This window comes from Epargyreus clarus, unplaced genomic scaffold, assembly GCF_041222505.1.
Source record: "Epargyreus clarus isolate Ecla_fem2 unplaced genomic scaffold, WU_Ecla_fem_2.2 ptg000035l, whole genome shotgun sequence".
NCBI classification, from domain to species: Eukaryota; Metazoa; Arthropoda; class Insecta; order Lepidoptera; family Hesperiidae; genus Epargyreus; species Epargyreus clarus.
The window spans coordinates 301,197-515,337 of NW_027332240.1; the positions used below are offsets into that span (position 1 = coordinate 301,197).

A 214,141-nucleotide genomic window follows, 5' to 3' on the forward strand; every position below is an offset into this window, starting at 1 on the left:
CACCCCTATATTATTAATAGGGGTAGTATGTGGTTACAAAAGAGAAAGTAAGTATTACAAGTGGCAAATACCGTGGAAGTGACGTCGATACGAGTCTTCGGTTCCACTGAGCCCCCTTATCCGGGATAGGGCTGCCACACACCATGAGTGTGATCGCTACTTTATTAGTAGGGAAGAGCCGAAATTTTATGATTTTTTATACATGGTGTTTAAATGATTGTGAAAGAAAAAACTATTGTCATTGATATTTTAGTTGTCGATACTTCAATGAAGATATATCGTTGTCAATCTATTACGGCCCCACCGCTGGGCACGGGTCTCTTTTTAGTAAGGGAGAGGTTGTAGGATACCTCACAATATTTTTTTCACCGTTAATGTAAGTAACAATTAATTTGTAATACAGGCATAACTTTGAAAAATCGAAGATGCTTCCTTGGAACCTCAGGCAGGAGACCGAGTTATAACCACTAGGCTATCACTACTTAAAACTAAACTTTAGGGACTCATATTATACCTATGTGTATATGAGAATTCCTCACGCACAGTAGTTAATCACCACCCCATCCTCCACAGTGTGGCGCTACCATCGCTATCAATACCGTAGATCCGTAACTTTTTTTTTTATAATATAGGAGTAGCAGACGAGCATGCAGTCCACCTGATGGTAAGTGACTACTGCCGCCCATGGACACCTGTAATCAAACCCAGATAGGATTAGATATACTTACTTGAGGTCGGCCACAGATGCGCTGCTACCCTTGAGGACTAAGCTGGAACGCCTCGGAAAAGTATGTCTCTCTTACCACACCCTTCAAAACGGAACACAGCAGGGCCTAACACTGCTGTTATTAGGCAGAAATAGGTGTAGCGATGGTGCCGCCGGAGTCGAACCACAAAGGGTTCTACCACCTTTAAACTCATCAAGCGATGGCGCCACATGATTCTGAATCACGCTATTGAAGTTTTCTCAATATCTTGCATATGCAAGATTTTGAGAAAACTAAAGTACGGAGCGTGTATTATACACGCTCCGTACTGAAACTGTTAGCGCATGGCGTAACTCCGACCATCGATCTAGCCCGGCGAGACATCTCATCCAATAGTTAGTATAATGGCTTACAAATGTTTAATTTAATGTGTCAACCCTACCATTTCCCGCAGTCCTCTAAAGCCTCTCGAATCCTAACTGCGCTCCAGATTGATTTCCGAGATACAGCCTCTCCAAATCTTCGTGTATACCACTGAAACGTTATAACACGTTCATTATCCATTTTTATTGAGGAATGTTTACACACATTATTAATATAATTAGTTAATTAATTAAATTATCTACATATTCGTTTTAATTTTTTACAGTCAGAGTGTTGCTACCCCTGTAGACTAAGTAGGAACGTATCATGAGATGTTATAATGCGGCATGAGTAGACAATGGTCTATTACCGATCGAGATCGATTTACAGTTCAGTTATTTCAGGAGTAGGTCGGAATTGGATGTGTGACCATTATTGGCTTAGTCTCATGCTTTAGAGGGCAAATTAAGTTCCAGATCCTGGTTATCATATTATTCCAGGACTGTCTCAGTTTTTTATAATATACAAGAAGCAAATGAGCATGCATCCACCCGATTGTAAGTGTCCCATATAAGATAAGGTTTCTACCTGAGGTTGACAACATGCGTTGGTATTTCTGAAGACTACGTTAGAACGTCCCGGATAAGCATACTTCGCTTAACGCTGCTGTTCTTAGTTAGAAATAGCTATGGCGATGGTGTTCTACCACCACCACCACCACCACCACCACCACTTAGTAGGAGACACGTGCCCAACATTGGGCTATGAAACGTACAAATTTTATCTTCAAAATCAGAAATTTACGACATTTACAGCATCAAAATAGGTTTTAACGTCCAGAAATTTGAAGACTGCTGAACAAGTTTGAAGACTTGAAGACGGTGATCCTATAACCGTAAATTAATTTATTTTTGAAAGAAACTCATTTAACAAACATCCAATTAATATCTAGAGCCCCAAATTAATTATTGGAGGATCTCTGAAAGTTTTGCCTAAAAATGTAGATTTAGCTTTAATTTATTTTCTAAGAATCTATTTTATGTAAATTAATGAACACTTGATTTAAGTGAAGGAAAACATCTTCAAGAAACTTATCACTGGGATTTTTTCATCACGTATTTTGTAGACAGTGGTCGCCACTGCCCATGAACTTTAGAAGAGAGGCTCTATCGAAAGCTGTACCCTCACCATGAGTTTTCAAAACATCCCACAATTCTACGTTACGTTTACTCAATCCATTATTCTGTTCCGTTTGCTTCAGTAGACTGAGTAAATATAACAATAAGTATGTTTACTCAGTCTACTCTTTTTTGCGAATTCACATGTTCGCAAAAAAGAGACAAAACATAAAGCGCCATTTTGTCAATTTAGATATTTAATGTTACGTTACTGACACTATAGTTCTGATACGATCCTCTAGGGGCGCTGATTGGAATTTGTATGGGCAAATACGTAAACAAATACCAAAACAGTCATACTTGTCAAAACGTAAAGCTCATGGTAAGGGTACTGTTTACCACATGTGTTGCATACCTCTTACATCCACATCCATGGATACGCAAGAAATTCTTTATGGTATATAGGAGTATGGTATATAACAGGATATACTACGAGTGACAGTGGTACCTTCCGGTTTGAATTATACTGATTTTATAAGTTAAGATTAAAACTACTTCGCAACAATCCGCTACAAATATGTATGATGGTATATATTTTAAACCATGCAGTATGTACCACCCTCCCTCCCTCAAAAGATGCGTGCAGATACATAACCTTTCTTTTTTTTTTTTGTTGACGAGGGGGAAACCTTCAAAAGGTACCCGACGCCGTGGGAGCAACGACGGGTTATGTGGGACTTTTACCGCACTAAAACCCCCCCGGTGACCATCCTCAGCGCTGCGTAGAGAACTCCGGGATCTCCAAAGGAACGCAACCGGAGTCCTCTTGGCGCATGGCCCCGTCTGGCTCCGTCCAGATGCTTATGAAGCTCGCCACTCCGTGTGGAGCGTACGACGGTATGAGGTCACACATACCATCGTTCTTCCCGGGGTCGCTAGCCAGGCGGTTAGAGCTCCCACTCTTGCCGTCCGCAACCCCGAAAGCCCCCTTTTAGTCGCCTCTTACGACAGGCAGAGGATACCGTAGCCCTATTCTGATCCCGGAACTACAGGGACAGCAGATACATTACCTACTGCATGGTTTAAAATATATACCATCATACATATTTGTACCGGATTGTTACGAAGTAGTTTTAATCTTAACTTAATAGCATGGATTTCCGCAAAGTAACGCCTGATACAATTAACTATCTGATATTATAAGTTCGTAAGCTTAGGAGAAGCCCAGTAATCCATGATATTTAATGTAATAACCATAGTTATATTATCCTACTGACTTTAATATATCTATGGTACGAAATAACTGATAATGACAAAGAAAACTATATCTAAATTAATTTTTAATTTAACGAAAACAGATTTTATTAAGAGATACTGAATATTTTTTGCCAAATTTTGCCAGCGTAGGACTATTTCAATATTTTTCATCTCCAATATTTTTTGCCACGATCCTCGGTTTACGGATCAACGGTTCAGCCAATTATGACGGGTCTTTTATAAAATGGAAAGGATTTTCGTTAACCGTTTTAAAGTATGGCTGCAACCCATTTTCTGTCCCATTGCTGGTATTCTCTTGGTACCTATGGAGGCATGTAACCTACTTTACCATACTGCTTCAATACGTATTGTTGAAGGTGGTAGAACCCTTTGTGGTTCGACTCCGGCGGCACCACCGCCACACCTATTTCTGTCTAATAACAGCAGTGTTAGGCGCCGCTGTGTTCAGGTTTGAAGGGTGTGGTAAGGGAGACAGACTTTTTCGAGGCGTTCCAGCTTAGTCCTCAGGGGTAGCGGCGCATCTGTAGCCGACCTCAGGTAGGAATATCTAATCATATCTGGGGTTGATTACAGATGTCCATGGGCGGCAGTAGCCACTTACCATCAGGTGGACTGCATGCTCGTCTGCTACTCCTATATTATAAAAAAAAATCTAGTTCCATCTAAATCCAGTTCAGGTTCAGGTTCAGTTATGCATGGATGTTGTTACACACTCTACAGCACAAACTGTTTTAATATATGCTGTGTCGTTGGATTCGTCTAAATTGTGGGAGTAACATAGGGTACATTTAAGTTACTTTTTACTAAGCTGGACCGCCTCGGATAAGTCTCCCTAACCACACCCTTCAAACACAACACCCATTAAACACTGGTTTCATGAGGTAGAAATGGGTGTCGAGATTTTTGCTTTTTATAAGAATTGCTACTTTATGAGGACCAATTAATTTACAAGCATATTTTGTTTAAGCTTTGTTTCTTGTAATCACTATATCAGGTTCTTTAAAATCTTCCCGACAAGTTTATATAATTGAGCTTATGATCTTGAATATTACATGACATAAAAGAGTTAACATTCTAATATTTGTGCTCGGAGCACTTATGAACAATGAAAAACCATACATATTATTTAATTTAAGCTTTAATCGAATGATTTTAAATCCATAAAGGTTCCGACAAGTTTAATTACTATCCAATAATATGTCGGGATGAACTCCGAAGCACGAAACCATTTTGAAATATAGAAGGGCGTAAACACAACGTTACTTTTCAAAGGTCACAAATTGATACTATTCATCACCAAAATCCGACTAAACCACAATAGGTGAAATAAATGATAAATGGAGTCTTCCACACAATATATAATTAATAATATCCCTCGAGCCCTTTGTTCGATCATTGTTTAATATAAATTGATTGGAACAAAGGTTCCATAGCCTGTTATGCTCTAAACTAGTGATGCCGCTCGATATGCAACTATCGATAGACTTCCGATAGTCTATCGATAGTGAGAATATCGATTGGACTAACGATAGTATCGATAAAACTGATAGTATCGATATCGATAGTATAACATATATCAATAAAAAAATAAAAAAAATATTTATTGCGGTCTACAAAATGGGTTGTTTAACAAACAATGATTGGAGTTATCCTTTGAGCGTTTTATTGCTTGTGCCAAATACTATTGATGTGTGTGTGTCAATACTATTAATGATCTGTAATAGTATCGATACTATCGATACTATTTAACTTTGTTAGTCACTGTGCTATCGATAGTTGTTTGTTTTCCGATAGTATTGATAGCACATCGACTATCAAAGTTAATACTATCGATAATATCGGTGCTATTGTTGATTATCAATATACATATATTTATTTATACTATTATATTTATACTATACGATTATATTTATACTATCGATACTTTTTTTTTATAATATAGGAGTAGCAGACGTGCATGCAGTTCACTTGACGGTAAGTGGCTACTGCCGCCCATGGACATCTGTTATCAACCCCAGATAGGATTAGATATTCCTTCCTGAGGTCGGCCACAGATGCGCCGCTACTCCTGAGGAATAAGCTGGAACGCCTCGGCAAAGTATGTCTCCCTTATCACACACTTAAAACTAGAACACAGCAGCGTTTAACACTGCTGTTATGAGGCAGAAATAGTTGTGGAAGGTGGTGCCGGAGTCGAACCTCAGAGGGTTCTACCACCTTCAAAATGTGTAAATGTATGTATATATGGATAGTGTAGGTTGTATCTATACTATCGATAGTCCAATCGATATCCTGATTTTCGAGGTTAACTATCGATAATGTATCTATCGATTGTTCAGCATCGCTACTGTAAACTGCCAACAATGAGCCCGATCGTGTGTAAAGTTCGTGTTAACCGTGTTTACTTGATATTTAGCTACACGTGACTAAATTAGGTTATTACATACAATATTAGTCGGCTAGTTTATGTAGCGAGTTTCCGCTAGGTGGCGCGGATAGTTTGGTTTTCAATTCTGTTTTGGTTGGTTAAATTTGTACGCAGAAATTGTTGATGTCGATTTTTGGATTCAAAACATAGGAAGATTATCGATAAGGGGCGTTGATTTCGATAACAAATTGATAAATAATATTGATTATTATTAGGGAATCATTAGGCTTATTTATTGAGGTCCCTGTAGTTCCGGGACCAAAATAGGGCTACGGTATCTCCTGCCTGTCGTAAGAGGCGACTAAAAGGGGCTTCCGGGGTTGCGGGTCGTAAGAGTGGGAACTCGAACCGCCCGGACAGCGACCCCGGGAAGGACGGCGGTATGTGTGGTCGCATACCGTTGTGCACACCAGACGGTGTGGCGAGCGTCACGCTCACCTGGGAGGAGCCCGATGGGGCAACGCGCTAAGAGGACTCCGGTTGCGTTCCTCTGGAGATCCCGGAGTCCTCTACGCAGCGCAGAGCACGGCCACCGGGGGGGTTTTAGTGCGGTAAAAATCCCACATAACCCCGTTCCGCTCCCACGGCAAAAAAAAAGGCTAATTTATTGAAGATTTTCTTTAAAGATTTGAAATATTTCAGATAAAAAATAGGTATGATACGATACTACTGATATGACGATGAATAATAATTTAAAACTGATTTGTTTTTGGAGCATCGAATAGTAAAGTTGATGTTTGGGTATATGAGTTAATAAATAAACATACTTAGGTATTATCTTTCTAAATTATCTCCCTATTGTGAAATAGGGTATGTTACGAGAACCAAAATACGAAAGACCGAACCGAAATCCACGCGGACGAGTTTACGGACCCGTCTAACATAATATAATTAATCAAATAACGCCTTGACCTTTATAAAGTAAACAAATAGTCAGTTTACATCAAAATACCAATATTAATAATAACGATAAAGCTCAAAATTGTATATAAACAAAACATTTAACTAAAACCCGCATTGGTGTAAGCGCCTGTGCAAATATCACGAGCAATGTTATCTTACCACTCCATTGCTATTATTTGTCGTACTGTTCTCATGAGTGTAAATAGAGGCGTATTTAATACGTAAATATTACAACATATTAAAACATCTCGTAAAATGTGATTCTTCATTTTTATGGAGATACGTTTATCCCCTAAATATAAATTTGAATAAAATACTGCAAAGTGCCTGCTTTGAATAATACTCACGCACCTCCGATTTTTTAGTTGTTGCGTATTATGATTTCTTTTTTGTGTGTTTATGGGTGATGCTAAACATCGTGAGTAAATTATTACTTTAGAACAGTTCTCAAAGGTGTGTGAAGTCTACCAATACACACTTGGCCAGCGCGATGGACTATGGCCTAATCCTTCTCATTCTAAGAGGAGACCCGTTCCCAGCTATGGGACAGTAATGGGTTGATGAAGATTACATAAAATACTTACTCTTACAAGCTTCCTCGTGTGTTTATCAACCCTTATTTTAATTTATCTTGTGTTCTTCAGCCCTTGAGTTCTTTAGGCTTCGTTTATGTACTTTGCTCTGTACGAGTTACAAACTTTATTTTAGTTCTAACCGACTTCAAAGAAATGGTCGATTTCTGGTGTATTTTATGAAAAGTTTGCTCGATTTATTTTTACATAAAATGTTGAAATAGTACTAAGATTGGTTTTCCAATAAAACTGTTTTCTGCTTCGTAATAAAACTGATATTTTTTTCTTTATACAGTCTTCAAAGATAGCAATACAATTGTAAAGGTCTTCTTTGGCAATAAGTAAGGAAGAAAGATGAAGGTAGTTCCGGGGTTGCGGATGGCAAGAGTGGGAGCTTGATCCGCCCAGCCAGCGGCCCCGGGAACGACGGCGGTATGTGCGGTCGCATACCGTCGTACGCACCAGACGGTGTGGCGAGCGCCAAGCTCACCTGGGCTGGGCAGAAAGATGAAGGTAGTTCCGGTAGGTTGTTCCGGGGTTGCGGATGGCAAGAGTGGGAGCTTGATCCGCCCAGCCAGCGGCCCCGGGAACGACGGCGGTATGTGCGGTCGCATACCGTCGTACGCACCAGACGGTGTGGCGAGCGCCAAGCTCACCTGGGCTGGGCAGAAAGATGAAGGTAGTTCCGGTAGGTTGTTCCGGGGTTGCGGATGGCAAGAGTGGGAGCTTGATCCGCCCAGCCAGCTGCCCCGGGAACGACGGCGGTATGTGCGGTCGCATACCGTCGTACGCACCAGACGGTGTGGCGAGCGCCAAGCTCACCTGGGCTGGGCAGAAAGATGAAGGTAGTTCCGGTAGGTTGTTCCGGGGTTGCGGATGGCAAGAGTGGGAGCTTGATCCGCCCAGCCAGCGGCCCCGGGAACGACGGCGGTATGTGCGGTCGCATACCGTCGTACGCACCAGACGGTGTGGCGAGCGCCAAGCTCACCTGGGCTGGGCAGAAAGATGAAGGTAGTTCCGGTAGGTTGTTCCGGGGTTGCGGATGGCAAGAGTGGGAGCTTGATCCGCCCAGCCAGCTGCCCCGGGAACGACGGCGGTATGTGCGGTCGCATACCGTCGTACGCACCAGACGGTGTGGCGAGCGCCAAGCTCACCTGGGCTGGGCAGAAAGATGAAGGTAGTTCCGGTAGGTTGTTCCGGGGTTGCGGATGGCAAGAGTGGGAGCTTGATCCGCCCAGCCAGCGGCCCCGGGAACGACGGCGGTATGTGCGGTCGCATACCGTCCTACGCACCAGACGGTGTGGCGAGCGCCAAGCTCACCTGGGCTGGGCAGAAAGATGAAGGAAGGACTCGATGCTATGTGTGATTGATAACAAATGTTAATGAGAGGTAATGGTAGACCATCAGGCGAGTTGTATGCTTTTTGGTCGCTTTAGTGTCAAAACGTAAGTTTACTGGTACAAACATCAGAAAGAGAATATTAATAATATTTAAAAATACTTTCCAGTCCTTATTATCCTTACTAATATTATAAATCCAAAAGTAACTCTGTCTATCCGTCTGTCTGTTTGTCTCTTTTTCACGCCTAAACCACTAGACCTATTTTAATGAAATTTTGTACAAAAATAGTCTAAAACCCGAGAAAGGACATAGGATAGTTTTTATCCCGGAAATCTCACGGGAACTAGGGATGGCGATCTAAGATCGATTAATCGAAGAATCGATCTTTTGGACCAAAAAGCCACTGTCATTCCAATGAAGGTACGAATTTTCAGTTTTATGTATGTTAGTATGTAATATTATTTTCTTTTAAACGCGGGCGAAGCCGCGGGCAAAAACTAGTACTTTATAAGGGTCGTGTACCTTTTTCAAATTAGAACACCGAAAATTTCTTCTTAATCTTCTAGCTTTAGCTGTTTTGTTTGTCAGTTTGTGATGAAGTGATTATGGAGAAAACAATATGCTTAATACTCAAATTTTCACAGGTAAATATATGTTTTATGTTATATTTCCTCTAAATATTCAGGGCTGGTTTTATTAATATTTCCGCAAGACTTCCGTTGAATAAAGGAAAATAAAATAACATCTAAGGACTATAATTTTACTTTGTAAACGCACAAAGGGCTGAACGAAAGGAAGTAATTAAATGAAGAACAAAAGAAAACAGAACAATATGTGTGAGGAACAAACAATATCAATCGTTTGTGTAGTTCACAGGAACATATTCCAATCTTACGGGTAGTTGATTGCAACTAAACAACAGTTCCCTCAGGAAATAGGGAATGGTTTGGATGTTTTTCTTTTCATTTAATTTAACGAGTTTCTTTCTTTATATACTTTTCACGTCTTTTTTTGTTAACGAGGGGAAAACCTTCAAAGGTGCCGTGGGAGCGATGCAGGGTTATGAGGGATTCTGCGGCACTAAAACCCCCGGTTGCCGTCCTCGGCGCTGCGTAGAGGGCTCAGGGATCTCCAAAGGGACGCAACCGGAGTATACTTTCCATCTATAACTATATTAGGTAGGCATGTGTGTTACGGGTGCCGTAAGCTGTGCTGAAGAAGTGTACACATTTTTTTTTATAATATAGGAGTAGAAAACGAGCATGAAGTCTACCTGATGGTATGTGACTACTGCCGCCCATGCACATCTGTAATCAACCCCAGATAGGACTGGATATTCCTACCTGAGATCGGCCACAGATGCGCCGCTACTCCTGAGGACTAAGCTGGAACGCCTTGAAAAAACATGTCTCTCTTAAGTACCATACCCTTCAAAACGGAACGCAGCAGCTCCTAACACTGCTGTTATTAGGTGGAAGTAACAAACGAGCTAGAAGTGCATGATAGTAGTCGCTGTCGCCCAAGAATGACTAAAACCAACTATAAATGAAATAGGGGCTCTTCCTGAAACTTGGTGGTGAGGAGCGTTATTACGTCTGAGGACTAAGACAGTAGCTTGTCTGTTTCTTTAATTACTTAAAATACCCATATATAGTCTGATTAATAATTAGGTGTCCAAAATATAAACAAAGATATGACATTGTGACCCCGACCTGATGCAACACCCGGGAGCACCCACTTTGGCAAAGGGAGATCTCCCGCCGGGCTTGGTGATCATGCCCGTTAAGCAGCCGTGCTCCGACAGTCTCAGTTCGGAGCTTGTATATATGCAAGACGTTTAGAAAACTGTGATAGCGTGATTCAGCAGCGCCATCTCTTGACGAGTAGCGGGAAGTTGCTATACAGGTATTGTAAACCTTAACAAATTCACAAAAAACAAAAACTTTAACAACTACACAAAATTTAACAAACAAGCTATGAAATCGAGAAATATTTGAAAATGTTATTTTGAGATTGTTATTTTATTATCATTGTATTACTTTAATATCGTCAAAAATAAGAAACTACCATTTGAAACGTATTTTCTTGATAGGTCAACACCTTTGTTTACATTTTGGACACCTTATGAATCTGACTATAGATTAAGTTAAAATGATAGATGATTGATAGATGATATAAAAATTATTGCCTCATGCAATAACTACGTATGAGACCATTACTGTATTACACTAGAAATAGGCGTGGCACCTCGATCGATTCCACCTTAAAAGTATAAATAAAGTTTGTAATGAGGACACACATACATTAAGATTGTCTACAGATAACTTCAGGTCAGGTTATGCTAGTATAAAAACTGCCAAGTAAAACAAACACAATAATCACTTAGTTAGCATTTTGACCCACTTAAAGCTATGAATATGTAGTGGGTTTGAACTTACTGTTATTTTTCATTTAGTTCGTGAACTGAAAACATATTTTTTGTGTATTAGCATTTATTAAGTTTTGATAATGAAGTAATGAGGACACACATACATTAAGATTGTCTACAGATAACTTCAGGTCAGGTTATGCTAGTATAAAAACTGCCAAGTAAAACAAACACAATAATCACTTAGTTAGCATTTTGACCCACTTAAAGCTATGAATATGTAGTGGGTTTGAACTTACTGTTATTTTTCATTTAGTTCGTGAACTGAAAACATATTTTTTGTGTATTAGCATTTATTAAGTTTTTGTTAGGAAATATGACTATTTTCGTGTATTACATTCATTTTAGGTTATACTGGTGGATCCTTTTAAAAAATATTGCTTAGTGAAAAATATATCTAATAACAATTTTAATTTTGTTAATATTGTCCTGAAGACGAAGTGATTAATTGGTGTAAATTTTGACAAAGGTTCATCCTTAGTCACATTGTTAAGAGTTCGATATAGTTTTAATATTTCATATGACTTGAAGCATAAGAGTAGGAACGTGGAGTAGGAACTATATAGACCTAAAACTTAGCAGTACTAGCAGCTTAAACACTTAAGATTAACTAACTCAACACTAAGACTATCTAACTTTCTACAAAGTCTCGTTAAATCAGTTCCGTTGTTTCAGAAATTAACCAACTCTTATCTTAACTATATATTAACTTGAATTTCCGCAAAGTTAGTAGTTGTATTATTAAATACTACTTATTTTCACTTTTCTTTTTCTTTTTTAATAAATTGAAGTAGCAATTTAACGTAAATAACCCTTTATTTAATTGATTTTAATAAAATATTTTATTTTTTAAATCTCGAAATGTATATCGTAGCTCCTTATTATATTTTATTTTTTATTTTTATTTAATATATTTAGACGTTCCCCGGAACACCCTGTGTAGTATATTTTTAGTAAAAGCCAATTTCTTAACCAGAAATCCACTCAACTTATGTTACTCTACAATATATTGATGGGCTGAGAACATAATATAAATATAAACAGTAATAAAACCGGAATATTATTTGGTATTAAAAGGGTAATTTAACAAACCAATTTTAGGGTAAACGTAATTAAAAGTTATCACAAAAGGGCTTTGTTACCGGTTCACTAGAACAATAGGTTCGATCTTTGACCTGAAGACCGGGAGCTGTTGACTAATGGCTGTAAGTTTTGACAAGGGTTCATCCTCAAGATGTTGAGTTCGATCGTGTTTTGATGAAATATGTGATTTGAACTATGTATTAAGAATTTTGTTTATAGTATGTAGCGAAAATGAGCACGTTTAACTAAAAAAAAACCATTTGCATGAATTATTTTTGTATTTCAATACCAGCGTAAAATGTAGTCAAAGTTATTTCACCTGTTTGGTTCTGTAAAAATTATATGGAGGCGCGTGATTTCTTTAATATATAATACAGATTTTTTAGTACAAAACACAAGGTGTTTGATCTTTGACCTGTAGGACGGGAGCTGCTGACTAATGGGTGTAAGTTTTGACAAGGTTTCATTCTCAAGATGTTGAGTTTGATCTTGTTTTGATCAGGCATGTGATTTGAACTATTAGGAATTATATTCACGTTAGGTACAGAAAATGGCCGTCATAGGTACTAAGTTAAATCTTGCGTGATTAAAATTATGTTTTAATTCGAGGGTGATATGGAGTCAAAAACAGTCTTTAAAAGTAAAAACTAAAAGTCTTTATGTTTTTGGTAAAAAATCGTAAAGATAAATATCGAGAGGAAAACATTTAAAAAACACGTGTTGTTTAAGTAACACATTATATTTTTAGTACAAAACAACAGGTGTTTGAGTTTTGATCTGTAGGCCGATAGCTGCTGACTAATGACTGTAAGTTTGACAAGGGTTCATCCTCAAGATGTTGACTTCGATTGTGTTGATCAGACACGTGACTTGTACTACTGGAAATTTCACTTATTCCTATTGGATATGTGGAGGAAATGAGTAGATTTGTTCAAGTATTAAATGTTTTTGGAATCACATTTAATATACTTACTTTAATACTTACTTCAATCTGGAATTAAAAAAAGGTTAAGAATGCTCCATACCACTCTATGTACCTTTTATTATTTTAATCAAACAGTATATGGAAAATAATTTTTAAAACACATTTTATTGTATTCTTTGGTAGAGAAAATTACAAATTAAAGGTTTGCAAAAAAAAAGACTTTTTCAGTATAAAAGAAAAGGCCATTGTCCTAAATACCGGGAGTCGGTGACTAATCGGTATAAATTTTGACAAAGGTTCATCCTTAGTCATATTGTTAAGAGTTCAATATTGTTCTTGATATTTCATATGAATATCATAAGAGCAGGAACGTGGAGTAGGAACTATATAGACCTAAAACTTAGCAGTACTAGCAGCTTAAATAGTTAAGACAGGATACACTTACGAGTAGTTTCAAACTTTCCGTAAAGTCTCGTTAGATCAGTTCCGTTGTTTCGAAAATTAGCCGACTCTTATCTTAACTATATAACTTGGATTTCCGCAAATAGATATAACGTTAAATCTATTAAAATACTTATTCTAATTAGCTACATTTTTCTCTTTTTTTAAATATATTGAAGTAGAAAAAGAATATTAAAGATGTTAGAACCCTTTATTGATCGACTCCGGCGATACCGCCGCAACACCTATTTCTCTCTTATAACAGCAATGTTAAGTGCTGCTGTGTTCTGGTTTGATGGGCGTGGTAGTTTTTCCGAGACGTTCCAACATGGTCCCCAGGGGTAGCGACACATTTGTGTGTGATCTCAAGTAGGACCCTAATCTTATTTGGGGTTGATAACAGATGTCCATGGGCGGTAGTAGCCAACTAGCCACTTACTATCAGGTAGCAGCATGCTCTTCTGCTACTCATAAATTATAAAAAAAAAACGCCACAGTTGTACCACAAAGGCATCCCCAAAAACCTCGCTGGAGCCCTTGTAACCTCCCACTGCTGGGCACAGGTCTCCCACTAGCAAAGCCTACATATAACCCTCTTAAAAATAAACCACGCAACGCAGATAATTAGTTTAGCGTCACTTACTACTAAGTGCACTTCCCTGCAGAATGAATTGTATTAAAGTGTTACCCGTTTTATTCCGTGAAAGCTTTAAGTGCGCGGGAATTGTGCTGATTCTTTCATTAGCTATTAGATAGCGCTATCTTCGCAGCTGCATCGCTACTTTTGCCCGATTGGAAAGGTAATGTTCTTTCAATGTATGAGCTCTTCTTTAATATATAATGAACTAGTTGGCAAACTTTGTACCGCCTCAAAATCTATTTATCAAATATATTTCATATAAAATATAGCCTATGTTACTTGTGGATAATGTAGCTTTCGAATGGTGAAAGAATTTCTAAAATTGGTCCAGTAGTTTTTGAGCTTATTTATTACAATCAAACACACAAACAAAGTTTTCCTCTTTATAATATTAGTATAGATGTATGTACATATCATTCGTTGGCACAGTCAAGCACAAATGGTTGGTTGAATTTTAGTAAAAGAAGTGTTGATAGATTCATTTCATTTTTTTTATAATATAGAAGTGCAGACCAGCATGCAGTCCACCTGATGGTAAGTGGCTACTGCCGCCCATGGACGTCTGTAATCAACCCCAGGTAGGATTAAATATTCCTAGCTGAGGTCGACCACAGCCGCTAGCCCTGAGGACTAAACTGGAAAAGTATGTCTTTTATACTATTGTAGAAGTGACACGTGGTTGTTACCAGATTACGGGGGAGGAGGAGTCTCATTGTTTATGATTTTAAAATATAATGTTGGAATAGGGTAAATTGTGCGATTGACGTAGGCTATATTGTAAGCAATCGGATACTTTCTTTTCTATACTTCTATACTAATATTATAAAGAGGAAAGTTTGGAGTGTATGTTTGTTTGTATTAATCAGGCTCCGAAACTACTGAACCGATTTGAAAAATTCTTTTACCATTAAAATCCTTGACTATCCGCGATGAACATAGGCTATAGAATATTTCCAAAAGTGTTAGGGATCCGTATGAAAACTTCGATATTGTAATAAATGTCGCGACTTTATTATATACTAGACCGAGAGATTTATTATATACTAGACCCTAGTATATAATAAATCTCAAATAATGTACTATTTTCATGCAAACTCCAAAAGCTTAATGTTTTGTTATGAACCTTTACGAAATAATTTGTTTTAAATATACCTAAGTTCATTTTGCTTTTCTTACCTACGTCTTTAATATCAATAAAAATGTTCTTACTCAGGAAGGTAATGAAATTAGTTCTCACTCCGCTGGAATTATACTTAATTGCCTCCAAGTGTGAAACGGAGTGCACTTTTCATCTAAATGCCTTATATTCAATTTAAGATCCTGAGCTTTGTCGGAGCTTTCGAAAATTCAAGACATGCTTTTAAAGGAATATTTTATGAAAGAACAGATTCAATAGAAGTAGGTACCTCATTAAAATTTCTTTTGTGTGAGAGATTTTTTTATAATATTGAAGTTTCTACTCGTAGTTAACGGGCACGTAGTTTACTCGATGGTAATTGGCTACCATCGCCTAAGGAAATCTCTAATCAACCCCAGATAGGATTAGGTATGCCTTTTTTTTTGTTTACGAAAGGGAAACCTTTAAAAGGTACCCGACGACGTAGGGGCGACGCCGGGTTATGTGGGATTTTTACCACACTAAAACTCCCCCGTTGGCCGTCCTCAGCGCTTGTTGGAGAACTCCGGGATCTCCGAGGGAATACAACCGGAGTCCTCCAAGCGCGATGCCCCGATCGGGCTCTGCCCTGGGGGAGCACATTTGGCTCCTCCCACACCACCTGGTATTTACGACGGTATGCGACCACACATACTGTCGTCCTTCCCGGGGAAGCGCCCTTTTAGTCGCCTCTTACGAAAGGCAGGGGATAAGGGGATATTATTAGGCAGAATTATATATGGCGATGGTGCTGCCGGACTCGAATGACGAGGATTCTACCACCTTCACAAATAACTCACTAACTGTTTGGTCCTGGCATACAGACAAACATAAGAAAATTAAAAGGCTTTTTACTTGCCATTTGACTACAGAACCCCAAAAATATCTTGAAAAAATGCTTAAGCGACATATTTTGTAGACTTTCATAAAATCTGAAGGTACATAATGCTGGCTTTACAATGGAGCGTTGAATACAGGAGTTACGATGTCCCATTGTCCGCCAGGAGTCCTGCGAGTCACTGTCGATCAATATTGTGCTATTTCTAGCTATATACTAAGAGGGAGAAGGACCAGATTTTTGACACCGTGGGTACGCAATTGCTATTTTAATTTGAAAACTTTGAAGGTGGTAGAATCCATTGTGGTTCGATTTTGGAGCCACCACCGCCACACCTATTTCTGCCTCATAACATCAGTGTTAAGCGCTGCTGTGTTCTGGTTTGAAGGGTGTGGTAAGGGAGACATACTTCGACGAGGCGTTCCAGTTTAGTACTCAGGGGAAGCGGCGCATCTGTGGCCAACCTCAGATAGGAATATCTCATCCTATCTGGGGTCGATTGCAGATTTCCATGGGCAGCAGTAGCCACTTACCTACAACTGGACTGCTTGCATTTGCTTTAGAAAATAAATGAAATACTCCAATAAATGTACCAATAAATTTAAAGTGCTGTTTGACATTCAACTTCCAAGTACTTCAGAAAGCACTTAAAGTATATGCATGTAGCTACATATACATATATGCTGTCTAACAAAAATAGAACAAACTCAAGTGCAACCTTATCAGAACTATCTATTCCCTTAAGTTATAACACGATTTGGGTCAGAAGTGGTATCGGCGACGCGAGCGTAATGACTCAGTAATCTCATTGCGGGTACTTCGCTTTAACGATATACATCGATAGTTTCTATAGCTCTTCTTATTTTGTTATAGAAACAAACGCGCAATGGTTATTATACATCGAAAAGTGGAGCAAAGTTGCAAGTTATTTGGATGTATGAGTAGTTCCATTTAAAACGATGTACATTGCTGGTTTCAACCGCATCAATACCCAAATCTTCTTTGTTACCACGCAATGTACGCTGTATAGAATTTGGTACCACGTGTAGACAGCACCCTTCGGTCAGTAGGTAATCAGTTTAGGGGGAACCTTTCAGCGTCTATTGCGAGCAATATCTGTGTTGCAATTTAATCTTCGGTTAGTTTAATCATATTACCATTGTCCTTTTCCCTTAAAGCGGTTTCGTGTTTAGAAAGGGTTTCAGAAAGGTTTTTGAAGTAGCCCTTAGTTTATATTTCAGCGATGGTTTTATTTAGGTAGATGTATTGAAATAACTAGTAATTTAATGTCAGGGGCAGTAATAGGAGTTATACTTGAATTCAATCAGATATGTCACTCAATGGGACTAAATTGCAGACTCAAACCGCTTTGAAAAGAATGTACATTTTACATAATACAGTGAAACACGTAATAGACATTAGACACACCGTTTGTGTAGATCGTAACAGATTTTCAAAGTTAAGTAACTTCGAGCGCGGTCTGGACTTGGATGGGTGACCGTTGGTAGTAAAGTGAAGTATGGGATACGCACATAGGCGTCATATTTATAAAACCTCTCCTTTACGTCAGGGTCACAAAATACATCATTATTACGGTCCGCTGCTGGGCACGGGTGTCCGAATGAGAAGGATAATTTTTAATGTTATTTTTTGTTTGTTACAGGCGGATGGGCGTCACCAGGACCCCAAAATCCAATCGTCTCGACCCTCCCCTGAACTCGCCGCAGGTAACCCCTAATGATATTTTAAAAATGTCTTGGAAGTAGTAACATAGCTTGCATTTTGCTTAATTATGTTGCTACAGCCATGACAATGTACCAGCAAGTCCAAATTGAAAGATAGAAATATGGTTTAACTGGGAAAGTAGTTAGTCACGTCTATTTCTAGTGTAAAACAGATCTTTTCTTTTCTGTGGAAGGGTGTGGATACTATTTTACTTTATAATCATCAGCACCATCAACCCATTACTGTCCCACTGCTGGGCACGAGTTTCCTCTCAGAAAGAGAAGGATTAGGCCATTGTCCACCGCGCTGGTCAAGTGCGTATTGGTAGACTTCTCACACCTTTGAGATTTGTTTGAGATTTGATCTGAATCTCTCATGTATGCAGGTTTCCTCATGATGTTTTCCTTCACGGTTTAAGTAAGTGATAATAAATTTCTAGTACGCACATAATTTTGAAAAATCAGAGGTCTGGTCTGGGATTTGAACCACAGACCCCTCGATCGAGAGGCCGAGTTTCTATACCACTGCTTTTAAAGATGTGTGCAGCCTACCAATCTGCAATTTCTCATATTGGTAAAGTACCTAAACTCCTACCCTCCATTCGCAAGGAGACCCATGCCCAGCAGTGGGACAATAAAGGGTTGATGAGAGATATATTCATATTATATTTAAAAGAGCTTTAATTTAAATCCAGTACCGTACCTTCTAAAAGTTCAACATACAGAAGCTCCGCTTTTTGCTTTTACAGCTTTTTTGCTTGTCTGCGAATGTTCAAAGCTTTGCTTGTTTCGTGCGAATGTGAAACTGAAACTTCAGTTTTTCATGCTGAAAACAGAACGTTTTGATAAGCAAAACGTTTTGAATATCATTCGAGTTTGTTTACAAAAGCATTTTTCAAGTTAAAAAAAAGAGAAGCAGTTATGGGGCGTTTGGGAAAGATGAGAGTGTTTCCAAAAACGACCATTATGTCCGACACCATGAAGTTAGGAAAGCTCGTAAGCTTGGCCGCAAAGGCTACCAACGGTAATTTGAAATTATTATATTTTTAGGCATGAATGTAATTAGGCTGAAGCGGAACCATTGAATGATTTATTTATTACGATCACAAACTAAGAGCACGTTAATGTACAGTGCAATAGATAATATACTCGTAGGTAGAGTCATTAAAATGTTTAGCGTCGCCGTTCTGATTATGTAATATCGTAATATTATGAAATGATACGATACATCTATCATTTTGTAATATTTTTTGTTTACACGCCAAGAATGAAACTTATATGCGTTTCCTATTTTCATTTTTAGACGATGTGGAATTACGTTCACGTCATCATTATAAAAATATTCATGCTGAACATTATAGAGCTTATTAAGAACCTCACATCACAGAAAACTAAAAAATCCCAAAAAATTTGACCTTATATCACAGTATTCTCAAATACCCAAGACGAATTAGGACTCTACATTATCTTCCTCCGTGACCCAGGAATACAAAGGGATCACCTGTCATCCCAGTCAATATCACAAATGTCGTAAGGTCAAAGCAAAGGGCATAAAGTGACGTGACCTGGTTCTGAAGGTCTGGCGGGGTGCCAAGGAACCGCGGATCACCGTACAATGGGTAGTGTTAGTATGAATGTACCGTTTATTTATAGTAATGGTAAATGTCGGTTTGATTAGGTATTTAGCTTTTAGACTTTTCATTTAGGTGTGTTACTTTTTGACACTGAAATTACTGATCAAATAAATAAACGCTTTCTACACTCACAGCCCCACACTAGGAGTCCCTGTGTCGTGGGTGCCATGGACACACACATAGACAAATATACACCCAGAAACAGAAATCCAAATTCATCATTTAAATATCTGTCTGGCCGGGGATCGAACCCGGGACCCTTCGCGTGTCAGACCAGTATGGTGACCGCATCTGAATGACACTTAAGACATGAATAGTGTGTGTGCACGTATTACCACATACAATTAACTTTTCTGTGGTAAAGCGGTCGGAGCAACCAGTAAATGCTAGTTTAATTATATTTTCTATATAGTTTTGAATAATTGCAGAAAATAGTTTATTCTTGAATCCTAGGTTAATGATTTTCAGGAGATTCAAATTGTTAATTTTTGAAAAATCTGATGTGTATCGGAGCCTGGAATTCGAATCTCGGACCCCTCGACTGAGATGTCGAAATTTCGTTATCGGACTATCACTGATGTTTTTGATTCGAATGATGACAAGAAATCGTTTAATGAATCCTAAGCTATAAGCTAAGGTTAAATCGGTTCTTTCAGCAGTATATTTTTCACCTTCTAGAAATTAATAGCAGTGATAGCCTAGTGGTTAAGAAATTCGGCCTCACGATCAAGGGGTCCGAGGTTCAAATCCTATGGTACGCACGTCTGATTTTTCAAAGTTATGTGCGTATTACAAATTAATTATCACTTACTAAACGGTGAAGGAAAACATCGTGAGGAAACCTGCATACCTGAGAGATTTATAAAAATAAAAAATAAATCTCAAAGGTATGTGAAGTCTACCAATACGCACTTGACCAGCGCGGTGGACTATGGCCTAATCCTTCTCATTATGAGAAGAGACCCGTGCCCAGCAGTGGGACAGTAATGGATTGTTGATGATGATTTTTTACCTTTAACTTGAATCCTTTGCTGTTACCAGATCAGACTCTCAGCTGTTGGTTTGTCCCAGGCGCAGACGGCAGCATGACGGTGGCGCGCGGCGAGGAATCCCCCGAGCGGCTGGGCGGCGCGCTCCGGCGGTTGCACTACCGCGCGACGAGGCGAGCGCACTCCGCCGCCGCGAGGCACCATGGGACCACACCCAAGGTCGGTGGCTAGCTTTAAATCTGATAATTTGATGATGAGATGGTGTTGATGATAATAGATTGCATTTGAAGAAATCACATGAAATGTTATTAAAAAGACTAATCATATTTTAGTTACAAAGTTTTCTTATATTATTATAGAATCGGAATACGATCTCAATTGAGAAGAGTCAGCAACTCAACCAGAATGGATGTTATATAATTGATTGAATTTTGTTTAAGTGCGGTTCCAAAAATAATTTCGGAAATTTGGCTATATGATACACATGTACTTTACGCGACTTTACGCAACTTGTGAAGAGATTGCGCTACACGTTTCTGAATCACGCTTACGAAGTTTTCTCAACGTCGTGCATTGCAAACTCGCAACTGAGACCGCTGGGCCACAGTCCCCGGATATGATTACCAATTTTTTCTTTTTTCCGTAATAGTTATGGCAAAATTGTTTTCTAGTTTAGTTTGATTTGTACATATAGCAGGCAACTGTTTCTTAAACTTAAGAGATAAACCAAAATAAAAATGTTCATTAGCTTTAACTCGCTTTCGTTCTTAAAACGTTTTTACAGAAAGCCATTTTAGTCTAGGAAATGTACCTCTATTTCCCGGCTACAAACAATAGGTCTGCGAATTTAGGTCTTCACTGTGGTCGATGGTGTTCTTTAAGCGCTTATAGAGATTAACGTTCATTGGACCTTCATTTGCTAATGGAAAAGGAACAAGACATACACCGTATACAGAGCAGCAGTTTAATAAATGAGTATGTCAGGTAAACCATGCATTGCAGTGGTACAATGGTACAATCATTGAGTACAATGGTACCATTATTGAGTACAATAATTGTACCATTGTACCACTGCAATGGTACAATGGTACAATCATTGAGTACAATGGTACCATTATTGAGTACAATAATTGTACCATTGTACCACTGTACTCAATAATTGCACCATTGTGCCACTGTAATAGATAGATACCGCAATTAATTTACAATTTTTATCTAGTTCACTAGTAAGTGATAGTTCACTAGATTGTAAATGAATGGCGACATCTATTTATGTCTCGTTCGTTTTCTTTAAGTGTAAGAGAGAAATATGGAAGTAAAAGAGGAGCATGCAGTCCGTCTGATGGTAAGCTACTGCCGCCCATGTACATCTGTAATCAACCCCAGATAAGATTAGATTCCTACCCGAGGTCGGCCACAGATGCGCCGCTACCACTGAGGACTGGTAACTGGTAAGTTGGAACGACTCGGAAAAGTATGTGTCCCTTACCACTTACCCTCCTTACCCCTTACCCTCTAAGCCAGAACACAGCAGCGTTTACCACTGCTGTTATTCGATTTCGGCTTAATAACAGTGAAACGATCCTTTAATATATTATATTGAACGAAGCGTCCTCCGACACTGCAATTATTTGTTCTAACTCAACAGAGTAAACACATTGTTCCTACCACACCCTAAAAAAGATGTAACCAACTCTCCATAAAGTATGGCATCAAATAAATGTTACGGCAACATATTCTTATTTATATATAAGCCGTTTACCGCTTATTACAGTGTCACATATCATAATGCCATCGCAAAAAGATAAATGAGGCACAGTCCGGCTCGAAGGACCATTAATTATTCGATCGCGGCGGTTGTCAGGATGTGTCATAAATAATGCCCGTAAATGGATCTTTTTATTGGTTATTTTGGACATTTTAATGGTTCAGAATGGATTGGACAATCCTAGTGGGCATTCCAACTTAGTCGTCCTACAAAACCTGGTTGTGGTTAGTTTATTAGGACTAATCTTATCAGGAGTCAATTAAAGATGTCCACATCCAGCAGTAGCTGCTATCAGGTAAACTGCACTCTCATATGCTACTTTTGTATTTACCGATGTCACTGCCAAAATTTAGAAGAAACCAACGACACCTCATATTTTAAAATTTTAATTTTTAAAATAAGTATTTTTTATAATATGGGAGTAGCAGACGAGCATGCAGTCCACCTTATGGTAATGACTACTGCCGCCCATGGACATCTGTAATCAACTCCAGGTAGGATTAGGTACCTACCTTAGGTAGGCTACAGAAGCGCCGTTACCCCTGAGGACTAAGCTGAAACGCCTCGGAAAAATCTGTCTCCCGTACCACGCCCTTCAAACCAAAACACAGCAGCGTTTTACACTGATGTTATGAGGTAGAAATAGGTGTGGCCGTGGTGCCGCCGGAGTCGAACCACAAAGGGTTCTACCTTTAAAGTTTAGGATACAGGGCGTGCCAAATATCGAAACATACGTTTATGTTAAACGTTACCCTCCGGAATCGGATACACATTTACCAAACGTCTCCTATTTTAATAAATATGCATTTGAAGAAAACTTTATTTAATCTCTCCAACTAAAGAAAACTTGTGAAAATATTCTTATATTCAATTTTGAAAATTGGTACGACCCGCTTGACAGATCGCTGGGGAATGATATATGAGTATTTTTCATTACTTACAGCGAGATTCAGTGGAACTATTTATAAACTTGGTTAGAAATATGCTCGGCGCGTATTGAGAATATAATAATAGTGAGAGAGTGCTACATAATAATTATAATTGTAATTGAATTACAGTTCAGACGAACATGCAGTTCTCCTGTACCCTTACCATGACTTTTCTAAACATCCCACAATTTTACGTTACGTTTAGTCAATCCATTATTCTGTTCCGTTTACTTCAGTAGACTGAGTAAACGTAACAATAAGTAAGTGCTCAAGTCTTTTTGTCTCCCTCACATGTTCACAAAAAAGAGAGACAAAACATAAAGAGCCATTTTGTCAATTTAGACATTTAATGTTATGTTACTGACTATAGTTCTGATATAATCCGCTAGGGGCGCTGATTGGAAATAGTATGGGCAAATACGTAAACAAATACCAAAACAATCATATTTGTCAAAACGTAAAAACTCATGGTAAGGGTACTGATGGTAAATGTCTACTGCCGTGCCTGCACATATGTAATCAACCCTAACCAAAGGAAAACATAATTCCTACTCGATGTTCCACAAAAGCCTTGCTACTGAGGACTATGTTGAAACGATTGGGAACGTTCAATTTAGAACACAGCAGCCCTTAATACTGTAGATATTAGGTAGAATTGAAATAAATTACTTCTCAGAGTAAGTTACACGTTAAGCCATAGACGCCGTTCATAAGCCCTTCTCAGACGTATAAATATCTTCACGATGATTTGGGAAGGAAATCATTGTTAATTTTATTGCTTTCTAATGCACGTAAATTTACCTGGGTATCGAACTTCGTACCCCCGATCCGTAGGCCGTGTTTCACCACTTAACTATACAATCTTAAACCTTTAACCACAAGAAACATAGTAATTGGGTATTTAGGTCAATGGATCTGAAGCCCTTGATGTTACGACCCTTTGTAAATGCTTCCCTTTATTGAAATCAGGCTTTATTTATGTGTGACGCGACCGTAGGTCAGTGGGGAGGCTTATCAAAAGGTAATGTCAAAGGAATAAATGCCCGCCATTAAGGGTTGAAGAATCCTATGTATTATTTGAGGGTTTGTAAAGAAGAGTAAAAATGTTTGCTTGTAAGTTCTTGATTGTAAGGTCACTTCCGCTTATGGATATTTGCGAGAACTTTACCAATAATACGGGTTCTACTTCTAAAAGCAGTGATAGCCCAATGGTATAGAAACTCGGCCTCGAACGAGGGGTCTGAAGTTCAAATCCTAGGCACATACCTCTGATTTTTCAAAGTTATGTGCGTATTAGAAATTAATTATCACTTGCTTTAAACGGTGAAGGAAAACATCACGAGGAATCCGGCATACCTGAGAGATTTATTTAATAATAATCTTAAAGGTATGTGAAGTCTACCAATACGCACTTGGCCAGCGCGGTAGACTATGGCCTAATCCTTCTCATTCTGAGAGGAGACCCGTGCCCAGCAGTGGGACAGCAATGGGCTGATGACGGGTTCTACTTGAAGTCTATCACAGATGTGTTGCCACTGCTTAGGACTAAGATTGCCTATTATATAAGCCAGTTATCATCCACACCTTTCGACTGAAAAAGCTACTCTACTAGTACTCGAATAACTGCTTAACGCTACAGTTAATATGTGTGATGGTATCTTCCCGGCCGAATCATACTGACTTTCCCACCTTCCAATAAAGTAATTTTAACAATAAGGTACAGTTGCTTCTGCTTTCAAATAATCGTATGTGGAAAATGCCTTTGTGATTTGTCTCTGGAGTCTCCATCGCCACACCTTATTGCCTTATAACAACAATGTTATGCGTTGCTGTATTCCGATTTGAAGGGTGTGGTAAGAAATATATTTATGAGAAACGTTCCAACTTAGTCCTTAAATATAGCCACGCATTTATGCCTGACCTCAGGAAGGTAATTATAGGTGGTAGAACCCTTTGTGGTTAGACTCCGGCGGCACTACCACCACACCTGTTTCTACCAAAGAATAAAAGTGTTAAGCGCTGCTGTGTTCTTGTTTGAAGAGTGTGATAAGGGAGATATACTTACCTGACGCTTTCCAGCTTAGTCCTCAGGAGTAGCGACGCTGTGGCCGACCTCAATTAGGAATATCTAATCCTATCTGGGGTTGATTACGGATGTCCATGGGCGGCAGTAGCCACTAAGTATCAGGTGGACTGCATGCTCGTCTGCAACTCCTATATTATAAAAAAAGGTAATCTTGTCAAGGGTTGATTGCCATCCATGGGCAGTAGTAGCCACTTATCAGGCATCTGCTTGTTAGTTTGCTGCTTCAGTATTAAAAAAACCTTTTATACAACAGAACGTTATGTGTTACGCCTTATGTGTTACATACCAATGTACATAGCCCAGATAAATCGCCTACACCTATTTTTGCTTGATTAAATTTGTTGCTAGACCTAACCGTTGGGATACCTAAGATTTATGTCCTAATATTTATCTTTGGTGGGAAATAGAAATATAAGGGCGTTCTTTACAGCCCTAATTTTGCGGTAAATGTTTGGGATTGCGCAGGTAGCGTTGATATGCTTGTTTGTGAGGATCATAAGTATTTGCTATTTTGATAAATGTTAGTGAAAATGTATGAAATTGAGACTATACGATGACTCTATGATAGAGGGATATGGAGGGGTTGGGTCCTGGGATCGAATTCCGGTAAATTAAATATGCATTTTATAGATTTTAATTTATGTTTGTATATTGTGTTTGCGTCTTTGTATCCATGGCTTCCAGGATTACCTTGTGTTCCAGGATTTTCAGCATTCACTGGTATGATTGTGTAAAAAAACGTTTTCGTAAAGTCATTTTATCGCTTGCATGTAGCAACATACAAAAGCGTTCATAAATTAAATTTGTCTGTTTGTTTCACCTACATAATGACTGACAGGGCAAAACCAATTTTCATGAAACTTTCATGGACAGATGAAGAATTTTCCCAGGTAACTTATGATACTTTTAATCTCGGAAATATAACAAATATCGGCATAATATCGAAATAATAAGTACTGGCTTTTTGGTTAAGACTTTACGTACATATCAAGTGGCAGGCAGAACTTGTTCTAAAATATATACAAAAAGTAATTCTGAATTTCCGTTGATCGTGTTCTATCTATTTATCTGGACCAAGGATGCTGTATTGATGAGCACAATCCATTCATATTCAAATTGTATTGAGATTCAATGAGTTTACGACGCCGAGGGGATTCCAAATTGCTTTGTTTAAATATTAAGTGTCTGTAGTGCAGAATAAGGTAGTTAGGAAACTGTTTATAAATTGTTAATATCATTATTAGGATAACATTCCTCGTATTATGCATGGTTAGTAAAGATTATTCACTCCTTACAAGAAAATGTAACCAGTTTTGAGAATCGAAATAGTTGCGTAAAAAAATTTCGCCACGTCTCCGTGGTAAAATATCCATAAAATATTAAAAATATTTATTTATTTATTATGTAACTTATATTATAGTTTTGAATTGCTAAAAGTGTATTTGCTCTGTTTTAAGGAGAGCTTAAAATAAAACTTTACCTTGTGTACTGGTGGTCCTGCGTCATTAATATGAAAGAAAACGACTTTTCCTTCCTCTCCCTCATTTTCAAGTTATTTTCCCGGTTTTGCATTGTCAGATAGAACCCTGAAAACCAGGCCAGTGTTTTGTTCTTTAGTTCAAGATAATAGGCAAGGGATCTCGAAATATTTCTTTTATGATCTATCTAGATAGATTTCAACCGTATCCAAACAGAAAACAGAACATATTGAACGTATATTATGACAGGCGTCTTTACTGGCGACGGTTGGGCGACGTTGCCAAACTATCGCCAAATGAGATTAATAAGTGATGTGGGATCTTAAGGCCCTGATGGGCTGACGGGGAATATTAGGTGCTTGGAACTGATGAGGTGGGACAAGTGAGACGTCTGTCATGTTTCTATACGTTTTCAATGGTCGCTGGCGTTGTAGCTATGACGTCCATCGAGATATGGGAATCAAAAAAATATATTTACATGTTATGTAATGAAAGAAAATATATTTATTTTTATATAGGCCTACGGAGGCACTTACAAATTGTCAGTTATATTTTTTAAACTATTACCGGATCGGAACGTGACCTTAACTAAGAAGATCCGGTAAGAAACTCGGTGGGTTTGTCTTTTAAATTTGCACGCCGACCCGGCAGAATGAGAGAAATTTGTAGCTATAAGACCTTTGTTAACCTTATTCTAAGCAAATAAAGAATTATGAATTATGTATAGGTATAGTTATTGCCAAATATTATTCAACAGATAAAAAAAACTAAACCATGTTTAATCAAGCGTTAGCGAACGTGAGGAAATACATAAAAATAAATGTTCGGAAAAATTCCAACGAAAAACCACTGGGAACGATATTTTGCAAAATGGTGGCAATAATGTTAAATGTCAAGTTTAATTTGAATCGTCATGACGCACATTTAAAATATATTCGGTAACAATTTTGTACAATTATGGATTATTTAAAATGGAAAATTAAGATAGGTATTTAAAAGTTACGTTTTTCAAGTAACGAATTAAGTTATATAATTGTACAAAATGATGATGGGGAAGAATACATAGTATTTTTGAAATATCTTCTGAGTATCTTAATAAATTAATTATACTACTACTTAAAAAATGAAACTGACATCCATTGACGTATTTTTTCTACGTTGACACCGCATGACATCTTGACTTTTGCAGTTTACTTCCCGTCTTACGAATTTTCGATCAGGCCACGTGTCGTAACGCGAGTTTAACATGTTTACCTATCACGAAAAGTGCACAACGCCGCTAAAGTTTTCACTTAAATAATTCATATCAATCACTGTTTAAAAACAAATATTATTCCAAATAAAATAACACTTAAACGCGTGGGCATATTTCACAGATTCATTAAAATGCGACATTATCCTATCAAATATTCCCGCCTCATCAGTTCCAAGTACCTAATATTCCCCGTCAGCCCATCAGGGCCTTAAGATCCCACATCACTTATTAATCTCATTTCAAGTCCAATTTTAGAAAAGCCTCTTGAAACTTGCGAAAGTTTCGTCCAATTCCAGGAAAATAATGTTTGGAAGCCATTCCCATCATGATTTCAATTACCTTTTCCTTTTATGATAATTGGGATGATGTGATGGGTCTTTGAAAGGCTATCAACGTCTAGGATTTTGATGATTAGCTTCGGGCTACTTTATTTTTTTATGAAAATACTGTTAGGATCGTCGGTAATAGATAGAAAATTTATTAATTGAAAATGGGCGCTTAGGGGGAGTTATTTTGCAATGATTGTAAAGAACTTACTCTGCCACTTTTGTTGTAAAATTGCGTTAGATTATTATTCTGTTGATTTATTTAGAAAAGGTTCTCGGTTTATAAAAGTTGGTTTTTAAATAATTTCCTGACGATTTCCTGACGATATTTCAACTTTAAGAATATACTGTTTTTAAAATGGTAGAGTAATTAATTCAAAGGGCTTTAAAAACCTGCAGGTGTAACAACGGTCAAAGGTGGTAGAAGAAATAAGGATCGACCTTTGATTCGATTTGTAGTGTAAAGCAATTTTTGTGTTTCGGTGGTAATGTGTATTTTGCCTGACTTATATGCGATCGTCTTGCTCTGCAGGGTGGATAATGTATCTGTTATCAACTTCAGGTAGAATCTATTTTATGTAGAGTTATATATGCCATGTCTTTGGGCGGCAGTGCAATTGCTACTTAAAAAAAAGAATATGCAAAAAAAACACATGAACATGTAATCAAAACAAAAGCGTCCCGGCGGCAGCATCCGGCGGTGATGACGTCGCTAATGAAGTGACGTCACATCCTGATCCGCCGTCGGTTCGTTTCCGCTTGAGTGATTGCTTTGATTAGCATTAGCTGGTGGATTTCCTTTTACCCATTTCCGTGTTTCTGTGTGAGGTACACAGATTTTTAGACAAACTCAACGCCTCATTGAACCCGATTCTGAGATATTAACCCGTAAATGATCGAAGTAGTACCTGTACTACTTGAATGCCTTTTGCCTGCAATAGCCACTGTGACTCAGCTTAGTATTGAACTTAAGTACTCAATTAAAAAACAAGAAGTACCAAAGAACCTGGATTCAATACCAAAATCGGTCTGATACGCCTGGATTCCTGACAGACGATACATTTTGATTTCTGGTCCAGGCCTGGGTGCTTGTGTGTGATGGAACCGACCATTATGGTCTACTCTTTATACTATTGTGGTACTAACCACTACGAAACTTAATCGAATCGCAATATCGCTTTTCGAATTGTTTTTCGTGAAACTAAATGCGATCCTGTCTCTATGTTTGGAATTTTGTTATAAGTGTTTTTGTTTTGCCTAAAGCACTGATATAAAGAGTAAGTAGCCACTACTTGTAATCATAATAAAAAATAAAGCTTTGTAAGAAACTTTTTTCCAGTGCGTCACGCACGCACCGAAAGTATCTTTAAAAATAAAGTCACCTTTATTTAAATAAATTTGTATCAACATTCCTGTATTTACCATCCGAGTTTCTACAGATCGGCACAGCCTTATTGCTCTCCATTGACTTGCAGAGCCGGAAGCCGTGGAAATTGCCCGCGCCGTTTACATAAAACAGATTCCAATTGGGAACTTTTACATAATCAATGACGTTTGCGGTTTCGGGAAATTTGGATACAGTTCCAAATTTAACGTTCTTTGCGTTAGTTATTTATTTATTGATCTTTATAATTCTGAGTGCGGATTTATTGAGGAAATTGAGGAAATGAGAATCACACATCACATAAGCGTATCGCTAAGCACATCATTCGTTTTAGTGAGGAGACAAGATTTTTTTTCTGTAAATTGATCTCTCTTCAAAGTTGAAATCAGTTTACGCTCTTTTTAAAGCTCGCTGCAATATGTATTACCATTTTTAATGAAAACAACGTAATAATCTAGTATACAGTCCACCAGTTGGTAAATGGAAATTGCCGCTCGTGGACATCTGTATTACTAATTAACCCTTAATAGGATTATACTCATTCTTGCATGCCTTAAAGGTAGTTAAAAGGAATTGTAACTATGAAATAGGACCACTGTGTACTGTTATTTATGTTGTAATTAAATTTTGATTGATTGAATGAAGTCGGCCACAGATGCCTCCGGAGGCTTCACTCTTTCGAGTTGGTTTTGTCAAGAAATATCAAATGGCTATTTTATTTCATATTGCAAGTCATCATCATCATCATCATCATCATCAACCCATTACTGTCCCACTGTTGGGCACGGGTCTCCTCTCATAATGAGAAGGATTAGGCCATAGTCCGCCACGCTCGCCAAGTGCGTATTGGTAGACTTCACATACCTTTGAGATTTTTTTTATAAATCTCTCAGGTATGCAGGTTTCCTCACGATGTTTTCCTTCACCGTGTAGTAAGTGATAATTAATTTCGAATACGCACATAACTTTGAAAATTAAAATCAGAGGTGCGTGCCTGGGATTTAAACCTCGGGACCCCTCGATCGAGAGGCCGAGTTTCTTAACCACTAGGCTATTACGATTGCAAATACTTGTTTTACTATAAGACCGACTCACGCTTGGTTTTTCAAGTATTGGAATTCTCTGTCCATACTCCACAACGTACAGTATGCATAAAAAACTAAAACTCAGTTTATTGGTTTCAAAGAATTTCCTTTCATGTCCAGTACATTTTATTACTCGTGGAATTATTTTATGAGCATCGTTCAAAGAAGTTGAAAATGTCCTTTTGTCTTGAAGATGGGAAGTATTACTAGAATATGTGAAATTTCTAGTTATTTAATCTAGAAATTTATCAAAAACAAATTCTCGAAATATCTTATCCTATATATATAATTCGGAATCAAAATCAAACCATTTCTTAATGTACGTATTTGTTATTTATCACGGATTTAAAATTGTTTTCGATTTTTTTGAATTCTCAGAACTGCAGGTACAATGTACCGTTTAAGTGTAACCGTTACCTCTAATCTATGTGGGTACTACTTTACTTCTAATATGCACATCACTTTGAAAACACACAGGTGTATTGAATGGTCTGGGGAATTGAACCTCAGAATAAGAGGAGTATTTTTTTTTTTATAATATAGGAGTAGCAGACGAGCATGCCGTCCACCTGATGGTAAGTGGCTACTGCCGCCCATGGACATCTGTAATCAACCCCAGATAGGATGAGATATTCCTATGTGAGGTCGGCCGCAGATGCGCCGCTACCCCTGAGGACTAAGCTGGAACTTGGAAAAGTCTGTCTCCCTTACCACGCCCTTCAAACCGTAACACAGCAGCGCCTTACACTGCAGTTATTAGGTAGAAATAGGTGTGGCGGTGGTGCCGCCGGAGTCGAACCACAAAGGGTTCTACCACCTTCAAACATATCACCTAAAGAAATATCAAAATATCAACAATACAAAAATATCAACTTTAATCAAATTGTGAGACATAAAACTTTGGGTATGTACTGAAACATATCATATAACATTTTTATACATTTCTTATTACTATCACAAATAATGATTGCAATAAATTCCCACCGCGGTATATCAGGAATTCCATTTAATTCCCGCTGCAGCGCCAATAGCTGGGAATTGTTGACATTCCCCGTGGCTTTCAGAAACTTACTCATTAGATGATTGAGTACATATAGGTACGGTTTTATTATTGAATTGAAATAGTTGATTATTGAGGTCATAGAAATAATATGTTTCTACCGGGGAGGCACCACTGTCACAATTATTTGTAGCATGAAGTAGTTCTACGTTTCGGTGGAAGATTGTGGATGATGACTCACGGCAATAAGCAATCTTCAATCGTAGAAACAAAATCTGATCTGAGATTGAAGTAGCGATTGAAGGATCTGCAGTCCACCTGATGGTAAATGATCACTGTCGCTTATGGACATCTGTAATCAACATCAGATAAGTATAGATTCCTACGTGAGATCAGCCACAAATACGTTGTTGTCCCTGTAGTTCCGGGACTAGAATAGTCAGGGTCAGCCCAATACATTTCCGACGTAAGCAAATATTGGAAAACCCTTTTGTTATTTTCCAACCTTTGAACATTTTTCTGTTTGGTTAACCCCCTTTTTATTTAAAACAAGAATTAATCTCGGTAACGGAAATACGCATGTTTAAAAGTTTTGAAAGTTATTTAAATATGGGGAGTTTGAAATTAATTTTAATATTTAATATAACTTTTGATTTTTTTTTTTTTTTTTTTTTTGGCGCCCAGATGTAGGTGGAAAAAGGGCTGACCCTCTACGGAGAGGGAGGAGCAAAAAATGCGTCCAAGCACTTACAGGCCGCGACAAGCCGGTGCCTGCGTCGTGTGGGGCTGACTGAAAGGTCCTCCTGAAGGGAGGACCATCCCACTAAAAACTCCTTTAAGGCATTCGTCCAAGGGGACCGTACAGCCGACATCGGATAGCGACCTCTCGTTTGCGGAGCGAGAGGCGCTAGCGGCGCTCCCTAGAGAGCTACCGCTGGATAGATGACACTGAAGGTGTCAACGTATCATGAATAAGATTAGAATCGTCGGGAAGACGATTCTCTATGGAGAGTTGTACGCCCCTGTGGGCGGCCAGAAGATTCTCCACATCGGTGGAGAGTTTGTTAGGAGCGTCGGTCAAGATATTTCTTGGCCGACGGCAATTGTAACGGGTAGGAAGAGGGGCAGCATAGTCCGCTGCACCCTTGATTAAGGGGTTGGAATGGTTTTCTGAGCGGTTGAAGAACGCTTCAGAGAATTGTCTGAGGACTTGTTGTATTGGAGCGAGCTCCAGGTCGCGGTGGAGGTCAGCGTTTCTGACATACCAGGGGGCATTAAGTGCCCGACGACAAAAGAGATTTTGTATGACCTGGAGTTTGTCTAGGATGGTGGGATTCGCGTGAGCGAAGACTGGAGAGGCGTATGTTAACACCGGTCGAATGCAAACCTTATACAGCGTTCGCTTATTCCTGGCTGACAACTTGCTGTGTCTGCCAATCATGGCGTTGAGGCGGCTCATGTAAGAGCGGGCGGTATGGGTGACTTTAGAGACGTGGGGTCTAAAGGTGAGGCCCGGGTCAAGGGTAACTCCTAGGTATTTTACCGTGGGCCTCCATGGAATGGGGGCCCCGAGTAATTTGACGGAGGGCAGGTTGTTTAAGCGCCTGCGTTTGTGGTCGAAGCGCATTGCGGAGCTTTTCTCCGCATTGACTTCGATGCGCCATTTCCTAAACCAATCTCCTAACTCGTTGACCGAGCGTTGGAGTTTGGCGAGGACAGATGACTCCTTTTGCCCTTGGATGTAAAGGGCGGTGTCATCGGCGAAGAGTGAGAGCTGCACCCCATTTTTGGGGATAGGAATATCGTTGGAGTACGATATGAATAATGTAGGAGCGAGCACTGAGCCTTGAGGGACTCCGGCTGTTACGGGGCGTGGGGGAGAGAGGATACCTTCGTGCCTGTAGCGGAAGGTTCTGTCCTGAAGGTAGGAAGCCACGATGCGGACTAGGCGATCAGGAAGACCAGAATGGTATAGCTTGTATACCAGTCCTCCATGCCAGACTTTGTCAAAAGCCTTGGCGACGTCGAAGAAGACTGCTAGTGTCTTGTTACGTCTTGGATAAAACCCGCTTGTGATGTACTCGACAATGCGGTGGACTTGTTGGGGGCACGAGTGCTGGAGGCGAAAGCCAAATTGGTGAGGAATGATGAGTGGGGGAGCATCTATTGGGAAGAGGTGCCCTCTTATGTGAACGAGGATCACCCGTTCGAAAACCTTGCCCATTGCATTGAGGAGGCTAATGGGGCGGTGGTTGGAGGGAATATGTTTCGGTTTCCCAGGCTTGGGAATACCGATAACTGTTGCTGTCTTCCAGGCTGTTGGAAAGAAGCTGAGATCGAGGCAGGCATTGAAGATAATGACCAGAAGGGTCAGTGCCTGCTCGGGGAAGTGTTTGAGCGCCAGGTTGGAGATACCATCCGGACCTGGGGCTTTACGAGGTTTCAAACCGCGGATGACGGTCCGGACCTCGTCTGTAGTGATTTTAATGGGAGCAGAGGTGACAGGGAGAGAGATCTTTTTAAGGACCTCCTCCTCCACCTTGTGAATGTGGATAGGGTCGCACGGTTGAGTGCTGGGGGAGCACTGCGCAGCGATGCTATCTGCGAAGCATTCGGCCTTCTCAGCGTCTTCGAAGGCTATGCTGCCGTCGGGACGCGTGAGAGGGGGAGTGCTTGAGAAGGCTTCGGTACGAAATCGTCTAGCGATTTTGTAGAATGCCTTATGAGAAGGTTGGATATCCTCCATGAGAGAGTTCCAGTTGGAGTCCCTCAATTCGGCTAGCCGGGATCTGACTTTCCTTTGGAGGGCGTTAGCGCGCCTCCTAAGGACAGGGGTAGGATACTTGGCGGCCCATCTGAGGGCTGCGTTTTTAGTTTGGATTAGCTTCCTGACCTCGCGAGGTAGTTTGCGGTTCGGGACCTCTACCACCTTCGCGTTGTCATGAAGCGAAGTCTGAACTAGCTGGGTGAGTGAGTTCACCGTACTGTCTATTTTCTCCGGGCTAACAAGGTAGTCTGGGGGAATAGTATACGGTGAATCGGGGGCCTCTATGGCCGAGGTGAGAGATTTCTCGTACCCTTCCCAATTAGTGAAGGTTTTCGAGGAGGTATGGGGAGTTGGATCATAGGGACCTAACTGTAGAGAGACTGGACGATGGTCTGAGCCCAGATCGTCCAGTGTTTCGATCGCTCTTGTATTGAGCGCGACGCCTTTAAGGAGGGCGAAATCCAGCACGTCGGGTTCTTGGTCTTCCCGATCGGGGTAGTGGGTTGGCGCTGTTGGAGAGAAGATATCAAAGTCCAGTGCGCGGGAAATGGTTAAGAGTTTCTTGCCGTTGGTGTTAGTCAGACGACTGTTCCAAACGGTATGTTTGCAATTGAAATCTCCAAATAGTACGACAGAGTCTCCGAGCGAGAGGAGGGCCTCCAAGTCGCTTTGGAGAGGGGCTTTGTTGGCGGGGAGGTAAATTGAGGCTATGATCAGGGACGGGTGTCCTGTCATGCCTAATTTGCATATGGTGGCTTCCATATTGGTGAGCTTGGGTGTTTCCAGAGGGGTGCAATGGAAGGATCTCTTGTAGTAGATGGCAGTGCCTCCGCCACGACGGTCGTCGGCTCTGTCATTACGTACAAGCGCGTAAGAGGGGAGACTTACGCCTTTAAGGGAGGGCTTGAGGAAAGTTTCCTGAACAAGCAGCAGGTCGATATCCCTGTTGCGGACGAACTCTTTGAGTTCGGGAATGCAAGGCTTAAGACCTCGTGCATTGAAGGAGATAAGCGAGACGCCTTTAGGTTTTTGACGACCGGGATGAAGGGGTTGAGTATGAGTATGGACGTTACTCATTGAATGGACTTGAACAACGCTAGGTGTTCAGAGTAGATTGCGATGCGCTCCGCCTGACTGGCGTTACGCATCTTTTGCGAGACGAGTATGATCTCGTCGAGGTTCACGCCCTTAACGCAGTCCTTAAGGAACATGATATGTTCCCTTACCGATGCGTCTTGGGTGGGACGGGGAGTGGGAGTGGCCTTAGGGGCCGGGGTTGGTGGGGCGGTCGCGGGTGCGACTTTCCTCCAACTCATGGGAGCGGTTGGGGTTTTGGAGGCCCCTAGCCGCGGGAAGTTGGTCGAATTGACCGGAGGTGGGCCTGCTTTCGAGGGCTGCTTTTTAGCAACCTTCTTTTGAGCGGGACGGGGGGCTTTAGGGCAGCCACGGTAGTTAGCCGGGTGCCCAGAAGTGGTGCATAGCACGCAGGCAGGAGGGGACTCGTCTTCACGAGTTCTCTTGCACTCACGTGTGGCGTGGGGTTCTAGGCACTTGACGCACCTTGGGGGGGCAGTGCAGTTCGCCGCTGCATGGCCGTAAAGCTGGCAGCGGTGGCACTGGGCAGGGTAGCCACGCTTGTTAGGTGGTTCCACCTTGATCTCAGAAAGGCCACAGATTGTGAGCTCCTTCTCCTTGAAAATGTCCTTGGAGGACGGGGTCTTGGCTAGAATGGCCAGGGCTAGAGGGTATTTGACCCCGTTGCGGTTGTACAACTTGTGTACACCTTCCACGGGGAACCCTTGGTTGACTAGATCCGTTAGGATTTCGTCTGTGGGAAGCTCGTAGGGGAGACCCCTAAGGACCGCTTTGATTTTGCGGTCCTCTTCTAAAGCGTACGTGTGGTACGGGAGTTGAAGGTGAGTTAGGAGCCTAATGAGGCTCCTGAAGTCCTCGGTGGTGGGGCATGAAACGCGAATAGAGTCGCGAAGGTTACGTGCCTTGGTGTAGTGGATCTGTTTTTCCACTAGGGTTTTAGAGAAGTCGGACCATTTCGACTTATCTCTGAAGAAAATGTGTGGGGGCGGTTTGCACTTGGCAAGTGCCGGTTCGCAGCGCGTGGCTGGCTTGGTGGGCTTAGCCGCGGGGGTTGAGCTCTGGGGCTCGGTGGAGGTTTTTGGCACGGGGGCCAGAGTGGAGGCTTTTGGCACGGGGGCCAGAGCGGGGGCCGCTGGGGCTGGGGTGGCTTCGAAAGAGGCCTCGGAAGAGGTTTCACTTGTCGCCTTAGCGACGCGTTTCACCGGTCGTTTCTTGGTCTTCCTCGACTTGACAGGGGTGAAACCCTGGTCGTCGTCGGAGGAGGGGGCGGTGATGAGGGTGTGCTCCGACGATTCGTCGGAGGAGGCGGGGCGTTTGAGCGAGATGGCATCGAAGTCCATCTCGTGTCTCGGGGTGGCATCAGGGGATGCGGGTGAATCAGTAACGGACAGGGGATCCGTTACGGATTTTAAGGGCTCGCAAAGGGAGCGGAGTTTGACTGAGTCAAATGGGCGATTGAGCTCCTTGCTCAAGAGGGAGGACAGAGCCTCGAAAAACCTATCTGTTACCATGTAGGCCATGGTAACCTGGGATGCCTCCCTGCCGAGGCAGGGAGCTAACGGGGAGGGGGAGGGAAATGCAATTACCCCTAAGGGAAAGTAACTGCTACCGTCACCCTTGGGATAGCCCAAGTGCAGTGGGATCGGGTCTGCCGGTTTCTCTCAGGCCGAGAGGTCTGAGAAGCGCACCGGGTCAACGCTAGCTGGTTTCGTTGGCACCGTTAGGTATCCACCAACTCAAACGCGTCGGGACGTGAGTTTTGTTTATTCCCAATAAATTGGCAATAAACAAAGCACGGACCGCTATCGATAATATCGAGTAGGCGAGAACCGGCCGAAAGGCCAGAGAAAATTCTGGGTTAGGAAACACTAGAGCGCGAGCAGGCGGGGCTGCTCGGTCTGGCGTTCAAACGCAGAGTGAACTTTTGATGTGGGTATCTTGTACTGTCAAAAATGGTGTTTTTTTGTTAAATGTTTCTACGTTCCGGGTATCGGTGTTTTCTTTTTTGGCGGAGATTTTATATCAATTACACGTCTAAAATAGATAAATTAATATCAATAAAATGATATTACACTTGCTACTACTAAATCAAATCCATTTTCTTGTATAATATACTAGTAGTGATCGCGGCTTCGCGCGCGTTAAAAAAATAACATGACATACTCGTAAATATACTGATTCTTTTTACTTTCATTGGAAAGATAGTGGCGCCATCTGTCGAAAATTGATCGTACCAACTCAGTAACCTTCGTTGGCTCATGCACAACAACCTTGCGAAAGATCATCACATGATCAAATGCATAGTTTACGATTCTATAAAGGACATACAGACAGACACTCATTTTTATATATATATAGATGTCATAACCCATATAGGAAATTTCTGTATAGGAAAATCTATTTTGAAGAAACATAAAAAAGTGATTGGGGTGTTTATTAGAGATTCAATTTCTTATTTCGTTTCTTAAAAAAGGCTGTATTGTTTTATTTTCTACGATAGACAGTAATTAGTATTTCCCCGGTTGGCTTTTACGGAAATCGCCGGAAATCGACACCGGAAATTACATTTTGTGCGGTTAAAGAATGTCCGAAGACATTTTATAGTAATAAAACTAATAAATTAGTTGTCTTTAAGCTTCGGCTTAAATATACTGTAATTAATGTATATGATTAGTCAAGTCGGGTGGTCAGCATTTGGTGGTGAACGTTACTGGCTTATATGCTTTCATGCTGCTTATAAAGGTGGTAGAACCCTTTGAGGTTGGAGCCCGCCGGCACCACCGCCACACCTATGTGGCCTAATAACAGCAGTGTTAAGCGCTGCTGTGTTCTAGTTTGTAGGGTGTGGTAAGGGAGACATACTTTTCCGAAGCGTTCCAGCTTAGTCCTCAGGGGTAGCGGCGCATCTGTGGCCGACCTCAGGTAAGAATGTGGTCTTGTCTGGGATTGATGTCCATGGGCGGCAGTACACATCAGATAGACTGCATGCTCGTCTACTACTCCTCATTATAAATAAAATCAGTCATTGAGATAATTTTCAAGAATAATTAGCGTGATAAAGACAAATGAATAGACTTTCATTAGCGTATGTCCTAGGCTTGATATATATAAATACCAACTGGGTTTTCCTTTAATATAAAGGTTATATTCTATTTTTGGTGCACAATGTTAATAGTGAGAGTAGCATTGATTTATTTTTGTGAAACATATTTCTTGTAGACTTCTGTAGGTGTACCGATGTAAATAACAAGATTATATAAAAAAACTACTTTTATTTTAAGATGCGGATGTATTATCACACGAAATCGACAGTGTCAATGAACCTTCACGATCACAGCACTTAAACAGTACCCTTGGTATGAGTTTTACGTTTTTTCAAATATGACTGTTGTTTGTGTTGTTGTGTTGTTGTTGTTGTTTTGTTTACGTATTTGCCCATACGTTTCAATCAGCGCCCCCAGCGGACTGTATCAGAACTGACTAAGACACTAACAATAATTGAGGGCTCTGCATGATTATAAAAGATGTGTGTTATGGAGCTTCTTTCGCCGCTTCTTCTCCATTGACATACAAAAAGTGCTTTGTTAAAACCTATTTTGAATTAAAAAAAAATTTGATTTGATTTTGATTGTTATATTACTTAAACTAAGTTCTGAGGTTGCATCTGTAACCAAACTTGGCTATTGCTGCTATCCCATTGTTTTGATACCAGACATTACTACTTACCATCAAATTGCCGTGATAGCCTAGTAGTTAAGAAACTCGGCCTCTTGATCGAGGCGTCCGTTGTTCAAATCCCAGGCATCCTAATTTTTCAACGTTATGTGCGTATTACAAATTTATTATCGTTTGCTAAACGACGAATAAAAACATCGTGAGTCTGCATACCTGAGAAAGTTTTCGAAGGTATGTGAAGTCTACCAATTCGCACTTGACCAGCGCGGTGGACTATAGCCAAATCCTTCTCACTCTGAGAGGAGAAATGTGGGCAGCAGGACATTGATGGGTTGATGATGATGATGATCAAATTCATGCATGTTTACTTTTTTAACTTCCTAAAAAAACAAAATACTTATAAACTAAATTATTTTATAAGTAACGCGGTGCTCAAAGCTTAGTTCACAAATGCAAGTTGCATTTAGAAGTGGCATTGACCACTGCGGCGGAAGGTTACCGACACATAGACAAGGTTGATAAGGACAGTTAGATAATATCTCTTCATAATAAATGGTCTTATTTTCTTTGATTACATTGTTATCTTTTCATACTCTCCTTACATAAGATGCAATTTACCTGATGTTAAGTAGCTACAGCCCATGGAAATCTGTAATGAACCCCAGATAAGAGTCCTACTTGAGATCGGCCTCAGATGTGTAGCTATATCTGAGAACTTCATTGTAATGCTTCGGATAATTATATCTTTTTTGCCACACCATTCAAACCAGAACACAGCAGCGCTTATATCTGAGGACTTCGTTGTAATGCTTCGGATAATTATGTGTTCCTTACTGCATCCTTCAAACCTAGCACTATACAGGGTGAATTTTTCAAAAAGGCCTTCAGGGCTAAATCCGAAACTATAAGCGAAAACTATTAGCGAAAAATGCTAAAAGGAGTTACAAGGTCGATTTTGATAAAAACTAAAACTGTATCATTACTTTCTTTTCCTTGGTTTGGCCCTGAAGGCCCGTTTGAAAAATTCACCCTGTATATAACTTATCACTATTATACGACAGAATTAGGTGCGGCGGTGATAACTTCGGCGTCGTACCACGCAGGTTTCTTCCACCTTAAACAACATTCTATTGATTGTAAATTTAAGATTAAAAATTCCGTTTTTATGCTGTTATTAAGCTTACGCTGTCTGTCCGTCTGTCACAGGGCTAATTTTTATATAGTGGGTATTACAATGGTCGTTATAACAACAAAAAAGAACGAAATCTTGTTAGTACGCAACCTTCTAAGTGCAACGACTCGTACTTCACCGATTATATTGTATCAATGCCGCAATTAACATGCCCAAAACTAGGCGTGGACATTATCTTTACAACATAAGATAGATGTCCAACAATGGCGATTACCAATCTCAATGTGTCCGGGACAAGGCCTCGGGTTCATTAGGGTAGAGACCGGCTGACCCAGTTGTGGCGATCGATGCGGGTGAACGACCCCAGGGCTGCCACGCGTTTGTTAAGAAATATATATTGCTTTAAATTTATAACAAAAATTGAGGTTTTGATATGCATTCCTTTTGAGTGATTAAATTCATTGTTTTGTAAAGAAGTGCTGGCACAAACGGCCGGCACTTCTTTTACAAAATATCTGCTAAATAATAGCAATGTGCGGCTGTGATCTGGTTTAAAAGTTGTGGTAAAACAGTACTAATGATAATATATCTACTACTATATTTTTAGGAGAAGCAGCACATCTTACTTCTAGAAGAAAATTCTGTCCCTATTTAAGGGCTGATCTAAGTCCATGGGCGGCAGTGACGACTCAATATTAAATATTCTCATTTACTACTAGTAAAAAAGCTTAACTTAGCAATTAAAATAACGTTAAAGGAAAACATTTACGCACATACATTGTAAATTATTTAAATAAAACATTTTATTCGCGACCTTGTAAATAAGGAAATGTGCTACTAATCCGCAATAAAATGTATAATAATGCACATAAATAAAGTATCCGCTTAAACAATTTCAAGAGCAATCGAACCTCAATTGAAGCCTTACTGCACGAACCTTTCAGTTCTAATTGTAAGGTTCTGTAGCACTGAAATTTTAACCTACAATCATTGACGTTAAGAAGCGGTTCTCAATCTTTTTTTACCGGGAATTCTTTAATGTTTCAATTCATTGTAATTTTATTGCGATGATATTTTTACAAATTGAGAGGGATTCATGCTATAGTCTACCACACTGACCACATGTGGGTTGGTAGAGTTTACACCTTTGAGAACAATTTATAGTGTTTGTAGTTATGTAAGTATATTTATGATGTTTTTCTTCGTAAAAAAGCGATTGACAAGTTATTTCTATTATGCACTTTTGAAGGTGGTTGAACCCTTTGTGGCTCGACTTCCGCGGCACCACCACAACACCTATTTCTGCCTAATAACAGCAGTGTTGAACGTTGCTGTGTTCTGGGACATACTTTTCCGAGTCAATCAAGCTCAGTTCTCAAGGGAAGCAGCCAATGTTTGGGCGACCTCAGGTAGGAATCAAATCTTATTTGGGATTGATTACAAATGTCTATGGACTGCACTAAACACTTATCATCAATTAAACTGCTCAGGCTTGCTACTTCAGCCTATTAATAAGCCGTGAGTCCACGCTTAGCTCTAACACGCCAGCGAAATCAAAACAGGTGCCAGGTGCTTGCTTGAAAACAGAGCTGAAATTCTAAACTTAAGTGTCGCAATACGACTTACACGAAAACCATAATTCCTTCCGGGTGCCTTCCGTGACAACACCCTTACACTTAAACCATTTAGAACCTTATAAACGCGAAATAGCAACCACTTTTCACTGTCACACTAAGTCACACCTCACGTTTAATTAAATTTAAACTGTACGCAAGTGTAATAAAGTTTATTCTTAATTGCGGTATGAATTGTAGAGACTGTGGTAGAGACTGAGTTTGAAGGTACTTTATGTGGTGAGAAATAGAGTTGGTAGTACCTTAGCATGATTTATAAGAATCCCTAAAGTATAAGGTAAAGTTTAATTTGGAGATTTATCAAGTGGATTCATGGCATGACGTCATTTGAATCATGACGGTTTTATGGGATGGGATACGGTTACGGGAGTTAGGGGATTATCCCACGTTATTAGTAACTACAATGATGGATTAGTTTGTTTCCGATAAGTCTGAGGTTCAATTCCGATTGGAAAATCAAATTCATGTGTTTAATTCTAAAGTCGTTTGTGGCCCACTGTTGGGCAAGGGTAGATATCCGAGAACTACACTAAGAAGAGTCTCACAATAGCTGATTAAGCCATATTTCACCAGACTGGCTTACTAAGAGCAGTTTGGTATATATTCACACCTTTCGGATTTTCTTAAGGATATTATTTGGGTTTCCTCACAATTTTTTCTTTTGCAGTTTAACCATTAATTTGTAAACTAAATATTGATTTTTAATAACTGTTTTGGGTAAGCCATGTTTTCAAAAATCGGTTAATTGGGGAGGCTTAGGGAAGAGGCTTACGAGGCATCTACAATAATCACTATTAAACTACATACCTGTCATTTCACACTTCTAAGATTGTTATGTAATTACATTAAATATAATTAACTATGTATGATATGTACAAAAAGTAGTATACATACAATATGTATACTACTTTTTGTTAGGGTTCCGTACTCAAAGGGTAAAAACGGAACCCTATTACTAAGACTCCGCTGTCTGACCGTCTGTCCGTCTGTCCGTCTGTCCATCTGTCTGTCTGTCACAGGGCTCTATCTCCTGAACCATAATAGATAGAAACTTGATTTTTACAGAGTATTTACAGAGAGTAGCCGCTATAACAACAAATACTAAAAATAAATGCTATTTTTCGACGTTTTTCGCTTTATCTATTCAACCGTAATAGGTAGACAGTTCAAATTTTTAAAATGTATATGTATATGTGTTATTTCTGCCAGGCACACGAAACGTTCCTAAGTAGTCATCATATCAGTCCGTGATCGTCATCGTCTTAACATAAGAATGCAGTACCCTTGCATGAGGTTTTACGTTTTTACAAAAAATACTGTTTTTGTATATGTTTACGTATTTCCCGTACATTTCCAATCAGTTCTGATACAGTCCTAGGGGCGCTAGGGGACAAAGTCAAGTTCAAATTCCAAAATTCACATTTATTTTAAAAGATAATTTGAATAACCCGGAAAATATATTTGAAAAATAATGAAAAATCTTATTCAATGAGTACAATATGTGTACGTCATAATAATAATTGGCCAAGTGCAAGTCGGACTCGCACGCAGAGGGTTCCGTACCACCAACATTTTCATATTTATATTTTTCTAATATTTGTTATTATAGTAGCCATTGAAGTAAATATATTGTGAAAATTTGAACTGTCTACCTATTACGGTTAAATAGATAAAGCGAAAAACGTTGAAAAATAGCATTTATTTTTAGTATTTGTTGTTATAGCGGCTACTCTGCGTAAATACTCTGGTAAAAATCAAGTTTATATCTATTATGGTTCAGGACATAGAGCCCTGTGACAGACAGACAGATGGACAGACGGACAGACGGACAGACGGTCAGACAGCGGAGTCTTAGTAATAGGGTTCCGTTTTTACCCTTTGAGTACGGAACCCTAACAAAAAGTAGTATACATACAATATCATACATGTAATTACATATTATAATAATGTATTAAAATTATTTCTGGTTGTAATGTTTTAAATTCTACTTTATTTTTACTTTTAATTTTTTTTTTAAACTTATTTTAAAAATTAACTTTTCCGAGTCATTCCAGCCTACTCCTCAAATGTAGCGGTGCATCTGTGTCTGACTTCAGGTAGGAATCTAATCCTATCTGGTGTTGATTACAGATGTCCTTGGGCGGCAGTAGCCACTTACTATCAGGTGGACTGCAGGCTCGTCTGTTACTCCTATATTACAAAAAAAATACAAACATCTTGTCGTGGGAAAATAAAAGTAATTATGTGTCACCTGATTAAAATATTCCGTTCTATCTATATTGTTCCGAAAATCGTAATGAAATGTTTTGAGAGTGGCCTTATTCAAAACAAGCTTTCAAAAATAGCAGTCCTTATCCAAGGTCCCGCATAACTTGGGTTCATTTCCGTCTTTTCAGGATATGAAATATGCCTAAATATCGATGTTGTGGCAGACAAGTAGGAAGCGAGTATGCAGTCTCTCATGATAACAGGTGGTAGAACCCTTTGTGGTTCGACTCCGGCGGCACCACCGCCACACCTATTTCTGCCTCATAACAGCAGTGTTAAGCACTGTTGTGTTCCGGTTTGAAGGGTGTGGTAAGGGAGACATACTTTTCCGAGGCGTATCACCTTCGTCCTCAAGGGTAGCAGCGCATCTGTGGCCGACCTCAGATGGGAATATCCAATCCTATCTAGGTTTGATTACAGATGTCTATGGGCGGCAGTAGCCACTTACCATCAGGTGGACTGCACGCTTGTCTGCTAATCTCATATTATAAAAAGAAAAAAAAGTAACAACTGGTTATTGCTATTTAATCAACCATAAATAAGTTTTCAATTCGTGAGGACTCTCGTGAGGACTAAGCTGGGATGTTTCGTGTCTTATTATAGTTTCGATGATACGATAACGACTTGTTACTATCATCTGAGCAACCATAAGTAGGTTTGAATTATTATCACAAGTTGGCTTCGGATGTATTTCTTCTCGTGAGGACTAAGTTGGGATGTTTCGTGTGTTATTATACTTTTCAAACCAGGATTCAGCGTTTGAGACTTGGTATAAGGCAGAATTAGATGTGGCGATGGTACATCCGAATTGAAAACACTAATGGTTTTAGTATTATATACATCATTCGTAAATAAGGAAAGAAAAAGAGACGAAGCCTAGTGGTTGAATGTAATCAATATTAATATAATTATAATGTATTTTTAAAATTTTGCATGCTTCCCTGAAGCTAAGTGTGAGAAAATTGTTAATATTCCTACCAACCCAGATTGTACCACATTTAACAGCAAATAAATGAATATGAATATGGATATGAATATGAAACTCGACCTCTCATCAAAGGGTCTGAAGTTCGAATCTTAAGCATATTTGATTTTTCAATTATGTGCATATTATAAATTAATTATCACTTACTTAAACAGTAAAGAAAAACGTGAGAAACGTTTTTTGAGTTCTTTAAGTTTCCATGGGAGTGAAAAAAACAACGATTACTATTAAACCTATTAGCGTCGTGGACTATAGCCTAAAGCTCACATTGAGAGGAGACTCGTGCCTAGTAGTGGAACAGTAATCTACGCGTGTAAGTACATAGTACATACTCTTTACTAACGTAAAACCACGTTAGGGCTGTTTAAACTCGAGGCGTTCCAACTTAGTCCTCATAAATATGCGCATAGCACCACAGCTTGTGTCGTAATCGATCTACAAAGTTAGCCGAACTTGGGCGCAGTCGGAACTAGGTTAAATATTAAGAAGTACGATTATAATAAATAGCAGCAGTGATAGCAATAATAAATAAAAGCAGTGATAGCCTAGTGGTTAGGAAACTCGGTCTCTCGATCGAGGGGTCCGAGGTTCAAATCCCAGGCACGCACCTCTAATTTTTCAAAGTTATGTGCGTATTAGAAATTAATTATCACTTGCTAAACGGTGAAGGAAAACATCGTGAGGAAACCTACGTACCTGAGAGATTAAAAAAAAAACTCAAATGTATGTGAAGTCTACCAATACGCACTTGGCCAGCGCGGTGGACTATGACCTAATCCTTCTCATTATGAGAGGAGACCCGTGCCCAGCAGTGGGACAGTAATGGGTTGTTGATGATGATGATGAGTACGATTATATTCGCTAGGATAATATTATGCGCGCCCCCGTTCGACTCCGGCGGCACCACCCCACACCTATTTCTGCCTAATAACTGCAATGTAAAGCGCTGCTGTGTTCTGGTTTGAAGGGTATGGTAAGGAAGACATACTTTTCAGAGGCATTACAGCATAGTCCTCTGGGGTATCGGCGCAACTGTGGCCGACCTCAGGTAGGAATATCTAATCCTATCTGGGGTCGATTACAGATGTCCATGGGCGGCAGTAGCCACTTACCATCAGGTGAACTGTATGTTCGTCTGCTTCTCCTATATTATTAAAATATAAATAAAAATTAGGTTATACCAACGAGAACGTCGACAACCCGTTAGTATTTCATTGCTGAGCTTGGGTCTCCTCTCAGACTGAGAGGAGGTTCAGAATCAAGTGCAAATTTGAGAACTTTTTTAAGATCTTTCAGGCGTAAAAGTTTTTTTGATATTTTTATTCACGGTTACAGAAAGTAATAATACATTTCTAATACCTACTTAAGCCTAGTGCTTGAAACTTGGCCTCCTAATCAGAGAGTCCGAGCTTCGAATCCAAGGCACGCAACCCTATTTTTTTAAAGTTATATGCGATTTAATAATAAATAAATATATTATTTATCACTTGCTATATAAGTAAGCGAAGGAAAACATCTAAAACCAACAATCTACATGGCTTAGAGTTCTATAAAAAAGTTTTTGGTGATGTGTGAAATCTAATTCGCACGTAGTCAGTGCGGCGGACTATGTCCTGAAATTCTCTCACACTGAAAAACCTGTGCTCAGCAGTGGGATAGTAATAGTTAAAATAGGTTAACAACTATGTCATACGGTAGTTTGCTATTTCTGTTACATAAAAGATAATAGCATTTTATTTCCCATTAAACTACTTAGTATTATTGACAAACACCTTATTATCTTAATTATGTTGAACAATAATCTTGTTTTTTCCGTAACTCCAACTTAAACAAGTAAAATTGCACTGTTTTATTTGTAATTGTGTAAATAATAAGTGTATTTATACACAAATATTAACATTGATTCGGCCTTGGACATAACACTGTTGTATACATCCTTATCGCCATAATTACGATTATTCAAAGATATCGTTCGTTTGTACAATTGTTGGTATTGGAACATCGAACCTTAGTTGTTGTACAAACGCACAGAATGACGCATTTCGCTCTGAGTATTCGATCTTTTATATACCATATAACCAGTTTCACCGTCAGTTGATAACATGGCTTCCAAAGCAAACGTCACATTTAATATCCTACTCATTTCGATCGCAATTATTTTCGGGAATGTGATACGACTGCGGTACATCCCTATCAGTAATGACGTGAAGCGATCCTTGGGGTTTCCGAAGGAATCCTTCCTGGATTTCACGGAGTTAACCCGACGTTTTGGGTACGTTTCAGAGGAGCATACAGTGGTTACTGATGATGGGTACATTCTGAAGCTGTTTAGGATTGTGAAGGGACGGAATTGTCAGGGCAGGCTCAAAGGACCACCGGTGATTCTGATGCACGGTCTTCTACAAGGCTCTGATACCTGGTTGGACGCAGGGCCCAACGCTGGGCTAGCGTATCTCATATCGGATGCTTGTTGGGACCTGTGGGTTGGGAACCAGCGAGGGAACTACTATGGAAGAAGTCATACCAGGTTAAATCCTGACGAAGATGCGGCATTTTGGAATTTTTCCGTCGATGAAATTGGGTTTTACGATATACCGGCTACAATCGATTATGTTCTGAAGCAAACAGGTGTGAAGAAAGTGAATTATATCGGATATTCTCAAGGAGCGGGGACTTTCTTCATCATGTGTTCAGAAAGACCTGGATATTGTGAGAAGGCGAATATACTGATTGGTTTAGCACCAGCTGCAAGACAAACATACACCAGGTCGAGATTGTACAGACTACTTGCTGAAACTGTTCGGACAATGGAACCGACTTTATCATTAGCTGGCATCCATGAGCTATTTCCAAAGGGAGCATTTAGTCAGGAGTTTCTTGGTGTCTTTTGTCAGCTGGGTAACCTGCCTGAAGGGATCTGTGGTACAGGCTTGGCATTGTTTGATTCCTTTCACCCAGGATCTATAACCAACGATACGTTACGAACGTTGTTCCAGCACTTCCCAGCAGGTACATCAGTCCGAAACATGGCGAGATATGGACAGAGCATGAAGACGGATAGGTTTCAGAAGTTTGACTACGGGAAAACGAAAAACCTTGAGTTGTACGGTAGTGCTGTACCTCCGAATTATAACTTAAGTGCTGTGAGTGTCCCAGTGGTGGCGCTGTATGGTCGAAACGACCATTTAGTTGATACTAAAGACGTTGAGTGGTTAGTGCAGAGACTACCTAATGTGTTGGAAGTTGTGGAGGTAAAGGACCCACTGTGGAACCATATAGATGTTACCTACAGTAAATATACGAGTGAAATGATATTACCGAAAGTAAATGAGTATTTGTTTAAGTATAGCCAAACTTGAGTATGTTCTAAAGTGCTTTTGAAATTGTAAATAGTGATCTAGATTTAAATTTTGAAGGTGATAATTTTTAGAAAGCTAACTGTTCCTTTTTTGTGATTTACTTTGTGATATATATAATAGTATTTTAGATGTAATTAAAATGTGTAGGTTAATTATGTGGTACGTAGACTATTTAATGAAATTTTACACTGATTGACAGGCAATGCACATTTTTAATTAGGGGTGTAAAATATAAAATTTTGGATAGCAATTCCTACCTACATTGTATATAATCGTACATAGAAAATATAAAAAAAAATCACCCCCTAAGAAGGTACAAAAAAAGTATAAGATCTCCTTACAATATAATTGTATGAAAGTTGTTTAGTAAACAGTTTAATTATAAAATTATTGTAATAATTGCTGCTGTGTTCTGTTTTGAAGGGTGTGGTAAGGGAGACATAGTTTTCCGAGGCGTTCCAGCTTCGTCCTCAGGGGTAGCGATGCATCTGTAACCGACCTCAGGTAGGAATAATAACTAATCCTATCTGGGGTTGATTACAGATGTCCATGGGCGGCAGTAGCCACTTACCATCAGGTGGACTATATGCTGATACGTAGGTACTATAACATATTGTTTTTAGTATTTATCACAATTTATACCATGTATCAAAATGGAATTAACAATGCAATAATAATACTTTAGACGGTTGCGAAAGGTAATGTTTATTCTAGAGTCTGTATATATATGTCATACTTTGGCACTCCCTGCAACCGCCCTGCAGCTTTGATTTTAACATATAAGGTGTCGTTGGATTCGTCTAAATTTTAGGAGGATTGTCTACTTTTTTAGTTAATTAAATCTAAGCAGCCAAGTTGTATATTTTGATAATGTTTATTAGTTTATATAATTTATATTTTCTCTTTTAACAATTACTTGTCAGTAATTTTTAGTGTTCCGTACCCAAAGGGTAAAAACGGAACCCTATTACTAAGACTTCGCTGTCTGTCCGTCTGACACAGGGCTCTATCTCTGGAACTGTAATAGATAGACACTAGTTTTTTTTCAGAGGATGCATAACGATGGCCCCTATAACAATAAATACTAAAAATTAAAAAAAAGTTGAATATAAAAAGAGGTCCCCATACAACAAACTGGTATTTTTTGTTATTTTTGGAATTAACTGTTGAACCGTTATAGGTAGACAATTCAATGTACTTCAATGGCTGCTACAATAACAAATAAAAATTACTAGAAATAAAAAATTAAAAAATTTGATGGTACGGAACCCGCCGGGTGCAGGTTCGGCATGCACTTGACCAATTATTATTTGGTTCGGTACCTATTGTAATGTTAACAATAAAAAATTGAAACTTTATTATTATTGTATTTCGACTAGTAGGCGAATACTATAACAGGCAATTATCTTGTAATGTCATAATGTAACGTGCGTGAAATTGTGCGTGTGAACGACCTTTTATATTGACCAATATGGTTCTAAAATGAAAATGTATATTAATTTCCTGATTGCAAACCCGAAATTATTATTATGAGCTACGCGTGATTGAATGGTTACTATACCGGTGTGACGAACAGAGTTTCGGATTCATTCCTCGGCCAAGCAAATATCTATATTCTATAATGTAAGATTTTTGTTCTGGGTCTGGGTGTTGTACATTGTATCGCAATATAAGGAATTATAGTATACGGCTTTAATGTAAAAAGTACCTTTTTATTTTTTTTACGAGGGGGAAACTTTCGAAAGGTACCCGGTGCCGTGGGAGCGACACAGGGCTATGTGGGATTTTTACCGCACTAAAACCTCTCCGGTGGCCGTCCTCGGCGCTGTGTAGAGGACTCCAGGATATCGGAGTGCCTCAACCGGAGTCCTCTTGGCGCGTTGACCCGTCATGCTCCGCCCAGGTGAGCTTTACGCTCACCACATCTGGCGTTCACGACGGTATGCGACCACACCGCCGTCCGTCCCGGGGTTGCTGGCCGGGCGGTTTGAGCTCCCACTTTTGCCGTCCGCAACCCCGGAAGCTCCCTTTTAGTCGTCTCTTACGACAGGCAGGGGATACCGTAGCCCTATTCTGGTCCCGGAACTACAGGGATAGTGGTGTAAAAAGTACCTAAATTATCCTTAAGTTCTCATTTCTAGTAATAATAGGCTGACTAAAATATTTTGTCTGCTGACGTCCTCAGTTACTTTTAGTTTAGTTTCTTAATTAGTTAAACGGGAAACGGTAACCAAAATCAAACCAAGGTTTAAAAATATTTTGTGCGTGGGTTCGGCGGTCAGATTATACAATCAAGGTCATATTCTACCTAAACATCGTCCTGACTATGACATCTAAAGGATTTTATATTTTTTTTAAAATGTAACTCTCTTAGCCTCTAACATTGTACAATTGTATTTTGAAGAATCACGTGGTCATCGTGTGTATGGTTCCCATGTTCGATTCTCTGACACAGATTGTAAGGGATATTTTATCTCGAATCACTCACTCATCCATTAGACGATATGTTTATAGATTATAAATTTTCAGATACAAAACGTATATATACAACAGTATTTTTGTTCTTTGGTCTCATATTAAAATTTATATATTTGTTTTTAAAAATTGACTTTTCGTCAAAATAGAAGCGAGTAAACCGACCTTCTTATATTTGCTTATTTTAGGGTACGGTAGACTTTACGGTATGAGGTTTTTTTTCTTTACGTTCTACTACGAGTAAACAAAAAACATTAGTTAAGTATCTTCATGGTTGGAATAATGTAAACAAATCCTTTACACACCGAATTTGGAAAATCAAAAAAATACGAACCTTAATTATTAAAAAAAAAAAAAAAAAAAATATAAATTATAACGAGTTGCTTACGCACTTAAAAAACCTGTTTCAAATACAAAAAAAACTTGGTAGCAAAAAAGCTAACCACAAAACAAGTTTAATAACACTAAATTAATGTAATATTTAAATTTCAAAGTACGCATGAATATATTAAATGTAATTGGCTAAATTATTAATTAAAGTTCTGAAACTCTTCGTGGTTCTCGCTGTGGTCTATTTCTAGTTAAACAGAGAAGTTATATTTCTATAGTGTAAAATTCGAGTACTCGTTTGGTACTATACATTTAATGCATTTGATGGTAACTGTGACTAACAACTACTGATAGTAACTGTAACGACTAGCAGTGATAGCCTAGTGGTTAAGAACTCGGCCTCTCGGTCGAGGGGTCCGAGGTTCAAATCCCAGGCACCTCTGATTTTTCGCAATAATGTGCGTATTAGTAATTAATTACCACTTGCGAAAACGGTGAAGAAAAACTTCGTGAAGAAACCTGCATATCTGAGAGATTTATAAAAAAAAATATCTGAAAGATATGTGAAGTCTTGGACCAATTCGCGCTTGTCCAGCGCGGTGGACTATGGCCTAGTCCTTCTCATTCTCAGAGGAAACCCGTGCCCAACAGTGGGACAATAATGGGTTGATGATGATGGTAACTGGTCAAAAGTGGCAGACTAAGCTCGTTGGAGGCCTTTTTAGATTACGAAGGAGAAACCTTCAAAAGGTACCCGGTGTCATGGGAGCGACGCAGAGTTATGTGGGATTCTTACCGCACTAAAACCCCCCGGTGGCCGTCCTCGGTGCTGCGTAGAGGACTCCGGGATCTCCAAAGGAACGCAACCGGAGACCTGACAGCGCACTGCCCCGTCAAGCTCCGGCCAAGTGAGATTGAATCACCACACCGTCCGGTGTACACGACGGTATGCGATCACTATTAAGTCGCCTCTTACGAAGGGGGATACCATAGTCCTATTCTGGGCCCGGATCGTTGGAGGCCTGGGGTGGAAATGTTGTATGAGGTCCGGGGCGAAAAGTTGAATTAGGCCCCAGTTTAAGTTGATCTAAGTTTACAAGCTTTTACAATGTCTGCAAGGAAACTTACAGACATTTGGAGACCCCTAGGATACGAGACCCGGGGCGCACCGCTTCTGCTCCCCCTTTCTCCCCTTAGTCCACACGTGTTGCTCTCTGCCGATCGTGAACATTTGCCATCGCCAACCCTTTACTGTATCACAAATGGGTATGCATTCCGCATACCCATTTGTTATTTCAATATAATAAATAATAATTGGCCAAGTGCAAGTCAAACCCGCACCCGGATGGTTCCGTACAACCATTTTTTTATTTTTAGTATTTATTAGTATAGCAGCCATTGAAGTACACACATTGTGAAAATTTGAACTATCTACCTATAACGGTTCAAAACTTTGTTGGAAAAATATCGAAAGTAGTTGTATGGGACCCCTTTTTGTATTCAACTTTTTTATTTTTAGTATTTGTTGTTATAGCGGCCACCGTTATGCATCCTCTGTAAAAAATTCAATTGTCTATCTATTAGGGTTCCTGAGATAGAGCCCTGTGACAGACGGACGGACAGCGAAATCTTAGTAATAGGGTTCCGTTTTTACTCTTTGGGTACGGAAACCTAAAAAAGTATCAAAATCTCTTCATACAAATCCATCGACGTTGATCGATAGCAGTTGTAATACACGAGTCTTCAATTTTATTATATACCTACAATGAGGATCGCCGTAAAATATGATTTTAATATGTTAATTAACCTTAATCGTTCTTGACTAACGCCATCTGGGTCACATAGCTGGGTAATTATGGTAATTATGAAAATGCAGTAACACATAAGGAAGACCCTTCATATCGCCTGTAGACTTGACATACATAATGTTATTAACATGGAATTTATGTAAATTTCATACATTTAATTATTATCATTAATGATTTTAATTATTATCATTTTTTTTATATTTTTGGTTGTACCCATCATTATGTGGGAAAAGGAGGACTATTTTTTCGGCAGACAAAAAACGTGTGCCCGTCTGTCACAAGGCTCTATCTCTGGAACCGTAATAGACAGACACTTGAAATTTTCACAGAATATGTACAAATGGTGGCCAGTGGCAAATATTAACAACAAATAATAAAAATAAAAAACATCGTTATAATAAATGGGGTCACCATTACTTTATCTATTAAACCGTATAGAAAATTTAAATTTTCAGAATGCATTTACTTGTATGGTTGCTATAATAACTGGGTACGGAACCCTCCGTATGCAATTTCGACACGCACTTAGCCAATTATTTTTTATCACCATGCACTTACCTCATTTTTAGGGTTCCGTACCCAAAGGGTAAAAACGGAACCCTATTACTAAGACTTCGCTGTCTGTCCGTCTGTCTGTCACAAGGCTATATCTCCGGAACCATAGTAGATAGACACATGAAATGTTTACAGATGATGCGTAAAGGTGGCCGCTATATCAACAAATACTATAAATAAAATAAAGTTGAATATTAAAAGGGGTCTCCATACAACAAACCGGTTTTTTTCGGCATTTTTCGATCTACCTGTTAAACCGTACTAGGAAGACGGTTGAAATTGTTACAATCCGTTTACCACTATAACTGGTATTATAATAAATACAAATAAGAACCATAAAACATATTTTAATATACTTATTTTAATTTTATTATACGTTGTTTACGTATCATTCATCATTACCCCAACGCCATCTATTTTTGTGTGACATATTTAGTTATGTCACACAAAAATAGAAGGCGTTGGGGCAAATACTTAGGTACTATAACTTAAGTAGAAAATAATGAACATTTGTTGGTAGGGAAGCCTCCATGTGCGAGTTCGACTCGTACTTGGCGAATTATTTTAATACCTAGGTAAACAAGTAGAATGATGTGTAAAGACATGAAATATGAAAAAAGATCAATAATTTGGGGTCCAAAAATTAATATAATAGTCTTCGTAATTAAAAGCTTCGAAGCGCACCACAAGTATTATCATAACATTATATAACAAACTAATAACAGTTATCTACGTACGTTCGATATGACATTGGCTGCTATGTCATACGGGTACAAAGTCAATGTCAATGATAAGGTCGCGTTCAACCGTAGAACACGATTCTTGTCATAATTATTACATTGAATATAACTATAATTTAACAGTTGTTTATTTACGGTAGTTGCTATATTATATACCTTTTTTTGTTAACGAGGGGGAAACCTTCAAAAGGTACCCGATGCCGTGGGAGCGACACAGGGTTATGTGGGACTCTTACCGCACTAAAACCCCCCCGGTGGCCTTCCTCGGCGCTGCGTAGAGGAAGGACTCAGGGATCTCAAACGGAACGCAACCGGAGTCCTCTTAGCGCGTTGACCCGTCGGGTTCCGCCCAGGTGAGCTTGACGCTCGCCACACCAGACGCGTACGACGGTATGCGACCTTCCTTGGGCCGTTGGCTGGACGGTTCGAGCTCCCACTCTTGCCACCCACAACCCCAGAAGGCCCCTTTTAGTTGCCTCTTACGACAATCATGGTATACCGTAGCCCTAGTCTTGTGTCGGAACTACAGGGATTTCTATATTATATACCTAACACTTATCCTGGGTTTCTCTATAAAATATGAAGAACAAATATTAATTGTTTTATGTTGTACATTAGAGGTGCGCATTATATATCACTGAAGTGAAAAGAGAGAGATATATCTTTTCAACTCAGTGATATATATCACTCTTTTAGCTCAGTAACTCACTTTAGCTCAGTAGCGCTGTAAAGATATAAGCGACATTTTATATCAGTATATCAGAGAATCAGATCAAAATGTTTTGACAACATTTTTGATTCCTATAATTAATACAAAACTGGCAAGAAATTATATATAAATTTCACAGCCAACACTATTTGTATATCCCTATTTTCATATTCTTAGCAAAGAAAAAAGATTTTAATTAGTGTTTAAGACGTAATGCATTTGACTCGAATCAGACTCTCTCAGTCAGTCGCTCATTTGACTCATAACTCACTCGCGAGCGAGTATAAAACTGTTGAGTTGAAGAAGATCTTATATCCGGAATCGTATGGACCTATGAACTCAACCATGTGACGCGGATATAAAGATATAATTCAAATTCGTCGGAGTTGATGAGTGATTAGCTCTTTGGTGAAGATATATATCTTTTATATCACTCACTCGCGAGCTACTCAAGTCTATTGTACATACTCGTGTAAATATTAGGGATGCTACCTTTTTTCGCTGACTTTATTTAAAAATTAGAAAGCAATATACATGAAGGGGTTTCGAGGGAAAGCCTCACAACATCTGTGTTACAAATGAAAATGTATTGTAGTTTTGGTATATTATTACTCGTATAATTAATATGTAATACAATAGCGTTATCTAGTCGCCACAGCACAATAGCGTTATCTAATCGTGAACTATGAGTCTTATTGGCATATAATTGTTATAGTCCCAATGTAGAACTTAGGTTTCTGTCAAACAGTTGAGGATTTACGCCGATGATTCCAGTGAGGATTCCAGTAAGAAATTTTTAATCGAATCGTTTAATCTTGACTTATTTATAAACTAGTACTAGTTAATGATAAAGTATTCTAAGTGATATATATAAACGAGTACTAAACAGCTTATCTTACAAATATGAACAAACAAACAAACAAGTTTCCCAGACCGTTGACCGCGCTAGCCCTGGCCTTATAAACAAGTTCTTGGTTGTTTAAGAAACTTGGATCTGAATAGCTTGCTACGTATTTAATTGGTGTTTTTAACTATTTGTTTAATTATCCTTTAAGTTTTACTTTTTGTATTACTAGATAGGTACCTTGTCTTCATCCCTATCCTATTCTTTCACGCCATCTCTAATCTTTCCTTTTTCCTAAAACTGTTATTACCTTTTTTTTTTTTTTTCACTTTTACCTTCCTTCTCCTTTTATTATATGTTCTATGCTATCATCAATTTACTCCTTAACTACACTACTTTACTGTTGTTTGCACCCTACCTATTTTTACCCGACTGCCAAGGAAGGGTTATGTTTTTCGCGCGTATCTTGTATGTTTGTCTTTCTTTATTTGATCTGATCTAACAAACGGCTGGATGAATTTGAACAGTTAAGGTGTCATTATATTTGTTTCAATGACCCGAGTGTCCTTAGATAGGTGTTAGTAAAAAAAAATCATAATGGCGGATTTTTGACGCGAAATAGTAACACATTTAAAAAAAAAGTTAACCGAACCTATCGAGTAGGGTATCAAATGAAAGGAAATTAAACGGAGATTATAAAAACATATTTGTATATATATAAAACAGTAAGGTGACTGACTGACTGACTAATTAAATGACTTTTTCATTTTTCAGAAATCAACGTACAGTCTAAACCAAGGACTTTACAGTTCTGAAATTTTGCACACAGGTTCTCTATATAGCTTGAATAAGTACTAAGAAAGGCCTTTTGGAAATTCTACCCTTAAGAGGGTAAAATAGGGGAAAACAGTTTTTTTGAAATCCTTTAATTTTGAAGCAACTACTATAAAATTTTGTATTTGGCTTTCTGGATAGGAACAAAGACGCACTTATTTACCCCCCTCCGAAAAATCAACCCCGTAGAGGGTAAAATAAGGGTTAAAAGTTCATTTGAACGATCGTCAATTTTGAAGCAAACACTATGACATTTTGTATCAGGTTTGTTGGATAAAAATAATGAAATGCTACCTCTAACGAGGTAAAATAATGACCGAAACTTTGATTTACTGAAGTTATATATTTTATAGACCGTAAATGGTGAATTTATTCGCAAAATAGTAACACGTTTTAAAAAAGTTAACCAAACCTATCGAGTAGGGTGTCAAAATAAAGGAAATTAAGAGGAGATTACACATACATTATATAATATATCTTATATATAAAATTCTCGTGTTAGTGACCGTACTCCTCCGAAACGGCTTCACCGATTTTCACCAAATTTAATATACATATTCAGTAGGTCTGAGAATCGGCCACTATCTATTTTTTTTACACCTAAGTGATAAGGGTTGTTCATCCTTAACATTTTTTTATTTATATGGCAACACAACGTTTGCCGGGTCAGCTAGTACATATATACTCGTATATACACATCGAGATGACTGTCTGACTAAATGAGAGAGTTGATGTGCCAGAGATCAACGCAAAGGGAAACCGCTGAACTTAAGCGTGCTGGAATTTTACACAAAGGTTCTTTATATAGCGTAAATGAACACTACGAGGATAAAATAAAATAGGATAATATTGTTTGAACATTTTTTGTTTTTGAAGCGGACACCTACTATGAAACTTTGTATTTGGCTTTCTGGATGAAAATAATGAAATGCCTATTTCACTGCTTTTGCAAATTCTACTTCAGCCTTTTTGATGCAGTCGGGTTTTTGATTTTTTAAATTAATTACTTGTTACTCATCCTTACTTTTACTCCTCACCTTAAGGTTGCCTGGAAGAGATCGCTGATTAGCGATAAGGCCGCCTATTGTATTGTTTATTATTTGTATGTTTTCTTTATTATTTCATATTATGGGTACAATAAAGTATATATTATTATTATTATTAAATAGTACAAGATATGACCTAAACTACAAAATATTTTTTAAGTATTAAATAAATTAATTATATTTTGTGAAGAATTCGGTTCCAGAAATAAAGTTTAAGGACAATTTATAATTCGTTTGGAGATAAGTTATAACTGGTTGTTATATAATTTATACTTTGCACTAAATACAAGTCAACTGACTTGATATTAACAACAAAATGAAAACCTAGGTAAAACTCCTTTCTGTAAAACAATTTCAAAAATCTTTATTATTTTCGTTTGTTTTTACTTTTCGTTTGTGTAACCATTATTTATGTTTTATATAATATATTATTTATATATGTCTATTTTTAATTAAAGAGGGTTTCAGTTACGATTCCTGGTCAGATGAACATGTAATTGATGATTTTTTCTTCCATATCTGCATGTAAATGTTGGTGTAATCGTCTTTGTATATATGTTTACGACACAGTACATTCTAGTGTGTATATGATAGTGGCTATAGGTGAAAAAGTAAAACCATTATTTCTTATTGTAGTCGTCCGTTTCACACACAAACACGGTATAATAACGCGAGCGGTGCAGTTGCATGTCGCGGGGTAATTACGTCGTCATGTTGAAACCCGTTGCGATCGGACAAGTTCATTGCTGTTTGTATTTTGTAACTAGTATTAACTGGTTTGTGTTAAAGTAAAAGGACTGAAGGATTCTGCCATTTGTTTTGTTGAAGGTGGCGGAATTCCTCATGGTTCTTGAATGTCAACAATGTTAAGCGTTGCTGTGTACCGGTTTGAAGGGCATGTAAAGGGAGACATAACTTCTATTTGGTGTTGATTACGGATGTCCATGGGCGGCAGTAGCCACTTAATATCAGGTGGACTGCATACTCGTCTGCTACTCCTATATTATATAAAAAAAACGTTTGAGGATCACATATAATCAACATAAGAAGACTAAATACTGTAGATCAACGTTGCTCGCGATATTACAGAGTGTTTCAGCCAAATATGTATATGATCAAATAATAAACAATGTTATCTGTTTCCCAAATTTCATTAAATAATTTATTTTTAATATAAACGTTAAACCACCCTCTATAGTAATTGTAAGTAATAATAACTTATTATTATTGATTGATTGCGCCTTATGTAAAAATAAAGGCAATATTCTATGTTTCATATATATATATTTTATTCATAAGGCGTTATATTCTGAAACAACAAAATAATCAATACTTCGATCCTATTATATAATTTAATATAACATCATATATAATATATAATTACGCAGAGATTCAACGCGTATCTTATATAAGTATATTAAGTACAAAAACTTACTTACTTGCTCTAAAATAATAATATATTATTTATTTTATTACATTATTTACGAAATACGTGGTACAATCTTTCGCGGTTCAATTTTTGTTGAACAATGTTATGAATATCATTACCATTTGATGTTCACATTTGGTAATTAAAATGCTGTATTTATTTTAACTTCTATGCCTATGTTCAATGCGTTATAAATTATTGATGTTTATTAATGACAGGGCATTTATGCTGTCTACATATCGGTAATATACTTACATTGACAATACTTTTTCAAAATGTTGAATAAATTTGACCGTTCCAAATGGGTTAAAATGTTCAAATATTCCATATATACATATAGATCAAGGTATGAAAAAACATAGTAAAAAGTTCGGAATAATAATTATTAGGTATTTCATTTCAAGTTTAATATGTCAGTTATTTTCCTTTGTTAATTGTATACAATGAGTTTACATGGAGACGATTAATTTAATTACTTCGAAATAAAACCGCAATCATTGAGAGACATGTAAAATTGTATGTATATCAACAAGATATTATTTGTAGTATATAGTGTTATATTGAACACTATATATCTTCTTAAATATTTCTGGTGTGACTACACGCGTTATTTCAACTGTATTATTATATGTTACTAGCTAACCCGACAAACGTTGTGTTGCCATATAAATAAAAAAATGTTAAGTGTGTACAAACCTTATCACTTAGGGGTATGAAAAATACATAGTAGCCGATTCTCAGACCTACTGATTATGCATACAAAATTGGTGAAAATTGGTAAAGCCGTTTCGGAGGAGTACGGTAACTAACATTGTGACACGAGAATTTTATTATATGTTAATTAATTACGGTGCGCTGTATTTATCTAAATATTTCTTTACAGTAGGAAATATTACGCTACCAGAATATTGACTATACACGATATCAAGATGGGTCCATAAGGGATCCACCACAGTGACGCTATCCAATAAATTTGGCAAACGCTCTTCAACACTTTTTATATCTTTAACTACTGTCAGTTTGTCATTTCTACCATATATGGTGACCACTGGAACAGTCACAGCACTGATGTTATATTCTGGAGGTTCTCTACTCCCATACTTTACAAGATTACCCTCGTCTCCATAGTCATACTTCTGAAACTTACCGCTCCTATCAATTTGGGCGTATCTAGCAAATGTGTGCAAAGATGATCCCGCAGGGAAATGGCCATATAATGTCTTTTGCGTCTCATAACTTATAGAACCGGGATGATAGTTGTCAAAGAACGCCCCACCAGTCCCACAAAGCACATCGGTTACAAACGTGTTTGTGTATTGGCAAAGGAATTCAAGAAGTTCTTGTAAAACACTACCTTTGTAAAAAAGCTCATGTATTCCGAAATATTCTAAAACAGGCCGAGTTATGGACACACCCTGTAAGATAAGTTTTAAAGCTGTAGATTCAGTATTAGTCACGATCGCAGCAGGAGCTAACGCTATCATTAAGTTCGTTTTATTACAGTATTCAGGTCTTTCAGAGCACATGATGAAAAAATTGCCTCCACCCTGGGAATAACCAATATAGTTCAGTTTATCAGAACCGGTGATGTCAAGAATATAGTCGTACATGGCTGGAAGATCGTAGTAGCTCATTTCTTCTGCGGAGAATTGCCAAAATTTCGAGTCTTTATCAGGATCCAAATGTGTATGTCTTCGTCCATAGTAATTGCCTCTCTGGTTTCCGACCCACAGATCGAAGCACGCATCAGGTATGAGATACGCCAGTCCAGATTTAGGGCCGGCATCAACAAAAATGTCAGCACTTTCAATAAAGCCATGTAATAAAAGAACTGGCGTCTTCTTAATGGTTTCCTTGCATTTTTTGGATCTAACATGGAATATCGATAAAATGTAGCCGTCTTCTGTGACAACATCATGTTCTTCTGTTTGGTAATCATATTTGCTTGTGAGTTCCGTGAAGTTTAAAAGTGCGTCTATGTGATAACCCAGTGATAGCTTCGTCTCTTTATCCCAAGTTATGTTTAATGTCCGTAAGTAAGCAATCACAACAACCATCCATGTTAGTAAACTCAAATTCAGTCGGATTTTTGCCTTTAATGCCATTATTTTCACCAGTTATTCCTTTATCGTTTAAATTGCTAAATTTAATTTTTATTTTATTATTTTGACTTTTTGTGAGGATACAATTATTTTTAATTATAAAACTAAAATTTCATTGATGTGATGGCTGCCTGCAAACAAAAGGAGAAATGTTAAAAACTATTTAGTAAGTTTATTGATTTGAAAAATTAACATAAAGATCACTCCTCTCACTTGAGGAGTGATCTGTGCCCAAGAGTGGGATAGTAACTGATTGATGACAATAAGAATAAAAAATGGAAATTTGGGTAAAAAATTACTATGTAAACTCAAATAGTCCTTCAAGTAGAGACAAGTCAATAAGTACCAGGTAGTGTCTATTTTTACACAATAAACCAGTGTTTGGAGAGCTGGCCAAAATCTCCGATGTCATATGTCTTTCTTTGAAACCATCCAAAATTGTAAAAACAATGGCACTTGACCGTTGAGAGGTATTCTAAATTATTGGTGATAGAACCACACACGGTTCCACTCCTGGAGCACCACCGCCACATATCAGTACCTTTTAGCGTAAGTGTTAAGCGCTCTGTGGAAGGTTTTGGTTTGAAAGGTGTAGTAAGGTAGACTTTTATGCGTGGCCTTCTAACTTAGTCCTCTGCATCTTTAGCCGACCTCATGAAGGCACCTATCCTATTATTCATTGATTATAGGTAATCTTAGCGATGGCTTACCATCAAGAACACATTATCGTTTAATACTTTATTGTATATAATATAATACATTATTTCAGCAAATGACTCACCTGCATATATGTACATAAATAGATAATGTAATAAATTTGCTGTCCAAGACCGGTTGGTTTACTATTTCTTAGTAGTTCATATAACTATTACTTGCCTCAATTTTATGTTTCTTGTAAGAATACTTAATAATTACTTGCAAAGGACTGGAATGGAAAAACACAGTCACTGAATAAGGAAATCGTTGCGACGCTTCTGTAGATAAAAATATATTTTATTATAATATAGGAGTAGCAGACGAGCATGCAGTCCACCTGATGGTAAGTGGCTACTGTCGCCCATGGACATCTGTAATCAACCCCAGATAGGATTAGAATTTCCTACCTGAGGTCGACCACTGATGCGCCGCTAGCCCTGAGGACTAAGCTGGAACGCCTCGGAAAAGTATATCTCCCTTACCACACTCTTCAAAACGGAACACAGTACCGCCTAACACTGCTGTTATTAGGCAGAAATAGGTGTGGCGGTGGTGCCGCCGGAGTCGAACCGCAAAGGATTCTACCACGCCTTCATATTATTATCCTTTGATACTTTATAACTCAAAAGCAATATTAATGTACAACAATGGATATATTATTATAAATGTTTGTAGATATTAGATAAATTATGCCAATTTATTAATTAAAAATATTTAAATGTAATTATTATTAACTTAAGGTACTCGTTAATAATATAAATTTAAGATCCTTGTAAAATATTATTTTCTAGCAAATAAATGATTTGATTTGATTTGATTTGAATCTTTGTCCATTAAAATGGAAAAGGTTTGAAGACAAATTATAATTAATATTAAATAATCATAATATTTCAAAACTATTTAAAAATTTAATTTTATTTATCAATTAATTCTAGATTTACTTACAATTACATATGTATACAGGCAGTCCTTTTGAAAAATATTGCTGAATATTACAGTATTCTATGGGAATCCACTTTTAATTTGTGTAATCCACGTAGAATTCGACAGCAAAAATGTATCTATAAAATAGTAAAAAAACATACATGATTAAAGTTTATAATTACTTGATTATTATATATCTTTTAATTTTCTTTGTATTTACATTTGATTTTTCTTCAATAAATTGCAATAATCGTGCTCTTCTCACGTCCTCACACAATAATTTGATGCACTGAGCACAATAATAGTTGTCTCGATAAAATTATTCAAATATCACTTGTCCACATCTACAGGGTGTGTTTTTCTTGACCGACTAGTATATAAGACAATAAATCCTTATTATTTTTTGGTTTAAGGAAACTGTCCTCAATGTAAGTGACTAAGTTAACACTTTTTGTATACAGGGTGAATTTTTCAAATAGGCCTTCAGCGCCAAATCCGAAACTATAAGGATTAGCGAAAAATGCTGGAAGGAGTTACGAGGCCGATTTTGATAAAAACTAAAACTGCATCATTAGTTTTTAAAATATCTTTTTCCCTAGGTGGAAATCGAACGAGCCCATTTTGAAAAAAAAACACCCTCTAATTTATTCCAATATCTGATTATGTCGCTTGTAAGGATCAAATTCTGGAAAGTAATGTTATGTGACAAATTAGAGGAAAAGAAAAATTTTGAAGAAAATACATATTTTTCACACATTGACATACTAATCCTTAAGGATTATACATAACATATGACTTATGTATAATCCTTAAGGACTATACATAATATCGAATAGGACCATAACATCGAATTCTTCGATGTTATGACTATGACATACGGCTTAGTATGAGAAAGTAATAGGTTGGCAACTAAATTCTGGTCGTGTTTAGGATTTAATTTTAATAAAAATAGATAACTGATTAATTACTACTTTCTACTATTACTAAATTCTTATTGTTTGATGTTTATAACTTCGTTTCAACGTTAAATGTGATTTTCTATATCTCTTTGTTAAGTAATCACTCGGTTTTGACTCGAAAAACTCAATCTCGCAAATTGTCAACTTTACATCTATGTTAAACGAAACTCCATGCATAGCAAGTTGTAATTCTATTATAATTTTCCTAAAGATAACCCTACTAAGTCGAACATGAAAATATAAATTCTTGGAGAACAAAACGTCCGCTTTCGAATGATTTGAAACATTTGGTCAAAAAAAATTGTTAATACCCGAAATGTTGAAATTAATGAATGGCGGGAACTTAACTGCCAAATTAACATGAAAAAATATGTATTTTCTTAAAATTGAGGCTTTTTCTTCGGTTTGTCATTTATCATTACTTCCCAGAATTTGATCCTTATAAGCAACATTATCAGATAGTGGACAGAGGGTGTATTTTTTTTTCAAAATGAACTCGTTCGATTCCCGGCTAGGGTAAAAATATTTAAAAAAGTAATGATGCAGATTTAGTTTATCAAAATCAGCCTCGTAACTCCTTTCAGCATTTTTCGCTAATCCTTATAGTTTCGGATTTCGCCTTGAAGGCCCGTTTGAAATATTCACCCTGTATACTGGAATTAAGATATATATTTATATATGCGTTAAGCTGACAAACAAGTTTATTTTAAAAACAGTTTTCTTTTTTCCTTTTTGCATATAAAAGCGAAAGGATACTCACGCACTCGCCAATGATAAATAAAACTCCGGTTTATTTTAAGAATGTAGACCACTAAATGTTTTTGTGATTTTCCATCCCTAAGGGATTAAATATGAATGGAAACTTTTTATCCTAACTTTATTCCTTTATCACTGATAAATAAGTATAGATATCTCACCGCCGACATGCGCAGTTAAGACACGAAATCGAAGAAAAAGTGCGAAAAAATATCGTTACATTGTAATTGCATCGTTACATTTTCTTGATAGGAGCGAGTAATCTTTACTAATCTATGCTGATAGTATTATCTATTGATTAATAGGAGTTGAAAGTTTGATAACAGTCCGTCGATTTTGAACATACGCGTCAGATAAGTATGCCTCCCCTCCTCCGGTTGCGTTCCTTTAGATATCCCGGAGTCCTCTACGCAGCGCCGAGGACAGTCACCGAGGGGGTTTTAATGTGGCAAAAGTCCCACATAACCCGTCGTTGCCCCCACGGCATCCAGTACCTATTGAAAGTTCCCCCTCTTCAACAAAAAAAAATATGTCTCCCTTATCACATTCGGAACCGAAGCACAGCAGCGTTTAATACTGCTGTTGTTCGGCAGAAATAGGTGTACCGGTGGTGCCGCCAAAGTCAAACCTTAAAAGTACTACCACCTTCAAACTCGATACGAAAAATTTATCTCCAACTCTCTTAGCGTGTTTCCCCGTCGGGCTCCGCCCTGGTAAGCATGACGCTCGCCACACCGTCTGGTGTGCACGATGGTATGTAACCACACATGCCGCCGTCCATCCCGGGGTCGCTGTCCGGTTCGTAGTTGTGCGCAACAACTTCAGAGAGGACTAGCAGTTGGGCACGGACTATACTTTAGATTATGTATTATTATGTAGGCTGTACGTGTATGTATTAGCGTTTTTACCATAGGTTTAAACCGTAGAAAAACATGTTTTTCGCATAGAGGCCTGTACAGAATGTTAATATGTTTTTACTTTACCTATTTTTGTTTATTTTCTTCATTATTTATAATATATTTTGGTTAAACTATTCGTCATAATAACACGTGTAAATTTTTTCTGGCTATATAATACGATTCAAAATTATCCAAAAATAAATTAAACAAAATTGATTAATTTATTTATTTTATTTATTTATTTAGTCAATTAGTACGGATTACTCCAATTACACTAATGAACAATGATTGATAAAAATTACAATTTGCATAATTAACATAAAGACATTAAAATAATAATAATAAAAACTGATCGTAAAATTCAAAACCAAGATAATAATAATTAAAACAATGTCCATGAGAAAACAAAAAACAAAGAAAGAAAGAAAGTAAGTACAGTACCATAGAATAGAAAAATCGATAAATAATATACAGTACATAAATTAAAATATTGCCATAATGCTTGCAACAAAATATGTCGTCGTTAACCCATTATTATCCCACTGATGGGCACGGGACTCTTCAGAATGAGAAGCGTCAGACCAAAGTCAACGCAAGTGCATATTGGTGGACTTCCATATCATTGAGATTTTTAAAATATCTTTCAGAAATAGGTGTGGCGGTGGTGCCGCCGGAGACGAACCACAAAGGTAGAAACCTTTGTGGTTCGTCTCCGTCTACCACCTTCAATCAATTCGATTTGATCAATTCGATGTTTCATGTGCAAATCATTGGATAGATTGCTTATTGATAGTGGGTGTAGATCAGTTACGACCTCCGTGAGGTCACGTGCTTGTAAAGCCGAAATAACATATTAAATATTAATTATGATGTTTTGTAAACATTAAATATAGACATCCTTACATCGCCCTTAGTCATTAAACGATCATTTTTCAAAATAAAAACCAGTTACTTGTCTCAAAAAATATAGTTCAAAAAACTAGAAAACCCGCTTTAGATTTATTTTTTAGATTTTTGGACTATATTTATTTTATTAATTTTTAGTATTTGTTGTTATAGCGACCACCATTATGCATTGTTTGTAAAAAAATCAAGTGTTTATCTATTACGGTTTAAGAGATAAAGCCCAGTGTCACATGTACAGACAGCGGAGGGTTTCGTTTTACCCTTTGAGTACGGAATCCTAAAAATCATTCTACAAGATGGCATTATAGATATGTTTCAGTACATTCAAGTTATAGGGAAATAACATTATTATTTTTCAAAACTAAGAATAAATCTAGTAACTTTGCCATGAACTTTCTGTAAGGTGTTTGAACAATCTCGCTTCGAAAATCGTTAATCCTGGGGATGTTGAAAAGTACCCTTTGAGTACGGAATCCTAAAAATCATTCTACAAGAGGGCATTATAGATATGTTTCAGAACATTTGAGTTTTAGGGAAATAACATTATTATTTTCTAAACTAAAATCACGCTATAACAGTTACGCCTTATTGAAACTAAAAAGCAATAATTATTTGCAATCTAGTAACTTGGGATTAACTTTTTCTAAGGCGCATGAACAATCTCGCCCCGAAAATCGTTAATCCTGACGATGTTGATAAGGACAATGGTACAAAGTTATTAAAATCGTGTATTGTCATCGGTTTTTGATAATTCTTCAAAATTTTGAATTAAACTGAACGTTCAAAGTGGACAGAGATCGGGTTCAAAGATTTCGTTACTTGTTACTTACATACATACCTACATACATACATACAACCCGAGCTAATAAAAGCGTGTTAAAAATCAGGTAATCCATAAAATAATTTTTACATCATAATTATGTTGAAGTGATAGTTGTTAACCTTTAATTAGACGCGCTAAAATGCTTAAAGGTGGTAGAATCCTCTGTGGTTCGGCTCCGGCGGCACCACCGCCACACCTATTGCCACCTATTCTGCCGCATGTTATGTGTTTTGTTATGTTATGAGGTATTCCCTGAGTCACCACACCTGAGGCATTCCCTGAGTGCTATGACCTCTGATGTTGTACATGTCGATAGGCGACGGTGATTGCTTTCCACCAGGTAGCCCGTCTGCCTTATCGTTAGGTATAAATATAGAAAAACACGTTTTAAGCCAGAACAAAGGAGCACTTTCGTTGTTAGGCCGAAGTAGGTGTGAGTTTAAATACAAAGGATTTTCTGTCTCCGTTCGTAACGAAGACTTATATATTTATTTTATATAAAATTATAAACGTCTTAAGTGGTTTTGGGATGACCTTCAATATACTTAATAGTTCTATTAACTTATTTATACTATAAGAGATATATATTTTAATACTATAGGAGTAGCAGACGAGCATGCAGTCCACCTGATGGTAAGTGGCTACTGCCGCCCATGGACATCTGTAATCAACCCCAGATAGTATTAGATATTCCTACCTGAGGTCGGCCACAGATGCGCTGCTACCCTTGAGGACTAAGCTGGGACGCCTCGGAAAAGTATGTCTCCCTTACCACACCCTTCAAAACGGAACACAGCAGCGCTTAACACTGCTGTTATGAGGCAGAAATAATGAATGCTTTATGAATAAATTATCTTAATTCTCTGAATATTTTTGTAAATACTCATTTATCTTAGGATATATCATCGTCTTGATATCCCGGTTGTATAGCATATCGAAATGGTTCCACTTCGGGTCTGACACCTCCACCAGCTCCAACACATTCGGCAGTCTCCGTGATACCACCTTCGTGTCTTTATTGCCGATCAGCTTATCGCTTTTTCCCTGAATGATGAGCACAGGAGTACTCACTGCACTGAGGTTATACTCCGGAGCTTGGGTACTGTTGTACTTTCTTAAATTAATCGTCTCTCCATAATCGAATTTCTGGAATCTCCCACTATGTAGCACCTGTCCATATTGCACCAAGGTATTCAGTGATGTTCCCATCAAAGTGTGACTGAATACTAATTGTTGAGTATCAGATGTCATTGACCCTGGATTGTAACTATCCAAATATCCCACACTTCCACAGAGCCTGCCGGTCCAACTGGGCCCAGTCACTTGGCACACATACTCCATTAACTCCTGATTGAATGTACCTTTACTGAAAATTTCGTGAATGCCGAACATTTCAAGAATCCTTTTAAAGAATAGTGCGGAATTAAATATTGTTTTTAATAGCACGGATTCTTGATTTACTAAAATGACGGCTGGAGCTAGGGCTATCATCACGGCGGTCTTATCGCGGTAGTCCGGTCTTTCCGAACACATAATGAAATACGCGGTACAGCCTTGCGAGAAACCGATATAGTTCAACTTGTCTACTCCGGTATTTTGCAAAATGTGGTCAACCAAAGCTGGTACATCATATAGTCCTACTTCTTCAACAGAAAACTGCCAGAAATCAGCGTCCTTGTCAGGGTTCAACTTAATGTGTCTCCGTGCGTAGTTGTTTCCTCGTTGATTGCCGACCCACACGTCGTAGCACGCATCCGATAAGAGATAGGCCAGTCCAGCTGACGGACCAGCGTCCAGGAAGACATCAGAGTTTTCGAGAAGACCGTGCATTATAAGAACTGGTCTTTGCTTCTTTGGATGATGACAATTCCTTCCTTTTGTTATCCGGAACATCGTCAGCACATATCCATCTTCAGTTACAACTGTATGCTCTTCTGATCTGTACTGATTCTTGGCTGTTACTTCCGTGAAGTTCAAGAAGGAATTCTTTGAGTATCCCAATGCCAGCTTTGTGTCCTGGCTTAAAGGAAGGTATTTGAGAACGATTGCAATGATCACTATGAAAATTAACACTTTGTTGATGTGTTCCCGGGCTCCCATCGTTAGTGACTGTCGTGTTATCTTATTAATTAGTGACTGAGTTATGCACTAAAGAGACTTGTTTATCAAAGGGATTATAAATATCATTCGAGATATAAGCAATCAACGTGTACCTTTTTTATTACGGCAAAAACGAAACGTCCTAACATACACACAAAATGGAAATGACTGTTTGTCATTTAAATAAAATTTCAACTTATGTACGACTTCATGTATCAAGAATATAAAAAAGAATTCGCTTTAAGTAAATATAATTGTGAATGATAAGTTAAGGTTATCACGAAATAAGCGCTTTCGGATAAAAATGGCATGCAGGAGTTCCGGGTTCGGTTACGTTCGGGACGTCAGGTACCCTTGAGATATTTTTTATAATTCTCAAGCATGTTTAAACGCGATGTTTTTCTTCGCCGTTATTGCATGTTTATTTTTTCCAATGCTCGTAATATCATGAATAATATTATAATCTATAATATAAGATAAATATAGTTTAAAAAACTAAAGTACACGCTTTTATAGAAATCAAACTAAAAAATATAAAATAAACTTAGAAACATTTTAATGAATTTTAATTGTATTAACAACAAAAAAAGATAATTATATTTAATTGTAAAAAAGCGTGGGGTGCACACTCTCGGTAGTTATATTTTACTGACAGACATGAGCAGAAGGACCAACACTTCGATATTTTCCCAAGCACCCCACGCTTTTTTTACAATTAAATATATCTTTTTAACACGCTTTTATTAGCTTGGGTTGTATGTATGTATGTACGTAACAGTAACGGAATCTTTGAACCCGATTTCTATCCACTTTGAACGTTCAGTTTAATCCAAAATTTTTAAAAATTATCAAAAACCGATGACAATACACGATTTTAATAATTTTGTACCATTGTCCTTATCAACATCCTCAGGATTAACGATTTTCGAGGCGAGAGAAAGCGCCTTCGGGAGAGTTCAGGCAAAGTTACTAGATTGATTTTTAGTTTTGAAAAATAATAATGTTATTTCCTTATAACTCAAATGTACTGAAACATATATAATGCCATCTTGTAGAATGATTTTTAGGATTCCGTACTCAAAGGATAAAACGAAATCCTCCGCTGTCTGTTCGTGAGTCACAGGGCTTTATCTCTAAAACCTTAATAGATAGACACTTGATTTTTTACAGACGGTGCATAATGATGGTCGCTATAACAACAAATACTAAAAATTAATAAAATAAATATAGTTCAAAAAACGAAAAAACACGCTTTTATTATAAAATCAACTAAAAAGTAGAAAATAATTTTCAATTTAGGTATCAATTAAGGAACAGTAAATTGTATAATTGTGGAAAAAGTGCGGGGTGATTTTCGAAAATTGATAAGTGGAGCACTCCACGTTTTTTTCACAATTAAACAACAATGTGACTATTTGTACAGGTACTGGAGTAATAAATTATATTTATTCGTACAGTTATTCAATTTTTTTTTAAAATAATAATTTAATTTTTTTTAAAATAATAAATAATTTTTTTTTTGTTTGTTTTTTTTTTTAATATATTTATTCGTACATTTATTCAATTGGTTAGGTTAGGTTAGGTTAGGTTAGGTTTTTTTTTTTAAGTTATTAAAAAAAAAACATTTCAAAAAAAAATTTTTTGTACTTTTTTTGAGATTTCTCAAAATCTACCGGTTCGAATCGGATAATAATAAATTGTTTGTCCAGTACCCGTATTAATAATTATAAATTATTCGTACGGTAACCGTATTAATAGACTCAGCCATTAAACAATTTACTGTTCCTTAATTGATTCCAAGATTGAAAATTATTTTCTACTTTTTTGTTGATTTTATCATAAAAGCGTGTTTCTTAGTTTTTTGAACTATATTTATTTGTTGTTAATACAATTTTTCATTAAAACTTTTCTAAGTTTATTTTATATATTTTAGTTTGATTTCTTTAAAAGCGTGTACTTTAGTTTTTTTAAACTATATTTATTTTTTATTTTTTAGGTAAATCCTTACTAATATTATAAATCCGAAAGTAACTCTGTCTGTCTGTCTGTTTTTCTGGTTGTCTCTTCTTCACGCCTAAACCACATAACCGATTTTAATGAGACAAAGATAGTCTAAGACCCGAGGAAGGACATAGGATAGTTTTTATACCGGAAATCCCACGGGAAAGGGATGGCGAACTAAGATCGATTAATCGGAGAATCGATCTTTTGGACCAAAAAAATCGATTATTTTAATCGATATTAGTAAGAATTCATTCATAAAATATGCATTTGATCAAGTGATGATCTTTAGCAAAGTTGTTGTCCACGAGCCCACGAAGGTTTCAGAGTTGGTACGACCAATTTTCGCCAGATGGCGCCACTGTCGTTCCAGTGAAGTACGAATTTTCAGTTTTATGTATGTTAGTATGTCATATTATTTTCTTTTAAACGCGGGCGAAGCCGCGGGCAAGAGCTAGATTCTTATAATAGCGAGTTCTTTAGTTTCTTTTATTATTATTTATTGTTTTATTTATACTGCTGTTCACCTTAAGCATCCACAAAGCGTCATAATTATAAGGATGTATGTTGATCTCTTTCTACTGAAAAACGGAGTTACTCACTGACAAACATACAAGTGAAGCTAATATAAACTGTGTAAAAATTATGTATCATCATAATCAACATCAACAACCCATTACCGTGCCACTGCTGGGCACGGGTCTCCTCTCAGAATGAGAAGGATTAGGCCATAGTCCACCGCGCTGGACAAGTGAGAATTGCTAGGCTTCACATACCTTTGATAACTTTTTTTTAAATTTCTCAGGTATACAGATTTCCTCGCGATGATTTCGTTCACCGTTTAAGCAAGATGATTAATTTCTAATATTCACATAACTTTCAAAATCAGGGGTGCGTGTCGGGGATTTGAACTTTGGCCGACTTTTTTTAACCACTAGGTTATAACTGCTTTGTCCCTGTAGTTCCGGGACTAGAATAGGGCTACGGTATCCCCTGCCTGTTGTAAGAGGCGACTAAAAGGGGGCTTCCGGGGTTGCGGGCGGCAAGAGTGGGAGCTCGAACCGTCCTGTAAGCGACCCCGTGAAGGACGGCGGTATGTGTGGTCGCATACCGTCGTGAACACCAGATGGTTTGGGAGGAGCGAAATCTGCTGTCCCAGAGCAGAGCCCGATCGGGGCATCGCGCTTGGAGGACTTCGGTTGTGTTCCGTCGGAGATCCCGGAGTTCTCCAACAAGCGATTAGGACGGCCACCGGGGGGGTTTTAGTGCGGTAAAAATCCTACATAACTCGACATCGCTCCCACGTCGTTGGGTACCATTTGAAGGTTTCCCCCTCGTTAAAAAAAAAAAAGTATTAACTGCTTTGCAAAGTGTAGTTTGAAGAAATTGTTAAATGTTGCCCTTTGGTACACTACAACGATCGACGTTTGTTAATTTCTGCCTACAGTAACTAATATTTTGATTTGATTGGAAAAACATTGGATGCCTTAATAATATTCTCTGTTTCTAGTAGATACTAAGCCATATATGTTTTTTATTTTATTTATTTCCATTTATTTCAGACATAGTCCATATTTTGTTAGTATTTACATTGTACTTAAAAACCTATGTTAGTATAATTTATCATAATTACAAAGAAACAAAAAATAATAATAAATATCAAAGAGAACAATAACACTATTAATATCCACGCGACATTCCCAGGAAGATCACGTGCACATTCCAGTGACTCATTATTGGGCTGTTGATCTTATGACTATAGTAATTTATTAACTGAAAAATATTTACAATTATAATTAAATTTACAGAAAATTAAAAATAATAAATGAAACTATAAATATAAAATAACTTATTTACAAAATTTACATATATACAAAAATGAAAAACAAAAATATAAAAACAAAAAAACTACCATAAAAAATTGTCGCCATCACAATGACTTATCTTATATACTTATTATCTTATGACTATTATATGTAGGTTATTATGTGTTTAATACTCTTTTCTTTTACAATCACATGTCTCAAACTTGACGATTGTTGTACAGTACATGCATACTGGCATGCATTTGCATATATTTCGTGAATGTTATTTATATAAATGTTTGCATGTTAAGCTGTTGTTGTGAATAATAAATGCATAAAATAAATAGATAAATATTATTTACCCGATCTGACTGATAAATCGATTTTTAGGTATTTTACACTTTAATAAAATAAGAAAAAAGTGATAATTGGCCAAGTTCGAGTCGCACATGGATGCTTCCGTACCACCAAATGTTCACTATTTTCGTTTCGTTCAAATGTTCGTTATAAGTACATGTACAATGAACATGTTTTTGTTTTTGTATATAACATAAGAATTATAGACGAGCATGCAGTCCACCTGATGGTAATTGGTACTACCGTCTATGGACATCTGTGATCAACCTCAGATAGGATTAGATATTCCTACCTGAGGTCAGCCACAGCCGCGCCGTTGCCCTGACGACCAAGCTGGAACGTCTCGGCGAAGTATGTCTCCTGTACCACACCCTACAAACCAAAACACAGCAACGTTTAACACTACAGACTGTTAATAAGCAGAAATAGGTATGGCGGTGGTGCCGCCGGAGTCGAACTACTGAAGCTTCTACCACCTTCAAGAACTTTGAATAGCAGTTTCAGTTGTAAATTAACTGAAAAAATCCTCCTACGGTGAAAATTTAGTTGGAAAAATGCCAAAAAATACCGGTTTGTTCTATGGGGACCCCCTTTTATATTAAACTTTTTATTTTCGCATTTATTTCTATTGCGGACACCGTTATACATGTAAAAAATCAAGTCAAGTGTCTATCTATTACGGTTCAAGCGATAGAGCTCTGTGACTAATGGACAGAAGGACTGACAACGGGGTCTTAGTAATAGGGTTCCGTTTTTACAATTTGGGTACGGGACCCTAAAAACAAGGCGACCTTAGCAAACGACTGTTAATTGAGACTTGTATTTTGACTTTGTATTTAAAATAAAAGTGTGTTTTAGGTTGTTGACCTTGACTGACTTGACTGTTGATCTTGACTTACATACCTACCGGGCTTTTCGAAAAGAATTGTGTGAACAAAAACAGCTCCAGCCTGTACCGTCTACAATGGATTTAATTATATAAACAATGATATTTAACGTCAATTTTTTTATTATATACGAGTAGCGGATGAGCATACAGTCCACCTGATAAGTGACTACTGCCACCCATGGGCATCAAGAAGGTGGTAGAACCGTTTGTGATTCGACTCCGGCGGAACCACCGCCTCACCTATTTCTGCCTAATAACAGCAGTGTTAGGCACTACTGTGTCATGTACCCTTCCTTACCATGAGTATTTAAAACATCTCACATAGAGCCATTCGCAGATCTGCAACTAACTTCATATAGAACACGGGTTCAACGAAACCACAGACGTTATCAATCCTGAAGACTAAAATAGCCTCACATGTAAGTCAGCCGTACGTATAAATATGTTTTTGATAATAAATAATAAATAAGTCATTATTTCTCTCAAGTTATGTTTTGTGTCGGGATGCAGCCAGGATACAGAATGACATTACAAGTTTTGGATTAAATCTAACCTAAATTATAACTAACCTAACCTTAAATGGTACTTGCTGGAGCGATGTTAACACCGCTAGATGTAAGATGAATTCCCACGTTCGGGACTATGAGGTTGCAACGTAGGTGCGGTGCGGAATCGGATTTCTTCCTGATAATTTTGTTTAAGGCAAATGCCTACTGTTGGTTAAGGCCAATATATAACACTCATAACAACGCTTACATTCTAAGTAACAATACTACATCCTTAAGTTCTAAATTAAAATAGTAATGCTGTGGGAGATTCTGGAGTTCGCACTAGGAAAACATGTATTATAGGTCCAATTAGAGATTACTATTACATTTTTAGAGTTCCGTACACAAAAGGTAGAAACGAAACCCTATTACCTACTAAGCTCTATCTCTGGAACCGCAGGTGACTATAACAATAAATCCTAAAAATAAAAAAATAAACAAATGTCTCTTGAACATTTTAGTGTGCACTTCAATGGCCGCTATAACAACTTACTTACGAAATATCTCTATAGATGCGATAATAAATGCTAAAAATAAATATGTATGTTATTATTAGACATCGGATTATATGTAATTGCATTAACGCCACTTTTTTGGCTTTAATGCATATTTTAGTACTTTTTCGTTGATAGTGCATTTATCAGTAGTTATATGTATTCGGTGTATTGGCTCATAACAGATTACAGTTAGGTGATGCCTCATTTATATTATATCCCGTCCATTAAATAACCAGTTGTAACTTTTTACCATAAAACGTACGTCGTAGTCATACCATATTCAAACTTACCATAAATATTACATGAATATAACGACTAGATGTCGATGACCTTGATTTTTCAGGAATTCGGATAAGTAAAAACAAATGGTTTAAGGTCTCACGACGGTCTTTAAGATCTAACGATTCCTACTCTATTTACTGGATACCCTGTATCAATTGACTTAAATAAAAGTAAAACTTAATAATAAATAATAATTTGATAGGGCATATTTCGCTCTTTTAAGTGCATATTTATATGCATTTTTCGCCATTTTGATAGTTTATGTAGTCCGATGTCTAGTCATTATATAAATATAAATAAGAGTTTCAACATTTTATTAATAAAACGTTTAAAAATTACTATAAAATACTTCATTCTGGTACGGAACCATTTTTGCGCGAGTTCGACTCGCACTTGGTTTTATTATTTTTTGGCCAAAAAATTTTACAGATCAACCAGAATTGGGTGTTTCTTGGACATAAAAAATACGACCTTAACCAAACAAAAAAACTTTATTCCAAATCGAATTAAATTTAAAATGTACCATGTTTATACAATGCCTGCTTGGTTCCTGAGAATTCAGTCTTCTAGTTTTATTCACAACGAAGTTAAAGAGGGTAAAAAATGGTCTGAATTGCTTCGAGAAAAAAATAAAAAATGAGAAACAAAAAATAGGAAATGTTAGTAGAGATACCAAATCAGAATACTTGGTAGACAACATATTTGTGGTTACCCCTGAGGACTAAGTTGAAACGCTTCCTTTTCCTTACATTGAAAACAGTTAAACGTAAAAAATATAATTAAACTGCTAATTAACTCCTTTGACCTCGTGTTTGCAGATTTTTTGAGAAACACCCAATATTTTACGTGCAGAACAGCCTGCGATTTAATGCACAAAGTAGTTGACCGTGCTTCTACTTATTATATTCCTTAGTCTTCAAATAAGCCTCCAACTAAATAGTTGTTATCATGGCCCGGTTAAATATTCATTTATTCTCAATCATTGTCGCTGGTGTGAGTTTACTACAACATCTTCCATTGACCAAACAAGCAAAACTATCAACAGGATATCCAAAAACCTCGCTAAACTTCATGGAAGCTACAGCCCAGAATCAGTACACATCAGAAGAGCATACAGTTGTAACTGAAGATGGATATGTGCTGACGATCTTCCGGATAACAAAAGGAAAGAATTGTCATCACCCAAAGAAGCAGAGACCAGTTTTACTAATGCACGGTCTTCTTCAAAATTCAGATTCTTTTCTAGACGCCGGTCCATCAGCTGGGCTGGCTTATCTCCTATCAGATGCCTGCTATGACGTGTGGGTCGGTAACGAACGAGGGAACAACTACGCACGGAGACACATTACGTTGAACCCTGACAAGGACGCTGATTTCTGGCAGTTTTCTGTTGATGAAATAGGATTATATGATGTACCAGCTTTAATAGACTACATCTTGCAACTCACGAGAGCAGACAGGTTGAACTATATCGGTTTTTCGCAAGGCTGCAGCACGTATTTTCTGATGTGTTCAGAAAGACCAGACTACTGCAAGAAGACCGTCATGATGATAGCCTTAGCTCCGGCTGTTACTTTTGATCACACCGAATCTAAACTATTTAAATTGTTATGCAATTACGCACTATATTTTGAAGAAAGCTTAGAAGTGTTAGGCATGCACGAATTTTTGAGTTTAGGTTCATTTAAACAAAAGGCAATGGAACATTTGTGTCAATTCACTGGATGGACTTTTACTGAAATGGTCTGTGGAAGTGCTGTTTTACTCGATAATTATACTCCAGGAGCAATAACATCTGATACCCTGAGACGGTTCTTCAGCCATTTTCCCGCGGGGACATCACTGATGAACTTGGTGCGATATGGACAGGCAATTAACAGTGGGAAGTTTCAAAAGTTCGATTATGGAGAGAAGGTGAATCTAGAGAAATACAACAGTACCCAACCTCCAGAGTATAACCTCAATGCAGTGAGTACTCCTGTGGTAATCCTTCAAGGTAAGAAGGATTTGTTGATCAGTATTGAAGACACGAAGGTGTTGTCACGGAGACTACCAAATGTGCTGGAATTCGTGGAGGTGCCTGATCCGAAGTGGAGTCATTTGGACATGATCTACAACCGAGAGATCAAAAAGCTGGTATATCCCAAGATCATTGAGTATTTAGAAAAATATTCTGATAGTACTCCGTGAACTAACTAATATTGTTCATAGATAAGGACACAGGTCCGTGGTAAAAACTGTTAAGATAAATCAAGTTTGAAATGATACGTGATAAAAAAACTTGAAAAGTGAAGTGATCTTAATCTCATATTAAAACAAAACTTTCGCTCGTATAAGTAAACAATAAATATATATATACTACAAACGAATATTAAGCCCCAAAATGTATTGTTATTATGGTAAGTTTACAAGTGAAACAATGCAAATTTTGGTTAGGTAGCAAAACTATCGCTACACCAATTTTTGAATATCATTTAATTTAATAATTTAATATTAAGTCATAGCAATCTATATTAGCACTAGTTTTAAGTGAAGTTACTCATTCAAAAATATTAAATAACATAAGAATAATATACACGTATTTGAATATCGTTAATACAATACAATACTCCACGAGGCATTATTATTTTAAATCTGAATTTTAAACAATGTACCTATGACCTTTTTTGTACTTTATTCAAAAACATTATTTAAAATGCATGGAAAACATCTAACAATGTACCTATTCATAAGTATGTGAAACAATGATAATAAAATAACCAAAATATAAATATACTTAAATACAAAGATAAGATCAGTATTTTATTCTCCCAAATCAAAAGGAGAATTTTAAAACTGAGTATATTTTTATTTATATACATATACATATAATTTTGTATTTATATAATGTTACAAGCTGACCTGGAAGACGTTGTGTTGCCATATAAATAAAACAAAATGTTAAGGGTGAACAACCCTTATCACTTCGGATTCTCAGAGCTACTGAATATGCATATAAAATTCGGTGAAAATCTGTAAAGCCGCTTCGGAGGAGTAGCGTAACTAACATTGTGACACGAGAATTTTATATATAAGATTGTACCCTAGTAGCTATTGTACTACCTTATCGTGGAGAGTAATGTGTAAATAATTGAAACATCCCTTATCAAACTTTCCCTAACATCGAAATAACAAAAATACCTCAACCCTCATCCTTGAGAACCTTAATTATTCCGGCACATGCATTAACAAACATCGGAAGACTGTCTTCAGTGTAAAGGGTATACGAGTGTGCAAAGGAGATACGTGGGAAATCCACGTATGGTGGAGATAACGACCTTATTTATTTGTATTATACTACTGAATGGGGTTGTTCTAAAAACCGATAATGTCTTGGTAGGCACGTTATTTGATTCTATTTTTGGCGGTATAACTAGTATAAAATGTTATTGTGTATAACAGTGATTTCATAATAATTGTCGATAGAGCAAGAAAAAAACAACAAAATACTAAAAGCTTAAAGTTAGCTTAAAGTAAGAATCTTTTTTAAAAACAAATGTAGTTTTCTCAGAAAATTCGTTCATTTGACACCCATATCGGGAACGGATAAATTATAATTGGTCCACTATTTTGGGGAGTCCGCAAGTTAATGATGTATTCTCATCCTACCAACCATATTTGTAAAAGATTTCAGCTAAATCGGTTAGGGTTTACTTGTGTTACATTCAATAGCAAGATGTGACCCTCACATACATACTAAAAAACAAGGCAAGTTACATGAAAGTTTTTAAAAATATAAGCCCTACTAATTTTCTAACTTCATAGCGCCTCTTCTAGATGAAATTATGTTAGAGATATCGTCGTCTATTTATTACTATCCCACTGCTGGGCATAGTTCTCTCAGAGGAAGGTCACCGCACTGACCAAGTCTAAATTGGTAGGCTTCACACAACTTTCAGTATTTTTTTAAGAACTCTCAGGTGTGTAGTTTTCTTTATCATATTTTCTTCACCTTATCGCAAGTGATAACTAGTTTTCATATACATAACTTTAAAAAGTCTAAACCTTGGACTCTTCGAATAAGAAGTCGATATTCTCACCACTGTTTTGTATTATACGAGTATGTACGTAGATGGTACAACCATCTTTTACACACACGGTTACCCACGTCAATACGTACCCATACAGCAAACAACCCTACCGTAATAGATTAGTGGCATTCAAGCCTGAACTCGGATCCCGTTACCCGGTTCAGTGCCAACCAATCACATCTATTGAAAGGGTTCAGTAATCTTGGGGAAATGTTTACTTTTCGACGGATTTTGGGGTTGCTATGTAAAGATTGTTAGGGGTTAATCTTGGGTTGGTATATTTTTTATAGATAGGAACTATATGTATATAAATGATTGGAATTTTCACTGGGTTTATAAGAATTGAAGGTGAATTTGAAGGTGGTAGAACCCTTTGTGGTTCGACTACGGCGGCACCACCGGCACACCTATTTCTACCTAATAACAGCAGTGTTAGGCGCACTGTGTTCCGTTTTGAAGGATGTGGTAAGGGAGACAGACTTTTCCGAGACGTTCCAGGTTAGTCATCAGGGGTAGCGGCGCATCTGTGGCCGACCTCAGGTAGTCCTATCTGGGGTTGATTACAGATGTCCATGGGCGGCAGTAGCCACTTACCATCAGGTGGACTGCATGCTCGTTTGCTACTTTCATATTAAAAAATACTATAGAAAACTTACTACAGAATTTTAAACAACACACGTTTCCTACTATCCTCGTCCGTCAGTGACGCTAAACGAATCAGCCCGTGAGTTATTAGATTTGTCACCATGAGAGTGCTTTTCTGAATGGCAATTTGAATAAAATCCCATCCGGAGATTACTGGCTATTTGTGGCGTTTATAAATAGTTTATGTCTGAAATATTCGTAGCTCAGGATGACATATTTCAAATATGGTAATGTTTCATGCGCTTGCCAAGTTTCAACGAACTATCACAAAGTGAAACGTGTGGATAGAGTATCAAATCAAATCGAATCGAATCGAATCGAATCAAATCAAATCAAATCAAATCATATTATTTTAAATAAATAAATAAACACCTTGTAAGTACTTAAAAAAAATCATTTATTTTGCTTAATATAGGTATATAGTTGTTATATCCAGAGTAGAGTGCACATGACACCAACAACTCAGAGGTTTGCCTGGGATTTGAACCTAGGAATCTCAACGTCACAACCTGAAGCTTTACCACAATACCATCACTGCATTTAAGGCAGATGAAAATATATAATTTGTAGATGCCGGCGATTATCTTGTCCTAAGGAGAGCCAGCGCGACTATGATCAGATTCTAACAGAATCCCTCTTCTTACTCTCTGGTAAAGGTGGTAGATCTCTCAGTGGTTCGACTCCGGCGGCACTACCGCCACACCTATTTCTGCCTAATTGTTATTATGGTAAGGGAGACATAATTTTTCGAGGCATTCCATCTTAGACCTCAGGGGTAGCGGCGCATCTGTGGTCGACCTTAGAACTCTGATCTTATCTGGGGTTGATTACAGATGTCTACGGGCCGCAGTAGCCACTTACGCACAGGTGGACTGCACGCTCGTCTGCTACTCATATATTATAAAAAATACTTCATGATTCATGAGTGTTACCTATACAAAATCCTTTGACAGACATGTTCTAAAAATTTGAAATATTTTTCATATTCTATGTCACTCCTTTTCAAAATATTATTGTTTACGTAGGATAAAAGGATTTTGCAGCACTTAGTTTTTACGAAAAACAACATACATACAAAGTTAATTTATGCAAAATTTATTATTTAGTTTTATTGAACGACTTGTGAAAATTAACGCTATATTTTAAGTTGACTCGCGCTTGACCGATATAATTATATCGGTCAAGCGCGAGTCAAGCGAAGGGTTCCGTATTACTATTAGACGTTTGTATATCACTATACAGGGTGAATTTTTAAAACGGGCCTTCAGGGCCAAATCCGAAACTATAAGGATTAGCGAAAAATGCTGAAAGGAGTTACGAGGCCGATTTTGATAAAAACTAAAACTGCATCATTACTTTTTTAAAATAACTTTTTCCCTAGCCGGGAATCGAACGAGTTCATTTTGAAAAAAAATGCACCCTCTATATTATTCCACTATCTGATAGTGTTGCTTATAAGGATCAAAATCTGGAAAGTAATGATAAACGACAAACTAAAGGAAAAGCCTCAATTTTAAGAAAATACATATTTTTTCATATTAATTTGGCAGTTAAGTTCCCGCCATTCATCATTTTAAACATTTCGTGTATTAACATTTTTTTTTGGCTCAATGTTCGAAATAGACGTTTTGTTTCCCAATAATTTATATTTTTATGTCCGACTTAGCTAAAGTTATTTTTAGGACCATTAAAATAGATTTACTTGCTATGGGTGGAGTATCGTTTAATACAGATGTAAAGTTGACAATTTGCGAGAATTACTTTTAGAGTCAAATCCGAGTGATTACTAAAAAAAGAGATATAGAAAATCATATTTAACGTTGAAACGAAGTTGTAATCAACAAACAATAAGAATTTACTATTTAATCAGTTATCTATTTTCATTAAAAAATCAATCCTAAAAACGGCGGTAACTTATTTGCCAAACTATTACTTTCTCATACTAAGCCGTATGTCATAGTCATAACATCGAATAATTAGTTGATTAACCAACAAATTCTTCAATGGTATGACTTATGTCTGTTTCTAAAGAATTATACCTAAATCATTTGTTATGTATAATCCTTAAGGATTAGTATGCCAATGTATGGAAAAATACGTATTTTCTTCAAAATTTTCCTTTTCCTTTAATTTGTCACATAACATTACTTCCCAGAATTTGATCCTTATATGCGACACTATCAGATAATGGAATAATATAGAGGTGTCATTTTTTCCAAAATGAACTCGTTCGATTCCCGGCTAAGGAAAAAAATATTTTAAAAAACTAATGATGCAGTTTTAGTTTTTATCAAAATCGGCCTCGTAACTCCTTTCAGCATTTTTCGCTAATCCTTATAGTTTCGGATTTGGCCCTGAAGGCCCGTTTTAAAAATTCACCCTGTATAGTATAAAACAAAGTTGTAGTTCATTCTGAGTTGATGATGGATAACGATAGGAAAAGTGAATCGTGAGAAAGATTTAAATTAAAATAAAGTAATTTAAGTAATAGAGTAAGTAATTTAAATTGACTTAAGTGTGACGATAATTATATATATAGCTTTTTATAATATATGAGTAACAGACGAGCATGCAGTCCACCTGATGGTAACTCCCGCTCATGGACATATGTAATCAACCCCAGATAGGATTAGATATTCCTACCTAAGGTCAGCCTCTGATGCGCCGCTTCCGCCGCTGCTGTTATTAGGCAGAAATAGGTGTGGCGGTGGTGCCGATGGAGTCTAACCATGAAAGGTTCTACCACCTTCAAAAAGCTGATAGTTCACTACGAAAAAAATAGACACGGGCGGGTTGCTAGTATAACTATATATGATGTCTAGTTATAGAAGAGCGGAGCCGCCTAACACAGACATTTGTTTACTAGGCGGCTCCAAATCACTTATTATGTAAACCAATTTATTCTTAAAGAAATAAATATTTTTGATTTTTTTTTATTTTGTGTGGGGGACACCTGTACTTTTTTTTACAATATAGGACTAGCAAATGATGCATGCAGTCTATCTTATGGTATGTGACGTCATGGTGGTTCACATTGTCATTTCATCACCCTAATTATAATTAGATTCCTAACTGAGGTCGGCCACAAATGCGCCGCTATCTCTGAGGACTAAGCTAATTATAGCTTAAGGTAGGTACGAGGTATTAAGCTCGGAATTTTTATTTTAAATATAGGAGTAGCAGACGAGCATGCAGTACACCTGATGGTAAGTGGCTACTGCCGCTCATGGACATCTGTAATCAACCCTAGATAGGATTAGATATTCCTACTTGAGGTCGGCCAAAGTGGAGCGGGCTTTATAATTACAAGCTTTTATTTAATTTTCGGTGTTAGTTCATATGCATGTGAGGGGCTATCTTGCAACTGAATTTTAAAACAGGTAACCTCAACAAATTGAGTTGAAATTTTGCATACATGTTGGCTTTATCTAATATGGCGGATGTCCTAAGCTGGTGGGCCAATTATTTTTATGCTCACTTATGATATGGGTAGCATATAAATGTGGTTTCTGAAAAGAATAGAAATAATCTACTTTTATATTTATTTTAATACAATTTACTCACTTTTTGTTGTTATAGTGGACATAGATACAGTGAAAGACGTACAGCAGAGCGTCAAAAATAGGGTTGCCTTGTTGGCAACCTTTTGTTACGGAACCCTAAAATGACTTAATGTCATTGGCGGTTTTTGTTTATACTGTAAATTATATAATTATATAAACGTTTACTAAAAGCAACTTAGCAATTTGGATAAATCTTAGATTTGTTAAACTGTATACATAATTAATTATAACTAAATGTCAAGTTTGTCATAATAACCTAATTATGTTTTCCAAGGTGAGTTTTCGCTCATCAAATTATAAAAATACTTTTTTTCAATTTCATAATTACTAGCTGTATTTTTTAGTTTTGTTTTTTATTAAAATTACACCTGGGTTATCCAATAAATATTAAGTGACATTATAGCCGCTCCGCAAGTTACCAAATAATCACGAATTCTAATGTGTGGATAGAGCATTTCCCTTTGTGGAGATTTGCAAGCGCTTGTAGCTTAAAATAAAAACTAAAATTGTAATCTTATATATAAAATTCTCGTATCACAATCTTAGTTACCGTACTCCTCCGAAACGGCTTTACCGATTTTCACCAAATGTTATATGCATATTCAGTAGTTCTGAGAATCGGCTACTATTTATTTTTCATACCCTTAAGTGATAAGGGTTGTTCACCCTAAACATTTTTTTATTTGTATGGCAACACAACGATTGCCGGGTCAGCTAGTATAAGTATAAAGTAATACAAAATAATACAACAAACAAAATAATAAATAGAAACAAACCTAAAATAGCATTTATACGCTCATATTTCTGATATAACAATGAACCTATTTTAATATTACAAACGCTATTCCACATTGTCTAGATTAAATAGCTATTCCGTACCGCAATAACCCGGAACCGTACCAGAATTCCGGATTTGTCCGGTTGATGAAACCGTAACATAATGCTGCCGTCCTCACGTACCAGTACGTGGCCTCAAGGCATTATCTTAGTAAACAATATTATTGTACACAGTACCCTGATTTCATTCTGCTAGGATTCGCACAAGACTGGCATTGTTACTCTAGAAATAAAACTATCCAACTCATTATAACTAACTTTTTCGTATTTAGCATAGATTAGTAAAGATACTTCGCCGTCTTGAAATTGAATGAACAACGGCTTATTAGTAAGTTATTTTTTTGGATTCTTGACAATTAAACACATTTTTGGAGAAAATTTACGAATAAATGACTAATACTGCGTAATTTACATAATAAATAAATGATTATTTCAAATATTTTAGGGACATTTCAGCACGGAGACGTCGCAAAACTTTTTTACGCAACTATTTCAATTCTCAAAACTGGGTACATTTTCTTGTGAGGAGTATCTATGGTATTTAGGTAAATACTGCCTGTAAATTTTATATAACGCACGGCTTTGTCAATAGTTTTTTTATAAACTTGGCTACCACACTACCGTGGGGTCTAGGTCGGTGTTACTTGGCTGGCTGCTTTGTCATCTTTTATGTCATTGTTTTCTGAATATACTTTTAAAGGTGGTAGAACCCTTTGTGGTTCAACTAATAACAGCAGTGTTAGGCGCTGCTGTGTTCCGGTTTGAAGGGTGTGGTAAGGGAGACAGACTTTTCCGAGGCGTTCCAGCTTAGTCCTCAGGGGTAGCGGCGCATCTGTGGCCGACCTCAGGTAGGAATATCTAATCCTATCTGGGGTTGATTACAGATGTCCATGGGCGGCAGTAGCCACATCAGGTGGACTGCATGCTCGTCTGCTATTCTTATATTATAAAAAAAAATATATACTTATATGTATGTTTTTTTAGTTATATAGAGGAAGCCAAAACAAATACAGGTTTGTGGAGGAAGCCCACTTTAAATGGACCCATGCTTTATTAATTAAATATTTGGATTTTTTGTACCTACTTCCAACAATATGCTGGAGTATAAGTATAAAACGTCATTGCTGGAGTATGCATTTCCTTCATTCCCTTCTTCTTTGTAAAAAGATTCGCACTCAACGATGATATTGAAACGAAAGGAAATAAATTATAAATGTATGGCTACTGAAAATAAATACTTATTGGTCTTAAGTATAGTCCGCGCCAAACTTCTAGTCCGCTCTGAAGTAGTTGCGCAACTACAAGCATTAGATACCGTAGCAACGGAAGGCATACTAACGCAGCTTGAGCTATGTATCCGTGGGCGAAAGCGGGCAGCGGATGGGTGCCGGGAGGACTATTCGACGCGATTCGTTTCTATATTTAGAGCGGACTAGCAGTTTGGCGCGGACTATACGCTTTAGTAATTTCTAAAGACCATAAGATCTTTTAGGTTGATACGGCTGCTGCACTTTATATGTCCCACTTTTTTAACTAGACCTCTGTACAACTCGAGCCTAGAGAGAAAATAAAATTAAAGCCTAAATTACTTAGAATTTTCCATTTCCACTAAGCAATTTCGTAGTTTAGAAATCTTTAGAACACTTTAAAGTTGTCGCCGACCTTGCTTGTGTGCGGAGGTTGGGGTAGGTCGGGCGTAAACACTTACGATTTCACTGAGATGCCCTTTTAAAACTATGTTTTACTGCTAGTTTATTTCTTTAATTGATATGGTATACATATTTTTTGTAATATAGAAGCAAAAAAAGCGTGCAGTCCTCATGGTAAGCTGCTGTGTTCATGGACATCTGTTACCAACCAGATAAAATTAGATCCCTACCTAGTCGACCACAGATGCCATAGGGATAATTAAGAATGTTCGTCACCACCACGTTCACCGTACATCACCCTTCGAAGCGTAACATAGGACACAGAAGTAGGAGTAGCGGTGGTGCCGCCGAAGTCTAACCATAAAGGGTTCTACCTTCAAAATATTTATAATGTAGAAGTAGGAAACGAAAAGTCAGTGCAATCAATCCAGATAAGATTAAATTCCTACCCGAGGTCGGTCACAGATGCGCCGCTACTTCTGAAGACTAAGCTGGAACGCCTCGGAAAATTATGTCTTCCTTACCACACCCTTCAAACCAGAAAAGCACTAAACACTGCTGTTATTGGGCAGAAAGAAGTGGTGGTGCCGCCGGAGTCGAACCACGGCTTCTACCACTTTCAAACATGGCTTAATGATACTACTCTGCCTCAGATGTTTGTGACAAACATACCCAACACAAATAATGTATAGTTGTGGATAGAATTCACACGAGCCAATATAATAATGCTTCTCGATATTGTGCTATGACGCACGTGGATAGCGGCTATGGTGATAGCGATAGCGGTTATAGCATTAGCAGTTATTACGATAGCGGTTATAGAAAATGCTATGTAGCATTAAGACCGGCTATTATACCACATTTTTAATATGGTCAATAAAGAGTAAATAAATAAATTACTAAAATGATATTTTAGTTTATTTTCTAAATGTAATCCGGCACCAAACTCGGCGGTTTTGCATTGTTTTGTTTTGAAAATATTTTTTTTAATTTTGTTTCGAAAAAAATTTAATGGAAGATACTCTCCAATCATTTCCAATAATCGTTCAGGTTGCTAATATAAAGCTGGATGGCGTCCAGTAGTGCCAAAACATGCGCGCTGATAATATTTACATTGCTAATAATATAAAAATGGATGGGTGACCACTACTGGCGAAACATTGGCGTGCTTGGAGGAGTATTTTAAGCCGTCATTTGGGTAGCAATACCATTTTACCGTTGGGAGCTTTTAATTTTTAACGGTATCATAGATTAGTAAAGATCACTCACTCCTAACAAGAAAATGTAACCAGTTTTGACAATTGAAATAGCTGCGTAAAAACGTTTTGCCACGTCTCCGTGCTAAAATGTCCCTAAAATATTTGAAATAATTATTTATTTATTATGCAAATTATGCAGTATTAGTTATTTATTCGTAAATTTTCTCAAAAATTGTTTTTATTTGTCAAGAATTCAAAAAAAGAACTTACAAATAAGCCGTTTGTGGCTGCGTTCAGTTTCAAGGTGGCGAAGTATCTTTACTAATCTAGGAACGGTATAAAAAATAGGAAGTAACTTTCATATAAAATCTGGAGTTGAAAATTCATTGCCTTGAACCAAGCCTTATATAAACGTAAATAACTTATGCGGCACCAAGACACCCTTTAAACAATTATCCCACCCGCTCCACAATGCGACCCCTCCCAAACAGCGGGGGGTAGCGGTCAGCCGCGCACACCTTCACTTGTTGAAGGTTGACAACCCCTGACAGGACGCGTCCCGTTCTAAGTTCAAAACGACGTTTGAGTTTGTTTTTAATTTGTGTCGCGGGAATTTTGACAGATAAATATTGCTTTTTTTTTTAATTAAATGTGTGTAAGTGAAAAGTAATATTGTGAAATTATTTTTAATTTCATTTTTGTCGTGAATTGTGACAGATAGCTATTTAGTTCAGTCCATTTTTAAGGAATATGTGTGTAAGTCGAAAATAATTTTGTGAAAAGTGAAATGGAAGTGAAAAATGTGAAAATTATTTCTTAAAAAAAGTGAAAGAAAACGATTTAGTTAAGCATGAGCACCATTCGTGTGAGTACTTATTATCGTTTATTACGCAACAAAAAATAATTTTCTAGAAAATAAATAAGGTCACATACCTTTTTTTTATAAAATAACGGAGGTAATATTTCAGTCTTTACCTAAAGTTATTTTGTAAATAAAAGTTTAAGTACAGAGAAAATTTCTTCGCCTTGCCGCAAAATCGTCACCATACAGTGGAAAGTAAATAATATGAAGTTGGCGCGAACTTTAAATGGAGTTTGGAATTGGTTTCCCGCGCAATTATTTGTATTGATATTGAATTTGTAATCGTTCTTTAACGAGGTTTAGACTATACTTCCATTAATATTTCCTTTTACAAACAAAACTTTATTTCATCGTGAAAATTTCTCAGAATTTCTCAACGAGTGTGTCATAAACTTGGTTGTTATTCTATTTTTATTTAGGAACCATAGATTTTTAAAGATACTTCGCCGCCTTGAAATTGAATGAAGCCACAAACGGCTTATTAATAAGTTCTTTCTTTGAATTCTAGACAAATAAAAACATTTTTAGAGAAAATTTACGAATAAATAAGTAATACTGCGTAATTTACATAATAAATAAGTCATTATTTCAAATATTTTAGGGACATTTTAGCACGGAGACGTGGCAAAACTTTTTACGCAACTATTTCAATTCTCAAGACTGGGTACATTTTCTTGTTAGGAGAGAATAATCTTTACTAATCTTTGTTAGGAACAAATCAAATTCGTTTATTATGGAATGTACTTAGCTTACCTACATTCCTTAATAAACGAATTTGATTTGATTTGATTTGAACAAACAATTACTTACATAATTCAGTTAAACTAATTTAGGGAGACATACTTTTCGAGGCGTTCCAGCTTAATCCTCATGGGTAGCGGCGGATCTGTGACCGACAACAGGTAGGAATGTAATCCTATCTGGGGTTGACTACAGATGTCCATTGGCGGCAGTAGCCACTTACCATCAGGTGGACTGCATGCTCGTCTGATTGCGATTGTTGGCACTAGTTATTATTATTAAAACAACAAATCTGACTGCATATAAATAATTCTCTGAAATCGAAAGTAAGATAGACCTATAGATTAGTAAAGATTACTCACTCCTAACAAGAAAATGTACCCAGTTTTGAGAATTGAAATAGTTGCGTAAAAAAGTTTTGCCACGTCTCCGTGCTAAAATATCCCTAAAATATTTGAAATAATGATTTATTTATTATGTAAATTACGCAGTATTACTTATTTATTCGTAAATTTTCTCTAAAAATGATTTTATTTGTCAAGAATTCAAAAAAGAACTTACTAATAAGCCGTTTGTGGCTTCATTTAATTTGAAGGCGGCGAAGTATCTTTACTAATCTATGGGTAGACCATATCATTCCCACAATTAGCCAACGAAGCCTTATGTATATGTTAAAAACCGTCAAACTGGGCTGTATAGCGTGGCAAAGAATGAGAAATACATACGCTCTAGGAAAGGCTTAGTCTCTAGGAGAAGCAACACCTGTAGCTGACCCTCATAGATTAGTAAAGATTACTCACTCCTTACGAGAAAATGTAACCAGTTTTGACAATTGAAATTGTCACTGTCACCTATTTTCGTGTTTGAAAAATATTAAAAAAATGTAGTTTTTAGATCATTTACGAATGAAACAATATTTCTCCGCAATTTTTCTTCGATTTCGTGTTTATGCACGTCTTAACTGCACATGTCGGCATTGTTTCGCGTAAATTACATCAAGACAGCCATTAAAGGGCTGACACATTAGTCAGTCGTTTAAAACATTTAATGGCTACCTTCAATTACAAGGCGGTGAGATATCTATACGTATCTATGCCAACCCCAGATAGTACTGAAATTTGATTTCAGATATCCATGAGTAACAGTGACCATTTACTATTAGGTGGTACATCTCGATTACTCCTTTAATTTCATAAAAAAGTTCTAAACACCATGATAAATTACTTTTATAAAAAAGGCCATTTTAAATAAACGTCCAAACTTCGCCTACAAATTAACCAAAACAATGTGTAACTAGAAACAATTAAATTAAAACAATGCGAAACATGAAAGTATTCCATTAACTCAATTTTATTTCGGTAAGTAGGAATTTTATGTGTTTCACCGCAAGAGATTTTATAAGAATATCTTTCGATAAAATTGTTCGATAGGTAGCGGTGTGCGAGATTGAAGCTAAGTGAGTAAGATATCATCATCATCATCATCAACCCATTACTGTCCCACTGCTGGGCACGTCTCCTCTCAGAATGAGAAGGATTTGGCCATAGTCCACCGCGCTAGCGAAGTGCGTATTGTGTAGACTTCACATACATTTGAGATTTTTTTATAAATCTCTCAGGTATGCAGGCAGGCAGGTTTCCTCACGATGTTTTCCTTCACCGTTTAAGTAAGTAATAATTAATTTCTAATACACACATAATTATTGAAAAATCAGAGGTGCGTGCCTGGGATTTGAACCTCGGACCCCTCGATCGAGAGGCCGAGTTCTTAACCATTAGGCTATCACTATTTACTTAAGCTTGATTTTTTTTTTTATAATATACACACGAGCATGCAGTCCACCTGATGGTAAGTGGCTACTGCCGCCCATTGATCACAGATGATCAACCCCAGATAGGATTAGATATTCCTACCTGAGGTCGGCCACAGATGCGCCGCTACCCCTGAGGACTAAGCTGGAACGCCTCGGAAAAGTCTGTCTCCCTTACCACACCCTTCAAACCGGAACACAGCAGCGCCTAACACTGCTGTTATTAGATAGAAATAGGTGTGGCGGTGGTGCCGCCGGAGTCGAACCACAAAGGGTTCTACCACCTTCAAAACCACCTTGAGTAAGATATACTATAAAATACTTAGTCACAGCGGTCACGATCCGTAGTTGGCATCCGTATCTCCAATCCTTAGCTCGTATTCCTCCGTAAAAACATATCTTAGATACCTGAGCTGAACTAAGCTAAGCAAATGAAAATAAAAAATCCTATGGGTGGATTTGACACACGTATAAAGCTTAGTTACTACACACTTCTCCGGTGAAAAGGCATCCCTTATATTACAATATGATTTTAAAACATGTTACCATCCTCTCATAATCCCCTTAGGGGATGAATTTTCAAATATCAGATTGGATACATAGTTTGAAGGTGGTAGAACCCTTTGTGGTTCGACTCTGGCGGCACCACCGCCAAATCTATTTCTACCTAATAACAGCAGTATTGGACGCTGCTGTGTTCCGTTTTGAAGGGTGGGGTAAGGGAGACAGACTTTTCCGAGAGGTTCCAGCTTAGTCCTCAGGGGTAGCGGCGCATCTGTGGCCGACTTCAGGTAGGAATATCTAATCCTATCTGGGGTTGATAACAGATGTCTATGGGCGGCAGTAGCCGCTTACCATCAGGTGGACTGCATGCTTCTGTCTGCTACTCCTATATTATAAAAAAAAAACACCACTCAACTCCGGTGGTCCTTCTGCTTCACCTATTTCTATTTGAAATAGCAGTGTTAAGCGCTACTGTGTTCTAATTTAAGGTACAAGGGGGTAAAGAACAACCACTTACAGTTTTCAGGGTGGCAACAAATCTTTATCCGATCAGCCCATCCAAGATATGTAAGAAAGATTTTATCTAGGCTACACTGCATGGGAGATTGTGACCATCATACCATTTTACCATAGAGATATACTTTTCCGAGTCGGTGGACTGCATGCTTGTCTGCTACTCCTATATTATAAAAAAAAAAAAACTTTTTCTTGCTCTCATCAGTCTATGTCTATGTAAGAAACCTGTACAAAGTTAATGCTGCTAAACCCACATAATATATCAAATAAGTTGTGTATAAATCTGTGTTAGAGGCAGCCCTGCTATTCTTGTCACACATTTGTCGAAGAAAATTTATTAATATTTTTTTAAAAAGCATCCCCTAAGGATACGGGTCCAGGGTTTCAGGGTTCCCTTGACTTTTTCATTGTTACTTGCGATTGACTGTCGCTATTTTGATGCTTAACCGTGTGAAACTAGTATTTCATCTCCTTATGTATGCTTTGCTATGATCGCTTCATCTCTTCTTTTCGCTTACAGTAGAACATGCGTCTAATGACATTTATTTCGAAACTTTAGAGACATTGAAAATTGTTTTCGAACGCCGGCCGATTGATTATCCCCAATTAGAATTTAAATATGGCGGACAATTGACAAACCTTCAGCTAATTACGAACAGTGTAATTAAAACAAATATTGACTGTTTTGAAACATAATTACTACTTTGTAGCAAATAAACGTATTTATAAATTTAACACATGTTTGTGTACTTTTTCTTGTTCAATGTAAGTTTTTGAAACAGTTTTTCATAAGTATAAAACGAGCATGCAGTCCAACTGATGTTAAGTGGCGACTGCGGCACATGGACATCTATAATCAACCCCAGATAGGATTAGATATTCCTATGTGAGATCGTCCACAAATGCGCTGCTACCCCTGAGGACTAAGCTGAAACGACTCGGAAAAGTATATCTCTATGGTAAGACGGTATGATGATCACAGCCTCCCATTTAGTGTAGCCGAGATAAAATCTTTCTTAGATATCTTAGATCGACTGATCGATTAAAGATTTGTTGCCACCCTGAAAAGTACAAGTGTTTAAGTACTTTACCCCTTTGTCCCTTAAATTAGAACACAGCAGCGCCTAACATTGCTGTTATTAGGTAGAAATAGGTGTGGTGGTGGTGCCGCCGGAGTCGACCCACAAAGGGTTCTACTACCACGTTGAAGAATAACAGAAAAGTAATCAATTCGACAATGATAGGAATATAAAAACTACATTTGTAAAGAACAAAAATAAATATAGTATTGTTTAATAAACAATTTGTTGATTGACGCGCAGTCATTGAACTAGAAGAAAAAACTATTGTCAATGCGCTCTAAAAATTTATTTTCTATAAAAGTCAGTGCTCAATTAATTATTATTTCTACGAAGTATTATAAGGCATATTTCAGTCTATGCAAGTACTTATACTCTACCATGCTGTTCCAATGTAGATTAGTAGAAAAAAATAGGTTATCGGTCAGAAGGATTTACTTTTAGCACGCTTTTATTACCTTGGGTTGTATGTACGTATGTATGTATGTAACGGAATCTTTGAACTCGATTTTTACCCACTTTGAACGGTCCGATTGATTTAAATTTTTAAAAATTATCAAGAATCGATGACAACATACGACTTTAATAATTTTATACCATTCTCCTCAACAGAATCGACAAGCATCAAGTTTAACGATTTTCCTTGTGGGATTTTAGCATGGTTTTTAGTTTTAAAAGTATAATTATTATTGGAGTTATACTTATTTTGGCGCTTTTGCAAAATATGATCATTACTAACATCTCTCCTATCCAGTAATAACCGAAAAAAATGTCTGAACACGTCTTGTGAAGCATGATAGCAAGAATTATGACCTCGAATGGTCACCCATCCAATTCTTGACCACATCCGATTATGTGTACACCTACATCCCTGAAGATTAAGATAGAACGTCTGAAACATAAGTCAATTACAAATAAGCTACTCCATTAAAGTCTACATAGCAGGAAATAGCTGTAAGTGGCGCCATCTATTGCAAGCCACACGAACATTACCATTAACCAAAGCTATTAAAATAAATTTAAAATTATCGCGCCTTATTTAAACTTAACGAGCTAAAAGCCTGAATGTTGAAGTTGTTAGATTTTTAGGGTTCCGTACCTAAAGGGACTGAACCCTATTAATAAGACTCCGCTGTACGTCGGTCTGTTACTATAGGGGTTATTATTTATGGATTACCAACATAAGAAACAGATGAATCAGCTTATACTAAGTGTTATATTTATTTTATCGTAAAAAGGAGACACTTTATTTTTTTACGAAGTATACATTGTTTTATCCCCAGCTCCTATTTTTCGGGTTATTTTTTAACCCCTACAGAAAGAATGTTGAATTTTTCAAGTACTTAAATTACTAGTTTTCTTTATAACAAACAATCAAAGAAAATAATGTTATAAATAAATCAGAAGAAAAATATGAAGATACCGTCTAGAAAATGGAACCCTATTGTGTGAGCCCGTTTCGCACTTGGCCAATTTTTTACTTCTATAATGGAGTCGTGAACCTGATTTATACTTATAGGCTGTAAAGTAGGTTATATCGTGACCTGCTCTGTGAATTACGATTCGTGTAATGCGCTATTTATTTTGATGTTTTGAAGTTCCCTTTAAGGCCATTTCACTTTACGCTGAAGTGTACTCCACACGGCGTATGAAGTAAATGTGAACAAAGGCACCATTTTTCAATACTTGAAATACAAATGAAAATATGTTGCCTTTTGTAGTTGAGAGGTTTGTTGTTTAAACATTATTATTCTACTTTTGAGAATTATATGAAAGAAACATTGGCATTCATCCATAATAAAAAAAAAAACAAAATCTACATAAAAATAGATACTACATAATTATTTCAGTAATTTATAGATATTGTAATCTATAAAAATAAATAAAAAATACAACCGTCGTCTATGTCACTACAAAGTAAAAATAATCGAAATAAATGTTGGTTTAGTACATATTTTCGGCGTTCATATTCATATTATGTATATAGCGTAGCGAAAAAAATCTAAGTCTATATATCCAACAAAATATTGAGCGATATATTTAATCCATTTTCAATTTGAAACCCTTTAAGGTCTAGAAATATTTTACAGCAGCGAACTATTTTTAAATTAAGATAATTCACAGATGAAACTGTAGGCACGAGTTCACATTAGTTCACATAAATAACCCGACACGACCGGATGCGCGTGGTCGCACGCAAATTACTTTGCAGAGAAGTGGCCTCAATGTGAACTATGGTACCCAATCGGGAACTTAGATGCGTGCGACGGCGTGTGACATTGGAATAGTAATGGATTTTCATGTTAATTTGAATTAAAATGTATTTGATGATCTATTTATTACTAGTTTTTAAGTTTGTTAATTTTTGAAAGAAAATAATATGATATACTAACAAAACAAAACTGAAAATTCGTACCTTCATTGGTATGACAGTGGCGCCATCTGGCGAAAATTGGTCGTACCAACTCTGAATCCTTCGTGGGCTCATAGACAATAACTTTGCTAAAGATCATCTCCATCACTATGCACTGATCAAATGCATAGTTTACGATTTAATCCTTACTAATATGGATTAAAATATCGAAATGTCGATTTTTTTGGTCCTAAAGATCGATTCTCCGATTAATCGATCTTAGATCGCCATTCCTAGTTCCCTTGGGATTTCCAGGATAAAAACTATCCTATGTCCTTTTTCGGGTCTCAGACTATCTTTGTACAAATTTTCATTAAAATCGGTTCAGTGGCTTAGGCGTGAAGAAGAGACAACCAGACAGACAGACAGACAGACAGACAGAGTTACTTTCGGATTTAGGATATTAGTAAGGATAAGGATTTTATGCAAAGAAGCATGAAGTTCATCTGAGAGCACATGTCAACGTCCTATACTGTTCTAGACTCGAATACATACCTATAAATAACGATAAATATCCTAAAAAATGAAAAAAAAAAAACAAGAATTTAGGCTGTATTTTTGTATAAGATTGACTGTGCATAAGATGAACAGTACTTAGGTGGTAATGTGTAAATCAGCAACCCTTTTAGCAAATGCAAGATGGTGATGGCAGTGGTATTTTCTCTGTGGAATTATAAGTACTTTTGTTTTTATAGTATACGAGTGGCAGACGAGCATGCAGTCCACGTGATGGTAAGTGGCTACTGCCGCCCATGGACATATTTAATCAACCCCAGATAGGATTAGATATTCCTACCTGAGGTCGGCCAGAGATGCGCCGCTACTCCTGAGGACTAAGCTGGAACGCCTCGGAAAAGTTTGTCTCCCTTACCACACCCTTCAAACCGGAACACAGCAGCGCTTAACACTGCTGTTATTAGGTAGAAATAGGTGTGGCCGTGGTGCCGACGGAGTCGAACCTCAAAGGGTTCTACCACCTTCAAATTCAGTACTAATTCTACCTGTAATTTTCACTACGCTGATCAAAAGCATCCATGAAAAAATTACTTCTTAGTAGGAGTCTGCGGGATAGCTTATCCCAAGATCATTAACTATCTATACTTTAAACTCAAACTGTTTTAAAAGTGCCGAAAGTATTTCAGAGTATAAGTATTTTTATGATCCAAGGTATGGTTTAAGGGTTGATAAAAATCTTCAGTTGTATATTTCAAAAGAGGCCAAATTTGAGCTTGCGGTCGCTTTAGGGGTCAGTTCTATTGAAATACAAGGCTTTGATCGTTTTCAAACGGATTTTTCAGTTTAAAAGGTTCTCCATGTCACATTTACGAGTAAGAACAGCTTGTTGAGTGCTAATATGTGTACGATATATGTACAAGACATTATACTTACTTTATTACATTTTTTAGCATTCTTATCAGAAAAATATCATGAGGATCATAGATGTATAACCGAGGATACATTCAAAATAAATGGTCCGCCATATTAAATTTTGTAAATCGTGACTAAAATATTTTTTAAGCCTAAGCTTAATTTCAGCTCGATCGGCTGGACTTACTGGTTAACTCTAACGCCGGTTATTAATAACCAACCTATCCAATGTTTAGCTTACCAAAGATTCGATATTTAACATTTTTTTTCTACTAGACATTGTCAAATATCGATCTGTTATAGTTAAAAATTAGATAGATAAGTTATCAATAACCGACGCAAGATACCTAGACCCAGCAATGGGACGGTAATAGATCTTTGATTTGATGGTGGTAGGCTCCGCTGTGGTTGGACTTCAGCGGCACCACCGCCACACCTATTTCTTTCTGCCTTATAACAGCAGTGTTAAGCCCCGCAGTGTTCGGGTTTGAAGGTTCGAAGGGTACGGGCCTATATTATAAAAATAAATATATAATGATAATAATAATGACAAGTAGTCGCATCAAAAGGCCTTCAAGTTATTATAAAGTAAAGCTTGCGCCAAATTACGTAGTACCAACGAATGCAGAATGCAGAGGATTAAACGATTACCTAGATTTGAACTGGAGCTCGGCTCAGCGGGAACAAAGTTTAAATTGGCTCATTGGGGATTCTGCGTTTGTTTATTTATGGTTCTAAGTCACGACTATATTTACCTTAGAGTAATTATGAAGCTTACTTATTCATTAGACTACGGTTCGGTTTGCATTCCTTTCATTTATGCCGCGTACGTGCAAAATGTGAATTTAAGTTCTGAGGTATTCGCTGAGCGCTATGACCAGGGGCTCTTCAAGAAGGGTTCAAAAAGGGTTCTCCTTCAAAGCTAGCGATGCATTCGCGACCCTTCTGGTCTCGAAAATGTCCATAGGCGAGGACTTTCAAAGTTTCCACCAAGTAGCCCGTCTGCCTTATCGTTAGGTACTCATTAAAAAATCATAATTCTAATAAAACTCAATATTACACTTAAAATTTTTTGTTTGCAGTTTCATAAATTCATAATTAGTCATCGTTTGGTACAATTTGGTATAAATCAAGACACAAGTCTATCCACATTTTGAATTTATGAAATAGCGGATTGTTGAGGTAAAGCTGGGCATTAATGCTTGGACGAGGCATATGGTGTCTTTATTTCAATTCGAAGTAGCACTATAACTAAGGAACCAAATAAAAAGATGTATTTTTTGCAAAATTTTCAATTAAACACGAAGCAAATTTGAAATATAACAACAAAATCTTATCTAATTTGTAAGAAGTATCACGAAATCAGTTTTATTTCTTCTGCTTACAAGTTACAGAGCTAGACTGATTTTATCAGAACTTAAACGTATTTTTCAAAGCCAGAGGAATTTAGTGGGATTCCTTATCTTGAATGTATTTAACTTGAATCCTTGTGATCCTACGTATCTCTAAAATGTATGTCTCTGTATTTAAATTATATTATGTTTACCGTGGCGGTCATCATACCGGTCTGACGGTCAGAGGGTCCCGGGTTCGATCGGCCAGACAGATCTGAATGATGAATTTAGATTCCTGTTTCTGGGTCTGGGTTTACGTATTTGACTATCTATCATGTATTGTACTGTGTGTATAATTCTGGGGCTGTGAGAATAGAAAGCGTCTTTACATTCCTTTCTATGATATCCCTGCAGAGGGTAATGTTTTTCGAGTGTATGTATTGGAAGGTGGAAGAACCCTTTGTGGTTCGACTCCGGCGGCACCACTGCCACACCTATTTATGTCTAATAACAGCAATGTTAGGCGTTGCTGGGTTCCGTTTTAAAGGGTGTGGTAAGGGAGATTCTCCGAGGCGTTCCAGCTAGTCCTCAGGGATAGCGCGCATCTGTGGCCGACCTCAGGTAGGAATATTTAATACTATCTGACGTTGATTACACATGTCCATGGGCGGCAGTAGCCACTTACCATCAGGTAGACTGCATGCTCGTCTACTACTCCTATATATTATAAAAAAAAAATGCTTGACTTATTCTTTGGCATGCCCTACAGCCCAAGAACCTGTATTCCCGCAGCGCTATGACATGGGGCTCTTCAAAAAAGGCCCAAAAAGAGCTCTCCTTTAAAGCCGGCGATGCATTGGCGACTCCTCTGGTGTTGCAAATGTCCACAAGCGGCGTTGACTACTTTCCATAAGGTAGCACGTCTGCCTAATCGTTAGGTTAAATTATAAAGAAAAACTTTGAGGGATTTTAACATAAGAAATGTCGTTGGTTTTGTCTAAATTGTGGAAATAACATACTTTTAATCAGTCGGGTTTTTGATTTCTGTAATCTAGTTCTGAAATCCTAAAGTTACCAACATTTTGAACAGTGTTTATCTGATTTCGTTTCTCCAAAGTTTAAATTAACCAACGAAGCATCTATCGCGGGCCATAATTATACCGGTATGTTGGAAGCTTTGATAAGTAAAGTAGAAAGATACTTCACCGCATTGAAATTGGATAAAGCCACAAAAGGCGGATTTGTCAGTCAATTTTTAAATTCTTGACAAATAAAAAGCATTTTTAGAGAAAATCTTCTTATATATAAAATTCTCGTATCACAATGTTAGTTACTGTACTCCTCCGAAACGGCTTTATCGATTTTCATCAAACTTTAGATGCATATTTAGTAGATCTGAGAGTCGGCTATTATCTATTTTTCATACCCCTAAGTGATAAGGGTTGTTCACCCTTAACATTTTTTATTTATATGGCAACACAACGTTTGCCGAGTCAGCTAGCGTAAGAATAAATAACTAATACTATATAAATTACGTAATAAATAAATGTTACAAAATTTTAGACACATGGCGCACGGAAGCGTGGCATAACTTTATTTACGCAACAATTTCAATTCTTAAAACTAGTTACACTTTCTTGTTAAGAGTGATCTATCTATCTTTTTTACTCATCTAAGGTTGGAAGTCAAAAAATCCAATTTAAACTTTGTTGAAAGTGGGTATATAATTCCATCCCGTAATCCACAGTGGGTGTGAACAGATGGTCGGACGTAATTGGCACAACTTAAGTGCATCCACAACTTTTTTAATAACTTTAAGCCAAGTTAAGCTGAAGTTTAGCTTGCAGACAGAAACCAGCTGATTTAAGCTAGGAAAGTTTGAAATTGGCGCTTAAAGTCGTAAAGTGACAATATTTTGTTTCAAAGAAATTCTCTTAGATGTAAGTTTTGTTTTTATATAATATGGCTACTTCTGTATCTATGGTAACTGGCTACTGCCGCCCATGGATATCTGAAAGGTTGATTACAGATAGGATTTCATATGACCCCCTGACCCCCCCGCTACCCTGAGGACTAAGCTGGAACGCCTCGGTAAAGTATCCCTTACCACACCTTCAAACCAGAACACAGCAGCGCTTAACACTGCTGTTATTAGGCAGAAATAAGTATTGTGGTGGTGCCGCTGGAGTCGAAGCGAAACATTTAAAATATAGAAATAACAAACGAACATGCAGTTAAACTAGTACGTGGCTACTACTGCACATGAACATCTATAATCAATCTCAGATAAGATTACTTGATGATGATGACCATTGATACGCTGCTACCGCTAAAGACTAAACTGGAATGCCTCATGTACCATACTTTTCAAATCGGAAGACAGCTGCACATAACAAGCTGACAGAAAAACCATGAAGGGTTCTACCAGTTTCAAATGAAATGATTTTTTTGATGTTTCACCCCTTAGGAGTTGAAAATTTGTTTAAAGCAAACTTTTTAAAATTTAGGATTTTTGGCTAGAAGTAATAAAACCCTGTTTTACCTTTAAAAAAAATGAACCCTAAAGGGCTAAATAGGAATTAAAAGTTTTTCTTATAATAGTGTGTTATGATATACGCGTATAAAGTAGCTGGTAAAGCTAGTATTCAAATAAAAACATATGTATAGTAAAACAGTGGACATTTGGACGCTATAGAGACACATTTAGATTCACAAAATACGAATGGAAAGCTCTCGTTATTATAAGAGGAGACAGTTTCATCCAGAGTTATTTCAGCTCTGCTTTGCAGATAGCAAAAATAACTCTTAAACTGTATTTTTGTAGTTGAATCAAAGCGCTGCTAACCATTGTATAGTCCGCATAAAACTGCTAGTCCGCTCTGAATATAGAAATGAATCGCGACGCCATAGCAAATTATATGACTATACACCTGCTCGCAACAACTTCAGAGCGGACTAGCAGTTTGGCGCGGACTGTATCAGATATATTACTATATAACGGTTACTCAAGATACGCGGTTTATAATTTCTTTAATTTATCGTTATAATTATAGTTTATGCAAAAAGCTAGTGCAATGTTTGGTGCGTAAAGACATTGTTAGCGTTATCTGTGGTAATATGGACCAAAAGTGAGTAGAGTGAGAGTAAGTGGCTACTGCGGCCCGTGGACATCTGTAATCAACCCCACATAAGATTCCTACCAGAGGTCGGCCACAGATGCGCCGCTACCTCTGAGGACTAAGCTGAATGCTTTAGAAAAGTATGTCTCCCTTACCACACCCACTCATCAAACCAGTACACAGCAGCGCTTAAGACTGCTGTTAATAGGCAAAAACAGGCGTGGCGATGGTACCTTGTAATCAAACCCCCAAAGGGTTCTGCCACCAAAACACTACAAGTAATTAATTGCGAATCAAATCTAATGTGACTGTCCCTTCAACCCTTAGCTATTTACTATGCAAAGCACTTGATTGCTAACGTTTAAACCTTTTACTCACTCAGCCGTAAGGGTGCGTAGGGTCTAATGAAGACCCTTAGGTATTAGAATTTTGATTTGTAAATCAGATTGCGTAATCGTCACCCGTTATGCTAAATGGTGTTTACGTTTCTCATAATTTTCAGAGATTTGTCCACGTGTGTGAATTTTTGATTTATGTAAGGCAATATTATAGACTTGTCATGTTTATCTCGATCTTAGATTGCCCACAAAACAATCGATCGATTGTCGATCAAAGTCAACTATCGATGGATCGATCATGCAAGGACGATCGATAGAATAGATCAGTCGGCATCAAAACTATTAAAAAGGCTGTTGATACCTATGTATTTACTATACTCAATCATCGATCGGCGATTTTTCAACTATCGATAGATGATATTATACGGATTGAAATCCATTGCATAACCAAAGCAAAGCGATCGAGGGCATCGATTGACGGTCGATTACTATATGAACACTCTTACCCGGTGTGGTGCGACCCAGCGACTTGGGGTGAAACGATGACGCGTCGTGGTTCCTTGACGTGCACCGTAATAAATCGCGGCACGACGTCGTATTGTGAAAATAAGTGATGCAATTCTATAAATTTTCAAAGTGATTTGTTTAAACCACGCTAGAACAAGATAGACGGACTTAGTATTTTTACGCCTTAAAAACTTAACCACTAGTGGTCACCTATCCAACTCCTGACCGCGCTCGACGTTGCTTAACTTTGCAGATTGAATTAATGTCGCGCGTTTCTTTTTTAATGGTGACGTTTAATAATTATCTCGGTCCTTGATAACTGTTTGGAACTTCCTTGAAGTAAATTGAATAATGTTCAGTGCTTCCAGAAAGCTGGATGAATATTAATAAATCGCATTATTTGCATAATGGAAGCAAGTGAAGTGAAGTGGTTCGTAATTGCTAAATCGTGTAATGGGCAATTTTTTTGTATATTTGAAGTATTTAACGAGCGAGTTATACTTTACGGGATGCAGCAGCCAGGATACAGAAAGACCGAATTACTTATTGTATACTAGCTGACCCGGCAAACGTTGTGTTGCCATATAAATAAAAAAATGTTAAGAGTGAACCACCCTTATCACTTACGGGTTTGAAAAATAGATAGAATATTTGAAACTGCGATGGTAGCGAAGTCTGTCGAATCCAATGTGAAGCATTCCAAAATCAACAACTACTTAAAATTAAAAATTAATTAAAAAAACCTTTTCCCTCGGACTAAATTGTGAATCTAAACCATTGTCAAGTCCCCTTGAACACACACAACAAATTTCATCAAAAACAGGCCAGTCGTTTAGAAGGAGTTCAGTGACATACACACGCACATAAGAAATATATATATAAAGATGTATTCAATCAAAACCGAATTACAAGTTTCAATTTAATTTAACCTAAATTACAACTGACTCACCTAAGTGACTTGCTGGGGCGATGGTTTCGGGTTCGATAGGTTCGGTTATTTTTTTTGAAACGTGTTACTATTTCGCGCCAAATATCCGCCATTTTGATTTTTGTAACAGCCATTTTAGGACACTTGGGTATATAAGACGAATATGACACCTTAACTGTGGAAATTCATCCAGCCGTTTATTAGATCCGAGGGTATAAAGAAAGACAAACATACAAGATACGAGCGAACATAACTTCCTTGGCAGTCTGGTAATAATCACCTATTTCCGTAGCGACACGGGCCACCAAAAGATCTTTGAACTGTAAATGTTCACACATTATTACACAGGATATAAACTTTGAATAACCCCTTTTAACCTCTGCAATCTTGGTAAAAGGAGCTTACGAAAGCTATAAATAAAAAGCTGAGTCAGCATTACCTTCACGTTTGTAAAGGATTGTGGAACTCTTTTGCAACTCAGTGTTAATACATTAAGAGTCTGCTAATCATCACGGGTTGGTGATTCCTTAGAACGAAGGCATCCGCGCCGAACTACTAGTCCGCTCTGAAGTCGTTGCGAGCAGGTGTAGTCATACAATTTGCTATGGCGACGCGATTCATTTCTATATTCGAACGCAGTTTTACGCGGACTATACCGATGTCACATCAATTTCTACCTTTTTTTTATAGTATAGGAGTAACAGACGAGCATGCAGTCCACCTGGTGGTAAGTGGCTACTGCCGCCCGTGGACATCTGTAATAAACCCCAGATAGGATTAGATATTCCTACCTGAGGTCGGCCACAGATGCGCCGCTACCCCTGAGGACTAAGCTGGAACAGCAGTGTTAGGCGCTACTGTGTTCCGGTTTGAAGGGTGTGGTAAGAGAGATCCCTAGATCCCTAGGGGTAGCTATGCATCCGCGGCCGACCTCAATTAGCACTCTAATCTTATCTAGGGTTGATTGCTTATGTCCATGAATAGCAGTACCCACTTACCATCAATGGATCGCATATTCAGGATATAATAATATTATAAAAAAGAATAGAATAAGAAGTTATATAAGAAGTTATTACTTGCTTTAACGATGAACGACCACATCATGAAAGTCTATCGCAAAGGTGTGTCAACTCTACCAATTCACACTTTGTTTTTCCAAAAAAGTCAATTGCCACTTCTATTTTACTAAAATGATCCATAAATCCAAAATTACATTTTATAACTAATATCATTAATGAACACGTTACGGAACAAAAGATTTCAATTTGAATAGATTACTTTACTTTCCATATTAACCTTATTTGAAAGTGTTAATATTTGAAATTAGTTACTATTTGAAATGTTGCAGACATACAATGTGCGCTCGAATGTAATGCAAATATTCATGATTTCAACTTAGTTCTGTAGAGTTATAGTTTGACTCTACATTTTGTGTAAAGAACCAATGTAGCGTAGTTGTTTAATCTCTACAATTTGACTAATAGGTACGTACGTTATTGCAATGGCTCTATATACGTTTTTTATAATATAGGAGTAGCAGACGAGCATGCATCCTGATGGTAAATGGCTGTTGCTGCCCATGGACATCAAGCCCAGATAAGATTATATTCCTACCTGAGATCGGTCACAAATGCAACGCTACCTCTGAGGACTAAACTGGAATGCCTCGGATAAGTTTGTCTCCCTTACCACACTCTTCAAACCAGAACACAGCAGCGCTTAACACTGTTGTTATGAGGCAGATATAGGTGTGGCGGTGACGCCGCCCCAGTCGAACCACCGAAGGTTCAACCACCTTTATTATTTTCTATATGTTTGATGTAACGTTCAAGCATGCAGTCTAGCTGATTGTGTGTAGATACTACCGTCTTTGGACATCTGTAACCAACACCATATAAACATGGGTGTGGTTCGACTCCGGCGGCACCACCGTCACACCTATTTCTACCTAATAACAGCAGTGTTAGGCGCTGCTGTGTTCCGGTTTGAAGGGTGTGGTAAGGGAGACAGACTTTTCCGAGGCGTTCCAGCTTAGTCCTTAAGGGTAGCGGCGCATCGGAGGCCGACCTCAGATGGTAATATCTAATCCTATCTGGGGTTGATTACAGATGTCCATGGGCGGCAGTAGCCACTTACCATCAGGTGGACAGTATGCTCGTCTGCTACTCCTATATTATAAAAAAAATCACAGATCCGTTGATACTCCTGAGGGTTAAGATGGATAAGGAAGGAAGTAAGAGTATTTCACAAGCCACAGAGCTAAGAAGCCAGATTATTTTTATAACCTCACTCTATAAACACACCCTTATTCCTGCCCTTAAACTGATTGAACTTCATAAATCGGCTATAAACTTTAAGCTTTTAGCTCAAAAGCTTCAAATCTTCACGAATGTCGTTAACATTAACAGCTTTCAAAATGGCTGCTCCGTGATCTTACAAAATATAACATTTCTCTACTCTGTTCAAAATAGGGCAAATAAAAAATAACTGTATATAAACAATATCGAGTAAACGGTTGTGGCGACCTCCCGCTACTCGACAAGAGATGGCGCCACGAGTATTCTGAATCACGCTATCTAAGTTTTCTAAATATCTGGCATATATACGAGTACAAGTTCCGAACTGAGACTGTCGGAGCACGGCCGCTCCCCAGGCATGATCACCTAGCCCGGCGGGAGATCTCCCTTTGCCAAACGGTTAGGGTTTAAATTCTGATTTTCATACCTTGCATCCCGATTGACTTATTACCAACTTATTACGAATTGGCAATAACTCTTTAATAATTATTTTTCTCCCCGTGTCCAAAAAATAACTCTTATATAGTTATAGTAACTATATATTAAAAATCTAGAAATATTTGATCACACAAATATAATTCCCAGATAAAAAAAAACAATTTTAATTTAGGTTTTGAAGCTTGTTTGCCTAAGAATTGAACCAGGAATCCTCTGGATTCTTGACTAATATAGTAACCAGAAAGATAGGTTTTGTCTATGTTAAAATTTAAAAATGAAAATAATGATTTCATAGTAATACTAGCTGACCCGACAAACGTTGTGTTGCCATATAAATAAAAAAATGTTAAGGGTGAACAACCCTTATCACTTAGGGGTATGAAAAATAGATAGTAGCCGATTCTCAGACCTACTGAATATGCATATAAAATTTGGTAAAAAAATCGGTAAAGCCATTTGGGAGGAGTACGGTAACTAACATTGTGACACGTGAATTTTATATATAAGATAATAGTACCTGAAATTTTAGTGATAACTTGCAATAATCTACAATACCATTGCCCCAAAATCATATATAATTTCTACTACTAATTTTACTATTTTCACCAAAAAATAAATATACCCAAATAGGTTTCAATTTTACCCTTTGGATACGGAACCCTATAAAGCACCACACATTCTGTAACCAAAATTATTACAGATTTTTATGACTCCATAAACTGGTGCTAAACTTAAAGCTCTGACGAAAGCTACTTCGTCTCGAGTGTCGTTACAGTTACAGCTTTCAAATTGTTGTAAATCTTACATTTAAATTTGAAACGAGACAAAACTGTTAAACAATATTTTATGTATCATAATAATTTACCTAGATACAATCTCGCAGTCAGGTCCGAGGTTCATCATCAACAACCCATTACTGTCCCACTGCTGGGCACGGGTCCGCGCTGGCCAAGTGCGTATTTGTAGACTGCACATACCTTTGAGATTTTTTTATAAATCTTTCAGGTATGCAGGTTTCCTCACGATGTTTTCCTTCACCGTTTAGCATGCAGTCCACCTGATGGTAAGTGGCTAGTGCCGCTCATGGACTTCTGTAATCAACCCCAGATAGGATTAAATATTCCTACCTGAGGTCGGCCACAGAGGCGCCGATACCCCTGAGGACTAAGCTGTAACGCCTCGGAAAAGTATGTCTCCCTTACCACACTCTTCTAAACGGAACAAAGCAGCGCCTAACACTGCTGTTATCAGGCAGAAATAGGTGTAGCGATGGTGCCGCTGGAGACGAAACACAAAGGGTTCTACCACCTTCGAATTATGCTATCACTGCTACATAGCAACCATGATTTTGAAGAATCCTTGGACCTCTTAATGTCGCCAAAGTATTTTTAATGTTGAAAAATTAGCTCATAGCGCTTCTACAAATTTTCGAAGATATTTTAAATTCATAGAGAAGCAGCAACAAAAACGAAAACAAAATCTTTTCCATTAAAGTTTCAATTTACAAATTAATAACGCTAATGGGGCAAATGGAGGGAGCTATTTCAAAGAGACTTTATCATCTATTATAATCATTATTTTATAACATACTTTTTATACAGCGTGTATCTAATGACCTGTTTTATTTTTTTATCAATATTAGTATCTATAAACAGTATTATTTTTTATTGAAGTGAAAACTACTTTAGCAGCGTTTAGTACTTTTTGTGATGGGTAAAAAATGTTTAACTCGCGTCAGGACACGTGACCTGATCGAAAAACCGTAAGACCAAAGCGAACCGCAAAAGTCAAGATGTCATCTGGTTTCAGCATAGACAAATATGTCAATGGGTGTCAATTTCATTTTTAATTAATTATATTTCGTATTCAGGTTATACTTCGAAAGTTTTCACTTCTGCCGGCACGATTTATTTTTATTACTTTGTTTTTACGTAAAAGCTTATATTTGCTTTACAACATTTTACAATATATTTTATCCAAATGCAGAAGGTAATGTTTTTGATGTCTCCTTATCCTTTGGCGCGTCCTACAGCCCGAAGGGTGTGACGAATGTTACCATTTTTTTTAACGCTTTCTACACTCACCATTATATATTGTGTTGTCGAAGAACTATTTATTAATCTGTGTAACTATTTATTAACGTGTGGTGTTGTTGGATTCATCTAAATTATGGGAGTTACATAAACTATATTTTCAACAGTCGGATTTTTTGTAATAATTCCGTAATAGAGAAATAATTATACTGTTAAAATGCTGAATATTCCAAAAATATAAAAATAGCAAAAGTATTCAAAAGTCACGTAAATTTTAAACAATTATGTGATCTTTTAATGAATCAGTGATGTGACTGGAACAATACCCACGTGTATAAGTAACACGTATCCATTTTTTATCCGTCTGTCTTTATGTTTTTTTTTATTTTTCGTCAAAAAATATTAATTAATACGTAAACTTCAAAAAATAATTCTGGTTAGTAGAGGTCACCTTAATGCTCTCGACCTCTTGTAGAGTTTAAATTTGTATCAAAAATAAATTTATTTGGTTACTTTATTTATTTTTTTAACAATGTGTATAATTTATTTACAATATACAAATCAAACGTTTATATTTTTAGGGTGATGTTGGGACTCCCTCGGTTTTGTAGTGCCTCAGAAATGTTTGTGCAGAACAGAACGCATGGTTTTGCTGCAATCCTCCGTAAAACCACATCGTTGAGGAGTTTTTTTTTTATAATATAGGAGTAGCAGCCGAGCATGCAGTCCACCTGATGGCATGTGGTTACTGCCACCCATGGACATCTGTAATCAACCCCAGATAAGATTAGATATTCCTACCAAAGGTCGGCCACAGATGCGCCGCTACCCCTGAGGACTAAGCTGGAACGCTTCGGAAAAGTATGTCTCCCTTACCACACCCTTCAAACCGGAACACAGCAGCGCTTAACACTGCAGTTATTAGGCAGAAATAGGTGTGGCGGTGGAGCCGCCGGAGTCGAACCACAAAGGGCCCTACCACCTTCAAATGCTTCAAGTGCTATAAGAGCGAGTCGCAACACTATACTAGGAACTGTTATGATGGACTGTATAATGGTACATCCTTAATGTGACGTAGTCTCGTTCAGAGGGTAGTGAAGCCATAGCTTAATGTAATAATTTATATTTTAATATTTTTGAAATTTGATGAATTTAATTGAATTTAATAAAAAGTTTATGTCAGACATGTCGACCAAACTTGTCACTGCTTCCGGTGATAAAAAAGCTGGCGGCTATTTTGCAAAAAGATTGAGTCTTACCGTGCAGCAAGGAAACGCCGCCAGCGTTTTGGGAACCATGAGGCACGGCTATTTTAGATAGCTTATTTTATTTATAATTTTCTTGTATATTTTGTAAATAAGTCCTTTTTTAGTTTATAGTTTATTTTATTACTTACATTTTAAGTACTTAGGAATTATAATTGTAAATAAACATACACTTCATATGATATTCAAAAAATTGAATGACTAATTGGTAATAATTTATGTTATAATAAGTTTTTAGTAACATTAGAATTTAGTCAAATATAGATCTCTGTAATCTGATAAATAAATAAATTTAATTTATATGATTTATTTGAAATAAGTCAATCAAAAATTACATAATTTTAATATGCAACTTCAAAAACCAAAATTACAAGGGTGAACTTCCAACCCGAAACCAACCGTAACTTTGGATTCGAACTGCAAACGTAAACACAAAGCACTCCACAGTAGGTACCCATTAACAAACGAACTCATTCTTTAACCGGACTTCATTTCATCCGGTTTATACCCGGTTTTAGTAACATCGTAAACGGTATCTACGGAGGCTTTTACTGAAACCGTTTTATAGGTATTTTACACCCAAACCTGCTATCGGAGTTTAGGGGTACGTTATTGAAATGTCTGTTTTATTGTACTGTGGAGTGGGATGGGTGGGATGTTTATGGGTTGTAACACTACTTAAGTTTTCGTGTTTTCTTAGAAGAAACTTACGGCATTTAGTCTACAATTAGTGTTTGCGAAGATTTTTTTTGGCAAATGGAGATCTTCTGCCGCGGCCGTCCTCGAACAGTCTCAGATCGAAGCTTTTATACTCGTATGTTTTTTTTCTTTTTTTTATATTTGAACCTGACGATAAAGCAGACGTGCTACCTGATGGAAAGTAGTTAACGTCGCCTATGGACATTTGCAACACCAGAGGAGTCGCCAATACATCGCCGGCTTTGAAGGAGACCTCTTTTTGCACCTTTTTTGAAGAGCCCCATCATCATCATCAGTCGTATGTACAAGATGGTTAGAAATTGCGTAAATAGATAGCGTGATTCAGAAATGTGCAGCGCCATCTCTTGACGAGTAGAAGGGAAGTAGCCACATTTTTTAATAAGAGTAGCAGATGAGCATATGCAGTCCATTTGTAAGCTTCTCCTGCCGCCCAAGGCCATCTGTAATCAACCCCAGATAAGATTAGATTCCTACCTCAGGGTGCCCACAAATGCGCCGCTACCTAAGGACTAAGCTGGATTGCCTCGGTAAGTATGTCTCCCTTAAGTCCCTTACCACACTCTTCAAACCAGAACACAGCAGCTTAACACTGCTGTTATGACACAGAAATAGGTGTGACGGTAGTGCTGTCGGAGTCCAACCACAAAGGGTTCTATGTTTATATACAGCACTAGCTGACCCGGCAAACGTGTTGCCATAGAAATAAAAAAATGTTAAGGATGAACAACCCTTACCACTTAGAGGTATGAAAAATAGATAGTAGCTGATTCTCAGACGTACTGAATATGCATATTAAATTTGGTAAAAATCGGTAAACCCGTTTCGGAGGAGTACGGTAACTAACATTGTGACACGAGAATTTTATATATAAGATATTATGCTCGTTTCTACTTTTAATAAAAATAAATATGAAAATCTAAGTACATTTTACAAAGTTTCATACACAAATACTTTTAGCGTGGCAACACAAGATCTCGTGCAAATCCCTGAGGGGTATTATTTCAGTCTAGCAACACTGTTAGAGCATTCTCTTGTCTATAAAACGAGTCAATAACCTACAAATGCTGTAAAGTAAGTAAGGACGAGGTCAGAGATTCTCAAACTTAGCTCCATGTACCCCTATGACATTTTTAACACAACCGCGAATTCTTATAACAAAACGGGTATTGATACTAGTCTTTATATAATAAATAAGTTATTTTTTTAATGTAATATATTAACAAAGAACAAAAGATTTGTGTTATTATATTATTAATTAATATGGCCAGTTTCTTGTCGAGTTAGTATTGAAATTAGGTCAATTTTAGCAGCAATTTTGCTTTCATTTACTCACGTGCTTAGTAACATACGTGTTGCATTTGCAAGTCAATTAATCTGCCGCCATAACGTTAATTTTGTCTTGAACATATATATAAATATTGTACCCCCAGGGTCACACACATTTTGAGAACCACTGGCCAGCGTTATTCGCGAAAAATATCTGAGTTTCATTTGAAAAATCTGCTGAGTTCATCGTATTTTTTATTAAACGTTAAACTAACTATTACGAGCTGGAATCAGAATATAATATTTTCTTAAATCTATTTTAGTTTAGCGATAACTGTTTCTGACTGGCTAAAACTTTGTTTTCAGAGTTTCGTATTCAAATTCGACATTTGATGGAAGTTTTATAGTTATACATATGTAGAATGATTTTATTAAATAAACTTTATACCTATATTATATAAAATTAAATGCGAAGACCCACATGACAACCCGCGTAGCAAAATGGTCACCATTTCTGCCTAATAACACAGTGTTAAGCGCTGCTATGTTCTGGTTTGAAGGGTAAGGACACATATGAGTACTTTTCCGAGACATTCCAGTTTAGTCGTCAGGGGTAGCGGCACATCTGTGGCCGACCTCATGTAGGAATATGTAATCCTATCTGTTTTTTTTTTGTTATATAGGAGTAGCAGACGAGCATACAGTCCACCTGATGGTTAATGGCTACTGCCGCCCATGGCCATCTGTAATTAACCCCAGATAGGATTAGATATTCTTACCTTAGGTCGGCCACAGATGCGCCGCTACCCCTGAGGACTAAACTGTAACGCCTCGGAAAAGTCTGTCTCCCTTACCACACTCTTCAAACCGGAACACAGCAGCGCCTAACACTGCTGTTATTAGGCAGAAATAGGTATAGCAGTGGTGCCGCCGGAGTAGAACCACAAAGGGTTCTACCACCTTCATTGATTACACGCAGTAGCCACTTACCATCAGGCGGACCGCATGCTCGTCGGCTACTCCTATATAAAAAAAATCTGATGGACTGCCCGCCTGCTACTTCAATTTAATAAAAAAGACATTATTTTAGTAATGATAATTAAACGGATTTTATGTGAGGTTTTAATTAAATCGTCAAGATAGTTAGAGACGAAACGACCGTTCCCGTCAACTATATAAAACATATTGCTCTGTCTGTTTATAGCGAGCCGTAACGTGGGGTATTTCATTCCTTGAAGAGTTTTATTAAATGCGAAAACGCGCGCGTTGCCGCTAGCGTACACACTTTGAAATTTTTGTGAAATATGAAAATTCCTGCTGTAAAAATGCTGTATCATTTTTTTTTTGTCTTTTGTCATATTTCTTCCTTCAAAGTATTTTTTTCTTTACACTTTCTTATGTTTTTTCTTAGTATATCATTACGAAAATTTTAGCCTTATAATAAATAGTTAAGTTGCCCCAAGAGAGGAGTTTTGTCGTATTTGGGAGTGAAAAGTGAGTAGTGAAACATGCCGTTATTTTTGTAATATAGGTTTTCATGTATTTTCTAGAATTTGCTATATCTTGATTGCTTATAATGATGAATATATACAAAATATTAGAAATACAAAAAACACCCACCCTCAGCAAAAATCGTAACTCATCATCAGATGTGTGGCGAGATCGAACCTTTTTTTTTTGTTTACGAGGGGGAAACCTTCAAAAGGTACCCGACGACGTGGGAGCGACGCCGGGTTATGTGGGATTTTTACCGCAATAAAACCCCCCCGATGGCCGTCCTCGGCACTTGGTGAAGAACTCCGGGATCTCCGATGGAACACAACCTCCCACACACCTAGTGTTTACAACGGTATGCCGCCACACACACCGTCATCCTTCCCGGGGTTACTTGCTGGACGGTTCGAGCTCCCACTCTTGCCGCCCGCAGCCAGAAGCCCCCTTTTAGTCGCCTCATACGACAGGCAGGGGATACCGTAGCCCTATTCTAGTCCCGAGACTACAAGGACAAAGGATCCCTGCGACAGTCGCACAACAATCTTTGAAACCTTCAAAATGTTTACACCCACACACGTACTTAAATAAAACCTGTATACCTTATCACGGTCCCTTTACAGTTAAGGGTGAATAGATAGGGGTACTGGGTAGTAAATTTTTACTACCGCGGCTAGACACACGCTATCAGTAGTTTTAAATGGAATTTATTATTGTTAATAGCTTTTGTGCGTTTATGTATCTTTTTATCCTAAGGGAAAGTAGTCAACGTCACCAATGAACATTTGGAACACCAGAGGAGTCGCCAATGCATCGCGGGCTTTGAAGGATAGCACTTTTTGCACCTTTTTTCAAGGGACCCATGTCATAGCCGTCCGCTCAAACTGAACAGTGGAGGACCGCCACGAGTCCAGTTGGTGTCCGTGATTTCGGTGGTATCTGCGATAAAGTTAGATAATATATAATGTGTTTAATTGTACATAAATAAGTATATATGTTTTTACAATTGTCTCCAATAGACATCTGGAAACTCCCCCTATAGGATTGAAGGTCGGCTACAAAGCTATCCTCCAAGACTAAATTGAAAACCCTCTTCCAACTGCCTCTCTTACCTCACGCCTCAAATCAGAACACATCACTTAACAAACAGTAGAACTAGGTGCTGGAGTAGCAGACGAGCATGCAGTCCACCTGATGATAAGTGCCTTCTGTCGCCTATGGGTATCTTCAATCAACCCCAGATAAGATCCGAGTTCTACCCGAGGTCGACCACAGATACGCCGCTTCCTCTGAGATCTAAGCTGGAATGCCTCGAAAAAGTATCTCCCTTACCTTTGATAGGGTATCTACAAACAACAACACAACAGCGTTAACACTCCTGTTTTTAGGCAGGAATAGGTGTGGCGGTGGTGCCACCAGAGTCGAACCACAAAGGGTTCTACCACCTCTACTACCTTTTAAACCGTTACTAAGTAACTTGGCTTCAAATAAATCAGAATTTTAACTGAGATCAATCTTACTTAACATTACATAGTTTAGAGCTCTCAGCCTGAAAGCATCCTACAGGAAGCGCTTGAAATACGTAACATCCGCATTAGAGCGGATCTTTCGTTAATTGTGGCTCTTTGTAGAGTTCAATTCAAAGGATAGAGCGAGTAAATAAATGATATTGGAACAAAATATTTTTTTTTCTGATGACGTCATATTGTCTGTCTGTTATGCTGTTCCGTTGGTGGTGTGTGACTGCAGTCTAGACAAATTATATAAATAATTAATTGAGATTTCTTTTTTGCGTTTAGGTTTTCTACTACTGATGTTATATTTAGTAGTTCATACGCTGGTCGAGTAACTAACTTGTAATAAGTATGCAACTAATTTTGAAATTTTAAAGTACATTTAGATAGAGGGAAAGAGACTAACATACAGTTTGCTACGCCCTGCGTATTTATTTGCAACCTGCGTGTCTCATTGCTATTGCGACTTTACACTTTTTAAGGTCAGAGAATATCATATTTGAAGGTGGTGGAACCATTCGTGGTTCGACTCCGGCGGCACCACCGCCACACTTATTTCTACCTTATAACAGCAGCGTTAAACGTTGCTGTGTTCTGGTTTGAAGGGTGTGGTAAGGGTAGACATACTTTCCCGAGACGTTCCAGCTTAGTCCTCAAGGGTAGCGGCGCATCTGTGGCCGACCTCAGGGAGGAATATCTAATCCCATCTGGGATGATTACAGATGTCCATGGGCGGCAGTAGCAACTTACCATCAGGTGGACTGCATGCTCGTCTGCTACTAAAAAAAAAAGATTTTTTAAATAAACACATTTGATTTTATTATGTGGGTATTAGATATCTTTTCCCCAAAACGCTGTTCCTTATACATTGGACCACTCAGGTGTTAGTGAACGAAACACGTGGATCACAGAAAATACCTTTTAGTTTACGAAATATCAAATTTTGTTGCGCATAACATTATTAATTAATATAATTAACTAGTTAATGGTTCACTATGCTTTATTACTATCTTAAAGTTACTAATGTCTTGCCAGATAGAATTTGTGTAATAAAGTAATTAAATAACTTATAATATTAATTAATAAAAAAAATGTAAATAAAATAAAAGTCAGGTGTTAGGTAGGCTACGAAGTAAATCGAAAATGAAGAGATAATTCAGAAAATATTTAAACTGATTTTCAAACAGTTTAGCAGTTAATTTTAACAGTTTTAACACAAAGGTAGAACAAGTAATACTTATATACTTTTTTTTTGTTTGGAAGTGAAACCAGAATACTGAAGCCCTGCTGTTATTAGGCAAAAATAACATAACATAACATATCATAACATAACATAACGGGGGGATTTATTGCGGTAGAAATCCCACATAATCCGACGTCGCTCCCACGTCGTCAACTACCTTGTGAAGGTTTCCCCTCCTAAAAAAAAGGGTGGCACTGAATACTACAAGCAGACTATACGTCCGTTACCTCAATTACAAAAACAAAAAAGTATATTATCGGATGTTTTGAGCTGTCAAAGCTTGTCACAACACGTTAAAACAACAGAGTGTTACGAAAACTTCTCAGAAATTTGGCAATTTGCATGAAAAACTTGCTACATTCAATTTCAACCTCCCATCTAGCATTTTAATCGAACATACACTCGGGCGTTCAAAGATAAAGTTCAATTTGCTCTGCTGTTATTTCCAAAATCGCGTGCCTCATTTCCTCACCTGTCAGATGCCAAAGCTTAACCCACCGTCAGCCGAAACCGCAATGCTAAAAACAGAAGGATTTTATTCCCAAAATTGACCGTGGAATGGATTAAAAGTATGATTCACTTATCAGGAATTAAGTTGATGTAATCATTTTGAAATCGGAATTGTAATAATGCGATACTGTTAATAATCAATCCATCCAATGCTTCTCTATTAATTATTGGAATTTGACATTTTAGCAGGCTGACAATGTCATATTTGAATCTTTGGCAGGCGAAACAATGGCGATTGATTTTTAATAATCAATCGATCCAATGCTTCGATATTAATGGTCCAAAATCGGAAATTTGACATTTTTAGGTAGCTGACCTTGTTAAATTTCAATTTTTGGTAGGGAAAACAATGGAATGCCTGATCTCTAATAACGCCTAAGCAAGTTACAACAGGATTTGTTAGTTGTATACTTTTGAGCTTTATTTTTACGAAATTATGTGCATATAAGAAATTGATTATTACATGCTATAACCATAGATAAGTAAAGATTACTCACTTCTAACTAGAAAATGTACCCAGTTTTAAGAATTGAAATACTTGCGTAAAAAAGTTTTGCCACGTCTCCGTGCTAAAATATCCCTAAAATATTTGAAATAATTATTTATTTATTATGTAAATTCATGTAAATTACGCAGTATGAGTTATTTATTCGTAAATTTTCTCTAAAAATGTTTTTATTTGTCAAGAATTCAAGAAAAGAACTTACGATAATAAGCCATTTGTGGCTTCATTCAATTTCAAGGCGGCAAAGTATCTTTACTAATTTATGGCTATAACAATGAACACAAACAAGACGACATATGCCTAAAGCCATTTTGATAAAAAAATGTTCTTAGTAAATGTAACAACTCATATTATTCCAAAAAGAGTCCCTAGCCCAGCTGGGGGATAATAATAGGTGGATGATAAGCCTCGATCACAGACAGTTAATAAACCCTAATGTCAGACATCAAAAATATAACCCCTTTTATCCCGTTCACAAAGAAATCATAACGAAGTCAGAAACTCCAGCTAATTGGTTTTAAACGAAATGAAAAACATCTCAAAAACATTTTATATCCAAATTGAATCCATTCAAAAACCAAATTTTACCTGTGAATACAAAATCAGCGCTTAAAGACAGAATAAAATCTTTCGTTTAGAAACAGTTGATCGCAAACACCTGAATAGAATGGGGAATTAATTTTATTCCTTTACAAAACCTCCGAAAGTCTGAAGGCTTCAATCAGAACTTAATCTATACCCAAATGTGTTTTCAGAAATCTTTTATGGATTCGTCTAGCAAGCGAGAGGCGAGAAGCGATGAAAAACAAGAAACAAAACAATTTAAGTAGGTTTTTTTTCTTTCACCTTAGAGATATTATGACTTCTCATTTATTGTCCAATAAAAGAAAATTAAATTAATAATTACATGTTATAAATATTCGGGAGAAACGTATGTTTCTTTTTCATCGAATTAAAAAAGAATGAAGGAAAAAATAATGGAATCTAATATCTGTTGGTTGCCAAGAGTTTGGAAATAAGTAGTAATTGTCATGGAGAAAATGTTATCTAAGATTTTAATTATCCCGGGAAATTGCACAGAGCTTATATTGATAAAGTAGATTGATACGACTATATTAGAAATTCTTTAAAAACTGTCGTCGTCTCCTCTCTCGGACGGGTCTCGTCATAGAGTAAGTATATTGACCAAGTGCGGATTGATAGCCTTCCCACACCCCGCAACCTTTTTTTAAAGAACTCTCAGGCTGTCCTAACTATTCTTACTTTACTGTTTGAGCTGAGGACAATTTTTTTATTGCTCTGAATTATATAAGAGACTTTTGACCAGCTAGATGAGAGGTCTAGCTTCGATAAAGCATTACTGCTAGAAATATTTCATTAATTTCTTGATGAGCGGTAATTTTTTTATCGCTGAAACTTATCCGTTCATGGTCAGACAACCTCGTAACTTGCGTAGGTACAAATTGTTCAAGGTTTCTAAGGTTCATCGATTACCATTGAAAGAAATGTAATTTATTTTTCCTGAAAATTGGATTACAGGAAAATCGGCAGCGATTCAATTGAAATGTAAAGAAAAATAATATGGGCAAACGAATATTTTTCGCACAACATATAAAGTACAAAGTGTGTAATTCCTTTTGAAGATTTTCGTGTTACATTTGGTGTGAAATATATTTTAAGGTATGAAGGACGCTACCAAGGTACACACTAATAACTTTTTTTCCAGGTGAAATGTTAAGCATTTTTTTATAGTACTCGTATAGGAGTAGTAGATGAGAATGCAGTCCACCTGATCGTAAGTGGCTACTGCCGCCCAAGGACTTCTGTAACCAACCCCAGATAAGATATAATTCCTACCTGAGGTTGGCACAGATGCGCCGCTGCCCCTGAAGATTAAGCTGGAACGCCTCGGAAAAGTATGTCTCCCTTACCACACCCGTCAAACCAGAACACAGCAGCGCTTAACACTGCTGTTATAAGCAGAAATAAGTGTTGCGGTGGTGCCGCTGGAGTCAAACCACAAAGTGTTCTACCACCTTCTATTTATTACTTACTCTTAAAGACAATAGACTCTTCAAATGTACCAATTTGTATGGATACATACAATGATAGGCTCGCTATATATAACGTAAATATTTTATACGGAAGCAATAAGCAAAGTGGTCTATAAAAGAAAAGCCTCAAAGGTTGTCCTCTGATGTTACACGTATTCACTGTTAAGGTAGCGTCATATTAAACACGAGTTTTGAAATATATGTGATTTTTGAAAAAATGCTAATTTATATAGCATCAAAAATTATTTAGTTTGTGAATAAGATGTCTTAAAATTATTAGAGATGGCCCAGTTGCCGAAATTCGAACTTAGTGATAATTTTTTTTTTAATAATACCACTTAAGGTCGTCTATGGCTACCGAAAAAAAGAAAGGAAAAAGGGTTTAGAAAAGATATACTTCATTATTTCTTTAATAAATAAGTTATTAATGAAATGTCAGAAATATGTTGTCTATATCTTGCTGGGATCCATCAAAGATAAAAAAGTACCTCTGGGTGTCGTGCAGTAGGTACCGGTGCCGTATCGTGTCGTGCCGTGTCGTGTCGTGTCGTGTCGTCTTATTGAACAAGAGCTCATAACTTAACCTTGTCATTATAAAACGGAAGTAGGTGAAGATTTTTATAACACACTTTCACAAAAATTTGGAGAACCGCATACAACTAGAAAACCTATGCATGTGTGAAAACCTCGTTATAAATAACAGAGGAATACTATAACATTAATTATATCCAGTGTACATATTTCAAAAACATGACAAAAGAGACATATTGAAATATGGGTCGCCGGAACTGACGTTGTAATAACATACATTTAATGAATATATTTAAATTAAAAGGAAGTGCAGTACTCACATAAATTTCATTATTATATTTGTTGAATGGAATTGTGGAAAATTGAGTTGGCATATTATTATTCTCGTGGAGATATCATGGAGTCAAAATATCTCAAGTATTTCATTATTCTCGTGGAATTATCGTATCCGTCAAAATGTCAAAAAGTTCGATTTCCTCAGAATACGATGAATTTATCTGCTCTAAGACCGTTGCGATTCAAAGAACTATCTTACGTTTGGTACTATCTATATAATATCGGCTATAAGTATTTTTATTATGTGGAAGTATTGTCGATGCGATATTGTTGTGTCGTAAAAATTATATCGAACATCGTATCAGTTATTCGAAAAAGATTGTCGGCGTGGAACCTCCGAAGTTTAGATATTATTGGAATCGATATTTTAAAGCCTTCGTTATAAATACATAGACCACATAGAGTTATTTGCAGATATCCTTAAACAGCAAAAACCACACACCATCACGTTTGTTACTTGAAATTGATAAAAAAGTTCTCATTCTCTTGAAGGTCTATGACAAACAGGGGAACTCTAAAGGTGGTAGAGCCCTTTGTGGTTCGACTCCGGTGGCACCACCGCCACACCTATTTCTACGTCATAACAGCAGTGTTAAGCGCTGCTGTGTTCTGGTTTGAAAGGTGTGGTAAGGGAGACATAGTTTTCCGAGGCGTTCCAGCTTAGTCTTCATGGGTAGCGGCGCATCTATGGCCGACCTTAGGTAGGAATAACTAATCCTATCTGGGGTTGATTACAGATGTCCATGGGCGGCAGTACATCAGGTGGACTGCATGTTCGTCTGCTACTCCTATATTATATAAAAAAAATAGGGGACTGATGTAAAATGTATAGTGTGGCTCAACCTTTACAAATCTGGGGCTCAATCAATTTGAGTGCAATTTGTTCGCCGTATAAGCCTTGTTGGCCCGATAATTGAGTTTGATGATACCCATCATATTATATTGTATGGAAACCAAATTGCTATATTTAGTTGCAAGGAACAATGTTACTTATTTGTTTTTATTCAGCTATGAATTTATTTAGTAAGTAGTAGCAATAAACTATTTTATAACAAATGTATTAAAGATGAGTCACAATTCATAATTTAAATGATTATCTGATACATTATCATGAAAAGAAGTTAATTTATTCAATAGTTAGTCAAGTCATCGGTCATTTGAATTATTATTATACGAAAATTGCTATTGAAATTAAGCCAATCCAACGTATATGGCAAATGTCAAAACGGTCTGACCAAGGTTTTGGGTTCCCAAACACTTCTATATCTGAATGATGAAATTATTCTTCCGTCTAAGTAACCTACAAGCCTTTGTGGCCATGATAACAATAGGGAACTTAACATGGGCATAAGTGGCGTCTATATCATTGTTACTTCCTTGCCAGCAGGTGGTGGTCATGGGCAGCAGCACCACGTCGGACAAGACCATCAACACCAGCACCGACTCCGCTGCCACCGCCATCACCTCAGTCACCGGCACCGATGACTCCATGGATGCAGACTGCGAGCCCCCCGAACCGCCTCCCCAACCCCCCAGCCTCATAGACGCCGACCCCCCAAACCACAACCCCCCAAGCACCGCACCCCCTCACTATCATCGACCACAAAACAGCTGTGAATTCGATACCCCAGCTTATGCCATCCCCCAATCAGCCACCGATGTTATGGACTCCCCTCGACCCGGGCCAGCGCGATTCGTCTTTGATGTACCCCTCCCAGACCCCAAAGCTGAAGAACCCAGACCAAAGAAACTAGAGAAACCGAGGAACAAGACCCAAGTCAACCAAACTAGCGGACCATCTACATCGATACAAATTCCCTACGACCCTAAAATCGAAACGCCCAAGAGTCCAAAAGGAAGCCAGACGAAATACGAGACCCATTTCAAGTTTGAACCAGATCCGGTGAAGAGGAGAGGGAGTGAGCCAAGGACGAAGAATAAGCAGAAGGAGAAGGAGTATTACAAGGATGACGTGGCGAAGCTGAGGAGACAGTTGGAGGGCACGGAAGTGTTCACGACGGCTGCCACAAGACGACGTTCTTCGGCACATCAGCATTCTGTGCCACCGCCGTCTTCTAGAAGACAATCTACTGGTGAGATATAAATATTTTTCTTTTTACGTGAATATGCAGTGTGTATGATGTACGAGCAGTTTATCTAATGGTAAGTTACTGCAGACAAAGCTAAATAAAAGTAGTCGCAGATTTGCTACCGTTAGAGAATATCTTACTTTTTATTTCTTTCCATATCTTTAAATGCGGCTAGTTTTGAGGCCATTTAAGAGAATTCTGTAAAAATTAAATTGAATGATAGTTTTTTTTTATTCTGGTCTTCCTATCGGTTTACAATGCAGAGATTTCAGGTTAAATCCCCAATTATACGGTCGCTAATTTTAGATACTTGACCCTACCTAAGTCTGAAAACTCTAAAATAGTTCTTTAAGTCTAGAAGCCTATTTCTATACTCGTTTTTATTATTTTTAGCTGCCCAAGTCCACGTAACGGCCAACCCACTCGACACAGCATCATCAATGCCAGCTGGCCGCACCACCATCGTGGTCCAGCAGCCCTCGCTCTCCCTGGACTATGGGGGGTGCTCCACCATCCTGGTCCGTGATGGGGAAGACGGCAGACGCAAGAGCAGAGTCTGCAGCGACCACATCCAGCAGCTTCTGGACGTGACCAGTCAGTTCACGTCAGAAGACCTACATGAGTTTGATAAGAGGTTAGTTTATTATTTGGTAATATTGGTATTAAGATTCCATTAAGTCTGAGGTCATGTGAAAGCCTTATCAAGGCCTTATCACGTCTATCAATACAAAATAGTCTCTCCCTATAAATCTTTATAAAATCTTTTTTATATGCTACTACCTACAACAGGGAGCCCTATTACTCAGGTTACGCGGTACAATCCTATTCTAGGTCGGTATAGGTGAAGGTATGGATTAGTGACCAACATGTTTCGGAGAATTTCAAATCATCCAAAAATCCTATGATAAAAAGAGTCCTTTAGGGAGCATAGCTATAGAGCTACATATGGATTAAGGTCTTAGTAGTAAGATTTGTTGAATAAAGGAGTTCTGTACTGAAAGCCTCCCAGAGGCAAAGACGTATTTTCATGTACCGAATTTCCCATACTTCTGACATCAGAGGCTTGTTAACGACTGCTATACAATAATAACAACCTGCATCAACAACTTAACGTGCCACTCACGATCACCCATCTAACTGTTGACAGCAACAACAGTAATATGAGGCTATCGGCTGCGGTGTTCTCAAGTCCCGAAACTGTGCATTAATGTTCTATACAGATAAAAAACAATAAATTTCTACAGGTAACATTAAATAACAGGTTTTTGTATTTCGTTCAATCCAATAACAACTCTGCAGATAAGATTTAAAAAGCCAAAGTTATGTAGAATTAACGTCACAACAAACACTCTTTTGTCAGATATTCATCTTGAAAACAATTCTGCCACTCATTATCTGGAGGTCCTAGAGGGTCTCCGGGAAAGCGGAGGAAATAAAAATAAAATTAGTTGTGACGTAAATGCGTTTCCGAGACATTCGCCGCTTAATCTGAAGTAAATCGCGTCGAAAAAATTTAAGAGCCAGAGGAATTAGGAGTACAGAAATGTATTTGTTTTGTCCATTTCCTTGTGAAATATTTTTACTTTCTTATTGTCTAATTGTGCTTGTTCTTGGGTTAATGTTTTTACTCAAAAGCTGAGGTTAATGTTTTCGAATTCTTTCCAAATGGCTTGACAGATTTGAGAGGGATGGATACGTCTAATGTGTAGTATTGATATTAACTTTATTTTAAAGCTGCCATGTTTTTTTGTTTTTGGTCTCTGGTATATGGTCTAATTTTACATATTGTTTTGAGTAGATATTTTTAAAGTCAGTCTCTCCGTGGTTTGTCTGCGGCGTCTAAACTTATTTCTGTCTTTTAGCTATTTCTGTTTCTGACTATGCAGTGAGAAGCTACTGTGTTCTGACTTAGCAGTGGGAAGCTTTCGATATAAATCTTATAATGCAGAGATACTTGCCCAAGATGTCTTATTTAGTCTTGATCTCTGTCATGTCATGCCAGCCATGTCATGTCATGCAGCCTCATGTGGGATTCAAATGCTACTCTGAGCTTTTTTTTTGAAAGCAAAGGATCTTCCAAAGGTACCCAAGCTTAAGAGCCACGCCCAGAATATGGTTCAAGTCGCAACCGAAGTCCCGCCAGGAAGACATTAAAATTACAAGCTAGATGACTGTTTTTCATTTGGGCACTATTATTTTAGAAAACACTATATGTGTATATTGTTCGCAAAAATGTATTTTAATGAATACACACTCATCACATATTACAAAAGCTTGCAAAATGGAAACACAACACGCCCAGTAATTGTTTCTGCATCAAAGCGAACGTTTTCAGTATTAATTAACAGTTTTCGAGAGTTTTTCCCACTTTTAATTGGCATTTTGCAGCTGTAACATGGCCTGCAAAGCTTTTGTCAATTGATTCCATACTTTTAACTGTATGTCATCAACCTGTTACTAACTGAGAGGGTTTAAGGGTTTGAAGGTGGTAGAACCCTCTGTGGTTCGACTTCGGCGGCACCACCGCCACACCTATTTCTAACTAATAACAGCAGTGTTAGGCACCATACTTTTTCGAGGCGTTCCAGCTTAGTCCTCAGGGGTAGCGGCGCGTCTGTGGCCGACCTCAGATAGGAATATATAATCCATGGACATTTGTATTTAACACCTAAGCGTTGATTACAAATGTCCACGGACAGCAGTAGCCATTTACCATCATGCTCGTCTGCTGCTCCTATATTATAAAAAGCCGGACTGCATGCTCCTACTACATTATTAAAAAAGGCAACTTTGGCAATCTCCCGCCGGGCTAGGTGATTGTGCCCGGGGGCGGCCGTGCTCCGACAGTCTCAGTTCGGAGCCTTTATATATGCAAGATGTTTAGAAAACTTCGATAGCGCGATTCAGCAGCGCCATCTCTTCACGAGTACAAAGTCGCTACAGAAACCATATAAAAGAAATACAAATATTTTTGAAACAAAACGTGTTATTAAGTCGTTATTCAACTTGTAATAGAACTTGGCCGGTTTCCGCGATACGATCTCGGGGCATGCTAACAAAACGTACTGTTTGTTTGTTTATCACGCTATTTCGACCACTTGTTTCATTGTTAATGGTGTATTAGTATTTATGGGAAGTGGTTGATGTGTTTTATTAGTAACAATTGTTTTTACGTTGTGGTGCTAAAATTTAAGTAGTAGTAGTTTTAGTTTGTGGTTAATGGTGCTAAAATAGACCAACACTCTCAATTCCTTCATGCTTTTTTCGAACGAAATTCAGAGGATTCCCTACATCTTCTACTTTCCTTTCCTTTCTTCTCTGAGGCAGCTCTGTTTTTTTATAATATAGGAGTAGCAGACGAGCTTGCAGTCCACCTGATGGTAAGTGGCTACTGCCGCCCATGGACATCTGTAATCAACCCCAGATAGCATTAGATATTCCTATCTGTCGTCGGCCACAGACGCCCCGCTACTCCTGAAGATTAAGCTGGAACGTCTCGGAAATGTATGTCTCCCTTACCACACCCTTCAAAACGGAACACAGCAGCGCCTAACACTGCTGTTATGAGGCAGAAATAGGTGTGGCGGTGGTGACGCCGGAGTCGAACCACAAAGGGTTCTACCACCTTCCGTCATAGGTAGATAACCTACTTAAGTCTCTCTCTGTATCTTGCTTTCTTTCTTTGTGTTTCTTTCTTTGTGTGTTCCTTTTATTAACGTCATTTTATTTTCCGATTTCTACTTAGAAAACCTTAGATATTAATTTGATTTTGATGCCCATATGATATGATGATAGACCTCGAGCGTCCACCATATTTAAATTAGAGTGACGTCACTGAGCAAACCAATCAAACGTGTATGGAAAATTTCAACTCAATCGATCGTGGTAATCAAACTACAAATAATTCTACAACATTAAAATACTACGTCCAAAACATTTAACCAACAAAGTTGTCAACAAACGAACTTAACAACAACAATTAGGTCTCCGATATCAAAATACGTGATAGGATCTAAAAGCGAAACGATTCGGTATTAATACTTTACAATCGCGTGTGAGGTGATACGATCGGTTAAGCAAGTTGCGACTGCCACAGGTGTTGCTGTGAGCGTAATGTGCTTTTGATTGTAGTGGTATGAAAAAGTGAAATATTAAAATTAGGAGTGATTTTCGAGCGGTGGTGGTAATAGACTTATATGAGTTTTCTAAGTTAGGTAACCAAGCATTTAAAATTGAGAATGGTTTTGGAGTTGTGAGGCAAGAAATATTTACATGAGGTTGTCTAACGTAGGTAAGCAAGCAGACAGTGCTTCGCAAAACAGACATACAGACAGACAAAGATCTCAAATCCTCAAATGGTAAAGGTGTTGTGTCACAGATTAATAAATAGTTATGGCTGTGTTCTGTTTGTAAGGTGTGGTAAGAGAGGCATACTTCCGTAACATTGCAGCTTAGTCCTCCGGGGTAGTGCCGCTGTAGCCGACCCCAGGAAGGAATCCATAAACAGCAGTAGCCACTTACAATCAGATTACTTGCATGCTTGTCGCCAATTCATGTATTATAAAAAAATAAAAATGCAAAAGATAGGCGTGTCAGCGTATTTTTCGCTATGGAACCACAAATAATTCAAACTTACGCTCTACATCTAATACATTTTAACCGACAAAGCTGTCAACAAACGAGATTAATTTTTCGGATATCAAAAATACGTGATAGGATCTAAAAGCGAAACGATTCGGTATTAATACTTTACAATCGCGTGTGAGGTGATACGATCGGTTAAGCAAGTAGCGACTGCCACAGCTGTTGATGTGAGCCTAATGCGCTTTTGATTGTAGTGGTATGAAAAAGTGAAATATTAAAATTAGAAGTGGTTTTCGAGAGTTGGTGGTAATACACTTATATGAGTTTTCTAAGTCAGGTAACCAAGCATTTAAAATTGAGAATGGTTTTGGAGTTGTGAGCTGAGAAATATTTACATGAGGTTGTCTAACGTAGGTAAGCAAGCAAACAATGCTTCGCAAAACAAGCACACAGACAGACAGAGATCTTAAATCATCCTCAAATGGTAAAGGTGCTGTGTTCTGTTTGAAGTGTGTGAGAAGAGAACATACTTTTCCGAGACATTGCAGCTTAGTCCTCTGGGGTAGTGACGCATCTGTGGTCGATCTCAGGTGGGAATCAAATGTAGGCTGGGGTTGATTACAGACACCAGCCACTTATCATCAGATGTACCGCATGCTCGTCTGCTACTTATAGATACATATGTTATAAAAAATAAACTTAAAAACAAAAAAATAGTCGTGGCAACTAATTTATAGATATTCGAACAACAAATAATTCTAACACATTAAAAAGTACGTCCAAAACATTTAACCAACAAAGCTGTCAACAAACGAATTTAACAACAACAATTAGGTCTCCGATATCAAAAATACGTGATAGGATCTAAAAGCGAAACGATTCGGTATTAATACTTTACAATCGCGTGTGAGGTGATACGATCGGTTAAGCAAGTAGCGACTGCCACAGGTGTTGCTGTGAGCGTAATGTGCTTTTGATTGTGGTGGTATGAAAAAGTGAAATATTAAAATTAGGAGTGGTTATCGAGCGGTGGTGGTAATACACTTATATGAGTTTTCTAAGTTAGGTAACCAAGCATTTAAAATTGAGAATGGTTTTGGAGTTGTGAGGCAAGAAATATTTACATGAGGTTGTCTCACGTAGGTAAGCAAGCAGACATTGCTTCGCAAAACAGACATACAGACAGACAGAGATCTCAAATCCTCAAATGGTAAAGGTGAAGTGTCACAGATTTATAAATAGTTATGGCTGTGTTCTGTTTGTAAGGTGTGGTAAGAGAGGCATACTTCCGTAACATTGCAGCTTAGTCCTCCGGGGTAGTGCCGCAGCTGTAGCCGACCTCAGGAAGAAATCCATAAACAGCAGTAGCCACTTACAATCAGATTACTTGCATGCTTGTCGCCAATTCATCTATTATAAAAAAAATAAAAATGCAAAAAATAGGTGTGTCAGCGTATTTTTCGCTATGGAACCACAAATAATTCAAACTTACGCTCTACATCTAATACATTTTAACCGACAAAGCTGTCAACAAACGAGATTAATTTTTCGGATATCAAAAATACGTGATAGGATCTAAAAGCGATTCGGTATTAATACTTTACAATCGCGTGTGAGGTGATAGGATCTGTTAACCAAGTAGCGACTGCCACAGGTGTTGCTGTGAGCGTAATGTGCTTTTGATTGTAGTGGTATGGGTCACGATATTTTCAGAAATATTGAAATTGGGAATAGTTTTGGAAGTTGTGACGCGAAAGATATTTACATGAGGCTTTCTTACTTAAATATTTAAGCAGGCACTACAGCCAAAGACAGTCACACAGACAGGCAGAGACTCAAATCATCCTCTAGTGGTGAATCTTCTTTTCAATATGTGTTGTGTCCTTGATACTATTTTGACACTTAGTCTCACTGTTAGGAAAGGATCTCCCCCTAGTGTAAAAAGAGTAAGGCTACAGTCCACCACGTTGGCCAGCTGCGACTTGGTAGTTCTTGCGCCGTTTCTTCTCGATAGCGAAACACCTTCCGAAGCGGTGGTAGTTTGTTGACTTTCAAAAAGTATTCACATCAATCAATTTTGAATAAATGAGTTTTGAATTTGAATTTAGAATACGCACACCTTTGACAATTTTTTCAATTTTATTTAAAGTTCTCTAAGGTATGTAGGTTTCCTCCCAATGTTGTCATTCATCGTTTCTAATATGCACATTACTTTGAAAATGAAAAATCTGAAGATTCAAACCTCGGACACCTCGAGTGAGAGGTCGAATTTCGACCACTAGGATATCACTGCCCGTTTCTCTTATACTTGAAGTCAATCACAAATACGTTGCTACTACTGAGAAAGTTTCTTTTTTCGACAATGTGTTTGTTATTAACTTTAAATAGGCCCAATTTAATAAATTCATTCAATGTTGATAGATAATTAAAACTAATTTTAATAATTTTATAGCAACCAAAGTATCAATTCCATTATTTTCCCAGTTTATTCTGATAACAATGGAGTAGCCATTTCCGAGAATTTCTGAGAAAATAAAACTCGGTCGGTGTGACAAAGGGCTATTAGCTGATAACAGATCATTATCGAGAGCTTTACGATGAAAGATTCTGTAAAGGGCTTTTGAGTTCATAAAGAAATATATATGCCAATAAACAAGTGAATTAAATTGACTTTTTGATACTTGTAACTGGTAGAAGTTATTAATTTGATATCCAATTTTTTTTATAATACAGTTCCATATGACCTTGTAGTCCACCTGATGGTAAGTGGATACTGCCGCCCATGGCTATCTATAATCCCAGATAAAATTAGGTTCCTATCTGAGGTTAGCCACAGATGCATTGCTACCCTTGAGGACTAAGTTGGAACGCCTCGGATAAGTTTATCTCCCTTCCCACACAAAATAAATAAACAACGGTTTCCACACTTAAAGCTACTTATTAGGAGTTTCCATTTCCGGGGCATCATGAACACATACAACGACAAATACACAATCAACCAGACCCAGAATAGATTAAAATAGGCCGGAAATCGAACCCAGAACTCACTGCATATCTGACATGTTGACCGTTCCGCCACACAGTTGTCACTCTTTAAACCAGCGTTTCCCAGCCTTTTTCAGTCCACGGACCCTTAGGAAATCAAACACAGTTTTCACGGACCCCCTTAATAAAATAAACAGCAAAAAGAAACGGATTAGATATTTTATATATTTTAATTATTACAGATACAAAAAAACAAATACAGAAGGTAATTATAACTGTTTGTTATGAAAAATATGAAAAAAAAATAATGTGAAGGTTGGTGTTGCTTTTTTGCAACTAAATCAGGGATATTCAGGTTGATGTTGCTACCAAGCTGTAATCTCAAATCGGAGTCTACTTGTAATCTGTTTCTGTATTTGTTTTTTGTATAAACAAGAGTAGAGAATGCCTTCTCACATAGGTATCTGGTTGAAAAAAGCAGTAAAGCGGCCCTTTTTCATTAATGAACAATTTATGTATGGTCCAGAGATGACACCGCGGACCCCCAAACATATAATCGCGGACCCCCAGGGGTCCGCGGACCACAGGTTGGGACACGCGGCTTTAAACCTAACACGCCGAACACAAACACACAAGCTCTAAAAACTGCTGTTCTCGGCAGCAAGAGGTATGGCGGTGGTGACTCTGAAACCTTCATCCATCTTCACCCAAAAAAACAATTATTTTCGGTCATTTGACAAAAACTATTCTTGTCATTGTTATACCCAAGGTTCAGGTACGAATGAAGAGGATGGCGTTCATCACGGTGGCATTCCAATTCTAGTCCAAAATGTAGCGGTGTCTATTTCGCTAAGCCGCTTTCGTCAGGTACGGGATTAAAGCCTCGTCCAACGGGAGGCGATTTGGAAATTGGGTAAAATGAGCCTATTTTATACGTAAGCGTATTTTGAATTCAATTCAAAATGCCAATTTATGGCATATTTTGGAAATAATATGGAATTTTGTATTTAGTAAATAGTGCTTTCGCATTTATGTTTAAAAACGTTAATGAATAATATCAATTATTTTCATTCTGATTTATTTGAAAATCTCTTTTTTTTGTTAATTTAGTTAATCTGAGAAACCAAAATGAAATATAAGACCTTGATTATTATTTCATTTGGCTAATCGCTCAAATTTTTTCTCCTCTCGTGAGGACACCCTTCATGGGTGGGTAATCCCTGATGGGTGTGATTAAATCGATTAGACGGATCTTTTTTAAATATTTCTGCATATAGTTACGTAAGAATTCTATACAAAAACTTAGTAAACAATACTTATAAAGAAACTGTTATTACCAACCCATTACCCTTGCTAGGTGGGGCTAAAGCCCTAAGACTAAAGTACGAGTATTATAATGATTCCATTGTTTCCACTAATGGCATGTAAAGCTTAGCCCATCACGCTAATCGATTGGTAACTTCACACATATTACTAACTAGTTGTTGCCCGCGGCTTCGCCCGCCCTTTAAAGAAAATAATATGACTATACTAATATATACTAACATACATAAAACTGAAAATTTGTACCTTCATTGGAATAAAAGTGGCGCCATCTGGCGAAAATTGGTCGTACCAACTCTGAAACCTTTGTGGGCTCATGGAAAACAACTTTGCTAAAGATCATCACTTGATCAAATGCATAGTTTACGATTCAATCTGAGTAACGATTAAAATAATCGACTTTTTGGTCTAAAAGATCGATTATCCGATTAATCGATCTTAGATCATCATCCCTAGTTCCCGTGGGATTTGCGGAATAAAAACTATCCTATGTTCTTTCTCGGGTCTCAGACTATCTTTTTACAAAATTTCATTAAAATCGATTCAGTGGTTTAGGCGTGAAGAAGAGACATACATCAGACATACAGATAGAGTTACTTTCAGATTTATAATATTAGTGAGGATTCTCACTCGAAATAAAAATTTCTCAGAATTGAAACACAAAAAAATATTAAATCCGCTTTTGCTCAAACCGCGATCATTTAACCACGCCCTTACCCCAAGGGATTACCGAAAGCGTGTAATGGCACGGTAATTGTGCCATCCCTCGGTGACAAGTTGTTTGTGAGTTATTGATGACATGGACCCATACGTGGGTATGAAACAATAGGCTCCGTAGACCCTTCAGAATAGGGCTTTAGTACATTAAGGTTAGTTCTACCGTGAGGCAGTTTTTGCGTTTCGGACGAAAGATATACATAATTTATGCCTATCAAAGATCGGATAGTATCTGAAATACCTTTCAAAACAGAACACACCAGCGCTTAACACCGTTATTAGCCAAAAATTGGTGTGGCGGTTATGCCTCCTAAGTGAAAAAATATAGGGTCCTACGACCCTACAAAAATGTAGGGCGTTGGTCAAATACATGTATAAGAATATTACTTAAAGAAATTAAATTTGTATCTCAGCGTTTTTTTTCAGCTTAAGTACTAATCGAAAAATCCGCTCGAAATCGCGAACAAATCTAGTATATGCATATTATATGAGCGGCATTATTAAGCTACATGACGCTCTGAACCTTTATCGCCGGATTATCTTGACGCTCGTTAATGGCATATAAATTATCCTACAGTGTCGAGAATATGTAATTGGCATACAACACGATACGTGAGAACAAAAATAATTTATCAAACCTAGATAAGTCTACCTACATGAGGGTAGCTATAGATACGTTGCTACCCCTAAGAACTAAGTTGTAACGCCCCGAATAAATATGTCTCCCTTACCACACCCTTCAATACAGACCACAGTAGCATTTAACACTGCTGTTACTCGGCAGAAATAGGTGTGGCGGTGGTGCCTCCTAAGTCGATCAACAAAAGGTTCTACGACCTACAAAAATGTAGGGCGTTGATCAAAGACATGTCAAGAACTTAAAAAAACTTTAAATTAATATACTAACTTTTTTCATATTGGTTTTTATGCAATGTTTTAACTGCTTACTACGGACTTAACAGAAAGTTCGCGCGAAATCGCGAACAAATTTAGCATATGCATATTGTATGGAGCGACATGACGCTCTGAAGCTTTATCGCCGGATTATCTTGACGCTCGTTAATGGCATGTAAATTATACTAGTGTCGTGAATATGTAATTGGTATGCAAGCGTGGATGCGTGGAGGATTATGAATTTAATTTTCATTAGGCAATTAGTTGAACGAGAGTGACTTGTATATTAGCAGCAACATTATTATACATAGGAAGACAAATTAAATTAAGGTATTATTTACACAATAGGTACAAGGGCTAGATCTGAAGGGGGTTTTGTTTTTCGTATCTTATATGTTTGTAATTTTTATTACGTCGGCTCTTTCAAAAGGGTGAATTTTTGCAGTTGGTGTTTTGTAATATAGAAATAGCAATGATGCAATCTACCGGATAGTATCTAAGGCTACTACCAACTGCAGCCATCCATAATCAACTCCAGATAAAAATTGACTACCTGAGGTCAGCTACAGATTCGTTGCTACCCCTAAGGATTAAGTTAGAGCGGATAAATATGTCTACTTAATCATACCCTTCAAACCAGAACACAGCCGCGCGTAACACCGCTGTTATTAGCTAGAAATAGGTGTAGCGATGATGTCTCCTGAGATGATCAACTTCAGTACGTACGCGAGTCAAAAAATAGGACATGGATTATTAGCTCGAAAAACATTACCATCCGCAAGTAAAAACTAGGTTACAGCTAAAGTTTCCGAAGGTTTCCGTGGTCGCTCGATAACCCAAAACCTGGTACACTTAACCCTCGCAATCTTGCACTAAACAAGTTAATGGGTTTTAACAGGGCTATCACTCCAATTCGACCTATTTTTTACATGATGGGTGAGGCCTGTGTGGCATATCTTGTACTGTGTTAAAGTCCCAAAAAAAAATCAAAATCGATCAAGCGAAGATCAAGATTCTGAAGGTAGAACTCCTTGTGGTTCGACTCCGGCACTACCTATTTCTGCCTAATAACAACAGTGTTAAGCGCTGCTGTGTTCTGGTGTGAAGGGTCTGGTAACGGAGACATACTTTTCCAAGGCGTTCCAGCTTAGTCCTCAGGTGTAGCGGCGCATCTGTGGCCGACCTCAGGCAGGAATATCTAATCCTATCTGGGGTTGATTGCAGGTGTCCATAGTTATCACTCCATCTCAACCTATTTTTTACGTGATGGTTAAGACCTTATTATTATAATTCATGATGCACTATATAAGGTTATAGTGCATCATGAATGTGGGTATACTTTTCACCTATTTTTAATGTGATGAAAAATATACTACATAATTTCTTGTAGATTTCTTGTATTGAGTGAATCGATCAGGCTTCCTAAGTTTAGTTTGTATGTTTAACAGGCTCAAATTTAAATTTTCTTTTTCGTGGTGCAAACATTGGACAGGATATGCATTTTACGTACTATTCTGTAGTCTTCACTGGTCGTTTTTCATCGACTAATTCGTTTTTTGACTAATTCTTTATAGGGCGCGGTGCAGAAAAATACTGAATACAAATGCGAAAAGACAGTTTGTTACCGTCTGGTAGCAACCCTATACCGAAGGCCAGGGCAAATGGCTGTCAGTCAGAATGAGGTAAACGCTAAAATTAGAAGGTACATATCAATCTTCAATCTTTGATATATTTTCGGGATAGAAGTATAAGTAAGATTTCTTTATTTTTGCCCGACTACGTGACTACTTTTTGATTGAATGAATAATTGATGATTGGAGAGCTTTTCGAGGTTCGATTCAGATGTGTGTGATAGTAAAGTTAGGTTAATTAGTTCTGTGTTGTACTTTGTAGGGTATGGCAATAATACGTGTTCTCACTTTGTTATAACTTTTTTAAGTCTTACTATACCCCTGTCTCTCTACTTCCTACTACATCCGTCATATCGGAATACAGCAGCGCGTAACACTACCATTATCGGCGAAAAAAAATGAAGCGGTAGTGCCTTTAGGGTTAAACTACAAAGGGTTCTACCAACTTCAAACTTATTGTTTAGGGGTAACAACTCATTTGTGGATCATCTCATGTAGAATTTTAATACTATCCGAGGTTATCAGGTTATCATGTCCATGGACTGCTATGCATCACGTGGACAGCACGCTCATTTGCTGTCTACTTAAAGAGGTACTTAATATCCCTTTGTTCCAGATACGGCAGCCCACACCACTCCCGCTCCCAGTCAGTGAAGGCCGCGAGGTCCAGGACGGGAGAGAGGCAGCTCCTAGGCCTCCCACAGCAGCGCGCCAGGGTGGCCTCCATGCCCAACACTGGGGTGGAAGAAGAGTACTACCGACTTCGGCATTTCAGTATTACTGGTAAGACTAATAAATTGAGGATTCTCATAAGCATGGCGATGATACTTCAGTAGAACAGTACTAGTTTTAAGGCTGTAGCGACTACCCGCTACTCGTCAAGAGATGGCGTTGCACGTATTCTGAATCGCGCTATCAAAGTTTTCTCAACATCTTGCAGAAATACAAGCTCCGAGTTGAGAGTGACGGAGCACGGCCGCTCCCCGGGATGATCACCTAGCCCGGGAGATGTCACTTAGCCAAACGACCTTCTAGATTTATTATCCTCGTGTTGTAGATTGGTCACTGCGGTCCATAGACTTCTTACTCGTCCGAAAATAGGAAAGAAATCCTTTACCGCCGACATATTGCTGCCCTTGAAGGCAGTCATGGCATGGCAGGCAGGAACATCTCGTGTGTCTCTAACCTTATATCCTTCGAACTAGAAAACTCTTAAAACCATTTATTGCCGAACATCGTCAAAGTTTAAAGCTAGATTTTATGATCTGACACAAAGATTTTTTAATTTTCTATAAAATAATATCGCTGCAACGAAGATAGCATCACATTTTATAGTAACATTTCAGAAAGATAATAGTTATTTGAAGTCTTTTATGACAAAAGCCATTGAATTCCAATCAGTCTTAAGAGAATCGTGGAAAGCATAATTCTAAACTTTATTTTTATCTTTTGTTTAAAATTTAATTCCCTATTCAGTTTTTAGTTCTATTTCTAGTAACATTACTCAAATCGATTTAAAAATTAAATAATAATAATTAAAACATTAAAACTTATCATCAGGTGGACTGCATCATCATCATCATCATCATCAGCAACCCATTACTATCACTGCCAGTAGGTGGTGGACTGCATGCTCGTTCGTTACTCAAATATAATATGCTTCATCCACAGGCAAAGGTGTGGTGAACAGAGGTGACTCCCTCCGGTCAAGAAGATCTCGCTCCAACACCTCAGTGGCTTCCAGTGCCTCCAGCACCGAGGCTGTGACCAGAGCGTCTGCGCCTTGCTCCTTGGCTTCCTCCAGGTAAACTTCACGTGGTGAACTGGTCAAGTACCCTAGACTTTTTTTGTTTAAGAGGGAGAAACCTTCAAAAGGTACCCGACGACGTGGGAGCAACGATGGATACCTTTTGAAGGTTTTGTGTGATGTGGAATTCTTACCGTACTAAAATCCCCCCGTGGCCGTCCTCAACGCTTCTTGGAAGACTCCGGGCTATCCGTCGAAACACAACCGGAGTTCTTCCAATGCAATGCCCGATCAGACTCTGAGCTGGGGGAGCAGTTTTCGCTTCTCCCACACCATCTGGTGTTTACGATGGTACGTGACCACACATACCGATGTCCTTCCCGGGGTCGCTTGCTGATTCTAGCTCCTACTCTTGCCGCCCGCAACCCCGGATGCCCTCCCTTAATCATCTCTTACGACAAGTAGGGGATACCGTAGCCCTATTCTAGTCCTGAGACTACAGGGACAAAGTATCTTAGACCTAATAGATCAGGACCTTCACATTTTACAAGAAAGGTAGAAAATTGTAGATTCTTAGCAAGGAAACCTTTATTATAATCATTCAGTTATCTATTTGAATAATAATAATAATAAACGCTTTCTACACTCACAGCCCCACACTAGGATTCCCCGTGTCGTGGGACACACACATAGACAAATACACAAACACCCAGACCCAGAAACAGAAATCTAAATTCATCATTTAGATATCTGTCTGGCCGGGGATCGAACCCGGGACCCTTTGCACGTCAGACCGGTATGGTGGCCGCTCCGCCACGCAGGTCGTCGCGCGATTGTATTATTATTATAGGTTTTGTTGTTTGTAGTGGTACATATCTATGGTAATCAAGACACGAGGTATTGTGTGGAGTTACGAGCGTATAAAGCGACATTACTGTGTTTAATTAGGACTCTATATGAGCGACAATCAGGGACAGGCGCTAACGATAGCTGGCGACAGTCGTATAGCAAGTCTTCTAGGTTGCACAATAAGTCTTGTTAGGGTTCCGTACTCTAAGGGCAAGAACGGAACACTATTACAAAGACTGCGCTGTCTGTCCGTCTGTTCATCTGTCCGTCTGACACAAGGCTCTATCTCTTGAACCGTAATAGATAGACAAGACTTGAAATTTTTACAGAGTATGTATAATGGTTACCACTATAACGGCACAATAAATAAGTTGAAAATAAATAGGAGTCGGCACACAAGAAATCGCTATTTTTCACCATTATTCGCTTTATCTATTGAACCGTAATAGGTAAAAAAATTACAATGCATGAACTTCAATTGCTGCTATAATAATAAATACTAAATCGCTAGTACGAAACCTTCCGGGTGCGAGTTCGTGTTACACTTGGCCAAAATATTTTCTAATTTCCATTATATCAGTACCCTTACCAGGTTTTACGTTTCGACAAATATTTCAGTGTATTTATTTATTTAATACATACATAGGATTAAAACTGACATTACAGGTAACCCCAAGTCGTTAGTTTACCAAATTTCAAATTATAAAAACAATAATTCAATGTCATAATAACTATTAAATATATTATATGAGTATCGTAAAAAAAATCACCTAGAAATAATAAATTAATTCAATGCAATTATAATAACAATTCATTTATAACAATGTCAAACAAAAATAAAAATAAAATCAATACATAATTCCATGTAATATGACTGTTTTGGTATTTGTTTACGTATTGGCCCATATGATTTCGTAGTTCTGACACAATCCGCTAGGGTCGCTGATTGAAATTTGTATGGGCAAATACGTAAACAAATACCAAAACAGTCATATTTGTCGAAACGTAAAAACTCCTGGTAAGGGTTCAGGACAGTATAGGTATGCCGGTTTATAAATCTTGAGGACTTCTACAATATTTGAGAACAAGTAAAAACTTTCTACAAAATTTCAAAAAAATATTATGCTTTAATACATTAATGTAAATGTGTTTTCAAAAGTATGTGAAGTCTACCAATTCGCACTTGGCTAGTGCGGTGGACTATGGCGTAATCTTTCTCATTCTGAGAGGAGACCCGTGCCCAGCAGTGGGACAATAATGTGTTGATGATGATGATAGAATAGAATAAACTTTATTGCACACTTACAGTAGAATTTAACAGTAGTTATAATTAAGGTTAAAACAGTATGCAATAGGTGGCCTTATCGCTAAGCAGCGATCTCTTCCCGACCTATGCATGGAAAAGAGAAAAGAACAAATAAGGAAAGTAGGATAGGGTGTGCGAAGTAAGAAGTGGAGCAGACTACAAGGAATAGAATTACAGTAAACGATAATAACATAATAATAATGATAATACTAATGTAATAGAAGACGCCACTTTACCAAATGGTTAAGCTCTACATTAACGTTGGACGTATATGAACATTAATATCCGTTGACACATGTATAACAAAACCCCAGTAACTCAAATATTCAATGAATAATTCAGTAGTTAGTCCATCTTCAGCTGCCAATTAATAATTATGACTTGCAGCATGCGGCTCATTATAGTTGCAATAACATTCAATCTTATCATGAAATATGAATGTTACAAATACGTTTGAAGGTGGTAGTACCTTTTGTGGTTCGACTCCGGTGGCACCACCGCCACACCTATGTCTGCCTAATAACAGCAGTGTTAGGCGCTGCTGTGTTCCGTTTTGAAGGGTATGGTAAGGGAGACATACTTTTCCGAGGCGTTTCAGCTTAGTCCTCAGGGGTAGCGGCGCATCTGTGGCCGACCTCAGGTAGGAATATCTAATTCTATGTGGGGTTGATTACAGATGTCTATGGGCGGCAGGAGCCACTTACCATCAGGTGGACTGCATGCTCGTCTGCTACTTCTATATTATAAATAAAAAAAAATCATCATAATATAATATGTTTTATCAGAACTGTTTATCTAGCGTTATATTTTTAGTTTTATCAGATCTTCAGCTGTTTTACCTTTGTGTTTTTACTGAAAATTTAAGTTGATTTTGTTAAAATTGCAGTAGCAAATAAGCGTGTACACACAAACACACAAGCCTGATGCACGTACTAATCTGACTAGTCTAATCTAAATCTAGTATCTTTTTTAAAAGTCGCCCCTCGATTAAAAAATCTGTTGTTTAGATTAAACCATTAAACCTTCGTCTTTGGGTCACGAAAAAGTATATGAGAACTAAATTTAAAAAGTATATGAGAACTAAACAGACAGACGCACGACTGATCGTATAAGGGTTCCGTTTTTAGGATTCCGTACCCAAATGGTAAAAACGGAAGCTATTACTATTACTAAGCCTCCGCTGTCCGTCTGTTACAGGACTCTATCTGGAACCGAATATCACAATAGACACAGACACTTGAAATTTTCACAGAATATGTAAAATAGTGGCCGCTATAAAAAGAAAAAAATCTTCAAAATAAAAGGTAGTCGCCATACAAGAAAACGTTTTTTTTTCAGCGTTTTTCGCTGTAGGTATTGAACCGTAATCGATAGACAGTGTAAATTTTCACAATGAATGGCTATAATAACAAATACTAAAAATAAAAGAAAAACAAATGACAAAATGGTGGTACGGAAGCCTCCGTGTGCAAGTTCGACTTGCACTTAGCGAATTTTTGGTTCTTTTAAAATGTCAAAATATTTTTTACCTCTTGAAGCTTTTTCTTAAGGTTAATATAAAATTCGTGTAAATATTCACCAGGGATTCTTCAGCCGGCCTAAGCACCTACAGAGTGCTGGTGCTGGGCGGCCCAGGCGTGGGCAAGTCGAGCCTGGTGGGGCAGTTCATGACATCGGAGTATCTTCATGCATACGACACTAGTATTGGTAAGACTATACTCCAAAATACTGATATTCATCACCAGTTAAAGATCTATTAGAGTGTACAGTTGAATAGTTAAATTGACGTTTCCAAACCGTCGCCAACCGTAACTGTCGTAATGATACATGTTGGTCTAAGACTAGATTAAACAGTTACTTTTAAATCATTCACACACACACAATCTCATTGTAAATGTTGATTCAAACTTGTCGACATCGAATATGATGAGCCTAAGAACACACTTTCACGCCTGAAATCCCACCAAGTTGGCGACGTTGCCAAACCGTCGCCAAGCGTAAAAGTCGGTCTACTCATAATGTTACATGTTTTATATCGCTGGCAACGTAGCCATGGGCAGTAAGATAGATGCCTAAGTAAAATGAGACTCTTTGAGCTCTATCATCGAATCCACTTAGAAATAAAAACTACCTCCTTGTTGTAGATGATGAGTCTGGGGAAAGGTCGGTGTGCGTGCTACTGGCTGGTGAGGAGTCGGAGATCACCTTCTTGGATTCTCCACCAGATCACGTGGTCGTAAGTATCATATTCTTTAATTAGAGTTGGAGGAACTCTTGATTCAAGTATAGGCTGTATTATAAAGATGTCCGTTCATGTAATACTTTAGTAAAATAGGTTTTAGGCACATACAAACATGTTTTTTTTTTTTGGAAAATACAATTACATAAAATAATGTAGTAGAAATGTTTGATCAAATTATTAAAATGACCTATTTGTAGCAGTAAAGCAGTTCTTCATTTAGGAGGAAAGATGCGGAGACCTCTCTCTTACTCCTCAAAAGTGGAAACGCATCAGAGCGACTTCAGATCAAATATCTTTTCTTTAAGAAATTAGTTTCCGCTGTACATAAGAGGCAGTAACCACTTACTATCAGGTGGACTGCATGTCCACTGCACGGTTACTGCTGCTGCGTCTACTTTGCTACCGCAATCTTATAAAGTTCCAAAAATATATATATTCCACTTTTCACCAACTACAATCTATAATAACTCAAATAATCCCTCATAAATCCTAATTATGATTAAAAATGTCGACTATTTCTTTAATCTCCGACAGTTCACGGTAAATGAATTTTAATCGCCGTTCCATTAGTTCGATAACATTTAATTTGCTTCTGGCTGTAATTTACAGCCCTTCGTTAGCATTATATTTATCAACGGGTTTTAGAAATGCTTATTTATTCCGGTTTAAATTTCCTGAGGTAAAATGCCACTGAATTGGTTGCAAGGTATTTAATATGTTACCAATTAACCAATTAATTTTGTTAAGATAGATTAGTAAACATTACTCACTCGTAACAAGAAATTGTAACCACTGTCATCTATTTTCGTGTTTGAATAATATTAAAAAAATGTAGTTTTACATCATTTAAGAATGAAACGATATTTCTCCGCACTTTTTCTTAGATTTCGTCTCTGCACTACTAAACTGCGCATGTCGGCATTGTTCCGCATATATTACGGAGGCCCCTTTTAGTCGCCTCTTACGACAGGCAGGGGATACCGTAGCCCTATTAGATGGAAAGAAACCTGTAACACTTTCAAAATGCCCTTCAAAAATCTCAACGTTTGGCACCGTTTTCATCCTAACCTTGGATCCACACATCAGTCTAACCCTTACATCTTCCACAGGCAGAAGGCCACGCGCACGGGTACTGCGTGGTCTACTCCACAGCAGACCGCGCGAGCTTTGTGGAGGCGGAGAGACGGCTGCAGAGCCTCTGGGCGGCTGGCCACACCACCCGCAGAGCTGTCATCCTCGTTGGGAACAAAGCTGATCTGGCGAGGTCGAGATACGTCACTACTGATGGTAAGTACTAGTTAGAAGGAAAAAGAAAAAATAAGTTGCAAATGTGTGACGACGACGCGTGTGGCGGGGCGGTTACCATACCGTTCTGATGCGCAAAGGGTTCAGGGATCGACCCCCGGCCAGAGCAATATCTTAATGAAGTATTTGGATATCTCTTTAGAGTGTGAGTGTTTTTTATATTTGTCTTTGTGTTCCTGGTACCCACGACACAAGGAATCATAGTGTGGGGTTGTAATTTAGAAAGCGTCTGGTGGCTAAAACTCGTCATCACAATCGAAGGTGTTCGGATTCGAACCACATACATACCCAAGGTTCGAATACTAGTCACAAATTGCAATTTTTCGAATTGATTATCACTTGCTTTAATGGTGAAGGAAAATATCCTGTATAAACCTACACAACTGAGAGTCCTTTAAAAAAAGATCTCACAGTGTGAAGTCCAATTCGTACCAGCGTGGTGAATTTCATAATCTCGGATCTCTCAGAATTTGTGAGGCTTCATCTAAATCATGCTCATGTGAGGTCATCCTAAGCCTCACAAATTCTGAGAGATCCGTGTCCTGCAGTGGGTCAGTTTTGAAGTTTTAACCTTGGTAATTTATAGCCTTATTTAACCCTCTCTGAAAGAGCAGACCCGTGCCCAGCAGTGGGATAACAACTTAACGACGACTATCTAAACCTAATCATTGACTACATAACTTACTAACATTCGCACACATAAAGCTGGTAACGTGGGTATAATGTGATAACTTGTGACAAAAGGGCCTACTAATTTAATTGGGAACATATTGTGCTAAGTTTAATTTGATGGCGGTTAGGATGACATTGTTTATGTCTGGGTGTAGTGTAAACCCGAAGTTTAGAGTGGCATTGTTAGCAGTGATCGAGGATTATCAATCTCAGATAAGATTAGAATCCTATCTGAGGTCGACAGAGTCGTTGCTACCACTGACTAAGTTGGAATGTATCGGATAAGTATGTCTTCCTGACAACCTTCAAACTAAAATATAGTATAATAAACTAAAATATAGAATCGCTTAACATTGCTGTTGTTAGGTAGAAATAGGTGTGACGGTGGTGCCGTCGAAGTGGAACCACGAAGGGGTCTACCACCTTAAAACCTATTTATAATGTCGTAGTGGTAGTGCCGCTGCAGTTGAACAAATAAAGGTTCTACCCGCTTTGGAACTCTACAGATAAAATATTTTCTTCTCTAATATTTAATGAAATGAAACGAAATGAAACGAAACGAAACGAAACGAAACGAAACGAAACGAAACGAAACGAAACGAAACGAAACGAAACGAAACGAAACGAAACGAAACGAAACGAAACGAAACGAAACGAAACGAAACGAAACGAAACGAAACGAAACGAAACGAAACGAAACGAAACGAAACGAAACGAAACGAAACGAAACGAAACGAAACGAAACGAAACGAATCGAAACGAAACGAAACGAAACGAAACGAAACGAAACGAAACGAAACGATATGAAATGAAAATTATTTATTGCCAGAATGTAGTAATGGTAAATCGTGACAAATATAATATATTATTTAATTCAACTATCAAAATAGTGTGCAATTGTTCATAGACAATAATAATAATATTTGGGAACATAGTTGAGAATTTCTTCAAAAATAGAAGAAATAAATATTGAAAAGAAGCTTGCGTTTTCTCTTTCCCTATTAGGATAAAGTTGCAAATAAATTTTCTTTTAGAGCACTCATAATTCTACTTCATAATTATAAAGAGCTCCTGCACAATTTCATTCTTCTAGTCTTATCAGTTTATGCTCTGCAATGTCTCAACGAAAATTAGAATTTAATTTAATAATTGACCAAGTGCAAGTGGAACTCGCACACCGAGGGGTCCGTACTACCAACATTTTCATATTTTTTATTTTTAGTATTTGTTATTATAGCAGCCATTGGGCTAAATGCATTGTGAAAATGAGAACTGTCTAACCGCTCCTTTTTCGCTTTATCTATCGTGCCGATAAAGCGAAAACGGTTTATTCCGGAAATCCCCACCGACAAATCCCTACCAGTGGGGATTGTTATTTTTTTTGCCAAAAATCCCCACTAATAAAACTAAGTCAGCTTAGTGGGGATTTCTGGAAATAGAACTAACAATCCCCACCAGGTTTTATAGTTTCAAAATTAATAAAAAAATCGTTAATCGTTTAATTAGATCTTTAAGTAATCATGTCAATATTATAATCAACTTTTATTATAAACTAGATGACCCGGTGAACTTCGTACCACCTAATTATGAGTGACTATCTGTACCTCGTGGTTTCACTCGTGTAATTTATGTATTATGTCTATAAACTACTGGTAAATATTAGGAAATGGCCACAGGAGAACAGGAAAATAAAAAATACAATTAAATAAAATTCACTCTACCTCTCTGCACTCTGTTATTTTTTTACCGACTTCAAAAAGGAGGTGGTTATCAATTCGGCCGGTATCTTTTTTTTATGTATGTACACGAATTACTCCGCCGTTAGTGAACCGATTTTAATAATTATTTTTTTATTGTGTTATTTTTTATTGTAGGTTCTAATGAAATTACAAAGTCAGTGCATCATTGACTATTTAAGGGTCTGATAATGTGGGTCGGAGACAAAATATGTAACTCCTCAACCGATGGGGATATTTGAGTTGTGTTTGAAGATATTTGGTGTAAGTTCTAACGAAATTGCAAAGTCAGTTCATCATTGACTATTTAAGGGTCTGATAATGTGGCTTGGAGACAAAATATGTAACTCCTCAACCGATGGGAATAATTGAGTCGTGTTTGAAGATATTTGGTGTAGGAGGTTCTAATGAAATTGCAAATCATTGACTATTTAGTTAGGTTAGGTTGGAACACATAAGACAATATAAAACTAAGCGGGCAGGGCGCGGCAGCGCCCTGCGTGCGGGCGGTTCAAATCAATGTAAATTCAGACCGTACCTTAATTCATGATCACGTTTATACAATTTTATATTGTATTAATATAAATGTTATTATGTCATCACTAAAAAGGGTAAAAAAATTTTTAACAAAAAATACAACCGACTTCTATGTCACTACATATTAAAAAATAATTCAAATAAATGTTGGTTTAGTACATATTTCTGAAGTCGGCGCTCAATATATTTCGTTCGAATTATTTTTTACTTTGTAGTGACATAGAAGTCGGTTGTATTTTTTGTTATTTTTTTTACAAACACGCGAAAAGAAGTACCTATAACTTCAATAACGGTTTTTTTTAAAGAAAGTTTATTTACTTATAGTACTCTAATCGGGTTGTTGAATAGCTAAAAATGCTGAAACAGGTGTGTAAATAGAAAGGCGATTTATAACAGTCTTAAGGGTTGATCTAAAAAAACAAACAGTGACTCAGATGCTTCATTATGTCTTATGATAATTTTCTTAGTGCTCCAAATTAACGGATATTAAATTAAAGTTCCATACCCGATTAAATGTCCCTAAAGGTTGATTTTCCAAAAACGGTGAAAAATGTGTTCTATTATTTTGAATCAAAAAGCTAAATTCCAATTTTCATAGACTTTGCTTCAAAATCTGCCGATTTCTAAACGAAGTGTCTTCTAAAGCCAAATGCAAATTTTTACAGTTTTTGCTTCCAAATTAACGGATTTTAATATAAAATTCCAACCCCTACTTAACCAACTTAAGGGTTGATTTTGCAAATATCGTAAAATAGATATTTAATTACTTTCTATCGAAATCCTATCAAATACCAATTTTCATATAGATTTGCATCAAAACTGGGGGACTTTAATACAAACTTTCAACTCTTATTTATTCACGGAAACGCGGTCGAACAGGATAAAAAGTATCCTATGTCCGTCTCCTGGTTCTAAGCTACCTCTCCACCAATTTTCAATCAAATTGGTTCAGCCGTTGTTGAGTTATAAAATGCTTCACGAAAACGCGGTCGAACGGGATAAAAAGTATCCTATGTCCTTTTCCTGCTTCTAAGCTACCTCTCGATTAATTTTCAGTCAAATTGGTTCAGCCGTTCTTGAGTTGTAAAATGACTTCACGGAAACGCGGTCGAACGGGATAAAAAGTATCCTATGTCCTTTTCCTGCTTCTAAGCTACCTCTCGATTAATTTTCAGTCAAATTGGTTCAGCCGTTCTTGAGTTGTAAAATGACTTCACGGAAACGCGGTCGAACGGGATAAAAAGTATCCTATGTCCTTTTCCTGCTTCTAAGCTACCTCTCGATTAATTTTCAGTCAAATTGGTTCAGCCGTTCTTGAGTTATAAAATGACTTCACGGAAACGCGGTCGAACGGGATAAAAAGTATCCTATGTCCGTTTCCTGCTTCTAAGCTACCTCTCCACCAATTTTCAGCCAAATCGGTTCAGCCGTTCTTGAGTTATAAGTGGAGTAACTAACACGACTTTCTTTTATATATATAGATTGTTTACATTGAAACGATAGCCAAAAATATTTACAACAATTAACTGCATAAAAAATATTTCAACATTTAACATCGTCGTCAGCCAACCTTCTAAAAAGTTTGTGGTTTTATGCCTCTCTCCGTAAACACATACTACTTTAATGAAATCGTCTTTTATTAACAGACTTCCAAAAAGGAGGAGGTTACTCAATTCGACCGTATATATTTTTTATTTTTTGTATGTTTGTTCGGCGATTTTTTCACGACGCCGCGACCGATTAGTATGCTCTGATGAGTAGAACTTAAGTTATGGGGTGGAAATCATCATCACTGCCCCTGCTTTTTACATATTTTATGACATCTTACCTTCTGCCCACTCAATTCTCATGAAACTTAAAATGAACGTTGAGTATCTAGATTAACATGATATGATGGAAAATTCGACCTTCAACTCTTCAACTCTGATAATCCAGAGGTGTCCTCTGCCTCAACCATAAAAGTTAGGCATTTGGAGCTTACGAATATATGATAAGGTCTTTGAGTAGAGACATATGATGGAAGATATGACCTTCAATTCTTCAATCCTGATGATGCAGAGGTGCCTCCCATGTAAAGTATATAGATTAGACATTTGTTGTAATGAAGTTGCTAGACAGAGATATATGATGAAAAATTTGACCTTCAACTCCTTAGATCTGATGATGCAGAGGTATCTCCAGCCTAAACCACATGAATTAGCCATTTAGTGCTCTCACACATATATATTACAGGTCCTAAGCAGGTCCATGTAATGAAAAAAATGACCTTCAACTCTTTCACTCTGATAATGCTGGTGTGCTTCCAATCCAAACCATAGGAGTTAGCCATTTTGTGCTTTCATATATGTATTAACGTCACTAAGCAGACACATAGGATTAACCCCGATAACTTTGACCTTCAAGTCTTCAATTCTAACGACTCAGGGACACGGCTGGCCTAAACCACAGTAACTTGACAATTATTTCTTACAAACATAAAATATGATTAATGAATACGTTGTAGTTTTTCTTAACTATTGAATTAAGGCAAATTGGACCGACCCACTCGCAGAGTTTTACCACCTAGTTTGATTCATTTACTTTTCTGTTCCTACCTAACCTAGCCAATAATATAGTATCTCATATAGCCTCGCCTATAGTGTTTCGTATTGAATTGCTTAGGTTAGGTTGGAACATATAAGATAATGTAAAACTAAGCGAAAAGGGCGCGGTAGCGCCCTGCGAGCGGGTGGGTCCAATCCGTATGAATTCTTTATCCAGTTAATTGTTGTAAATATTTTTGGTTATCGTTTAAATGTAAACAATTTATAATAAAAGTTGATTATAATATTGACATGATTACTTAAAGATCTAATTAAACGATTAACGATTTTTTTATTAATTTTGAAACTATAAAACCTGGTGGGGATTGTTAATTCTTTTTCCAGAAATCCCCACTAAGCTGAGTTAGTTTTACTAGTGGGGATTTTTGGCAAAAAAAATAACAATCCCCACTGGTAGGGATTTGTCGGTGGGGATTTCCGGAATAAACCGCGAAAACTAGCGGTTTCTTGTATGGTGCTACCCTTTATTTTCAACTTTTTATTCTTTTTTAATATCTGTTATTATATAAAATATATCTTTTTTAATATTACACATACTTTGTATTTTTTTTTTGTGTTTATCTGTTACGGTTCCTGATATAGAGTCCTGTGACCGACGGAAAGACAGCGTAGGCTCACTAATAAGGTTCCGTTTTTACCCTTTGGATGCGGAACCCTAAAAAGATTACATAAGACAGTAGGTATACGTATTTCAACCATAAAAACATTAATTTCAAACACCAACTAAACGTAACTCTATTTTCACGTTTCCAAAACAATTTTATGTGAAACAAATGAACATTTTAACATTTAACGAGTACGTCGTGGAAATCACATTACATGTAATTACGATGCTTTAGTGTTTACGGCGCGAATAGTTTATAATCGGTTTGCGGCCATTTCAATTTCATCGCCGAATTTCATATTAATATGGAAACTTGACGGTAATTTTTGGGAACATTTATGTATGAAATTAATTAAATCAAATCAAAAACTTTAACCTTGTTGGCTTGAGGCCCAATTGCGTTATGTAGGCTTATGTTCTCGTGTATGTCTTTTTTATAATTGTCGTATGAAACGAGTATGCAATATAGTGGTGCCTTAATGGTGGCTACTGCCGCCCATGGACATGTGTAATCTACACCTGATAAGAATATATAACCTGAGGTTGGCCACAGATGCATTGCTACCCCTGAGACCTAAGTTAGATCGCCTCGGATAATGTACCTTACCACACCCTTCAAAACGTAAGACAAGTGTTTAACACTGATGTTATTAGGCAGAAATAGGTACCACTTACTATTTTTATTTAGTTTTTTTGTTATAGCAACCAACCGTTATATATCTTTTATATATAATTCTCGTGTCACGATGTCACTTACCGTACTCTTCCGAAACGGCTTTACCGATTTTCACCAAATTATATATGCATATTCATTAGGTTTGAGAATCGGCTATTATCTATTTTTCATACCCCTAAGTGATAAGGATTGTTCACCCTTAACATTTTTTTATTTATATGGCTACACAACGTTATTTGTTAACTCTATAAAATTTCAGGTGACACAGCGGAGGCTTAGTAATAGGATTTCGTTTTTACCTTTTGGGTACGGAATCCTAAAAATCACACGTTATTAATTAGAGCTCAGTGAAGAACATTAATACTTCGAAACTTATTTAACACGTTCACTGCGGTTCACCCACAATCGGCCCGACGCGGTGCCAAACCAATATGCGCACAGGAAAAATAGGTCTTTCTCGCTAGTGCGAAACCTGTTTCTTGGGTATTTTTACGAATATGACAAAGACAAATATAGTTTTCGATTTGTGACCAACAATGTAGAAATATAGCAATCTAATAATGCGGCAGGCCTTTTTCGACCTACGCCGCATAGAACGTAAAAAAAGTTAACTCAGTGCGGGGGCAGGCCTGTTTTGGTGGATGACCGCTCGCGACCTGTTGCCGCACTGTGCAGATGCGTACGCGTTGAGCCGCCAGTAGTGTTGTGCTAGCTTCGGGAGGAGGACGCGCTCGCGCTACTCGGTTTCCTGCAAGCTTCGTTACAATGGCGCATCGTAAAAACAAAATAGTACTAGAAAATGATAGTGATAACGAAGAAGAATACGGTGGTTCATATTTCAATATCACTAAGAAAAATCTTTGTAATTATATAAAATTTTGGTCTACCTTTATAATTACTATTTTTGACTTATGTGTAACACATTAAAAAGGCTCGGCTTGTGTTTATTAAAATTTAATAAAATTAATGACTCGATATTTTCTTTTCTTTTACTATCCCATCACTACAAAAATTACACTCTAGTGCGGTATCGGGCCTTATCGACCAGACATTTTCGATTGCTAATTTCTCATTTTCTATTTGGAGGAGCCAGGGGCGGTACTAATGTATAGACAAGTGATTCATGAGGATTTTAAAAGTATAAAAATTTGTAATGAAAAATGCTCCTTGACTAAGATAATAGGGCTTCAATACCACCCAGAGGTGTCGGGTCGAAAAGGCCTGCCACGCACAATAAGAAAGTCAAGTGGATGCATTTTTGGACTGCCGTCGCTCTAGCTGAAAGTCACTGTTTTTTTTTACGCAGTCAACGTGTTAAACAAAGCATACTGCATAACGATACTGATATAATTATCTTACGCGAAACTTTTGTACGCTTACGAAACTTTACAAAGTTGCGCGGGGGTTGCAAAATTCCATTATACACGGAAATGGAATATAATTTAACAGGAAAGGAATTTATTTAAGACTAGATTATTTTAATTATCTTATTATAGCAATAGATACATCTTTTGAAGGTGGTAGAACCCTTTGTGGTTCGACTCCGGCGGCACCACCGCGACTCATATTTCTGCCTCATAACAGCAGTGTTAAACGCTGCTGTGTTTTGGTTTGAAGCGTGTGGTAGACATAATTTTCCGAGGCGTTCCAGCTTCGTCCTCAGGGGTAGCGGCGCATTTGTGGTCGACTTCAGGTAAGGATATCTTATCCTATCTGGGGTTGATTACAGATGTCCTTGGGCGGCAGTAGCCACTTATTATCAGATGGACTGTATGCTCGTCTGCTACTCCTATACTCCTATATTATAAAAAATGTGGATCACGGTAGGTCAAAGAATAAATTAGCTATTTTTTTTTCAAAATAAAAAAAAGTTTTTTTCGTAAACCGAAATTCGTAAGAGGGTAGCGAAATAAAACAGTCGGTAGATTTCACACATACTACTTAGCAAGAGGTTTCACTTAAAATAAAGCTTACTACCGCTGTTATAATAGTGTATATACCGGATACCATACCGGATTACTTTCAACCCCTCATTACCACAAACCTCTAATATAACGCCCTTAAACACTAATTACGTCTTATTAATAAAACATTCACCAAATTCCATCAATTTTATGCTTTTCTTACTTATTATTTATTACAAGGCATTAATTTTACTTAATGTTGTTCAGAAACATTATAATTAACAAGAAACCGATTTTAAGAGAGTTTTGAAGTTGTATATCAAAGTTCAGGAGATTAGGAACATGCCTCCGTGTCGGCGATGAGCGAATAACGAAACAATAGCGAATACATAAATTATTCATTTTCATATTTACCCTATATGACTTCTCATAAACTCATCAATCTCATAAGTACTGACAATATATCACAAAATATCCCAATAAGAAAAAATATTTGATTTGGCAGAAGTGGAAACTTTCGAAACCTTATCTTAATAATAAAATATAATAAATAAAAAATGAAACAGACACCCATTGACACATTTTTTTCATGCTGAGACCGGATGACATCTTGACTTTTGCTTTTTGCTTTTCGTCTAATGATTTTTTAGTCAGGCCACGTGTCCTGACGCGAGTTATAAATTTTTTACACTCATGCAACCTTCTCATTCGCATTCTCGACCGTCATTCACAACCGACGTCAATGCAGCGGCCTTTTTTTTGTCGACGAGGGGGACACCTTCAAAAGGTACCCGACGCCATGGGAGTGACGCCGGGTTATGTGGGATTTTTACCGCACTAAAATCCCCCCGGTGGCCGTCCTCAGCGTTTGGTGGAGAACTCCGGGATCTCCAACGGAACACAACCGGAATCCTCCTAACGCGATGCCCTTCTATCGGGCTCTGCCCTGGGGGGAGCAATTTACGCTCCTCTCACATCCCCTGGTGATTACAGCGATATGCGACCACACAAACCGCTGTCCTTCCCGGGGACGCTTGCTGGACGGTTTGACTCCCACTCTTGCCGCCCGCAACCCCGAAAGCCCCTTTTAGTAGCCTCTTACGACAGGCAGGGGATACCGTAGCCCTATTCTGGTCCCGGTACTACAGGGACAGAGAACTGACGTCAGTGCAGCGGCCTTACCTACACAACACACAATGTTATGATCGCACTGAGACTGAAAGGGAATGTGATACCGTTCTCTTTTCTCACCCGAAAAACCCTTTGAAGCAGGTAAAAATACCGGCACCAATCGGAGAACAGGCGAGCGCGAAAACGAGAAGGCAAGAAAGCTATCACATTCACGCTTCTCGGGTGTTCTTGAGGATTCACGGCATGAGTCTGTAGCCGGGGTATAATTTACCTGGCTAACAGTTTCTCGCCAGGGCTGAAACGTGTGTCTATCGTATCAAAGTTTATTATCCCATAATGGACGGCCGGAGTGGTAACAGAAACTGTTGTAATGTAACGACGTTGTTACTCGTATTCTACTTCTTTATGGTAGGGGAGCCCATGATGCTAAATGTATAGAAACTCGAGCGTCATTGAGACCTAAACGATTGTGTAGATTAGAAGTAAGAATGAAGAAAAGGTTATATGATATTTTTCGATTTAGCTGGGTGTTTTCTTATTCTGACGATTTGAAAAAAATAGTATGAGAATGTTTGAAGAATGATGTATTTTCCTAAAAAATTGCCTTATCCTTTAGTTTGTGATACATCATTATTTCCCAGGGATTCATGCTAATAAGTGACACTATCAGATAGCATAATAATACAGGCTGTCTTTTTTTCAAAATGACATTTTTTTTCACTACTTCGACGTGTGGTAATCGCCAGATGTTTCCTGTTTTCTAGCATCATTTCCTTTATGTTAAAAAGAAAATTGACCGCGCTCGAGCATGTCCAGTGATCGATTTTTTTGACTGTGCAAACTCCCCGACACAGAAAGTTCATTTATGGTTTAGGATACTCTACAGGGTGTAAGGTATCTCCCATAGTCTGACGGGCTCGAGATACTCCCGAAATCCCCTCTTGGGCTCCCCAACTATTTCTTACTCGTGGGTTCTTCGTAATTATGGGGAACGTAATGACTGTAATGTTATTGAGTACGAATACTTCGATAAGTCGTTTCGATTATGCCTCCTGGTTTACTTGTGTTGTGAGTACGCGTGTATATTCATGCATGTGTATACACATACAAAAGCACACGTGTACACACACACGTGTGTGTGTGTACAAAAAACGTGTGTTTATGTACACATGCGTATAACGTTATATCATCGTCAAAACATTACTGTCTCACTGGTACACATATAAACACACACACGCACACAGCGTATAACAAGCTCTATTTTGTGTTTGTGTGATTGCTTGCATTCATTCATGTATGAACCTCCGTGTTTGCTACACTGGCCCGAAAATGCAAAAATATGGCGATGGTGTCACAAAAATCGATCACTAAAGCCATTATTGTTCCGCCTATTACAAAAACTAACAAAGAACGAGGAAAAGCGGTAATACCCCATAAATCACACAAGCTCCGTGACAAGAACGCATAGATCAATGAATCCTGAAGCCGTTGGCTGTCGCTTACGATTAACGAGGTCTGAAAAAACGCGACGGAATAATCCGATGTTACGACGGAAAACTATTAATTGGCTTTGCTTACTAGGAAATACTGGCTACGTCGTGTTATAAATGTGTTGCCTACATCAATACTTCTAAAGAAATTAATACCAAAACAAAAGACTATAACAAAATAATTAATAAATATAAGAATGAAATATGAATGAAAAATCCTACACCAAAATGAAAAGAAATATCAACGAAAGATCTTATAATTTTTTTAAAACAATTAATGTTATAATATTTTTAAAACAACATAAGATACAAAGAACTTTTAAAACAAATTGTTGTACTTAGAAATTATTAAAAAAAAATTGAGCGATAGTTAACATATATTTTTAAACAAATCTATTTAAGTCAAAAGGCCAGAATGCCAGACCGTGAAATCAAGTTTAAAAAAAAAATAGTATCCGGCGTTCGAATTTCAAATGCACGTCAGTTGGTACGATTCCGTCTGCATGCCGGATGTCTCCATTTACATTTAGATTAAAACGCTTCCAAGGGAATAACGAACGTCTAATCTTCTTAAAAAGTGGAATATTGTCTCAGGCTCTTAAATTAATCCATTGACTACTTTTGTTTTTATGAAATTAAGTAAAAGCAGTGAAGAAACTCGGCCCTTTGAACGAGGGGTCCGAGGTTCAAATCCCCGACACGCACCTCTGATTTTGAAAGTTATGTGCGTATTAAAAATTAACTATCATTAGCTTAAACGGTGAAGGAATACATTGTAAGGGAAACCTGCATACATGAGAAAAAAAATGTTTTCAAAGGTAGGAGAATGAAGTAAAAAGTAGCATATTAAACGTATATCGTCTCTAAGGAATGACCTTAGATGTGTCTAAGGAATGCCTTTTACTGTGATGAACCAATAAATATGAAATTGTATAAAAATTAATGTAGGCGTAGAGAACTGCTAAAATTGTGACCCATATTTTGGTGAAAATCCAGTATAATCTAGTTAATTTTGTATTGTGTTTGTATTGTAAATATATTTAACTACAATTTTTAAGTGCCGCCATAGGCAGGAAATGGTATTATAAATTACAGAAATATTATAAAAACCAAAAAGCCGATTGCGTAAAGTATAGTTACTCCCACGAATTCAATGAAACCTACTCGTATGTGTTAAAATCCGTCAGGCCATTAGAGCTGACGTATCAAAGAAGACATACATACAGACTTTTGCTCAAAAAACATTACCCTCCACAATAGGGCAAATAGGGCAACATTTACATTACATTTTATTAATTAACACAACTTTGTTACACAATAATTAAATTATATCAAACTTAACGAAACATCGCAACCACAAAAATAATAAAATTGAAACTTTCATTTCATTAATTTTCAGAAATTGAATTTCAAATTCGTGCAGTCTGACTGATATGTTGGAATGGAATAAACATTTTGTTAACCTTAAAACGACTTACATTTCAATTAAATTGACCTAACTGACTGGTTTGACCGCAAGCGATACGCGATAGGCGAAAAACTATTTTTAAGTCAGAATTCACTTTTAGTTCAATTGCAGTAAAAAAACACTACCGCCACACCTATATCTGATTATGCTAGCAGTGTTATGTGCTCTTAAACTCGTCATTATAAGGTATAAGACAAAAGCACTGTATTTACGAAACGTTTCAACTTAGTCTTTAATAATTATACATAAAACTATTTGAAATTGATTACAGATGTTTATGAGCGGCTGTAATATTTAGTATCAGATGGACACAGCCGTTTGCACATTACGTTTTATAAAAAATATTTTCAAACGAAAAATGAGCATGCAGCTCGCCTGATAGTAAGTCGTCACTGCCGACCATGAACATTTCACCACTCCTGAGGACTAAAATGGTTACTTCATATATAAGTCAATAAAAAAAGATGATAGGAAAAATGCTCTAATATAGCGCCTGCATCGCTTCTCGCTACTCACCAGTAATAGAACGTGTCCTTTACATGTACATTCGTGCTCTCCGACTCAGGCTTTACGATTCACATATAGAGTTTATATTTAAAACGTGTCATGTGCAGGCAAGGCTCCAGAGCTTTCAAAGCTCTACAAATTACTTATGAAATACAGGTAGAGTGCGTTTCTTTTAATGTTAGGCTTTCACAAAGTCAAACTTATTTGCTTTTTAACATACTTCAAAATGGAAATAGGTTACATATTTGATTTACATTTTTTCAGAAAGGACTTGATGAAAATATTTGTTTCGTCTCAGCGTATTACGTTCACTGAAAAATCTCATTTATGCAAATAATTGTTTCCATTATTTATGTGTTCATTTGCTAATAAAAGTGATATATTATTAAGCTATTGCATAGCTTCTATCGCGGGCCTTGAGCGTGAAGACCGAATCCAGAAATTCCGTAACGAAAAAACCTAACACCCCCCACTCCGACCGGCACAGCGGTGATACTTTTTAGTAGCGATCTGTGCGCCCCGGGGCGCACACGCCAGTTGACGGGTTAATGACTTTTTGCATACTGCATAAATAAAATAAATATATAATTGTAATTGCATAAGTTGATAAAAAATGCTATTCAATAGCTTTACCGCGGCAGTCTCCGAGTGCCACACGTATTTTTAATATCATTATATTAAAGGTTGTGGTGGCATGCAGTCCACCTGATGGTAAGTGGCTACTGCCGCCCATGGACATCTGTAATCAACCCCAGATAAGAGTAGACAACGTTAAGGTTGGCAACAGATGCGTTGCTATCCCTAAAGACTACGGAAAGCCTCGGATAAGCGCATCTCCCTTACCACACCCTTAAAACTTGAACACAACAGCGCTTAACACTCCTATTTTTAGGAAAATAGGTGTAGCGATCGAACCACAAAAGGTTCTACCACCTTTAATTTATTGGTTTATCATTGTGTATGGTTGGTAAAATTAAGACCATCGGTTATTGGTCATGTACGTGTATTTTTAGTTATTTTATACAATAGCCGTCGTAAACCAAAAAAGGGTCAAAGCGACCGCTATAAAGCCGTTATCGCAACCTTGAGCCCTTCGAAATTATTCCATGTAATAGAAAGCAGTTCCTACTGTTATAGCGACCATTATTTTTGGGTTAATACCCTAAAAATATATTTTCATGTTTTTGTTTTATTTTTTACTTTTTGTATTGTTGTGTGATGTTAATATTTTTTGTGTGATGCATTTACGTTCTTTCTTTCTTTCTTTTAAAAGGATTTTCAGTATTGAAATTTAAAAAAAAATTCGTATTCAAATTATTTTCAGCATTCAAATTGTATAATGTGGTATAATGTGAAATTAAACACCAATAATTTTAAGCAACATGGTCGATTATGCTTCAGGACGTTCCCAGTTGTAGGGAGAGCCATGCCCAATAGTGGGATACGAAAATATTCGTCAGAAATTGACCGCTAAAACACATTTATGTTACAAGCAGAAGAAAGATCTTTCTTTCTTTCTTTCTATTTATGTTACCAAATAACATGCCGAGCAAATAACATGTACTTAATATCCTTTATTAGTACTTATTAACAACGATTAATAATAAGATATACGAGTACATATAATAACTTTTAATAATTCGATTCCATAAATTAATCATAATAAATCTACGTAGGTATGTACATGTCGGCGATATCCCAATACCGCACTTTATTAATAAACTGAACGAAACGACTTTAATATGAGAATCACTTTTATTCACTTTTATTTACAATTCGAGCAGAGTAACGGCTTACACGACTGATTAAATACGAATGTACCACGCTCTACCAGCGCGTGGACTTAAATACTACTCGAGTGACAAACAGCATAAGAACTACCTCACATCACTTGTTTTGTTATAACAAGTGACGTGATTCACAATAGATTTAACTGTTAATAAAATAACATTATATTGAAAATATTGTTTTAAAAATACGAGAATAAGTATTTTAATATTATTATAATTTACATAATTTATTTGGTATGACTAACAAAGTGTTTTGAAGTACTACCGGAAATCGTCCATATTTTAATCTAAATATTAATTCCACATTGACAATCAAAATTGACATAATAAAAATTAATAATGAATTTTATGTTACTCCAAATAATTTATCTTACACAAATTATATTTGTTTTAATAAACAAGCGCGTTACAACACGCAAACATTCCTTACAAGTTTTCATAAATCGCCAAAAGAGGGCGCTACTAGTAGGATGCAAATTAAACTAAGTTTTGTTTATAAAACAATAAAATTGGAGTCATAATAATCTAATTGATTTTTACTTTGAAGGTTTGCAACAATATGAATTATTAAAAATAAATTACAAAATCAATGTTTTAAAATCAGTCGAAAGAATCAGTGCAATGTCTAAGAGACATTGAGGTTAGATCAATAACAGTATTGTAATTACGAATAATTATTTTAAACATTAAATATTATAATATAAACGTAAGATACAGATTTACACCCATAAATAATTATTTTAAACATTAAATGTTATAATATAAACATAAGATACTGATTTGCGCCCATATACACGTAAATCCAACGTTTTTCGCAGTTCTTCTAGTAGGCAGAAATTGACGAACGATCTTTAGTATGAAAATCCTTCCTAATATTATATATCCGAAAGTAACTGTGTCTGTCTGTCTGTCTGGTTGTCTCTTCTTCACGCCTAAACCACTGAATAGATTTTAATGAAATTTTGTACAAAGATAGTCTGAGACCCGAGAATCCTTTCTCGGGTCTCAGACTATCTTTGTACAAAATTTAGATAGGATAGTTTTTATCCCGGAAATCCCACGGGAACTAGGGATGGCGATCTAAGATCGATTAATCAGAGAATCGATCTTTTGGACCCAAAACATTGATTATTTTAATCAATATTAGTAAGGATTGATTCGTAAAACTATGCATTTGATCAAGTGATGATCTTTATCAAAGTCGAAGGTACGAATTTATAGTTTTGTGTATGTTAGTATGTTATATAATTTTCTTTTAAACGCGGGCGAAGCCGCGGGCAAAAACTAGGATTGTATACAGGGTGTGTAATGAATTAAAATTTCCAGGCTAGGTGTATTTGTGTGTGTGGAAACCGTATGTGTATGCGACATGTGTGTGTGATATTTTTGCTGAAAGATTTACCACGCGATTTTCCCGAATAGCAATTACTGTAAAACGGCTAATCACGATATGGGCTCTGGGGAGCTGGATGCACGAGAGATTTTTTTTTTTTTATAATATAAGAGTAGCAGACGAGCATGCAGTCCACCTGATGGTAAGTGGCTACTGCCGCCCATGGACATCTGTAATCAACCCCAGATAGGATTAGATATTCCTACCTGAGGTCGGCCACAGATGCGCCGCTACCCCTGAGGACTAAGCTGGAACGCCTCGGAAAAGTCTGTCTCCCTTACCACACCCTTCAAACCGGAACACAGCAGCGCTTAACACTGCTGTTATTAGGTAGAAATAGGTGTGGCGGTGGTGCCGCCGGAGTCGAACCACAAAGGGTTCTACCACCTTTTAAAGCAAAGCACACGCTGATTGCAAAGCGACGTAGATCTATATATGTCCAGATATGTCTGTCTCTCAATATTCATTTAAAGTAAATTGACTATCTAGTTATCATATTATTCGAACACGCAGTTCAAAGTTCGATCCCGGGACTTTTCACACTTTGATATCTACCTGAGATATTTAAGCTTGAAAACTCACGGAGCGTTTTTCTTCTGCCTTCGTCGCGGACACAGAATAGCTGTTTTTCAAAACTCACGAGATTCTCAGACGTTTTCTTACAATATTTATTTTATCGTTAAAGGTAATGCTAGGAATTTTTATATACACATAGACACATAAAAAAGTGCGTGCTTAAGTTAAGATTTAAGTTACGAACTTCTAACCCCCAGTATGAGAAGCCGAATTTCGAACTAGTACGCTATTTGCTTTTAAGCAAAAATCTAATATTTTTTATGAAAGTACAGAAACTTCTTCACATGAAATATTTTTCATGATTATACATATTTTCATTAAATAATTGAATTGCAGAGGGCAAAGCCGTAGCGACATACTACGAGAGCAAGTTTATCGAGACCTCAGTTGGCATCAACCACAACGTGGACGAGCTACTCGTTGGACTCCTAACGCAGATCCGGCTGAAGCAGCAACACACGGAGAAAGTCAGGTCAGTCTATTTCCTACTTACGATCCATTGATAACATGCGATCTTATCCCAAAAATACAGGAGAAAATCGGATGTTATTTTTTAATAATATAGGAGTAGCAGATAAGCATGCAGTCCAGCTGATGGTAAGTGTCTACTTCCGCCCATGGACATCTATAATCAACCCGAGATAGGATTAGATTTATACCTGAGGTCGGCCACAGATACGGCGCTACCCTTGGTGTGTGTGGTGAAAATAAACATAGAGCCGTCGTCTATATCATTCCCAACACTAAAGGAGTCGCCAATGCATCGCCGGCTTTGAGGATTAGTTCTTTTACCACCTTTCTCGAAAAACCTTATGTATACCAGTCTAACACGCAAAGAGTTCTGGGTTCAATCTCCGGAAAGACAGCTATTTTATTCTATTATTTTCACTCGTTTCACTCACAATAGAGAAAAGATCGTAATGGGAGGCTGTAGGTGTAGACTGCATTATTATTATTTATAGTACTTTAATATTACCTTTCCTAGATCAATTTCACATATTGATAACCGAAAAAACCATAAAACTGTTGGAATACGCACAATAATTTGGTAGAGAGGGATTTTATCACTGTTTTATGGAAATTTATCACTTTTACGACCACTCACTTTCCTAACTCGTTGCTAAGATGTTCGAATGCTAAAGATTTATGGGGTTCTGGTTCTGACTGCCAGTCAGAAAAATAAATAATCTCGATATTTATTACGTATTTATTTGTGGTATCTAATACTCGTAATATAGCTATGAAAACGCTCAGAAGGGATTCCAAAAATACAATATATTCTTCCATAATCATCAACATTTACATTAATACATCTTTATCCACTATTTTATCATATCTCCATTATAAAAGACATTGCAAACATCAGCTGACATTTTATAACTCAAAGCAAGACTGAACATTCTAAAATATAAAATAGAAAAGTATTTAATAAGTGACGTAAAGTATTAACAACCAGCAATATAAATGGATCAATGTGATGTGCCTGTAACATTCGGCCATATACTACTACTCCTAATCCCTTAGTCATATTACTTTTCATAGCCTGGATAAGTAGAAACGCATTGATATACTTAAGTAGCCTGCTCTACGCCTTAGATTTAATAAATAAATAAATAAAAATACTTAGCCATAATTACATGTGACCTGTCTATATCTAAAATCTTGAAATTAGTAGGTATATAGCTACAATAATAATATTATGAAACAATACAATAACTATAAAAAGCTTTTAAAATGTTATCCCAAATAAAAAGGCAGTTCCAAAAACATCAACTACTTGTAGCTAATCGAAACTAAGTAACAAATTATTTTACCCTATAGATTAATTCTTATTAATCGCCTTTCCCTGCGCTCCTCAGATTGAAAGTAATAAATCTGTAACTATGATATTACAGAAAACGCAGCAGTTCCCGCAAGAACCGCAGTCGCGCCCGCTCGCCCCTAGAGAGCGAGAACGCGCCCGCGCCCGCGCCCGCCTCCGCTGCGAGCACGCCGCGGAAACGCACGCGGCTCTCTGCCAGTGTTAAGGTAATAATATTAATATATTTGGAGCTTGTTTCCTACGTTTAGTTAAAAGAAATCACGTCGTCAAAACATGCGCTTTAAGATCGGGGAGTCAACATATTCAGGGCCACAAAAAGGATATGATAAGTGGAGAGAACCTTGGTGATACACCTAATTTGTAAATATTGCCGAGGTAATGATGAAAAAAAAATACTTGTATGAGAACATAATAGAATATTGAAAGTATCTAAAGTTAAGATAAACTAAATTAAGATAATCTTAATTAAGTTAGTTATCCTTTGAAATAATAAAAGTGATACAAAACTCCTTGTGCCACAGTGCCCAGCTCTTGTAGCGTTTCTTCGGTGTATAGCAAGGCTATTTTTTTTAACGAAACAGTTGCCTCTGCGAGCATATGCCAAAAACATATTTTTCATGTCTCCAAAATAGTCACTCAAAATGTCACCACGTTGGACTGTTTTATCACTTTCCAGGTCCGAGGGCTTTTGGGCAGGGTGTGGGCGCGCGACTCCAAGTCCAAGTCCTGCGAGAACCTCCACGTGCTCTAGCACTCGGTCGCCGAGCCCGTCGCATGCTTCCCCTTCTTCGACTGCGCCACAAACTACTCCTAAACTGAGCTTGGAACTGCCTGAGCTTGGGTTGGCTTGTTCCGATTTGCTTGGGTTTGAACGGAATGATCCACGTTTGTGTGGGTTTGCTTTGGTTTGACCTGATCGATGGGATTTTGGGTGATTTTGCTTGGGTTTGTAATGATCGATCTGAGTTTGGATGGGTTTGCTTTAGTTTGGATGGGTCGATCCGAGTTTGAGTGAATTTGCCTGAGCTTGGGCAGTACAAACTGAGTTTGGATGGAGTAGCTTGTGTTTTAATTTATCTACCGGGGTTCCTTTGAAAGTGTAGCTTTATTTGCTGTTGATTTATTTTATTTAAGGTTCGTTATTAAGCATAGACGTTTTCGTTTAAATAATGATCAGTTAAGTATTTATTTTCCATTTATTTTTTTCTATTCAGCGATTAGATGAAACAATTATTTTACGAGTATTTTTTTAATATTATATAACATATTATATTTTTTTTATCTACGCTTAGTTATAATCACAGATATAAGACATGGGAAGACGGGCCGGCGACTTTAAAATAAAGAAGTAAAAATAATATTTAAAAGATTATGATTGAAAAAAATTTATAACTTAGAGAATATTAAACATGAAAAACAAACATAAGGAAAAAAACGATATTTAAATAAAGTAATCTAACTAAACTGATTGGGATTCTCAAGTGTGAACCACTTCGCTTGAGATTATGTAACCTGCCCGAGTTAGGACTAATATGCCTGTGATTTAGGTGGACCAACCATAATTTGAACGAATTAGCCTGAGTTTTGTATTTCTTTAATTTGTGTATTAGTATCCGTTGAGTTTAGTAAATGTCCTACTGTGTTTTAGTGGTATGGTCTACCTAAATAATAATGGGACAGAAATAATAAATTGCAATAATAATGCAATGAATGAATAATTAATAATTCACTTTGAACAACTTTATATCGAGATTTATTGACAAGAAAATAAATCACTTTTTTTTTAATAATTTGAAAAAATGTTTATTTGGTTTTATACCATTATGTAGTGGTATTTTAACCAAAATTATTATATTGAAGATGAAATGTACCAATTTAGAATTGGATTTTTGAAGAGTAGTGCATGGAAAAGAATTAGGTTTAAAAAAACGGGTTTGAGAACTATGTAGATCTATTTACAAGGTTGAAACGTGTGGTTTAGGAATGGTGGATGCAAAAGTATTAGTAGTGTTATCAAAGTAATTATATTAAGTATCAATTATATGTGATCCCATTGTGACTCCTAATTATAAATGTTCATATTCCTTACCAATTAGATGTTAGTTATTATTATTGTAATATTTGATAAAGCATAATTATTAACTGTATAATCTTTCGCGTTATCGCATTATTAATTCTTAGTATTATTAATTATTTACTTAATAATTTTAAAACGCTTGCACAGATCAATACCTATAATATACACAATGTTCTTTTGTGAAAATTATTTTTGAACAATTTGGTAAAATTAATAACTGGCTAAATTGTCAAGTGGATTTTTGGTTTTTGTCCCATTTTTATATTTAAAATAATTTTCTAAATCGATTACGACAGGCTTATAAAATTTTTGTAGTAAAATAATTTTGGTTTGTTTGTCTTTCGGTTTTAAAGGCTCGATGTACATTTTATTAATGAAACATTAGTGATATTTGTGGCAGTATTGTAATCTGTATTCCAATGATAATATGTAATCCTGTACTTCCTACCCTTGCTTAAGTTATCATGTATCCTAATATTAATTAAATATATCTAAATGTAATCCTATCACTTAATTTCAAAATGTAAATCCAAATTTATTAAACAGCATGTCCAATAGCATATTTAATTTATAGAAATGTTATGATTTTTCATGCCAGCTTTTTATTAATTAATTCTGTAGGATATTATGTCCTTCTATTAAAACGCATGGTGAATTCGAATATAATTTCTTCTGTTTCTTGTCATGTTTCTTGCAGAATTTAAACTTTAAATTAGCGCCAACCAGATATCACTAGGATTTTATTTATACAAAAAAATATATCATCATCTTATTTAATCAGTCTTCTACAATAAAAAACATGTTTTACCGGACGCTTGGCATACTGTAACTTTTCCACTTGACTTGAAATAAATAAAATATAAAGGGTCCACAGCTTCAAATATTGAGCTAAACGAATTAGGAATAGGCATTCGGTTAATAAATTGAGGGTGTAATACTAACAAGTATTTATAATTAGGCCAAATAGACGAGGTAGGGCAAGGTAGCTTCGTTTTAGTGAGATTTTGATAGAAGAGCTATGAAAAAGGGCATTTAGATCGCGCAAAGGTACTGAAGGTTTGTTCAAAATAATATGTCTAGAATGTTCTAGATTTTAAACTAACGGTTTTATTTATTTGCTGAACTCGATTTAATTTAACAGGCATATGTAAGAAAAGTATTCAATTTTACGCTGTTGGTAAAAAAGGTAATCAAATTTAAAATAGCAAACAAACGTGTTGTCTATCTGATGGTAAATTACCAGTATTCCTCTTAGACATTTGTAACAAAATTCTCGTAACCCTGAAGTTGAAGCATAATAATAATGAACGCCTCAAAAAGTAATACTTCGATACTCTTTAACGCACGCAATCATTGTTAGTTTATAAAAGTACGTCATTGATTATTTACGAAATTGTGTAAATCTTTCAGAAGCATAAGTGACCACTTCAATTCAGATGGATTGCATGGTTGTTTGCCACATGATTATAACGACCATTAAGATGACTACAGACTTGCATGATATTTTGAACAAACCTCCAAAGAAGGCTTAAAGTAGGTATTTTCAAAAGTATACAAAAACTGAAGAGCTTGACAAACGTAGTTGGGAGTTTAAATCTGAGATAACAAAAGCGAATCCGAAGAATCGACTCCATCCAAATTAGATTGCCAACGTTAAAAATGGAGTTCCTGATTTTATAGTTTTTAAGTTGATTTAGTGAACCTGATAGATTGTTTTAGGATAAATGCCCTTAGATCTATTGGTTTAGATTCTTTGAATTTCAGTGCCTGTATTTAGTGAAATATGTAATTTTTTAATCCCTCCGTAAGGCCGTTTGCCTTATTTTACTAGTATTATTTTCACACACTATCGTTTAAAACACTTTTACCAAATGTAAAATTTTTAAATCAATGAGAAATTTTACTTTTTAGGTTTCAATGTTTTGAATGATAGTGAAGTCTAGTGCATATTTACGGCGCTAGAAATAAAATTGTATAACTTATTATTATTACTAATTATTAATAATATTGTAACCAGAATTACTAGTCGCTAAATGTAAAATGTAGGTGTATTTTAAATGTTCTGTATTTCGATGTCAATAGATATTCTGTGTATGTTTAAATATGTTTCATTGATTGATAATATTTTTGGAGTTAATCAAAAACCAAAAAGGAATCTTAATTCAAGAAATATTCTTTTTGAATTAATTATATGTTTATTTATTTACTATTTACAAACTATAAATCTATATACAATATATACAAAAAATATAATTTAAACAAAAAAGAAATATTAAAACTTAAGGAAATATAAAAAATTAAATATAAAACAATGAGTCCAAATCACTGCCTCCTGGTAGAGTCCCAAGAATGCTGGCCGCGTTGCCACGTTGTATGGCCAAACTTATTCTTTGGCCAAAGTACGCACCAGCTCTTGGGTCCCCAGAAACGTCAACCAGACGCGACGACATTTCTTTGAAGAACCGTCGTGCTTCTGGCCCCCACGGACCCAGTGTCTCTACCGCAAACGGCACAAATATGTAGCCCTCCCCCAAGGCTGCATATTTGCGCCGCTTCAGAGATTCAGCCGCCTCTGCCGCACCACCTGCATGCGTCGAGGTCACTGAAATATGGGATGGAGCCAGCGTATCCACGCAAGTCGCATCCCATACAAGTGACATCCCCTGTTTCCAGGGAACGAGAGTCATACCGTCGGGCCGCTTGCCATCATCACGTGCAATATTCTTTTTGAATTTCATTTAGAGGTAAACCATTTTTAATGATTAAATAGACTTGATTTCTAAAAACGCGTTAAATAATATACTTATATCAATCAATGAAACATTTTAAAAATTTAGTGTTTTGGTGTAAAATATTTAGATATCAACTTTTACTAGGAAGCTTGGCCTTCCCCATGTATTTAGTGGATGAATGTTGTAGGTATGAAAGCGAAGTTCTGCTCTAAAAATAACGGTAAAATTTCAATGATAGAGACTAAAGCATTTCTTTTATTCATTTGCACATGTTTTTGGAGTTTACAGTACTGCGTGCGTGCGTAATTTGATAATTTGATTCGATTTTTGAGCAGGCACACTTAAATTTGTGACCTGTTTCTAGAGTTTGGTCGTCTAAGTGCGCACATATGTGACCTCACATGAGGGAGAGTATTTTGATTTCTGTCCGCTGTCCTTCTTGGATACCTGAATGGTCGTCTTTGTGCGTCCATACCATATGCCACTGTTACAGAGCAATAGTTTTATCATGCGTTATTAACGCAGAGTTACCCTTTCATACCTTTAACTAGATTTAGTGTAATTTTGTATCGCATAAAAAAACGCTTATATACCCAGGGTCCAAATAAAACACCAATCACTTCACTCTTGGACATCTGGACCATTGACCTTCTATCAGCAGTAGAGCCTAGTTGAAGTAGTTTGGTTAGAAATCGACTGCGAAGGCGTTTAAAGCCTATAGAATTAGTTTTTATCGTCCTATTTGTTATATTTTTGGGTTATGGTATGATTTGATGGTGTTGACTCTATAACGAATTCAATTTCAAAATTCAGCAATAATTAACTTTAGTATTCTACTCTTCACCAATAATTAATTGTAAACTATACGTCTTTGAAAGTACAGACATGAGTAGAGAGGTTTTATTTCCTTACGACAATGTTTATTACAGTCTTAGAAAAGTTAAACAAAAAAAAATATAAGTAGTAAAATTTTGTAATTGAATTTAATTTAGTCTCGGAGAAGTTGATACTAATTAATTACTCATAATAAACTTCGGCAGTAAACTTACCTTCACCTTCACCTTCAGTCCTTCAGTCCTTCAGTCCTTCAATACCTTCAGTTCTTTTTTTTTTTTTTTTTTTTTTTTTTATATTATAGGAGTAGCAGACGAGCATGCAGTCCACCTGATGGTAAGTGGCTACTGCCGCCCATGGACATCTGTAATCAACTCCAGATAGGATTAGATATTCCTACCTGAGGTCAGCCACAGATGCGCTGCTACCCCTGAGGACTAAGCTGGAAAGCCTCGGAAAAGTATGTCTCCCTTACCACACCCTTCAAACCGGAACACAGCAGCGCCTAACACTGCTGTTATTAGGTAGAAATAGGTGTGGCGGTGGTGCCGCCGGAGTCGAACCACAATGGGTTCTACCACCTTCTAAAATAGTAGTCTTCTTACAATAGTAGTATTCATATTATATGTATTTTCCTTTATTAAAAGTAATATTGGTAATCCATACTCCTATATTAAGGACGCTATCATAAAATATATTATACTAGATCAGATTATTCTATTCAAAGAAGTTCGTTATAGAGTTGGCTCTTTAAATTATTGTTTCTTAAAAAAGAACAACAGATAATATATGATAAATAGAATCCTCGATGTAATGAGGTAGAAAGAATCAGGGATTTGACAATAAGGATATAAAGGATAGATGTCATTCCATTTTGCATGAAATCATTATTGAAAATCATAACTTAGAGAAATATACGAAATTTGTATTGGAAGAATGAAGTTAGAATCAGTGTAGAGCATTGTTTCTCAAACTAGAGACAGAACCTGTGAGATATTGTAATGTAAAGAGATTCAGTATACAGGATAAAAAGATGCAAAATAATAAGAAAAATATTAATGAGGTGAAATCATCTACTAAACTAAAGTAATGAAAGCCATTTTTTCCATAGTGTTTTTTTAATATTTTACTCCCTTTCTACTCTTTAGGGGATGAGCAAAGTACTTACGGTGTCAGTGTATATTTGAGAAACAATGATGTAGAGTCTAGAAATGAGCATTTCAAAATAACAGATTAGTAATTTCGTATGAAGTTATCATTGCTAAATAATCATTAATTATGGACAAGTACAACAAATTTAAAGACTGGCAGAACATTATTCAGGAATTATTAAATTTCACTCGAAATTTTAAAGAATCTGCAAGTAGGATACAATTAAGTGATAGTTTGACCAATTTGTAAAATAAATATTTTTTTCTTCAGAGTTTTGCTACATATCTATGTAGCTGTCTATGTACTGCAGTGGTTCCTCACTGTTGCTGTGACAGTGACTCCTGTCTCCTGTATACTACTGAAGTAATTCCAATGATAAGTGTGGTGCATGAACCTGGTTACATATGGAGGGTCCCATGCTTAACCACCGACATCTAAATGTTATTATTTCTATTCTGAGCTAGGTGTGTCTCTGTGTGTGTAACGGCGTTGACAAATGTTATTGTAACTCCATATCAAACGGGAGCAAAGACCAAATAACGTCAGCGTTGCTCCCATTAATGTTTTTCTCACACATAAAAAGCTGTCTGTCGAGTTCTGTCGGTCTTAACTTTTTATCTTATATTTAGATTTAAACTAACACTTTAAACAGATCTACTGCTGTGTCCTTACTCCTTGCTTCCCTGCTTTATTATAGCGAAACGAGATATAATCGTTTGATAAAATTCGCATGTCCCAAGTCTGAACCTAATATAAGTTCGTCTATACAAAATGTTTCAAAAATGTAGAATATAACTCATTAATGATAAGTAGAAAAATATATACAATAGACTTTATGAACATTATTATCATAAGAAAATTGTTTTAAACATTTTTAGTATTTGTTAATAATAAAGTTAAATCAAATCCATTAAAGAAAAATAAATTAAAATAAATTTATTTTATTTTGCTTAAAATTTTGAAACATAAATCTGGAATTGAGTTCAATATTTTGAAGTTTTATTAAGTAATTAGAATTAAAAATAAGCATAATTATCTCATTTATTATAATCTCATTTATTATTGCAGTAATTTGTAGTATTTTTTATGGTATTTAAAAATTGAAATAAATAAATCTTTTTTTTAATTTATCATTAAAATAATTATTAAAAATTATATAGCTAATAGTAAAATAAAATGTCCTAAAAATTTTGAAACATTTTGTATAATAATCCCATTGGACCATGTTAAGCAATATATCTATATATTTGATAGGCCAATAGGACTTTCATAGTATTTGTAGGAGTAGCTTACATAGAATTTTATATTATTAATAATAGTATACACTTTAATAATACCATGTTAATATCGGTGTGTCCATGTATTATTAAACCTATAATTTGTAATAATACTCATGGTAATTATATGTCGTTTAACTAATGTTTTAATAATACGTATTATTATATACTTTATAATTATTATGAATTTATCTATTTAAGCATTTAACTCTAATATTGTACAATAAGCAAGGAATAATTTTGTTAAATATTAATACGGTGCATACTTAAAGCTTGTTTTCGGGATCGATCAACTAATTTCGAATCTAAAAAAGGTCTCCTCTGTGTATAATAATTTAAGAAAATATATATTAATTTGCACATAACGCTGTGTTGTCCTGTTAAAAACATATATTGCTCCTCTTAATAATTGTACAATATTGGTTTTAAATGTAATATAACCGTAGTTGCAGATCTGCTTTTATTAAAATATACGTCTTTAGACATAATCTTTTTTGAAAAAATGTACACATAATCCATAACTATAGTTAGAAATAATATTATCCTCTCGCTTCCCATTGTAATCCATCGCAATTTGTATAATAGTTATTCATTCAACATATAAATAAATAATGTACTGGCCATCATCGGAATATCATTTTGAAAAACTGATTGTCAACATATCTTTTTCATAAATTAAAATTTCGAAAAATTTTTTGCGCACAAGTACCAAAATATCACAGTAGTTAAAACTTTTTGGGCGTGTTTTATTTATTTTTCTGATTTTGTACTAGTGTTTTCTTTTTGAATGTGTTGTAAATTATAATTATATGTTAAATGTGACGTTTCGAAATATATTCTGATGTTTCTTATATAAAAATAATTTGCTTGGCGTTTTATTTCTTGATCCTATGGATATATTATTTAAAATAATTTAATGTAGTAAAAATTATACATTTAATAATAATATTATTAATGAAATAATAACAATATTGTTATTAATAAAAACAAAAATTAAAAATATAAGTATCTTTAATATAAAATACTTATCTATTTATTTATAACACACAATTTTATAAAAAATATCTTAAAATTAAAGTTATACTTAGTATAACATTACTATACGTTATTTTTGTTAATATACAAATAACACAAAATACAAAAATTGCATTACAAAATGCAAAAAGATCTTAATTACTCAAAATTTCACTGGAAAAAATCAGCAGTCCAAAATTACAAAATGGTAAAAAATAAAAAACGAGTAAATCTTGGCTAATGGCAGTTAATTTGAAATCACAGATTTGGACAAATTATTTCTTCCAATATTATAATATCTTCGTGGCGAAGCTCAGAAGGTCTCATTATCGAACCATTGCCACATTTTGGGCTTGGTGTAGTCCAGTTCATATTCTTCGCATTTCTGCCCAGTTATTCTGAAATAGACAGACATAGATACAAAAAAATACATCGCAACGTACATACAAATGAATTGTAACATAAAAAATTACCTACTTTTTATATTAAGCATTGGTACGATCTGATTTTAAGGGTTTTCAGTGGTAACAACTTTTCAACGATTTCTTACGATTTAGCGTTTCGGTAGAAAGGTGTGAATGCCAGATGACTTACATAAACAACCACGATCTGAGTCCTCAGGAATAGCAACACAAACACTTTCTACACTCACAGCCCACAATAGGATTTACTGTATCGTGGGTGCCATGGACACACAACACATACACAAAACATACACAAAACCCCAGACCCAGAACAGATATTTAAATTCATCATTCAAGTATCTGTCTGGCCGGGGATCGAACCCGGAACCCTTTGCTCGTCAGACCGGTAGGGTGACCGCTCCGTCACGCAGGTCGTCCCAATATACATAGTACATCTATCCATTGAATTGGTTACAATGTCCATAGGCTTGAAGCTTGAAGCTTGGGTTGAAGGTGAGAACCCTTTGCGGTTCGACTCCGGCGGCACCACCTCCTATTGCTGCCTCATAACAGCAGTGTTAAGCGCTGCTGTGTTCTGGTTTGAAGCGTGTGGTAAGGGCGACATACTTTTCCGAGGCCAGCTTAGTCCTCAGGGGTAGCAGCGCATCTGTGGCCGACGTTAGGTGGGAATATCTAATCCTATCTGGGGTTGATCACAGTCCATGGACAATAGTAGTCAATTACCATCAGGTGGACTGCATGCTCGTCAGCTACTCCTATATTATAAAAAACATAAAACCTACCTAGTCCGTCTAACACACCGCACAATGGGGTGTGATCGTCTGAAGCACTGAGGACCCAGCACATTGAAGTAGGTTAGTCCTATCTGCGCAGACACCAGCGAGTTGGTCTTCCGGAGACAATCACGGAACTTCAGGTCGCAGCTGCAATGAGACCTGGAAAGAGATAAACAGGGTTATGTAATGGATGGTAGAATTTAGAAGAATTGGTAGGGACATGCCTGGGATTTGAACCTCAGACCCCTCAATTTAAAGGCCGGTTTCGACCACTGTTTCTAAATGATTTATGGTTCAATTGCGAACGCAACACTGTGACACCTATTTCTGTCTAATAATAATGTTATGGGCTGCTGTGTTCCGCTTTGAGAGGTGTGGTAAGGGAGATATTAATATCCGAGTCCTTCTAAGTATACAGGAGTAGCTACGAATCTGTCTCCAATCTCAAATAGGGATAATCTAATCCAGGGTTGATTATAGTTGTCCATGGGCGGTAGTTATCACTTACCATCAGGTGGACTGTACTGCTCATTTGATTCCAATAATACAAAATACAATTGATAGAAAAAGTAGCAAATCAATTTATTGCCTGGGATTCGAATCTTGGAGGCCTCGTTTGAGAAGCTGCGTTTCAACTAGACAACCACTGCATCTAAACTATATTATTATGCAATATTATATAGATCTCTTCCAGCACTTTAAAAAACTGTAATCTGTAGATAGAGTCTAGATAAACATAGTACATGCTTATGTAAGCTGCAAACTACACGATTGTCTTACTTGTTTAACGCGGCACAAAAACCATAATACGAGATTACGATTGCCGTCTGATTACGTCGATTTTTATACAGATGTAATCAACGTAATCAGACGAACCGACGTGAGTGCATAGATATGCATAGATATGCACTCACGTCTGTTATTTATAATATATCTATCGTACTTATGTCTAGATCGAAATATGACAATTAGGCAAATGTTAAAATTTTAAAAATTTATCTTTGGTAGGCAAGACATTAGATAGCACGATTATTAATAGCAATAATGATCTGATAAGTTTTTAACGTTTTTAGTTGATCGTTTGATGGTAGTATCCTGTATCGGTCGAACACGCAAAGGGTTGCGGGTTCCATTCCTGATCAGGGATACATCTAAATTTAGATTACAATTTAGATTAATTAACACTCAGATGTTTATACATATCTATATTGTGTATGAGTATGGAGCTATAAGTATAAAAAGCATTTTAATTTTTAATTTTCGACAACTATTGCAACATAGTTTGCAATTACAAAAAATATAAGTTTTCTTACGAAATCTGTCATTAATCTTTCAAAAAGTTAAGAGAGAATATAATAACGGTAATTAGCTAACAGTTAGTAATTAAATGTGCGAAGATTTAAGGCTAACTCTCACTTAAGTTTACGCAATCCGCAAAAAAAATTGGGTCACCAAAAATAATTATTTTATTTCTACAATTTTTTGTCTTGACCGCATATATCTTTATAGATATGTTAAAACTTATTCACGTCTAGAAAGTATCAAAACGTAGAAGGTAAGTGCAAACTATTTCCGACATTACCATTATCCAAAATAACATGTTTTGTCCAGGTTATTTTTAACAATGTTCTAAAGTTAGTTATCTAGCCTAACACGATGTTATAAAGATTTGAACCGAGACAAAACATTAGATAAATATAGCAAACTTTAGATTAAGAAACAGGACATCATTTTATTAGGTTAAAAATTAAAGCTTAAAAGCAATCAAAAATTACATAATTTATTTAAAGTAGAATTTTATATCTATCAAAACGTAAAAAAAACACAAAAGTAAAGATTTAGCTCGCTTCACAAGGCTTTACGCCAAGCAATTTTTTTTTCCAAAATCAAAATCATGCATTTATAAATTACGTAATTAAATTTTCATTCTCACGTGATTAACATTAAATGCCCATTAATAACAATTAAAATCAAATAAGAAGAAGGAAAAATAATGCAAAAAAGAGTAGTAAAAACGCATATCATTTACATACGAGTATATGTAACCCTCTTAATAATATAATTAAAGGTGACATGAATCACCGAATTCGCTGCAATGAGCCCGCGCGGCATACTTTCACTGAGATACCCACGTAACAGACCACAGAGTCGATATGGAACAGAAATGGCACGTGCGACTTATTAGTTATTACAGTCCGCGTAAAACTGCTAGTCCGCTTTGAATATAGAAATGCATTGCGACGCCAGCAAGTTGTACGACTACACCTGTACGCAACAACTTCAGAGTGGACTAGCAGTTTGGCGCGAACTATCCCATATAGTAAAAATAGGGGACTCAAAATGCCTCGTATGAATTGCAGTTATGGTGCAACTAAGAAAAATGGACTGTTCTCTGTGTGTTCTCTCTGTAGAGTATTCAGATTGCGTTACTTTAATTTTAACTCTTAAATATGAATAGATATTAGATACCCTTTAAATATAAAAATAATGAAGGAATACTTGTATGTTGCAAATTTTACATTGCAAATAACAATTGATATCGGTAGATCTCTTTGTGGTTGACTAAAGTAGCCGCCACCGCTAATTGATTGTTCCTCTGATAAGACATAGAACTTTAGTAAATTAACATGCATTATAAATCGTTACATGCATGCATTATAAAATATTATTGCCTTTGTGATCGATCCCAGGTGGGGACCTTGTCATGTTTTTAAATCAGTTACATATGTCCGTGAACATCATTACATTGAGATGGTTGATCGGTTGTTACTTCAAGGTCTTTCTACCCGTTCCCTACTCTATGGTCCTTATCTAATAACCCAAGATTACACGCCAGATACACCATGGTACACTTAACAATTTCAGGCTGAGTTGTATCGATTTTATTTTGAAATTGCTATGTACAGTGCAATAATAATACAGTAGGTATATAATTATGTCAAAACATAATGAGTAATACGCAGTGTAACTGGTGGCCAATTTAATTTGTAAGGATGACTAAATAAAGGAAAGGCTAGTTGGCAAGGAAAAACCTTATCCCAATTAGACATTTAAATAAATAAATAAATATTTTATTTCTATAAATAATATATGTCTGTCCCCTAAATAAGTCGAAAGATAATAATTTCGTCCTATTTCTAATATTTTTTTTTACTTAATAATTTTTTTTTTATTTAATGAGCATGCAATCCTCCTGATGGTAAGTGGACAAACTTCGGTTTCATTTACTTAGCCATACTACAACTGCATCTAATATTAGTTCACTTGCATATCAATTCCAAGCCGCCAGCACCACTAAGCTTAGAGGATTTAAAACAACCTACTTACAACATTGATATAATAACTAAAAATACGTTACTAGCGGGTAGACTGGAAACATACAAAAGCAACCAATTGGTGTTTGTAGACTACAGTCGCTATCGCGCGGCGTAGTAATTGATATGTATATAACATGTGTCACTGTACACGTCAAATGTCAATGTTTTAGTTTTCTAAGCCTCAAAATGAGTTCTTGTGCAATGCGTAAATATACAAATTATGCGCAAAAAATAAACAAGCTTCATGGAATCCCATATCACAAGTAAATGAGGAGAAATGATTATATTTTAATTATTTTTCGTGTTTGGTCCGCCATGATTAAGTAACTGACAAGAAAGAGACAACGTATTCCTTCCACAAGTAAAGTGATAGAGACGAAAAATTTATAGAAAACTTATAGAACTTATAGAATAATTCTCTGTAGTAATATGTAAGTAAAATGAAAAACGTGCATGTGTGCGTCAATGCGCTCGCGTTTCGCTCACTTTCTTGTGTTGTGTGGTAGGTAACGTATCTATTGTTTTGATATATCATTGACATACAACAAAAGGTTTATTTCACACCGACTTCTCACGCCTTTACATAAACCCACGTAAGTATTATACAACACAGTTAACGTACTAACTGTCATCTTAACTATACTTAACTGCGGTTTGTGGGAAGTAGTTAACGGAAGTATTAATTTAACTAGGTAATAAGTGTTGGATATTGAATAACTTTAATCTAGCTAATAATAATGTTATAGAGAGGATTTTTGTCTATCGATAAACTCTGAAACTACTGAACCGATGTAATAATTATTCATTTTGTAATTATAAAATTACAGAATATTTTTTGTTATATTGAGGGCAACGAACAAACAATCAAAATTATAGTAACAGCCGCCCAAGAACATCTGCAAAGCCCAGAAAAGATAAGGTCGGCCACAAATGCATTGCTTCCTCTGAGGACTAGGAGCGCCTCGGATAAGTATTTAACCCTAACCACACCTTTCAAACTAGAAAACAGCAGCGCCTAGACAGTAAAACTGTTTTATCGATTTTACTATATTAATTATTATCGACATTTTAGGCCCTCGATATAAATACCTATGTCATCAACTTGCATTCATAATCAAGACAACTTTATGCACATTTCCAATTTTGTCGCATAGATTTTTTTCATTGACAAATTACTATCTCTGATTGATTGAATAATAACATACGTCTGTCTAGCAAGCTAGTCTTATATAAAAAATATATTAGGTAGGTATATTTCGCACAAAATAAGCAAGTGGTATTAATTTTAACCTTTATAAAGTTTTAAATGTTAAATACAGCGAACGAAGCTACTAGGTCAAGACCCAATCAGCTGTATTTTTATTTGCTAATATAAATTTATTTCATTTGAAATATTATTATCAAAAATGTATGTTGGCTCGATGAAGCGTAATTAAGTCTTGGTTTTGGAAATAACTTTTATTTTTCAAGGTACAAATAGAATATTACAAGTAATACATTTAATTTATGTTAATTTACTCGTATGCCCGTACCACTAGCAGCGAATCGGCCATCATAAATCCAAATTTACTAAAAAATAAGACTAATAAAATTATTCAACACCAAGCAAAAAAGCGGTTGACTAACAAGAGCGAAAAAATCACTGAAAAGTTTTTCATCGCCTATTTATAAATTGAAACCATGGTAATTATTGATCAATAATTATCTCAGTTTATGATTTCAAAATGACTGCCATTTTTAACGACGCTGCAACGAAAAACCACATGTTTTTGTCGATTTCTCTGTTAAAACCGTCTGATCTTAAAAAATCGAACGAAAGCGATTTTGATTTTTTCTGACATATTCCATTCTTATTACATTCAATTACGTTTACATCTTAAATAGTCTCAAAGCTATCAAAGTTGTAGTCCTTCAAGATTAATTTCGTGTTGTTGGTATTTCACATAACAATAAAGTTTTATGTCCTAACTGTTGGTCTGTTACCATCACGGAGAAACGTGTGTTACCAAATTGGAAACGTTAAGATAGGCACGATAACTTGGTAACGCAGCATTGCATCTTGTTAGCGTGTTTTGTAAATGGTGAAGTAAGAATATTTTAGGTAAATTTGGCAAGTTTGGCAATGATGTGGAAAATGAACATGGTCATATTAAGCTGGCTATGGATGTTATCGTAAATAGAACAGGAAGATTCTAACAGCATCTGTATTGCCCAGGAAGTCTACCCGAGGTCAATTACAAATGCATTGGCACTAAAGGCTTGGTATGTTTCCTGTTATAATCTGACATTTTTTTATAAAATAAGAGTAGCAGACGAGCATGCAGTCCACCTGATGGTAAGTGGCTACTGCCGCCCATGGACATCTGTAATCAACCCCACATAGGTTTAGATATTCCTACCTGAGGTCGGCCACAGATGCGCCGCTACCCCTGAGGACTAAGCTGACACGCCTCGGGAAAGTCTGTCTCCCTTACCAGACTCTTCAAGCCAGAACACAGCAGCGCTTAACACTACTTATATAAGGCGGAAATAGGTGTGGCGGTAATGCCGCCGGAGTCGAACCACAAAGGGTTCTATCATCTACATAATAATATAAGTGAGACACGGATACATGCGTAAACACGTGCGACAATAAAGCACCCCACTCACCTTGTAAACAAGCCAGTGTTAGTCAATCCATATTTAGTCTCCCCGGCAGCGATGTACAGCTTGCAGGCGTCGTGCTGCCGGCAGCAGGTGTCTGTGAAGAAGAAGAGGCCGAGGTCGCTGGAGCGCGCCTGGGCTGAGTGGCCACCGCCGCACCACACCGTGCCTGGAATTGGAAGATGGATGCTCCCGTCAGAAGATTTAACTAGCAGCTGTGATAAGTGTTGTCTATCAAAACTTTACAGAAAAGCTCTTGTATCTGAAGAAATCTGCGGCATACTAGGGCAAACCTTCAGTTTCAGTCAGTTCAGTCTTTGAAGGTGGTAGAACCCTTTGTGGTTCGACTCCGGCGGCACCACCGCCACACCTATTTCTACCTAATAACAGCAGTGTTAGGCACTGCTGTGTTCCGGTTTGAAGGGTGTGGTAAGGGAGACAGACTTTTCCGAGGCGTTCCAGCGTAGTCCTCAGGGGTAGCGGCGCATCTGTGGCCGACCTCATGTAGGAATATCTAATCCTATCTGGGTTCATTACAGATGTCCATGGGCGGCAGTAGCCACTTACCATCAGGTGGACTGCATGCTCGTCTGCTACTCCTATATTATAAAAAAAAAAAAAAATAGAAATCAGTGCTTGCCCTCGCCGTGTAGGAAGACATCATGCATAAAGTTACTGCCTTAAATCTGCGATAGTCTCAAAGTGGAACAATGTTGCAAAATACATACATATTTGACAAGAAGAAGAATTTCACCAATTTTAGGAATAAAGTATTTTTTACCCCTAAAGACCAAGTTGAAATTACAAATATAATTTTTATTTTTGACATTTACACACTTAAATGTTTTAACTAAAATAAATTAAAGTAATATAAAAAAATAATGAAATAATATAACTTTATTTTAAATTAAATATAAAAAGCTACATCTAAATTGCTGTCCCTGGGATGAGTTCCCAGAATGCTGGCAACATTCCCTCGTTGGATAGCGAGGCTAATTCGCTGTCCGAAGTATGTGCCAGCTCTCTGGTCATTCGTTGACTCTATCAACCGTTTGGACAGATGCTTAAAAAATAATCTAGCATTGGAACCCCACGGCCCCAATGTTTCAACACCAAATGGCAGAAATATGTAGTCTTTAATAAGATCTGCATATTTCTGCAACTTGCGAATTTCAGCGTCGGTTGCCACGACACCGGCTGCCCTGGAAGATATGTGAATATGAGAAGGTGCCAGTGTGTCCACGCAAGTAGCGTCCCACACAAGACACCTTCCATTCTTCCAGGGAATAAGGGTTAAACCATCAGGCTTCTTGCCATCGCTACGTACTAAACCATTCGGCTCTAATTGAGCCGGTACGTTAGCAGTGACAAGAGCCCTCCGGATAACGTCATTTAAAGCCGCGTGGCGTGATAGACGACCGGCGCTGCGTTGACAAGACAGGCCGTGGAGGCCCAAACGGTCGACTTGAGCTCCACAAGGGCAACAATGTGGATGATTTAAAAAAGTTCCTAGTCGAAGGCCTACTGCTGTAGAAAAAGAAGTATTGTCCAAAAGCGTTCCTAAATTAGCAGAGGGAAGTGCTTGCAACCAATATCCCGATTCTCGAACAGAAACTGCAAGGAGACGAGCTCGCTCGACTGGATTTTGACTTTTATTTAAAAGCTCAGAATGAACGTGTTCACAGAGTGGCTCGTCCCATTGCCTTTGAGAACTTAAGGATTCCGGAAGTGATTCGCCAGAACAAACTGCTAACCAAGATTCCTTGGCCTCTGCACAGTAAGATATTTCGGAAAGACCTAAAGAGGAAAGAGTTAGTTTCTGAAATAATAATTTTGTACTGTGTGCAGAAGACAAAAAAGCTGGCAATGCAATAGAAGAAATTTTCCTAATACCAAGACCCCCATACCGAATTGGCAAAGAAGCTTGGCACCAGGAATTTTCATTTAAAGAGCAATTTAGGATTTTAACTAAACAATCCTGAATTAAGGAATCTATTAAAAATAGGTGAGACGTATGTTTCCAAATTGGGGAACATCTCAAAAAATATGTGAATTTTGGAACAAATAAGCAAAACCGGATAATATGATAAGCCACATGTGAATTAATTTTGCTAAGTCGTGAAGAAATATTTTCAAAACTGGAAATTTGTTCATCAAGAAAAAACGGTATAGACTCTTCTAATACAGGTGAACCCAAAAGGCGAAGAGACTCTTTATTTAAAAGTTGAATATTTGGAGCCAAAGTTTTAAATTTGTCAATAATGTTTTGTTTTTCCAAATCGAGAAAAGAGTCTGGTATATAAAGCTCACATTTAGAAAAATTTAAATCTAAACCTAAATTTTGAAAATTTTGAATTAGAAATTTTAAATCGTCAAAAACTGTCATTGCTTCGCCTCCAAGTGTACCGTCGTCTAAATACCACATATTCAATTTTGAATTTAGTGCCGAAATTATAGGTTGTATAGATAAACTAAAAATTGCAGGGCCAAGTGGATCACCCTGTTGACAACCTACAGAAGAAAGAATTAAATTATCTCGAAAAATTAAATTAGAAGGTGAACCGTAAGCTTGCCATAAAAATGGGTAAATTTGAGGAATAATTTGATTAGCTTCTGCCAAAAATACATCACGTCTAACAGAATTAAACGCGTTTTTTACGTCCACCTTAAGTACCACACTTTTTTTATCGTTAAGCATATAACTTCTAAGACTGTGTACCGCAGCTTCACATCCTCCCTTAGATCCAAAACCTAATTGAACGGGTTCTAATTTATCTTGAAGCTTAGGGAGAATGTGTCTGCAACATACCTTAGAAGCTATACGCCTAACAGTATTACCTACAGCTATTGGCCTAATTCCACCATCCTTTTTTTTTAATGCACATAGATTTGCTCCATATAAAATACCAGTAATATCGGCATTGACCTTACCAGAAATCATTAGATTTACAAGAGCAGTAATGTCATTCAATAAAACTTTTCCAGCCTCGCCCGTGGCTCCACATGTAAGGTCTTTAAAATGTTGGGGAGTCAGACCATCGAGGCCGCCTGCAGAACCAGGTTTGAATGACATAACTGCTCCTAGTATTTCTTTAGGAGCAATTTCTAGTACATTACAATTTTGTGGTGGATTGGCGTGGACTGGTGCGGACAGTGCAGGATGTTTAGCTCTTAAGGCTAAAAGTGTTTCTGGAGAATCAGGAGCGATAACATCATTGGAAAAAAGCAGATCTGCAGCACCTTTAATGTCCCCATCACCTACTTTTTTTTCAACTTTATGGAAAATGGAGTTGTTGTGAAATGGTCTTTGAGTGACATCATGGTTTAAAATGCCGAAAGGTCTTGAACAATTTTGTTTTAATTTTTGTGTTAATGAAAGATGTTTATGTGAAGAATGAGCGGCATGAAGAAAAATGTAAGAAAAACTGAAAAAATTCTCCCAGCTACGGACAGAGTTTTCCTTTAATATGATCTTAATACAGTCTGACAATTTAGATGCTATGCTTATTCGAGCACCTCTTGGAATGCGATTTATTATAGGAACTGATGATTTAAATTTTGACAAAGTTTTCCAGAAAGGTTGACTAGGTGCAGATGATACGTTAATTTGTGAATTAAATGAATTGTGTTGTGAATTATTAGATGCATTTGAGACCAAAGGTTTAAATTGATTATGGGATTTTCCAATGTGGATATTTAATCCTTTTATACCTTTAAAAAATCTGGTTTGAGAGCAATGTGGACATTGAATAAGGTTTGCAGACCTACCGTATTGGTTGGAAACACTACCAGATGTCGAAGGCACCTGCGACATAGGCTAAATAATAAATAAATTAAAAATAATAAATGTATATACAATTAATATCAACTTATGAATAAAAAATAAAATTAGGATTACTTTCTATTTATTAAAATTAAATTATATTTACATAAAAAATACACACTTTTAACCACACACTTCTTTTTATCTTTTACTACTTTAATGAGTATATTATTCATGAGTATATTCCTATCCAGATTGACACCTGTACCCCTAGGCAGTGATGAGACGAGGCGAACTCCGCAATTTTATTGTAGGCACACACTTTTGAAAATACTGTATTTGGTCATATTTTTCATCAGGTTTCGCTTCGATACCGACTTCTTTTACAACTGAATACAGAATTAGTTCAGATTCTAATTCCGCTGGTGAGAACGAAGCTCCACAACAAGAAAACAAGTCCTTTATCTCGTAACAGAATACTGCAATTTCACAAAATCTTAATATCACAAATACTTATGATACAATTATTATGTTAAATTCACATTCACGTTTAAACCTCACAATCTCATAAATATTTATAATTTTAGTTAGTTATTTATATTTAAATTATTAATTTGCAAAATAACATGTCATGTCATGGGTGTCATTTTTTTCTTTTTCAGTTGAAATGTCTCACATCGGTTTGCTGTCACAGTCTAAGCAGGAAGGATTTCCAGAAAATCTAAATTTATTAAAATCCATCACTTACCAGGGTAAATGGTCTGAACTCTATCCTTGAAAGCATCAGCCATGGAGTACGCAGCGTTGGCTACACTGGTGACTCCTGACGCCAAGCTGTTGAGGAATCCTCGGTCGCTGTCCAGGGAACCGTAGTCCCTCACACCAGCCATCAGTTGACTGAGGGGCTTGCCAATACCAGAGGATATGGTCTTGATGATACCACGAGTAAACTGACCTAGAATTAAAGATAATACATTATTTTATCCTACGTTAAGTAACTCAAAAATGCCCTGACTAGAAAGCACTCAAATATGGAATATGGGCAACTCACTTTTTATTTAAGTTAATAGAATTGTTATTCTTGAGGACTAACTTAGAATGTCATGGGGTTTCACTAACATACTACTACTATCACTAACATAATATAGGGATGGTTCTTTTTTGTGAAAAATATTAAATTTACAAAAATGGATTTAACTACTAAATTGGACAGCAGATATATACTCATTTTCATTTAAAGTAAGATTTAGATTTCGTACCTAATCCACCGTTTTCTTCTCTACTTCTCAATTTCTCTGCTTCCAAAGCCTCATTCTGTTTTTGCATCCGCCTAAAGAGATCTACGATTCCTTTAGGAACAACCCTCTCAGCTACTGTCTCCACCATACTTTCTACCACACTACCAGCTAACCCAAATATTACTGATAGAGCATCATTCCTAGGCGCTGTTGTGGGCACAACATCTTTGGAATCGTAATAATCCTCGGGCACCTCAGAAGAGCCTTCTGTATCTAGTTCTGTATAAACCGGCACTTCTTCATCTGATTCTGTTGAATCGAAATCATCTCTGTCAATGATATCCACGCCTTTACTGGAATTTGTTTTTAAATCTGTGTCGTTAATATTTGTTATGGTATCTATAGTTGAAATTTCAGTGTAATTTTCGGTGGTAACATCGTCATTGACGTCTGTAGTATTCTGGTCATTTATATCTAAACTAATACTATTTTCGGTTGTAGTCGTACTAACCGTGTTATTTTTGGTTGATTCATATTTTAAATCTAAAATTTTTGGGCTTAATTCAGTAGTTGATTCCGGTTCTGTCGTTATTTCTGCATTTGTAATAGCTTCCGTGCTTGTAACCATTTGTTCTGTCACTGAAACAGTTATGTTGGATTTTCTTAAAACCTGAGTAGTGGTCTCGTCTTTCGTGGTAGTTTCAACAGTTTCTGTGGTGATGGTGGTATCTTCAGACAACTGTGTCGATGTTGGTAAAGTCACTGTTTGATTAATAACAATGTTTGGTATAACTTTCTCAGTTGTAGTCAGCGGTATTACTGTTAAATCAGGTTCCGCTGTACTCTCAACTAAACTTATAAGTGCATTTTCAGTAGTACTTAATAACTCTAAGGGTATGACAGTTAACTCTGTCGTTATCTCCACAGCTGCTGTGGTATTTTTAACTTCTATTTTAGTGCGTCCTTGCTCCTCATTATTTACTTTGGTTCTGTCTGCTACATTTTTTATCTCGTCCTTTACAACGTTATACCTATAAGATTCCTTGTTGAAATCATTAACTTTCCAAGGCACCATGCCAAATTTCTTATTATATTTGACGGAGTACTCATCATCAAAATCAATTATGTTATTGTCGAAGTCATCGAAGCTTTTGTCGGGGATTTTCTGTGGAATGTCTAGAGCTCTAGGTAGAGCAAGGGACTGTGAACTTAAAAGTAATATGGTGCTGAATAATATGTACTTCATTTTTCTTCTCACTCTGTGGTACATTTTGGTGTATCCATCTGAAACAACAAAAAAAATGTTAATAATTTTATTGTCATAGTTACAAATCGAATCCTATAAGAATCCTTTTTTCAGTCTTGTTATTATTTTTTTTCTGATCTGTCTATAAATAGGTTTCACATGATTTTAGTATTTATATTTATTATAATAACAAATCTTACTGTTGAAAAATAATAATTTCTTTTCTGAATACCCCCATTTATGTTGATGATGTAATAATAAGCAATGTAATAAGTTAAAAATATATATTATTTATTATAATATTTCCTTTATCTCATTTCAAATTAATTCTAATAGCATTAGTTATGACTATTTTGATTACACTTTTCCCACCATCACCATTTGTATCGACTGCAATCTGGCCTTGCTGACTTTTATTACCAAAAAGATTTCCGCTCTGGTAAGCACGTGGCATTGAATTATGCAGGAAGTGTTATTTAATACATTTCTCAAATTAATTAATAGATACATTAGATGTGATTGCAATATTCTCATTTTGAGTAATTACTCAATCAAAGAAAACCTTCAGAGCACAATTGAGCTCTGTTGTTTTCTGTACTACGAGTTTTGCTGATAAATTGAATTGGAAATAAATTTCTATTTCGTAACAAAGTAGATTTTTGCCACGTCATGCATTAAACTCAATATATCTAGTACCACTTCGAGAGGTGTTTTCCTACGGAGCAAATGCAGCAAAAGAAAATCCATAGTACATATAACACATTTTTCTTCATAAAACTTTCATACACAATGACAACTTAAGCTAATTGAATTCCACATATTTGGCATTCCACATAGCTGGAACTACAGACCACACTATTTTATTCCGCTTATGAATATTTTTTGTTTATGTATATAATTACGCAAAGTCCTGTAATATTATGAACCGCTTACAAAAATCAAATAAGTAAGCATGTTCTCCCATCATAATCTTCTATCGGAATCCTTTCCGTACCAGCTAAACAAAAACAATTTAGATTTATTTTGCAGATTTGGATTTTACTATTGTATTTTTACCCGACTGCCAAGGAAGGGTTATGTTTTTCGCGCGTATCTTGTATGTTTGTCTTTCTTTATTTGATCGGATCTAACAAACGGCTGGATCAATTTCGACAGTTAAGGTGTCATTATATACGTCTCAATGACCCGAGTGTCCTTAGATAGGTGTAAGAAAAAAAAAAATAAAATGGCGGATTTTTGGCGCGAAATAGTAACACATTTAAAAAAAAAGTTAACCGAACCTATCGAATAGGGTATCAATTGAAAGGAAATTAAACGGAGATTACGAAAAAATATTTGTATATATATAAAACAGCAAGGTGACTGACTGACTGACTAACTAAATGACTTTTTCATTTTTTAGAAATCAAAGTACAGCCAAAACCGCTCAACTTAGAGTTCTGAAATTTTGTACAAAGGTTTGCTGTATAGCGTAAATAAGTACTAAGAAAGGCCTTTTGGAAATTCTACCCCTAAGAGGGTAAAATAGGGGAAAACAGTTTTTCTGAAATGCTTTAATTTTGTAGCAACTGCTACAAAATTTAGTATTTAGCTTTCTGGATAGGAACAAGGACACACCTATTTATCCCCATCCGAAAAATTAACCCCGTAGAGGGTAAAATGAGGGTTAAAAGTTGATTTAAACAATCGTCAATTTTGAAGAAAACACTATGAAATTTTGTATTTCGCTTGTTGGATAAAAATAATGAAATTCTACCCATTACGAGGTAAAATAATGACCGGAACTTTGAATTACTGAAGTTATATACTTTATGGAGCGTAAATGGTGGATTGTTTTTGCGAAATAGTAACATGTTTTAAAAAAAGTTAACCAAACCTATCGAGTAGATATCAAAATAAATGAAGGAACTTAAAAGAGATTACACATACATTTTATTATATATACATATATATATAACTCATCGAGATGACTGTCTGACTAAATGAGTAGTGTTGCTGTGATAAAGATCAACGCAAAGGGAAACCGCAGAACTTTAGAGTGCTGGATTTTTACTCATAGTTTATTTATATAGCGTAAATGCTATACGAGCTATACGAGGATAAATAAAATAGGATAATATTGTTTGAACATTTTTGATTTTGAAGCAGATACCTACTATCAAACTTTGTATTTGGCTTTCTGCATAAAAATAATAAAAGACCTATTTCACCGTTTTTGGTAATTCTACTTCAGCTTTTATAGTGCAGTCGGGTTTTTTGATTTTTTAATGAATTACTTGTTGTAACGTGTTTTTGTTCAATAAAAATCTTTAAATTTTGTAACAAGTCGATAAAAGTTTTAATTACAAGATAGATAGATAGGATATAGACATCATAACTTCCGTAAGCCAAATCTGCGAAGGTTATATTGACATGACCTTTGCTAACCTCTCATGTGGCAATATTTTATTTTCTAACACACGTTCACCTTGCCGTGTGAAAAGTGATGAAATATTTATATGACGAAGAAAACTGTATGAATACAACTTATCTTCTTAAAATATTTTAGATCTTTATGAAAATGTGGTGCTATGATTAGAGGATGTAGTAATAACTTAGTTATATATTTTATGAAGCTCTAGAACTTAGTGTCCAATGGATATCATAATTCATTATTCAGATATTTGCCTGTCTGAGAATCGAACCCGGAATGCTTTAGCTTCGCCACGCGATTCGTCTTTGGGAATTTAGAGCACAGACAGTTGACAATAAAATAAGATGGTTAAGGATTTAACTTACATTTTTCGATAAAGGTCCTATATTCTACAAAGTAAACCATAGTAGTAAATTCTATTATAAGCAGGCATTCACTTGAATATCTATTTTTAATTCTAAGACTAATTTAACCTATTGATTTAAACTCGACCTCTAAATAAGTTCGAATCTTAAGTGCCCACCATGGTTTTCCAAAGTTATGTGCGTATTAGAAACTAATTACTTGCTTAAACGATGAAGAAAAATATCGTGAGGAAACCTGCCCGTCTAAAAGTTCTAAAAAAGGTTAAATATGTGGGAAATCGACCAATTTGTACATGACTAGCGCATTGGGGTATGCCCTATTCCCTCTTTTCATAGTGGAGCTATGCCCAGTAGTGGGCTAATTGGATGACGACTCTAGGTCTTATGTATTTTTAGTCCAAAGCACCCACTGTTACGACCGCATCGTAACAGTGGGTGCTTTGGACTAAAAATACACAATATCACAGTAGAAAGTGTTTCATACATATAACAATTCTTTAATTATTTTATATTCATGAACGATAAAAATCTTAAAAATAATTATATAACCCCTTCACAAAAACCTTCGTATGTCGTAATACTTACATGTTTTAAAATGTAAACGTTCTGTTTCATATAATAACTAGTATTGTGTACGGGTTTTCTTCCATTTTAGTAAATTTTGAAATGAAGTTCCAACTTAGTCTTCAAGGGTAGAAATGTATCAGTGAGATCTCATATAGGAATCTACTCTTATGTATGGTTGATTACATAGTCCATGGGCGGCAGTAGCCACTTACCATCAGGTGAACTGCATGCTAATGCTGTTTCCTTCCTCAATGTTTAAAATATATTTATAGCTGAATCCTGAAAATGCTTCACGTTTGAAATAGTTACTTTATTTTAAGAAAGTACATATACTTTGATATCTTACATATAAATTTTTCCTGTCACAATGTTAGCTACCGTACTCCTCCGAAAAGGCTTTACCGATTTTCACCAAGTTTTATATGCATATTCAGTAGGTCTGAGAATAGGCTGTCCCTGTAGTTCCGGGACTAGAATAGGGCTACGGTATCCCCTGCCTGTCGTAGAAGGCGACTAAAAGGGGGCTTCCGGGGTTGCGGGCGGCAAGAGTGGGAGCTCGAACCGTCCAGCTAGCGACCCCGGGAAGGACGGCGGTATGTGTGGTCGCATACCGTCGTAAACACTGCATGGTGTGGGAGGAGCGAAACCTGCTCCCCCAGGGTAGAGCCCGATTGGGGCATCGCGCTTGGAGGGCTCCGGTTGTGTTCCGTCGGAGATCCCGGAGTTCTCCAACAAGCGTTGAGGACGGCCACCGGGGGGGTTTTAGTGCGGTAAAAATCCCACATAACCCGGCGTCGCTCCCACGTCGTCGGGTACCTTTTGAAGGTTTCCCCCTCGAGAAAAAAAAAAAAAAAAAAAAAAAAAAGAAAAAAAATGTCTGAGAATAGGCTACTATCTATTTTTCATACCCTTACGTGATAAGAGTGCACCCTTAACATTTTTTTATTTATATGGCAACACAACGTTTGCCGGGTCAGCTAGTAATATATAAAATAACATAATGGTATGTATACAGACAAGGTAACAAGATAATTATGTAGATAAAGATAAAATAAAGCCGATTACATAAATATTACTTAATTTTAACATACTGACATTCTCAACTATGTATTTTACTGAGTTGGTCGCAATGCAGTTAATTGCGCAAGTAAAGGGTTAGGTTCCGCATGCAGACAAACTGGTTTCGAATTCATTCACTTAACCCTTCACTGCTATGGTATATTTTTAAACCAATATTATTTTAAACCATTAAATAATATTTGTCACAACAACGACACTAAAACAACGTCGACGACAGACAACGACAGACAACGACAACGACGACAAACGATAACGACCACAAACAACAATCACAACAGACGGTGACAACGACAGACGAGGACGATGTCAGGCGACAACAACAACAGACGACAGTCGTCTACATAACATATAGGTTTTGTAACTTATTTATTTATTTATATACATGCCAACAGCAACGAACACAATACATTATATAGTACTTAGAAGTACACTATAGTAGTATTAATAATAAGGCTCGTATGAGTGCCAATTATAGGCATGAACAACGTTTATATATAAGTTTATATTTTTAATTTGTATGGAACAAATCGAACCATACGAAACCATTATAATGCTGACTGAGCATGGTAATGAAACAACAGCAACTGTTGCCCACTAGTTACGATCTGTGCCATTTAACTATGATATAAGTGCTACTAATATACGAGTAAGCAATGGGACAGTAATGGGTTGCTGACGATGATGATAAGTGCTACTTATGTGCTAAAATTGTATTTTTAACGAAGATAATGTATCAAAGTAAATGTCGAATTATTTTAAGTATTAACTATAATACCTTAATAAATTCTAAGTATAGCTTAGCAAATACAGACAACATTAGCTCTATCTCGATATACCTAATAGACATTTAATATTTCGTCTTAGTTTCAAAAATAGACTTTACCTCAATTAGAATAGAACCACAAACCGCTGTCACTAAAACCAATACACATTTAGTATAGATTATGTTACAAGTTAACGCAATGCCGTTCACTTTGTTTAGCGTCAAAGATTATATTGCAGATACTGCAGAGATTGCAACCCTTTGTATGTTTGACTGCACCGATGCACCTATTTCTGCCTACAGTGCAACGCTGCTGCATTGTGATTTGAGCGGTGTGAGACAAAAAAGTTATAAGCTAATCTCTAGCATAATCTCTCTCCTTTAGGGAGTCGGTTAAAAAGATACCCTGACACAAAGCATTTCAGTTTAGTCCTTAGTCAGTAGTCGTTTTTTATTATTAAGTGCTCCTTTGCTGCAATCATACTAATTCTCTATATTTTATATGCGTAAACATATTTATGTTAGTATATATTTTTGCAGTCGGATTTTCCTCATAGTGATGAAAAAAATCCAATCGAAAGAAGAATTTGAATTAAATATTTTTAGCACATTCATCATGGAGTCATTACCTATAATTAAATTAAAAACATCGCAAAAAAAATATGTTTTTAAAATTGATTTATAAATAGTCTAAAAATATTACGTAAGATATAAATGTTTAGTTCTCCAAGTAACCAAATAACTTTGTTAACAATGGCCACTCTGTAGACATAATCTTTGCCGTATAAATACTAGATCGTGCCTAAAACAGCTAGTGGTTTCCCATGCTCTACTTTAGGTTTAGACTGAGATACCTATTAGTATTTAGTTTCCCGTCCCTTTACTATACAGGTGTTCAAGGACCTTATAAATACTATGAAACATTTAGTTTATCTAGTTTTGAGACTAATTTATTATGGTAAGGTATATAAGTGAGGTCGGTATATAAGGTAAAGTAGGTATTATTATTTATTAGCAAAGTTTTTTATAACTTAGAAGAACTTTGAAGGTTGTAGAATCCTTTGTGATTTGACACCACCACCGCCACACCTATTTCTGCCTAATAACAGCAGTATTAAGCGCCGCTGTGTTCTGGTTTACAGGGTGTTGTAAGGGAGACATACTTTTCCGAAGCGTTCCAGCTCAGTCCTCAGGGCTGGCAGTGTATATGTGGCCGACCGAAGAATCTAATATTATCTGGAGTTGATTGCAGATGTCCATGGGCGGCAGTACCCACTTACCGTCAGTTGAATTGCATGCTCGTGGACTACTCCTATATAAAAACAAACCTTCGAGAACGTTTTTACAAGGTTTAGTTTTCCTCACGATATTTTCTTTGATCGATACACGCTCATAACTTCGAAAAAATATAAATATCTGCGATTCGAACCCCAGGCCTTCAGAATAGCCCAAATATCACCTTATGAATGACAATATCAAATATGAATGTTGTATCATTTATTTACCAACATATTTATATTTAGCTGACTGTGGACCTGTCGACCAACTAACTTCACTATACCATTATTGGTGAAACTCTTACAACACCCATCACCCTTGACATTTGCTGGCGCTATGATAAATACAATTTATGGAAAAAAGATTAACAATTTACAAGCCTTTACTTTTTACATCTTTTGTCTGCAAAATTTCATATTTTAAATTTATATTTCATATTTTTTAAGTACATTTGATGGAATGATTGCCTAGTGGTTATGAAACTCGGCCTCATTCGAGGGTCCGAGGTTTTAATCCCAGGAACTAACCTTTCAATTTTAAAAGTTATGTGTGTATTAGAAATTAGTTATCATTTGGTTAAACGATGAAAAATAATATCGTGAACGTGCACACTTGAAAGATCGAAAAATAATAAATTTCAAGGATGTGTGAAGTCTACCAATTCGCACCAGGCCAGCGTTGTGGACTATGCCCTAAACACCTCAGTCTGAAAGGAGACCCGTGCCCAGCAGTAGGACAGTAATGGGCTGACGACGAAATCAAATTTGACAAAATAATTGTGACTAAAATCTGTGAGGTTCCAGATTCGATACTCGGCGAGGCAGATGTACATATATGTTTTATGTCACCCAGCAATCGATCCATGATTATATAATTTATGACTATATATAATGTTTATTTATTTTAATAACTATAATTTCCATTGGCCTACTCAGCATGTGTTACATAAAGATTGCACATGCGTACTTATTTTATACAAGACTGTACGACTACATGGACTACATATTTATTCTTAATTTTATATTTTAAAAATGCATTATGTTTTTACATACAACATAATAATATGTTACTTAATTTTAGAAGTCTCGACGATTGCGTAACAATACCTTTTCTTTCAATGTAAATTAAAATTGTTACTGCTTATTTAGTAGATTAAATATCATAACCAGATGTAGCCAGATAATATTTTCACATTAAAAAAATATTTGTATGACCAATGGTTCTCGAGTTACATGCGCGCATACGAACAGAGACACGTTGTTTTTATCAGTAAAGTTTAATCCAACATAGACCACCTATGATAAGATTTCCACCTGAGGTTAACCACAGATGAGTTGCTACCCCTAAAGAGAAAGGAACAGATAAATATGTGTCCCTTACCACACCCTTCAAATCAGAACACAGCGATACACGGGAATAGGTGTACCGGTATTGCCCACGAATTCGAAGGACAAAGGGTTGTACCACAGTCTAATTCAATAATATCAGTTAGAAAACCTAGTAATTGTTTATAATTACATTAATAACAATAAAGCAAAAAAGTGAACTAAACAGAACAGCCATGGAAACTGTAATAGTTACAAAACGCCCGTCACATTCCATTGAACAATTATTTATGGAAACACACGGCGGTACAATGGGAACGGTTCCGTTCATTGCACAACATTAACGCCACACCCATTTCTGCAGTAACAGCAGTGTTAAGCGCTGCTGTGTTCTGGTTTGAAGGGTGTGGTAAGGTAGACATACTTTTCCGAGGCATTCCAGCTTAGTCTTCAGGGGTAGCGGCCCATCTGTGGCCGACCTCAGGTAGGAATATCCTTTCTGGGGTTGATTACAAATGTACATGGGCGGCAGTAGCCACTTCCCATCATGTGGACTGCATGCTCGTCTGCTACTTCTAAAAAAACATGTTTTCGCTGCCCGCGCGTTTTTAGTTTGGTATTTATTACAGTATCAATCTGTTTAAATATTTTGATTGACAGGCAATTAAAAATAATTATTTTTTGTACAAAGCGACAGAAAAAGATTAATTTCAGTGCACCTTGAGTCGTTTGCATTTTAATAATACAAAACAAAAAATTAAAATATTTTTATTAGAGTTTTAATCATCAAAATATTTTATTAAAGTAACAAAGTTTTTATGGTATGCATTTGTATTTAAACTCAGATGGAGTTGTAGTCCTATCTTAGGTCCGCCGCAGCATCATATGAGACCATAGGGCAATACACCTGTGATAGGCTTTTAGAAACAGTTCCATATAGACTTTATCACAGTGCTTATAAACGGCGGTAATCAACTAACCATCAGGTGGACTATTTTGCTACTCCAGTCTTATAAATAAAAAGGATCTCTAAAGGACTAAGTCATCATCAACCCATTACTGTCCCACTGCTGGGCACGGGTCTCCTCTCAGAATGAGAAGGATTAGGCCATAGTCCACCGCGCTGGCCAAGTGCGTATTGGTAGACTTCACATACCTTTAAGATTTTTTATAAATCTCTCAGGTATGCAGGTTTCCTCACGATGTTTTCCTTCACCGTTTAAGCAAGTGATAATTAATTTCTAATACGCACATAAATTGGAAAGTCAGAGGTGCGTTCCTGGGATTTGAACCTCGGACCCCTCGATCGAGAGGCCGCGTTTCTTAACCACTAGGCTATCACTGCTAAGGACTAAGTAAGAACTACTAAACCAATTTATCCAAACCCTTCAAACCAGAACATAACCGCGCTTAAAACTGCTGTTTAATACATGTGGTAGAGTTACCACAAACCACAAAGGGCTCTACTTTAAATGACCATAAATTCATAGTTCCAGTCAAATCATGTCTATTCACAAAACAAGCCGTAACCTTCCGATTAACTTTTACTTTCCATTGAATAACGAACAATTGAGAAAACGTTAGTTATCAATTGCAATCCGGTCGTGTGCGTGACGCAATTGTTGTACGTGTGTATGATTTGTTTTCAAATACTGTTCATAGACTGTTTTTTTGTTAGTTGTTCAATGCTAATTTTAGATATAAAAACGTAAACAAAGGCGTTCGAAATATTAGTATTTTGAAGTCATTTGACTTAGGTAATAAATGCTAAAACTTTAGAACCCTGCCCGAAGTTGTCTACAGATGTATTGATATGGCTATTGACTAATTTGGAACGCCTCGTAGTGTATCTTTACAACGCTCTTCAAACCAGAACACGTCAGCGTCTAATACTGCTAGTATAAACCAGATATAGTCTAAAACTGTTTTTGTGGTAACATAAATCTAGAAGCAATGATAGCCTAGTCGTTGTAACTTGACCTCTCAATCTAAGTGACCGCGGTTCAAATCCCCGGCACGCACCTCTGATTTTTATATTATTAGAAATTAATTATCACTTGCTTCAACAGTGAAGAAAAACATCATGAGAAAATCTGCAGACCTTAGAGATCTTAAAAAAATCTTAAAGGCATGTGAATCTACCAACTTGCACTTAACCTATGAATATCATCTAATCCTGTGGTACACTGGGTCAGTAATGGGTTGATAATAAACGTAAATTATAAACGAACGAACTAATCTGAATAATATTTCTGAATAACTTAAATAACATGTCAAGTGCGGTATATTAATCGTAGCCCTACGGATTGTAGGTCGTAATCTTTTATAGATCAATTACCACCGATGTAGTTAAGCAACATCGGGCGTGGTCGACTTCAATGGGTGACCATTAGTGGCTAAATGTCATAATAATATGCAAACTTCAGAGGACAGGTTGAGCAATGTTCCGGTCGTTATTATTGAATAGCAGTCGTTAACCCTTAATTGAAGGGCTTGATCCCTTGATCGGAATTCGAACCCAGACCATATCAGACTTGTAAAGTAATTGGATCCAAGGGAGAAGTTTAAGGGACTAAAGCAACTTATGAAATGAAATGAAATGAAATGAAATATGTTTATTTTGTATAGGCCAACGGCGGCACTTACAAATTGTCAGTTACAATATTTTCTTAAACTACTACCGGATCGGAACGCGACCTCTACTGAGAAGATCCGGTAAGAAACTCAGTGGGTTTGTCTTTTTTAATTTTAAAAATAATTATTCTTTTTTTAATTTTTTTTTTTTTTTTTTAAATGCCATTATTTTTACATATAATTAATAAAGCATTAGCTCCAGTATCTTGCTTTACATTTATCTAAAAAAAAAGAAGTTTGTTCAGCAAGATACGCTACACTTTGACATTTTCTTAATTAACTAATAATTATGTTATTGATCAGTCCCAAGCTGTTTTATCATTAATATAATCAGAAATTTTATAATAAGCTTTACGACTAAGTGTGTTTTTGATAATAACTTTAAATTTATTAATTGACAAATTTCTGATTTTGATGGGCAGTTTATTATAAAAACGTATACATTGACCCACAAAAGAATTACTTATTTTGTGGAGACGAGTAACATGTGTAGAAAGGTTAAGTTTGTTCCTTGTATTTACATTATGCGTGTCACACCGTTTTACAAATTTATCAATATTTTTCCTTACATAAATTAGGTTTTCATATATGTATTGGGATATAACAGTTAGAATATTTATTTCTTTAAATAGTTCTTTTAGTGAAGCTCTTGGAGGCAGGCTGTAGATAGCTCGTATAGCTCTCTTTTGTAATATAAATATATCATTTAGGTGTGACGAGCACCCCCATAGCAATATACCATAAGTCATAATGCTATGAAAGTAACTAAAATAAACTATTCTAGCTGTTTCTACATCTGTTAGAAGTCTAATTTTTTTAACAGCATATGCCGCCGAACTGAGTCTACCCGACAATTTATCTATGTGGCAGCCCCATTGCAATTTGGCGTCAATAGTAACACCTAGGAAAACAGTTGACTCCACGGGATCCAAAACCGTTCCATTTAATAACACATTGGTTTCAACATGCTTCACGTTGGGTAACGAGAACTTGATACATTTAGTTTTCTTCTCATTAAGAAGAAGATTATTTATGTTGAACCAATGGATAACTTTCGAGAGAGCATTATTTACTTCGTCATAATTATTTAATTGTCTTTTAATCTTAAATAAAAGTGAAGTGTCATCAGCAAACAATACAATCTCGTGATTATTCCCTACATAGTAGGGCAAGTCATTTATATAAATTAAAAACAGAAATGGACCGAGTATTGAACCCTGCGGCACGCCCATTGTAACAGAAGCACCGGGCGATTTTGTACCATTTACATCAACCTTCTGAATTCTATTATTTAAGTAAGAAGTCAAAAGGTTGAGAGCCTTGTTCCTGATTCCGTAGTGGTGTAATTTCCTGACCAGTGTCTCATGGTGGACACAATCAAAGGCCTTAGATAAATCACAAAACACACCAAGGGCATCACGCGAATCATCCCAGGCCTCATAAATATGTTTTAACAATTCAATCCCTGCATCTACAGTAGAGCGATTCCTTCTAAAACCAAATTGGTTGTCATGAAGTATTTTGTTTTTATTAAAATACTTCAGCAGTTCATTTAAAACAATTTTTTCAAAAATTTTACTTAATGTTGGTAGAATAGAAATTGGCCGAAAATTGGTTGGATCAGTATTACATCCCGATTTAAATAAGGGAATCACTCTACTTTGTTTCATAAGGTCAGGAAAAACACCACAAGTAACACAAGCATTGAACACAGAAGCCAAGTGCGGTGCAATAAGGCCGATAATGGAAGAAACGGCTTTAACGGAGAGCCCCCATAGATCTGCAGTTTTCTTAGAATCAAGACTATTGAAGGCATTAATGATATCATTCGCATTAACAACTGAAAATTCAAATCCTGTGTTACATTCATTTACACTTTGTTTAAGCATGTTTTCAGCGGAAATAGGAGATGATTTCAGAGTTTTAGTTGTTAAAATAGGCATGTTAGTAAAGAAATTCTCAAACTCTGATGCCACCTCTAGATCCCCTTTTACATCAATATTATTTATTTTTAAAGTATAGTCTTGCTGATATGTCAAATTCTTATTAGTTTCACTATTAATAATATTCCACGTTGTTTTAATTTTATTTGATGATTTTTTAATCTTATTTCTTAAATATAGAGACTTAGCACAGGAACAGGCCATCTTAAATATTTTAGAATATTTTTTTACATATTCCTTAAATTTAACATTATGATTATAAGATCTCTCATAGTATAATTCATATAATTTTTGTCTACTTTTGAAAATACCTTTAGTTGCCCATTCACTAAATTTGGCAGTGTCACTTATAGTTATCGGTTTAAAAACTTTGCCAAATTCACCACTGATCAGATTAAACATAGAATTATATAATACATCAGGGTCACCGTGTACAGGCAAAAAAGGAATTTTTTGAGCCAAATTGCTTTTAAATAGTTCAAGGCGGTTATTATTTATAGGAACAAACTTAATTTCCTTTTTTTGGACTTTCTTAACTTTCCTAGGGAAAACTGCTAATTGACCACAATGGTCAGATTCTAAATTATGTATAATTGATGTATTTAAAGGTTTCAAGTCCGTAAAAATATTATCTATACAGGTTGAGCTCATAGCAGTTATCCTAGTCGGTTCTCGGAAAATGTTGTATAAGTTATAAGATTTAAAAAGCAGAATAATTTTCTTACTTTGAGGTGTATTTTCAAGTATATTGATGTTAAAATCCCCACAAACAATAATTCCCCTATTAGAATTCGAGATTTTAAATAAGACTTCTTCCATTATCTTTTCAAACTCCTCATAGGATGCAATAGGGGGTCTATATACGTTAACAACCAGGAACTGGTCAAACTCTATACAAGAGATTTCAATAACTCGCTCAGCAGACAGGTTCACGATGTCTTTTCGTTCTTTATATTCTATATTTTTATTAACAATTATGAGGGAACCGCCACGTATCATGTTTGTTCTGCTGAACGAGCTGGCAACCTGATGCTTACAAAAATTAAATTGGTTTTGCTCGGTTTTCAACCAGTGTTCTGTTATACAAAGAATATCCACATTACTATTGTCTAAGAATAATTCTATTTCTAGATCCTTGCCTATCATACCTTGAATATTCTGATGCACCAGGTTGATCGATGATAAATTTGATATGTAATTATTGGTATTACTCGTATTGCAAGAGGTTGTCTCTATTGTCTTATTAATTAATTTAAATTATTGTTAATGTCAAAATTAGCCAAAATATTGGCAGAAGAAATGTCAATATTATTAGATCGCTCAATAGAAGCAACCTTGGTAGCCAAGTTCTTGGCTGTAATATCAAAAAAATATGATAGCGAAACAGCTACCTGTCTTTTTAAATATCGGTTAAGATAATATTTATCTTTTGTCAAATAAATTTTTTTAACATAATTGTTAATGTCTATTATATGAAATTTCATACTATTATTACATGTCAAATTATTTAATGTCAAGTTAAGATTATATCTATAATTATTTTCCACCTGTGACATATTGTGACAGTAGGGAAAGGTAAACATTATGATTTTATCTACTTTTAGACTATTTAATGCACTGTAATAATTTGATAATGTGTGTTTGTTTACATTTCCTTTATCACCGATTAATATAATTAATGTAGTATGGGCACTGAAGTTATAAGTCAAAATTTTGTGCATGATATTCTGATATGATAAACCAGGCATACAGTAGTTGATTACCGTATGGCTCTTACATGCTTTCGACAAAAGTTGACCCATATCCTTGCCCATTTCGTCGCTAAATATTACAATATTTGCATTTGTTGCTGTGCAGTTGGGAGTTATCGAGTTATTTGACACTTGAGAGCTGTCAGTGGCAGGTAATACACATGATTCAGCCACTCCCGAGTCACACTTAGGCAATGAACAATTTGTTAATGACGAGTTATTTATTATGTCGGGATCCCCGGTTTGTTCCGATGCACTGCAAGCCATCAATTTGTTCATTGCCAAAATGTATTCTCGCAATTGGTTTTCAGATTGATCGTATTTTGATGTGACAGATTTTAATTTTGCCTCCAAATGATCAATCTCACTCTGAAGGTTTTGTATGTCATTCTTGTACTTCAGTGTGTTATTTTTCAATTTAGAGGCATACATATCCAATCTATCAATGAGTTGCAGTCGCTCTCTATTTAATTTTACATTTTTTATGAAAAATTTATGTTTTTTTATGACCTTTTGTGTTTTACGAATATATTTATTAATATTTACATATTTTTTAAGTTTGTTTTTGCTACATTTAACCTCTTTATTGATATTTGGCATATTTAAACTATCATTAGTTAAGTCAATTGTGACCATGGGTTTAGAGTTAAATGTAGCAGAAACCATGTCCGGGGCACCGGTCACCAGCTCGTCGAATAAGCTCTGATTCAATGATGCGGTGATGTTATGTTTGGTGGCTTCTGATTGACATAGTTGTCTATGTGCCTCTTGTAATTGTTGTTCTAATAAGTCGATACGGCATAAGGCCTTTTCATATTCCAAGCTGCATTCGTTGAACCCGTCAACCACGAGCTGAAGCCGGTCCCGGTCCTCTATGGCGTCTTTACATTTGACATGCAACTCTGTCATTTCTAATTTTAATTTCTTATTAATATTCAACAAGTCTAATAGCTCCCTTTCGTTATCATCCCTTTCTCTGTTTAAATCCTCACATAACTGTTTTACCGACTTCAACTCAGTCAAAGCCAGTTGAAGCTTTGTTTCTTCTTGACGAGCCAAAGCCCTGCGAGTTATCATTTTATAAAAATAAAAAAGTTAATTAATAAAAAAAGAAAAGGAAAAAAATATATGTGCAGAATAAAACAAAGAAAGTTAATCTAAAAATGAAAGGTTCCACAATAAGTACAAAAAGTCACAGGTGAAAAAAAAAAAAAAAAAAAAAAAAAAAAAAAAAAAAAAAAAAAAAATTGTATCATTCAAATAAATAATAATAATAATAAAATGGCACAATGATTCCTCAGAAAATATAAAAAAGAGAAATAAAACAAAAAAAAAAAAAATGTGAGATGCAGAGGTTTGAACCCGCGTATGCGTCGAAACTATCTATCAAGTTAACAATCCTTAGTCAACACACCAGAGACTACTACGAGCAATACGCGAAAAATGTAAACTGTTATGGCGTGTTGAAAAAGTTGTGTCAACTTTAATTTAAAGACACCCTCGATTTATTTTATTAATTTAACGTTGTCTAAGTATATTTTAAATCGATTTATTAACAAATTACACAAACATAATCACTAACAAAGCATCTATTACGATGATAATAGATTACTTGCGATTATCTTAAACCACTGTCCACTATTATCTAATTGTTTTCATTTGGTTTTTGTACACTGCACCGTCTCGATAGTTTATCACTTAATTACTATTGTTGCACTAGCTTTTTACACTGGATAACACTTTCTCAGAAGATTTATAAGCTAACAATTTATAATACAACAAAATATATATAAATAAAGGGTGTAATATATTATTTTAAAGTTAATTACTGAGGAACCAATGTTACCACGACAGCTGTCAGCTGTCAGCAACAGCAATATGAAGGTGGTAGAACCCTTTGTGGTTCGACTCCGTCGGCACCACCGCCACACCTATTTTTACCCAATAACAGCAGTGTTAGGCGCTGCTGTGTTCCGGTTTGAAAGGTGTGATAAGGGAGACAGACTCTTCCGAGGCGTTCCAGCTTAGTCCTCGGGGATAGCGACGCATCTGTGGCCGACCTCAGGTAGGAATATCTAATCCTATCTGGGGTTGATTACAGATGTCCATGGGCGGCAGTAGCCACTTACCATCAGGTGGATTGCATGCTCGTCCGCTACTCCTATTTTATAAAAAAAACCCAAAATCATATCCAAAGACCCAGCTGTGACAAATTTTAAATTAAAACTTGATATATAAATTATAACTTTAGCAGAGTGAGATACCCTGTGAGGCGATGTGATCGTTCGCGATACTCCAACGGTCTCGGTTAAGAGCTTGTATATATACAAGATGTTGAGAAAACTTCGATAGCGTGATTCAGAAACGAGTAGCGGGCATCTCTTGACGAGTTGCGGGAAGACGCCATTAGAGCTTGTACACAAAACTGCGATGCGTCGTCGCATCGCAAGAACTTGGGAATTGATTCGCATCGCGCATTCTTGCGATGTTTCGTCACAGTTGTTGTTGTTGTTGGTCAGCCTGGGAGACGCTATGCTGCACGATATCACATCGCAGCAATTCGTGTCGCAATTTTCTGCATTGCGAATTCGCATCGCGTCGCATCGCAGTTTTGTGTACGAGCCCTTAATTCGGTAGATTCGCCACAATTTTACTTTCTTTGTACACCCATCTTCTTTGCCTGAACTTATCAATAATTTTTTCACTAGATGCTGACATCACCATAGATTTCATCCTTAGTTATCAAGCTCCTCTCAAACAAGATGTCACCACTAGACCAACATGCTATAACTTACTATCTTTAGTCAAGAGCTATAATCAACCTACGCCTCTGCAACCTGCCAGTTATGAGAACAATCCACCCGAAATGAAACGGTAACAATGCGTTGCTAACGTTGTGTAACACGGGGTCACGGTGAGTCGCACGGGCTCTTGGATAACGTTTCTAATTTAGGGACTTGTTTTTTTTTTTTTTTTTATAATATAAGAGTAGCAGACGAGCATGCAGTCCACCTGATGGTAAGTGGCTACTGCCGCCCATGGACATCTGTAATCAACCCCAGATAAGATTAGATATTCCTACTAGAGATCGGCCACAGATGCGCCGCTACCCCTGAGGACCAAGCTGGAACGCCTCGGAAAAGTCTGTCTCCCTTACCTTCCTTAAAGTCTTTCCCTTCAAACCGGAACACCGCAGCGCATAACACTGCTGTTATTATGTAGAAATAGGTGTGGCGGTGGTGCCGCCGGAGTCGAACCACAAAGGGTTCTGCCACCTTCAAAACACACAAAATTCTTCTAACAGGACCTTTGTAGGGTTCGGTTTTTACCGGAGCTTCTGTTTTTACCGGGTTCGCCACATGAAAAACCGCTTTTTCGGTATTCATTGAAAAGGTAAGTTTAAATTTCCACAATGCATTTATTTGCATAAATACTAAAAATAAAAAATGGTGGTAGTGGTACGAAACCAGGAGTTCGACTCGCTCCTGCCCCTTTAGTACAGCACTGACTTCATTTTGCATAGAAAAGAATCAGAAGAAAGCGCCATTTTTTCGTCGGCCTATTTTACTCCATTGCTCTTAAAACCCTTTAGCAAAGCTATAACTAACTCTACAAATTATTATATGTCTACAGATTATTATTATGTAATATGCCAGACACCAGCCTAACTGTCAAATAATATGATATATGAGTTTCTGACACGACACGTTCAATATCTGTACATGAATAGGGCCTTGCACAAGTCACGTAGTACTACTGCTCCACTGATGTCTCCGATTTTTTTTATCTAAGCCAGATTATAATCTATTCATGTTGTCAAGTCTAATGCATAATGACACTAATAGTCTTATAATTAAGAATAATTATTAATTTATTTTATTAAGAATGAGAAGCATTAGGCCATAGTCCACCGCGCTGGCCAAGTGCGAATTGGTAGACCTCACATACCTATGAAAACTTTTTTTTAAGATCTCTCAGGTGTGCAGGTTTCCTCACTATGTTTTCCTTCACTGTTTAAGCTAATGATAATTTATTTCTAATACGCACATAACTGATAAATCAGAGATGCCCTGGGGTTTAAACCTCGGACCCCTCGATCAGAAGACCGAGTCTACTATCACGGCTGCTACAGACTTTATATAAATGCAAGATATTAAAAAAAACGTCAATACCGTGATTCAGAATTGTGAAGCGCCATCTTTTAACAGATCGAGGACAATACAGACACGACAATCTTCAATAAGAATAGCATCAGTGTCAAAAAAGTGAAATAATAAATCACTTCTGGTTAAAGACACCGTTTAGTAACGTACTTCGTAACATTTGAAAAGTCTGTCTGCAATAGATACAGGTCAGATTGCGAAAATGCGGATTTTTATGTTTTTATATGATTGTCTTTATAAAGATTATGTTGATGGCTTTGGATTGAAATTTAGATGAAACTAGTAACCTTAGATTGAAGTAGCAAACTATCATGCAGTCCATCTGATGATAAGTGGCTACTGCCGCCCATGGACATCTGTAATCAACCCAAGATAGGATTCTTGAGATTGGCCACAAATGTGCCGCTACCCCTGAGGACTAAGCTTTAACGCCTCGGAAAAGCACGTCTCACTTACCACAACCTACAAACCAGAACATAGCAGTGTTTAACATTGCTGTTATGAGGCAGAAATAGGTGTGGCGGTGGTGCCGCCGGAAGCGAACCACAAAGTCTAGCACCTTCATATTTTCTAGATATTAAATTTGCTTTTTGTTGGATTTATAAGAATACCTTGAAATTATCACGCACGTATTCCTGTATCTGTTTTTATTGATAGCATATTGTTCAAAATATGCGTATTGCATATTTCCCGGCCAAGGCAAGTGCAATCATGCACGGAATCATGCACAAAGGATATTAGCACTCTTCGGATCATCATGATTGAGGGTCGACATTGTCCAATTGTTATGGTCGATTAACGAAGATTTTGTGTTGGAAATATAATACTTGTACAGCGTGATGGTATTTTTTTATCAGATTAAAGTAGCAGACGAGTATGCAATTCATTTGATGATGGCAACCTTAGATAAAGGTTTGAAGATGGTAGAACCATTAGTGGTTCTCCGGCGGCATCACCACTACACCTATAACAACAGTGTTAAGCGCTGATGTGTTCTGGTTTGAAGGGAGTGGTAAGGGAGACTTTCTTTTCTGAGGCGTGCCTGCTCAGTACTCCCGATTAGAGGCGCATTTGTGGCCGGTCTCAGATAGCAATATTTAATCCTATCTGGGGATGATTACAGATGTCCATGGGCGGCTGCGACCACCCAACATCAGTTGGACTGCACATGTACTTGCTACTCTGAATCCCTTATAACTATTGGCAAGTAGTAAAAATATTAAGAACTTGCTTGTTATAACCATAAACAAGTAATTACCGAACATCAATCAAATGAAGCACAAAAGTAGCCATGACATTTAGAGCTCATGGTCAGTGACTGGAAAACGGTATTAAATAATAGTAATTGGTGTGGTATGCACGTACCATGCTGGTTTAGGTTCGATTTTGGACCAGAACTTATTAATTATTAATTTTAATATTAAATATATTTAATACCAAAATAATGTGGCTAAAGGAATGGGACTTTAAGAAAAAATAGACATTATTAATTAAATAGAAGAATCCAAATCCTTGTTAGTAATTAACTGAAAAGGAAAGTAATGTAGACGATGTCATCCTCATCATCACCATTTTTTTTAATAAATCTCGCAGGAGTGCAGGTTTACTCACGATGTTTTCCTTCGCCGTTTAACAAGTGATAATTAATTTCTAATACGCAAATGACTGAAAAACCAGACGTGCGTGACTGGGATTTGAACCTCGGACCCCACGATCGAGAGGCCGCGTTTCTTAACCACTAGGCTATCACTGCTCACCACGTCACTACCATAATTTAGACGAATTTAACGACACTTTTTATATAAAATCCCGTCAAGCCATTTAGACTGTAGAGCGTACCAAAGAATGAGACACGAGGTCATTATGCATGTTATAAGCATGATACCATTTACATATGACGTCGGCTGTAAGGTCCCCTAGGACGAAACTTTAAAGGAAGTTTTTAGTGGGTTGGTCTCCCTTCAGGATGTCCTTTCAGGAGCCCCCACACACCCCAGGTACCGTCGTCGCGGCCTGCAAGTGCTTGGATGCATTTTTCCCCTCCTCCCTCCGCAAAGAGTTAGCCCCGTTTTCCACCTACTCATCTGGGCGCAAAAAAAAAACATGCGCTCAAAAAACATTTCCCTCCGCATTCGAATAAAAACTAATTAAACGATTAAACTATAGTTACATAATAAGCAAAATAAAACAGTTAACACTTTTCAACTACAAAACTACTGATTTACTAAATTAATAGCAATAAATTCCAAGATTAAGGATAAATTTAAGATTATACTTAGGTAACATAATGTAATGTAAACATACGTAACTTAAATGTTACGGTCATTAAAAATTACGCTTGAGAAGTTTAATACGTAAATTATACAGATAAAACTTGCTATTGCTATGTTCATTTTTTTCTTAACACTTTTATTTTAAAGATTCAGATTTAGATTATCTATATCACTGGTTCGCACTACTCTCTACTCAAAACGAAAAAAAAACACAAATTCACTTTGCAAAAGTTTACCTGGCCGAGGATCGAACGCGGAACTCTACATGTCTGTCCGATGGTGACTACTCTACTACGTTAATCAAACATCGTAAGTCTATATACGAAAACTTGTATAAGTCCAATTACAGATGATTACAGGTTCGGCCCTTAAACCTTATAAGGGCCTTTGACGATAACGGTCAGTATAATTTTGTGATGAAACCAAGTCCAATACATAAAGACTGCCACTCGGAGATTTATCCAAAATGTCAGGGACGACATACATCTTTCGTAATTTCGAATCGTATATTATAAGCGTGTAATTCTACCAATTCACACTTGGTCACCCTAGGTTCGATTACAGCGTCCCTGTAATATAGGGACCAGAATAGGGCTACGGTATCCCCTGTCTGTCGTAAGAGGCGACTAAAAGGGGCTTGCGGGGTTCCGGGCGGCAAGAGTGGGAGCTCGAACCGTCCAGAGAGCAACCCCCGGAAGGACGGCGGTATGTGTGGTCGCATCCCGTCGTAAACACCAGATGGTGTGGGAGGAGCCAAAAATACTCCACGCAGGGCAGAACCCGATCAGGGCATCGCGCTTGGAGGACTCCGGTTGTGTTCCGTCGGAGATCCCGGAGTTCTCCAACAAGCCTTGAGGACGGCCACCGGGGGGGTTTTAGTGCGGTAAAAGTCCCACATAACCTGGCGTCACTCCCAAATCGTCGGGTACCTTTTGAAGGTTTCCCCCTCGTCAACAAAAAAAAAGGTTCGACTACAGCGGCACCACTGTCACACCAATTTCTAGCTACACCACTGACTGACTACCATTCCTACGACTTCCGTACAGATACGCAGTCCGAATCGTCAACTACCCGAGGATTTCCGATTGACTAGAACCTTTAAGTTTGCCGAGGCTTGAGGCGGAGCTTGACAATGGTGAGTGTTCCGAGGAACTATTTGACCTGGTACCTACGTCACCATTCCTCTATCGCACCACTCGCTGAACATTGAAGTTCCATCCACACCAAATGGACTCATGGCGGTCCAAAAAAAGGTGTAAAAAAAGCTGCTCTTTTTCAAAGCCGATGCATTGGCGATTCCTCTGGTATTGCAAATGTCCATAGGCGACGTTGACTACTTTAAATCAGGTAGCAAGTCTGCTTTATTTATAGGCTCAAATATAAAAAAAATCTAACACCAAAATCTTCAAAATAATGTCATGGCTGACATGCGTTTGAGATATTCGTTTTGCAATATTACGGAATATGTACAAACGGACAATGCAAATTTAAATGTTTGGTAAGTTTTTTGAAACAGTCGAGTAAATAACAAAATAATACTTCATCTGGATTTCTTACGATTAGCATCAATAACCTATTATTATCCCACTGCTGGGCACGAGTCTTCTCTAAGTCTAAGAAGGTTTTTTATAAGACAGGTGTAGCAGACGAGCATGCAGTCTACCTGATGGTAAATGGCTAACATCTGTAATCAACCCCCGATAATATTAGATTCTTACCTGAGGTGACCTACAGATGCGCCGCTACCCCTAAGGATTAAGCTGGAATACCTCGGATAAATATGTCTCCCTTACTTCCATACTACCTTCCTCCCATACTACCTTCAACCCAGAACACAGCTGCGCTGAACATTGCTCCTGTTAGACAGAAATAGGTGTGGCGGTGCCGCTGGAGGCGAATGGAGGGTTCTACCTTAAGATACTATATATCATTTACATTTGACGACAGATTGAAACGCTATAAGTGCTAGGAGGCTGAGCGTAAGTATTACATCACACACACAAGTGTTACAAATAAAAATAAACCGGTCTCCAATGGTATACTTTATAACACAAAATGAGGACAATAACATATATGGTAAGCATCCATTGGAATGTACTTTTAGGGTTCCGTACAATAAAAACAATAAACTTAACCGTTATAGGATCAGTTGTCTGTCCGTCCGTCTGTCATAGACAATTTACTTTTGTCAAGGACAAAATAAGTTAAGGTATACACTTTTCCGTAAACCAAAGGAGGTGTAACGTAAACAACTGGATTTTAAATTAAGGAGTGACTTTGTAACAAAAAGAAAAATGTAAAAAAAAGTATTGCAAACTGTCAAAAGTGTACATTTTTTACGGAACCCTCTCCACCCGAGTTATCTTGCTACTAGCCCGGTTCTTTATTATTATTTACTTATCCTCTGAATTTCTAGCAATACTGTTTTGGATGTTAGTGTTTTTCTCTATGTCTTTTTTATAATCCGACAATAACGTGCCATTAGATGTTTTTCTCCTTTATAGGTGTTACCTGCTTTCACAAATTTTGCTTAAATACCCAAGCAATTATAATTACGATATATTCCACGAAAAAAATACATTTTGAGTTAAGACCTTAAAGGTTTGACTCTAAAAGTCAACCAATGAAAGTGGGACAGCGTTATAAACATAAAAAGTCTTACTTTAAAAAATCTCAATCAACTATCAATAATAATATTTACAAACCTGTATAATTTTACTCGGCCATGTTTCGAAATCACGAAATAACTGTCTTTGTAAATACACTTTTTATACACACAGATAAAACACAAATAAAAATAAAATAAAAGTTTAAATGTTGACTTAACACCAATTCACTTTATTTAAAACTTATTTATTTTATAATAGTTTACATAAATAACTTAAGGTCGTTTAAAAAATAAATAAACAAAGTTAATCATTAATAAACAACAAACAAACATTCACAATCGCGAAACGTTCTGAAACGGCGAAGCGTCGTGAGGCTTTGGCGCCAAAATGGTGAAATGTCAAACTTGAGCGGGAAGGTAAGGTCGGACATTATGGCGGGGAGGAGAAGGGTTTTTTCGCACGGTGAATGTAACATTTAAATAATTATAAAAATATATATACTTTTTTTTTATTTTTAACTTAAAGCGTAATTGCACTACCGCCAATCATCAATCAATCCAGATTACCATTTTAAAAGTAGTTGATATTTTCGCTTTTTTTAATGAGTTTAAAAGTGAATGCACAACATAGATTAGTAAAGTAAAGATACTTCGCCGCCTTGAAATTGAATGAAGCCACAAACGGCTTATTTTAGTAAGTTATTTTTTTGAATCCTTGACAAATAAAAACATTTTTAGAGAAAATGCACGAATAAATAACTAATTTACGTAATAATTACGTAATTTAAGTAATAAATAAATAATAATTTCAAATATTTTAGGAATATTTTAGCACGGAGACGTGGCAAAACTTTTTTACGCAACTATTTCAATTCTCAAAACTGGGTACATTTTCTTGATAGGAGTGAGTAATCTTTACTAATCTATGATGCACAACAAAAAAAATTGCTCCTTTTAATTACAGGAAAAAAATGCGTGCTACTAAACATGTACTTTAGTACTTAATGCAAATGCAAAGATGTACTAGAGAAGACGATTCTTGTAGTGCGCTTGGTTAAACAAATTTTGATGTTCAAGATTGACACTGTCTTCATTGACAGTGTCTATTTTAATAGTTACTGGTAAACGGTATTATGATGTAATTATGTAATCAACACTTAAACACTCGTGGATCACAAAACTAGGAGAGACTTGACCATAATCCACTTTGCGATTAAATACTAAATATTTATAAAGCAACTGCGTCTGTTTACATGCAACAGAGTCGTAGAAAAAATCGTCCAGTTGTAATCAGCCTTAATAGGCTATACAATATTTACTTCGATTAATGCACATTAGTACATGAAATGACCGAAGGCCGAACTATATAAGCGGTAACTATGTTTTTTACTTTCAAAAATATGTACAGAATGCGGAAGTGGTTATGACGCTGGTATCAATAATAAGGGAACTTAAAATAAGAAGTTTTTTTTTTATAATTTAGGAGTAGCAGACGAGCATACTTACAGTTCACATGGTAAGTGGCTACTGCCGCCCATGAACATCTGTAATCAACCCCAGATAGGATTAGATATTCCTACCTGAGGTCGGCCACAGATGCGCTACCCTGAGGACTAAGCTGGAACGCCTCGGAAAAGTATGTCTCCATTAGTGGTGTGCAAGGGTGTGGTCCTTCAAAACGGAACACAGCAGCGCATAACACTGCTGTTATTAGGCAGAAATACAATAATTAGAACCACATTGCAATCCCCATTTAATATTATCAATTGCTATTTATTTTGTATATTTTTTGGTTTCATATAAGTAGGTTTTAATAGTTTTTACGTCCCACTACTGGACACTGATCCTGTCCACATATGAAGGGAAAATTAAATATTAATATTTCATCCAGAAAATTTAATTTATTCTTAATTTTACTCTAGTAACATTTGTAAACGATACATGAAATTATGAAATTAGGATGCCAAGCATGGTCAATCGTATGATAGGTGACCGAGAGACAGAGTATTATTATATACAGCTGAGAGACCACCAATAGTAACGTTCTATAGAACCACCTTAGGTGCATTATCTTAAGACACGTACATACTAACTAAAAAGTTACTAATTTTACTACCTAGATTTTTGCCGATTATCTACCAGAATGCCAACGGTCATTTATGCAATAACAGACCATTTTAATCGCATAAAGCAGCGTTTCCCAGCCTTTTTCAGTCCACGGACCCTTAGGAAATCAAGCACAATTTTCACGGACCCCCTTAATAAAATAAACAGCAAAAACATGTACATGTAAACATGTATTTATTTTAGTTATTACAGATACAAAAAAGAAACAAATACAAAAGGTTATTATAACTGTTTATTATGAAAAATATGAAAAAAAGGTTAGTGTTGCTTTTTTGCAACTAAATCAAGGATATTCGGGTTGATGTTGCTACTAAGCTGTAATCTCAAATCAGATTCTACTTGTAATCTGTTTCTTTATTTGTTTCTTTATTTATATAAACAAGAGTAGAGAATACATTTTCAAATAGGTATGTGGTTGAAAAAAGCAGTAAAGGGGCCCTTTTGCATTTAATGAGCGATTTAGATATGGTCCAGAGATGACACCGCGGACTCCCATACATATACTCGGACCACAGGTTGAGAAACGCGGGCATAAAGTATTCATAATTCTTTGATACTCACCAACCATTAACACTTATATAAATACAAACTTATTACAGTTATTACACCTCATAATATCAAATTCATCTAAGCATCTAGGTATTATTTATTCTGCACTTATAAAAAATATGTTTTATTATCTGCTGACATTCGCCGTTTATAATCTGTGAGGCAACAGCGGAAGACAAGCGGCGGCGTGGAACGGCTTGCGACATCTGTTCGCGCCAACTTTAATTACTGATCAATTCCAGATTTAAAATGTTGGTGGCAGCTTTTTAGATGCAGACGGGCAGATTTTTTATGTAATGGATGTACGAAGCAACGTTGTTCATCTACGATTACTAATGGACAGCTGACAGCAATTTTAGAAGATTTGGATACTTCAATTCGGTTAGAAATACTGTAATCAAATACGGTTTAACTCCGGAGGCACTACCACCTATATGACCTATACGGACCAGACCTATATGACCGGATATGACGGAGGTAGGCGTAGAACGGATAAGCTATCCTGTAGATTGAGAAGCAATATATTTTTCACAGAAGTTCCTTTGTAGTACTCAACTAGGAAATGATTGACAATTCAGCCCCTTTTTCCTATCACGCGGCTTTATGCCAGCTTGCGGATCTAATTCGAATGTGTCCACATGTATCATATGATTTTATACACACTTTTCCTGACATGCGTGCCACACGCACTATACGCATGCAGATCGCAGAGACAGCAGCGGTATTACTATACGCTGTTAATGGAGAATGCGTGCCAAGTGTGACAGTAACAGCCACCAGAGCTCTGTGACAGACAGACAGACGGACAGATGAAGGCTTAGTACCAGGATTCCGTTTTTACCGTTTGGATACGGAACCCTAAAAGTCCCCAAGTGACTAAATAATGACTGAACGTAAAAACACCTCCGTTGTTTTTTATTCTTATTTTTTCAATAAATATACTTTTCCGCGTATCTTATGACTTGGACCACACTCCGTTGCACCGTTTCTTGTAATATTGAATAACAAAGCGCAACGAAGGTCTTTATCCAGAATTTTCTTGAATTATTGCTTCGAATTTGTTTGAAAGTTTCATTATTATAGTTGCTTCAATCTTGTTAACAGCATAATTTATATCTGAAAATGTCGGATTCTTACGCTTAACATATTCAACATTAAGGGTTAAGCTACAAATTTTCGACTTGTGTCCTGTGTCTCACTATTAGCCATAAGAATGAGTCACCTTATAGACAAGAAAGAGGCTAAGCCACGGTTCACCAAACTGACACTGTACTAATTGCTAGCCTTAAAACAAACACACATCTTTGAGAACTTTATGAAAATCTCTCAGTAGGGATGGCGATCTGAGATCGATTAATCGAAGAATCGATTTTTTGGATCAAAATAAACGATTATTTTAATCGATCTCCAGTAATGGATCGATTCAGTGAATGGATCTTTCATTCCAGAAAGTCGAAACTCAATCTTTTCGAAGTTGATTAAATGTGTTATAAAAAATTTTTGCCGACGGATACGTATTTCAGTGTACGCAGTAGGCACAGCTCATTATGTCCCTATAGTCTCGGGAATAGAATAGGGCTACGGTATCCCCTGCCTGTCGTAAGAGGCGACTAAAAGGGGGCTTCCGGGGTTGCGGGCGGCAAGAGTGGGAGCTCGAACCGTCCAGCAAGCAACCCCGGGAAGGACGGCGGTATGTGTGGTCGCATACCGTCGTAAACACCAGATATGGGAGGAGCCAAAAGTGCTTCCCCAGGGCAGAGCCCGATCGGAGCATCGTACTTGGAGGACTCCGGTTGTGTTCCCTCGGAGATCCCAGATTTCTCCAACAAGCGTTGATTACGGCCACCGGAGAGGTTTTAGTGCGATAAAAATCCCACATAACCCGGCGTTGCTCCCACTTCGTCGGTACCTTTTGAAGGTTTCCCCCTCGTAAACAAAAAAACAAGGTACAGCTCATTATGGTGCCTGATGAATATGCGTCTAAGTCATAAAAACCTTATGAATCTTAAGATAAATAAATCCAGGTCAATGTAACTATAAACTTGAAATCACGTCTGCTATAACTTATTTCGCTGTTGCAATTTTACGTTTTACATTGAAATTTTTATGCATAACTGCCTCACATCAAGAACTTTATGATTGTCTCGTAATATTATGAATGGAAAGAGAAGCATACAAATTTAAAAAAACTAGTTTTCGCCCGCGTTTAAAAAAAAATTGCATAATAAGATACATAAAACTGAAAATTCGTACCTTCATTGGAATGGCAGTGGCCCCATCTGGTGAAAATTGGTCGTACCAACTCTGAAACCTTCGTGGGCTCATGGACAACAACTTTGCTAAAGATCATCACTTGATCAAATGCATAGTTTATGATTCAATCCTTACTAATATCGATTAAAATAATCGACTTTTTGGTCCAAAAGATCGATTCTCCGATTAAGTGAGCGTAGATCGCCATCCCTACTTCCCGTAGGATTTCCAGGATAAAAACTATCCTATGTCCTTTCTCGGGTCTCAGACTATCTTTGTACAAAATTTCATTACAATCGGTTCAGTGGTTAGGCGTGAAGAAGAGACAAACATACAGACAGACAGAGTTACTTTCGGATTTATACTATTAGTAAGGATAACTTAACAAATTGTGACTACTTAACAACAAGTTCTTTTGCCCTAAAAAGTACCACCGAGGAGGTACTACTGTCATGCCTATTTATAACGTGAAGCAGTTCTAAGTTTTGATGGAATGTGTTGATACTGGCCGACCCACATGTGAAGAATCGTAATCTTCAGGAGTGACAAAGAAACTGTGATCTGCTTCAAGTAGAACCCCACCTGTTTGAAGGTAGCCACCGCCACCTATTTCTGCATAACAGCAGTATTAAGTGCTGCTGTATTCTAAATTGAAGGCTATGGTAAGGGAAATGTATATCCGATGCTTTCCTCGATAACCCTCAGGAATAGCAACGCATCTGTTACCAACCTCAGATTGAAAACTAATCTTAACGAAGGTTGATTACGGATGTACATGGGCGGCAGTGCCTGCTAATGTCAGGTGAAGTGCATACTCATTTGAAGGTGGTGGTTCGACCCCGGCGGCACCACCGCCACACCTATTTCTGCCTCATTACAACAGTGTTAGGCGCTGCTGTGTTCCGTTTTGAAGGGTGTGGTAAGGGAGACAGACTTTTCCGAGGCGTTCCAGCTTAGTTAGGCGTTAGCTTAGGCTCGTCTGTGCTTCCGGGAATGGGTTGATGTAGGTAAGCCAAGTAGTGGAATCACGTATGACAATATGTGTGAATCACGTAGGTGCTTTAAAAGCAAGTTGAAATGGTGCCAGGACCACGAGGAACAGATTAAAATGGATATGCTAGCTACGGCTCATGACAACAAAGATTTCGGTAGGTTTTGGCATCAGACAAATAAATTAAATGTACGGTCGAGCCTTCCTGTGGAAGTGGGGGAAGCGAGGGGATGTCAGAACATAGCGAATATGTTTAAGTCCTATCTTAAAGTAGAGCCACTGAGTGCATGTTGTCAAGCAGAGAATGTCGTTTGCACCGCAGTAGACATACGTGAACGGTTGCGTTTCTCGGTATGTGAGGTAAATGACGCCCTAAAGCACATGAAGCGCGGGAGATCGCCGGGTCACGATGGCTTGAGTGTCGAGCATTTACGGCACGCGGGTGTGCACCTTCCGGGGGTCCTTGCTAAGCTCTACAATCTGTGTATCGACCATAGTTATCTGCCGGAAGCAATGATGAAGACGGTGGTTGTACCCCTGTTAAAAGATAAAACAGGTGATGCGGCAGACAGATCCAACTACAGGCCCATTTCCCTCGCGACTATTGTTGCGAAGGTGCTGGACAGTTTGCTCGATACACAATTGAGTAAATATATGAAGACCCACGACGCGCAATTTGGCTTCAAACCCGAGTTGTCAACTGAGAGTGCGATTATGTGTCTCAAGCAGACTGTCCAGTACTACACTGACAGAAAAACGCAGGTCTATGCGTGTTTTTTGGACCTGTCTAAAGCATTTGACCTGGTGTCCTATAAAGTTCTATGGCACAAACTCAGAACTGAAACAGGGCTACGGCCGGAACTATTATCATTGCTTCAATACTGGTACGGCAATCAGTCAAATGTAGTGAGGTGGGGAGACGCAATGAGTGACCCCTACAAATTGGATTGTGGAGTAAGGCAAGGTGGGCTGACGTCTCCGAGGCTTTTCAATCTCTACGTCAACAAGCTGATAGAGAGGCTCAGTGGGGCGGGTGTCGGATGCTCGATTGATGGACTTTCTATCAACAACATCAGTTATGCTGACGACATGGTTCTGCTGAGTCCCTCGGTCAGTGGCCTCCGGAGATTGTTAAAAATCTGTGAGGAGTATGCCGAGGTAAATGGACTCAGCTATAACGCGAAAAAGAGCGAGATTCTCGTGTTCAGGGGGAGAAACAAAGAATCCACCTTTAAACCCACCTTTCAACTATGCGGCTTCCCACTGAAGCAGGTGGCTGAGTTCAGGTACCTCGGCCACATAGTTGACGAGTGCCTTGGGGACGACAGGGACATAGAAAGAGAGAGGAGGGCGATGTCGGTCCGAGGCAATATGTTGGCCCGCAGATTTAAGCGTTGCAGTAAACAGGTAAAACTGTCACTTTTTAGAGCTTACTGCCAAAATTTTTACACCTGCAGTCTGTGGGCGAACTATAAGCAGCGGACCCTCAGAGCTCTGCGCGTGCAGTATAACAATGTGCTGAGGGTGGTGTTGGGGAAGCCGCGTTTCTGTAGTGCGTCTGCCATGTTTGCGGAGGCTCGTATCGATGACTTTTACGCAATCGTCCGCAAACGTATGGCGTCGATGATGAAGCGGGTTGTGGGGAGCACCAACGCCCTCCTTAGCACATTGGTATGCAAACCAGACAGCCCTCTCTGGGCCCGCTGGAATGATGTACACACGCGAGCCAACAAGTGTGTGTGTACTTAGAATTTAAGTTTTTTGTTTTAATTGTCTTTACTAACATAGGCTAAGTTGTCTTTAACACTAACCCCCGTGTTTTTACGTGTTTTTATTTGTTGTACACTAACATAGATTTAAGAAAATATGTACTAACCAAATCTATGGACTGTAAAAAAAAAAAAGGTCTGAAATAAAGAATTATTATTATTATTATTATTATTAGTCCTCAGGGGTAGCGGCGCATCGGCGGCCGACCTCAGGTAGGAATATCTAATCCTATCTGGGTTGATTACAGATGACTATCTGGGTTGGTTACAGATGTCCATGAGCGACAGTAGCCATTTACCATCAGGTGCACTGCATGCTCGTCTGCTACTATAGGAGTAGCATTATTAAAAAAAACTAGTACGAGTATTATTAAAAAAAACTGTATAAATTTTGATTAAAGTTAAATTTCATCTAGTACC

General features: G+C 37.0%; 6 protein-coding genes across 7 annotated transcripts; 3 read left to right on the forward strand and 3 right to left on the reverse strand.

The window, feature by feature from the left end:
- The first annotated feature begins 20,657 nt into the window (after window positions 1–20,657).
- LOC140756362 (uncharacterized) lies at window positions 20,658–162,530 on the forward strand. The gene is made up of 11 exons (XM_073091831.1): window positions 20,658–20,787; window positions 121,181–121,886; window positions 122,277–122,517; window positions 134,634–134,800; window positions 135,689–135,821; window positions 139,502–139,626; window positions 140,064–140,155; window positions 141,271–141,448; window positions 158,890–159,025; window positions 160,449–160,581; window positions 161,052–162,530. Exons 1-11 carry the CDS (start codon window positions 20,665–20,667, stop codon window positions 161,124–161,126), a joined length of 2,109 nt encoding a protein of 702 aa, XP_072947932.1. The 5' UTR covers window positions 20,658–20,664; the 3' UTR covers window positions 161,127–162,530.
- On the forward strand, window positions 47,521–49,195 carry LOC140756550 (lipase 3). Its single transcript, XM_073092073.1, has one exon. It carries the CDS (start codon window positions 47,538–47,540, stop codon window positions 48,792–48,794), a length of 1,257 nt encoding a protein of 418 aa, XP_072948174.1. The 5' UTR covers window positions 47,521–47,537; the 3' UTR covers window positions 48,795–49,195.
- LOC140756558 (lipase 1-like) lies at window positions 60,371–63,651 on the reverse strand. 2 transcript variants are annotated; one of them, XM_073092082.1, is made up of 4 exons: window positions 63,507–63,651; window positions 63,308–63,423; window positions 62,448–62,591; window positions 60,371–61,797 (listed from the first exon to the last, which is right to left on the reverse strand). In XM_073092082.1, the coding sequence occupies exon 4, from the start codon at window positions 61,667–61,669 to the stop codon at window positions 60,410–60,412; it is 1,260 nt and encodes a 419-aa protein (XP_072948183.1). In that variant the 5' UTR covers window positions 61,670–61,797; window positions 62,448–62,591; window positions 63,308–63,423; window positions 63,507–63,651; the 3' UTR covers window positions 60,371–60,409. The 2 variants fall into 2 exon arrangements, with proteins under 2 accessions (XP_072948183.1, XP_072948184.1); XM_073092083.1 differs by lacking the exon at window positions 62,448–62,591.
- Window positions 68,468–69,805, reverse strand: LOC140756541 (lipase 1-like). The gene has a single exon (XM_073092063.1). The coding sequence runs from the start codon at window positions 69,727–69,729 to the stop codon at window positions 68,485–68,487; it is 1,245 nt and encodes a 414-aa protein (XP_072948164.1). The 5' UTR covers window positions 69,730–69,805; the 3' UTR covers window positions 68,468–68,484.
- LOC140756360 (lipase 3-like) lies at window positions 77,041–79,020 on the forward strand. The gene has a single exon (XM_073091828.1). The coding sequence runs from the start codon at window positions 77,057–77,059 to the stop codon at window positions 78,296–78,298; it is 1,242 nt and encodes a 413-aa protein (XP_072947929.1). The 5' UTR covers window positions 77,041–77,056; the 3' UTR covers window positions 78,299–79,020.
- A 7,119-nt stretch (window positions 162,531–169,649) lies between the features above and the next one.
- LOC140756450 (uncharacterized) lies at window positions 169,650–206,335 on the reverse strand. The gene is made up of 6 exons (XM_073091962.1): window positions 206,130–206,335; window positions 181,645–182,907; window positions 181,134–181,340; window positions 176,629–176,791; window positions 170,669–170,821; window positions 169,650–169,859 (listed from the first exon to the last, which is right to left on the reverse strand). The coding sequence occupies exons 2-6, from the start codon at window positions 182,891–182,893 to the stop codon at window positions 169,775–169,777; spliced, it is 1,857 nt and encodes a 618-aa protein (XP_072948063.1). The 5' UTR covers window positions 182,894–182,907; window positions 206,130–206,335; the 3' UTR covers window positions 169,650–169,774.
- Window positions 206,336–214,141: the final 7,806 nt, after the last annotated feature.

Bases quoted from the DNA above. Each gene is read 5' to 3' on its own strand.
- LOC140756450 (XM_073091962.1), bottom strand. From the start codon at position 182,893: ATGTACCACAGAGTGAGAAGAAAAATGAAGTACATATTATTCAGCACC. The intron at 181,341-181,644 runs GTACGAAATCTA...CTTTAATTCTAG, and splicing joins AGAAGAAAACGGTGGATTAG to GTCAGTTTACTCGTGGTATC. The intron at 176,792-181,133 runs GTAAGTGATGGA...TTCCAATTCCAG, and splicing joins AGTTCAGACCATTTACCCTG to GCACGGTGTGGTGCGGCGGT.
- LOC140756360 (XM_073091828.1), top strand. From the start codon at position 77,057: ATGGCCCGGTTAAATATTCATTTATTCTCAATCATTGTCGCTGGTGTG.
- LOC140756558 (XM_073092083.1), bottom strand. From the start codon at position 61,669: ATGGCATTAAAGGCAAAAATCCGACTGAATTTGAGTTTACTAACATGG.
- LOC140756541 (XM_073092063.1), bottom strand. From the start codon at position 69,729: ATGGGAGCCCGGGAACACATCAACAAAGTGTTAATTTTCATAGTGATC.
- LOC140756550 (XM_073092073.1), top strand. From the start codon at position 47,538: ATGGCTTCCAAAGCAAACGTCACATTTAATATCCTACTCATTTCGATC.
- LOC140756362 (XM_073091831.1), top strand. From the start codon at position 20,665: ATGACGGTGGCGCGCGGCGAGGAATCCCCCGAGCGGCTGGGCGGCGCG. The intron at 20,788-121,180 runs GTCGGTGGCTAG...CCTTGCCAGCAG, and splicing joins ACCATGGGACCACACCCAAG to GTGGTGGTCATGGGCAGCAG. The intron at 134,801-135,688 runs GTAAGACTAATA...CTTCATCCACAG, and splicing joins TCGGCATTTCAGTATTACTG to GCAAAGGTGTGGTGAACAGA.